Source organism: Chiroxiphia lanceolata, chromosome Z, assembly GCF_009829145.1.
Source record: "Chiroxiphia lanceolata isolate bChiLan1 chromosome Z, bChiLan1.pri, whole genome shotgun sequence".
Taxonomy (NCBI): Eukaryota; Metazoa; Chordata; class Aves; order Passeriformes; family Pipridae; genus Chiroxiphia; species Chiroxiphia lanceolata.
Window position 1 is genome coordinate 43,788,320 of NC_045671.1, and position 243,793 is coordinate 44,032,112.

General features: G+C 41.4%; 5 protein-coding genes and 2 long non-coding RNA genes across 30 annotated transcripts; 4 read left to right on the forward strand and 3 right to left on the reverse strand.

Moving 5' to 3' along the window:
• Window positions 1-114,254: 114,254 nt before the first annotated feature.
• On the forward strand, window positions 114,255-182,047 carry GRIN3A (glutamate ionotropic receptor NMDA type subunit 3A). 2 transcript variants are annotated; one of them, XM_032675545.1, is made up of 10 exons: window positions 114,255-115,312; window positions 142,114-142,718; window positions 148,298-149,345; window positions 164,206-164,351; window positions 165,508-165,623; window positions 167,156-167,307; window positions 176,386-176,550; window positions 177,339-177,411; window positions 177,822-177,905; window positions 180,600-180,717. In XM_032675545.1, exons 1-10 carry the CDS (start codon window positions 114,593-114,595, stop codon window positions 180,608-180,610), a joined length of 3,120 nt encoding a protein of 1,039 aa, XP_032531436.1. In that variant the 5' UTR covers window positions 114,255-114,592; the 3' UTR covers window positions 180,611-180,717. The 2 variants fall into 2 exon arrangements, with proteins under 2 accessions (XP_032531436.1, XP_032531435.1); XM_032675544.1 differs by lacking the exon at window positions 177,822-177,905 and having other exon boundaries at window positions 114,541-115,312; window positions 177,339-177,412; window positions 180,600-182,047.
• LOC116780482 lies at window positions 147,223-163,256 on the reverse strand. The gene is made up of 4 exons (XR_004354491.1): window positions 163,156-163,256; window positions 160,466-160,470; window positions 147,985-147,995; window positions 147,223-147,233 (listed from the first exon to the last, which is right to left on the reverse strand). It is a non-coding gene; the product is annotated as an uncharacterized LOC116780482 (long non-coding RNA).
• Window positions 182,048-183,472: 1,425 nt separating the features above from the next.
• On the reverse strand, window positions 183,473-203,456 carry RNF20 (ring finger protein 20). 3 transcript variants are annotated; one of them, XM_032675548.1, is made up of 21 exons: window positions 203,344-203,456; window positions 201,168-201,219; window positions 200,482-200,652; window positions 200,212-200,379; window positions 199,965-200,112; window positions 199,614-199,796; window positions 198,499-198,617; window positions 197,556-197,702; window positions 197,287-197,364; window positions 196,841-196,960; window positions 195,385-195,564; window positions 195,090-195,225; window positions 194,282-194,403; window positions 193,560-193,957; window positions 192,853-192,970; window positions 190,630-190,779; window positions 189,453-189,665; window positions 187,465-187,590; window positions 186,284-186,424; window positions 185,860-185,961; window positions 183,473-185,649 (listed from the first exon to the last, which is right to left on the reverse strand). In XM_032675548.1, the coding sequence occupies exons 3-21, from the start codon at window positions 200,608-200,610 to the stop codon at window positions 185,473-185,475; spliced, it is 2,955 nt and encodes a 984-aa protein (XP_032531439.1). In that variant the 5' UTR covers window positions 200,611-200,652; window positions 201,168-201,219; window positions 203,344-203,456; the 3' UTR covers window positions 183,473-185,472. The 3 variants fall into 3 exon arrangements, with proteins under 3 accessions (XP_032531439.1, XP_032531437.1, XP_032531438.1); XM_032675546.1 differs by lacking the exon at window positions 203,344-203,456 and adding an exon at window positions 203,044-203,150; XM_032675547.1 differs by lacking the exon at window positions 203,344-203,456 and having other exon boundaries at window positions 201,168-201,324.
• Window positions 203,457-203,519: 63 nt separating this feature from the next.
• On the forward strand, window positions 203,520-227,313 carry PGAP4 (post-GPI attachment to proteins GalNAc transferase 4). Of its 19 annotated transcripts, none has more exons than XM_032675558.1 (4): window positions 203,520-203,671; window positions 205,206-205,251; window positions 212,122-212,179; window positions 222,595-227,313. In XM_032675558.1, exon 4 carries the CDS (start codon window positions 222,724-222,726, stop codon window positions 223,909-223,911), a length of 1,188 nt encoding a protein of 395 aa, XP_032531449.1. In that variant the 5' UTR covers window positions 203,520-203,671; window positions 205,206-205,251; window positions 212,122-212,179; window positions 222,595-222,723; the 3' UTR covers window positions 223,912-227,313. The 19 variants fall into 19 exon arrangements, 17 of the variants coding, with proteins under 17 accessions (XP_032531449.1, XP_032531445.1, XP_032531451.1 ...); XM_032675554.1 differs by lacking the exon at window positions 205,206-205,251 and adding an exon at window positions 209,375-209,642; XR_004354488.1 differs by lacking the exons at window positions 203,520-203,671; window positions 205,206-205,251; window positions 222,595-227,313 and adding exons at window positions 204,959-205,096; window positions 209,375-209,642; window positions 212,718-212,847.
• Window positions 227,314-229,003: 1,690 nt separating this feature from the next.
• On the reverse strand, window positions 229,004-230,623 carry LOC116780481. Its single transcript, XR_004354490.1, has 3 exons — window positions 230,529-230,623; window positions 229,849-230,032; window positions 229,004-229,102 (listed from the first exon to the last, which is right to left on the reverse strand). It is a non-coding gene; the product is annotated as an uncharacterized LOC116780481 (long non-coding RNA).
• A 1,448-nt stretch (window positions 230,624-232,071) lies between these two features.
• Window positions 232,072-240,525, forward strand: ALDOB (aldolase, fructose-bisphosphate B). Of its 3 annotated transcripts, XM_032675570.1 has the most exons (10): window positions 232,188-232,301; window positions 236,760-236,768; window positions 236,993-237,114; window positions 237,398-237,609; window positions 238,125-238,179; window positions 238,332-238,492; window positions 238,692-238,775; window positions 239,243-239,417; window positions 239,556-239,755; window positions 240,011-240,525. In XM_032675570.1, exons 3-10 carry the CDS (start codon window positions 237,003-237,005, stop codon window positions 240,104-240,106), a joined length of 1,095 nt encoding a protein of 364 aa, XP_032531461.1. In that variant the 5' UTR covers window positions 232,188-232,301; window positions 236,760-236,768; window positions 236,993-237,002; the 3' UTR covers window positions 240,107-240,525. The 3 variants fall into 3 exon arrangements, with proteins under 3 accessions (XP_032531459.1, XP_032531460.1, XP_032531461.1); XM_032675568.1 differs by lacking the exon at window positions 236,760-236,768 and having other exon boundaries at window positions 232,072-232,301; XM_032675569.1 differs by lacking the exon at window positions 236,760-236,768 and having other exon boundaries at window positions 232,182-232,305.
• A 1,423-nt stretch (window positions 240,526-241,948) lies between these two features.
• Window positions 241,949-243,316, forward strand: MRPL50 (mitochondrial ribosomal protein L50). The gene is made up of 2 exons (XM_032675571.1): window positions 241,949-242,153; window positions 242,829-243,316. Exons 1-2 carry the CDS (start codon window positions 242,065-242,067, stop codon window positions 243,220-243,222), a joined length of 483 nt encoding a protein of 160 aa, XP_032531462.1. The 5' UTR covers window positions 241,949-242,064; the 3' UTR covers window positions 243,223-243,316.
• Window positions 243,317-243,793: the final 477 nt, after the last annotated feature.

A 243,793-nucleotide genomic window follows, 5' to 3' on the forward strand; every position in this document is an offset into this window, starting at 1 on the left:
ATCGTGGCAAGATACTTTCCTGGAGATGTTTGCATTGCATCCGAGTAAGATCTGTCAGTGCAAAAGCTGTCATTTGGACATGGTACTATTTTATGGAGGAAACATAGACATCTTTGAAGAATTCCACATAACCTAATCCTTAATGGTCTGGGTCTTTGAAAGAGATGCTTCCAGCACCATGAACTAAGCCAAAGCTGCAAATCAGAGAACAGAAGTGTTAAATCTAAGGGATAAGGAAAAAGCAAAGAGAAGCTCTAACACGAAGCTGGTAAAAACACACACACGTGCAGAGCAAAGTATTGTGAAATATTCTATATGTAACTCAATCAAATTTTAAACTTCAGATTTTATTTTATTTTATTTTAAAATGTTCACACTTTCCAACATGACGTCTCTATAACAGCTGTCACCGAAGCACAAGGTCTGGTCTCACAGCTAACAGTTGGTGTCTCATCTGCCTTTGAGCAAAGCGCAGATGTTGCTCTACTTCTGTGACTTCATTAGAATTTGTCTTCAAAGCAGAAATCACACACATTTTCCAACACTCCAAGGAATATGTGAAAAACAACTGATTACTGTAGTGGGTTCGTGTAGTAAAATAACATTTCCTCTTTCCGGGACGAACAGGATATTCCATACCATATTATGTCAGTTTGGCTATAAGAGGGAAGGGAGAATTAGCTCGGCCCTTCTTCTTGCTTCTGGGATGGCCCTGTAGGCAGCTACATCTGTCCAAGATGCTGTTCCCTGGAGGAGCTAGAATTTTTTACTGTTAGTTTCCTTTGCCTGTGTGTTTGTAGTGTTATTAGTCTCTTCTTTTTTCCTCCGTGTAAATATAAACGTTCTTTCTTGGTAAGCCCAGGTTTTTCACTTTTTTTTTTTCTTTTGTCTCCCCTTTGTGGAGTGGGGGGAATCTACTTAGGCTCAGTGGACACCTGGCATTCAGCCAAGGTAAACAGCCACATAAGTCAAATTACCTTTCTCCCCTTTCTGCAGTCTGGAGAACAGCTCTCAAGACAAAATATTTTAATCCGGGTTTGTTTCGTTTCCTTGTCATCGTTCTTCCTACGGGAGTTTGATCCCTGAACCCTTGGCTGCATTTGATATTGATATAACCACTTACATTGCATCACTGCAATTATCAGAATGCTGATTTATACTATTATATCCTCATGCTAAGGGTTGGATTTACCATTTAACCCAGTCAAATACATCTGAAATGTTTTTCAAGGCAATGTAAAGGTGCCCTATTAGCTTTCAATACTGTGAAATGAAAAATAGTGCAAGATATTTTGTTCTGCAGTTTGTGTTAATGGTTTAATCTCAGCAGGAGATCTGTTCCACAAAAGCTTTGAAAGGCATACAAATTAATGATATGTATCACAACAGTCACAGCAATTTCAGCATCTAATTAGCACAATGTGGCAACATTCACAGTGATATGTTCACCATAATCTTCTTTACAAGAGCTTATTTTCCACTTTCAAAGTAATGTTAAGGAAGACAGTTGATCTCATATTCCACACATCAAGCCATAAACATTTATCAAGGTGTCAACAGAGAGCAACACTTCTAGGTTGTCAATATTTAATCTGCAGTAAAATTAAATCATAGGCCATTAGACCCAGTTCATCATGTCAGGAGTTCAGTGGAGATGCTGAGCAGGATGTCAGGAAGCTTCTAAGCAAAGCATATGCCCTGTTTGACCATGAAAACATCACATAGTGTCTGTATGTGCACACGACAGATGTACAGCATCACCCCACAGCTCACCTTTGTATTTTTAAGAACAGGCTGCATCAGGACAATCACTCCTGAGAAATCGTCACATTGCAGTTGTGGTCAGGAATCCTTGACCCCATTGCTCACATGGCAGAGTCCAGCACAGGACCAAGGGGATGTCATCGGCTTTCAGTAACAGAGTAATTTCCGGGAGCTCTGTCCATGGGAAATTCAAGTAACCCCCAAGTAGAAAACATACCTGCTAAACAAGAAGCTCTGCCTCTCGCGCCTTCCTTTTTCTCATTTGTAAAGATATGCCCAAGCCAATAAAGGTGATAATTAAAGGATTTATGATTCTCTGTTAGCAACCTGATGTGGTAGCCCTCCTCTACATTAAATTACTATGAAAATGGCTGTGCAACCCTGTTTTTCCTGCATCCTCTTCTCTTCCAAAGAAGGACTACAATTATTTGTAGTTTCTTAAAAGTCTCAGCAATCAGCAGTGTGGAAATAACACTCATTTGCCAGGTTATTAGACCCTCTTCCATTTCAAAGACCTCTCCACACCCTCTAAAGTTTAACAAACTTGGCTCAATGGAAGTACCCCTTTAACTATTGCTGTAGCCTTGCCACAGAACTCCCCTTTACTCACTTAATCAATAATAGGTAAAATACTAACAATTAACTTCACAGGCAATTTCCCCAAACTGAAGCCAAACAAATTCTTTTGCGTTTTCCACATATTCTTTGCAAATAAGAAAAAAAGTATTTCAGGTTTAATAAAAACAGAGACCTGAGGGTAGAATGTAACTGCATACAGCCTGCCCCAAATATTTCCCATTGTTCCCTATTTGTTCCAGTTCTCTCTTTCATGGACAATTTTCTTGCAAAAGTTTCTCCTTCACAGCACGTTACTGTTCCTAATTAGAACATTCCCAAACAATTCCCATTCAAACCTCTGTTTACCACAGATATCTCACAGGCAGTTATCATTCACCTTGTCAGAAGGATGTTTGGGAAGCTGCTGTGGGCTTTGGAAAGCCCCTTTGTCAGATCAAAATAAACTCTTCCCTTCAACTCTGCTCCAACATTTTTTTTCCTGCAAGATTAAATTTTTGCAAAGAAGTGTCATTGAATTTTTTTTAAAAAGTTAATTAACTGACTTAATTATGTGTGGCTAGATTTCTCTTTTGCACTGCATACCTGTTTGTTTTACAATATAGTTTTCACCTTCTATCACATGCAATATGTGCCTTCCAATTTGATCTTTTTTTTACCATGTCAAAAAGGAAAGCTAGTCCTGCTTTCTTTGCCTGTTCTGTTAGTCTGCCTCTGTCCTACTTATTGCTTATAAGTCTAATTAAGCATAAGATGACATACATCCTTGGCACAGGCATTTACATTTTTACATTACTGTGGCTTGGCAATTTATTTTTCACTTAGATAGGCCCTTCCTAAATAAGCTATTGGGGGAAATTTATTAATTTCACCATTTCATCTCATGAACCTGAATATGTCATAATTTGCTGTATCCATTTCTGACATCTCACTTCTTGTATCTGGTGTATGTGTATACTCTCCTTGGAAGTGTTCTGCTGCTGAAACTTACCTTATTCTCAGTAATCTCTTTGAAACAGCCTCAATTTGTTATCAAAACATCCGCACACCTCTCAGCACTCAGAAGAGGAGGCATAAATGTAACTGCTTGTGAATTCCATAACTTGGCTAATGTTCCTTTAATTTGCTAATACCTTTTACTTTCTCAAGAAATATTAATTTCTGTCTGTAGACTGCTAGGTGTTGGGAGATAGAGTCTGCAGGAAACACAGGAAACTGCCAAAGTAAAACATCCACAACAGCTCCTTACTTAAAAATCATCTTATCCTGGAATTGGTGAAGACCTCTTGATACCATTTTATCTAATTAAGTCTCTGAAAGTTATGAGATGAATTTAAAGTGAAGTGTTATTTGATGGAGTTGGCATGATAAGGAAACTGTTTCACAAGAAAAAGAAATTTTCAAATGCATTTTCCGAGAAAGTAGTTCTTTTGGTTTTGCTCTCAGAAACCATTGCCCAGTGATTACATGGGGACAGGATTCACCTGCATCAGTGATTGCCTGGGAGTTGTACGGAAAAGTAACAGCCTGTTACAGTGCAAAGTAAGCAGCTGAGGGAACAAATGCAGAACGCTCAGTGATAACTCCCGGCACACTCCCTCTCCCTTGTGTCCTATTCAGACGCCTGGATCAAAGCCTTACCCAAATGCTCAAATGCACTTGGCCAGGTAAAGGCAAACGCTCAAACAGCTCTGGATGTAAAAGCAGCTCCATTCCTGCACTTCGGTAATCCAAAAGACACTGGGTTTTTAATCTTCTGCAAGTTCTTGAATAAAAATAGTTATTTTAACCAAATCTATGTCAAAATAAAAAAAACAACATAACACAAAACAACCCCTCACCCCCAATTTTTTCTCCCACACTTGTTTCTCTTATATTTGTATTGATCTCATTCAAATATGCTGTAACATTTATATGAATTCTGAGATAACTTTGAGGAGAAAGAAAACAGAGTTTATTTCTCCCAATTTCTTTGTCTTTATAGAAGCTGGATTCTGGCTTTTGTGAAAATGTGAAGATTAATTTTCTAGTTGAAATTTTTGAGTGGGATTCAAATATCATAGCTCTTTCTAAATATTTGTGTTACCTTGCATGCATCATTGTAGTTCTCTGCATCATGATCTGTTTCAGCTTCTACTCTTTGTGGCATCCCTTTCTTCTTCTCTCCCTTATCAAATCCTGTGAGTTTGAGCCCAGGACAGCATAAGAAACTAATCCCTTAGTCTTTACCCCTCAGCACCATTTGGGTAGGTAAAATGATGGAAAATACTGAATTAATATTCTGGAAGAGTAAACACTAAGTGTTTGTGCTCTGAAAAACTAGTTTTTATATTTCCTCAACTCTTGTTAGTGTACCATTAGATCTTTCTAACAGTGAATACTATTGTATGTGAATAACGAAGAAAGACGGTACAAAAAACAAGGTGTGGGAAATTTTACATCTAATAGTTTAAAGCATGATCCTGTACTGTTTTGGAATTTCAGTAAGACTATTTATGTAACAAATTTACAATTTAAAAAGCCTTGAAATTACTGAGACCACTAATACTTCAAAGTAAACCTCATATACATAGAGTTCACACAGGTCTCTCTTTAAGGCAAGTCATCAATACCTTCCTTTCCATCAGACTGAAAAGAGAGACATCTCTGTTATGGCTACTAATCAGCTCTACGTGGGTTTTCTGTGCTCACAAGGAGCTCACATTGTTTTAACTGGAGCTTGCAGAGACTGACAAGAGCATCAGACTAACATAGTACAGTTCATCCCATTGCTACTCTGCTGAGGTAAAAGGCACTTCCAAGCTGAAAGTGACGTTGGGATTAGTTATCTGGAGACGAAGAAAGCTCTCTGATAACAGAACAGAATTCTGAAATGTCTTATTCCTTAACAGGAGGACAGAGAATGAAAACCAGAGTGATAAAACACCAAACAGATATTTAAAGTATCTATAAAGAAATATAATTTTATTATGAACGCTCTGTTGTTGCCATCATTTAAGTATACTAGTGCAAAATATATTTATTAAGGAAAGACAATTAAGAAAATTTGTTAAGTAATTCTCAGTTATGCGAACAACAAAACTGTGAACAGTGTTAAAGCTGCACCTTTAAAATTCCAAGAAAGAGTATGAAAGTCCACACATTAACATCTGGGAAAAGATAAGGAGCAGAAATGAAACAAAACTGTATTAAAGAAATTCTGTATGTATATTTTGCATTTTAATCTTGTGGACCTGTGAACACATCTGTGCATGCTCAGTTTTGTCCAAGACAATGATTTCACTGTAAAACAACTGACTTTGGGCACAGTCCTTCACTGCTGAAGTACTGGGAATTTTGCGTTTGTCTTGAGCAGACACTGTAACCTGAAGCTGGAAGTAAGACTTGAGATGTCAATAGTTGAAACAGTATAATCTCCTGACGAAACTGACAGATGGATCGGTGCTTCAAGCTACGATAGACAACGCGGAAGTTGCAGCAGACACATGAGGGGGTAGGTGTGACAGCACTGTTTGCACGAACCCCGACCCCTGGGGTGGCAGGCGTCTGAATCAACTTTATTGAGAACAACACCTTATATAGGAGGTTCAAAAAGTAACAAACGATGTTTAACCAATCACATACAAGTACTCCAAGGAGCATGTGCAACAGAGTGCAAGGAACTACATTTCCCAGGATGCCTTTCAGCACCCTTCCTGTGACCTAACTGCCACAGAGATGTGCACCAGACCAGGAGAAGCAGGAGAAGCAGGAGAAAGCACGAGGGTGACAGGAATGGCAATGTCAGCTGCAGGGCTTGTAATGAGAGATTAAGGCTCTTTTTCGCAGTTTTGTGTTTTTTAATTTCAATATTTAATTACTGTCAAGTGCTTCCTAGTTGGTGGCCTGACCATGGTTTCTCCTGGTTCTTCTAGAGTTACCACCAACATGGCTTTTTGCAGGATGGAGAGTCCTGGGACCAGCTGGCTCTCCTCCTATCTGGGGATTACTGGGGCCTTGCAGGTGAGCAGTTCCTCCTCTGGCCAGCATTGGAGGATTCTACCACCACCTGCTCCACCTCCTCATGGGGCTGCTCCTGCACACCGGCCCTGGTGGGCCATGCCCCACAGGATCATCTCACGGCACCGCTCCACAGCAATGCCAGTGAGCTCCTGCACAAATGTCACCACCTGCTCCTGCAGAACAGGCTGCAGATTCTTCACCAAGGCTTCCTCATTCAGCCGGTAGCACCACAGATTGGAGATGATCCTGCCCTATGCTAAGGCCACACCCCACCAGCAATCCAGTTGCAGCACCTCGCTCAACCAGAGCTGCACAGGCTCCAGAGCATCCTCATAATCCTGGAAAAATAGCACCCAGATCTCAGGTGGGAAGCCAGGCATGTGAGCACCTGACACTGGCCCTACACCTTCCTGTTCAGCCTGGTGGCCAGCAGCCAATGGGCCTGAGCACTGCAGAAGAACCATCTGCAATAAGTCTCGGTCAGGCCGCGGAGAGTAAGTGATGATGTGCACAGGCCACCTGCAGACGGAGCATGACAGGTTCCTCTTGGCCCAGCTCACAATGTAGCCCAGGCAGAACTGGTGACAGCAGGAGATCACATAAGTGACATCCTCCAGAGCTTCACAGTGGATGGGGCAGCTTGGGCAGCTCGTGTCTGTTCCCATGGACATTCTGGGAGTGTCAGCAAGCTGGGAAGAGCTAAGGTCCAGGAGCTGCTCGTCTTGACTGGTGTCACACTACAGGAGGGAGAGGCCGTGGTCACTGGCTGTCCCGGAAAGGGAAGGAAGAAATGCCCAGGCCCCTCAACAACAACACCCTCCCAGCTCCATGAGCCTCATCACCCACTCCATGGCCACTCCAGAGGATGTTTTCTCACACAGCCAGCCTTCACTGCTGCCAGCACCCACAGTGCCCAACTGCCTGAACTAGGCAGGTCTAGGAAAACAGGAGTGATTGCTCCAGGTCTACTCTGAGATCTGCCAGTGACAGGACCCAACACTCCACCCAACACTGGAATAAGCCTCATCTTCTATTTTTTCGCTCTATTTTAATTCCAAATGACCAACTTGGGATGAAATGTGGTAAGAAAGAGAGCGTAAAATTTTACCAGAGGAAGGATATGTGTATAATGTCCTTGAGATCAGTCTTTCTTGATTGCATGGTGTACTGAAGCACACTGAAGAGCTTACAGATGACTAGAACTAGTGGCAAGTCCACTCTTCAAAACAGCACTAATTTAAAAGTTTTGGGCAAGCCACAGACCTGCAACACAAAAAAATAATATTTTATTAGTTTCGCTGTGGAGGTGTGCTTATGAAGCGTGGCTTCAAGAGCATCAAGGACAGAGAAAGTTTTGTGCATTAGTGATTTACAAAAGTTGTTAGTCTTAAAATGGGAGTTATGTAGCATATATTGAGATATAGAAGGAAAGTTTTGCTTGAGGAAATAATCATCAGAATTAGCTAATTCTGCACTAATTTTGCTACTTTTTCCAAGCAGAGGTGCTCATCAAGGGAAGTTCTTTCCTGCTTACTCTCATGATCAAGCTGATAATTTTATGATTTCTAATATATTAATTAGCCCTAATAATATGTAATATGACATACAATTTATGGATATATTTGAGGCATAGTAAGGATTCTGCTGAGATCAGACAAGTCATATCACCAGCCTTAACACAACTGTCAAACTGCCAAATCAAAGTTTTTTCAGGTAACAACATTTTCTTGGGAAATATCCCTAAATATTTTGTGCCTGGAAGTCTTAAATCAAATATATGTTGCTCCCTGAAAGCTCCTGAAGTAATCGGATTACTTAGGATAGACCAAAACCCTCTGTGAGTAAGCCCTGAGAAAATACCAAGTTAACTTCAATCCTGGTGCTGTATCTCTAAACCTCAGAAACATATTTGCACATTACTCCTGAAATGTGAAACACAGCATTTAAATATATTCCTTTTAAGCAATGCAATAAACATACCATAGCAGTGGCACTTGAACTCATATTTAGCTCCACTCAACTAGAATCAAGAACGTAACATTGAATTAGGATTTTGGATTTAATGTACAATCCTTCTGTGGCTGGATTTCAGCAATGGGACATATTTTCTAGAGAGAGACAACGGCCGCCTACTCCTATGGTCAATGACATAGTGGAAACTAACGGAAGTAGTGTCACACCCCTGACAGATCTCAAACAACTCAGTATTATAATAATAAATACTGTCAAAGGTGTGTCTTTCATGAAGGGCTGCTAATTATTACCAGAATAACTCTTCATGTTCTATCTAAAAGTAAACCAAATATTTGCATAAAACATACATAAAAATAGAAGTATGAGTTCAGATTAAATGTTGGCACATTTAATTTATGCTAGCTGGATGTGTTGATGTGACAACACACCAATAAGGGGAAGGAAATACCTAAGAAAGGAGAAAGAAATGCACAGCATCCACTGCAGAAACAACGTATGAGGAACTAACCATAACCCTGTTTCCCCATCCCCCTGTGCCACTGGGGGTGGTGAAGGTACAGAAATTGAGAATAGAATTAAGCATAACGAGAAGGCAGGTGTTGGGAGAATAGAGATTGTGCGTGAACAATTGCTATTGCATTTCTGTGAGCCTTGCCTTGGCATGGCTGGGTGCAAACAGTAAAAGAACGGCGTAGCTTAATACAGGCGTTGAAGTTAGAACAAAGGAGGCTCCCTGCCAAAGTTAAGGTGGAGTTTCAGGAGGGTAAACATGTGCCCTCAGCTCATATGAACACCTATTGTGGTCCAGTTAGCAGTGGACAACAAAGTATGTTTTCCTTATGTATCCAATGCTGTGTGAAGAAGAATCACACATCTGAGCGTAATAGGCAGTATATAAAGTGTCTTTCTTCTAATAAAGCCGACATTTTGCCGATCAAATTGATCTGTGAGCGATCTGTCCGTGCCTCTCCACCGATAGGCAGGAGTGGTGGGAAGATTTTAAGATTTAGTTCTACTTCTCATTATTCTACTTTGACTTCATTGGCACTAAATAAATTCCCCAAGTCAACTTTGATTTGCCCGTGACAGTAATTGGTGAGTGATGTCTCTCTGCCTTTATCTTGACCCCCAACCCTCTCCCCAGTCCAGCTGAGGAGGGGACTTGGTAGATTGGCTTTGGTGGGCACATCTCATTCAGCTGGGATCAACCTACCACACATTTTCACAAGGAGCAGCATTTTGTCAATTCCATACACTATCACTGCACGCTGCAGAGGGCTGCCAAGAGCACCAACTAGAACTGCAATGCTATTTTTGCACCAGTTCATAGCCTTCCTCTTTCCATGTGTCATGATCATTTCTGCCAGACATTAAAATGTAAGTGGTTCCTTAGTGCCCTGAGGCAGCTAAGGCATTTAAGGAAAAGACTGGATATACTTCTAAACTCAGAAACTCTCACATACACTTTGCTATTCATTGAGTTGTCCTGCAGAACCAGCAAAAGCACACAGAAATATGACAAACTAGCTCCTTGACAATAAAGATAGTGACAGGAACCAGCTTCCTTCAAAGTTGTGATGCTGACACAAATCCATAGGAGTACATCTAGTGCCACAGGGTTCTCATAGAACCAGTGTCAAGACCTGCTGTTCTGCAGACAATAAGGTAATTAAGAAATCCCTGTTGGAGAAAGATTGTGAGTAAAATACCTCCTATTCAACACTTTCACCATTTTTTCCCATGCGGGTTTTTGGTGTACTCTAAGGTAAGATTGTCAATAAAAACTTATTGATAACTTTGTAGGGGGATCCAGGAGAATTAACTGTACCCTACAAATCAATCCTATACATTTTTGCAGTTCCCATGAAAGCAAATAAAGAAATTCTTAACACAAGAATTGATTTGTCACTAACTATCATTTTGAAGGGATGTGTTAACACACAGACCAAGACATCTCCGAAAATTCCCTGCATTGTGGGATAGGTGATAAAGGTAAAATGAATGAACAAAACACAGTTTATGTGAAATGGGATTTCAAAAGAAGAGTCTGCTGAAATAATCTGCAGTGTAAATGTGAACAGGAAATATATCTGTTACAAAGACTGAAGGAAAAAGGACTCTTATTAATACTGCAAAGTTTATGCTGGCACCCACCCACTCAGATGAGGGGAAACTCAATATTTTCCCATGGAAGTGAGAAGTAACAGAAGTTGGTACTCGTAATGAAAATAAATATGTAATTTTAAAGTTTTTCATTTAAAAAGTAATAGCAACTATTCCTAGAATAAAAATACCATTACGTCTGAAAAAAAAAAAAAACCAAAACAAACAACAACAACAAAAAGCCACAAAGAAAAAAAAAACCCCAACTGCCTTTTATTCTATATCCCAAAGACTAAAGAAGAAAGTCAAAGCTCATTTAAAACAGACCAGAGATTTGAGGTTTTTCTGTTATCAAGCAGGATGTCCCACCAGAACAGGAAAGACACAATTTTTCTGTTCTTCCCCTCCCAGAATCAGACAACTCAGCAGAACGTGGAGATGGGGGACTGGCATTGTGCTGGTGTGTGGCAGGGAGGAGGTATGGTGGTGTTGCCAGCAATATCTACTTAGGATCAGCCTAAGGCTGAGAAGTCCCCTCCAAAAAAAATCTCACTGAAAGCACTGTTTTCTTGTAAAAGGCATTGTTTTATGTGGGGAAAAAAAACCAGATAATTTTCATCGAAAAAGTTGCTGAAGACTCCAGTCAGCTTTAGTAACAGGCTGATTAATTACAGTGTTCTGTAGGACACAGACTTCAGACTGCAGTACTGCAGCAGAATGCAAATCAGAACTGCTAAAAATATAACCCAAATAGGAACCTCCAAACTCTCTCAATATTTTATGGAGATGGTTCATCTTTACAGCAGAACTCAGTTATCAGGGGTTGCTTGTCATTCAGCTAACTTGACACTTCCACAATGGATGTTTGTCCTGACTGTGCTACTGCATTTGGTTCTTTGAAAAAAGGCGTGTATTACTGGACAGCATAGGGTCGGAAAACTGAGCTTTAATTTCACTTCTTTAAAGTGGTGGCAGACTTGTATGATACCCTAATTGTAACAGGTAAATAGCAAGTAGCTATGCTGTCCTTATAGCATATAACTGCAGATTCTCTAGTGTGAAATATCAGCTTTCAAAACTAAGTTTTCCTCAGTAAAATGCCTAAGCACTTGCTAAACTGTGAGCAAACCCAAAAGAGAACCATTTGCTGAAAATTAGAATAAGGGTACTCTTACAATGCATAAATGAGAGGCCTAGGGCTTCTGCCTAAAGCTATCCTGTTGCCAGTGGTCCTCACCGTGACCACTCGCTCAAGCCAAAAGCTAAATACTACCCACAAATCTAAAACCAGAGCACAAGAGATCTCATCTCAAACTTGAACATGATGTGCAATACACTACATTAGGTTAAGGTCATCAATTTAAGCCAGCATAGATTCAAACTGTTTCTGAAAACAGTTTTTTCACATCTCTTCTTCTTTTCCCTTCACCATCATTTGCACAGCTGATCTATAATCTGGTTAATAATTCATTTTCTACCTTTTTTTTTTTTTGATAAAGTTCATTTTTATGCCTGATGATTCTCTAATCTATCTCAGCATGTGGTCATGAACAGTGAGTGGGAAATGGGAGCTCTAGGGATACCCTCTACAAAGAAGACATCTGAATTTGGGTCTTTCCTCATTCTGTTTTTATACAGTGACTCCATCTTAAACGGTGAGGGGGTAGAGGGGAGGAGGGGTCATGGAGCACATGAAATCAGCTCACTCTCATCCATTACAGCCAGTCAACAAGATCCCCTCCTTGATCACTCAGTTCTTTCTAGTAATACTGTCCCATAAAAATGGCAGTGAGAAAATCATACAGTCACATCAAACACATTAAAAAATATTTCTTTGAATACTTCATTACTACTCTGCTACATTACTACTACCTCATTAATACTTCAATTGTGTTCCAAAGCAGTTCGTATGCAGCTCTCACAAACATCGTAACGTCCTTCTGACTAGAGTTCTGTGATTAAAAGGAACTCTCCATACTCTGCTATTAAAATCTTCCAAGTTTTAGAAGGCATAGGCTTTGAGCTAAGGCCTTGTGATAGTTTTGTCTGGGCCTTCCTGGTGACCAGTTTGTAACCAAGGAAGGGCCCAGATTTACCCAGTATTCCCTACGATTTTTACGTAAGCCAGGCTATAAGAAGAAAGGAGGAAAGGCCTTCGCTCTCTTTCCTTCTGGTAGCTTGGAGGTGCAGGTTCCCTGCTGTTGAGTCTGTCGGGTTGGAGAGTGAGGCCTGGTAAGGCCTTGTCGACCTTGGGAGACGGAGGTTGCCGGCGATCGTTCCAGTGTGACTTTCTGTTGTCCCAAGGAGAGTAGTAAGATAGCCTTTGCCAATTCTCTTAGTTGCTAGATCTTGGGCTACCTATCGGTATATATAAATATTTTATTTTGGTTTTGTTCTTTTTTCCCTTCCTCCTTCCCTTTCCTTTTTCCTTGTGAAATTGTATATATTTCAATTGTATATAACTGTAACATAAGTGTAAATATATTTTTATGTATTGCTTTAGCTGTTTCTCTCGTTTCGGTTTTCTTGGTTGTTTTTTTTTCCCTCTTCTCCCTGAGGTTTTGGGGTGGGGGGGGGTACAACTTCTTGTGATAAGGTTTGGAGACTTGGCAGGGAGCCAGCTTCAAACCATATCAGGCCTCCTGATTAAATCCAAAGAATTTTATGCTACTGTCCCAGTATGAATATTTGCTGAATCATAATTAGGTTTCAAGGGTCTATCTACATTTGCATTTTCCAACAAATTTCTCTCCACTTACATGACACCTGCCCTTAAATTTGCCCGCACAACTGTGTGAGGGTACGTATGTCAATTCTTGAGGCTCTCCGTTTTGCCCAGAATGTTTGCATGGCAGATACCTATTGAACTACTGTGAATGTAATTTTTATATTCTGCTGTAACAGCAGCCATCAAGTGACTATAGCTCACAGACTATAAACTCTGTTTATTACTAGAAAAGTCAGAAGTGTAAACACCATTTATCCAATCACTCCAAATATTTCAGCACTGAAGAAAAAACAAAGCTCCAAAGAAAAACAGGACCTGAAAGCACATCGGTCCCCTGACCTTATCAGAGAACTGTGTCAATTCTACCAGTCTCTTCTGTGCAACACCAACTTCCTGTTTCCTTTGTGCAGGACTACTCTGTGCAGTATTTGAGATCCTTTAAGAACAAGAGACAAATCCAGAATATGCAACATAAAATCCCCATTCTCTATGTCTTGTTAGTTAAAATTTTAATGACACTGTGGAGGAATCTTTACAGAAATTGATGCTACCAAGTGATTTTTTTAAGTACCAGAAAGCTCTCCTGGATACCCTTGCTTATTAGAAGATGTTGCTTACTCTCTTAGCATTCATGCCACTGCCGTAGCTGATAACTCAGTCGTGTTGGAACTTACCTTGGTTCCCTGGGATATTCTATGCAAGGTGGGTAGGTAGAGTCCCAGCATCCTGGTGTATAACTTCACTACGCTGCTGTGTGAAGAATGGCTTGCTAGCTAGTTTACTGGGAAATCATTCTTAGCTCAGGCCAGGTTAAAGTAAAATGCAAGTAAAAGCACTCATTCAGTATGGAAGTAGCTACAGAGACTTAAGTGAAGAATGAAGGAAAAAGCACTTTTAAACTAATTATGGCTAAATTCAATCAGAAGTGGTATCACTCCCACACCAGCAGACTGACTCATCTGACTTTTCCTAATGCATAGTTTGCTAGAGAATCTCTGTTTACTCATTAAAGGAAGCCTGTTTCTTACAGCATATTCTGGTTTTTACAGCCAAGATGGCCTTCTGAAGACTTGCAGGGCTGAGATAGACCAGATCTTTCTTTCCAGAGCTTGGTCATTTCTTTCTGTTCATGAAATGATCTGTCTTTTCCTCTCAGCTAAAACAGTTTCACTTTCTTCTAGGAGTCAAGATTTTTTTCCAGGTGTCACTTTGTGTGTTCGATTAATTAACATCTCTCTCACCTAACAGATTAAAATCTCTCCTTTTGGTAATTCCCTCCAGATCTTTTCCTATGAAATGTCTTCTCTGCTAAGCCAATTAGAAATCACTCTATGAGGACAACAGATTCAGGGTAGTCCCCACCAACACCTCACATCTGAGCATACTGAATGCAACATACATTCTGTGTACAGTACTCCATGGTTCTTCTGTCTTTTGAGATCCACTCCTTATCTTCCTTTACAGAAGGCTCAATCTGTCAGAAAAGGTGGCAAAATATCACTGATGAGGGACACTGATGGATACTTTTCAAAGGTTTCAAATTCAGCCAACCACAAGTTAAGCAGTATGAGAGATAAGCTCTGTTTGTATCTTCCATTCTTGCCTTTCATTGTATAGTGTTTATTAGTAGTGCTTGTGCACTATCACATTCCTTGGTTTTATGTTACCTTTTTTCTCATGAATGATCTGAACTTCAAGTGTATTATATTTCTGTGGAAATATAACAATTTTCACAGTGCAAGGAGCAGTGTGTCTGTCTTGAAGAACGTCATCTTTTATGCCTTATAGCTCACAGCTAATTACTGTTCTTTTCCTGTATCACTTTCCCAATTTTGAAAATTAATTGACTTCACAGTGCGCTGAGTAATTAGGAGGAAGCATAGGGTCACTAAAGAGATGATCTGAAATATTCCAGCATTTCTCTGGGACAAACTCCAGAGATATTATTAGGCACCATCAACTTAAGAGGAAGAAAAGATGGCTCCCAAAAACAAGAATCAAGTAAGAAGCATGAAGACTGTAAAAATAAATGTGCTATACCTTCTACAACCAACCAGCTTGGTCAATTCTGTACCAATGTGCAGGCTGCTACTAGATAATTCACAATCAAAAGGGAAATTGTGTGCTAAAAGTGAGTTTAAAAATTAAAATAATCCTGAGTTTCTGATGAGGAGGCTCAGAGAAGCAAACAGTGAGCAGTCCTAGTCAGTGCCTGTTCAGCCATTAGAGAAAGTTAATGTCTTCAATAAGGCACTTTGCCAGCCCTGACTTATCTGCTTCGACCATTTTGGAGTAATTAGGTACCATTTCAGAATAACTCTCTTCTGCTCTCATGGCTGCTCCTTGGGACAAGCAGCAGCTGAGCAGCTTGCAGAACAGATGATAAAAGAAGACAAGTGCAAGAGAGGTGAGTTCTGCTGTTGCATATGCACATGAAAGCACAGAGAACTGCTTCAGGGGAAAAGTGGCATTTGCAGACCTGAAACACAGAGGTAACTACCATCAGGGGAAAGGGTGACACTGCTTAGAGCTACCTGGTGGGAGAATTTAAGAGGGAGTTATTAGATGAAAGTCATTAACTGAGTGAAGAATGATGCTTTCTGAATTTCCCAATAAAAGCAGATCAGTATTTTCAGCACAACAGAACATTTTTGAAGGAAAAACATTTGGGTAGTACTTCATAAAGAACCTGATTTTCTTTTCTTTGTTACAAAGGCTTTGCAAGAACTATTTACTCAACAGCAGCTTAGCTCTAGTTTAACGTACCTGGGCATCTGCTACAGAATGATTGTCCCATTCAGAAAAATAATGGGAAAAAAAAAAGCTCAGCAATCAAGTTTTAGTAAATTACTGTCTTTTCCCTCTCCTATTCTCTCTGACCTTGATAAGAGTAAAAATCTTTATATTCTCACAGCTGTTGCTCAGCACAGCCTGACCAACAATGTGCTACTGAGAGTATTGGTACAGATCATTAAAAAACTTGAATTAGAGATTTTGGTGAAGCACAGATATTCCCAGCTCACAAATTCTAGAGGAATTTGTTGGGTAGTTCATTTCTTTTTTAATTAGTCAATCTATTTATGTCCAATTTTACTCAGACACAGTGACAGAACTATGTTTATTATAGATTAACAGGAATTATGTCAAGCCTGAACAGAGTATGAAGCAATAGTCTCATCATGACTAGTTTCAACTTCTCATTTAAAACAACTTGTATAACAGTGTAGCAAATAGATGCATTTCTGCACCCGAAAATGCTTTTGAAGTATATTAGTGCTTTTTCTCACAACTTTCTCATGCTTGTCGCTAAAAACCTTACTCTGTCTGGGAAAAGATACATTCTAGGGCATATGACCTGTTATTAATTTTACCAGCTTCTAAAATCTCACAGTTCCTCCACTTTGAGAACAAGATTTTTACTTCACTAATTTAGAGCTTTCCTTTGCGAGAAAAAAAAAAGCCACAAAACTTCTAATTCAGAATTATGTTTCACATATTTCATATCAGTTCTACCAAAAGATTCTAAAGAAGTAATGCAACACTAGATATAGCCAGAAAGAGACACAGAGAAGAAAAGGCAAAGAAAACAAAAGAGGATTTTTACTTTTAAAAAAATGACCAAAAAGTCCAAAAATTCACAGGAATTCTGGATGGGGGCCTTCCCATGGAGGCCCCAGCCAGTACTATAGCATAGTCATATTCCACAAAGGATTAGGAATATGCCAACACAGTAGCAGTCAAAGATATAAAGGAGAAAGCTTATTTGCAGACCATACTTGAGTCAAGTAGCTGGAGAGTCCTTTTGCTGAAGCTGGGGCTGGTGGCAATTTCGCTAAATAACTGTTCTTCAACCTGTTAAACTCTGGTACCTTGGCTTTTTGGATCCCAAGACCTTCAAGTCTGAGTGATCATATCTTTGTACCTAAAAGCAGGAAATGGAGGGATGGCTTAGACACAGTGTACTTAACTGTTTTGTAACTTTTGAAGGTGCAAACTGCAGACATGGCTTTAAAACACTTTTCATGCTCTGATAACCCACGTAAGTTACAATCCCCAGGCCATACTTTCCTTGCTCAACGTACAGAAGAAGGGATGAAGTACTGTGTTGTGCGTGATGTCTGTACATATGTATACCTGGTATGCACTAGGCTCCAGAGAGGACATTGATGCATAATTCAAAAAAATGCCAGTGGTTTCCAAAGGAACAAGCAAGTGAATCTCACAAGCTCAGAAACTAACAGGGAAGATCTAAAAAAACAATCCTTCAGCAAGTGCTGCAGAGGACTTTTGCTAAATGTGAGGAGTCTAGAGACTGTGCCAAAATTCACAACAGGAAGGAGTGGAGAAACAATGAAAGACAGCGCCTGTGGGGTAAGCTTCATTCTGTGGTGATACCATTGACTTATACTTTCTGATACCGGTGCATTTATCAATGGCAATTTCTGAACCACATTCTGTCACAGCAATCAATAAACCACACTGTTCATGAAAGTTCATTGAGTGTGACCAGACTTATGGTACTGAGTCAGTTCTAATCAGAAATAAGGCCTAGTCATGTCCAGCCCCTCTGATCTCTGAGAACCAGCTGGAACATGCCAGGGGGAAAGGGGGAGAGCGTATTTTCTGCCAAATTTTGTACTTTAAAAATATTATCTGTGAATCTGTATTGTGAAGGTCTTTCAGATACTTGAACGGACAGATAATATGCCAATTAGGACAGGGAGGATCTAGCTGCCCTGCTATGTCTGCAGACAACCTAGAAAGCAAGGGGGTCTCCCTTTCCTAAATTTTTATGTGACAGAAGGACACAGGGTCAGGGAAGAGAACCCTGAAAGGAGACCAACCCACTGCCAAAGTGTCAAAGATCCTCCAGAGGCTCCATCAGGGAGAGCTTGGAAGGAACAGTCTCCTCCCCCTTGAACTAGGGCAGATCACAGGATGTCTGCTCAGCCACAGGAAGGTCTGAATTTCTGAAGATCTGCTTCTCCAACTCAATCCTCAGGAGATGTCACAAGCACTACAGCTGTACTCTGAACCTTTCCCAGGAAATAGCTGTTTGGCCCCTTGACCTCTTCAGTTTTCCTCCTCACAGCATGAGACAGGAGACATGTACAGTCTGCTTGTTTTCAGTGTGGGCTCTGCAGGTGAAAGATTCCCATTGCATCAGTGTGCTCAGAAAATCTGGAGGAGTAGGGGGTATGAACAGCACAGCCATGATGTCTTCTGAAAAGGATCAGTGGCTCAGACAAGCTGCAGGGATTCATGTCGTTAAATACTAGTTGCAGATCCTACACCTGTCCCAGTGTAAGTACTAATGAAATTTCCAATTTTTCAAGAAGTTAGATGAAATTTCCAACTTATTTCCAATAAGAAAGAATTAAATTTCTAAATTTCTCAGTGAGCTTGCTAAGAAACTGCTTATATACTCAGCTCTGCTCTCTAATCCAGAAAAGGGTTAGAAAAGGTATCTGCTGAAACTACTGATAATACAACAGACTTCAAATAGAGACAGTGAATGGTGCATGAAAATTTTGTAACACTGAAGAGGGCACTGCCTCCCTCTCTGAGCTCTGGCTTCAGCTTCCCTCATAGAGGGCTGAGGGAAAACAACACTCAATCCTGCTCAGGATTTTATTTCTCTTCACAAATCTGGTAAACAGAAAATAATTCCTTTTCATTTGAATCTTGCTTACTACAGCTAGTGGATGACACAGGCACCACAGGCATACCACCACAGAGCAATGTGTTTCTACAAAGCAACACAGAGCAGTTAATGAATGTTTCTCACAGCTCATTAATGAAATGTTGACAGTAACTTGGATCACTCTCTGTTTTCTCCCAGTCAAGGTTGTAACTTCACCTGTGTAAATCACAAGAGCAGGCTTAATCCTGGTGTGGCCAAGGGAGATATGTGTTCTCAAAGACAACCTGACTTTGCTTCTTGTCTTCTCCACCTATTTTTTGATTTATGCCACATCACCCTTGTAGAGAACTACTGGTAGTTTTCCTCTGGGTGGACTTTCAGGGGCTGCAGAGCAGCATCCTGTCAGGTGCGCTGGTGGTAACAGGGAGCATATCTCAGAGAAATTGTGGGAAACATTAATCAAAAAGTCAGACAATAGCAGACCTACCACAGAAACTGTTATCTCAGTTATTGCAGGAATTGCAATTCAGGTTTGCTGTGGGCTGGCAATGTCCTCTCTGATACACAGACCTCAAAGCAGACATTTTTCATTGGATTTCCTGAATAAATGAAGGAAACACTCCTCAGCAATGCCCAATCTCTTGATTACAAGGAAGTCATAACACTGAAATGGCTAGTTCAGAAGGACAGTCTGGCATCCATTTCTTAAGACATAATGATCATTTGGAGGGGGCAGAGAACACTGCAGAACCTTCAGTGTCTTATGGCAGTTTCAACTTCAAGTAAATATGATCCTAAAATACCAGAGTGACAAAAAATACTGCTGAGGGAAACACAAATAGGTCGCCATGTCATAGCCTGTAGTCATCACTTTGTGCAAGGTTCATTGACTTGTATGAAATGATGAAACTTAATTCCCCGGTGAGTAGTTAAAGTGGCACATGCCTATTTATAGCACACATACACACAAAGAAAACCTGTCAATCTGTACAGTGCAACTTTCATCTCGTTTTTCAGTCACCCTGAGTATTTTTGCTTACAGAAAACAGAAATAGATGGCAAACTAATTTATTCATTGACTTCATTCTCCCATTCAAAATGTTACCATCATTCAGAAATAGCAGAGGACGCAAAGGGTCATCCCTTATTGCAGAACTCAGTATACTGCATGTATTAGGGTTACTCTTTGGTTGCAGTGGGTGGTTTTTTCTTTACAAAAATATCCCTCTAAATGCAATACATAAAAATTATCTCCAGCTCCAGAAAGTTTAGGCTCAAATTATGCTAATGTTTAATTCTCTGTTACATAAAACATGAGCTGACACTGTATGTATTGTCATAAACTCTTCATAAAACACACTCTTGGTCATATTTAATGTAGTAGAAATTGTTTGCTAAAGGAGCAGATCAGTTAGCATCTATTGGCTTACATTCTGCAATCCCCACTAGCCAGACCATGCAAACAATTTCCATTTTGATGGTCAGACATAAAAATGGGAGAAAAAACTTAGAATTATAATAGAGTTATTCTCTAGCAAATCATGGTTAGATGTTGTGAAATTCAGTTCCAAAGTGCAATGTTGGAATATCAATTTTAAAATGTAAGATGTTTAATTCAATCAATTTGATTAATTGTATACACAAAAATGGCAACAGAAATTTTGTGCAATTTAATGAACAAATATTTTTCATTTTTTCTCAACAGAGTCATCCAGCTAAACAGTCACACAGGTCTAACAAGGATTTCAAAGACTCATTCTTTTTCCTTTGGGCCAAAAAGTTTCTTTCCCAGCTGCTCTCACTCTCTAAATTACTCACAAATTGTCCTAGTTAGAACAGCTGGGACCAGCTTATCATTGTGTAGATGTAACCCAAAACTGTGTATTCTACACCCTCCATGCCATTTCCCAGAAACTGTTATCAATAGACCGTTTACAGCAGCTACCCAGAGCACGCCTAACCCCGCAGGCTATAAGCTTGGTGTTAAGAGGCCTGCAAGATAGGAGAATGCTCCTATCATCACACCCATTGTGGAACTCCCCACCCTGAGGCAGGTACTGGGTATTCCTGCCTGAACATGAGGATACATAATCTTGGGATCTTAGGACTTCTAGTACCACTCGTGGGATCCAGAGAAGGACTGTGACCACCACTCTCAACCAGACTGCAATCACCAGTTTCAGCCAGACTGCAATCACCAGTCTCGACTGGACTGCAACAGCACTCTCACCAACAGGTTTTCCCTCTCCTTTTACTTTGGACTCAGAGGGACCACGTGGGGCTCAGCACAGGGAGAGGGGGGCACAACGAACACCACTCTGTTTGTGCCCCAAGGTGCTGAGTTATACATTTGGATTTTGTGGGTTAAAACCAATTGTTTGTCTCTATAATTGTATTTATTGTATTATTTCTGTTAAATTGTTGTTCTGACTTATAATCTCTCTTTTGAGTTAGGTTCCTTTCCCCTGCTGGTTTACCTTTAAACCAACACACAGATGAACTTCTGGATTCTGAAGATATTCTTCTGCTCTGATTGCAGTCCTCCAATTCTGTGAGGAAGGAATGGATATTCACAGGTGTGTCAGTGCTCCAGCCAAAGCAGAGGCTCACCTACAAATCACAGAAGTACTAATCTAGATAAAATTAATACACCCTTGGCTTGAAATTGAATATAGCTGTACTAAAATAATGTCAAAATAGCATGTAAGTATTTTGTAATACTGTGAGTCAGGCACAGTTTTAGAGAAGGATGTGAGCATCATGGTCATCCAAAAGGCCACAGTGGGTAAAGTTACACATGAAGGATGAATGGGAAGGAAAAATAAATCAAAATAAATAGAACAGTGAGCAGAACAGATATCCTTCCCCCGTGGAAAGAGAGAACAACAGCATAAATACAGACATGAGGAAGGAGAACCTGAGAAGAAAGAAGTCAAATTCTATTTAGTTCTGATTTTTTTCGCTGAGGGTCTCTCAAACCTGCTCACCTTGATTTCAGGACAAGCAACCACCAGCCTTATGGGCTCACTGTTTGACAGCTCCACAACACTGTAAAACTCCCAGCTAATTTATAATACAATTGTTTGAGCTAATAGTTCAGTATATAACAAGTATTGATTAACATTGTGTGAGAGCTACCCAACAGCACCAAGTGCATGATTAATTAATTAATTCAATAAAGTTTAAAACTCACCTGATTTGTCAGTCTCCTCAACACTCCCATCAGAGCAATTCCTAGTTCTCTGAGTTGTATAGATAGATACATACACACATATTTTGTTGCAACTGCAACGGTATAAATAGGAATAAACATTTTAGCATGTATACAGGATCTCCCAAAAGTGAGCCAAATCTAAATTGACATCTAGCAAATACATACAATTCTAAATTTAAACCACACAAGTTGAAGTGGGTAATACCTGAATATTGTTAGGATATTATTAGCAATTTATTGTATCTGGTAAGCCATAATTTAATTTTTAAAGTCTACTTGAAAATTATGTTTCTTTTCTGACTTGTCAATTGATATGTTTCTTTATAGCAGAGCACTCAAGCAACCTCACATACATAGAATGCATAGAAACAGTGATCCTTCCATTATTACATATGACTATAACATAATATTAATTTTAAATGATCCATGAAAGCAAAGAAAGCAGACAAGAATCTATCCAGTCCTCTGACGCTTTAGATTGTTAAAATTAGACAACAAAGTTGCAGCTTCCAGATAAATGCCTTTTCTAATAATTTGGCACCCAAGAAAGAGTTAAGAGTGCAAGTAAGTGATTATGTAAAGATTACTTGTGTGTCAAACTTTCTGCAATAAACTCACTTGCACAATTCTTTTCAACTGATCAGTTACCTAGCCACAAGAAAAAAGAAACCAAACCTCAAACAGCATCTAGTAACAGAGCTTGAAGTAAGAAGGGAAGTAATTTTCAGCATTGAAGTAAGAAGGGAAGTAAGAAGGGCAGTAGTTTTCAGAAACAAATTTCAAGACGTAAGCCTCAGCATTTTTGCTCACATTTAACAGATGTACCTTGAACACCATTTTAAACAAAATTTTTAAATAAAATTTGCTCTAAATTTGGTTTAGTCATCTTTCAAAATATAGTTAGATCAAGGGGTTTTGCTGTATATAGGTTTATTATCATGGGATTTTTTCGGGACATGCAATTCACTCTTGGATCTTCTGAAGTCTTTCCTGTTCCAACCTTTAAAGCAGCTTACAGCCTATCATCCAAACATGACCATCTGTTAGAAAAAAAAAAAAGTTAAATGTGACAACATGTTTCTCTCAGGATTTCTCACTTATGTGAAATACTTAGGATCAGAGACTCTGAGTTTGGCAGGCTGATTTACTGCAGTTTAGGATTTGGTCCTATTGGTAATGACAAGGTACAGTCAGTGAAGCTGTTAGAAAAGAATGATTTCAGTATGTCCCACTTCATAAATCAAGCAGCAAACCTTACATTTTCTCACTGCAGATGCCATAAGAAATAACCATTTGCACCAAAAGTCTCTCACTGTCTAGGAAGCTAGCCTACCTGGATCTTCCCTTTATTTTGTAGGAAAATATTTGGAGGCTCAGGTTGTGTCTGTTTCTTGGCCTTCCCTGCAGATGAGCAGTCCCAAGCCCCCAGGCATTTCTGACCTGGACCCAGACCGCAGGCCATTCCTCACCAGCAAAATGGTGACAGGATGGCACAACTTCACTGTCGAGCTAAAAACTAGAGCAGGCTTCCCATTCACCTTCTCTCCAACAAAGAAGTTATATTGAATTTCACTCAGCATTCAGCCTGTGCACTTCATTTTTTGGCAAGCAATGCTCATTCTGACACAGCCTCGCTGTGTGAGTATACACCAGGTGAATACATACTTGCTTTAAAGCAAAGCCTTGGCTTAGAACAATATATAGTGTGTTGGGCATGTAACCTATGAGGAGAAGTTTCATTGCTTTTTTAATAAAATCTCTAGGTTCAGGGAATATGTCTTCTTTACAAAGCCTGGTTTGGGAGGAGAAATTGTCCACAAAAATTTCAGTAAGAAGTAACAATTCTTCCTTAACCTTTTTTGTCCTTTCATTTCCTGCTCAGTACATAATATATTTCACTAAACATGATCAGACAATGGAGGAAATAATCTACTATTAATAGAAAATGTTTTATTTCTTTATGCTGCATAAATTGCTCTTACCCTTGGCTAACCCCACTCCTATGAAATGAAGTTAACAAATACCTACCACCTGGTTTTGTGTTCCTCTATGCTTTTTTAATGGGGGGGACTCTAAACTTTACTGTTATTGGAAACAAAAGCAGAAAGTAAGTAATACGCACCAGTAAACATCTGTATGCACCCCAAAGAAGTTGTTTTTGTCTGTGCAACCATAGTCACTAAAAACTTTACATTCAGATTTGACTACAGAAACAATAACTGAGCAGCTGAGACTCATATATGACCACTGTTAGATAATACTCTACGTGCCACTAATACATGACAGTCATATGAAATGTCCACTAAGTTTCTCCATTAAAAAATTAACATTACCTCATACTGGGAATACACATCAGAAAAATATTCTGGACCCACTGCTGTGTTGTACTTGAACAGGATGACTTGCATTTACCTAGTGGAAGCCAAGCAAGTCCTGAAGAAATGCAGTTCTTCACTCCATTACCAAGTCAGATTCATTGAGAACCATTAAATGGTTTATTTATCTAAGTGGTATTTTATTGGCAATAAAACTTTCAAGCTATAACTGATATATTAGTGTGTGTATTTCTTCTCATTTGTTCTTTGCTCAATCATAAAGAGTCCAAACAGGCGTAGGAACAAAAACAATACCTCTAATCCTTAAATTATTTTTAACTTTTATTTTGCTCTCAGCTTCCATTTAAAAGTATAGGTAGAAGCTACAGATAAATATTATAGGACCCTTTTTGAAGTGAGGTGTGTTTCACAGACTCGTGGTCAACATAACTTCTTCATGCTAACAGGAACAAAGAGCATGCACTGGGGTTCAACAAACAAGAGGGATGCAAACTGCCATCACATTCTTCTTGCCAGGACTGGCTAAAAAAAAAAATTCACAGAACCTTTCATGTCACAAAATTCAGTTTACTAAGAATCACATTTTTTCCTGTGAATGCTCTGACTTTGATCAGATGTTGTCAGCACATTGAGTCCATTTTCCATCACAACAAAGTGTTTCATTCTGAATCCTCTAACAGCAGTTCTGAACCAACAAGCATTCCAAAGCCATTATGAGTTTCTTGACCTTTGAAATATAGAATATTTAACTCCCATTCCATAAGACTTTTCAAACTTGCCTGTGTTTTGTACTCTTGCAGAGTTCAGGAACTGCTTATGCACTGAAGCCTGTCTGCTTTTTTTTCTCAAAAGATTGGTTTTCTAATCGAAGAAGGGGACAGCAACCCATTAAATAAGATGCTTACACGTGACATTATAACATGCATATTATCTCGGTGCTTTAATGAAGAGAACTTTATATGTGCTAACTTTGCCACTGACATCAAAACTAGCCCCTGAGGCAATAAGTAATTTAGCAGAATCAGAAGGGGGTTGCAGATTTACTCAAACATTACACTGAGCAACACTCAAATCCATTTTACAAGAGGACTCTGAGCTGGCAATATCAGAATTCTTTTTGCTCAAAATAACCAGTGGGCTTTGAGTTTACAGTTCTCTCTCATCCGCATCTAAAGCATCCCTTGCATTACAAAATGTTTTCATTTATACCCTGTGTATTTAATAAACCTCAATACTAAATAGACTGTGACTACCATACCGGTAAAGTAAGAGTAGTCTAGAAGACACCTGTGAAATGAATGAGTAGAACAATATAGTATCAGCTTGGCCAGAGCCTCCTCTAAACCAAGGCTGCCACCACAGCCAGACTGCACCTCTGTCCATTCTTCCACCCCCAGCTCCATGGGAAATTTGATAAGCCCACCGTCCTCATAACCTCAGAGACCTCATCCTCAGGCAGAGTCTCACTTGCCACGGGATCCAGATAGTGCCAGTGCTAACCAGGGATGTCCCTTTGCTCTACAGGTCACTGCTGAGGACCTGAGACATCCCTCCAGGCAAGTGGCTGCCCAGCTTCACCTGGCTGAGAGCCAGCTCCATCAGAAAAGCACAGGAGGTTGTCAGGGAGCATCCCAAGGGTCTCCAGCTGCAGTGGGGAATGAGCAGGAGTCGGAAAGGGAATCTCAAGCCTTATGATTTCACTGGTATTTCCTCTTTTTAAGCATCATTGCCTGCCGCTTCCTCTGCACCCGCCGTGTGGTGGCATCGCTCACTGCAGGACAGGTTAAATCTCGGGGCTGGGACAGTGTCACCGCTAATGCTCAGAGACAGAGAGTCTGCTTTTGAGAGCTTACTTAATGTCCATCCAGGTCTTTCTGTTTGGTGCTGTTACACCAAATCTGAGAAAACGGTAATGTTATCAGGAAGTCAATAACGAGCTGCTAAAAGCTGGTGATTTTGTACTTTATACTGATTTCCTCTGTTTTCCATTCCCTTATCTTCCCACTCCCCTCCTCTCTTCCCTTTCCCCTTCCCTCTCACTACTACCTTGCCTTTCTCCCCTCCTTTTCCCTTCCTTCCTCCTTCCCTCCCTCCCTGACTCACAAAATCTGAAAATTCAGAAAACAAGAATCTGAGAAACACAAATTCCAAGGCAGTAAAAATAATTTTAAAGGGCTGAATACTTAACAAGCTATTGAATTTTCACATCTGCATGACAGGTGGGTAAATCATTTTGTGCTTTCAGAGGAGACTCCCAATTTCAAACCCGTCCAGCGGGAGGATTTTATGCTGTGACTTCCCCTGTTTTTTAAACCATTCACATATCCCAAATTCTCCTTCAGTTGTCTATGGACAGAATCAGACTATTCCGTTTGGAGAACCAGAAAACAACAGCACCAGAGTTCATCTTGGAAATGCTCTAAGTGCAGCCCCCTGTCTTTGCTAACCTGTGCTTAAGTCGAGCTCCCTAATTTATCCTCCTGTTTAAAAGTCTCAAAGCAGTTTGATGCAGACACTTTCCTTTCTGGCCTTTCTTCCCTTCTCCCTCACTGTATTTGGCATATTTGGACTGGTCACATCTTGAATCTTAAGCTGCAGAAGTTTGTAACACTCGACCTCACAAATTAGGGTTTGCTCCAGCAATACCTCACATTGCTGTCCCTAAAATAAAGCCTCTCATTTCATGGATGGTAAGTATTCAGATAACATGAAATTGGAAGCATTAATGGATAGTTTATGAGGCAGGTTCTCTTCAATATCTCTACTCAAACAAGCTCAACTTAATGGTAAATGCGACAACATTTTTTTACTGTAATTTTCCCCAGCTATATGTAATCTATATACAAGAAGGCTAGAATCTTCTTTTTCTTTTATAGGTTTATCTGGCTTATGTGCACTGCAGTCTGCTTTTGATCAGAAACAGTTTGTTGACTTTTTTGTGTGTTTTCGTTTGATGCTATAAATGCAAATTATCCTATATGCTCCCAAAGAGGGGAAAGAAGTAATTTATATTTTAAAAAGTTCCTAAGGGAGAACATCAATGATTTAGCACTTTACGGAAAATGTATGTTTTTCTACAGAGGTAAAGGTTATTGTTGAGCTAAATATTTTAAAACTGGACAACTATTTTCTAATGTATTGTCTCATGATGTTTAATACAGTGAGATCTTCCATGCTAAAACAAATTACTGTCCTTTGATAACCTGTTAAACATTACAGTCAGTACCAATCTTGTTAGAAAAGGGAAGGTAAAAATATAGTGTTAAATCACGTGAGTTTAGCTTATTCAAAACCAAAACATAGAATTATAGACTCATAGAATTGATGATGTTGGAAAAGCCCTCTAAGATCCTAAAGTCCAACTGTTAACCCACCACTGCTAAGCCTACCACTACACCATGTCCCCAAGTGCCACATCTAAAATTGTTAGTGACTCCACATTTGGAATGGATTATTCAGTTTACTTGTAAAGACATTCAGAGTTAGCCAGTTGCAGAGTACATGAGGTGGTGGGAAAGCTTCTTGGTACCATATTTTGTAAACTATCTGGCAATATAATAGACAAGAAAAGGCAAATAACCTGCATATGTAACAAAAAATACATTGGATTTTTAAAATAACTATAAGACATGTGAAGATACGTGCTATGAATACTGCCTGATGGTTTGGCATGTACCACAAAATAATGCAGCTCTGGATTCTATAACAGTTGAAGTGTCTAACACTGAAAATCTAGTAGTTTAAATCCTTGGTTCACATATGAGTGAATGTTAAAATAAGGCATGGAAATACTCAAGTTAATGCTATGATGAAATAGTCAGTGTAACAATATCGCCAGCAGGGTTTAAGCTCTTAAAAATAATCAAAAATCTCTCTACTAGATTTTCTACTTTCGTGTTAGAAATGCTTTTCCAACCATTGAAGTAAAATGATCATTAAAGGTTTAGAACACAGAGCACTTGCATATTCTTCATATCATGGCTTAGAGGAGTAAAAACTGTTGATTAAACCTAAAATGCTTGTATACTAAAAAGTAGTCTTAATCTGCAGATTTAGCAGGGGACTTATATCCCTTCCTAATGGGGAAAAATACAAATGAGAAAACAACAAGCCCTTTGTCATTTGCAACTCATCACTAATCCTATTTTTGTTCTCAGCCAAAGGAGGAAAATTTCACAATGTGTTGTAATAACTTCCCAGCTGCTCAGTGATTATTCATAAGGCAAAAGACTGTGGACATCTGGTTAAAGACACCATCTATAAGAGATGTCTTCTATTTCAATAATTTTGAGAGCTTCAATCAATCCACTAAGACTTTTTTCATATAGGTGCGTAATTCTACTTATATGCAAGAACTCTCCTCATCTAAATACATGTTGGACCAGACTTTTCTCTTTACCCATTTTAAAAAACAAAACAAAACAAAATAGATACATTCTAACTGCTCAGGGTAAATGAAAGAGTACAAAACTGGATTCACTAGGATGAGACCCATTGAAACTAATCAGGTCTGCCTAGAGGAAGGTTCCATATCATAAAATGTTTCATGTGTCAGAAGTTAGTTTGTTGCACATTTGAATGAAATCCAGGGGATTTTATGATTTCTAAAGGAAATTAATGAAAAACAGGCAGGCACAGCTGCAAGGTTTTGCATGATTGATACAATCAAAAGTTTAAATTTAAATGTGGGTTTTTTCAGAGTAAGATTTCAAGCAATAAATGAGCCAGTTTACACATCCAAACAACTAAAGCATGTCCTACACAGCAGACATTCTCTTGGTTCCCTGTTCCCTACTACGTTTAGATAAAGTGACTGTTATCAAGATTACAGTAACACTTTGCCTTGCTTTCAAGATGCCTGAAAATTATGAGATAAAGAATGATCAATGTGCTAATGAGAATAAAATAAATGAGTGGGAAAGGCAGGTTTATTCAAAAATAGTCTGGAGGTTTTATGGCAAAACATGCTACTACCTTCCTTGAGTCATCCTCCTGTAACCCACCTGGTTATCAAAACGAAGTGTTTAAGGATATCACTAGTGTACAATGACTGCACTACACGCTTATTGTTCCTACCCTGACATGGAGCATCAGTGAAGCAAAATCTGACAAAGAGGGTAACAAGGGGAGGAAACCTGATAGCATATTTTGATGAAGTGCTGTGAAATGGTCAACAACATGATATCTGTAGTTAAAAGTGTTAGGGCAGCCCAAAGGCAATGCATCTGGAAAAAGAGAGAAATTATTCTTATTTGTGAATATAATATCATCTGAAGGAGTAAAAAATTATGAACATTAGAAATTTGAATACTTTGTATTCAGAAACAATAATTTACAAAAAAATTTAGTTTATAAAGAGGATAGGTATTTATAAACTTTTTAATGCATCACTACAAGAAGAACTTAACGTAGATATAGCGAAATACATTAAAAGTTTGTATTGTTTATGCTGAGTTTTCCTTCAAGGTTTAATTTTAAACAAATGTGGAAAACCAGGTGCTATAAATTATCAAAAGAAAACTGCATATATAAGAAAAAATGCACATGCTTTTTAGAAGTCTTAATGCTGTCCACAGCTAGCAAACACTTTAAGGGCAGATTCATGTTTTTAACAATGATAATAACAAATCACTATTTCTTTCCCTGTCAGAGTAGACAGAACACAAGGTTTGTTCACCTCCCAGTGCTGGGTCAGTAATTGTTAGTGTGGGATGTGACATAAAAAAGACAGAAAAGACAGAAAAATATGTTTCTGCTTTTAGCCACTGGTCAGCAGTCTGCCCCAGCAGGGAGCATCACCCTGCCACAGTTACATGAACTCTCTTGGGTTACCCATGTAGCACATGGCACCTAATTCTGCCTCTTCCCAGTATCCCTTACTGTCCAGTGTAACCTGTGCTTTACCTCATCTGCTTATCTGATGACTCAGTTTGGAGATTTTGTACTAGTTCATAACTCATTTCAATTTCTGCCAGCCTTCTTGCTAGCAGCAGTCCAGTTCCAGACCAGCTTCTCCTCACACCATTTTTCTTCTCCAGCCAACTCTTTTTTTTCATAGAAGACATAGGTTCTGATCATCCTTAGCTCTCACTGCTTTATGGCACTGTCCATAAATAGCAATCTTTCCAGGGAAAACACTTTAGGCCATAGCTCTAGTGAATATAAATCTCTGTGCTTCTATTGACTCCAGTGTAACCACTGAGATTTACATCTGCCCAGAGTGTATGTGTATGAATTTCAGTGCGCTTTAAATGCCACCTCAGAGCAAGGATCTGTATCCATTTAAATTTGTGGCAGCAGTTAGCTGGTGAAGAGTCAAGTTTTAAACAGATGTCTGTTTTATTAGAAGTTAAACAAGTTGTCTGAAGTATCTGTATTCAGTTCTCAGCTGAGTTGACTATTCATGCCTTCAAGTGACTTCTATGACATGAGGGAGAATATTCATATAAAAATATATGTTTCACACAGCATATTAACCATGCAATATCAAAGAAATTTCATGTATCAATATATCATGTTGATATCCCCTAATTTTAAGTTTGAAATAAATTACAATATGCAAAATGCACTAAATATGACTGAGATTTTTTTTCCTAACAGAGAATATTTATCCCAATTTAAAAAAAAAAAATGAAAAACGAAACCTGCAATGAACTTTTAGGGCATATCTGCTTCTGGTGAATATCTGATATTAGAATTACAGTCAGCTAGATGAAGCTAGATTTTCTTTTTCCTTCAGCCTGAGACACAGAAAAACCTGAATTCCTTGGATGTCAGTGGAGATGTACCAGTTTAAGCAAGCTGCAATTCAGCTATCCAGCCTCTACAGGACTGCCTGAGAAGCACAGAGGAGTGAAGAAGTAATCTTAAAATACTGAGACAAGGCTTTTTACATGTCAATCCACCTCCTATCAGATTATATACTTAAAAGGACCACATAGATATGGGGAAAGCCACCAAGCAAACACGAGACAAATCACCATACCATCTAGCTAAATTTGAGACAAAGAGCTATAAACAGTAAAATAAATAGAGAAGGGTTGTTTAAAAGCCACAAACTAAGGAAGAGAATGTTCTTTGATGAGTAATGATAAAGTAGTTAGTAATACATACACACAGATATCACAGAAAATTAACAAAAGTGAAACAGTAGCTTCCATGTTCAGCCTTCTGCACTATAGGAAGGATCTTTTTGCCACTGAAGTTTTGCTTCAGACATTTCTGTGAATTCAGGCAGAAGGGAGAACTGTTGTTCAAGACAGTCCCATCATTTTAGAGTCGCTTGTCTAGAGTCAAAGACAGAAGTGTAGGCTCCCATTTCCTGCTGACTGGTAAAACTTGCTCAAGAAGAACTGCAGAAGCTTCAGAAAGACATAGGAGAAAAAAAACAACTTACCTATCTTGGGGAAAAGCATTTAAAATAGTTGCTGAAAATCAGAGTAATGTAAACCAGTTCCCTTTTTTAGATATTATCATAAGGTAAATAGACTTCAAATAGCTGTGTAAATCAGTGCTTTAAAATAAGCATGAATTTGAGGATTCAAACCCATTTTTTTCCTAATGTTTCATTAAAACAAGGCATTCCATAAAACCACATACATTTTAATAGACTCTATTGCAGCAGTTTAGTAAAAGCTGCTCTTGTGGATTAACTGCCATAGCAGCTCAGCATCACACAACCACTCACTCCCCCGAGTGGGATGAGGGAGAGAATCCAAAGGGCAAAAGTGGAAAAACTCATGCAAAATAAGGAATTTCATAGAATCATGGAATTGTTAAGATTGGAAACGATCTTTGAAATCATCAAGTCCATCCACCAACCCAACACCACCACGATGTTCACCATGAAACCATGTCCTCAAAGTGCCATATTCACACATTTTTTGAATACTTCCAGGGCTGGTGACTACACAACTTCCATGCACAGTCTGTTCCCATGCTTTACAACACTTTCCATGAAAAAAAATTTCCTAATATCCAACCTAAACCTCCTCTGGCTCAACTTGAGGCCATTTCCTCTCATCCTGTCAATTGTTACCTAGGAGAAGAGCCCGACACCCACCTCACTAAATGTTCTTTCAAGAAGTTAGAGAGAGAGAGAAGGTCCCCCCCCGGGGCTCCATTTCTCCAGGCTGAGACCTCCCAGCTCCTTCAGCTGCTCCTCATCAGAGTTGTGCTCCAGGCCCTTCCCCAGCTCCATTCCCTTCTCTGGACTCAATCCAGCACTTCAATGTCTTTCTTGCCATGAGTGGCCTGAAAGTGAAAGCAGGATTTGAGGTGTGACCTCACCAGTGCTCAATACAGGAGTGGAATATCCCTTGTGTCACTTGGGGTCAACTGTCCCGGCTGTGTCACCTCCCAAATCCTTCTTGTGTCACCTCCCAGCCTTCTTGCACGTGCAGAGAAGACCTGGACACTGTGCAAGAACTACTCAGCAACAGCTAAGGATCCAGTTTATCGTCAAGACACTTTTGGTCACAAATCCAACACACAGCACCATTCAAACTACAATGAAGGAACTTGACTCTATCAAAGGCAAAACCAGTAAACCTGCAGACTGTCTAGGAAGCATGGGCACATTTGTAAACCCAACCTTTTTAACCCAAAAATGGACACAACAATCTTCAAAATATTAAGTATTTGTTCCAGCATTAGATAAACTTCAAACCCTCAAATGGTTTTTATGAAAACAAGATTGCCACTTTTGAGCCAGCTGTGTTTCAAATCTCATTCTTTTGAAGACTTTGCTCCTCTTTGCTAAACAAATAATTATTTTTTTAAAACAATCTTTTTTGTTACAAAGGCTCCAGAGAAGGTATAGACAGTGCAAGTCTGTGAAATAAAAAGGAGAGGAATAGTCAGAAATGTATAGAAATTTAGTCCTGTCTTGCTATGAGACAAAAAAAAAAAAAAAAAAAAAAGAAAAAACCAACCAACCAACCGAAAAAAAAAAATAAAACCACAAACCAACCAACTAGCCAACCAAAAAAACACCAAACCCCAAAACCCTGAAGTCAAGAGAAATGGGGAAACCCCCAACTTTTCAAAGAATATGAAAGGGACCAATGTGAAATTTGCCTTAGAGTTAGGAGAGTGTGGTATTTAAATTAGGACTTGCAGCAAAGGTTAAAAAGTAAAGAACCCAAAAACCTCTACAGAGTAAACAATCAGAACTGCTCAAATGCACAGTAGAAAATGGTATAACCTGCTGGAAGGCTTGCAATCCTTTAAAGCAGTAGGAGGGAAAGGATGAGCTTGAAGGACTCACTGACATGAAAATTCTTTTGAGCTTTGTATGTACAGCTGATGAGGTCTCACTGGCAGTTCTGGTACTGCCTGTTCTCAGCACCTTATTCCCCTGTCACACACCTCATGTCAGCCAGTGACCACCACAGTGTTGTGAAACACTGCTAGAAAATTTTAAAGGTATCCCTCAGTTGTTGAGTATCGTGCTGTGGGAATGGACTGATGCTGCATGTGGAATTAAATCCTGGAAAACTATTTTTGGACTCAGAAATACCATGGAAATTGCTAGATCGAACCTCCCTTTTTGTTTCATAAAGAACGCCTGTTTGACATCATGAGCTTTCACAAAGTAGTCCATTAGTTCTTCAGTATCTGATCAATGTTTTTTTCTCACAGAACCCTCTGTCTTAATAATTGACACGATAAGAAATACCTTTAATCATTGGTGAAAATACCAGGCATTTAATTATCGAAAGTAAAGCTGGTCAAAACTGAGATTCTTTTTTCACTTTAAGCTTTTTCTTTTTGTTTGTATTTAACATCTCATATAATTACAACAGGTTCAATAGCCATGCAAAACTCAGATTTCCACCACAGATTCTTTTAAATATGTGCTAAGAATTACACAGTATTATTCACTACAGGCTTAGATTTTACATGTGCTTCTTTCTCTCCTTCCTTCTTGTTTCCACTCCAAGCTTGTTCAGTGTTCCCTGCTTCTGAGGTTGCAGACAGCTTGTTTCTGGGGAACTTTCAGTATTTCTCCATATGTACCACCAGATAGGCAAAGCCTCATTGCTGGATGAACAAAAAAATCATAGCTTACCTAAACAACACACAAGGAATTGCCCTAAACTGCAGTTGGATTAGTTGAACTGGTATCTCTTATCTATCTCCTTTATGAAATATCGAAAAAAGCCTGCAGTTTTCATTATGATGTAATGATAAAGCAACATCTTAACATAATATGCATTGAACAATCAAATTAACATGGCATGATACACTGCAAATCTGATTTTTTTTCCAATTTTTCATTGTTTGACATAGCAAAAGAGAGGTCTCTCAGTGCAGATTATTGGGTGGTGTCTCTATTAACAACACAGGGTTTGTGTGCTTTCCAAGAAAAAAATTTGATAGTTACAAGTCCCAGCATCTTTCACTCACTTGTATTTAAACCTTATTTTGCATGGAGCATGTAAAATTCATCTGGTAACAAAAGGATGCTTCTCAGAAACTGGGAACAGGAGAGTGCTCTCCCAGATCAAGAAAAACAGGGTGTTGAGTTTATATCCCAGATCTAAAGAATCTTCCTCTGTACCTGAGAAGAGGTAAAACCATCATATCACTCAAATTCTCTCTGAACAGCCTCTGGAACATCCCAGTATATGTACAATAAGAGCATTACTACAAATTCTGCCCTTAGGTTATTTCTATGCCATGATTACATACAGCAGCTATTAAAAACCCCAGATAGACTGGAGTGACACAGAACAGAAGCACCAATCTGGCCCAAAAGCCTCTTCCTCTCTTAAAAAGGGATGTAATCCTCAAAGTAAAGAAATGTGGAGGGAACTAATGTCCTACAGCCACCAGCTGCCATTACAAACACAGATATACTAAATAGATGCTGAGAGTCTCTGCTCATAGCAGTACTTTGACACTCAAAATTATCTTGGTTTTCTGTGACCTTTGTAGCACTTAAAATATTCTTCTTCCTCCCATCCTGGACACCAACCCACACAGCCATTCATACAACTCCCCTCTTCTCAGTTCCACAAGAGATGTAGGCACTGTGTGATCATCTACTAATTCACATTTCTATTTGCATCAACTTTAGCAAGACCATGCAAACTAATTTTTAATTTATCCACTGAAATTCTGAAGGTTACTGAAGGAAATATTTCAAAGTAAGTGGATGACACATCGAGCACCAATCCAGTTTCACGTTGTTCAGACAATTATACATATACACAGTCCATAAGACAGAAGAACATTTGCAAGCCTGAAAAGTTAATGAGACTTAAGTCTGGATATGCCCTGGTCCTGTCTCTGCAACCCATTTCTGTCCTTCACAGCTGTTGTTGGTATTCACAAAATCCTTCAGGCTTTCTTTAGCACCTATAATAAGATAATGACTTCAGAAAAATGGTGAAGCTGTGCTATGACCCCTAAAACACTCAAAGTCTCCCATCAGTTCATCATCCCACACAATTTCTCAACTGTTTCCTCAAATTGAATTATTTTAGAATGCTACTTATGGCTTCATTTGCTTTTTTTCAAAGTCCTCACTTACTCAATTTGAATCACTCACTTTACTCCTGATTTATCCACATGCAACTGGAGCAGAATTTTACCATGGGTACCTTTAACTTTTTGACAAAACAAAAATAAAACTTCAAAACAAAATAAAGCCAAGAAGAATCCAGGTGGTAATGAAAACTTAAGCAGCTTTCATTGTAAAGACTACGTGCTAATTTCACCAGAATCTCTAGGCTGCAGCTAAAGGCAGCCTTCACAAATGCAACTGCAACATCTCTGTCTGTGGCTAGAAACAAAATCCATTTTTAACCCTGTTTAAATAAAACAGTAAATTAATAGCTAACATATCTCCAAATGCTGCTCTCCATCTCCAGACTCTTCTTCCTTTCCTACCTCCCATCCTCCATTCCTTTCCTTTCTGAGATTTGGTACCCTCTAGCTTCTTACAAAAAGAGCTACTTGTGCCTCGGGAGTCCTTGGGAGCCACCAGTCAACTGCCAGAGGAAACCCCCAGGTTTCTTGATGAATTCACTCTCCTCTAGTTTTTATCAAGCCATCTAGTCCCCAAGGCTGCCTTTTCCTGCAGCAAGTAAATCTGCTACTTTCAAAGTTACACCAGGAAACAAACCTCCCCTCTGCCACAAGCCCTGTCCCCCTCAGCACTGTCTGTCTTTTAATTACGTGCCCCTGGCTCCAGTCCTGAACCCAAGTTCTTCAGGATGTTTCTTTATAGACATTTCCAAGTCAGAAATAGAGAGCATGCAATTCAACAGCCTTTTTTGTAATACTGCCCTTTCAGGGTGAAGCCAATTCGAAATTAAATGAACTGGAGCTTGACTTGTCAGTCAAACCAGGTGGTGAAGAGTTGTGTTACTTGACTGAGACATATCTATGCTACAGATCAGTACCAAGGTACATGAGGTTTCAAGATAAGTGTGAAGCTCAGGAGGATTTCAGATATATTCACTCTTGTGAAATCAGTCCACACAAGCAAATACACATCAGAATCTCATTTGCATCTACACATTTAATTGTGTATGGCTTGGGGCTTTGCAACAAGCATAAGTTTTACTTGTTTGTGTATATTTAGCATTTCTTAAGACAGGTCAGCTTCTTAACTAGTATGAAATGTGCTCAAGGCCAGAAGGGACTAGACCCTGGCCTGGCTGCTTATGTAAGAAAACTTTGGATGCTTATCAGGTTGACAAAAGCACAGGGAAAACAGTAATTTCAAGTGTTGAAATTTTAAACTGCATATCACATACATATTTTAACAGAAAAGTGTATCAACCACTAGAATAACAACTAGCTAGGTGGAATGACCATGGAGAATATTCCACTGCCTGATCTTTTGAAACAGAGCAGTATTTTTCTATAACAAATGCTCCAGTTCCAGTAAAAGTCATCAGACTTGACACAGGAATCATCTGCTGAAATTCTGAGGTTCATTTTACGTGGGAAGCCAGACAGGCTGATTGCAATAATGGCTCCTTCTGGCCCTAAAATCTATAAAATTATTAAGTCCATGGAGCAATGTCAGTTCATATCCAGCTGCTTATGTGAATTTGAAGGAGACAGTCCTATAGTGGGGCTATGCCTCATTAGCTATAACAGTCTCTGTAGTGTGTTCATCATTTGGTAGACACAAACACAAACTAGCTGCTCAGCTCGCTGCATAGGGAGTAACATTTTTTAAAGGGCTGCCTCAGAAAAAAAATAAAAGTACGTGGTATTCTAAAATCAGATGTGAAAACATCTGATTCTTGCCCCCTGACACAAGGGGCAAGAACTATTCAGGCAGAAGACACATGGGAAAGAAAACAGTATTTTCAGAAGGTATCTGTGGTTTCAGAAGAGCACTTTACATGAAGATGTGTAAACTCTTGCAAAAGTCCTCCAGCACATCACACTATGACGTGTCAGAAACCTCACTTCAACGTAGGTGAGCAACACATGGTAATATGCACAGCACAACAAGGAAGAACCCTGTTCTCCTTGGCACTGAAGTGTCTCAAACCCCAGATTGCTGTTCTTTGCTAGAAAGCAAAATGTGACATTTAAATAACTTCAATTTCTCCACTTCTGCAAGCTGATTACACAACACACATTCATGAGCTCCCACAATCAAACAACATGCAGCAGCATCACAGGTTTTTACCTGTATTTATTGAGTAGAAAGCACTACAAATAAAAACAGCATTCAGAAATGCATTGCTACATAATTCTTGTGACACTTCATGGTGCCTTTAATGCTACTCATGTCCAAGAAGTGTACATAAAAGGAACCTGTTGTAAAGTAGATTCATGGTAGCCTGACTTCAATCAGCTTTGAATGATAAATTGGAGCTTTGTTAAATGCAAAGAACTCCCATAACACGTACTCTTAAGATGTAAAATAAAAACTACAAGCCTCAGCACAGTGCAAAGTAATTATACCTCAGCCTTCTTGCTCAGGAATGAACTTCTGGATTCTGAAGAAATCCTTCTACTCTAACTGCAGTCCTGCAGCTCTGTGAGGAAGGAGTGGATATTCATAGCTGTGTCAGTACTCCAGCCAAAGTAGAGGCTCACCTACAAATCACAGAAGCAAAACACATACAACATGCAAAACACATACAACATACAAAACACATAACAACCACCCCTTTTCTATTATCTGCTGCATCTTTCACTGTACTCTTCACATCCTATTTTGCCATCAAAAATTTTTGATCATTCCTGTGTTTGGATTATTTCTGAAAGTGAAGAAAGTTTTTGTTTGCAAATACCACTTCATTTTTACCTTCCCTTCACCTGTTTTTTCCCCTTCCCTTGTTCAACTAAGCTACACTCCATCTTAATCCCTTCCCTCCAGCAGCAAACTAGGGAATGTTGCTTGTCATGAGCTAGGTAACAAACCTGTCCTCCAAAGAGATGTGCCTGTCCCCTCTCTGACTTTAAGGAGTTTACCAGGGATGGGAAAAGCTGGTCACCTGGAAACCTGTGTTCTGTAATGATTTAGTAACCATGGTAATGCAGCAGAGGGAAAGAAAATTAGAACTAAATCTGACTTACTATTCAATTATTAATCCTATTCATAAAGAATTTAGCCTCTGTTTTGTTTAGCAAATAGTTTTCAAAATTGTCTATTTTTCTCGTATAAGAAGTGTTTGTTATTTGAAGGGTCTGGAAAATGTTTTTTCAGATGGAATGTTTATCTGTGCTTTCTTCCTTCATCATTTGCTTTTGGTGTAGCACGGTGTTCACATTTGGTTCAGGTAGCAATCAAGACCCCATAGCTGGCAAAATTTAAACGGGGTTATATCAAAGGGGCAGAGGCAATACACTAAAAGGTTTATTGCGATCTTTTTTTCAAATTGTCAGTCATGATGAAAAATACCAGTTGACTGAATTCACACATATTTTTCAGAAGTACTGTGCAGTGATTTGTATACTTTTCAATAATATGTATTGGTTTTCAGATCTTGCTGTGAGTCCACTCCCATGGACTCATGGAGTTGTTGAAGCTGGAAGAGGCAAAGGGAATCTCTAGACCAGCCTCCAGCTCACAACTCTGTCAGCATTAATTTCAGATTGACAGCTCAGGATCATGAAATATCCAGTCATGTCTTGAAAACCTCCTGAGACAGATCTCACAGTCTCTTTGGGTCCCTGCTACTCTGCCAAACTGAACACACTGTGGCTGCTTTTATCTTTTTTCTAATCAGAATCTTCTCTTTTGCAGAATAAAACCATTGCTGCTTAGCTCAAATCAAACCCAAATAGATTTCCTTAGCAACAGGTATCACAAAACCACAAAACTGGTCAGGCTGGAAGGTACCAAAGTGGATCATCTGATTCAAACTCCCTCCTTAAGCAGGGTCATCCCAGAGCACACTGCACAGGGTTGTGTCCAGACAGTTCTTGAGCATCTCCAGTGAGGGAGGCTCCACACCCTCTCTGAGCAATCTGTTCCAGTATTAAGTCAGTCACATGCAAATTTCCCTCCATTCTGGCAGTTTTAAGAAGCTAAATTTACAAAATGCTAATAAAGAAGAAGACTTCACATAATGGTGAGGCTTTTCAGAATATTTCTTGTTATTTTATTTCATGGTCTAAGCCAGAACCCAACACTTGCCTGTTGCTGTGTCTTCTTCTCAAAAGTGTGCACACACATGCTACAAATCCACGCATCCACAAGCTTTTCCACAGAGACAATAATAAATAAGCAACAGAAAGGAAGAGCAAGTAAATCACTTGCATGGTACAATTAACCTCTTTGTGTGGGTAGAGATAATCAACTACATAAATTAATTTAAGGAATTATTGACTAGTCAATGGTTCTATGAAAAGGGATTAATTTGTCTGAGAATGTATCAGCAAAGCTCTGCTGCTACAAAATAAGGAAGAGACATAGTGGATGACACAAATCAAGTTGCCACACCAAAGCAGAGAAAACTTTACCTTGAAGCCTAGGAGTTCAGGAAAAAAAACACCCAAAAACCAACCAACCAACAAACAAACAAACAAACCTGACAAAGGTATATGTTACATAAAAATGGAAAAAATCAAAGTCATTTAGACTAGAGAATAGAATAACAGTCTTAAAGCATAGAAAAATTGCTCCAGAGTTCTGTATGGTGAGTAATTACCTTAACCTGCATCATGATTTTGATTTTTTTTCACTTGAACTTGGATAATTAGCTTTTATCCTGAAACATGAGAGGCATCTTGTCTCGTGGTCTTGCCCTCCTTGTTAATGATCTTTAGTTAATTAGTAGTTGGAAAACTAGAAGCTGACAAGGTACTCAGAGACCAATTGACACAGAAGTCACCTACATGACTGGGAAAATAAGCCCAGGCTGGTCATAGCCTGTAAATCTGCCTCTTGCAGCAATCAAGGGAAACAATTATAGTTCACAAAACAACAGCTACTTTGCTCCTCCTTCTGTCAGGAAGATAGCAGTCTATTTTACAAGCCTGGTATTACAACTCCTAGCTCAGCTTATCTCATTGGACCCTCATTCCCTTGCTGCTCCCAGCATGAGTGTAGAGCCACATCTCTGGTTGGATGCATGCTCTGAAAAGCTGTCTTAAAGCCATAAACACTTTTTTCTACTATTGAACATACTGATTTCCCTAGAAAAATGTCTTATATCAAGACTTTGGTCACTATTCCTATTAAAACCAATTCTGAGCATTTCCCTGTTAAGTCTATTTTCAATTAACTCTTATTATCACTCTTGCAAACTTTTTTTGCTTCCTGTATTTTGAAATACTAACCAAACAACCTAGTAGCAACCAAAGCATTCCAATAATACAAACCATGTGTCTAGATCAAGAAAAAGGTTATGAGGAAAACTGAATGGCAAAAGACATTCTCAGACAACCAATTTATTTAAAAAGCCAAATGCGGACATATTTTATAGCAAATGATAGCCATAAAGATCCTTCTGTATTATAGTCTCTAAAAGCTGATTTCCACAAATGCTGTCATAAGGTTATATCCAAAAAAGTCAAACTCATCTGCTGCACACACTACAGCTCATTTAAGAATATACAGTGAAACTCTAATCACTCATCTGTCAGAATATTGCAAAACAATGGAGGAGAAAGTGGCTTCGCACAATCTGCCTTTGGGCATGAAAATCAGGAAGCCAGACAAATGGGTAGCTAAATCATTAACTCAGCAGCTCAGAACAGGATTCCTCCTTATTCATTAAAGGATATTCAAAGTCCTGGAGTTTTTCCCTCCCCACTTGGACACTGAGCATCAAAGAAGCCTGAGAAAATTTCTGAACTCTGGGGAATAGAATAGCAACAATGTCCTCTGCACTTCCTTCAAGCATTATCATCACTAAAAAAGAAAAATTAACAAAAAAACTAAACAAAAAATGCCAACACCCAAATGATGAGTTTTTCACTCAAGTACTTGTTGCTTTTCCCCCTGAGGTATCACGAAAGTAATCAAAAGATTCAGAAAGGTGAAAATTAATCTCTGACTGCTGGTCATGACTATTCCCAGGCATTTTATATCTTCTTTTGTAACCCTTTTTTAGGCTGGTGAATATTTATTTTACCAGTACTGCTGCTGAGTTCTTTCTCCTTCTGGGTATGAGAGAGTTGCTGTCCCTCCCGTAGGAAAAATTCTTGCTTCCAATTTAAGAAAACAGCAAAAATACCTGCAGGACAAGGAAAATTACAGCAAGAAGTTCTTTATTGCAGCACTGGGTGCAATCGTAAGTCACATGGGCCTGGAAAGCACGCTGCCGTTTGAAAAATGTGCCTTTTTGTATTCTCTTGGTTACATAAGCTGTTACATATTCAGTGAGCGTCAGGTATTTTACCTTAAAAGATAATTTCTCGGACTCAGAAGGGGGTGTTACCCTCCTTCTTGACTGATTCGTGATGTACCCCCCTGTGCAGAGGAGTCTCTCCACACACAAAGACCGACCATGCAGCAGAGGGTACATTTTCATTTTTATACTTTTCCCTATTCCTGGCCACAAAGGTTCCCTGGCACCAGGCCTAGACAGGACCTTCCACCTTACAACTTTCACAACACACCTAAAAAAACTTGGAATTTAATGAAAAAAAGAAAATCCCGCCCCCTTCTCTTTTCCACTGAATTCATTTGCTTATAATAAAACCAGATTATTTATTTCTCATGCTCCCCATTCTGTAAATGCAAAGTGACAACCTGAGCTTCACCTCGTGCCTGTATTCAGCAGCAAAACCACAGAACCCATAATATCAAATACTCATCAAAGAAAAAAATGGCTAGGGAAAGAATATGTATTTTAAATAACAGATACCACATTTAATTGCCTGTTTTGTTTCAATCTTATCAGGCTTTATTCTGTCCAAGCTACACATATGTTTAACATATTAGCTGTATCAGCCCTCTTAATCGTTAATGAACAGCGTAAAATGTTGTCATGCCTATATATCATGATAGATAAAAATGAGCTAAGTAATTGTGGCATAAACATAGGGTTTATGCAGTTTTAAGATTGTCTTAAATTGCATCTAATCCAAATTAATTTCTAAAGTCTAAGAAACCAAAATCATACCTCATCTAAATGTTAACAAAATGTTGTTTCTAAGCAAACAGTACCTTTTCCCAGAACATTGATGAAAGTAATACTTTTTTCATCATTATTATCTGGCATAGTACAGATGAATAGACTTTAAATCTGAATCGCTAAGCTCTTGCCATAGGTTCTCAAGGAAGGAGATACACAGCTACAAAAAAAAATGACAAAGGGGGAAAAAAGCCCTGTTGTGATTTACTTATCTCCCTCTACACAGATCTCTTGTGATCTTGATTCATCCCTCACCAGTTGTTTTATGGTGATGATTAGAGTCACATTTTTCAAAGCCAGACTTAGGTTTTAGCTAGAGCTACATGGCTAATGGGCAGGGCACGTCTCCAGGATGAAGGACCATCGCCTCCCTAAGATCTTGCTTTATGGTGAACTTGCCACTGGCTGCCGCAAGAGAGGAGCGCCGAAGAAAAGATTCAAGGACTCCCTGAAACAACATCTCAGCCTTGGCCATATTGATCACCATAACTGGTCTACTCTGGCCTCAAATCGGGAGGCCTGGAGACACACCATCTATAACGCAGCTGTCTCCTTTGAGAACACACGCAGGATCACTCTCGAGGAAAAAAGGCAACGCAGGAAGAACTGTGTCTTGCGGAATACACCATCTAAGGAGTCTTTCTGTTGTGCCTTTTGCAACCGGATATGTCTGTCACGTATTGGCCTCATAAGTCACCAACGTGCCTGTAACAAATGTGGATAAAGCCTTCCCAAATCTTCGTTCGCGAAGCCCACCCATGAACATGGCTAATGTGCAGATCTAGGAAAGGAGCTATAAACGGAAAAGGTTTTTCTTCCAGTTCATGCAGTGAAGGATTGTAGACAGAGACAGTTAACAAAATGAGGACATCTGAAAAGTGTTAACCTGCTTAAAAGAATGGATTGATGGCATACCAGTCAGCAGTGGTCCCTGAAAGGAAGAAATTATTACCTGGGCTTTCAATTCAATATTTATACAATTGTTGCACAGTTGCTTAGGTGACATTTCTGCCAGATGGGGTATCCTGAATGTAGATTGCTGCTAATGCTTCAGGGAAACCAAATTTTATACTTATTTACCTCATAATTTTTCAGTGGACTGGCACAGGTCCACTTCAAAGAATGTCCTGAACTCAAGCCTTGTTGTGTCTGGGGGAGCAGGAGGGGGTTATCCCACACACATGGTGGTAACAATGGCCACACAACAATCTGAAGAAGCTTGGCAATGTCCTGATTCACTAGCACTGAAAGTCCGGTAGTCATTTGCTTCAAAACCACCCTATATCCCAGTTTAGAATTTTTTTCATGCACTTTCCCAAACCTAAAAACAATGTCCTCTGCAAAATACATCCTTTATGTGAGACAGAGTTTTTTAACCAGGTACACATTTTTAAAAACTGCATACTGCTAAGAGCAATTGTGGATGCTGTAAGTACCATTATCACATACTTTCACACACTTGTATGTTAGTCGGGCTCACGATTTTCTAGGTAGAAATTTTCCTTTTTCCTCTCCTGTTGTTTTTTAAGGTCTTGTTGAATGAGAAAAAAGTGGAAGAAAAGACATGAAAAATTCTGCAGCTGTTGATGGAAACCTTTTTTTTCCATTTCCATAAGGGAGCTTCTTTCATTTCTATGGATAGATCAGCAATCAGCTGATAAGTGCTTGAGATATTAACCCTGAATTGAGTAAGCAGCCCAGGGAAATAACAAGGTTTTTCTTTGCTATCCTCATTTTAATCTTGGGGAGGCTGTGCACAGTATTCCTAAGGGACTGTGCCTCTGTAGTGTTCTCTAAGGGCACAAAAGAAAGTAGATAGTAATTAGACTGGTTCTTTATACTGAAAGTCAAAATTATTTCTAAATTATCTACACCATAATCTGGCCTCTAGAACTATTAATCTTACCACAGAAAGAACACAGAAGGAAATTACACCTGAAGAAAAATTAACATCCAAGTAGGCATCTTGGAAAAATATTATGCTTTTGTAATGCTATGGCTATTTTTAATCTAAAGCTATTTTAGAGTTTCATCCAACTTGTGTAAACTTGATTTAGAAGTGCAGGTCTAGATCAAAGAAGATTGACAATATCAAAGCAACAGGTGATTAAATAAATTATACTTTTCAAGTTGTCTTATATAAGAAGGTGTACCTAGCAAAAGTAAAAATAAAGGGATGAAAACACAACAGCTCAACCCAAAATCTAGATATATCACATTCCACCTGCACATACAGTATATTTCTGATGAAACTTTCAAAGCTTAAAGTACCACACTGTCTCCGTGATTTTGCTGTGAGGGAGACTATTTGCACACACCTCATGTTATGCAATCCTTCTTCTTAGACCTTGTCCTACTACACATCTTTCCATAGAGGGGGAAAACAGAACAAAAACATCAGTTATGAATTACTTAGATCTCTCTGGAGCAACACTCCACTAGAGAAAAGGCTGATGTAAATGTATTCTTTGTCTCAAGATACCATAATGTTAGAGCTTTGGAATCATGAAAGCAATAGCTGAATGCTACATCCTTGATGCCAGTGATTCTATTCACTGGTTTTCACTCTGTTTTTTCAGATATTTTCCAAAGGTTTCAATAGCCTGAAACACCAAGTTTCCCAAAGCAGGTAAAGGGTTTGTCAGAAGAGCTTAAAGGTATAGCACAACCTGATCTGGAGTGAAAAGGCTAAAGAGTTCTTCTTATTATTCAAATTCTGATGTTACTTGTTGAAATCTTTGTTACGTTATCATCTGTCTGCCTGCCCTGTGCATTTTTTGGCATACACCTAGTAATTCATCTGTCCAGTTTCTCTGAATATACTAATTTGTAACTTAATGTTCTACCCACCAAAAAAAATATTAAACCAAAGTAGGATTTAATTTATCATCATTGAATATATTTTCAGTCTCACCTGAATTCTGTAATGAGGAAGCCTCTTAATTTCAGAAATGCCCTTCCACAGGAACTTCCTTATTTCTGGATGTGATTTTGTTCCTATTTGAAATGAAAAAAATTATTTAAATTCCAGTGACCTGAAAATTCCACGTATCATTTCCGCTAGAAATACAAGCACAAAACATTTCTATTTCTGCTGCTATATACTTTCTAAGATTCTAGAAGCATAGAAAGACTGGAAATCCTTCATAAGGTAAGAAAATTGTTTACATTGAATCAAGCAATTCTGTAGGAAAAAAGTAAGAGAGTGAAATTAACTGTTACTTTGTGTCTTAGGAGTTATGCTTGTGTACCTTAACCTGTGAATGAAATGATAGAGAAAAAGGGGATTCATAAACACAGATTCTCCCTGCCCCATCTTCCAGCTCTTTCTTTTTTTAGAACACAGATCTCTTGCAAGTACATCCACAAGACAGAAACAGGCCTGCTTTTGCACAACAAATCTCAAGTGTTACCATCTCCACACATACTCTTCACTTCTCAGTCAGCCAGTTTACTGGAGTTGAAGGCACTTCACAAGATAATTTTGGACACTCTTGTTGTCCAGAAGTTTGCAACTTCTTTGCAAATCTAGAGGATCAAAAGTGCTTGGCTGAAGCCTGACAAAATCTTAAGAAATTGAATGCCTAGAGTTTCAAAACAGCATCTGTTTTCAATGAAAAGAAAGTGCAAGGCAAAATAAGCTCATGTTTATCACATCATGCAGAATCTAGGAATTAAACCTAGGGAAGAAAAGTGATCCCTGAAGTAATTCAGAAAGAAGGGCAAAGGCAGATCAGTAGGAGAAACAAAGAACATCTTCCTTTTCAACTGACAAGGTGTTCAGCAAATACCTGCATCATGTTATTACTTCATGTTCTTTCAGCACTTGCCTAGCCACAGTAACATCTCAGGGTATCTGTGCTCATGCCTAGAAAGAAATTCTTCCTCGTGCCTGCTTGTACTGCTGAAATATTAAACCCCCTGCAGCTTGTAAGAGAACAAGTAAGGGAACTGCTATACTTTTATCATTTAACTTGCATGCTGCAGTAAGAACTCTTCCCTAGTTTGACACCAGTTATCTCCGTGATTGGAAACTGATGCTCTCCTCTGAACGAAACAGTGCATAAAATTTCGATACTTTTGTAGTGCAGTATTTACTGTGTTTTGAGATTATTACTTCCCCCCCACTTCAATAAGTAAAACCAGCCCTGTTTTTCATCATAGTATGCCATGCAGGACTTACAGTATTGGCTAAAAATAGAAATTAAAATTATTATTTTCTTCAATCAGAATAAACTCTCTCATAGGTAACATGACCTTCTGAGAGTGTAACCATTAGTTACAACATTTATTAGAATGTAATTGAGTTGTACACAGTATTCCAGTAAAAACTGGTATTTTCTCTCTTATGTCATGGTGCCAAATATCAGTGTATCAGCAAATAACTGTAATAGAAATCAGATTCTTTTATTCAGCACAATTTTATCCATTTTTAATAGGCAAGAAGAATACTACTTATTAAACATGTAGTTGTCTCTAATCTTTTGATATTGCAGGTATTCTCTCATTGGAAAACTACAATGTGGTATCACAAAAATTGTATACATTTTGGTAAAACATAGTTACTATTCTGGAACTTGTAACCATCTTCCCACTATCAAAAAAAACTCCCTTAAAGTTGTTCTTTTAACTGACACTCTCACTTTTTAAGTGTTTCAGTAAATAATAGCCATTCACTTTGGACAGCACATAATTAGGTGTCAGGGGAGAATTTCATGCACCTCTCTACCAATTTCCAGAGAAATTTCGAGCAGCGCTCCTTTGCTGAGAGCAATCCCAGTTGACAAGTAACAATTTAACCTCTCCCAACAATATGCTGCTGCTCCCAAACAAGAAATACATATACTATCTTTCCCCTCATGTTGAGAATAAGATTTTTGGATTCTTTCCCCTATTCTTGACCACTCCTTCCTGCTAATCTCTGGACAACGTTCTTTGCAGTAGCTTCCCAATTTTTTGTTATGATGTTATAATTTTATTAAATAAACTGCAACTTAATTGTCACCAGACAAATTTGTCACATAGGGAGCAAGCATTTATCCAAGGTATTTTCACTGTGACCAGAGGGACATAAAATTTTACTGTGAGCTGTGTATTCAACTCCCTTGAAAATTCAGTCCTATATGCAAGTTAAAGAAAATTAAAACTTCCCACTCAAAATGTGTGTTATATTCTGACATACACACTCAGACAGATGCCTTCATCAGTCAGAACTCCTGGCTGTACACAGACACATTTCCCAACAACATGATACCAGTAAAGACCAAATTATGCAAAGCAGGCCAGATTTATACAATTTCAAAGGAAACTTACCCAGAGCCTAAAATCTGCTTGCTGAAAGCTTTCACAATAGAACTGTAATTTTAATAGCTGTTGTTTCCCTATATAAGGCAAAATCTGTGTATCTGAAATGTTCTGTAAGAGATGAAAATAAAGCTCTTTATGAATTCAGAAAGATTATAGCACTGAACTGTTAAACTGCACAATCCAGAATCATGAACTTCCATGTGAATTCACCTGATCTCACGAAAATTCATGGATAATTTTTTTGAAATGAGAGAAAACAAGTTCAGAACTATGGGAGAGAAGTGCATTGGGTACAATGTTACTCTGTGTCCCTACAGAGGGTATAGTGACAGAGATCTGTTAGAGATATATAGAGATATGAATATTTATGGGCCTACTCCAACGCAGTTGGAAGCACAGAACTTACCCAAAGGCACAAAGGTGGCCCTTGAGGGGCGTAGGAGAGACACAATCCATTGACCAATTCCAAGCAAGAAGTTTCCCCCTCTCACTTTTTCCCCCCAGCCCCCCTTCTTTTATACTATCATTTTGGCCCTTCCCACAGGGGTGGAACAATCACATGTTACGAGTGAGGTACTGGTGAGTGTGGTGTGTAAATTAATACACAAAGCAGGTTTCATGAGAGTCTTGATTACTTTTGGTCAGAATTATAGCTAATAAAAAAGATAAAATGAACACTTCAATCCTCCTCCACCCACTGAGGCAGGAGTAGAAGCTCTCTGACCTTCAGCAGAGAGTCTTTGCATGCACCCTTATCTCCTTAACAAATCAGATTTATAATAAGGCCTGTTTCTCACGGTGGGAGTGAGGTCAATGGCTGGTGCAGAGATTGGGATACTCTCCTATGCCTTCCTGAAACAACATCAGCCAGCCTTGAAGATTCTGCCTCACTCTAGAAACCATTCAGTCTTTAGGCCTTGCCCGAGCCAGGTGCAAGATAAGCAAAGGGTCCAGCTTATATTATTCTCAACAGCTTCATCAATTCTTCACGACTTAGGGCAACTCTGAAGCAAATCTGACAATTTACCACAACCTCACAGCTATTGTGTAGCACAGAAATTCAAGATTCAGTATTTAAATATTTTTTTACTCAATTACTTTATTACATTCAAACTTACTTACTCTAAGGTTTTTACTCCTAAAATAAATCTTTTTCAAAACAAGGATCGATTCATACAATGTTTATCCCATGGAAGGACAATTTACCCAGTGTAAATCAGTGGGGTTTTAATTTTTTAAGCTAAAGATATTAAAAAAAGCTCAGAGCACTAGAAGAAACCAGTTACTTGAAACTGCAATAATTATTAGTAATGCTGCAGGAAAGTTATTGAACTTGTGTTACTAAAATCATTTAAGAACAGGTTAAAGTAACAGTTTTTGAAGGACAGTATAAGCATGCTTGTTCATGCCTCAGAAAAAGCAAGCAGCTTAGATAAATGTGAGATACTGTGTTGAGAGAGAACAATCACTGGTTTTTAGGATTCAACAAAAAACAGGATTATCATAGTTCTAGCAATGTAAACTGTGGGGTTTTGGTAGATTGCCAAAACATGAGATATCCAAATACTCAAACTGATAATAGAGCTACATTTCCAGTTTTCTTTTCTAAAAGGTCTTCAGACATGTAACTTTCATTAGAAGTACTCAGAACATGGAATAAAGAAGGTACAAAGTAATCCCTCCTGGGACTAAAGAAAGAAAACACCTTTTATAGCAGTCTTGCCACTAAATTCATGTGAGAAAAGAAATACCCAGTTAGAAGAAAACACAGTGCTCCTGAATGAAAAGGGATTTTAGGAAGTTAAGCTGGTACTTAGGTGGTGTCAGAAAGGCCTCTTCCTCCTGCCATTCTGCAGACCCCTGTGAGGAGATGGGCACCTCATCCAGCTTGAATGTGAGCTCTAAGCGCAATTCTCACTTTCTGTGTGAGCTCAGCACAGGAGGACTCACAAAAAACATACTTGTGCAGAAACATGGCTACATGGAATGATAGTTATGACCACGAAGGCCTGTATACTTTTCAAGAGGAAAAACTTCATGCAAATGTACTTTTTTTCCTAGGAAAAATTCTAGTGTGCAAATGCATCTGACTTTCTCCAGCCTCCCTTGTAACTCATCCGACAAAGAGACAAAGGTCTCAAAGATACGGCACTTCTGCTGGTTTTCTAGGATGGGCAATAAGCAGAGGTGAGAACCCTACAAAGTCCTCTAATGAGGGAAGCAGGAGGAAACCACATGAGACACCTCTCATTAGACACTACAGAGAACTCATAGAAGTGCACACCTGTGGTACTGATTTTTGGGAAGCCAGCTTTCCCGAAAATCACTATTTGCTCTCAAAGCTGTTAATACTCTTTTTTTTTGTTCCTACAGACTGGGAGAACTGAAGATTTTAAGGATGAATTATCTGTAGGCATAGCAGCACTCCATGGAGAGGTTATACCTTTAATTCAAGTCACTGAGAGTCTATCTGAACACTTGCTTTTTTCAACCAGCTGTTTTTAACTACCTGGTAAGGCTGGAATGCCTGCCTCCTAAATAATTTTGTGCGTAAGTAACTAAAAACCAAGCAAACTTATTTGAAGAAAGGTTTTGCAGCTTTTTTAAAATTAATTTAACAAAAAAGGATTTTAATTCTTGCATTTTGAGTATGCCTAGTTTTGCTTTTATCCATGTTGTTCCATCATAGATACAAACTGAAATACAGAAAATGCCATTTTTATATATTAAGAAAAGAAAATCCACACTTTTATTACAGGGAGAGTGGACAAACACTGGAACAGGTTGGCCAGAGGGCTTGTAGAGTCCGCTTCCTTGGACATATTCAAAACCCAACCAGACAAAAATCTCAGCAATCTGCTCTTCCTGCATCTGCTTTGAGTCTGGGGGATTGACTAGGTAATGTGCAGAGCCGTCTTTCAACCTGAACTATTCTGTGATATAGGAAAAGTAAAGAACATATCAGAAAGGAAAGGAGATACTAAAACAGATGCAGCTGCACACAAATAAACCCCACTGTTACAAAAAGATAAAAGAACAGTGGTAAAATGCAGTGTGTTTTGCAACCATCTGGTGCCTTCTGGGTGTTTTTTTTATGTGCTGCCTGTCTTGTCTGCTATTCCCTGTGAAGAGTTCAACAGTCTGATGTATAAGATGAGAAGACCTACTTTCCAGACAGTAGGCTATATGAAGAAAAATCAAATAAGAGTATGGAAAAAAGACCAAAAAGGCTAGAAGAAGAAAATATTAGTGTTTGTAAGAATTCTAATTCTTCCTAGTGGTAAATATGCATAATTGTAGTCATCAGCTGGCCAAAGTTCTTTCCCACTGTCCTGTTTTAGGTATGTTTCTGCACTTTAGCATATTATAATCTTTTTTTTTTTTGCCTTCAGTTAGGCTTGTATAGTACAAGAAGCTAAGTAATTGCCACAGGAAAAAATTCTTTAAAATTTATGAAAAATGTTCATTCTGAGTTGGAGATAATTTTAATGCAACAGCTTCCTGAAAGTAAAGCACTTGTTTCATGCTTACAGAGTGTTCTACATAGTTTCTGCATGTTTCTGAGAAAATAGAAGCTTCTACAATGGCCTCACATGCTACAAGGACCACTTCTAATAGCCATATTTCTAACAAATTATTTGTCTTAGGTTAAAGGCACTTAAAGACCAAATGCAAGGTTACTACTATTAGCCAGGGCCACATGTAAAGCTGATGAGGTTGATAGGATAGCACCTGGGATGCAGATGACAAGAAACCATTCTATCCTCCGACCTCCTTTTATTTTTCCAAGATTAGATAGGTTACTTCAATCTCAAATTACCATCTGTTAGTGGCATCCACGTGAATGCCTTTAGGAAATTGATAATGTCAGATTCCTGTTATGCTGGAAATGTCCTTCAGTTTCTCACTAAATGAGAAGCAGTAAAAACTAAGCCATAGTACCAGAAAGTCTAAAAGGCAAAACAGTGTTGGACCTCTGTAGACCAGGAGAAGGAAAAATTGCACTTTACAAACATCTGTCTCTCCCTAAAGTTTGTTTTTAATAGTCTCTCAGAAAGATGAAGTTCACTCACTATTCAGAAAATCATTCTTTGAGAAACCATTAAGAGAAGAGAGGGATAATCTGGGCTTTGGTTAAGTACAAACTCTCCTGACTGTGTTTAGCATAGGTTTGTGTAGATTTGTATGAATACCTAAGTATTCTAGGGAGGTGTAGGAACTTAAGTCTGCTTAAAAATTATAGATATTGGAAGAGAATATTTAAACCAGGATGGGCAACACAGTGAGGGGTGTAACTGCTACGAGACAAAAGAAAGCCTTTGAATAGCAGTACTCCCAGCTTGAAAACATAAATTTGGCCTGACCTGCCAACATTATAGTGTGGTCCCCCCCATATTCTCTAGGGTAAATATGGAAGGGCTCACTTAGCAGTAGTAGAAAAGCAAAAAAACTATTGAGATCCATAGGGTTTCAGCGTTATCTAGTGGGATGAGTACATAAACCTGTGATTAAAACCTTTCAGATTTCCTTTCTTTTAAATCTAGTTAGGAAAAAAATAAAACCAAAACCTTAGTCCTAAACTATTTCTGTTCTCTAAGCTAACAAACACAAATTTTATGTTTGACCTGAGAAACGTGCTGGCTAGCCACTGAGGAATTTTCAGTGAGTTACGAGCTCATCTTGAATACTGTGATGACTTCTGGTTTTATGACTACCACATCATAAAGATATATAAGACCAATCATTACCTGTAATATCTGAGCCATAAAGACTTCTGTGTGTGCAAACGGAAGATTTTAGATCGTCTTAGTTCTTAACTGATCTGGTTGGAAAAATAAAACACGGGGAGTCAACGTATGAGATAGAAGCTACAGAATACTTTAGTTAAAATTGTAACTTAAATTAAATCTAAGGAATGACTGGAAGTGTACCCAGGTCAGTAAATAACAGTAAAAGTTAAGACAGCAAGAAACATATTTGGTAAGAATCATAGGTGCAATATTTTGCCATAAGTGGGTCAGATAAAAGTGGCAATTATTCTTGTCACTTTCTTCTTCAGCCTTTCCTTTTTTAAATATGTCAGAATAAAAATCTTACTTTGACCAATGCAATTGTGGCCTATATACAGTAAAGAAGCTGTGATCTTCACTTGAAGGATGCCTCTAAGTGGGTCGGTCAAAAACCTGTATCTTGAAGGCAGCTGTTGTTGAGAGATAGCAATTTGGGGCAGAAAAAGCATGTGTACCTCTTCAGTCTGTGGAGAAACAATGAAAGGAAAAGCTGAGAAAGCAGAAGTGTTCACATGGGCAATAGTTCACCAGAAACAAACTGTCTGCAAGCTCAGGAGCAGGAACACTGAGGGAACTTGGTGTGCTGCCCTGAGAGAGGTGTGAAACAAAGGAATGAGCAGCACGGAGGTGTTCTGGTCATGCTCTGTTTAATGCAGTGGAGCTAATGGAAACTAAGCCAAAGGAATACCCCAACTGGTGCCTGAAGGCTGAACTTCATTAACTCAAAAACACATATTGCTTTTCTTGCCCTGCGTATGCTAATGAAGTAAAACCTGCACATGCTTTACATAAGCCTGATCATGAAATGGCATCAACTGGAAGTTTTCCACTCTTCAAGGAGACAATATAAATGTAACTTCAGAGGGGATGAAGGTCACCTTTCTGTCCTGGGACAGCTGAGGGCCTCTACCCACCTCCTCCCCACAGGGATGCCTATCAGGTAAACTTTATTTCATGATAATCAGTGTGTTTGTGAACAGTAATTTCTGAACCTTATTCTTTCATAACAATCACTAAACTGCACTATTTGTGAATCTGTGATCATCAGTGTTCCCAGACTTACAGTGTACCAAACCACACTGTTGGTGAATTTGTGATAGTGAAAGTTAATATTGAACATGAGCAGATTTATGGTGTTGGATTGGTTATTCTATAAGATTATCTGTGAATCTGTACCATAAAGATCCTTCAAGGACTGGGAAAGCAGACTAAGAAGGGAAGATCTAGCCACCTCTGGGCCCACTACATCTCTGGATAACTTGGAAAGGAAGTGGGTCTCCCTTTCCTAAATTTTTACATAATGTGGTCTCATCACATCTTACATTACAACTAGTAGAGCCAGTTGCTCTGTGTCACATTAATTTCTTCCCACCAGCTGCAAATGATGGATTCCTTCTGGAAAGAGTCCACTCTGCAGATGCATCTTCAAATGTTCTGTCACAGACACAGCAGGTACTGCTGCATGTGAGAACACAGAGAGGGCATTTACTGGCACACTGGTACTCTTCTTCAGTGACTTTGAAGAGATTGTAGTAAAGGAAACACAAACAGCTTATAATGTGAGCTTTCAGTGGCAGCAAGTTCAGAAACACTTCCCTAACTACCCCTTCCTTCATATCACCATGTCCTCTACTGAGCAGGAGGGAATTTTTCTAAACTAGATATACACGGATTAAAACAGGTGAATGTATCAGTGATCTGCTGCTTCAGTTAAAAATAGAATGTGCCTTTGAACAACAGTATCACAGGAGACAATCTTCCCCACTCCTCCTTGTTATCCATGAGTTTCTGGAGAAACACACAACAATCAATAGTTATTTCCACTGGGCAATATAAATTCTGTTAAGCTGGTCAGAACCAAGCATTCCATAAGGCCTGATTTAATTTGTCATGAACTTCTTACAAGAGTTAGTCTCAAGATTAATTCAGTTCTGGGTAGAGAGAAGTGGAAAGCAGTCTACAACCTCCCCTTTTTTTTCCCTTTTGTGAAGCATGCTGCCAATAAGTGTCATGGCTATCAAAAGGAAAACAAATTTTCTGTCCCTCCTTGGAAGCTATTGATTCTATTAACCCCTTATCTAATTTTAGGCAGCGGGTTGAAACACAACACAGACAACCAGACTAAGAACAGACAGTTATGGCTACCAGAAGACATAGGGTGGCTCTTAGACACTGCACAGATTTCTCATCAAATACTCCAAAAATCTTGTTCTGACACTGAATCTTTTAGATGTTTCTTCTAAAGAAAAAGAAGCAACTGGAGTGACATACTGCTAGAGAGATCCAGCAAAGAGGCATCCCACATGAAACTGCAGTTCAATGAAACTCAGACTTCACAAAACAATCTTTGTGGTAATCTTGTTGATTTCAGCTTTGGTTCTTCCGTTAAGTCTGAGTATCTTTCTGTACTAACTTGGGCAAATATTAGTGCTCCATGAACTGGTCTCTTACAGTGCATTTTAACGGAAAACTAATGCAATAGACCAAATTAATTTCTCACCATACACTGAAGGAAAGGATGGATAGAATTATGCGCTTCTGAAATACTATCCATAGAACAACATGTAACGGACCTAGAAATGGTATGGAATTGTTAGTCATTCTGTCCAGTTATGTATGTTCATGTCTGCTGGTTTGTCCTATTATCCTTGATGCAGAGAAGGCCATAGCCATGGAGGCAAAACTTTCTGAAACTGAAGTAATAGAAAGAGCTGGAGAAGCTGTTGAAAAAATGCAAAAATCACCAAATCAGTTGCAACTATCAGCATAGATGCAGATCCAAAGGCAAGCATGGACCAGAAAACTGCTGTTAGTTTGTAATAGTGATGACAAAACCACCTCTGAATTGTTACAGGAGTTCATAACTGCAAAGGAAAAGCTGAGGAATCTTCCTTGACTAACCACTGCAGCAAGGGTTGCCAGGTGTGATCAGACAGAACTTGTGCTCAGGACCCCTTAAGTATACAAGGTAGTGCTTTATGACTGCTTATTCTGACCATGTCATGTTGTCTTTGAAGAGCAGAGATGCTGTGTGGCATCCCTACTTCTGCAATAGCTGTTGTCTTCTAAAATTGCATGCCATACATTCTCTGAGGATTTGATTTATAAACTGGTGTTCTTCACTGCTGGATTAAAGGTTAGGATTTCACCAAAGACTAGATTCAATACTTTTGGTGTCTCAGAGTTCACTGCCTAATGAGTATAAACCAAAATCACAAATCTCTGTCTTGAGATATCCCCAAAATTGCTTGTTCAGGCTCCTTTTATGGCTGCATGAATGTTCATAGCACAATATCCTTGGGAGGCTGGATTAAAACAAGCTGTATTAACTTGTTATTGATCTCTGCCAGGATGGTATGGAGTCAGCTGGCAGCTGTTTTTAACTTTCTTTTAGCAAGAATAACCCATTACTACTTTCAGCTAAGTTTTCAAAGCTCTGGAAAGGTTTGAAGCTGCTTCCACAGAGCAGGAGAAAAAAAAAAATACAGACACAGATATTACTACATATATCTGGAGTCTCATTTCTATCAAACTCCGCCAGGGAGCTGTTGTATTAGAACATGAAATTTCCCACCAAATAACCCCTCTCATGTTCCAGGAAGGCCTTACAGAGAAGAGGGGCTGCATGTGCCTGGGTTGGTTTCAGTAATATCTATTTTAAACTTGAATAATAATCCCACACCACAGTGGGCCCAAAGGCATATCACAAAAATGGATTTAGCCAAGAATTATAACAATAATCCCACTTCTTGAGGGTGCAATGTTTGGTCTCTTTTGTTCTTGGGTCTGATGGGCTATTGGATATTGAGGTCTCAGTGGCTTTCCTCTTTGTAGATCCATCGATCATTTTGCATCTGAGTTTCTCCTCCAGTTGTCCTCCTCTCTATCCCAGTGCCACTCATATTTCAAATATGAGTGGCACTTCCAATGCTAACCAGAATAGGCAGCTTTAAATCCCCCTTACTGGAGTGTGTTCCCATATGTTCAGTGTATTTAACACAGGCTTGAGACCACAACTATTGTAGGGTTCCTTCGCCACAGGAAGTACATTGTGATGGTCAGAAGTAACAACACAAATCCAACTTTCTGGTTTGTCAATCTAAAATTTGGTTTTCCAGGTAGCTATGTACAGCAGAAATATTATTACCACCAAGACAAACACTCCCTGTGTGCATTCCATGGTCAGCATAGGCTGATCCATCATTCTGTGTGCAATTCATTCAGAGTTTCTGTGGATACAGAAAGAAAAGAAGGGTGGAAAAAAGACATGGCATGCTCAGTTTTAAAATAAAGACAGCAATATCAATTACAAAGAGGATAAAATCCATCAAGTGTTAATTTGATGCATTTTTACTGAGCAATCTCTAGCCTCCCATGTATAGAGATTTTGGGGGATAATTAATACCATTGACACTCTTTCAGTTTGCGGGATCTTTACTAATACAGGTTGTCCAGTATAGAACACAGCAGGTGTTTCCCCAGACTTGGTGCGAACCTTTGGGACAGCTGTAGAGTGTGATCTATTAATGTTCTGAACCTTCTCTTGAAAAGGGATCATTCCAAACCATTCCTTCATAATTTCATTAACACCTTCCAAGTAGGCATACCACTTATGGACTGTAGTTTTCTGAGCACCACCTACAGATGATTCTGTACCTTTGTGAACTATAGGAAATGCAAAGGTCCCCAAGTGACCACTCTCTGTCCTCTTCTTATCTGTTCCACCTGTCTCATTGCTTTCACTAGGGACAGCAAGACTTTCCAAGATCCAAATATCTCATTTTGGTGTCATTGGAAGAGTGGAAGCTAAACTCTAGTGGTCTCTCTGGACTTTCTGGCCCTTCTTGCTGTAAGTTACAATGTGTTCCCTGAACCCCCGTTCTACATGGATAGGGTCTGTCAAGTGTAGGAGCTGCTGGGACAGTCTCAGTTCTTTTATTAACAATTCTAATGCATTTGGAACGCTCTTCAGTTCATTTCGGGGGTGGGGGGGAGACGGTACTCTTTGATTTGCTTTTGTGTACCTCCAATACTGCACAAATAATTCCTTTTTCATTATATTTTTTAACTTTTTTCACACTTCTACATTTTTCTATTTACTCAGCCATTTAATGCTTGTTTTTTCAATTTTTGGGGGACCTATTGTATTTTCTCTCAGGATTATGCACTCCTATATTTTTGCAGCAGGTCGTCCATTGCAATCCTGCTGACTGCACAACTTTTTTCTGTCATGGTAGAGCATTAAATTTGGCAGAAAATAAACCAAATTGCATTCCAGCTGGTACTCACAGATTAGAGGGCCTAGATATGACTGGGCTTCATTTCTGATTAGACACAATTTGGCACCATAAGTCTGGTTTCATTCAATAAAAATTTGCACAATCACAAATTCATGAAGAGTGTGGTTGATTGAAGCAACAGACTGACACTTCTTGCTGAGCTTTTTCCTTCAGTGCTTCTCCACAGGTGCCCACCAGAGTTCCACGGTGAAAATTAAACAAGTTGGGAAGAGCAGAAGAGAAATCCTCTCCCCATTTCAGCAATTTCCCTGGCAAGAAACTGTGTAAGGTTTCCAAATGCTGTAAAAGTTCAAGCCTCATGGTTCAAGCTTAACTCAAACAGGTGCAAATTTCAGGAGTTCCCAGAACAGTCTGCATATACATTGTGCTTGAACAGTGGAGTGGCTGACATTCTTTAGTTGCTGGTGAAGGGGTTTCCAAATCTGGCACAAGAAATAATCTCTGCCATCATCCTCCCCACTACCACTATCTCTTTTGATCAGTTAAAGAAATTGCAGCAAACTGAATATAATGCCTTTGACATCTTTGAAGGAGAAGGAAGAAGAGGCAGCTTGATAACGTCAACTAACAACATTTTTGTCTTCATAATGCAAAATATTAATCATGCTCCTTCCCTATAGAGTATCAAGAATAGTCAGAAGAGCTAGATATAAATTGTTTTCTTGGCTTGTGTAAAAGTCACTGGTTCATGACTGGTTCAGTGCATCTAGAAGTTATCTAGAAAATAAATCAATATTTTTATGTAAGGTTTGTTTTTCTTGCCTGCAACATTAACGCTTATGCTCTGCAAGCGGTATCCCTTGTAGACAGATACTCATTAAGCTGCAGATACCTGTATTACAATAGGATTAATAAAGAGCTAAAAAGGCAGGAGGTAAGAGTTTGAGTTGAGTGCTTCATTATGGAGTTCTGCACTGGTTCCTGCAGTTCAAGGAAGACCACATATGCAGATTTTAGAATTTTTTTCCTCTATATTAAAGCTTTTTCATTATAAAAACACCATCTATATCCTACCTAGATAAACGGACTAAACCTCTGCTCTCAGTAAACAAAACACTAAGCACCCAAAATGACATTAGTCTAACTTGTTTACTGCAAATGATTTATTGAAATTTTGGAACAGATTCCCTGACTTACCTTAAAACACACCAATTTTGAAATGTTTTACATTACAGTTTTGCTTCAGAGTAAATAGCCAATGCATTCTCAAATGGTTGTCTGCAACAGCAGCTCCATTTCCTCTTGAAGCAAGGCTGTATATCCTCAGAAATGCAGCCAAGCTTTCGCTGGCTCCTGCATCAACAAGATGACCTATAATGTGTCTTATTGTCTCAGCCCATATTTAGTCTTATAGTTCAATAAACTGGCAGCTTTAGGCTGTTTCTCTTTTACCTTATCTGTTTGAGATCAAACACATTCTAAAAACAACAACCTCCTCCCCAGTCCCAACCCCAACAGCAAGATCAGGACTGCGGAAACAGAAGCGAAAACCTGTGGCAGGAAAGAGAATGATCTTTCTACTTCTGCTTTCCCTCTTGCTTGCAATTGCAGCTGACTTGGCAATATGTGTATGAACTCAAATTTTGATGAAATTCCCTTTATTTCTTCTCATTATTTTCCTTAGAGCCTCTCTTTAAACAAAGAGAACTCTTTGTATGGGACAGTGTTTTTAAGATTTCAGAGGAAGTACATAACCATTTGAGTGCTGAAATGGTTTTCAAGCATGAACAGTGCACACTTGTATGTCCTATAACCCACAGGCAGAGGTCGAGGGAGAGGTTTGAATCTCCCCTCTATGAGGAGTATGTCTTTCAAAGAACAAAGAGTTGAAAGACTGGCAGGTCTGACTACTATCTCTTTCCTGCTGAAGTTGTCTTTCATTCTACTGTTTTAACCTTGCCCCATTTCTGATTTCTTCTCACTTGTCATTTTATGCTGTTTGACCTTACCTTTTCTGCCCTTCAAAACAACAAAATTAATGCGATGTCTTTCAGTTAATACTTCTGTTATGCTGCCACAGGTTCAGTGCCTGTCTTCTGCAAAGTCAGTCCTCCTGAATGTAGTAGTCTCCTATGAGTGCTTAGTACACAGTATATCTCTGCTGAGAAAACTCTTTTCTCAAACATCCATCCATAATGGATTATGTTATGTTCCACTTTCAGCTTCCAACATAAGCTGTCCTAGAAGAGCACAGAAATGTTAACTTTGCTGTTTTAAGAGGATGCTGACTGGTTGAACAGAAACCCTTCTCAGTCGGCTTCTGTGCAATCACTAGCTCTCAAAAAGGATCAGTTGTGCCTGCCCTATATTGTTCCTACCTGCATATATACATATAATGTCCCTGAGAATAAATTATAGTACTGAAATAAAAAAATAGCTCTGAGCCTGGAACAAAGAATAGTGACACTCTCCTGTATGTCTCTATTCAACAGATCCTGTATGTCTCTCTTCAACAGATCCTGATGATTAGATGATGATCGAATACAAAAACCCTTCTGCAAAGTTTGCCTCTTTCTCTTTTGCAACCTCTGTCTTTATGGTAATGTTCATAGCAGGAGCATATCTAACACTGAAAAAACAAACACTTTACTGTTGTGAAACCTACATAAAAAATGTTTTTGTTAACTGAAATTATATCTTGGAAATGGTTGGCATTCATCCCTGTCCCACTCCCTTAAGTGTAGTGTGGCACATCCATGATAATGTTATCATCCACTGATAAATGCATGGGAGCACCCAGTCCTGCAGCAAAGAACTTCATAAATTCATATGTTATGAATTCTTCTTGAAATTTATTTTGGGTTTTTTTGCACAACTGTGCTCCAATATTACTGTCTGGTTTTTTACCCAGATTTGAATCATTACATAGCACAGCTCAAGGGGACACACATTCTTTAGGTATCAGTGAAGCTTGCACTGTCAGATATGGGTTATGAAGTGTCAGAATGCTAATTTATTTCCTCTACATGTATGGAAGCTATTCTGGTTTTAATTAGAAGATCATAATTTTCATATAAACTCTTCTCTGTCAGCTTCTGTGCTGACTTTCCAAAATTGGGAATAGTAGCACTGTTATATAAAGATAAATGCAGAGTCACTGGTTTTATTTGCTGCAGAAGTCAGCACTACAGGTTATCATAAAACTGCAACACAAATGGATCCAAAAGGAAACAACTGCCAAATTTAGATTGCGTTTTAATTTTTTTTGTGTGTGTGTGTGTGGGTGAACTGATGGATGTTGCCTCATTTTTTGGCTCATAACCTTGATTTACCAAGAATCTGTTTTTAATACTCTCCAGTTTTGATCCTGTTATACCTCACCTCTAAAATGAAGATAATAAAACCTGAATTTGTTGATTGGCCTGGAAGATAGATATTTTAGTATTTCATGATATCCAGACTACTCTGACAGAGCATGGTAAAGCTGTCAAGGGAATCAAGTCTACTTTCAAATGAGATTATAGAAGATGTAAAATAAATTGCTTTCCACGGATTCCAAGTCCTTGAGCTCCTTATCCCAGACCAAAGCCTCCTGTGAAGAAAGAGCTCCAGGTGCAGATTTGTACTCACGACCTCCTCAAGCAATTCTAGAATTCCGTTTGGATGCCTGAGGAAAGACTTTTCCATTGTCACCATGAGCCTTTCAGAGCATCTCTTTAGGTTCTGTGGGAGACCTAGAAGAGATTTATTAAGCTTTGTTCTGGCTCAGAGGCAAGTTCAGAGACTGTCTGGTTTCATCCCACATGACAACTCAGCCCCCACCCCACTAACTCCCAGTGACATGAGAGGGAGAAATAGAAGGGTAAAAGTGAGAAAACTTGTAGGTTGAGATTAAAACAGTTTAATAGGTAAAGCAAAAGCTGTGTGCACCAGCAAAGCAAGACAAGGGATTCATTCACCACTTTCTATGGACAGGTAGATGTTCAGGAAAGCAGGGATCCAGGTAACAGCTACTTGGGAAGACAAAGGCTGCCTCTCTGAATACAATCCCTTTCCTTCTTCTGCCCCCAGCTCTATATGCTGAGCATGATACCATCTGGAACATCCTTTTGGTCAGTTGGGGTCCGTTGTCTCAGCTTCCCCCCACCCAACAGCTCCTTTTGCACCCCCATCCTTCAGCTAGCAGGACAGCGTGAGGAACAGAAAAGGCCTTGACTCTCTGTAAGCATTGCTTAGCAGTAACCAAAAACATCCTGTTTTATCAACAGGGTGTTCAGCAAAAATCCAAAACGCAGCCCCACACCAGCCACTGTGAAGAAACTTAACTCTATTCCAGGCAAAACCAGCACAGAGATCCTGCATCACTAACAGCATGGATTCAGGGAGGAGGAGGCAGCTGAAAGTGTCACCCTACAAAGGTGCAAAGGCTGGAGGTAAGTCTACTCCTATAACCTTAGAAATCTCTTCAAAAGCAGACATAGCCATGTTATTGTTGGGTTCTGTAAAGTTGTGGAAAGCAGAAGTATACTTCTGTAAAACCACCAGCTGCTCGAAAAAAACAATTATCCTTACCTATTAATATATAAGACCTGGAATCTGATCTTTCTTCAGACACTTGCCCAAGTAAAAGTTGTATTCCTGATTTTCATACAGGAATCAGTAGCATGGGTTGTCTCTTATTCTGGCCCTAACTGGCAGAAGAGGTCAAACTCAGAGAGAAACAAACAGACTTGGGGTTTTTTTAAACAGAGAAACAAAAAATCCAATCTTTCTACTTTTTGAAATCTATAAGTACATTTTATCCAATTTGTGAACAGCTCTGTTCTTTATATCTGTCAATGAATACTCTGATTTTAAGAATGCACTACCTTAATAGAATTACACATTCCGATATTTTCAGTTGGGCCATTACATTCTCAAGAGCAATTCAACACCACAGAAATTTAGCTACTTGCTTCCATTAAGTAAAATACTAACTGCTCCTAGAAATTTAAAGAATTTTCAGCCTTTACTAGAGGGAACAGTGCCTACCTAAAGTTCACATTGTCAGTCATATGTGTTAATTTTAACACATAACATCCAAAATCGCTCTTGTTTTCTTTGTTTCTCTGCTTCCATGTGTCCATACAGTAGAATTTTGATCAGGATAACAATATATGGAAGCCATCACATCATGTACATAATATTCATGAAGTAAAAATTTCATCCCAAAGACTGTCAAAGTCCAGAATTCAAATTGCACTTAAGAAGACAGCAGGATTTTTCCAAATAACAGTCTGGGAAAGAAGAGGCAGATCAAAAGGATATAGCCTTCAACAACTAAAGAATTATTTTCTAAAAAATACTTAGTCTTTAAATAGATGCAGATTGCAAAAGTTGTGCTCAAACAATTCATAATGTTTTTGGAACACTATGGAAAACAATTAAGTACAGCAAACACAGTAGTTCATGAAGCACGAAAATATAACCCTGGAGAAATCAAGACTAGAGGTCAAAAATAAAGCTTTTTTTTTTTTTTTTGAAGGGGGGTGGGGAAAGAACACCAAAAAAAGAAAATAAAAAGCATCACCCACCAAGTGTTACAAAGTCCATGCAAATTAACCCTTTGAACAGGATTTTCATGGGGTATTAAAATAATGTAGCACATATTTTGTTCCATATATTTCTTCTTAGTGGCATGTTCCAAGTGACTCACGCCTACATTTCCCACAGGATTACTTGATCAAACATGTACTTGCAAGTCTATAAATTCCTGCTTTAAGATCAGGAGATAATGGCTTTGGTCCAACATATCCATATTCTGGATAGGGATATTCCTTTACATGGAGAGTCTTGGGGGGAAATGGATGAAATTGTCATGCATCAAGCTTATGGAACATATTTAGAGAAGACAGGAGGATTTCTGGAAAGAAACAACAACTTGTACTCTGTAGTGCAGTCTTTATAACAGTAAGGTGTGGGACTCAGTTAAAGTGAATAGATGCTGGGAATTTCTAGCAGCTCTACCAAGGCTTCCAGACTTTAAATTCTAATGGCATAAAAAAATCTTTTTCTTCATGTTATAAGCAGGTGAGCACTGGAGTGAAAAAAATATGCTGAATAATGAAGCTGTATTTTTCAGCAACTTTAAATTGGATCAGCTCCACTGACCTCAGTGGCCATGCGTTAGTGATGAATGTGGCGCAAAGAAGTCTGTCTCTCATCATACTGTCTGCAGGGCCTTTGTGGATTAGGTACACTTGGTGCTTGAACTCCACAAGGTCTCTAATAAAAACATTCTCAAGATACTGGGTTAAGATAACAGCCCCTAGAAGTGATACAGAAAACAGTTCAGGGACTTTTGAGTTCTTTCTAATGAGTTCTGTTGCAGGTGATGATCCACTCATTTCACCTTGAAGTGCACAAACACCTTTCACCAATTCCTCTAGGTAAAATAAATACTCTAGGAATAATCTCTACACCACTAGGACTTTGACTAGACTAGGATTATTTTATTTTAACCCAAATTACTTTCTTATATTGTTACCAGTTAATTTACCTGCATAAAAAGTTTTGAAAATGCTCACCTTCCGACTTAAAATTAATTGTAAGAAAAAAGAGGAAAGTATCTCAACTTACCAAAGTACCATACTGTGAAAGAGATCTTAGAGTGCTGAAAGATTCTAGGTGGTGTTTTCATGTGGTCACAATATAGGTATGGACCCCTTTCTTACTGTTATTATCCCTGCCCCAGGTACAACAGCATGTCCCTCCTGTTCCCTCACATCAGCTCATCCTGTTGTCTGACATCCATCACTCTCAAAGCTGGCTGTGTCTCCTGCTTTCTGCTGTTAGCAGTCAAGCACAAAGTCAGACCTGCAAGCACAGTTTCCACAAGAATCAGTGCAGTAGAACTATACAAAAAGAAACTCTCCTGAGCATTCCCCTGTGACAGGAAAGGAAACTCACTTTCATCTCACCTAAATTTTTGCATCTGAAACTCCCTTCCCACCCAGTCTCAACACATCCTCTTGAAACAGCTCCCAGAAATGCCAAGTAACTACAATAAGAGATAAAGATGCAACTGGCTAAATATTTGTTCTTTTTAGCTGAACGAAACTGTGGCTCACACAAAAAAAAAAAAAAAAAAAATCACTAATAGACTTGGCCACAGTGACAACAACTGAAGTTATACCCACTCTACACCATGGACTTCCTAGGTTAACATCCACCTTTTTCCCTTTTCCAAGCCGTTTGTGATTACTGATTCTTTAGTGCTTTTGCTCTGAAAATGGTGAGGTAGCTGGAGAAAGTAACCTCTTAAAATGCTACTGCAAATCTGCTAGAAATCTTCATTTAGAGTCCTTTAAGGCTTCAACATTGTGATGAGAACTGACTTGGTGAATCCACATAACCTGAAAGAAAGGACTGCTTTTTCTCCCCTGGGAGGTTTCACTTCCTGTTAACATTCAGAAATGTCTTATTTCAAATCCACTTCAGCAACAATCTATCTACATAAACCTGACCTTGGTCCCCTAAAAGAAAGCAATCCTGTCTTGACCTGTTGTGTTATTTTGGTCAATTTTAACTCTTACTCTCAAAAAATATTTTCACTCCTCAGTTCTGAGGAGAGGAGCCATGAAGACACCAAATATCAGACCATGAACACACCAAAACACCAGACCATGATCAAATTCCATCAGTCTAAAGTGCCATTCTAATATATACGTGAGTGCAACTCATCTTTTTAACAGGTGGTCGCCTGGCAATTAGCTTAACAAAGACATCACAGGAAACCAACGAAGAGCTTGATATCAGCAGGATCTAAGCTTATCAGGGACTAATTGGGCCCAGCATGCTAAACAACTCCATTGACTTAACAGTATGACATCAGAGATGAACTTGGCTCATGGCAAAGAAAAGAGAAGAGCAGGAAGAAGAAAAAGATGCTCAGAAATCAATAGGATAATTCAGTACATTATACAGGAACATTTTCTTTGGCAAACAAAAAAGACCCCAGTATTTAGAAGTGCAATTCCTGGAGCATCTAGATCCATGGCATATGACAATTTATAGGTCATAAAAAGAAGAATACTTTCAATAGCATATGTGAAACCTTTGACCAAGTTTAAAGTGGGAAAAAGAGTTGCATGAAACTGCATCAAATAAGTCTACCAGAGTTCCTTGCAATTACTTTCATGCCGTGTCCCACTCTATTTCCTAGTTCATCAAAGGTATTTCCTACAACACATAGTTTTCACAGAAGTCTTTAGAAAATATTTGTTTGCCTCAAATGGTTTTTTTTCATAGAAATGATTCACTGGTTAACTATTGCTTTTTCTTATTTTTATACAGAGATGCCACATATAAGATTAAAGAATTTGTGTGCTCTTTGCATTTTTATTGAATTTAGAGCTACTTCGAGGTGCTGTGACATAGAAGATTCTTGTCACCTGGTCTCTACAGGCAGAAAAAGAGATATAACAAAGGCAAAAAACTCTGGTACGATTTCAGTCTTCTCTGTGTACAGCAACAAGGTTAAAAATTCTTCAACTGACAGGCATACAGCAAAGATGGTGAGGTATTACATTTTTATCTCTGCCAGATTCTCTCATCTTTCACATGGACATACAGCAAAAATGACATTCCTTATTTCTAACTCATTAACAGACTACAATGTTTGTTCTATTTAAGACAACACATATGTTGCTCATAGGCCAAATCCCTAGCAAATGCAAACAAATTTTTTCGAGCAATGCAAAATCTATTTCACTCTTACGAGTGAAATATGCTAAAAAGCATGGATTGATGCATACTAATGTGCATGCCTTCAGTTATATTAGGCATTTGTTTTCTTAAGTGATTTAAAGAAGTATTTTTAATTCAGATTTGCTTGAATTCCAAACTTTTTTTCTATTCAGAAAAAAGAACCACTCATAAAAAAACAAAAAAGAAAAAAGCAAAACAAACAAACAAACAAACAAATAAACAAAAAAACCACCTGTTTTGGAATATTTTGTATTTCAAGTAAAAGCGTAGATTTACAAAATCAGAGAAGGACAGAGTAACCCTGCAACACTGAAGTACTAATTAAGTACTAATACGGAAAACAAAGTCCTTCAAGTTACTACAGACCCAAAGAACTCTCCTTGTATTATTTTTGCAATTTCCTAGAAGAGTAAGTTTATAAACCTAATTTACAGTATTCTACAATTAACTCAATTCAGTTAATTCTTATAAAATAAAAATAACTCAGTAGCCAGTAGGACACTTCCATGAGCACTGAAAAACTACTTTGCAAATAAACTTCTAACAGCTGTTTGACCTATCACTGTAGAAAAGCCTTGCCTTGAGATATTTAGAAATTTTTTTCCAGAGTTCTTCATATACCACTTAAGGTAGTCACTAATGGTGTGTGACACCTTGGACCCAACTCTGCTGAATCAGGCAGAACAGGATTCCAACTAAGACTCCCACATCCCAGAGGACAGTGTGCCTCTGATGCTGTGACACGACTGCCTCTGCTTTAAGGGAGGTCACTTAAGCACCTCACTATTCATTTAGATCAGTGGTGCAGTTATTGCTCATAACTATACAGATGATTGCTTATCCAAAACTGTGTATAAATCATTCACTGGTGTATCTCATGCTTTAGTTTCAATAAAATAAAGAATCAAGACCTTTACTAAGAGGCTTATTTTTTAGTATTCAGACCCTAACGCTATCTGATATCAAAGTTATAGCAAATATCTATCTGAATGGGAAGTGAAAGACTAGAGTTACCCAGCTGGAGTTTCACAGTATTTGTAAAGCTGAGATGCACAGCATATTTCCAGAGTCACACTCTTAGTACAATATTCTGGATAAGCAGATTTCTCTGGTTAAATATTAGGGTAAAAAGCAAAACGAGAATAGACAAGACAACAATTTTTGTACATCACAAATACAGACAAAATGTGACTTCTGTCCGCCTGTAAAATAAGATTTTGCTTGACTTTTCCTATACACATGACTTCATTTCTGTTAGAGACCTGGCTATGCACGAACTTGTCCAAACAGGTAATTTCCATTTACTATTATTTACTGGAATTCAGCAGCCATTTCAAGATGTCGTCTGGAACAAGGGCCTTATTAACATCCTTCCAGATATATACAATTTCTAAAGTAAGAAATCAAAAATTTGTCTTTGAACAAGTAGGACAGAACCCTTAGGGCAGAAAAACTCTCTGATTCTGAGCCCTGTATTCCACTCATATGCCACATTTGTCTTATTAAAAGTTAAAATTACTTGGCATTGCTCCAATCCTTTCCTTGCCAGAAGGTGATATAGCTGGCACCAGTGATGATACGCTGTGCACACAACTGTTGTCTCCCCAGGTCACAGGAGAAAGGCCCGCTGTTAAACCAGTATTAATCTGTGACTGGGCTGGGAAAGAGAACAGACAGAGCCAGGGGGAAATTCCTCACTGCCCTGGAAGAATTACAGACATAGAGGATGGATTAGTGCAGAAACCAACACACTAACAGGGAGATGGGCACTAACTGAAAGGAGGGGGCCTGTCTTCCTCAAATATTTAGGTGGTCTACAATCTTCTTATATTCTTGACCCAGTCTGTCATGGAGAAACTCAACCATGTCCATCATGTCCATGTAACAGCAAAGAAAGGAGTGACACACATGAAGGAACTACTTCTCATGTACTCATGAGCAGAGCATAGCCCACTGTCTCTGCTCTTTAAAGTTTGAAATCAAATTAGGCTTAAGAAATAAATGAAAGACAACAATTGCAATCAAACATACAGTCTTTCTCTAAGCCAAATGTGCTGAAGTATGGCCCCTGCACCACGCATTATAATGTATTGTGTACAAGACCCATTGGTGAGATATATGTAAGCATAGCAAGGTTAGAGTTTGAAGAGCAGAAAGTGGACAAGACTCTCCAGGAGCACGTTATATACATTACCATGCAGAAAAATCACAGAAGTTGTTCATCTAAAATCCCACATCAGTGTTTAATCCCAGGCAGCTGCTTGCTCACTCTCCCCTCCCTGCCCTGGTGGGAAGAAAAATCAGAAAAAAACTACAAACAGTGTATGGATCAAGATGAGAACAGATTAATAATTGGATAATAATAATAGTAATGGGAGGAGAGAGAGAAAAAAATAAAACCCAAGAAAAAAATTTATACACAATACAATTGCTCACCACCCACTGACCCATACCCAGACTGTCCCTGAGCAGTGACTGGCTGCTCCTGGCCAATTTCTCCAGTTTATGTACTAGGCATAACATTCCATGGTATGGACTATCCCTATGGCCAGTTCAGGCATCTGTCCTGGCCACATTCTCTCCCAGCTTTTTGTGCACTGACAAAGCATGGGACACTGAAAAGACTGTGATTTAAGATGAGTACTACTTAGCAACAACCAAAATATCAGTTTGTTACCAACATTATTCTCATACAAAATCCAAAGCCAGCACTGTACCAGACACTGAGGAAAAAAATTAATTATATCCCAGATAAAACCATGACACAAGCACTTCTAAATCACCATGGCACTCACTGTTGATTTCAGTACCATTAATCTGATATTTATTGATCATGGATTGGATTCAAAGAACAAACGCAAGAAAAGATTCATTCAGGAAGGGAAATTCAAAATTCACCAGAGAATGAATCAGAGAAAAAAATATACAACAAAGAAATAGAATGGAAGGGTGAAAAGGAAGCACCTGTTACACCAGTAATGTTCCACACTGTTCCCAAAATACAAAATGGAGAGGGTCTTTGCAAACCAAAAGCACTTCACAAAAATTTGCATTTCTCAAACCAGACCAGAGTATCTACACAAGGGATGCTTGACTCCAGTGTATGCAGAAACAATGCTGTTTGTGGAGATTGAAAACCAACCCTGTACAAAGATATCACACAGTGCCTCATGGTTTTACAACTACTTTTGTGACCTGCAAGTTTGGTTGGTCTTCACCAGGAAAGGAGGAAAGGCTGTTATTTCAGAATATACCTGGAAAACTCTAGAAGAGGGAGAACTTACACATGTGTACAAAGTATGGGAAAATCTATCTCATTAAGCATACAACTCTGAGTTCTTCAGTGCAAAGGAAACCTTGTACAAGCACAGAATCTTAAAGAGAGCTCTGCTTCTGCAGCAAAATCAGAGAAATAAACCCATAGGTAAGAGCCCTGTACCCTTCTCCCCTCCTTTCGTTATCCAAATGGTGAAACATCTGACTGTCCATATAAAGCCCAAAATCTCCAAGTAAAAATGAAAAAATTAAGACAAAGGAGCCATCATAGAAGAACATTATTTCTTCCATTTCAAGGACTGTGATTTAAAATGAATCATAGCTCTATTCAATGAAATGTATAGAGCAAGACAGCAATTTCGCTGCCTGCATACAGAGGGAAAGACAGTAGCCCATTCTCTTTCACCCATTTCAGCCCCAGACCAGGGAAAAACGGGTTTAGGCCTCTTTTCAGCACCACCAGCACCACTGGGAGGAGGATTAGCTGGGACTGACAGGCACGCTGAGATGTCTGAGGGAATCAGTCCCACTGCTGCACCCTCTACAGCTGGAACACAGTGGTGTGTGGAGGACAGCACCCAGAACTAGCAGTGTGTGTCCCACAGACATCCATTCCTTGGACCTTTCCTCAGCTGGCATCTGCCTACAGCTTGCCGTTTGGCAGAGACATCATGTACCCTTCCAGAGCACTCAGAGTGCATTCCCTTCCTCACCCTCTTTTGGCTTTCAAGAGCCATTATGTAGCTTAAAGTGTTTTGTGAATGCAGCTTCCTTTACATCTGCTGGTGATGCAAAAACATCAACAGCAACACAAATTCCTCTTTCATGAGGATTGCAGCGGCAGCAGCAGCAGCCAACTGCTTCACCCTGTCAGAGCAAGGAGCATTTTGAAGATGCACTACAACAGGAACAAAAGAAATCAGCTTGGGTGGGAAGGGAGGATAAGAGAATACAAAAAGGTCTTGATTGCCTCAAGGACAAAGATAAACTGGGTTTACAGGAAAAACAAGCAGGTTAGTAGTAATAAAAAGATTTTGAAATGCCGCAGGTTGAATTCTCATGATAAAGTCATAGCTTAAACGCGATTATACACTTGTACAAATATTTTGTGTTTTCTTACAAGTACTTCTGAGGTATCCAGTGCTTTGCACAGTGAGAAATGGGATATTGAATGAAACACTGCAAATCTAATCTCCTCTGACAAATCCTGTGTTCCTCTTCCTCTATGAAAGGAGGACAGTTTTCACAGGAGATGTCCTCTCTGGCCTGCAAAGAGAGAAAGCTGACATTTTCAAACCTCAGTAAAAGAGAAAATAATAACCATATAAAAATATCCTTGAAATGAAAATTAAAAAGATACAAATACAAATTCTGCAAGTTAAAGATGTGGCAAGTGAAAACAGGTGTGGCATGTGAGAATAAGCAACACAAAGGAGTCTTCATCTCATGAAGTCAGTAGGTGAATGCTGGATAACTTTATGCTTCAAAGCAACAGAAACATGGTGACACTGCAACCCCTTTTCTAAAAATAAAACCCAAAATTTCAACAGCTATTACATTTTAAAATGGGCAACTCTATTGTTCAACACATGATAGGTGAACCATACCGGATGTCCAGTAAGACTTTTGAAAGGTCAAGAGCAAATGACAAGTGGTTTATGTTCTGATTCTTAACATCTGGAAACTATACTTCCAGACAAGTGAATGTTAAAAGTCATTCTCTATACCTGGAAAGGATTGCAGTTTGATATAGGAATGTGAGCAATTTCATCATTTACTCAAAGTCCTGTTCTTTTGCTCACGCCTTTCAAATCATTTTCAGTCTCTAGATCAGTTCAGTAAAACATCTTAATACTGCAGCAGTAATGACATATTGGAGCTTTATTTGCTCTAAATCACAACCATGCTGGTTTAGGTTTCAGCACAGCAGAGGTTTTAGGCTTGGGGCAGACCTCAGTCCTGTAAATCTGCTGATGGATGATGCTGCAGGTCAAAGTAATAATGTATACCACATAAGACTCCTAAAGATGCCCTGTCACAGAGTCTTGACTCCACATTCAGCTGACCTATTGCCACACAACACAGGAAGATATATCAGCATTTTTTAATCCTGTTTTAGCCAGGAAAATTGTCACCAATTTAATTTTAACCACTGGACCCAAACGAACACTGGTATCACCTGGAGCAGAATGGAATTCTTTCATAAGAAATCCCTGTGGTCAGTTATGATTGTGATATGAGTTTCTCAAGTGGTTTCAAGCTGAGGCTGCTCTGCAGATTCCCTGAAGAGTTTCCTTGACAGTGTTATTATTCTTTATTACTTTGAAGGCATATTAGACAAAATCCAGCTCATCTGTTATCTCACTGTTTTGGTGGTGTAAGATTAATGGCTCAGATAATAGCCTACAGTGAAAGTCAAGGTAAGAAATTTTGGAGAGTTCGCTGTCTTCTATAAATCCACATATGGCTGATTTTTTTGATGTACTGAATGCAAACATTGAACACAGCCATGATCAAATTATGATGTCCTTGCAGACATGTCCATCCTCAGCTTTCAGCTGGAATGGCAGCTTTTGCAGTAGTGTTGATGGGACTCCACAAAAGGAGAAAGTATAAAGAAGGAAAGAAAGATTTTGTTGCATTTGAAATCTCTCTAGTCCTTCCTTGGACAGAAGAAAGGGATCTACAACATCTCTGTTCTGTCATGAGAGCTCATTCCTGTGAGCTGGTAGATAAGTGGCATTCTCAAAAGCTAGAGCAGCATAACGCTTGAGGGTAAGGGCAACAGATCATGAATAAGAGGACCCAGCTGAAGATCACTAGATGAAGACCAGGTGCCTCCCCCAGTTGCTGGAGTGTGGAACTGTAAACACTTCAATGTAGGAAGGAGAGGACTGGAGAAAGGTTTCATTTTTAGAACTGAAGTTACTCAAACCCCTCTCACTTACCCACTATTTAAACTAATAAAGGAACATTTTATTAAAACTGTCCAGGAAAACATGTGCTTTCCTTAAAAACATGAAGAGATTGATGAGATAGGTTAAACCTTTTGTTTATTTTGTTTGTTTGTTTAACAACGAACTAAGAAAACCAGAATTTTGACTAAAGCTTTATGGCTTTTAAGTATAAAAAAACAACTAAAAATAAAACCACAACAAAACAAAACAAACTACAAAAAACGAAGAAAAACAGAGAAAAACTGCTAAAAAGCTATCAGGAATAAAAAAAAAAAGAAATGCTACTGCAGACCACTCGTAGATGTGCTACAGAAAAGAATGAAGATTCATTATCATTTAATTTTTGTCTCTCCCTCAAATACAACTTTCAACATCCTTGAATCTCATGCCACAATGTCCCTTGCTGAAGTAATAAATGTGTGTCTGCATGACCTTGTAAATAGAATAATTTATGAATATGTGCTTCTTTGCTGCTCAGCTAGTCAATAACCCACTGCCTCAGTCTGAGTCATAACAGCAAAGGCTGGAATTAATAAATCCTGATCCTGAACTCTATTTTACCTTCTAAGAGCCCATCTTGAGGACACAGCTACGTTTAAATTTGTTGTAAACAGAAGGGTTTGGTCCTCTTAATTATATAATTACATTTGGTCTAGCCTCATTGGAATTGAGGACAGTAACTCAAGAAGACAAGGAAATACGCTGTGTTTTGGCACAGAATACAGCAGAGGACAAAGAAAAACCAAGTGCTTCTCTCATGCAAACCATGATAGTGGCAACTACAAGGTGTCAGCTCAGGATTATGGACTGTAGGAGTGACTGCTGGGTACACATACCCTTAGATAAAGCTGAAAATGTGTTACTATGCATCTAGACAGTTGCGTTCTGGGTTTCATGATGGATATGTACCCTTCCTGCAGTTGGGCTGTAACCACAGCCAGTGCTTCTCGATTCATGGAAACCTGTAAGACCCACAGGAGCAAAACATCCAACAGCGATCCACAAAGTTACTGTAAAATAACAAATCCATATATTCCTGATAACATAAGCAAGTTGGAAAATCATTGGAAAAATAATTTTAAAAATTTAGATCCATTTTTTCTTTGGTTAGAAATCAGAAACATCTTTACAGCACCACGCCAATTGTTGCTTGTGTATTTCAATAAAAATTTGATGATCCTAGGACCTGAAAGGATTCAAAAGCTTCTCTGCAAAATAAAAGAAGGGAATTGTAATTACTAATAGTATAAATTGAATTCTCATCTTTCCACATAGCTCCCTATGCTAGTGGGACCATCCACATAAAAAGGTCCTTCCAAAACCTTCCATGATGGTTTACACCCTTCTCTGAGGCCATAGAAGATCTCTGGGTAGGGAAAAGGTGTCAAGACCAGTGAGATCATTTCAATATCTCTAGATATTATCACCTTCCTAGTTTGATTCCAGGTTCTCCCCCAGACTGTATACCAAGATCTTGTATATTTGTCATCACAAAGTTAATTTGCTGATGTATAGGAAGGTCTAAAGATACAAGAGCTCCCCCCACCTGGAAGTGTAGGAAAAGGAACACAGGGACAAAAGATCTTTTTTTTTTCTCCATGAGATAAAATTCCTCTTTTTCACACAGTATTCCCTCCCTAACAAAACAGAAGAAAGTCTTTTAAATCAGCCTTTAGAGGAAGATAAAAGCAGCAAAGGTCTAATTTTAACTAATAGAAGATCAAATGCTCCTCTGTCATTGTGGTATAACTCTAGAGTTCTTGTAAAATCAGAGCTATGACCTAGAAATTCCGTACAGGAAAGTCAGATGATAAAAAAGCAGAGCAGAAACAGCTCCTGAAATCTTATCTCTTCCCTGTCACTACCAAATAAATTAGGAGAATGGAACAATTGCACGTTTAAGGATATACAGGGTCTGAAAATTGATAACTAGTTGAACCAAATTTTTTCTACTAAAAGAGAAGCCCTGCAGTTCATGTTGTTTACTCCTTCTGATTAAGAGTCAGTTAAAAATTGAAAAAAAAAAAAATAAATTAAAAACTGCTAAAACACTCAATGAAAACAGAATGAGCTTCCCCAGACTCTTATGTGTCCTAAAGTATTTTAGGGGAAATCATCATTTCCTCTCCCCCTATAATGGAGTAATATGAACCTTGAAACAGATACTTCTACTCTCTTCTGTGAGAGAACCTTACCTCCTTGTTTTGTCTGGATTTTTTTTCCACAACGAAATTACAAACAGAAGAAAAGTAACATTTTCCCTGTGTTCTTCTCTATTTAGACCTAAAATCCCATCATGTTGTACATGAAAATGTCAGTCAATCTGTACTGTAAACTCCATTTTTAGGAATATTCTGAGAGTACTACATACATATAACTCCAGAAACACCAAATAGCTTCCTAAAAGGGAGAAGGGGGAAAGGACAAAAAAAGGATGCAAAGGGGTGGAAACAAAACAGGTATACACAATCTAAAAATCCGGTAATCTGCAAAATAAAGAACTGGCAAAATCTCACCCCTTCCCTTGAGCGAAGAGGACGGCTGGACGCAGCCCAGCACTCTCCCCTCACGTGTGGCAGACAACAACAGTCGATACAGGCCTCAGCTTCAGATAAGCAAGACCAAGTAGGGATCTACTGTTCTCAAACCTCACCGGAAGAGAAGAGAGCGAACTGTCTTATCTACGCCTTATTTATACCCCAGGTTACGTAAAGGAATAGCATGGAATACTTCCTTGGTCACTTTCCTAGTTCCTTTCTGGTTACAAGCTGGTCTCCAGGAAGGCCTAGGGTGAAAACTATCACATTGAGTCATGAAAAGATAAACACAGAATCAGTGAAAAAGTAGGGCTGGAAGGGATTTCAGAGAAATCATCCAATTACAACCCTTTGCCCCAAGCCAAGAACATCTTTCAGGGTTTACAAATCAATGTATTAATTGTGATCTTTTAAACCAGACTTGTAAACTACTCATAGACTACTATAACGGAAAAGTATAAATTTTTCTGTGTGAAAACACTACAGATAATGCAGGACAGAGTTTATGAACAGCATAGCTGCCAAAATATTGAATATATATTGTTTTGACTGGCCATTGTTGAAGAAAAGCAGGAACATAAAGAATGTGATGGATACAACCTGCTGTTCACAGGCTCTCTTGTCCTCTCACTGTAAACATTTGCAATTTTCTAATGAAAAAAATGAATTGAATTCTAAAGCTGTATCTATCATCTTTTTCTGTCTACATTTTCATTACATTATTACTTCTTCTGAACACCTCTTCTGTCTGTTTCTGGCTCCCTGAATACCCACTAAATACAGAAAAATATTCCTAAGCATGTTACTGATACACTCTGTCTCCAGAAAAGCTAGAAGATTTCTTCACAGTCATTACTTTTAGAAGGACAGAGGCTACGGATCTGTACACTCAGCTTTTACTTTCCTGATCCCTAAGATCCTGCAGAGGAGAATTACTATTTCAGGGTAGTACCTTCTCCTTCTCTCCTGAGGAATAATTTGGTGCATTCTAAATTGCCTCGCTTTAAATATCTACGAGATAGTACTCTTATTTCTTCCTAAAGTATTTAGAAAAAATATTCTTTAACTTCCCAAGGTAGCTTCTTTTATTGACCATCTATCTTTAGTGTAAAAAGTTTTACCCAATGTCTCACCAGATCTTTTTTATTCTCCTTAGCTGGAAGCTACTTTTAACTTTCCCCAAGTTGACGTCAAGCAGAATGGTTTATTGCCATCCCTTATTGAAAGTATTTTAGTTCTAGGAAACAGCTACTGTTCATCTCCCATCAGTGTTATATTGCTAAGGTGAACAGAGCTAATTCATTCAACCTTCCCTCACAGGTCCTGTTCCATAAATCTGTCCTCATTCGTGGTGTTCCCTCCTGCACTCTCCAGTTTGCAACCAACATTTCTGCAGTCCTCAGCTTACACTGGGACACAGCGCCCCAGCCCTGGCCTCCCTGGTGCCCAGGAGCAGGGTATCATTTCCATCCACGTCCAACATTTAATCTTCCTTTTAAATAGATGTTTTAATTAAAAGTACATTCCCCTCCACCCTCTTCCCAACAACAAAGCTGATGCAGACTCAGCCTGTGGTCTACTGCATCTCTGATATCCAACTTTCCTTTGTTCACTTTTTTTTAATTTAACTTAAAAATAGTACATTGCGCTTACTGGATTTCATCTTGCTGATACCATACACTTTCCCCAATTTATCAAAATCATATTCAATTTTAAACCCATTACCCATCACGCTCTCATCCCTTGCCAGCTCCACGCCATCTGGATTAGCACAATATTTCCATTTTATCATTTAAATCATTAAATGAGACATTATCTCTCTGCTACAATTGACCCTCAGGATATCATTTGTAACATCTTCCCAGTACAAGGCAGCAAAAAGTTTCACAGGCCATAAGTCTATATTATGTTCCACTATTCAGTTTATGTCAATGTCTCACAGCACTGTGTCAGGAATCAATATATCACATCTTCTGTTTCTCTTATGCTCAGCAAACCAGGCACCCCATTAGGAAAAAGCTTTAGATTAGACCTGGTTCCTCATGAAACAATCTGAGGGCTTCAGCCGCAGCCCATGGATGTCTGCAAGGAGTTTTAGAGTCAGAAAACTATAAGGTACTGCCATTATTGTTTTGCTCTCTGGAGTGATTTTGGTTTATTTGGTTGTTTGTGGTTCCTGTAGGCTCAACTCCTATTTTTTTCTGCTGTTGAATTCAGAAAACTGAAATATTCTTCTCACCTGGGACACAAAAGGAAAGCTCAACACAAAACTTCTGGTCTCCAGGAGCAGGAATTTCAGTCCTTATGGGACATCTCCCCTCCTCCTACCTCTGCAAAATCTTACTGCCTCTGTCAGTACCAACCTGTAGTTTTTGTTGCTACTGCATTGAGTTCTGCTGGTACCTTTCCACCTCCTGTCCATAAGTCCTTCTTGCTGAGTTTGTAATGTACACCTGTGTTGCCTATATGATTTTCGTATGTGAAGCACTCTCTGGCTCTAGTAATTTCTCCTAGCAATTCTCCTAGGACCAGGATTAAAAAATCCACAACACCTGAGTAATAATGCCCTGATCTTTCATCACTAAAGTCAGCAAGAGAAGGGAACTCTCTGGAGTACATCGTGTATGTTGATATTGTCACTTTCAGAGACAGGTAACCAAACACTCATCCTGCAGCCTCTGTTTGTTGCACAAAGTGCAGGACGAAAAGATAAAAAAATGTCCAATCCAGGAAAAATTAGAAATCCTTACACAGTGATCGCATTCATTCATTATAGGAACATAAAGATACTTAGTCTCTACCCTGCATCTGCCTGGGAAGTCTTCTGACCGTTCCTGTCTCCTTGCAACCCTCTTCATTTCAGCACAGCCCCCAGACTCATTAGTTTGTCACAAAAGTGTGTGTCTATACTTCCCTGTGTCTCCCATCATTTTGATCCAATTACACTTTGGTGCGTAGATGAGAAGGATCAGCAGGAATTTAGTTCTAATTCTGTCACTTGTGACAGAACTGCTATTTACTGCATTGTGTGCACCAAGCAGCCTTGTTTTGTTGCAGTTCCTTTTTATGATGACCTAGGACAAGCTTTATCAACAAAACAACAAAATTCCTGTTCTTTCATTTTTCTTTATGATCTGAAAGAAAATTGGCACTTGATATGTCTAAAATAAGTTCCATAATGGCAGTAAAACTGCCATTCATATTCAGTGTGCTGAAAATATCAGATAAATGGCAGGCTTGGCTCATGTTAACAAGATTTGCACTTCTTGTGTTCTTTTCATCTGTGACAAAATTCAGCAGTTACCAGCCATTAAGGCTGCATTGTGCAAGTAAAAAATGCAGACAGATATTCTGAGAGAATTTTAATCATATAATCACCGTACAAGACATTCAGATACTATATCCTCAGATTTTTTAATTTATTTTTTCCTCCTCTTAACAAAATATGCGCACAGACAAAATCAAGAATTCTGAGAGACTACATTTTATTTATGTTCATCAAAACAGCTGTTCTGAAAATGGCAGGATTGATACCATTATCAGGGACCACACCAACCGAAAAGGTCATATCCTAAGGCAGAGAAGATACATTATGATGGGATGTTTTCAAACTCCAGAAATCTACAAAAGATGTCAGGGGCCTTTAGAGCAGCAGGTACCTGCACAAGCTGTTGCTGGATAAGTTGCTCTTGAATTTCTGGCATTCACAACAAAACCTGCCTGAAGTGAACCCGCTCGTTGTCCCCTCTTGCAGTTATTGTTTCTAATTACCTGCCCGTTTAGACAGTGCAATGGTATTAAGTACCAGAAATTCCTTTCCACGGACCTGGGGCATGGAGCAACAACCCACTGTTCCAGGGCACTGCACACAACAACAAAACATAATCTTCAAAAAACTCACACCATCCAAATACAGTGAGGCAGCTTCAGGAGGTCAGGAGAACCTATACCCAAGGCTGCCTAGCATATCTCCTCAGCTTCCCAGCTGCCTGCCTACCTACAGTCTATCGAATTCTTTAATGCTGCACCCATAAGAACCATAAGAAAGGAGAGAGGAGTGCAAGGTGAGTAGAAAAATGCCCTGTCTCCTACCAGCCAACTTCAGTCATGTAAGATTTTATCTTTACAAAGAGTAAAGCTTCATCTTTTCAATGATCCTGATAAGTCCCTTCCAACTCAGCATATAAGTCAAGATGGACTTATTTATGAAAAATGGATTTCAGAACATCTCAAATGAGAACACTTCTCATGGTAGCCATATCTGAAATACAAACCAAACAGAAAGTACTTTTGGTTTGGTGAAATATAAGAGGAAAAAAATAGAAATCTTTTCCTGAATTTTCAGGCCTCAGAAAACGGAAAGTCTAGAGACCTCTCGAAAAAAGCAAAACTGAAAAGCTCTGGAAATCCACAACTGAAAGTTTTTCTCAATAAGCAAAAAGACCCAACATTGGAAACCTCATAATAAATCTATTTTTCATATCCTTTTCTGTTCAATGAAAAAACCTAAATAAGCTTCAGAAAATTCTTGATTTTCAGAGCTCTCAATCTATTCCCCCAGAGGAAGGAATTCAGATATTAAAAAATTCTCAGAGAATAAGTAAATCCTGCAGCTTTTCTTCAAAGTATTTAAAAAGGCAGCCACTGTATCTGTATTGAGAGACTTGACCTACTCAGAAAGGCTTTCTAGCACAGCTTTGTCTGTTTCCTGAGCCAAAATACACAGCTTTCACAGCCTGACACCTGCAGCAAAAGCAAGAAACAGACAATCTGTGTTATCAAAATTATGTGTATGAGACAAATACCTGCTAGGAATCAGAGGGACAGAAAACCAGAACAACTGAACCCTGGTTCTGCTGGTGAGTTTATTGGGTTTCAGGATTATGGGTGCTCTCCACTCTAAGATCTGAGTATTTATTGATCTTAACTGATCAATCATTACAGTATCCTAATACTATCACAAGCAAGTATTATAAGACTCTGAGAAATTACAAGTGAAGTAGAAGTGATGAGAAATTCCTTTTCTGCTATGATTTCAGAAGTTATCTCTGTTGCCTGTGTTGACATGAGCAGTAAGACATGTTTTTCTTGTGAGTATATTTTTTTTGTTCCTGTCATAGCATTACAGCATGTATTTATAGGACTGCTTTTACCCAATGGCATGGGTTACAGCAGGTGTTAGTTTCATCTTCATTTTCTTTAAACTGGATGATTTTTTACCATAAGGATTCCTCAGAAGTTCTGTTCACGTTATGACAAATGTCAGTGAACATCCATGAGTCACTGCTCATTTGCTCAGGCCAGTGGCCTCTGGCTGTCCCAACTCTTGACATATTAGCCACATGAAAATATATGTTCCCATTCCTAATGCATTTCTAGAAACACATCTCTGCCTGACTCTTCTGGCTAACAATCTCACATCTCATTCGGTAGCTTCATGAAAATCATGGGGAATGGCAGAAGGAAAGTTTTTCTTGTGGAAGGCGTATTTAAACCCTCCTCCTTAAGTCCAGAAAAAAAGCCCAAAGAAAGATAAAATTGGAAAAGATTTACAAAAACATATCTGAAAGGAACAGTATGACTTTGTTCGTGTCCATATCCAGACAGGTAAGAAAACAGAGGGGATAAACCTGTATATTAACTTATAATTTCATCAAAGATACAGAGACTCTGAAACAAGAGAAACAAGCTGTACAATATTTTCTCAGTCTCATTTTGTCTGAAACTCCTGGTTTAAGAATCACGTTGAAAGAACACATGAAGCTCTAACTTGCATGAAAAGATGTGCTGTAAACTCACAGTCCAGCTTTTCCACACAAGTCAAGCATTTATTTCAATAGACTCTAAATGCTTCTATTGTCTCTTTGCCTCAGCATGAAATCTGAGTAAACTGGCACACCAGTGGTTAGAAGTTACTGAACGTAACCAAAGCATCTGCCCTTAAAAGCTTACAGCAAATTCTGTCAGAAAACTTCCTAAAGCACCATGGCCTCAGTAAGCTTTGCCAGTTGACCTGGGAAAAGCAGCTCAATCACTGTGGTGGTTTGAAAAACCTTTTCTCTGAGGTAGTAATGGTTTGCCTCACTGATAATACTGGACCAATCAATAGTCCACGTGTGCCCTATGGAATTTACATAACCACAAAAATGGAAGAGAAGGGTGTGAAGATAGTTTAGAAGGTAGGTGACCATGATCTGAGCCGTGAGGAGGCAGGGGGCCAGTGAGGCCCTCTGGGGGCCAAGGGCCTCCAGCCCCCGCTGAGGCTACGGGAGACCCGGTATAGTGTCAAAGCTGGACCGGGTCCCATAATCAAGAGCTGGAAAAGTTTCCTTACTGTCTGCAGCAGCAGAAGACATTGAAAGTGGCAGCGGAGCAGTCCTGAACAGAGACAACGATGGCTAAAAGCCAAAAGATAGCCAGTAGCAAAGAGGTAACGTGAAGCCGGCTGAAAGACGCAGAGATGTTCCTGCAGGAGGGAGAGCTGGCAACAAAACAGAGGAAAACTCAACAGAGCTGGTTTGGGGTAAGACTGTATTACTTTCCCAAACCCCAGAGACTTCCTGAAGAGGAGGGCTGGACTTCCAAACCCTTAGGGAGTCCCAAAATGCAGCAGCAGCTAGAGAGAGAGAGAGAGAAAGGAGCTGAAAAAACCTGGACTCGTCCTGAGAGCTGAGCCAGGACGGAATGCGGAGGAGGTGGCTGTGCCCTCTGCTGTTGCTGCTGCAGCTTCTATCAAGCTGTCGAGCTGAGACAGAGCAAAAGAGCTTTGGTAAGACTGAACTGAAAGCTGCCTTCAATGTTCTAACCTAAGAGGAGTGAAGATCTACAAGGAAATCCCCCAAAGGCTCAGGCTCAGGGTTGGAATTTCCTCAAAGTAAGAACCAAAATCCTGACTGCCATACTTAAAGCTGCTGCTTCAGGAAAATGGAGGACACTAACCAGTGCCACAAGAAAACCGAAATGAAGGAACTGTGGCCTGAGAAGTGACAGAAAGACTTTTCTCTTTTCTTCTTGGACTTTTATTGAAGAGAAGGAGAAATTTAATTTAATGTAAATATATATGTGGGTGTAAATAAACCTTTGTAAATGTTTTCCCCTTCTCCCAATAATGAATGGTTGTGCTTTGTCTGAAAACTCTCCACATGAGGTGAAAAAGATATCAAGTCCATACCATCACTAAACCCTCTCACAGGGGAAAACTGTGGGAGGGAGCCTTGAACTTAAAAATTAGATTCTTGGGAGTTTCAAACCACCACAAATCACACTCTTTGTTTTTCTTGATTCTTCAGAGTCTTCAGTTTGCGGGTTACGAAGACACAGGTTCACCCTCTCCTCTTGGTTTTATTCAAGTAACACCAATCTCTGGCTTGTGACCACTCTGGAATTTGACCTTCCACAACATAGAAAAGGTAATACATAGCTTTTGCTGTTTTCTCTCTGAATATCAGAATATGTTTTCTGGTTTTTTCTTTCATGTATTACCATCACACTTTGTTTCGCCTGATCGCGACTGAGTGTACTGAGTTGCTGTTTTCCCATTAGATTTGTAATGAACTCAGAAAAGTCTTCTTCAGTCTCAGTCCCCATGAGAGTTGGTAAAGGAAAATATTTTAAAACGTAAGAATTCTAATAATAGATGCTACAGAAAGCCAGGATTTATTGTTTGTTTTGTTTTATTGGGCTCATCATAGGGAACATAGGAGGGCGAAAAAAACAGACACAAAATTTAGGTGCAAATCTGGATGTGAATTGAGGTTCCCAGGCAATTTGTGCTGTGATTTCTTACTTCTAAGTAAAACTTTGACAGAAATGCTGTCACTACATGCTTCCAGTTGCTTATACCAAGCTGGGCTCAGAATTACTTCCCCACACACATTTTCTCCAGTTTAGAGGATGGTGTGGAACTTCAAACAAATTGTATTTAATTTACGTCAGAATGAACTTTCCGTGTACATCCTGGATTCACCTACATCCACAACGGGAGATGTTTGGTTAGCAATGGCTTCATTCCAAGGCAAGCAGAGCGGCAGAACCCCCTTTCCTACCAGCCTGGATCAGATGATGGAGCAGGATCATGACAGGAAACCTCATATATGGGAACAAATGAGGTTCCCTGTCACACCACAAAAGCACACAGGTCTTGTCTCCAAATCCTTACCGCTGCCCACATGAGAGTCAAGAGTCTGAGGAAAGGCATCAGACCTCAGCAAGCAACAAGGACTTGCTGTCTCCTTATTCTTCCCTGTCGCTGTTGAGACGGCCAAAGCGACATAAAATCTTCTTCCAAAGTAGAGACAGGATAGCAAAAAGGCTGGAAGATTTTTATTGCAACAGGTTGCAGATATTTATACTTTTCACACAACACACATGTCAACTTACTGTTTGGTGCCTTCATGTAAACATACATCAGGCCATACACATGTCAACCTACTATTGGTGCTAATATGCACACATACTTTAGGATTGGCTGCCAAATAGCAGAATCATGCTGATACAGCTTTTGCCAAGTCATGATGATCTGGCTAAAGTAGAGTCACAGTGACTTGCAGAAAGTCCAGGAAGTCTGTTTTTGTACTTCCTGTCTTCCATCTTCTTACTTCCTTCTGACAGACCTGTTGTTGACCCCAACACTTCCGGTCTTCCCTTTCCCACTTCAAGAAGCAAAACCACGGTAACGATCAAAGACAATTTGCAAAGCCACACTTTCACTTGTCCTTTCTGAAACCAAACTGTGGCTGTCTTTTGTCTACCAAACAGCAATCTTTGTTGTAGTCAGCAGAAAAGACAGATTCATCTGGTTAAAGTATTGTACAGGAACTGAATTTCACATGCAGATTTAATGTATAATGGTGAGGAATTCACTTATTTACTAACCATGATGCTCTCACCTACTTCACACATCAGAAACAAACATGTAGCAGGTTATTTCAAGCCCCATTTGTTTAGGTTTTACAAAATGTCATCAGCAAAATTGTATGCTATTCAAGCAAGGAGGAAAAAAATACACTTTTGTGTTTTAATAATAAAGCTGGTTTGTCCCTGGATCTGTGCAAGATGCAAACAATATTGAATTACTGTGTGTCCAAACACACATTTTTCTTGGAAATAAAATTAAATTATTAGGTTGGCTTCATTATTAAAGAACAAAAATTAAACAAGAAAAGCAAAACTGGAAGTGTAAAATTCCTATTGTTTTAATACTAAAGGCTGTCATTAACCCAAGTAGTCAGGTTTTTCCTGACATGAATGGTATGCCAACTGTATGATGTATCAAACCAGAGTGGTGTTGCAGTTACCCATAGGTCTTCTATTCTATGTTTTCTTTAACACGCTGTTGGTATTGACAGAGTTCCAAAATCTGAACTATGTCCTTGCTTTCCCATTCAGGGATCTGTATGGAGATGCTAGGAATAGTCTCCTAGTAATAGGATACTAAATAGTATCCTAGTTTTTCCCCTTTTGTTTTCCTCACTCAGCCTGCCCATTTTCACTGATGCCCCAGGACCTGGGAAGCTGTTCCGCCAGTGTGACCTTTCTCCCCAGCATGCAGCCCTCCTGCTCTTTGTTGTTGCAGTGAAGAACAGTCACAGCACTCCTGCTGATTTTTTGAGAAGATGGGAAGAGCAAGATTCTTTGCCCCGTGGCAGGTACTTGCATAGCTGGTGTGATTTGAATGACAGACTCACAGATTCCCAAAGTCACTGAGGCTGGAAAAGACTTCTCAGATCATTAAGTCCAACTGCTAACACAGCACTGCCAAGCCCACAACTAAACCATGTCCCTATGTGCCACATCTACACATTTTTAAATCCCTCCAGTTATTTAAAGTCCTACCCAGGGCTCCATTCAGTTTGGTGTCACCTTCTCCAGGTGCCATCATCAGAGACAGGTTTTGTGCAGCTCAGCTCTTCAGTCTTCTCACCTGCAGCCTGTTCCTACACTTGGTGGCACACAAAGTTGCAGCACTTACAAGGACTCATGTTTGCATGTGGTTCTGCCTTTCCTATCTCAAAAATTCTTCCTTAGTGAACTGCAAAGAATGTATCTTATGACTGAGAATCTTTTTATATACTCTTAAACCTTCTTAGCAAGCCCACTGCTTGTTAAGAGCTGAACAGACACAAATGTTTGACATTAAAACACTGCACTTGGAGATAGCACAGATTTATCTTATGTATGGTCATGTTTGTCTTTACAGATTAACATCCTGGGCAATTTTTCTTAGGTGAAGACAGGAATATTTAGTAGCAATGCTACTGAGCCTGGATTACCTGGCATGGCTTAAAATACATTTTGCTGGCTATGGGCTGTCTTGCCCAACCAGCAGTTCAGGAAAAATTGTAGTGAATCATCCCTTAAGTCAATGCATTCAGATAGAATCTTACTCTTTAATGTCCTTGCTTGTTTAACTGAGGACTATTTAAGGAAGTTCATTCTTTTGCAGTAAAAATACGTGGAATTGTCCCATCACATTCCAAGAAAGTTTCAATTATTATTAATTGCATCTCCATCCCCAATAAACTATTAGACCTCTCATAAATTAGTACAATTCACTAATCTTCATACCTTTTGAAGGTATAACCTGGGTCCAGGCAGAACAGAACATGGAAAGCTCCTGCAGCCAGAGGTTCCAACATGCAGCCCACTGTTTACTGCCCACCTTCATGAGGTCATGAGAGAAATCCTTCAGTAAGTCCAAAAAGCCATCTTGGTCTCACAGTGCTCTCAAGTAACACAGGGCACAAAATTTCTGTGCCAGAGAGAAATTACAGAGGGGGACCATGTTCTAAAAAATAATTATATGGCACCGGGTAGTGCTGGAAGGTTAGGAGAAATACAACCAGAACCCATTGTAATAACTTACTGCTCGTTTTCAATATAGGAGCTGCTAATCTTAAAAGATGTTTAGTCCTCTGAAACAAGGTGCTGTGAAGTCCCTCCTAGTCTAAATATGTTGTAGTAAACATTATTACCATTATACTAGTAATATTTTCAAGTCCCTTTTCTTGTTGTTGAAATATCTGAATTCCCTTGAATAAAAAGCAAGCAAAAAATATCCAGTGTCCCCTATGATATATTCATGTTATGGATTAGAAGAGACAAAACCCAAAATAATAGAAGAGGAGAGACTATGAGCCTGTACTTAAAACCACATTCTCACCCACATAAGGAAGAATAAATGGGTCAGTAGAGAAACAACAACAAAACCTCTCAAAGGAAAGAATGCAAACCTTGAGCTCATGTAAACTGCAACTTCATTAAAGTCAATGTATCTAGGCCTTTGTACACCAGGAGAAAATAAGGCTCTGGGTCTCTGGATCTCTGCTTCTTCTAGTGGGGGCCATATGGTAAGTGTTCACATGACTGAGTTCTCTTCCTAAATGAACAATTGTGTTTAGCTGACTTTATACACAAGTTTCCTGTTTGTGACTTGAATAATTCATGATGGAAAAATTACAGATTTGCACTGCTTTTCCGTCATTTTACCACCAGGCTTGTGCTCAGCACGCTCAGGTAGCATCATTTCCAGAGACTTTAGTAGGCAAGGCAACATACTTGTCATTTAAGAAGTAATAGTTTGGGTAACAGCTGATGTCTGCAATGCCTTTCTTAGGTAACTGCTTGAATGTAGGCAACACAGTAAAAGATGAGAGACTGAAAATGAAGACAAGGATGCCAGACCCAGCTGACTTTCATAAAACCTTTTGTGTGCACAGATGCTCAGCAAAGTGCCTGTTGGTTGCAGCAGTGCAAACAGGTGTGAAGGAGACCAACATATGACCCTCCACCCAAACATCCTTCTGTCTTGATGGAAGTGGGAACAACAAAGCCCAGAGCCTGGTCAGAGTTCATGTTCCCCTCACTGAGCATGAAGAGAACACAACATTCCTGCAGCAGAGACGCAGGACCAGATCCGGGACTGCTCCATCCCCTCCACTTGTTCTATTTCCATTGGTACTTCACCATTAAATTCACTGTGGATTCTGTTTGATTTACAGAATGATGAATGGAGCACATTATCATCTAAATTATCTGAAAGATGTTTTTCGCCTGCTGTCTCACATTCAGGATTACCTATGACAGGGCAAACTACAGCACTGCCCAGAGGCCTCTTCAAACAGAATCATTTATTTCGCTCAGTTAATCACAGCAGACAGTTCAATGCTTAGTGCACAGGCTTTTAGACAAAATGCACAAGTGTTCTCCCTCCCTCTCTAATTGCAGAGCATGCCATTCCTCTGGTATCCATCACTGTCGTACTGCTATCACAGAGAATCCATCAATCCCATCTCTGGCTACAAAAACTTAAGCTTGTTCTGAATTCTCAGTTGCAGTCATTTTGATGCTTGTCTGTTGCCAAAAATCTGGATTTTCCAGTGTGCTATATAACTAAAAAGTCTTAATCCTTTTCATTTCAATTCTTTTTTTATTTTATCCCTCCTAAGATGTTGGCGTTTTCAGCAAGGGTCCAATTCTTCAAAATCAATTAGTAATTTGCACTCTCTATTTTAGTCCTTCCCACATCACATGCATCAATACTGCCTCATTTTCTGAAATAGCTCAGTATTCAGTCTTGGAAAATTGGACCTCCAGGATAACTAGTCACTAATCCTCAGTTCTTATTTTACTCCCTAGCCCCTCAGCAATGAATCTCTTTTTCAAAGAGCGAGAGGGGGGGAGAGAGAGACAGTGCACATGTGTTTCTTCAATGACATATTCATTCACTCATTAAAGAAAAAAAAGAGGTAGATTGAGACACAAGAGAAAAAAACCAAGTAGCAGCAATTAACCATGAGTCAGACTTTAGACTGCAAGGAATTAGGGCTGGAATTAGGGCTCTATAAAATCTAATCCATCACAGATTGATGAAGAACACCCTCATTATTGCCTACAGGAATTTTTCTAAAAAGATTTCAATCCAAAATTCAGTTTTGAGAAGGGGAAGGAAGCTGGTGAGTCATAAGGTTCTAATAAATCAACTTTGGTTGTGTATTTTCAGGCTGATATTACTTTTGCTTGCTGTGGATTAATAAAAGGAACTGAACTGTCCTTGACAACAGCACGTTAGGACACTAAATCACATTATTCACCTAAGACCTTTAAAAAATTTCCATCTATTTTGCATTATTTAGACAAATTAAACTAACATAGACTATTTAAAAAAAAAAAATACAAAGCCTTTCAGAGCCTGTTTTATGTCTGGGTCTATATACTAGAGAGCCTGAAGTACCATCCATCAGGAAAAGGAAAAGTGTCTGCCTGAGTCAGACCTTCGAGGAAGAGCTGATGGTCAGAGGTCACCATCCTTTCCCTCCATTTGCAAATGTTCAATGAGGTAAAATATCAGAGAGAAAAACAGATCGCATGAGACACATGGATATTACAAAAAGTCTTTGCAGTAGCCAGCAGGATATCATCCCCACAAACAAACCTGGGAAATTACCACCTGGAATATCACCTTCAGAAGAACCAGTGGAGAGCTGACAGTGTGTTTGAAGCAAATGCTCTAAGTATTAATAGACAGACTCCTACCTGCGGTGCTAAATCCGGACCCAGTGTGGGCAGAAGAATTTCAGATAAGACCTGCTTAGAACAGGGCAGGGTATGCAGAACAAAGGGACCAGGAAGGAAATGGAAAACAGAGAGAAGCGGAAGAGATTTGGGGGTTGTCCCGCAAGCTGGAATTGTTGCCAGAACAATGGAGGAATGAACTTTCTTCAGAATTCTCAAAAAGAAAGAAAATTATAGAGATTATTTGTGAAGGCATTATAACAGCTTATGGACTAAAACTCACGGTGACTAGTATATTCCTAAAACACTTCATGATTGTTTTTGAAGACCTTCAGCCACCTTGATTTTCCAAAAATTTAGTGCCAATGATAAATGTTCTAAAGGAGTCTCATGATTATGAAATCCAGCAAAACACAATGAAACATTATAACATTATACTTGCATCCGTTGCAAATGAGTATTTCAGGTAGCTCAAGGAATGACCAGAAAGGGATGAGCAAAAGTAGATTTAATATAAATTTGCAAAAGCACAACAAAGTTTGATGACAAGGTTCAGTCTATTATTTACTAGATATATAAAATACACAAAGAAAAAATGGAAAGAAAGCAATCTACAATGATTTACGTGGAGAGTGGCGGTACAAAAGGAGGAAAAAGAGTCAGGGATGCAAAAGAGGAAGGAAGACTCTCCCACTGAGTCACTAAGTCGACTCCCTTGAGAAATGTAGCCTTAGACTTTATAAATGGGTTAAGGCTAAAGGAGATAGCAGCACTTAATCATAACAATACTTAATCAACACAACAATCAATTGACTAATTTAACACTTACAAAATTATTCAATAGGATTTTCTAAAAGCATGACACTAACTTAACCATAAATCTAATTTAAGGATAAATTTAACTTAATTATAAATGGCAACATTCATAACACACATGTACTCAGACATGAAGAAGTATGTACAAAGGTATAACTGAGGTGATAAACTCCCCTCAAGTTCAGTGAAGTACTCATGCTGCATGTCTTTTCACCTTCTTAACAGGCAAGGGTTGAGCTTTAAGGAATGGGAGTATCATTCTAGGCTCCATTGTCAGCTTTTGGCAACAGTTCTCCACAAACCAGCATCTGGAGAATTTGAGTTCCCAGAGGCATTCTACTGAGAGAGGGATTTCTGGTCACAGCCTGCCACAGTCCAAGACGGCTCAAAGCGACCCACTTAGGACCTCTGCTTGTAGGGTCGTGAGATTATTGACTTTAATCATCAGTAAATTTCCATTCCAGACACAATCATGTCAGTAGTTAAGGAAATCTTCTTGAATATTCCAATATTAAAAACATTAGTCCACTCAGTCTGTTGTTCAGACAGAAAAATAGAGTCTCAAGGTTATTTGTTAGAAAACAGGAGCTCATTAGACAACAGAAATTCTGGGAACAGACAGTGTTTCTGAAAAGCTCAAGGGCAGCTCACTGCCCAGGTGCCAATAATCAAGGCTAAGGACTAATGAGCCTTCCTGGCATCATAGCGTAGCCGCACGGGGGTGGTGGACGTGATGCAACACCACAGAAACTTAATATCAGAATACTCTCCCAAAATTATATCTTCAGATATAATAGACCATAGACCATGCTAAGAACCTTTTTTCACTATGAACATCCTAAGCAGCAAACTTCACCTTCAACACAAGGTCGGTTCTTCCGAAAAAAATATTTTGGTCAACAGATTAAAAAGACTTCATGCACAGAAGCGTAAATGAGTTTCTCTTATTCAGAAGGAAGTTCAGTTCAAAATCTGCTATACCTGTTATACATAAATAAAATTAGTTTATTAGTTTCCATCGCTGATGCCTTTATAGTATTGAACTACCAGAAGCCAAAAGGAGCATTATGATGATTTCCATACCTACAGATGGATGAAATTTCTACCCAGAAGGATTAATCATCCCTAGTAGGAGAAGGAAATAGGAATCCATATCCCATTCATTCACAATTCCTAAAAGAACTGAGCTTAGATTAAGGTCAAGTAGTTAGCCAAGTCTCTATGCAACTTATAGCATAATAGATTTCTAAATAGATTTTCCTTTGGTTGTTTAGAAGAGAAAAATTGAGGAATCCTTGCATAATATCAGAAAAGAAATGAAAATCAACACAAACTATGAGTGGCTTTTCAAAAGTTCACCTCAGACTGGAAAAGAAATCCCACTTCATAACTCACTATCATGATGGTAAAAGTAACTGAAAGAATTTTAAAACACGACAAAAACCTGTAGAGAGGAGCAGAAATAGGCCATAACTCTAGGTTTTTAAAACCCGTCTTCTGACCCCCTGCTCCTATGGGGTGGGATAAAAGGATGGTTGAAGTGAAGTCAACAGGATTATTCATTTTTCCAATCATGACAAGCATAAACACTTGAGTGAACTGAGACTTCACTTTCTAGCATGATAGAATCAGCCCTGATCGGTAATTCCTGCTTGTGAAATGAATAGAATTCTGCCTATTTCAAGTCTAAAATAGGCAAATTTAGAAAGCTAAATTTAGTCAAATAACATGGGGGAACCTAACTTTCACAAAAAGCTAAACTTATACAATGTGTATTTTTAGAAGACTTCGAATTCCAGTACTGAGCAACTCTACCAACACTACCCGTGTATGTGGTTCGAAAAGGACTAAAGCAGGTTGGGCAGAAGGAGAATATCAAATAAATCTAAAGATTTCATGAGGAAAAACAAACAAACAAACAAAAAACAACAAGCGAAACCCAAACCTTCTGTCAGCCACAAGGATCCAATTTGCTGTTGTCCACAAGTATTTGCTGTCCTCAAAATTGGGATAAAATCCATCAGCATTCCAGCTCTCTTAGGTCATAACATCCTTGCTTTTTTTTCTCTCTCACTTCTTTGTACTTAATTTTCTTTTTTATTATAAACCACTGTTTTCCAAGTATTTCACCCTGATTCTTGAACTCATGGTGAGGATTGCCTTTTTAGATTAGATGTTGAATGTCATCTCTCAGCTACACTGACAACAACTTGAAGAGAGAAAAGTGAGGAATACGAAAATGTTAAAAAAATATTATAATATAAGACCACTACAAACTTTCATAACTGGAAAATCCTTCCATAAAGTGGCAGAAATTAAATAGGAAACAATTTTGTAAAATAAAAGACAAAAAAAAAACCCCAAAAACCTAAAATCCTAACTGTTCTCTGTACTCAATCCCAGAAGATCTGATATTTTACAATATTTATCTGTTATGAAATTCCAGAAGTTAATGTTGACATTCTTCATCTGGATGTCTGAAAGTTGACTTTTAAGTAAAAATTCTTTAACCAATCTTTAAAGTTGGAAGGCATTTTGTCCATTTTAGAAGCTGGTGTGGAAAGATGTGAAGTTCTCTGAGAGTTTATGTACTTAACAGCAAATTCAAAGAGCTGCCTCATCAAAATCCCAGGTGAGTAAACTCTGACTCTGATCTCTAGGCTGAGGGGTTTCGGGTCTTATGACAAACCCTAAACTCATAAAGTAAGTGTAATGTGTAATGTTGGCATTTGCAGCTCTTTTGTTCCTACAAAAGCACAGACCTTATAAATCATACTACTGCAGAGTCATCATTCCTTTACTTAATTTGCCTATTAAATAGGCCTGTTCCTATTAAATAACCCAATATCCACTGTTTCTTCTCTACAATGAGGGAAAATGTCTTAGTCATAATAACACATGTCTGCTGTTGATCATGAAACTGAAGGGAAAAAATGTCTGCTGGGGACATTGGAAAACTTTCACGGAGAATCTCAGTTCAGTCCCAGTGTCATGGTTTGAGATAGCCCCAAAATCCAATTCCCTAGCTCCATTCCCCCTCCCACATCTCAACCCAATGGGAGATGGGTTTTTCCAGACAAAACACAACCAGACTCAGAATGGGGGAAAGGGAATATATTACAATGACTGTACAAATAAATACTATAACACATTATAGACACGATCACAACTATGTCTACCATGACATATAGTATTTACAATGGATCAGATCTCTTCTCCCCTCCAAATAAAAGTCCAGGAGGGAAAGAAGGACAGATCCCCTCCAGTCACTAAGCAGCAGCATCTTCTAAGGCAGCAGGTTCTCCTCATCTCATGCATGCAGCTGATAGCTGGATCTCTGCCAGCACTCACAAGGGAGGTATCCAAGCTCCCTCGGCCCCTTGACGCAGGCAAAGGGGTCTTCTGTGGGCTTTGTAACCCCAGACAAGGTCGTTTCACCACGTCATATCAGGAGACACAGGGGGTCTTTGTGACGGTCTGGTATCTCCAGGAGATTCAAGCTCCTTGCAGGGCCTCTGTGCCCTGTCTCAGGCTGCGAGCTTCTTTGTAGCTTGCAGCAAGGGAGGGCCCCCAAGGCCAACCTCCCACACCGTCCTGGCTGAGCTCTCAGGACGACCGAGCTTCTCAGCTCCTCTCTCTCTCCGCTGCTGCATGTACTTCAAGGCTCCTCTCAAATAGGAGTCCATCTATTCCTCCTTCTCAGAGGTCTCAAAGGAGTTTTGGGGGGTCTGGTATCAGTTCTTACCCCCAAGAACTCTGTAGAACTCAGCTGCTGGCTTCTGCTGCTTCTCTGGTTCAGTTCTTATCTGTCCTGGCTCTTAGCCAGAGTCTCCGGACGCTGCGTCTGCTGCTGCTGTCTCTGCTCACATTGAAGAACCATTCCCCAGCTCACAGCTACAGACACATAGTCCAGCTTAACACTGTTCCACGTCCCTGTAGCCCCCAACCGGGGCTGGGAGGGGGGGCCCAGAGGCCCCGAGGGGCTCAGAGCCCCTTCCTCATGACTCTACAACATGGCTACCTCTTCCAACAACCAAAACTACAACTCTTCTCTTCCAGTCTGGTTGTGATATGTTTACATTTTTGCAGGAGCGCCTATTGGGCAGAATTTCAAAACTTCCAGGGGTTTCCACCCCTTGGGGGCTACCGCTTTCTTAGCCTCTGGGGGAAAACAAAATCCAAACCACTACACTCAGAAATCATGCATAGGTCATGGTAACTCGGGATGTAAGACCTGCACAAGTACCTCAAGGTACCTTTAGGAATTTGATCCGCAGTCCCTTGAGTGACCCAGCACAAGTTTTACTCCCTCTAGCAGTTCCTCCTTGAAAATAACAAGGAGTGAGAGAAATACACTCAACCCATGCAATGTTTCCATTGGTTCCCATGATGTGAAGATCATTAAATAAAAAGAGATGATGACAGGCATAGAGAAAAAAGAAAGGAAAACTAATGGAATCTTAGAGAAAGAAGACTCTGAGACAGCATGGGGCAAACTGTTAGATAAGCCTATCCATGCCCCAGAATAGGCTAGAAATAACTAATATTTACATCAGGAACCAATCTTTAGCCATTTTCCAAGTCAATATGCTTGGGATTAATTCTGTTGCGTCTTTAATAGCTAAGACTATGTTGGTAGACTACAAACATAATTTGTTCTGTGTATTTCAGATGCAAAAATACTCCAGAACTTTTCAGGTGTATTTTGCAAAAATTCGCTGTGCACGAACTCATCTGTGCAACTTCACTCTCATGTCACCTGGAGTACAATTACTAACTTGCTCAAGGTTTGCAGAGTGGCAGAAAATTGATGTATGAATTCCAGACAAGAGAGAAAAAGAAACATTACTTCCCAAGGGGTGACTACTGATGGTGCTTGGAGGGGACGGAAGTTTTTAAGGCAAAGTGCTTAAAAGATATAGACAGGAGATATAGACAATGACAGGCTGTGGAGATATAGACAGTGACAGAACAAAGCAAAAAAGAGAAAGAGAAAGAAACAATAAAAGGAAACAACAGGCTAAGCAGCTCATCTACAGTAAGCCTCTACTGTTTTTTAATATACTTTCTCTTAAGTGAGAAAATATTTGCCCACCACCACCTCGCGAGGTGTTGCTGATTAATCAGACCTGATTAAAAATTAGGTGATATTCTGAAATGCCTGTGAAACCAGTGTACTGTGATTGAGTCACTGACTGACTGATTGACTGACTGACTTACTTGGGTAATATCACTGGTCTTATTTCCACCCCTGAACTGCAAAACCTACATGTCATTTTTAGACAAGGTGCAAAGAACTGTGGACACAGGAGAGTTAGAGAATAGTTGGGGATAGAAGGGACCTTTAACAGCCATCTGGTCCAAGCCTCCTGCCAAAGACAGAGGCATCTTCAACTAGACCAGGTTGCTCAGAGCCCCATCCAACCTGCCCTTGAATGTTTCCAGACATGGGACACCTACCAGCTCTCTGGGCAACCTGTGCCAGTGTTTCCTCACTCTCTTTGTAAACATTTTCTTCCTTAGATCTAGTTTGAATCTATCCTCTCTTAGTTCAAAAACATTAACCCTTGTCCTATCACCACAGGCCCTACTTAAAAGTCTGTTCCCACCTTTCTCATAGACCCCCCTAAAGCATTGAAAGACCAAAATAAAGTCTCCCAGGAGCCTTCTCTTCTCCAGTGGGCCTTAGCAGGAGGAAGATAAAAGCATAACTAGAAGCAGAGAGAAAAAACATCTATTTTATTTCTGATATGCAGATGAGTAAGGAGATGAGTAAGTTTTTTCATTCTTTCACATTTGTGGTATTTTTCACATGACCTTTCTTCCAGCCACATGAGCACACATCAAGACACCAGACTGATTCAATCAGACAGCTGTGCATTTACCAGGTACTCCATGGTCCTTCCTAAAGGAAGCCATTGCAATTAGAAAAAGACTGACCTAAGAGCAACTTTTCCTTTAATTGCCATTTTAAATTTGGTTCATGGTCATCATGGTTTGCACTGTTCCCAAACTCTAGCCTTTTAAAATATTTATCCCTATCACCATGAGTCTTCAAACGAGAGCAGTACCCAGCAGAGTCATGGAACATTTAGCCCTGTGTGCCAACAAAAAGGCATGAAAAATCTCTATGATCTCTCTTTATCACCTAAGCCAAGCATCCTCTCCACACTCACTTTGGGTCCTCTCCCCTTCCCTCATACCAGGATTTCTTCAGGTGAAGAATACACAGTATGAGGTACAGCAAGCACCCACCTCCCAGTTGTGAGAGCCCTGCTTCCCCTCAAACTACCATCTCTTACCCATGATGGCACTGTCTGCTCTAGGAAAACCTGCAGTGGGAATACAATTCGCTTCTACAGTTTTTGAGAATCTTCTGAATCCCTAACAAAAGATCATTATCTTTTCTAACTTTATTATCTTTTCTGAACTTCACGTGGACATAAAATATATCTCCACTTTCTATACAACTGTTTGAATTAATTAGAAAACTGCCTTTTAACTAACAAAAACTAAAATGTCATTTAAAGCACTTCTAACTCATTTAGCTTTCTGTTCACTCATTAGCTGTACACATTCTTCACCTGTTTTTTATCATTATTCACAATAAGTCTATTTTTACAAGAGTATTTTGACAACTTTTTAACAGTAAATGCTGACTGATTTTTTGGCAGTCTGTAAACTGGCTCTGGCAAGCCTCAGGCTACAAGCTCACCTAAGGAGTTTTGCTCTAAAAACATACAAGGCTCCAACAATATTAGAAGAGCCTTTGGTTCTTTTAACACCTTAGGAGAGAGCACAGAGGAGAAAAGCTGCACACATTTTCTCAGGGGGTACTTTTACTAGTAAACTTTGTAAAGTAAGAGTACTTGGCAAAAGTTTCAAGGGTAATATTCAACCAAAATTAAACATTCCACAGAGCATTGATTTAGCCCATGCTAACCCATACAACTTCACAGAAACACAGAATATGATGAGTAGGAAGAGACCCACAAGGATCATCAAGTCCAACCCTTAACCATGCACAGGACCATCTCCAGGAGTCACACCATGTGCCTGAGAGTATCATCCAAACACTTCTGGAACTCTGATAGCCTTGGTGCTGTGACCACTTCTCTTGGGAGCCTGTTCCAGTGCCCAGCTACCCTCTGGATGAAGAACCTTTTTCTAATATCCAGCCTAAATCTCCCCTGACACAACTTCAGGCCATTCCCTCAGGTCTTGTCACTGGTCACCACAGAGCAGAGATCAGTACCTGCCTCTCCTCTTCCCCTCCCCAGGAAATTGTAACTGCAATGACGTCTCCCCTCAGTCTCTTCTTCTCCAGTTTAACAGACCAATTGCCCTCAGCTGCTCCTCATACGGCTTCCCCTCAAGGCCCTTCCCCATCTTCATTGCCTCCTTTGGATACTCTTCGATAGCTTAATATCTTTCTTGTGTTGCAGTGCCCAAAACTGCCACAATATTCAAGATGAGGCTGTCCCAGATCAGACCAGACTGACAATCCCCTCCCTGGCCTGGCCCCTAATGCTTTCTTTACTTGATTTCCCCCAGGACACTGTTGGCTCTCCTGGCTGCCAGGGCACTGCTGATTCTTGTTCAACTCGCCATTGACCAGGACCCCCAGTCCCTTTTCTGGCACAGCTTTCCAGCCTCTCATTCCCCAGTCTGTACACTCAATTAGATTTGCCCCATCCCAGGGGCAGAATCTAGTACTTCCCCTTGTTCCAACCCATCTGGTCTCAAGCTACCTAAAATATTAAGAAAGGAGATTAGGAGAAGAAGAAGTAAAGAAGGAGTGAGAAAATGAGAAAATTATAGCTACCACCAGGGTCCTGTGAAAGTCCACTTTCCACATACCCAGGTGGCAGAAAACACATGTCGCTGTTTTAATAATGCCTGCTCTGGGGGTGGCCAGTGCAGCTCACAGGGGCTGGAGTGTCAGACAGTTGACTACCTTCCTGAAGTCGAACCTGTCCCCTCCACCCCACCCCCCACACACACTTGAATTGGTCCGAGACAATAGTTAACATAATAATCCAGTGTTGCACACAGCCCTCTGCAGAATTTTCCACAAGATATGCTTCCCTGGCATGGCACCAGCAGAACTCAATGCTTGCTCTTCCATCTGTTTAATTCAGTGTATTAATACCTTTTGAAGGGCTCTAATGTTTAAAATTACCCAGTTCTCAGCTGTGAATCTGTATAACTACATGGACCACAGAGAAGCAATAGTTGAGCACAGAAGGTAGGAGTGAACGAAGTAACATGAGATTGGTGACCTGTCACTAGTGGGGTTCCACAGGGCTCCGTCTTGGGTCCAGTGCTCTGCAACATCTTCATAAGTGACTTGGACTCAGGACTGGAAGGGACACTAAGCGAGTTTGCAGATGACACAAAACTGGGAGGAGCAGTTGACTCCCTCCAAGGCAGGGAGGCCCTGCAGTGAGACCTCAACAAATCAGAGGACTGGGCAATCACCGACCATATCAAGTTCGACAAGGGAAAGTGCTGGATTCTGCACCTGGGATGAGGTAGCCCTGGATGTATAGACAGACTGGGGAATGAGAGGCTGGAAAGCAGTGCTGGGAAAAGGACCTGGGGATTCTGGTCAATGGTGAGTTGAACAAGAATCAGCAGTGCCCTGGCAGCCAGGAGAGCCAACAGTGTCCTGGGAGGCATTAGGCAAAACATCGCCAGCTGGTTGAGGGAGGGAATTGTCCCAGTCTGCTCTGATCTGGGGCAGCCTCATCTTGAATATTGTGGCAGTTTTGGGCACTGCAACACAAGAAAGATATTAAGCTATCGGAGAGTATCCAAAGGAGGCAATGAAGATGGGGAAGGGCCTTGAGGGGAAGCCGTATGAGGAGCAGCTGAGGGCAATTGGTCTATTAAACTGGAGAAGAGACTGAGGGGAGACGTCATTGCAGTTACAATTTCCTGGGGAGGGGAAGAGGAGAGGCAGGTACTGATCTCTGCTCTGTGGTGACCAGTGACAAGACCTGAGGGAATGGCCTGAAGTTGTGTCAGGGGAGATTTAGGCTGGATATTAGAAAAAGGTTCTTCATCCAGAGGGTAGCTGGGCACTGGAACAGGCTCCCAAGAGAAGTGGTCACAGCACCAAGGCTATCAGAGTTCCAGAAGTGTTTGGATGATACTTTCAGGCACATAGTGTGACTCCTGGAGATGGTCCTGTGCATGGTTAAGGGTTGGACTTGATGATCCTTGTGGGTCTCTTCCTACTCATCATATTCTGTGTTTCTGTGAAATAAACCATCATGGACTTTCCCTGCTTTGCCCACCATTTTACCAGGACCCTGTTGTTCTTACAAATTAGGTGATTTGATGAGAAGGCCTTCAGCTGAGGTAATATGATGTGTTCAGTGTGAGTAATGCATTACTACACTCATATACTTATTTCTCCCACAGCTGATGACTTTTTGCTGCAATAGTCAAAGGGGACCAGGTTTCTACTGAATGACTTTTGGCTTTATACTCATAAACTCATTTAGAGCTAGTATTATATTAGCATATGATTCATCTGTATCCAAGCTAACTTAAAACACACGTGAAGAAGCTTAACCAAATCATCTGCCTTGAAAAGCTTTCAGTAAATGCTGTTAGAAAGCTTCATAAACCACTATGGTCTTAGTAATCTTTCCCAGTTAACATGGGAAGAGCAGCTCAATCACACTCTTTGTTTTCCTTGACACTTCAGCATCTTCAATTTTTACATCACAAAGATACTCTTCTCTTGTTTTTTTTCAAGTAACACCATGGACAGCAATATCTGGCTTGTGACTATTCTAGAGCAATATCTGGCTTGTGACTATTCTAGAATTTTACCTTCTTCAATATAGAAATTGCAACATGTAACCTGTTCTACAAACATAGCTTTGTGTTTAAAATACTGTCAACATGGACACTGTTTTATCTATACACAGGTGATTATTATGGCTCTACTGTTTAATGCAAGAGTAATGGCACAGAAATCACAATCTCAAATTATGTGGATTAGCTCCTATGCCAAATTTGCTACCACTGTCACAGAAGAATGTAAGGATTGAGCAAGGAACAAATAGCATGCTTTTAAATAAAAATGTGACTTTTCTTTAAGTGTTTATTTAAACCAGTCTGGAGTATTGCATAAAAGCATTCATATTTTAGTCTGAATAGTGCTTATTTTGGATTATGATTGTTTCCCTAGGTGTTTGGCAACACTGTAACTAACTAACAATTGCTATATTAGGCTAAAGAGATTCAACTTCTTCCTGTAGACAAGTCTAGCTCCTTGACAAACTTACAGTGCTCCATATCAGCCATGGGTTGTCAGCAAGGCAGGGATAGCACCTCAAGACAAAAGATTTCGAGGGTGTTTTTATTATTAATAGTCATCAGTGAATAACTCACAGCAGTCTTAGTGAATCTCTTTTCTTTTCTGTTCTTCAAGCAGCCTATGCTTCTTTCTGGAATATTTGTTGTTCCCCAAATTATTTGTCAGTTACAGTCTCAGCTTTCAGATTTATCAAAAGTGGCTTCTTGTAAGTAGCTGATAGACAGAATTCAAATGCATGATAGATTTCATCAGGCACACAGGGCTCAGGACAACTTTCCTATTATAATAATTGCAAAACTATGACTGTAAGACACTGATTTGAGTTAGAAGTCATTGATTTAATTAACCAGATGGGGATTTATTTGGGACACTAAGGGAATTTAAGCCGCTTCTTCCCAATGTGAGAACAAAATGTAATGGTACAATAGTGCAACTTCCAGCTAATCAATATGGCTTAGGACTTTGATCACACTTGAATTGAAGAAATAATTTTTTTTAAAATATATTCAAAGAAGTCCAATGTCCTTATGGAATTTAGTCATCTGAATTTCTCAGGCTATCTGCAGAACAAAGCAAAACCAAGACAAATAAATTATTTTCTGCAAGTAATTTTAGGGGACAAAATACACATAATTCACACAGTCAAAGTAGCAGAACTCTGTTACACACAAACAAATCTATTCCTGTAAACAAATTGGTAGCTTAATCAAAAAAAAAAAAAAAGGTTTTCTCATAATACTAGCTGCAGAAACCGCCTGCTGTTTTTGACTGAGACCATATCAATTTGTCATGAGACTGTTAAATATTGGATTTCCTGCTCTCACTTTTCTCCACTCCAAAATACTTACGATCCTTTATTAGGGAGAAATTTTCTCTAAGTAATATCAGATAGTTTTTTTTAATTATTATTTTTTCAGTGGGTAATTTCCTGCTTTCGTCTTCTCCCTTTGTTCCACTCCTAGTCAAACCAAGTAGCTATGCACTTCCAACTTACAGTTCCACATGAGAAATCCTCAATGGCTGGGTAACACATTTGGACATTTAATCAATGTGTGGGGCTATGTTGCAGTTCTGGTTTCATCCCTTAATATTTATTCAGGTTTAGTTCTTGAACAATTTGTGTGTATGTGGAAAACAATTCAGTTTTGATTGAAGATGACTCCTCCATGGCAAAAATGGCTCAGAATATAGAACATCTTTCCCATTTATAGTGAAACTCATCAGCTAAAATATTGTCTTCCCAAGTGATGTTTCCAATGAGTTTCGTGTTGCCTGCAGAAAAAATCTGATCCGCATTCCAAACAGCATCCAGAATTTTCATTTCTCTTTAGCCTTTGTCAGCCAGTAAAAATGTTTCTGCCATTAAATTTAGGAGCAGCCAATGCCCAGATGGCCAGCTGTTAATGTCACTGACAGCCTGCTTGCTCCATTTGCATGGTTCCTCACTACACCAGTGCTCCCACTGAGGTCAATTTGCCAGGGGCAAGCAGAGCACAAACTCAGCAGCACTTGGCCTTCAGTGTGAGTCTGAATCTCTGTATGAAAACTGAGTAAAGGACTGTTCTGGTTTCCTCCTTAATCAAAACTTTTATGTACTGTAGAAAGGGATAAAGTTCAGTACACATTAAAAATGTGCTGGGGAACGTAGTCTGGATTATTCCTGCCTTAGGCAAAAGCAAACCCATCCTTGGGATTGCTTTTGCACAAGGACCTGGTTGCATTTGGTGGGTAATTAGAGAGGCTGAGGAAGTGTGGTGTGTGGCTCAATGGGATTTAACTCTGGGTGAGAGTTGGCTTCCACAGTGACTGTACATCCATCATCACACCGGACCCCTTGCAGTGCCCATCTCTGCTATTCCATATTTGGGATATGACCCCAATTCCCCTCTAATCACCACACTAATGGGTAATGAGCTTTGATGAAACTGGATAAGTGTTGCAGTGATGGAATTAGGACTTCAACATGCAACAATCCAACAGCACACACCATCTTTCCTGCCCTGGAAGGTTGTTATGACAGATGAAACCCAAGGTCATGGACTAAATGAACTCAAAGGACTTTTATAGGGATGGTCCATAGACTAAGGGAATGACAGCTGCGTGAAAATCCATTAAGAGATCAGAAAGCTAGTGGTGCATTGGGAAGTGTGGAGCCTGGCACGACATAAATGGCAGATAAGTTTTGGATGTTGTCCTGGTTTTGTCTGGTACAGAGCTCATTTTCTTCCCATTGTCTGGTGCAGTGATGTGTTTTGGATTCAGTATGAGAGTAATGATGATGTTTCAGTTGTTGCTAAGTTCTGTTCACCTTAAGTCAGGTTCAGTTTCCCAGGTTTTGCCAGTGAGTGGGTGCACAAGGTGGGAGGGAGCATGGCCAGGAGGGCTGACCTGAACTGGCCACAGGGATATTCCACACCACAGAATGTTCTGCACAGTTCGTAAATGGGGAAGAATTGGCCAGGAGGGACCAACCACCGCTGAGGATGGGATGGGTGCCAGTCAGCACATGAATGTGTTGTGCATAATTTGTTGGGGTTTTTAATAGGTTTTATTTTTTTTTTCATTACAATTGTTATTGTTAGAATTAGTAGTAGTAGTATATTTTATTATCATTACTATGAATATTATTATACTGTAGTTTGTTTCAATGATTACACTGTTCTTATCTCAACCCATGAGGTTTCCAGGTTTTTTTCCCTTCCCTGACACCCCATCCTATGGAGCAGCGAGTGAGCCAGCAGCTCTGTGGCCATTAGTTGCCAGCAGGGATTAAACCACAGCAAGAACAGAGCATAATTTTGCTTCTCTAGAAGCAAGTAAGAGAAGCAGCTAAGCTCAGATACCAGTACACTCTGCAGTTTCTTTATTCCTACAGCCATGTGTTGTCGGTAGCAAGTTCCCACTCTCTCTCCACCAGCTCACTTACAGGAGCTGCTCCACTGCAGAAATAAGCAGGACAACTGCTTTTTCATCTAAACTGCCATAGTCTTATCAACCCAACAAATTTCTCACATAAAAATCCTTTTAAAACACAGAAGACAAGGCTCTTCAGCTATTTTTGTTTGATAATTACAGAATCACAGAATAGTTTGTCTTGGAAAGGACTTTTAAAGGTCATGTGGTCCACCCCCCCTGCAGTAAGCAAGGACTGCTTTGTCTTCCTTTTCAGAACTACTAGTAGGAAGCAAAAATGCAATTTTTTTCATAGGTCTTTGTCAAGGGATAGGAATACACAAGGCTTCAGATACACACAAAAAAAAATCCTAAGTCGTGTTATGAATATACCTTCATTTTTGACATTTGGAGATTTTTCCTGAAGACTCACACAACAGTGGTTAGCCGCTCCATCTGTAAGAGTTACAGCTGACATTTAGTTCTTCTCCAGGTTTGCAAACGAGAGAGAAAAACCTTGACTTTCATCCCCTTCATCGCTGAGCTCTTAGGTACTTAAAGCAACTTGCCAAAAGGATGCTTCAAGATTCTCTGGTAGTGCAAAAGTAGTGTTCTGTTTTCTCAGAGGTGTTTCTTTCCCAGTAACACCCATTTGTCTCCCTGTGTTGGATACTAAGAAATGGAAACTCAGTAAGGAGTCACAAAGTGTATTACAGCTGGAAAGCACAGCACAATTTCAAAGTCCATAATTACATCAGAAATCCTGAGATACCTTTACTCTCTTTTTTTCCATAGGATGTACCTATCCACTGCTATCCAGTACCATGTGAAAAATATGTGAGCTTGCTCCAAGAGATCTCACTTGTACAACAGAAATAATTTGACACTGGCATTTTTTCTTAGGAGTTGTATGAGTGTGTTTTTAAAGGGTACTTGTGTTTTTTAAAACAGACTTTATAAAGATGAGGCTCAATTTTCATTGGGCAGTTTGTATAAATTCTTCAGTTCTTAGGTTGTGTGTGGAGCATGATGAAAATCATTTGTCTGATTGGACTATTGCTTCTTCTGTGCTACCTTACCAGGAGAGCATCCAGAATCACATTATTTAAAGGCTCCCTGGAACAGAAGTCACATACCCAGTTCATCTATTTCCTTCTAAAACCTTGGGTGAATGCCACTTGTTGGGTTCCAAAATACGTTATCTGCAGAAAGAAATTTGAGTGGTCTTTACAGAAGGCCATGGGGTACAGAAGCTGGAAAAACCCCTCTTCATTGACCTCGTCTCTGTGGACTCTTCCTGCCTTCTTCAGCAGGATGTAAAGAGATTCCTTGGTGATGTTATCACGTGCCCTGCCCGAACCAGAGAATCCACATCCTGATCTCAGCAGACCTCTGCATAAAACCCATTGAGTTCCCCCCTTTGCATGTGTATTTTCTGTATCCCTTGCATCCTGCAGACCAAATACCTAATCCCCCCTGTAAAATCCCCTAAAATAAAACGGGTTTTTCCCATGAGGTAATTCCTAAGACCCCAAGATTGTCAACCTGGGTTTTTCCTTTACCTTATCCTTGCGAAACCCTCCAATTGTAATAAAATGAATATGTAAACACCCTGTCGAATATGTAAACCATAAATCCTTTAAATATGAAGTTGTAGGTCCAATAAACTATTCCAGTTTTCTGCCTACCCTGGGATTGTCTTAGCTTTATTGACCTCCGCAACCACTCTCACTTGTACTTTATCTCGTGTGTCAGCATTTCACAGACATTTTCCTTTTGCCAGCATAATCTCCTGTGTGAGCCCAATCCTGCCAAAATTCAGCATTGTTTAGCCTTCTAAGACATTTTCTTATGTCATGTATTCTTTTCTGATATCTTTTTAAAGGGGATTCACTTGGAATTTAGACCACTTTGCAGCTTATACCCTTGCTGAGTAGCATGTTCTTAAGCTTAGATGCACAGGAACAAATTGCTAAACAGCTCCTTGGTACAGAAGAATTTTATTTCCATCCATGCTCATGCCCTTATCGGGGTGTTTTCTCAGAAAGATAGATTGGATAGCACAGCTGACACCTGGGGCATCTGGTACTGAAGAAAAGGGTGAGAGAGGTGTGTGATCTGTCCCAAGGCTTTGCCGAGTCATTAGCTCAACCCTATGCCTTAGGACAATAGGGTGGGCTTTGGTTTATTGTGGGTTTCTTGTCAGTATGGCACATTTTAGGGGACATTTCAACAAGAACTATCTTTGAAGGTATTCATTATCTGTTACATGTGCACACCACACACACGCATCAGTGAGCTAATACTGTGCAGAAAAAGCAAGCTGTTGGAGAGATCAGCAGCCTGCTCCTCAATATCACAGCCACGTGGGAATCAATCAACAGGTGTGACTGGGGGCTAAAAAGGACATGCCAGGTTCGAGGAGGTATTTCTTTCTGATGGAAGGCAGGGAGGGAGGTCTCCATGTGGTCTGGATCCTCACAGGGACTCACATCTCTTTTAGAGTGGCAACTCTCAGGCACCTCCCTGACAAGCTGTATCATCTGCTGTGCACTTTCAGACGGTGCCCAAAGGCAGGAGCAAGCCTACAGACTGTCAGAAACACAGCTGACTCCTGCCCAACTCCATTTTGGTTGTACCAGAAATCCTTATTAAAACCAGTAATTTGAGTAAGGTCACCTCATCTGACTTGAGGAAGCATTCACAAAATCAGTTTTTAAAACAGCAAACAGAAGGGTTAAGCCCATGACACCTCTGCACTTCTCAGCAGAGATGAGGTAGTTTGCCAATTTTGCAGCCTTGGTAAACTTGACAGAATTGTTTAGCTGGACAAATTGGGCGAATTATTTCTTACATAGATGCTGTTGTGGCCTTTCCCTTAGTTTGCTTGTTGAGTCTTTTCCTGACTTTTTTTTTCCACCATCCTTATAATTTAACTTTGATAAGCACCTGTAATTTCTTACTCTTTTCCCCTTCCCCTTTTACTTCCACCTCTAAATCAGAGGGAGCAAGAGGGAACAAACAATAAGAAGTCTGTGATCCTGACAGAGTGATGCAGTGTGGGGGTACCCTCCTAACCTTGTGAAAATTGAAGCCTTTCCCTGAAAGTTAAACAATCTTTATTCATTTTTATTGAGCATTTACAACAAGTGGCCTTTTGAAGCCAACAAAAGCAATGCAAGAGTTGCACACAGCCTTTAATAACTTTGTATTTGCCACAGACCTGGGGAGGGAGGAAGTAAAACCAAGAGCACCACCATGCCAGCAAAGCAATATTGATATTTTTTCAAAACTGTATTTTTTCTGTGAGAAGGTGTTTGTCTGATCTCATTACTGAAATGATACTGATGTTGGTAACAATTTTGACACTGGCTTCAAACAGATTTTTCTCTCTTTTTTCTCTTCCCACCTCCCAAAATCTTCACAATCGCTCAAATCGTCATCCTGGAATAAAGAAGCAAATACATACAGGGAAAGTATTAAATCCAATCTGATCCTACAAAAGTCCATGGAATGACATCCTGTTTTCATGGGGGATGTCCTGAGCAGGGTCATGATAGAGGATCTCCTACTGCAACAAAAACTAGGGAAGTGAGTAGCTGCCTGGAAGTGAGTAGCAGATGATACAGCTTGTCAGGGAGGTGCCTGAGAGTTGCCACTCTAAAAGAGATGTGAGCCCCTGTGAGGATCCAGACCACATGGAGAACTCCCTCCCTGCCTTCCATCAGAAAGATGCTAGAAAGCTGCCTGGCTGCTGACAAAAAGTCAGGAAAAAATTGATGCATTCACAGCAGTGACATACAAACACAAGCACACACCATCTCAGGAACCAGTTTCATGCTCTGCTTAGGGCGTGCCAGCTCAGTGAAGCTGGTCTGCAGTGGGGTCGACTTTTCTTCTTCACCAAATCAGTGTATACTAGGATAACATCTTTCTGGCATAAATCTGGTACTTCTTTGACAGGTCCCTGGTCAGATATCTCTGTACTTTCAGGTCTCAAGTAGCCAGACAGCTCTTTCCTGTACAGTTGGCTCCACAACAATTTGCATTCAAGACTCCAGAGGGAGACTTTAAATCCAACCAACCTCTGGATTCCCAGATAATCATCTGCCTAAACCCGGAATCTTCTAAAGGCTCTCTCTGTCACCTGATGATGCTGCAAACAGTGCTGGGACCATCCTATTTACTGGAGTTGTTCCCATCACCATCATAATAACTATGAATAAAAAACATAGAAGATAAGAAAACTGAGTGGAATAAACTTAAAAATGAAAGCAACTACAGGCAGTGGCAGAAACTTCAGGCAGAGGATCAACGTACTAATCCAGATGCTTAGTAATCAACAGTGTTTCTCTACTAGTTGTAGCTCTGCCCAGGAACAATGTATCTCCAAGATGAGAACAACCGGAAGTGTTACAAAAGGACTGGTAAGGAGGAAAACATGACTAAGTGTCAAACTCAAAATGGCGGGAACAAAATATGTGGCAAATGGGGATCTTATTAAGGTTTCACAGCTTCTTGTTTAGAAAGATATACACTGCCATCTCAGACAGGGAGCAATAAAAACAATCAATTGGGTCACTCACACTGACAAAGAGAATGGTGCTGTCACGTGCAGCTGGACACTTCCTTCCTCATCCTGGCAATGGATAAGGAAGAGTACAATATACAAATATACAATGAGAGTATATTTGTGCCTACTTTTGGCACCTTTAATCAGTCCCAGTGGTAGAAAGAAGCTGTGACTGAATACTAGTGACTTTTTTCCTTTTTTAATTTCATTTATAGGTACTTGGAATATCTTAAAATCTTCCTGTGTGTCCTAGTTAGATTAGCTGGGACCGATTCATCACTGGATGGGTATAGCCCAAACTGTGTATCCTCCATGCCATTTCCCAGAAACTGTTGTCAGTAGAGGCCTGCGAGGTGGGGGGATGTTCCTGTCCTCATGTCCTTTTGTGGAATTCCCTGACTGAGCACCCTTACACCCTTTTATGGAATTCCCTACTCTGAGGGAAGGACTGAGAATCCTTTTATGGAATTCCCCGCTCTGGGGAAGGGACTGAACATTCCTGCCTGAGCTAGAGAATATATAATCCTGGAGTTTCGGAACCTTACCACCACTCGTGGGATCTAGAGGAGGACTGCAGCTCACCGCTCTCAGCCGGACTGAGACCACCACCCTCGGCTGGACTGCAATCACCACTTTTGGCCAGACTGCAGCAGCTCTCCCACCAGCAGGTTTTTTCCCCTCTCCCTTTGCTTTGGACTCGGGTCAGGGGGGGCCCAGGGAGCACCGCTTTGTTTGTGCCCCAGGGTGCTGGGTTGTACATTTGGGCTTTGTGGGTTAGGGTCAGTTGCTTGTCCGTGTGGTCGTACTTATTGTATTATTTTATTAAATTGTTATTCTGACTTGTAATCTCTCTTTTGAGTTGAGTTCATTTCTCCTGCTGGTTAACTTTTAAACCAGCACACTGTGGTAGCATCAGTTTTTGAGAGGAGACTATCAAAGCCAGAGGGTTTGGTGGGCTATGCGCTACTGCCCGGCAATGTTACAAGGTCTCCTGCTGCTCTTCTATTCAAATGGGACCACAAGTACAAAGAGGTTCGTTGTATGTTTTTCTCACTCACTCCTTGAGCATTCCTTGACAGCGTCAGTCTGTCTGGATTTATATTGCCAACAGAAGCAAGTGGGAGTTTTGTTTGGGGAGGAAGAGCTGTCTCAGCCTCTCTCGTGGGGCAGTAAATCAGCATGGAGCCCTCATGATGAAAACCCATTTGACCTCAAAGCCATTGTTTGAATTTGACACCAGGCCTGCCGACAGGAGGATATTTGCAGGCATGAAGCATTGTGTTAGGGGTATGAAATTTGGCAGAAAATATACCTCCTTGCTGGGGCATTTATAATAAATTCCAGCTGGTCCTCAGAGGAGAGGGGCTGGGCTTCATTTCTGATTAGAAGCAAATCTGCACCATCAGCCTGGTCATGTTCGGTGGGAATTTTCACAATCACAGATTCATAAATAATTCAGTTTATTGAAGGAACAGATTCAAAATTGCCATGGATAAATGCACCAGCTGTGATAAAGATCTAATAAAAACAATAATATTGTGTCAACCTGGGTAATAGTAATGGTATGCAGAAGCTTATCAAGAAGGTGTCCTCACTTGGGAGAAGAGAGAGGAGAGTAGCCAGTCATCTGTCTCCAAGGTCTTTTTGGGTCTTCCTCCTAAACAGATGAAATTTTTACCCTCCTGATATGCAGCCCAATATTATTCTTCTTCTTATATATAGCAGGACCAAGGTGGAGAGTTGAGTTATATAGTCATACATATCATAGCACTACTTCATTAAGCTTATTAGCATATGCAGACATGTGAATTTTAAATTAGCCTTAGTCAAGAAAAAGTTACTTTTTGGCTATAGAGTCCTTCAAAATTTTAGTCATTCACTTTTGTTTCATTCTTCACATCCTATCTCCACAGGACCTCCTCCTTCAGTCAGCAAAGCCTTTCTTGATGTCAGCTATGTAGATCTCTATCTGCAAAGATAACACAGAATGTACACAATGTGTGCTGCAGATAAGAGGCCTTAGGCCTTGCCTGACTCCTTCAGGGATCATCATCCCACAGGAAGTCTGGAACAGCCAGTGCAGTCTTGATCCACTACAGCGACATGAAGTTTTTCAAATACGATACTCTAACATTCTTAATGCAGTTTTAGATATCTGAAAGTATTTGCACATTTATTCTGGCTGGTGAAAGAGTATGAAGGACAGAAAGTAGGATGACTCTTTTTTTTCCTGGAGATGGCAGTGAAAATGAAAAACACAGCATTTTGAAATGCTTGAAATTGCATTTATATAAACTGGGGGTTCTAAATAGAAACAAAATAGTTCATTCTTAGCGAATGAAAGAATTAATTTTACCCAAACTGTTAATTTTTCCCTAATTCTCATTGTCTAATTATAGTTGTGAAGGGGGAAAAAAATCCTTTCAGGCTGACCCAAAATAAATCTCTCACCCACTCTAAAGCTAAAGAAACAGTGTGAGGTATCCTCCATCTCAGATAGTGACTTGGGCATTTTGGAAAATGTGAGCAGCTACAGGAGGGGCAGATGAACAGGGCTTTAAGGAATCTGAGTATCACACTGGCAAGACCTTGGAGCTTTTCCCTCAGAGCGATGGGAGCAGAGCAACACAGAGATGAATGGGAGGACTGTGATAACCTACTTCCAAATTAGCCAAGTTGCTCAGAGGGAACAAGCTTTGCAGAAGGTCGCTGTGATATACACAGGACAAATGTTCTGCAGCCCAGAAAGCAAAGAACCAACCCTGCTTCAAAGAAATGACAATGAGCCAAGCAAGCAGAAAGAGCAGCAAGAGAAATACAAGCAGTGATCTTAATCACATTTCCCTACCGCATTTTTTGTTGCTGGAGGGTTTTCACCAGCTTCAACTGTAACGCTCAGACACTGATCAAAGATGGATATATTCTGTGGCCAGCATTCCCCAGCAATCAATGCCACCAGCACTACTCTCCTCATATTTACACAAAGTGACAACCACCTCAGAGTAAGTCCATCCACTTGCCTGGAACAACTAACATAAGAGAAGAGCAGAATGGACATTCCTATGGCAGCAACCACCACGAGAAAGGGAAAAAGGGGGAGAGCTGAAGACAGCCAGTCTTCATGTGGACATGAAAAAGGTCAACAGATCTGTCAAAAAGCTTATTGTGCCAGCAGGCTTGAAAGAGAGACTGCAGAATTCCTAAAAAGCAGGGTGCAATCGACACACAGCAGTCTCCAATCACTTTATTAGGCTAAAACTAATGGTGCTCTTTTGCACATATTTATGCAAATAAAGCAGAAAAATTAATGGCACAACTTAAATAAATACATTTTGATGGGGTTTATATCCTTTTTCAGAGCACTTTCTGGAAATAGTCCAACCTCTCACAGCACAGCACTTAAGGAGTGAAATATCTTCTTCAAAAAAAAAGAAAAACAAAACTGTGTTTAAGCACTTTATTATATTGGGGGTATTGCAGAGAATTTTATTAACAGGAATATTTAGACAAAGAGTAAAAATAAATGCAAATGGAAAAGGAGATATATTCATAATTCATTGTTATAAATAATCAAGCTGAAAAGAAAGCTTTAAGAGCTAGAGCCATTTGAGTCAAAATTATTGCATTGTCATGGGAGTTTGACCACTTCAGGTTTCTAACTGTGACCACTTGCTATGACTTGCTCGAAAATGAGCTCCAGAGCAGGAATTCTTTACAGCAGTAATCCCAAGAGTAGCACTGCACAATGACCAAAAAAAGTACATTGCAGTCTGGTCATAGATTATCCACAAATGAGAAACAAATAAACAACCCCCCACCACCACCAAAACAAAACACAGAAAAATCAAAAACAAACAAGCAAACAAAAGACAAAAGATGGAGATATCGAATGATTTCATTTTATTAACTGATTTCTTGTGTAATTTTTAGAGCTGTTTCCAGAATAAGGTTGATTAAATTTTCTGAAACACTTACTGGTTTAAAATAATGCCTTCTGTTCCCCAAAGCCAGAGAAAGATCTGCTCCTATAATGAAGCTTCAAATGAATGACAGTTTAGGGCTGTTTGTTAAGACACGGAAGAGTAACCATTTCTTATCATAATAATTCCCACACGCAAACTAGTAATTACCTTGCTGCAAAGCAGAAAAGTTACATGCTTACCAGGTTTTTTCCAAACTTGTCAAATTGGATGCAGATAAAGACAACACCTCTGGAGTTGTACAGATCTCAAGTGAGCTCATTCTCACAACCAGAAAATCAACTCCTGTGGTTTGGAGAGAAAAAAAAATCAGTTTTCTCAGCACTATGTGAGATTTACCATGTTCAAAGCCAATTCTCCCTGACAACAATTCCTTATTGCTAACAGAGGAGACTTGGAACACTTCTGTTAATATGACCCATTCCTTCAAAAAAAAATGAGAAGTGAAAGGAGTAAACCCAGGCTGACCAGGCAAGATATCAAGAAATAAAAATGTGATTATAAGACTGGAAGAAAAAGGAAGAAGGGGGAATTGGAAATTGTTATTAACTCTTAAGCATAGTATTAGCTCACCTTTACGTGCAGAACTGGTACAGTCAGACCCGGCCTACAAACTACTAGTCTGCCATTACTAGTTTTCCACCTAGTGACCAGTTTTGCAACCACATACCAATTTAGAGAGAGCAGTATGAGAGAAACACTAGCTTTGCAGATCATTAGGAAGATGCAAACAGCAAGCAGGTATGATGAGGTGCTAACATGTTGGGGATAAGGACATAAGAGACAGAACCATCAGCACAGCTGCCTAAGACTTTGGTGAAACCTAACCTTAAATACTGTGCACACCAATAGTGAACCCTAGCTAAAGAAAGATGAATTTAAATCAGAAAACACACAGTTCAGACCTGTTGGCAGGCAGTACCATCTCTTTTTTGCAGTGTGGTGGACAGTGTTTACTTCTCTGCAGATTTTGTGCATACCAACTGAAGAAAAAGAAAGGGAGCATAAGGATGTTTTTTTCAATGAGAGCGGCAAAACACTGTCAGAGATTGTGGAGAGAGGTAGTGACTGAACCATCCCTGGAAACAGTCAAGGTCAGTCTCTGAGCAACCTGATCTACTTGAAGATGTCCCAGTTATGGCAAGAGTGTTGGAGGACATGGCCTTTAAAGGTCATTTACCACCACCACCATCATTTACCACCCATTCTGTGATTCTATGATTTGCTTTTTCTTTATAAATAGCTCTGAAGATAGATCTCAAAGAAAGGGGAAAGAAGGTTAACATTTAGAGAGAAGCTCTTTAAGTTAAAAGCACTACATCAGGGTAAACTGCTGGTGAAGGAATTCTCAAAAGATTTGTAAACACTCCAGGAGTGAAGGTATCAAACCATCCTTCCACGTGGGACAGCAGGAAACCACATTGCACTTAGACAGGGCTGAATCAAACAGGGAAAGATGAGAGAAGTCCTACGGACAGAAAATACATTCAAGTGTACTCAAACAGGCAGCCTCCACCTCACTGCCGGGGAGCGTGGTGAGATGATGGGCAGCATAGCTGCGAAAGCTCTTCCTCTGAGATCCTGGAGACCCACCACGGAGCAGAGGCAACACGGAGCGTGTCAGTGCCCAAGTCACAGTATTAGTCTCAGTCCCGGGGCCAGTATGGCTTTGGCAGCCCAGAATTCAATCACAACCACGATAAGGACGGGGCTTTCCCCAGACCTTTTCAGACACCTACACAAACTCCCATCTCTGCTTTACCCTGTTTTCCCTAAGGATAAGGGTGTTCTGTCATAAAAGCCATATTAGACAGTGTCCAAGACTTGCGGATGCGGGATCTTGGGTATCACATGCCGGAAAACGACTCTGAAGCGGCAGCGTACGAGAAGGCACGGTACGCAACCACCGCCGGCTTCCCCGATAAGGCGGCCCCCTCGGTTCCAGCCGGAGTGGGACTGGAGCCTCACCTCCGATTCGCGTGCCCTGGGGCACGGAAAACTGCTCCGCTCCTCCGACGCGGTGCGGGGGGACCCCGCGACATCCCCGGGCAAGGGGCTGTGTCGGGGCAGTCCCGGGACGCTCCCCGGGGTTGCAAGCAGGCGGCCTCCCCAAAACCCTTCCTCCCCTGGGCGGCACGGGGGGGCGAGTCCCGGCGGCCCGGGGAGGAGCCCAGCGGGGCTGCCACTCGGGTCTCTCCCGGCGGGAGCGCAGCGCAGCCCAGCGATCGCCCGTGGCCGCGCCGCCAACTTTGCCCAGCTCCGGAGCGCTCCGAGGGCTGCGGGGGACGCAGGGGTCCGGGGCAGGGAGTTGGGCCGAGGGGTGCAGGAGGGGAGCCGCTGCGGGGCGTGGAGCGGGGTCGGGAACGCGGGGCGGCGGCGGCGGAGCCGGACAGGGGCGAACCCGGTGGGCTCGGAGCGTGGATCGGGGCCGTGGAGCTGCTTGTCGGGAGAAGTGGAGGGGCGGCCGGGAAGGGCAGGGCAGGGCAGGACAGGGAAGGGGCAGCGCATCATCCCGCTGCCGGCGGGACAGCCGGGCGGAGCGAGCGCCCGGGCGGGGCGAGCGCCGAGGGTCGCAGGTGCAGGTGCCGCCGCGGAGCTGAGGGGGGCGGTCCGGGGGCTGAACCTTCCCCGCAGGCCCGGGGCGGGGGCGGGGGCGCGGCGGCGGCCCCATGGGCGGCGGCGGGGGCGGCTCTGCGCGGGGCTTGCCCGCCGCCGCTGATGCCGCTGCCGCCTGCCCGCGAGGCGGCTGATGCGGGTGGCGGGGCCAGGGGAGGTGGCGGCGGCGGTGGCGGCGGCGGTGGCGGGGGGCTCCCGGCCATGTGTCGGCCGGGGGTGCGCGGGGTCCTGGGCCGGGCTTGCCTGCTGCTGCTGCCGCCCTGCGCGTTGGTGCTGGCGGCGATGCCCGGCTCCGCGTCCCACCCGCAGCCCTGCCAGATCCTGCGGCGTATCGGGCACACGGTGCGGGTGGGGGCCACCCACCTGCAGCCCCGCGCCGCCCCCTCCGCCGCCGCTGCCTGGCCCGGGGAGGTGCCGGGCGGGCGCCCCGAGGGGCCACGGGGTCGGCGGGCGGGGGGCGGCCCGGGGGGGGAGCGGCGGCCGCCCCCCTCGCCGCGGGAAGCGCTGCTGCTCGCCGTGTCCAACCTAAACGGTGTGCCCGGGCTGCTGCCCTACAACCTGTCCCTGGAGGTGGTGATGGCGATCGAGGCGGGGCTGGGCGACCTGCCCCTCTTCCCCTTCTCTTCGCCCAGCGCCTCGTGGAGCAACGACCCTGTCTCCTTCCTGCAGAGCCTCTGCCACACCGTGGTGGTGCAAGGGGTCTCGGCCATCCTTGCCTTCCCGCAGAGCCGCGAGGAGTTGCTGGAGCTGGACTTCATCTCGGCGGCGCTGCGCATCCCGGTGGTCAGCATCGTGCTGGGCGAATTCCCCCGGCGGAGCCTGGTAAGGATGGGGGGGGGGGACGGGACGATAGAGGCAGTGCCGTGCGCCCCCCCGGTACCCTGCGGTGGAGGATCGGGGTCTGACTGGGGGAGCGGGGCAGGGGTCGCGTTGGGAGGACTCAGACCGAGCTGTGGCCGGGGAGAAGTGCTCGGACCCCCGGCATCGCTCTTGGGTCCGTCCGTCCTCTGACTCCCCCTCCCGCGTTATCCCTGGCTCTCAGGCCGGGGGTGGCGCGGGAGAGGAATCCTCTGTGTGGAGAGACAGACAGAGCTCGGTGGCCCAAGCGAAGTTGTGAGCCCGAAGTCATACGCCACGTTAAGTTGTAAAGCACAGAGCAGAGAGAGGGTCCAGGGCACGCTTTGCAGAGCAAAGGTTGTTAAGGAAAAAAAAAAGGCTTAAACTACCTTTCAGGGTGTTTGTTACTGCTCTAAATGCAGTGGTCTGTCTGTGTATGGGCATTGTAGGTGGTTCGTCAGATGACGCTTCTCAGGGAAGTTGTGCACTTGTAACTTGACTTTGCACTGAGCTGCCTAAAGCGTCGGGGTTTTCTGTACTCATAGTTCATACGTCGCTGCTAGATCAGATTTTTGCGGGTTGCCCAGCTAAAGTAGTAGAAACTACAGCCTAGTCTGACTGTTTGTTTGGTTGTGTAACTAAAATAGTAGAAACTGAATTCATTGTGTTTGACAGTGTTAGGTACAAGTAGTAGAAGTATCCAAGAGGAGCTAAACTTTCTATCATACAGAAATGGCAACTTAGTGTTACATACTCTAGAAAAAAAGGTGATAGTTCGGTATTTTATAACTGTGTCTCTGATGCCAGGAGTCATTTCCGGTAAAATAGTTGAAAGAAGATGCTCTATTCTGTGTGGCCTGTGCAAGGGAAGTCCTAAATAAAGTGGTAGAAGCTGCCTTTTCAATAGCCAAGAGAAGCAGTTGTTTTATATAAAAAGGGATAGCTTAATATTGCTCTCAAAATCTAATCAGAAAAAAATATTACCAGCTGAATTTTCTTTGCAAAAGCAAATGCAATTCTCAGCCTGGATCTCTGTTAGATTTCTATGGGACTTTTTTGCATATTAGATCGTGACAGAAAAGAGAGCTCCTAGTCTGTAACTGAAGATGTGACTTCTGTGTGCTGGCCTGAATCACAGAATGGTTTCTGTCGGAAGCGACCTCAATGACCATCTTGTTCCAGCCCCTGCCATGGACAGGGACACTTTCCACAAGACCGGGTTGTTAGAGCGCCATCCTACCTGGACTTGAACACTTCCAGGGTTGGGGCATCCACAGCTTCTTTGGGTAACCTGTTTCAGTGTGGCACCAACCCTAAACTAACCTTGCCCTCTGCCAATTTGAAGTCGTTGCCCCTTGTCCTGTCACCATATCCCCTTGTAAAAATCCCCTCTCCCGCTCTCTTGTAGCCCCTTTAGCTACTCAGCTAGTTTTCTCTACCTTAGCAAAACCAGTGTAACCCAGGTCTCTCAGAAACTCAGGGCGATCAGTGCTACCAAATGCATTTTCGGTGCCAGTCGTATCCAAATTTGCTCAGTTACATCTACCAGCTTTGCAACTGCACTCGAAGTGGTACTGGATACAGCAGCCAAAGCTTCCTGAAGATCAGATCCTGAATCCAGCATTTCCGTGCTCTGTCTCTTAGAATTATTTTCTCTTCCGTCTTAGATATGGATCTAAGTTCATCCAAAGCATCTTCATCCAAGATGTGTTAAACACATGCAGCACAGGTTAGATTCATTGCTACTTTTCACAGCCTTCAAAACTCCTACTAAATTTTCAAATTGTTCTCAGCAGGGAGCCAAGTGGATCAGTATATCCAAGTCTAGGTTTTGTTCTTAAGCAGACTTTACGAGGCATTTTCTTCAGTGACAGTGAAACCAATGCCTGACATTGAACCTATGCTGAATAGAGTCCGGTTTTTTTTTTCCAGCTGAGCTAAAAAAATTACTTTTCAAAGCTCTGTGAATTTAAAAAAAAAATTCAGCTTTACTCAAAGGCCAGCAGGTAATACAAGTCTGTTAGTCTCTCAAGATTGGCCTGGAAAAGCTGACATCTTTCTGAACACTCTTTTTCTTATTTTCTCTTAATAAATACCATTTTAAGGCTAACTCTGGAGGCAGTGCTCTAGCAGCCTTACCTTACATACTTCCTAGAATTACAGGCTTTCCAACAGCATACTGGACATGGAAGAGCCTGGAGATGTTGGCCTCAGCAGCCTCTGCTGTAGGCAAGGATTCTGTGTCACTCACAGTCCGATGTTGGCATGAAATTAACATGCCATGGACCTCTCATCTTCCCAACTCTACAGCCCTGACGCTGCAGATTGGCTGCTTCTGCTGCGTGGTGATTTTAGAGGAGGCAAATGTAAAAGACATCATTGTAGATGAGACAGATTTGGCTGATAGGCCCAGACAGGAAGAGAAGACTGATACCCAACCCTGATTCTGAATTGGCACCCCTGGGGTCACCATGCCCACTGACTCTTGGGCAGAGCGTTCTCCCTCCCACAAAACCACTGCAACACACCCCAGAGGGCTGCCTGCAGTTAGTTTTCTTCCAGGCAGGGATAGAAGCAGACCCAAAACCTTTTTGCCCTTGAAGAGCATTTCCCATTGTCTGCATTGCAAATGTGCTAACAAACCCAGTGTTCTCATACTGCTTCTCCTCAGCAGTCAAATGTTTCTGGGAGATGGTTTTAATACAGTAATATCTAGCAAGGTCTCATTTTCCACATTATGCCAGGACAGGAATGTACATATGCAATGTTTTGTACTTCTGCTGAATGTTAACATTATTCCTTCATGCAGAAGGCTATAATTGGCAACTGTTTGTTGTACTTGAAAAGCACGTTGATCTTTGAGCAAATCTTCCTTAGCATGGCAAAAAGCAATACTTAAAATGAAAAGGAAGATAAGGATCCGGAACTAAAACACATTTCAGTAATGCTGCCCGTTGTCTCTGTGATATTTGATGACATACTGCAAACATGTAACAACAAGAGGAAATACAGTGTCACAGATGGGCAACTACAGTCATCTAAGATACCTAGAGACTGTGTTTTCAAAAGTTTTGTGGTTGTTTGAGCATCTTTAAAAATTCATTTATCATTAAAAAAAAAAAATCAAAAGACAACAACCATCACAAGGTGTGATACTGCACTTGTTCCTCACAAGTAACAGCTTATTCTGGAGATTCAGGATTGTGTATGGTAGAACACACATATGGCTTCAAGGGAGGATACAAAGAGTAAAATGGGACACCCTTTTTTTATATTTATTTGTGGTTTAATTACTAACATAGACTAACAGGAAATCCAGACACAGTTGTGACCTGGAAAAAAAGCTGTTTACTGTTCCCAGTTTACTGTCACTCTGGTAAATTTTCACATTCAGTAAGCAAAAGTAACAATTTAGCACTGTCATTCAGCAAACAAAAAAACCACTGGATTTCTTTACTCCTACATGATTGCAAATTGCGTGAAGCTTTGACAGCTCATTATTTTGGAGACAGCAGCTCACAAGCAGTGATGCCGTTCAGGCAAGTTTGTGACCCCTTATATATCTTTATATGAAGGGAGGCATTTTATTTTTTCATTCCAAGATTGCCAGTGTCATTAATAATATTCCCAAGAATGGAACAGAGGAAAAGATCCAGGGAACGTGAACCATAAATAAATACAGTGATATTGCTACATTTCAGAGCCAAGAGACTGGGAAGAACAGCCCATAATATCTATTTTGTGGGTGATAGCATCACAAACACAGGGGACATCATGTTTGCAGCAGTGTTCTCTGAACTTAAGGGAATATTTTCAGTGGGTTTCACATAAATCAGCACCTCTGATGTCCGTTAACATGAAAAGGAATCTTTTCACAGCAATGAAACAGAATAAAGTAGTTGCAAATCATCAGTCCCTGCCTAGCCAGTCTGTGCTTTATCTGGCTTCCCAAGGAACTGAACTGCAGCACTGCTGATTACTGCTATGACTTCAGAGGGGGTCAAAAGAATAAATAAATCAGGTCAGAGTTTTAGGTTAAACTATGACTTTCCTAGGGAAGTAGCAAGCTCAGCCTCAGAACAGATGCCGTAAAAAGAAATTGACCATAAACTTTTAAATTTTGTTTGTTTGTTTTTGAAGTAATTGTTTGTTTTGTTTTGTTTTTAACAGCTTTCTAGTTTATGTATATCAAACAACACATGGTGGGGAATTACAGATCTTTCCCTTTTGGAAATAGACAAGAATACCACTGTGAGTACAGTACCCTCAGAAGTCACACTAATCTGCAAGACACTGGCTATGTAGTGCACCAGTGAGGGCAGGCAGAAATTACACCAAGGGGATGGAGATGTGGAAAAAAGGCTTCTGTCCAACTAAATGCCCAAAGACATTTCTTTCTTTCCTCCTTCAAGCCAGAATTGCAGTTAGATGGGAAAAAAAGTTTTAATAATTTCATTTTCCAGCAAAAAAATGCAACACATGCTTGGCTGCAGGCTTCAGTAATCCAAATGATCATTGCTGATCTGTTTTAATCCAGATGTTGGAGGTTTATACTAGTTACTGTGTAGATTAGGAATATGTGTTTAGCAACCCTCCCCACCTCGTACTGAGTAAACAGTGAGGCACATACCTTTCGTACACTTCAAGAGGGTTTATGAGTGGTGCCGTGAGAGGAAACAAGGATAGAAATTGGGAGGACATGCAAACAAATGTCCAGTTGCTTCTCTTTCAGCCAGAGGTCTCAGTGCAATTTTGCTCATGGTGAGCTTTTGAAACTTGGATAATTTAGGTCACTGATCTGCTATAAAGTCAGAGCCCTTTTACATTTCCAGCTCATGTAAAAAAAGCTTGGTACAACTAACAGTTTTGCTCCATAGCTAGGTATCCTGTAGAGCCATTAATTCTTTTGAACACAAAATTTTGAATACTGCCGCATTTTGCTGGCAGCCTTGTGGTCCTAGCATCATACCAGAGGTCTCCTCATCCTAAGTCCTGTTTGAAAAAGCATTTGCACAGCATTTACTAACTGGTTCAGCCTCCTACCTCTCAGAGGCTTTTCCCCAACACTGTATGTTGTCCTCGAGTTGTTACTTTGAAAATGATTTTACTTATACTCTTATGTTGTGTTGACTGTTGTCAGCTGTGAGAGTATTGCAGTTTTCAGGGTTGGTTTGTGTTGTCAGCTGAAGCCAAACTCTCTGTTGCCTTTAAGTTCATAAACAATGTGTGTTGAAGGGAAACAACTCCTTGTTTATATTCTTATCTGTTGTCGGAAAGCCCTTGAGTCTTGTGGAAGTGATTTGGTATAGCATTTGTGAGTTGTATTGGTACCTTACATATTTTGTATATTTTCTCTTTGTTTAATGCTCAGGGTCTGTTCCTTCTGCGTGTTGTACTCTTGATGATATCACAGGTTACCTTTGTAACATAAACTGTCAGAGTCATCATAAATGCTACTTAAAACACCACTAAAAATACCCAGTCCTGCAGACCAGAGCATGGCAGCCTACATACCAAGGGGGAACTTCTTTAAGGATAGTTCCACTGTCAACAGGCTTTGCATGCTCAGAAGCGTAGGACAATGAAAGATGAAAAAGGAACTAGTCTCTTTATTGAAGTTACAATCTTTAAGGAGAATTCAGTTAATCACAGCTGCAAAAGATTTATTTCCAAAATGCAGTAAGTGGTGAGAATATTTTTATTTCGGTTCTCTCCTCTGGATACTTAATTTTGAAGTCCTGTTGAGACAGAAATGGCCAGAACTCCACTGGGATACCACTCTTTTAGAGCTGGCCAGAAACAAGATTTTCTCATTCCCCATCCCATGCTGATTCTCTGAGTTAAGCTGAGTTAACATCAAATTTAATACCATATGTGGTATTTTCTTCTGTGTTTTTTTTTCTTTTTTCCTGTTCTGGGTGCTCACAAAGCAATGTTTTCCTCACTACTGTACTGGAGGAGGTCTTTCATAACACACTGAACAAACTCCTGTCGATAATTAATAATTAAAATATGACATAATTGATTACTTCTTTACTGAACAACAGGCACTATCAGAAGAAACATCAAAGACTACTTAGCATAATCCACTAAGTAAAAATTAAAATTTGGCCTAAAGTAGGCAAATTTAAAGACAACTTTCTATCAGACACTATACAAATACATGAGTTACTGTACAGAACAGATGATTAACAAACAAAAGTAAGTTGGGGTATTCAATGTAATTTCCCGCAAGAATTTGTCCATGAAAGGCATTTTTGTCTTTCCACAAAAATGGAAGCAGAGCTAGGGAAACGAGAAAACAACAAAGAATCTTCTAATGTGTTATGTTATTCATTACAGTGTTCATGATTAAATTCAAAGACTACTTACAAATGTTCTCATTTAGGTTTTATTTAATGAATTATTCACTATTTAAGCCCATGAAATATTGAAAACACACAGTTTTAGAACTTTAGGCTATGTTGGATCTCATGGCTAGGCTTCACGAACGAAGATTTGGGAAGGCACTATCCACATTTGCTACAGGCACGCTGGTGGCTTATGAGGCCAATACGTGACAGACATATCCGATTGCAAAAGGCACAACAGAAAGACTCCTTAGATGGTGTAATCTGCAAGACACGGTTCTTTCTGCGTTGCCTTTTTTCCTCGAGAGTGATCCTGCGTGTGTTCTCAAAGGAGACAGCTGCGTTATAGATGGTGTGTCTCCAGGCCTCCTGATTTGAGGCCAGAGTAGACCAGTTATGGTGATCAGTATGGCCAAGGCTGAGATGTTGTTTCAGGGAGTCCTTGTATCTTTTCTTCGGGGCTCCTCTCATGCGGCAGCCAGTGGCAAGTTCACCATAGAGCAGGATCTTAGGGAGGCGGTGGTCCTTCATCCTGGAGACGTGCCCTGCCCATCGCAGCTGCATTCTCAGTAACATGGCCTCAATACTTGTGACAGCTGCTTGCTCTAGTACAAATGTATTGGTCACATAATCTGACCAGCGGATGTTAAGGATTGTACAGAGGCAGCGTTGATGGAAGCGTTCTAGGAGACGCAGGTGGTGGCGGTAGATGACCCATGATTCGGAGCCGTATAGGAGAGTAGACAGCACTATGGCTTTGTAAACACCAATCTTGGTGCTTTTCTTCTAGTTACAGTTTATCCCATGTTCTATTGTTTTCCTCTGTGGATTCCCACATAATTTTTAAATGTGAAAGAAAAGCAGACATAACTTGACTAGAATTTACATGTTATTGTAACCAGCATAAAACTGGAAAAAAAAAGCAGTTTCTTTCAAAAATCTAGATTTACCTTCCAAGAAAGAATCAGACTGTAAATCTATGTTTCTGTAGATCCTACTGAAGGGTTTTTAAAGAGGGGAAAGGTTGTCTTCTCAGCTTGGTTGAACCAGAGAGAGTGCACCAAATTTCACTGCAATACAAATAGCTGTGCATTTCAGTGTTTGTTCTGAACAGCTGAAAGAATCCAGAGAAAAGAGAAGGAAGAAAACAAGAAGAGGAAGCAAGAAAACTAGAAATATAAAAGTCAGTGATACAGGGAGACAGAAGGAAAAAATAAGCTGAATTGAGAAGAGAAAGAAGAGATGCCCCTCCTTGTCTCTTTAGTGTTTGTGATTCCAGATGCATAAAAGCAAGAAAACTGTATTTTTTAGGAAAGGACCGTACACAGAGCTGAGATCACGAAGCACAGGGCGAAACTACTTGCGCAAATCAGGGTTGAATTAACAGGGCTTTCTTCATCCCTGGCTAAGGATGGTTACTTCCAGTGAGTAATACGTGCCAGAAGAAGTATTTTGCCCCTCAAAAGTGCACCGTCTTTGTTGCAGACTTCTCAGGAAACTGCTGAAGCCAACATCTAGGAAACAGTAAAGGGAACAGGGATTAGGTCAAAGGTAGCAGTCCCCCTGCTGGAGGGACTTCTTGGGAAGGGTGTGAGGCCTTGGTGTCGGTGGGTGTGATTTGTGGAAGCCTTTTTTCAAACTTGGTGCTGGGATTATGGGAAGAGAGATGCACCAGGGCATCTCTGGACATTGCCCCTCCTGATGCTTCTAGACCCAGGGTCAGACATCTTCTGGTTAGGATTTCAGAGTGCCAGGAGTCAGACCAAGGTCGCTGGGATACACACAGCATCATTCCAATAGATACGCAGAAGGGATTTCCTAATGAATGGGGGCAGGCTCGGGCACAGTGGCTTTAGGATTTGAGCTTTGGACATCAGCAACTGCTCTTTACTTCTGGTCTGGCCCTGAGGATCTCCTCATTTTCCCCAAAACTCTGTCAATCAGCCAAATTTGTTCTCATCACCATGGGGAGAGGATGTGCAGATGGTGGAAGTAGCAGCAGAACTGGAAGAAAGATTTAAGCTTGAGTAGGCAGCTCTGATAGATGATTCATTTATTAAGGGAGTCACAGTCAAGCAGAGCTGTTTGTGCAAGGGACTCCTCGTCAATGTGACTCAGAAGTTCACAATCTGGCCCCAAGTGCTTCATAGCTGTCACAGCAAGCTAATAATATTGCTTCTGGCAATTATGGACAGTTCCATTAAGAACTGAGAAGGCATACCACAGTGATTGTTACGTGTCACTTTTGTGGGGCATTGCAACCAAACATTTGTGTGCAGCTGGCCTTGGGACTTAGATTTGGCTGTAGACAGGGTTTCAAAGCAGGCCTGATGTTCACTACTCAGTCCTGAGCTCTCTGTAGTTCCATACAGCCCTTGACGAGCATCTTGCATCCCTGGAGCACAAAACACCCTGTTGGTACAAGCAGGAGTGTGTGCCACCCCCACACCAGGCAACCGTCTCTGTCCCTGCTATCTGTCAGAGGGCTGGGATATGGTGCTGAACCTCTTAGATATGCCCTGCTGCAGGAAGGGTGAGCTGGAAGAGCCCTCAGAAGCTGACAGGAAGGTTTCCAGGTGGCACCAGTTTGAGAAGGTCTGGTGTTCAGTGTGCTAGCTAATTAACTTCTATCCAAAATGTTTCACTCGCTGGAGTTTGTGTGGCATCAGGGTACAGATGGAGGGGTGGAGGAGTGAAGGTGAGCACAGGTGCACCCTCAGCTGACACGGAAGCACAGTAAACAGGGAAATTACTGTGATCATTTGATTCTAATTACTGTATAGGAAAAATCAAATATTAGGGGATTCAGAAGCAGGCATCATTTTTCCCTTTTCTTTTTACGGTATTTTTATTACTTTTTTGTTACCAGCTTTCATCTGTTTCCAAAGCCTGTTTTAAAATGTAGAAAGTATTTGAAAGGCATTATAAAAATCTATGAATATGCTGCACAGGCATATTTTAAACTCTTAGTATTTCCCTAAAGGCATGATATTCCACTTCCAGCTTTTTTTAAGACTGTGAAGGAAATGATTGCCCATGCTGTTCATAAGACATTTTGCAAGGCTTTCTAACTTAAGACAGAGTTAAAAGACAAGATAGATCTTCAAGCATCAACTGAGATTTTAAAAATGAAGTTTTGCATTTGTATCAAGGAAAGAACTATTAGACATAGCAAATAATAAGCAGAAAGTGCAGCTGATTTATGCATTAGGCTCTCTCGATGATGCTATTGATAAAGCAGTTGCGTTATACTCATCTTGATAGCGTACTCACTCAAACTGGCTTAAAAAGATCTTTTTTCTTTTTTTGCAAATCAGATGAAAAGTCGGTATTATTGAGTTCACAGTTTGTTAATTTTCCAGTGCTATTTTAGGTGAAAGCAAAATTATTTATCACTTTCTCAGCCTGTAAGGCTCACTCATATGTATAAGAGCTTTCTGTAGGACAGCAGTTGTTTTTAAGAATTTTCTGTACTCGAGCATGAAAAATGGGTAAAACAGATCTAACCTTTACTTGGAGCTGATACCTGCCCTCTTTGGAGAGTGGAGTGAACGTGTTTTAGCTGTGATTTATATTTTCTTACTACACTAATAGCATGAAGGGCATTGCCCTACATTGGAAGGGCAACAAGGTAAAGGGGCTACGTGCCTCAGTTTCCTCTGTTTAAATTATATGTGATAGGTCATAAACTATAGAGCTCTGAGGGGACAAATACATACCAAATAATACCGTTGAGGCAAACATAGGTGAATAGTTTAAGCAGAAAGCATTGCTCTTTTTTGTTTAAGCATTGAGAGATGAAAAGTTCAGGTGTCACTGCATCTTCCATCCCTGGAAGTGTTGAAGGCCAGGTTGGAAGGAGCTCTGAGCAACCTAGTGTGGTGGAAGGTGTCTCTACCTGTGGCAGGAAGGTTGAAATGAGATGATCTTTGAGGTGCCTTCCAACCCAAACCATTCTATGATTTTATGATGCATAGAATTGTCTGCTACAGAGCTAATGGCAGGGAAATAGCAAAACATGGCATCAGTGTTTGTTCCTTAGAGATTCAGGGAGAAAAAAAAAAAATCTAATAATCACCTCTTTAAAAGTTACTATCAAAATATATCAGTATAGAAATAGGCTGGAGAGGCTGGTATGGTTAACAATACTCCTGTGGCCTCTGATTACGAATCTTGCATCAGCAAACAACACAGGGAAGCCAAAATGATGATTATTCAGTCAGCCCTATGATCATCTTTTTATACATATGAATTATTTACATAGTACAGAGTGATTACAAGCTTGCTAATTGAAACCTGTTTTTTAACTTCAGTTATACCGTAAGATTTCTTCAGAGCATGTAATCCTTCTAACTACTTTTCTTTCATGTTCCTTATGTCATATTTTGTTTAACGTTATCTTTCATTGTATAAATGGAAAATCCCTCAGTGTGGAATACTTGTGGGAAAGGATTCCTTCACACTGAGAGTTTCTTTTAAGAAAGAGAGATAGGTGATTGGTCTGTTTTGAATATTGATGCCCAGAATCCCCAGGAATCCTGAAATTTTTTTCAGATACACTACTTACCTGCTCTTCCACTTTCAGTGTGGCATTCCCATTTCATCCTTTCTTGATCTTGCCCATTTGTGTTTGTTCTGAGGTCTCATCTTCCACTGTAGTGTAATACAAATTCTGAACTTACAGAGTCTAAACTGCAGAAAAAGACTGCAAGGCGCTATTGTGATACAAATGATCAGCAACATAAATTGCTCATCACTCACTGTTCATTACATTCGCTGAAGAGCACCAAAAATAAGACACTTATTTATAAATAGCTCAGCCTGCTAGATTCCAGTGAAACTCAGTTTCATATCTTCCCACCATTTTGACAGTGCATATAAATATGTAACATGTAGTTATGTGGAAGTTGGCTGTGCCATAATGTCCTCCATGGGTGTTCACAACCCTTGTAGGTTTACAGGGGAAGAATAAGTGGCAAATTTAGACCTGCAGTGGGATGCAGCAAACCACATGATTAGCAGCAGAAAGATGCTTTGTTTGATAGAAAATGGGGGCTTGTTGCCCAGATCATACTGCCCTTGTATTCCTCCTCAGAAGTGCACTTTAAGAAGGAAATGAAGTGAGAATTCACAGTGAATAATACATCTGATAATCACACTTTTTTTCTGCCTGGAAACCACCTGAAACTTCTTGAACAAGCATGAACAACATAAGCATTATGAATGACAGCATCCCAGAGCCTTCCAAAACATCACTGAGAGTGCTTCCTTTTACTTCACTGGCTTTGAATACATACCAGCTCAAGATACAGTTTTGATTTTTTGGCTAAGCCACATGATTTTTTTGGTTTTTTCAGTCCAATCAATACAGGAATTGCAGATGGAAGTGGAATCTGGAACTTGAAAAGACTGCAATTGTTTGGGTTTGCTATTCATTTTCTATAAGCATTTGTCCTAGTGTAATTTGATTACTGGAATGTTCATGAAATGTTGAGGAGAACAAGAACAAGAAAGCAAATAATTTCAGTCATGTGAGTGTCTGCATGTTGCTTCTGATACCATTGCCATCATTAAAAAAACCCAAACCCATATATTCAGACTTCATTTACATGTGGTATAGTTTTGCTTTGAATGAGGAGCTAGTCCAACAGGATTTGTGGCTTCTTGCTACAATACTAAAACTATTTTCATAAGCAAACTTAAGCCTTCTATCAACTCCAACCTTTAGTTTTACCTGAATTTGCCTTATTTTCACCAAAGTTTTCCTTTCACTTAAAAATCTATAGAAAGCTATTCACTAACTGTTACCAAGAATAATTCAGATAATTCATCTTTTTGTGGATCCATATTATGCCAGCACTATGAGAGCAAATATATGTCTTCCAAGAGTTATACAAAATTTTTACAATCTTATTGGAGAATAATAACCAACAAAATAATTTATTACTGTGATTTATTCTTCGGTAAGAAGGGAAGAATGACTCTGCAGTCTGACCACTGAACAAGGGACTCAAATGGGAAATTCAGTCATATTTAGTACAGTTAAAACCATGTGGGAAAAAACACTGGGATGAGGATTCTACCAGTCCTGGCATGGAGAAGTCCAGATGTATTTCTCTGCTTTGTCAGAAGTTTCATGTGGAAGGTTAAAAGTTGCCAAGGGTTGTCAAAATCATCCATGACCCATTGTCTGTCTGTAAATGATGATTGTCTGACGTGACGATGATGTGGTTGCCACTGAAACTATTGTGTGGTTCTGCAGCATTCATCCTTTTTTTAAGTCTTCACACTTCTTTGCCTGGCCACCCACCCCTGGTTTCACAGTCCACATGTATGTCAGTCAGTATGCTCCAGCGTGTATAAAACCTTCAGTCATCTCAAGACCACTCTCCAAATGTTGCTTACCTTTCAGAAAAGACAAGCAAACCTTTAACAGAAGATCTTGGTTTCTGTGAGTCTTCCTCTGTTGCTTTTATTCTCAGTGCTGGCTGATTCTTTCACTCCAATTTACCAGGTACCGCACAGAATACTCCTGGTGTATCAAAGCAAATTTTGCAACACAATTCATAGCTTATGATTTTAAGCTTCTTTAGTTTTATCCCAGGTCATTGAATTGTATAGAAGTATAATTCTACACATTACTACAATAACTGTAATATATTCTCCATCCTTGGAAGTCTCTAAGGCCAGGTTGGATGGGGCTTTGAGCAACCTGGTCTAGTAGAAGGTATCCCTGCCCATGGAAGGGGACCTTAGAGTTCCTTCCAACCCAAATCATTCTAGGATTCTAGATTTCTATATCTTTTGGAGAACTGACCAAGACCTGCATTCAAGTGCTAGTATCATATAAACAAAACTGAAATATGGAAAGAAAAAAGAAACAACATTCCTATGTCTTCAGGGAATACACATTTTTTATGATTATTTTTATCAGAGGTTCTCTCTCCCTGCAGCAGTACCATTTCCTGCAGAGACAGCAGTTTTGATCATATGTTCTTGCCAAACTTACAGGAGTGGTGATCTGTCTTCCCTTCCTTCCAGGTTGTCTGGGGGAATTAGATACTCCTCTGCAACACTTCCCCTTGTTCAGAGCGTTAAAAAGAATCACGGTGCCGAAAAAAGTTGATGTGGGTTCCTCGTCCCCAGCCTTGGTTCACCAGACTCTGCAGAGTCATTGCGGATTATTTGCATGGAGATGGATAGATGCAAACATCCTGCTGAGATTAGTGAGACATGACGTGCCTGTACTTTGTTGAAAGCGCTTATCCATCCATATTAAACTCCCAGGGCATGCTTCATTTTCACTGGTTCTTACCCTCTCCTTTAGGAGAAAACAATCACCCACTCAAGGAGCAGAAATAGTGCATGACTAACTATGTCACGGAACAGATGATTAACACTAAGTAGTTTGTGCAAGCTGTTTGCAAACAATCCATGTGCAGACAATTATGCTGAAGCAATTTTGTGAATACCTAACTCAGTGTATTTTGCATAACTCAGGACTGGCTCTTAGATCATTAAGTTCATAACTTCTGTCTTGTTTGTTAAATTCATGAATGTCATTACTTCTTCCTAGTCCCTAGAACTGGTAGTGCTAGACTTGACTGTGATATTAGTCTTGTAAAGCTGGACAGGCAAAGACTGTTGGAGGGATGGTGGCTCCAGTGACTGAGGTGCTGTTCAAGAGGAGTTACAGCTCCTGTGCTTTTAGGGTTTCTAAGTGACTTATAAGTTAACTTTATAAGTGCACAAGAGGGCAGACTATGCAGACAGATCCATTAATACATCTGATACTTTCAGATTTGCAGCTACACAGATAAAGATGCCATTTGCCCCAGCTGCATCTGGATGACCCACAGACCTGACCAGAGATTGGTCTGGCTGCCCCAGCTCACAGGGTTCGTTACTGGGAGCTGAGGGCCTTTTTGTCATCTGCAATAGTTCATTAGCCATCTTCAGGGTCAAAGAGTTGACTTACAAAGAGCATTGCATCCATAGACATCATCCTGTGGATGAGGGTGGGGAGAGCTGAGCTGTGAGGAAGAAAGCATGTTGTATGTCCGTGGGAAGCTCATACACAGACAAGAGTTTATTGATTCATTTGGTTCAGAGCATTTGGGAGCCTTTTGACTCACAGAAATGTGCAGGCCTAGCAGATCCCAAAGCTCAAAGCTCTTAAAAAAATAAATTAAATACCCAATATACTTGGGTAATTGGTGCTCTACAATGAGTCTACTGGTGTTTCAGCAGTCACAGAGTTTGGCAAACCCTACTGTCCTAGTTAAAACAGCTGGGACCAGTTCATCACTGTGTGGGTGTAACCCAAACTGTGTATTCTACACCCTCCATGTCATTGCCCAGGAACTGTTAACAACAGACCATTTGCAGCAGCTGCCCAGAGCACTCCTGACCCCTCAGGCTATAAACTGGGTGTTAAGAGGCCTGTGAGATAGGAGGATGTTCCTGTCCTCACATGCACAACTCACAATCACCCATTGTGGAACTCCCCGCCCTGAGGGAGGTACTGGGATTCCTGCCTGAACCTGAGGGTATATAATCTTGGGATCTTGGGACTTCTGGTACCACTCGTGAGATCCAGAGGAGGACCAGAACCTCGACCAGACTGTGACCACCACTCTCAACCAGACTGAGATCACCACTCTCGACCAGACTGCGACCATCACTTGCACCAACAGGGGTTTTTTTCCTCACCTTTTACTTTTGGACTCAGGGGACCACGTGGGGCTCAGGACAGGGGCCAATGAACACCACTCTGTTCATGCCCCAGGGTGCCGGGTTATACATCTCGGGTTTTGTGGGCTAAATCCAATTGTTTGTCTGTATTATTGTATTATTTTTATTAAATTGTAATTCTGATTTATAATCTCTTTTGAATTGGGTTAATTTCTCCTGCTGGTTTACCTTTAAACCAGCACACCTACATAATTCTAAACAGGAGATATTTTATAAGGGGGGATTATAAGATATTACTTTATAATAGGAGGATATGGAGGCAGTGGAAATTCAAAGAAATTGCAACAGAGAAGGTAGTGCCAGTATTGAAAATTAGATTTGTAAAGGCTTTTCCCATCATTTCCATGCTGAAAAGCATTCTTCCCATCAACAGCCTATTAAATTGTTGTTGTTACTTTCATTACTTTCTCATAAATTAAGCCAACCCCTGTTAACCTGCCCTAATAGTTTTTTTCCCTTTCCCCCTCAAACAATATAAGGTATCAGTACACATAAATTTTTGCATAAGTAGATGAAGAACTTTATTTGCAAAGAAGTGAATTTGGTATATAATTCCATCTCAACAGTTTGTCCACCTACTTCCCACTTCCTTTTTAGTTTAAGGTTAAAATGTATACTGAACTTCCCTATCACCAAAGCTATTGCCTAGTAAGAGCAGTATGCTGAGCTATTTATGGATGGACACATTGCTTAAAGCCTGCTCCGCTGAGTCCAAACTTGGTAAAAAGAGGGATTAATATGAATGATTCATATTTTATAGTAATTTACAAATTCTGTGCAGTCTCTTCATTGTTGCTCTCAATGACCATGATAAGTGCAGAGTTAAACAAACCTGACAGCAGTAATTGGTGCAAGCATTTGTGTGTAGTATAGAGATGAAGATTCTGTGTATTTTCTGTCAGGCATTTAGGTGAGAATAGAAGACTGAGTCACAAGTAGGAGCTGTAAGTGCTCACTTCATGTCTTGCACATTTTAAATCAAACAATGAGATGGATGTGTGGTGATTTTTGACACATTCTCCCAAACATGCCCACAATACTGACTGTAAACCATTCTGTGCTCTGTGAGGTGCCTTCTATAGCAAGGTCTTGTTTTGTGAATGTACCCAGGACTCTTTTGAAGTGCAGTGGATTGTTGGAAAGTTGCTTATCCACTCAAAACTAATGAGGAAGTCACAGTATCTGCTCTCATCCTGTATCCACATGCTCACAGAGATGGGGTCCTGAAGAGATGTCAGTGGGATATTGGAAGGACGCACCAGTGCCCTGTGAGTAGTGTAATAGTGCAAAGGTCCAAATTATTTAACAATAATGCATAAAATAAATGGCTATTACTTTCCATGTTATTTGATTTATTGAGTGTCTATCAGCTATGTCTAGCACAGCAAGGAGCAGGAGATTTGAGCCTTAGATTCTGCTTCTGGCGAAGCCATGGTATATTCTCCAAGATGTGTGACCTAACCCCTTTTTTTTTTCCCTTTTCCCCTCTGATCTCTACCTCCATAAAAGGCTGTGAAGTATTTATCTTGCTGTAAGCCTTAAGATGGGTGAGAAGCCTGTCCCTGACACGGTGTCGATCTTTACCTCCTGGGGCACTGTGGAGGGGTTTATCCTCATTTTACAGAGCGGGTTTTGTTTGAAAAGGTAGCACAGGATGAGGCAGGGATTTCAAACGGGATTGCTCGGTTTCTATACCAGCCAATGCCCCTTCCTCCTCCTCCTCCTCCTTCTTCTCCTTTTCGTTGCCCGTGTGCCTTGGTAACGGGCTCTGCATAGTCACACACTTTTTTTGGGTCGTTGCTAAACGCTTTATTGGGAACTCAAATGCTTCTGCCTTTGGGGGTGGGGGGTGGGCGCCTCCTGATTACAGGATCGTGCCTGATTTTGTGTTTTTGCACTCAGAAAAGCAACTTCCAAACACAGCCACAAAACCTCTCCATGGTATGCTTGTCTTTCAGACTTTTGTTTGTTTGTTAATGACAGTGTATTAATTCAGTATTGGAAAGGAAAGGTGGGGAACAGTGATTAAAACATTTGCAGTGAATAGAAGCCACAAGGCTTTGCTGCATTTTCAAAAGTCAGACTCTTGTCTTCCGTTAGAAGGCAGAAAATCTGCAGCCAAGGACCTAACTAACATAACACCTAATTTTTTTTGGTTTTACCTCCTTCTGAGGAAAGTGGTACCACTGTCTGATTAGTGAAAGGGAGGCGAGGATGCTTGTTCAAGATGAGACCAGGTGCTAGGGCAGCACTGTGAGCTTCAGGTGGGCAGCAAGAGGCATTTCACATCCACTCAGGACGCCATATCTCATTGTCCCGTCCCTTCTGTCAGCTCACTGCCCCATTACATGCAGAGTGTATTTGTTTTTAAAAGGGATGTTTGATTTTTTTTTTCCTTCTTATCCCATGCCCTGGGAGCCAATTTTAACTCTTCTTTCTAATTTCCCATCTTTCTAATTTAATCCTTGATGTATTAAATAAGAAGCCTTAAGTGGAGCTATTTGAATTCTGTTCCTGATTTTAAGCCAAGCCACGTACATACAAGAATTCACCTTAGAGCCATGTTTTTAATGCCTAGCCTCAGAAAGATGAACTACTAACTTAATCTACCCTGGCCTCATTTAATAGAGTTAAGAGATCAGGCTTTGCAAGCTTAATTCTCAGTTTTCTTTCATACAAAAAATCAATATAGAACAAAATGCACTTGTAGCTAAAATTAATCCTATGAAACACGTCTGGAACAAGGCCCAGCAGAAGAGGATGCAATGATGAGCTGATGCTGGCTTTCTGAGGAATGGGACATGGGTCAGCCTTAATTCCCCCTTCTGTATATTGCTATATACAGCCTATCATTTCAGTGATGCTCCATACACTATTATGTCCATCACAGCCCTTGAGAATTTCTCTGTCAGGCAGGGACCATTAGAGACAAAAACATAACTTCTTCTCAGGGCGCGGGTGCTGAGGGTATGAGGAATGCAAATGCTCAGGAAGGGTTAAAAACACTTTCCAGCCATGCTGGAATTGGACTGGTGAGTGAAAACAATGCTCCATCAGATTTTATTGCTGCAGATTTTAGTGGTGAACAAAACCTAATTGTATTAAATCCTGTGTGCATGCACCAGGCGTGTTTCAGAAAGGGCAATAGCTGCTTTTGTAAAATGGGATCAAACTCCTTTTATCAACATAACATGGATCATTCTCCATACCTCCTCTGCTTTTATTCTACATTTCGTTCCAGAATTAATTTCTTCTTGTTTGACCACTGTTTTGCTCATGCCCATAAAGTTAAGTCATACAGAAAGTGTACTCATAGTCTGTCATGCCTCTGGAAAAGTACTGTTTTCCAGCAATATGCTGCACCATGTCCATCTTGCTGATGGAAAGCTGGAAGCTGCTGTAACAGGGTGAAGATGGGAATGCTGTTTCAAGAGGCCTTTATTCTGAGGAGCCTGGTAGGGGTGATGGGCCAGGGAGCCTGGTGTGTAGCAGTGCTTGGCAATGTGCATCATTATTACAGCCTTGGTTGCCAAATTCTCTGTCAACTTTTGTACTGTGTTAGTAGTCCTCAAGAACAAGGCATTGGAGCAAATGTTGTATGCAATTTATGTGAGTTTTAGAAACCCTTTCTATAAGCAAAACCAAGAATTCATTGTTAAGCTAATTGAAGTCCCAGCAGTTTTACCAAAGTGGTATTACTGGCCCCAATGATGCTAACTCACACAGGCAAATTATGCAAGTACTACAGCTCATTCTCAGTGTCTTAGTTAGAACAGCTGGGATCAGTTCATCACTGATGGGTGGTGGGTGTAACCCAAAACTGTGTATTCTACAGCCTTCCATTCCATTTCCCAGAAACTGTTGTCAATAGACTATTTGCATCCTCTGCCCAGAGCAGCCTGACTCCTCAGGCTATAAACTGGGTGTTAATAGGCCTGCGAGATAGAAGAGTGTTTTTGTACTCACGCCCATTGAGGAACCCCCCGCCCTGAGGGAGATACTGGGCATTCCTGCCTGAACTGGAGAAATATATTATCTTGGAGTCTTGGGACTTTTTTAACCACTTGTGGGATCCAGAACCAGACTGCAGACCACCACTCTCAACCAGACTGCAATCACCACTCTCGACCGGACTGCAACCACCACTTTTCACCAGACTGCAACAGCACCCTCACCAACAGGTTTTCCCCCTCTCCCTTTACTTTGGATTCAGGGAGCCCAACAAACACCACTCTGTTTATGCCCCAGGGTGCTGGGTTATACATTTGGGTTTTGTGGATTAAAACCAATTGTTTGTCTGTATAATCATACTTATTGTATTATTTGATTAAATTGTTATTCTGACTTATAATCTCTCTTTTAGGTTGAGTTCATTTTCCCCTGCTGGTTTACCTTTACACCAGTACACTCTGTAACAGCGTGTGTGTGTGTGTGTGTGTGTGTGTGTGTGTGTGTGTGTGTGTGTGTGTGTGTGTGTGTGTGTGTTTTCAGGGGCTGGAGTTTGATAGCGGCAAGTGTTCCAAGGTTTCTAAAGACAGAATCATTATGTTGATGGTGGGAGTTTCTCCCACTTATGGTCACTTTTATATGTTCGTTAATGTTGTCTGCCCTGTGTAAATCCAGTTTTACTCAGCTCCCAGGGTTGTAGTCTCCTAGTGACCAGTAGCTGACCATTGGTGAGTTGTGATTTTTAGCCCTGGCGCCCCTGGTGCCGTTCTGTGCTGGCAGCGTTAAGGTTTCTGCTCTTACCTTTTGAAAGCACTTGTGGGGATCCTCGATATAACCCAGTTTTGGTTTTGTTTTCATCAGCCTTTGAACTACTATTTCTTGATAAGCCAACTCACATTTTATTACTGGTCACACCTATATCCTTGATCTAGGGTTGTTAATAATTACTCTAAAAGACTAATGAGAGTTCCTTCATTAGCAGATACACATACACACAGAGTGCTCTGTTAGCTGCTTAAATAATATTCTTCAAGTTAAACCAGCACTCACTGGTGCGTTATCAGAATTTCTTTACAACAGTGTCTTCCTACATTACACTTCAGATGTAAGGAGCAAGGAGAGAAATCTCAGCAAGCCCAGACTGCATGTACGGTCTGCACCAAGGCTCTGCTGCTGTTTTGGGTCTGCTGCTGTGAAAAGTTGCTTGAACCAAAACTGGGGGCAAAGAAGCCATTCCCTTGTGCATTCCCCTGTGGGAAAACTCAGACTGCATGCTTGGGAGCTTATTTAAAACAGATCCCTTTGGACTGACGGCCAGAACGTGCAAAGCACCAATGTTTGTGAGGTGCTTCTTGACAAAAAAAGCACTCGGGTGCCCCTAGACAGGCTGCTGAAGATCTTTGATTTAGTTGAATGCTGTTTCTCCTTAGGGGAAGAGTTAAATTCTGCTGAACACTATTTTTCAACCATCCAGGCTTATAGTGGCATTCAGAAGAAACCCCAAAAGATACACTTGGTGGAACAGCCATTGTATTTTGCATTCTTTGCAAGTGTGGAAAGACTTGTCATGAGACAACTGCAGCAGGAGCCCCAAATGAGAAGTACTGGTCATACACAGTCCTAAGGAAAAGTGTTACTTTCTACTGGTGGCAGTAGAAAGAAGGCCTGGGGTAGATATAGGATCTCCTTGCTCCTGCTGGCAAGTGCTCCCTCGCTTCTGACAACCTGATTTCATGACAGTATTAAGCTTCTAGAAAACAATACCATGCAGTAACAAACTGGCGGTTCTGGCTCACGACTGCACTCAGCATCTCCTGGCATCTTTTGCCCAAATGTTTGCAAGGGCTTTTCAGGCTCTGATTACAACCCTGTAGCACTTGGGAGTGAGTGTCACAGACATGGAATTGGCCACCACTTTCTCCTATTCAAATTGTTCCATGAAGTAGAGGTCATTCTTGGAGTTTTCCATTGCCATTTTAATGGTGGAAATGGTGGAAATGGAGGAAAACATGTCATGGAGAATTAGTGCAGCTCCCCCTGATCTATTTGTATTAGCAACCATCTGCCTTTTTTTAATTATAAAGGCAAATTTTAATGAAGGGAAAACTATTCTTGTGCTTGTATCTGTATGAAATGTTCTTTATCAGACTTTAAATGTTAGGGTTTTTTGTTTTCCTCTGCTAGAGCAAAGAACACCTTGAAGTTTTTGAGGTAGTATTACTTAGGATAATTTATAAGTGGCTCTGAAGATAAATAATGGGTCTTACTTTCCAAGAATAGCTGAACATTCATGTGTCACATTGCCTCTTTGACCTTGTAGAGACCTGTACATATTCAGATTAGTTTGGACTATTTGTATGTAGCATTGGAGATGCTAAGCAACCTCAAGTCATGTCTGTGTGGTCTAACGAGAAAAAAATTTTCAAGTCAAACTAAGTCAGGACTTAAATTAATCCAACTCTTGTGGCTTTGTGATTTTTAAAATGAACAGTCAGTGCATTTTTAGGATTTGCATATAAGAATTACCTGGGTGGATGCCAGGCTTCTTTTGCTGCAGGAGTCAGGGTAGCTCTGGCTAGTCTAAGATGGCTTTTCTCTGCGAGAAGCTTTTAAACCATCTGCAAAAAATAGTCTTAGTGTGGGGTCCCTAACTGTTCCAAATTATGATCTTGGCCGAACAAGGGTGATTGAGGAGACAAGTGCACAAGACAAGGAAAAGAGACATATTAAAAAAAACAAGATAACATTTTTAGCACCTTTTTCATGGTATGAGAGGAAGAAGCAGTAGAGTGTGCATGTAGACTTTAAGGAACTGGGGTTTAAGCCTAAATTTTGTAATTTCAGTCATGGAAAAGCAGGCATCCCAGTTTTTGAGTCTGTGGCATCCACTTGCTCACAGCTGCCACTGAGCTCTGTTTGTAAAGCTGTGAGTCCCCACAGTGACATTGCAAGCCAGAATGATTTTTTGCTCCAGTGGAACTCTGTCTGATATAATTATATAGCCTGTTTTCTCTTTCATGTTTCTTACCACAAATACATATATGAGCACTGCCTTTTCCCCCTTGAGTCAGAGGGGCATAATATTTTCTGTGTATTATTTACTTTTACAAAGTTAACAAAATAACATTCACATATATGCTTTTAACTCTCCTAATGAAGCTATTATAATGTCAAATAAAATGTCACCGTGACCATGCCTAATTAGCATTACAAATTTGGTTGAAGAGATAAATGGCCAGATCCTTCAGGGTGTAAGTCAGCCCAGCTCCAGGCGCTTGTGCTTACAAGATTTACAAGGGCTAAAAGGATGGGTTTGCAGACTGCTGAAAATGGAGGCTTGGAAAATATTGCATTAATGAAATGCAAACCATGTTTCAGTTGTTAAATGAACCTGCTCCCTCAGGTGTCTCAGGCAATGGAAAAAACTGTAAAACTGCTCTGGTTGGGGTACAAAAACCACATAGGTTGTTACAGCCTCTGCTGATGGACAGGAGTAGAAACATATCAGACCATATAAAGCTTAATATTCCATGAATGGTTTGGTCCAAAGCCCACTGGAAGTCAGTGGAAAGACTGTCAGTGTCTGATCCAAAGGCGATTAGTCAGAAATTAAGGATTCAAGGCCTGTTCTTTACCAAGTGAACACTGAAGTCAGGTGATCATGACTGGTTTATAAAACGGGAGCTAATGATGTCCAATAAATAATCAAGCTCTCATGCGCATAGAAAACGTTTTTCCTGGTGACACAATGTAAATGCAAACACATTATTTAAAACAGATCACAACATTATTCAAATGAGGTTTAGTTGTTTCTGTAATTTGAACGAAAACTGGTGCAGGTCATGTCATCTTTATTGACAGCTTAAAGTCAACCTTAAACACAGCAACTGAATTTCCGCATAAGCTTTACTTGACAGTTTGACTGAAATAGTAAAACTTTACTAATTTCCAGAGTGAGGTAAAGAAGCAGTTTGCCCAAGGACTTTAATAAGGATGGATAGGCACAGTGCAATACATAGATACTCTCTCACAAATCTCTGTTCCATGATAAGTACAAAGTTATAATGATCTAAACTATCATTTAAGTTGTCAGAGGCCTTTGTTATGAAATTACACTGCATCAGCAATTACTAACTACCGAATATTTGAATAAATAATTTGTGGAAGTTCCTCATTAAAAAGCAGTAATTATTTATTTTAAAGAAAGACAAAACAAAAAATTTGTAAAAGTGTTAAGACACTGTAATATCAAAGGCTGTATACGGAAATGTAACTTCTGCGCGTTTTTTTTCAACTGCAGCCTACAAAGGGCAAATAAACCTTTCAAAATATAATTAAGAAAGTATTAAATCCAAACATCCCCAAACAAGCATTCCCTTCCCTGGGTCGCAGTACAATGGAAACATTGATTACTGTTCCTCCCTGTGTCTATAGGGATGTTCTCATGATGTGCTGAAAATTAACCAAAAGTTGAGCAAAAGTAACATCTAATAACTGAATTTTATGTATATTACTGTATCAGAAAAATCCCAAAGACAGAATTGCAGTCCCAATTACTTAGTAGAGAAAAGAGTTAAAGTATATTACTGTATCAGAAAAATCCCAAAGACAGAATTGCAGTCCCAATTACTTAGTAGAGAAAAGAGACTGCTTTTTTCAGGGCTGAATGTTTACCTTTCAAGCACCTTAGCAGAGAATTCAGCAGCTAATAAATTACAGTGATGATAAGTGGTTGTGTCAGCACATCTGTGGGCTTCTGAAAGTGATGGCTGAAGCACAGATGGTCTCACACTGAGAAGCACTTTTAATTGCAGGCTCAGTCCAAGCCAGGTTATCACAAATACACCTCTCTTATCCCAAATACTCACTCTCTTCAGTGAGGGGCAGTGTCTCAGTAAAAGAACAGTCTTTGGACCATACTGACACATTCAAGTGGTTTGCACTTAAGATAGGGACCAACGCAGGAGCTCCTAAGGATTAATCCTGTACTTGTGGTTCTATAGGGAAGTCCAGCTTTGCAACTGAGAACTCCCAAATCAGATGGAAACTGGCTTCCCCTGCACTGCTGAGTAAAATTGAGCCCATTTTTCTGACCCTGAGAAACAGTTTCACTTCTCTGGATGATGTGTACTTGGTGCTACATTAGCTCTGGACCCAGGATAATGCTCAGTGATCCTCAGAAGTGGATTTTTATCAGTTCAAAGTGTTTTAATACAAGAAGAAATGTGCTGTAGAGGAGCAGAAGCAGCCTTGCCTGTGTGAAACTGCACATATGCACTGGATTTAGCATGAAGACTTAGAGGTCTCCAAAGATTTAAACCCACTGGGTGAGATGAAGAGGCAGTGCTCATTCAACCTTATCCATACGGGATGCTCCCAGATACTCCTACTCCTCAAAATGTGCTGGGACCCAAACCTGCCAGTTCAGGGTATGAGCTTGTTGGCATGTGCCAAAATCAGACTCGGGACAACCTAAGCAGTGAAAACGCTCAGGTTTGGATTTTGTTTCCTGTTACTGCAAACTTCTGTTGACTCATCAGCATGTGGCTGTTTTTCTGCATCCAGTAGATTTTTTTTGTTAATCCCTGAGCCTATAGCATATCTCTAGTGGTGTGCTTGGGAGCCGAGTGTTATGCTCATGAATATACTGAAGATGTTTGCTCCTCTTTGTATGGGTATAGTCAGGTTGTGTGCTATCATTTATATATGTACAGTGTATGTTCTGTGTATACTGAATAAATCATTTCTTCTCTAACACTCAAATTAACTAAGGCTTGCAAAGTTTTGCTGATTGGAGGCAGATCATTACATTAAAAAAATTTTCATACTTCTACTTGAATAGAGAGGGAACAAGGAAAATCCTTTTTACTCCCATCTATTTGCAGTGAGAGACAAACTAGAGTTAATTTACCCCACTATCTCGTAACCATCTCATAAAGAAAAAAAAGTTTGCTGTTGTTCAGTTTGCAGAGACTAGTTCATTCAAACCAGCTTGCCAAACCCATATGTTATGCACAGTACTGGTTTTTTCCCCCTGAAGGAATAATGTATTTAATTAGTAGGTAGTGTTTTGCAGCATACAACTCAGAGATTCTGCACAGGTTAGCTTCTTGTGTGTTCAGTAACTTGTCCTTAATCAAAGAGTCAGTCCTTTTGTGTCTTATTGGCAGTACGTGATATGCATCAATCATGGACAGCAATCCATTTAATTAGCTTTTTCATGTGTCTGTGTTAAAAAAAGGACCACAGGAACCAAACCCAAGAGATAACAAAAAAAGCTGAGGATGTCTTCAATTAAAATATTCTCTTTATCAAGCTCTGAATTAAAACTGCCTGTAAAACAGATGATGAGTTCATGTAACTACAAATTAATACAATGGAAGCTTGCTGCTTGTAAATGGGGTTTGAGGGTTTTTTTGTCATTTCACCCCATTTCTGTATTGGAGAGCTCAGTGTTTTATTTAGTAAAACTGATGTAATTGACCAATTACCATATTATTCCAAATTCAGAATGACATTTCTGAAATCCATACCAACTGAAGCCTATAATGAACAGAAAAATACTATTAAAACCAAAATGACAGCACTTTATATCAGCTTTAAAAAGGCTTGTTCCCGTGTATAATACATGCTAACTACTGGAGATGTAAGAAAAGGATGAACAGACCTTAAGTGTCTAGTAATATAATGGACAGAAAGGTAAAATCCAGGTACCTGTGTAGGATAAGATATAATTTGAGGAGTCCCAACAAAGATCTCACAAACCAAAAGATGTACTGGAACAGCCATCACATTTTTTGAACAGTCTCATGGCTGGAATCAAATGTCAGTGTAAAGTAATATAAGTTTTTTAGGAAAGCTACAGTGAAGACTGTCAAGTTCTCAACTAAAACCAAAAGTTGAAACAGTATATAATGTGCTAGGTGAAATCCTCATAGAAAGATTTTAGGCGGGCAGATAATTATTTCCTAGCAAAATTCCAGAAATTGCTTGGATCCTTTAACATTTTTCTTTGTTACTAAAATGGTAGATAAAATTTAACTTTATTTTTGGGACCAGGGAAGGGAGAGGAATGAGATTAAGGAAAAATAATGAATTAAATCATAAGAAAGGAAGAAATATTCACCTCTGGTACATTTGGTAACTTGTCCTTCACCTAAGAATTCATCATGTCCTGTTTTGTTGGCAATACATGATGTGCCTTGATCATAGACTGTGATCCGTTTTGTTAGGTTACTCATATGTCTGTGTAAAAAAGCTCCCAACTACCTAAAAAACCCAAAAACATGTAACAAAAAGAACTGAGGAGATTTCTTTCTTTTTCTTATTGTTTACCAAAGAACTTTTCAGCATACACTTGTAAATGGTTTGGCACAAACTAGGGCTGAACCTAAGCGGTAAGGAAACACCTTCTCATACTCCTGCTAGGAGAGCAGGGAAATCTTTGCTTGAGAATGCTAAGAAATCCAAAAAGACAAACAGATAGAAAGAAATACAAATTCTTGGAAACAGGCTCATTAGTGACTACTTAAGTTGAGTTAAACTCTAGCTGAGGAAGCCCATGAATTGCAATCCATTTAAACTCAGTGGGTACACAGTTTCCTGTTTCTTACACAGTACTCTTGTTTGACAGGTGGTTACCTTGAACTAAAGGAGTGAATAAAAATTAAGCAAACTCATTAACTTTTGTCCAGTATATTTCTAATCAGTTGTCTTTCATATTTTTAACCATAGAATCCCCTTCACCTTCAGATGAGTTTAGAAAGCTCACTGAGTTCTGATGCTGACGTCACTTTCTCGATCCTTGCGATGAACAGCTGGTATAACTTCAGCCTGATGCTGTGCCAGGAGGAGTGGAACGTCACAGATTTCCTCTTCCTCACACAACAGAGCTCCAAGTTCCACCTGGGATCCATTATAAACATCACAGCAAACCTCACTTCAACCAGCGACCTTCTGAACTACTTGCAGCTTTATCTGGAGAGTATCAAGGACACGACATCCACCATGGTGATGTTTGGATGTGACATGGAGAAAACACGGAGGATTTTTGAAATAACCACACAGTTTGGCGTGATGCCTCCGGAGCTTCACTGGATTATTGGGGATTCACAGAACGTGGAAGAGCTGAGGACAGAAGGTTTGCCCCTTGGTCTCATTGCCCATGGCAAGACAACACAGTCAGTCTTCGAGCACTACGTGCAGGACGCGATGGAGCTGGTAGCCAGAGCTGTAGCAGCAGCCACCATGATCCAGCCTGAACTAGCTCTTATTCCAAGTACAATGAATTGCATGGACACAGATGAGAGGAATATCACTTCAGGACAGTATCTGTCAAAGTAAGTTTTTCCTTTTTTTTTTTGTTTCAGTATTTCCTCCTGCTTCTTTACTTCTAGTCAGGTAGTGAAACTTAAACTGAGCCACATTGGGAGAGTAAGCCACTTGTAGAAGAAGACACTGTTCCACAGAAGTGGAAATCATGTGGTAAACATAGGCTGGGTTACAGACTGTGCTCTGAAACTTGTGTTTATTTTTGTGCACATAAGAGGGAAAACTCCAGGCTACTGTCAAATCCTCTGACATTCTGAGGTTACCAAAGACAGGTTACACAAAAGACAGAATATTTGCACTATGAAAGCAATCAGACAGTATAAAGATGTGTAGCCCTTGTTGGTATGCTTCCATGGAAAAGAGATAAAAAAGATGAACCTTGATCACCCCAGCAGCTGCTGCTACTGGCAAGAGCACTTAATACTATAAAGTGTTCTCTCTACTGCATGTCAATATATTGAAGCTATTCCCAAAACTGTTTCGGGGTTCATGTCTTGAAATATTCTGGTTTTTTGAGAGGAAAACATGAATGAGTCTTTCTGAAAACAAACAAAAAGGTCTTGGCTAACTGTTTGAATTCATCACGTAATTTACATCCAGTGAGCGTTGCATGTTTCCCCCCAAAACATGATTTTCAACCAATAGGTTTTGTTGGAGTTAGGGTAAAAGTTCTTGAGGCTTTTTTTATGCAGCTTTTTTTTGGAAAGCTTAACTTTTTCTCAGGTATGTCTGCACAATAATGCATTAACAGCACTGCTCAAAACACAACCATTTGAGACCTTAACAGTTCTTTAGTCATCACTCATCCATAACTTAGGGGTCAAAAGCTTCCTGCTTCCCAAGAGTGAAAAAAGGCTTGGGAGTAAACACTGGACTGACTTGCAATATTCCAGGTGACTTGTGATATTAATTTTGTCTCATTATTCTGGTTATTTTAACTAGATTATGCCTGAAAAGTAAAACTCAGAAAGAGGCTTCTTAAAGTAAGAAGGAGACAGCAGTTTTTTGAATAGCTTTTTGAGAGTTAAGGAAGGGATAAAGAAAAAGGAAAGCAAAATTAAAACACTTTATAAATGAAAAATAATCCATCATCATCGCTGTGTACAGAGAACTATCAGCTCTTGCATGAACAATGACTGCTGTACCTTTTGGTATATTTTGGGAGACAATATGCAATTTCACATCTGTGAAATTTTTTGTCCCTTCATATTGGTAAGGGTACTGTGGAAATGAAAGAAAGAATCATACCTTTTTTTTTCCTAGACATTTGCTTGTGAACCCTATTAAAGGCAAAATAACAGGTTGGATAAAACACCGCAGCTGTTTTTATGGCGTACAAGTGAGATAGACACCTGATGGCCAGAACTGATGTATTTGTGTCAGCAGCACAACTATTAACTCTGAGTGGTACCATTAAATTCCCAGGTGTGATACACTGATAAGTAGCTTCACTGTCACCAGCCCTATCCATTGCACCAGAACTTTTAGGCAGGTGGTTTGTGTCTCCAAAAGTGAAACTTCTGTCTGGTGCTTAATTGAGTGTTCACCAAAGTGGGCGTTTTTGTGTCTAGATGAACCCCTCTGTCTTGATATGTAGCCTTGGAGCTGCGGTGGGTGGGGATGGAGAAGGGGAATGGAGAAGGCACCATGCACAGACCTTCACCTCCCCTCCCTGCAGAGCGTGGATGAACAGCAGCCCCACACTCTGGCACAGCCCGAGCTCTTGCTGCCAACACTGATCTCATACTTTGGCTGTGCAGACATTTAAATGCACCCAGGAGCAGAATAATGATCCAGTACATGGCAAGGTGTGCTTGTATCTGTGTGGATATGGATGTAGATGTACAACCCCCCGAAGATTATACTGTTGAAAGTCACCATTCATCATTCCTCTTACAATGAGATTAATCCCCTGATCCATTTTTGCCTGCTCATGGAGCATCCTTGTTGATGGAACAAGGTGTTAAAATTTCAAAACCTTACCTTGTCTTATAGCTTTCATTAGTCTTACAGCTTTAACCCAGCTTCCTGGGTTTCATCAACCTGCAATTTCACATATCCGTAAAATCCTGGAACGGTTTGGGTTAGAGGGACCTTAAACATCACCTCACTCTACCCACCCTACCATGGACAGGAACACCTACTACAGTGATCAGCCTGTTCAAAGCCTCATATAACCTGGCCTTGAACACTGCCAGGGCTGGGGCATCACGGCTTCTCTGGGCAACCTGTGCCAGTGCCTCACCACCCTCAGAGCCAAGAATTTCTTCCTAATTACCATCTAACCCTGCCCTCCGTCAGTTTGAAGCCATTCCCCCTTGTCCTATCACTTCTTGGCCTTGTAAAAAGTCCGCTTTCAACTCTCTTGAGCCCTTCTAGGTACTGGAAGGGTACTACAAGGTCTCCCCAGAACCTTCTGTTTTCACTTGCCAATCCTAGTTCTTGTCTCAAGTAAGCTTCCCAAGAAAGATGTGGAACGACTGAGCCACCAAGCTAGAAAAAAAATACAATAATTTCAATAAATCATTCTTACATGTAGAACAAAGATACTGCTGCTGAAGAGTAGTAGTACTACCAAAGATCTAAGGAGCAGCTCTTACAACAAAGCACAGGAGAAACAAGTAAAGCTAAAATGAGCAAATGAGACACTTCGATCTCATTGTTCAAACTGAATTGACTCTAGTTAAGGTTTGATGCAGTTATCACAGACTGTCAGCTTACATATATCGACATAGCATCAAGGAAACTCATTCATTAGTCAGACTCGAGGACCTGGCCCTTCACCTTCTGAAATTTGTACAGGCTGTATTTCCATACAAACTTGTCAGTAGCCCTACTGAAACAGGACTTCTCAGATATTCCCAAAGTGTCTGTGCAATACCCAGCACTTGTAATTCCCAGAGATTCACATTAGAGATTTCTAGCTTAAGTGGCGTAGTCAGATCCTCTTATCTGTTTCCTAAAGTTAATGAGGAAGGGAGTTTTTACGTGGCGTCCCTGGCATGGATTTCACTGGTGCTCCACACAGTGCATGCAGATGCTCAGCAGCCACAGATGCTTGCGTTTAAAACAAAGTGTTGTTAAAATGTTTCTCCCATGTGGTTACCATCACTTATTTGATCCATGTCCTGACACTATGAAAGATATAAAACATGCAAATCAGCTGCAAAAGTAAACCACTAGTGAAGTCACACATTTAAATGCTACTAAATCTCTCAGATACCTGCTCCTAACACGACCCCAGGATAGGTACAGAGGGCTTGTTTTGCCCTCCTTGGCACACTTATTTCTGCCATGAAAGTCAGAGAACACAGTGCATGAATTCCCCTGTTCTCATTCTACCTTCAGAAAATGAATCCAATGCATTATTCCACAGCTTCAATTACTCCCAAAGCACCTGGTCTGCACACCACTAATATCCAGGGTGTGCGGTATTAGCAACATGGGGCCAAATTTCATCAGAACTTCGCAAGCATATTCCACTTGAGGAATTGCGTCCCTCAGTTTTGGCGTTTTGTGATCTGCTAACAGTATTTACACACAATTCTTAAGAACAAAGTTTCATACAGGCTCATCTACACACACAGAATGGTTTTATTGTTATTGTCAGAGTGATGGCTTCAGCATATACCCCCAGCAAGGCTTGTAAAGAAGTTGCACAATTTTTATAGAGACTGGGAGAGATAAAAATAAGAGAGTTAAAACCCAAACAAGTTTATGGGCACATAAACCTTTCTTTAGTGCTTAAGACTGCCTTCTCCTATAAACTTTGTCTTGATAGTGCTTACATACGCAAACATGAAAGTACACCATCAGATAGAAAGGAAAGATAAGAGGAAACGGCTGGGCAAACAGCGACAGACACCACTGATGAATGAAGTTATAGTATCGTTTAGTTGACACTACACTAAAGCGTAAAGGATTTAAAATATGAGAACGACATTTATAATTTGTAAGTATTTATATTTATATATATAAATAGTTTTAGGCATAATTTCCAGGCCTAGACTAACACATGCACAGATCAATTACTTTTGAGATTAGTGTCTCTATCATCTTTCTCCAAACTCCCCCTACTCTAAAGAGACTGCATAAGAAGAACAGTGAACAGTGAAGCTGTCTCAGAGAAGACTGTCACACACACAATCACACTCAAAACTAAAATACTTACTTTCATAAATTTCCCTTTGCAGAGGGCAAACATTAATATGACCTCGAGAGTTTTAACTGCTGAAACCCCATCAAAAATCATGAAAAGTCATTAAAACAAAGGGTAGAACCTGGGCAGAAGGATGTGTGCACACGCACTTGCAATCGATTTATCCTTTTCAAATACATTTAAGGTTATTTTTTATCCTCTGTAATTTTTGATAAACAATTAACACTAATTAAAAGTTTATGCCTTGTTTATTGAGGCTGTAATGACAGCTATAACCTTTATACTTCTTTCAACATTTACTTTCACCCAATTCTCAGGACTAATGTGAGGTGTTATATTCTGCTGCAACAGTTAAATAGTCTGTCTTCTGAATGCCTTTTACTGAAAAAAAATGCATATCTTACCTTACACCATATAAACAGCAATATAACTCAGTTGTTTTTAATGGAATCACCATACTGACTTACACAGCCCCTGCAAAATGTGTAGCAGCTCTCCTATTAAGAGCACGCAGTTCAGCTGGTCATGGTGCTTGCACTAAAAAGGATTTTCTGCTTCTATCACCTAATTACTGATGGGTTCCCTGCTCCTTTATCCATGTCATTTTGATAATGACTTATGAGAAGCTGAACTCAACATACAGGGAAGACAACTACTAGCAAACGTTGGTTTCCAATACAAATATTAAACTTTATTGTGAATATCTGGAATAGTAGCAGCTCAGCATTCTCAAGGCAGTGAAAAACTGACACACTTCATGAAATCTGTTAATGTGACAGCATGACACTTTTAATAACATTACTTTTGCACTTTTTTACAAAACTACTTTTTCTATTTTTTTTCATAATAATTAAAACTGACTGTCCTAGAGCAACCATCTTTCATTTTTTTCCCTTACTTTATTCTGAAGTGGCTAACAGTGATTTACCAATGCCAGATTTGCATTTTTGAATCCCCATTGGTTCACTTGAGAGTGCTTGAAAGCTGTTGACAGCACTTCAGTAGCCCCTCTTATGCAAGCTAGATCTTACTGAGATTATAGCAATTTTTTTGGAAGGACATTTCATACATAATTTCCACTCTTCCGTTTTCGTATATATTTTTATCTAGGAAACTGACAACAGATCTGGTGAGTTCAGCTTAGAACTAACCTATGCTTCATCAATTTATGAAGCAGTGGTAACTGAAAAAATTATTGTCCTCATTCTCATTTTTTCCAGTAAATAAAGAAGATATCTATCCTGAGAAGTTTTCATTTACATTAGATGTGTAGGGGAGCATCCCCATGTAGTTTAGTTGTAAATTATGTGACTGATTCATTGTGCCATAGGAAGGCTAGGTGTTCAGCAACATATCCAGCTATTCTCTGAACATGAATTCATGGTTCAGCTGTCTGCTTCTGATTACTCTGCCTTCTCCCTCCAACAGGTTTTTAGCCAACACAACTTTCGATGGTCTCAGTGGCCGCATTAAGGTGAAGGGCTCCTCCATTGTCAGCTCAGAAAACAACTTCTTCATCTGGAATCTGCAGCACGACCCTGTCGGGAACCCAATGTGGACACGTCTAGGGAGCTGGCAAGAGGGAAAGATAATCATGGACTATGGAATATGGCCAGAACAGACACAGAGACATAAAAGTCACATGCAGCACCCCACCCGGCTACACCTCAGAGTGGTGACACTGATTGAGCACCCGTTTGTCTTCACAAGGGATGTCGATGATGAAGGTCTTTGCCCAGCAGGGCAGCTGTGCCTGGACCCCTTGACCAACAACTCAGGTGTGCTGGATAACCTGTTTGAAACCCTCCAAGGGGGGAATGACACCATTCCCATTGAGCTGAAGAAGTGCTGCTATGGCTACTGCATTGACCTGCTGGAGAAGCTGGCTGAGGATATGAATTTCGATTTTGACTTGTACATTGTTGGGGATGGAAAATATGGAGCTTGGAAGAATGGCCACTGGACGGGGCTGGTGGGAGACCTTCTGGCTGGCACAGCTCACATGGCAGTGACATCATTTAGCATCAACACTGCCCGCAGCCAAGTGATTGACTTCACCAGCCCTTTCTTTTCAACAAGCTTGGGCATCCTGGTGAGGACCAAGGACACGGCAGCTCCTATTGGAGCCTTTATGTGGCCACTGCACTGGACTATGTGGCTGGGTATATTTGTTGCTCTTCACATCACAGCTGTATTCCTCACCTTATACGAATGGAAAAGCCCTTTTGGAATGACCCCTAGGGGAAGGAATAGGAACAAAGTCTTCTCCTTCTCCTCTGCCCTGAATGTCTGCTACTCGATCCTGTTTGGAAGAACAGCTGCCATCAAACCCCCAAAGTGCTGGACTGGAAGGTTTTTAATGAATCTCTGGGCTATTTTCTGCCTTTTTTGTTTGTCCACATACACAGCCAACCTGGCTGCTGTCATGGTAGGAGAGAAGATCTATGAAGAGCTTTCTGGAATACATGACCCAAAGGTAAAGCATGTCTGTTGCTGTTAACTCAGCCTTTTCTTCTTTCCACTCAAAATTCATTGCTCCATAATTTATGGTTTCAGTGAGAGAGGGCTTTTAAACAGCTACAAAAGTAGGGGGGGAAGGATTTCAAAGGTTGAAGGTGAGGGGGAAGGTGAAATATTTTGGTGTTGCCCACTGCAGAGAAGAAAAGTGGCTTTGACATGCAGATTAGGGGTTTGAGTTCAGATCCAAGACCCTTTGACAGTAGTTGTTTGGTCAGTTGGATAATTCAGTTCATCATGACAGTTAATCAAACAAAACAACTGCACAGCTCTAAGACAAAACCATTGATGTTGTCTAGGTAGGATTTTGCAAGTATTTCACTGGTCATGATGCTACTGGCAAAGGCATAACTGGCAAAACTCCCCATGAATGCTAAATGAAATGTAACAGAACTGAAATATTTTGAAAAATCCTGCCTTATGCATCAAAACAGTGGAATTCACTTTACAAGTAGTCAGGAAATTGATTTGCTGTGTTGTTTCTGCTGGAGACCAGTCATGGGAGGAGATGAATAATGTTGTAGACAACCCCTCTGCAAAGTGTCAGACTTCCTAGTACTGCCTCCACCTGCTCTCTTCCCCTTTCCGAGGGGTCCTCAGTTGGCCTTTAAGTCCAGTCATTCTATAAGACTATTCTTATTTAATTTGGCACTAAGTAGTGATCATGAAAACATGTGGCAGAATGGTTTGCAGAGAGAATAGGTGGCTGCAGGTGACACAAGAGCATCCTCTTCACCTGACAATCACTCTAAGAGACAGGGTGGCGACAGGAAATTTCCCTTCTTCGTCTGGCACCTTCTGCAGTGAAGGTGGGATTGTATTATCCACAGTTTTATACTCATGACCTGACTACTGGTACAGAAAACATTCACCATGGTGACTGAATCAATACAATGCTGTGCCATTGTAAAAAGCAATTTTCATAACTCAAGAACTGGACATATATTTTGATTTTGTAAACTGTGTAAATAAATGTTACATATGTCCCTCCAGGCAGCAAAGGCCAAGCTCCATCTGTTACATTAGTAAAACTTTGCATTCAGACTGATGATCATACAGTTTTGACTTTGTCTGACTCAATTCCTTCAATGTTAACTAGATTGTTTCTACCAAAAATATTTTAAACCAAGAACAATAGTTTTTGTGGTTGGCCTGAGGCAGTCTAAAATTGACTTATGTCTTAAAGCAAATTGCTTCTATTAATCTGCCCTTCCCCTCCCAGAACAAAATACCATGAATATTACATGAATATCTTTATCAATGTAAGGCAAAAAGTCCAGGAATCAATGTACATGTTTTATTCAAAGCATTCTGAACAAGCAAATGAGAGCTTTCAGCTGAATTTCCCCATCATCAGGCATATCTCTGTTGCACTGTTGTGTGAACCATAATGTTAGCTTGAAAATGAGGTTAGTCCTCTACTGTTTGCATGACCATCTCCTCATCCACCAAATTAAACTGCATCAGATTGCATCCAATTTTTCAGCATTATTAGTATGATCACATGTGGAGTTTGTAAAACAGATATTGGGAAATTTCTGTGACTGCATGAAAATCAGATTATTCTAAAGCTGTGCTGCAAAACTTGGCTTTTGAGTTACAAAATTGAGCACAGAGTGTTGAAGTATGTTAGGGGCTGCAAACACAAGTCTTGGTCCAGAATAAGAACACCAACAACTCGTGGTTAGTAGTGTCAGTGATTCCAATAAATCAGTGGGATTACTGGCCTTTCCTAGACAAGCTCTCCTCTGCTTCGTGGACCAGATCTAAGCTTCTGAGCTGTTACCAGTTCCCATTGTTGGAATAAGACAAAATATTTTAAGGAAGAAAAAGATTGCCTGCCATTATATGAGCTACAAAATAGTTTCATATATTTCATTCATGCATTTGGCTCCACAGTCTTCGTCCAAAAGAGCAGTTATAATAGAAAATGCACTGGTGTAACCTTTGCTTGCACAAAACCTGACCTGTGCCTGTTCAGAGTTCTAAGAGTTAAAGCTTAGGTTTGGGAAATGTTTGGGGCACAATAGTCACAGAGATACAGGCACCACATTTTAGTTAGTTACTTAAAGCATTTCGTATGTGATTAAAAGATTTTATGTTTGGGATTTTCTTCCCAAATCTACTTACGTCTTTTTAGGAGACTCATTTCAAAAAGAAGGCAGCAGGAGGCAGAAATAATCTTTTTAATTTAAATATACTTCCAAACATATACTTCTAAACCTACTGCTGCTGCTCTAGTGTGCATGTGCCCTTTGTACTGTGCTTTTGAAATTTATTTGAAAAACAAAGCCCAAAATAGAGGAGCAACCTTCTTGAGGTGATATAAGACATGTAATTTCTTCAGGCTGTCAGCCATAAATGGCAAATCTCATCTGAGGTAGGAAATAGTCAGGAAGGACAGAATTAGAGCTCAGTTGGACCTTTAAATGCACTAATGATACAGAAGAGAATATAGAACTATCATCAAGCTCCTGAAAGGAGGAGCAGCCAGTGAGGCCAGACAAACCAGAGCAGATGGCAAGCAGTGAGAGGAAAGAGAATTAAGTTCCTGGAATGTGTCTTGAATTTGGGGAACTTGGTATGTATTTTCTGTGTAAGGATCTTAACAAGGGTACGTCACCAAAGCCAAATGCCTGCAGAATCCATCAAAGCTGGCTGCCCCCTTTATTGGGTCACATTTCAGGTGACCTTTTACAGTAAGAGCCAATGAATTGCAGAGATATTGAAGCAATGTCCTGCCACATCAAAATCTAATTCTTTTAAGAGAGTGGGCAATTTTTTGCCCCCTTCCCCACCCCACCCCCACCCCACCCCCACCCCACCCCACCCCCATTTTCTAACTATAGGTGTTTTAAACATCTCTTGCCAGTGGAAACTGGCAGACACAACTTTTGTGTTCACTGGAACATGTTCAGCCTGCTTTGAGGGCAAGAGGATAGTTTCAGGATGAACATGCTGGCTACCCAGATGGAAGTTGCATCCATGTCCTGAATCGCTCTTAATAAGCTCCTTGCAGTACGTGGCAAAGAAGTTTAAAAGCTCTTCTGCAGATAGAGGAGACAGAGAAAAAACATTGTGTTTAGATCACTTCATTTGCTTTTATCCCTTCTTGCATCTGAATCGCAGAGGCTTATTTCAATTTTTCTTCTAATGTCACATCTTTAAATGCACAGAAAAAATTACAATATTTGCCTTTGTCAGAGTGCCTGGCAGACCAGGTACATTGTTGTATGAGTTGATTCTTTACAAGGTCAGATATTCAGCCTACAGGCATGACCAGCATCCTGCCTTAGGGCTGGTCTTATGATAGAATCACAGAATGGTTTGAGTTGGAAGGGAACCTTAAGGATCATCTTGTTCATCCCCCTACCATAGGCAGAGACACCTTCCACTAGACCAGGTAAGTTTGTAGAAATAAAACTACTTACTCTGCCAAACAACTCATGAAAACTGATACCGCAGGATCTCCCCAGGGAGTGTTTTTTTTCAGTGGCAAGAGGGCTTGAAACGGGGACTTTCCTTTCATGTTTTTCATACAAGAGCACATCCTGGAGATGCACTCAGAAGTCCTGAGCGTGTTGAGGAGTTCACATTATCTGAGGCAAAACAGTTGTGGAAGTCCAGAGAACAGAATAAACGTTTCAAACATGCCAACATGAAAGCGGCAGAAGCTGAGGAGCTGGACATATTTTCCATAAGTGGTCCAATGCCTGGCCTTTCTTTCTGTTAAAATTGTTATTCTTTCAACAATTTAGTGAGTTTTTCAGGTGCTATCCAACCACTTTGACTTTTGCGACAGCGTCGCTTTTCTTTCCCATCTGCAGTATACACTTGAGTAGCCTACCTGTTAATTTACTGCGGTTATATTTTTACTTCTCTTGATCACTTTACCTTCAAAACACTCCTTGACAATGGCAAAGTTCTTTTCCACATTTTATTTTGAGATAAAATATCAAACCTATTGAGACTGATTTGACAAAAGAAAGGCTACTCATGTAGATCCCATCACCAGCAATTTCACTGCAATATCCCTCCTAACTTTATGTGCCTGCAGTGAAGACATTATGTATGATTTACTCAGTCTACTGTGCTTTCACAGTTAGATGGGACAGGTGGGCACTTGGAGCTGCTGTTAAGGGACTTACTTCAGGGCAAGAAGATCACCTAAACCATTCCCTGGAGTTGCCTACTTCTCTCTGACATGCATGATGGTGTGCCAGCATGGCCAGCACTGATGTCACACAAAAAACGTATGTGCCTCAAGGAATACAATGCAGACACCTACAGTCACTCTGACAAATCCCATCCAGCAAGTTCTTTCAACAGCCCTGGTGTGCTTTGAGATTAGTCCTCAGAAATCACTGCTCTTCTCCCAGTCCAGTGTCTGAACACTTGCTCTTATGAGCTGTCCAACTTTTTATTACAAAACCAAGCACTTTGAATGATCCAGGCAAGGTACTTCTGACATTTTCTTACTCAGAGATTATGTATGATCACACAGATTTTTGATTCTAGATACAAAACACAAAACATGAGCGTGCAAGCTCTTATTTCTTATTTATGAAAATCTCAGTTAATTTAGAGGCCTTGTGACCAATTATTGTATCAGTTGAATACTTTGTGTTACTTGTATGAGAACTGTCCATAAATACAACTGACAAGTAGCTGCAGATGAGCTTTAGCAACATCAAACCACAGAAAGAGAAAGATCCATTCACTATATATGCCTTTTCATCATTAGAGGCACGATTCAAATATTCCTGCTTTTAATGATATTTTCCCTCAAGTTCATCAAGCTTGAGAGTAAGGCCATAACTGTTGTGTGTTTATTGATAAATTTTCTTCCTCAGAAAAGGAATTTTTGTAAGAACTACTCTAAAGAAAATTACTGCCATGGTCTCACTGCAAAAACCTAAGATGAATCATTATAAGGGGCTTCACTTGCACTACTGTGTATTAAATAGATAATGAAATATCATTTATTTAAATATGCAGTAAATGCATTAAATTGTATAGCAAAAAAACAAGCTACAAACTCAGTGAAGTTCACAGAAATCTTATTGCTGCCATGCGGTTTATTATTTGCAGAGGACTGCAGGGTTCTTTTCTTTTTACAGTTAAAAGAAGAATCTATAGAGCATGTATTTCTGTGCAGGAAGTCCCTGGGCACAGAAAGGTCATGATTCACAGCATCACACCCTCCTAATTAAGACATGGTACTTTTCTAAGTATTAATGAGTCAGTGAAGGATTTGAACTCAAGGACTTAAGTGTCACAGAGACCAAAGTGAAAAAGTCTCAGACAAAGGTGAAATCAAGCGTCAAACTCCAGTCAGAACAAAGAATTGCAGAGCCATCTCATACAGGAATGAAAGACATCTACAATTTATGGAGTTGAAATCATTGCTTCATGGGCTTCCCCATGCAATTTATTGGGAACATTGGACTTGTTTAGCTTCCCCATCACCTCATTAAAGATTTCCTGTAAAGATACAGCTTTGGATTCTTAGAATCTGTCCAGTTCAGATTTGTATCATTCAGATACTCAGTTTATCAGACAATGCACTGCAGTGTTCTACAGATCAAATTTCCATTCCCATTTTATGTCTTCTTGCCAACAATTATCTTCTTGGTATCTTTGCATATTAACCTCTGCTGTTCCAGGTCTTCACTTGCACATGATGCCTTTTACCGTCACCGAGTGCCTTGGCCACTTCTCAGCTCACCATTCTGTTTGACCCAAAGAGTTTAGGGGTAGGTGTGGAAGAGAAGTCCTGCTGTCTTCACTCCATGTGATGCAGGTTGTAAAAGTTGTTCCTCAGCACAGAAGGAGTTATTGTGGCTTAGCATTTTTCCATCTGTATTGATGTCAGTTTCTTACTCTCAACCTGCATTTACCTATATGTCATATAATTTTTTTAAAGAAGGAAAGTGATCCCACCACCAGAAATAGTTACTGCTACATAAGTGGTGCTCATACCCATGCTAGAAATAATAAAAAGTGGAGAAACACGAGAAGTTACTGAAGTAACTGGCAAAGAGGAGCAGAGAATGGTAAAGATGCATAAGGCTGATCTTACCACCTGGCAGGTGGAAGATCATCATATAGCTGACTTAGCAGCATTGAGGATATTTATTATTGTTCACAAAAGTAACAAACATTGTGATCTACAGAGACCAGAATACTATTCTGGCTCACCTTCCTAGAGACAGAAGTCCTCAGTCAGCTCCCAACCTAATCCCTTGGGTTTCAGGGCTGACAAGGGTCCAAGCCCTGTAGAAAAAAAAAATAATGGTTTTCATTGAGTGCACTAAGATTTGACAGAACACCAGGTAGAGTCAAATACTAATGTCTGTATTTCACTGTGCAAGAGGTCAAGGCATCCAAATGTGCCCATGATTTTTCTTTTGCACTTCATGCTTAACACATTTCTCACTGTTCCAAACTGATTCCAAGAAGGAAAAAACCTTTTTTGTTCCAATGTTGGATCTGTCAGTAACAAAGGACTCTTTCTGATTTACCTTCATTTAATGCTCTTGAACCAAAAGGCAATAAAAAATAACATATTTAAGAAATCAGATCTGCACAGATGGACAGTTCCACCATCTACAGTGGGAAACTTCTTCATCCTAGTAACTAATTTACAACACAAACCCATTCTTTGTTCCTTTCCTGGAAACCACAGGGCACTAGTCTTGCATCACCTGTTTCGGCAGAGGATTGTTTTCAGCCCTGGTATACAGGGGACAACTGCCATATGGCCAGGGAGTAGGAGAACTGACCTTAAACCAGCAACAGTTGGAGTGGAAGAAATCTGTGAGAAAATGTATTTTAAAGATGATTGGTTTTAAGGTGAGGAGATTACCTAAAGTTCAAGCTGCTGCCACATTAGGTTTCCCCGTCCAGCCCTCAGTGGCTTGTAGAGATCTGTGGTACCTTTTCGTCCACAGACCCAAGACTTAGGACAGAGGGACAAGAGGGATTCTTTATCCAGAAATATCACATATCTCTGTGGTAGCTTGAAAATGTTTTCAGCCAAGCAGCTCTCCTTCTCTTGCTTCTAATTTGAAAAGGATTTCACTTGCCTGAGAGCAGCATTAGCCCTCTTTTATGGGTAGCAAGCGGAAGAACTTGTTCAAAGAAGTGATTCTATCGGGAACATTTTTACAGCTGCTTTGTGCTGGTGAAGTAGATTTGGAAAAAGTGATGTATTGCCTTTTGGGAATTACATCCATTTTTTTCCCTCAGTCTACCCATTTTTTCTACAATAATTTACTCTTACTATCTTACAGTTCTCAGCTCTCCTGGAAAAAATCACAGCTTTCTCTGTCCAGAAAACTCTTAAAATGCTATTAAGAAACAGAGATAAACACACCTGCAAGTTCATAATCACCAGAGTGCTGTTTTATGGAGTTTCTTGAACTGCCCAGCAACTCAATCATCAGGGCAACCCTCAGAAGTTACCCACAGACCTGAGTGCCCAGTCTCATTCCTGAGCTTTTGCAGCACACGGAGGAGCAGAACAGATCTTGCAAGTAATTATTAGCACTCACACAGGGACCATCAATACAAAGGCTTTCTACTTTTAAACAGAGACTTAAGTCACAGTTTCTTCTCATGTAGTCTCCTCTTGCAATGAGGAGAATAAACTGTCAGCACTGAACTGTGCAGTGTTTTCCAGATTAAAACTGCTCATTAACTTCAGTGCAGCGGTCAGGATTTATATCAGCTAATGAACCTGGCTAATTTGGATTCAAAATGATAGAATTTTAAGAAAATCTCACATTATTCTGACAAGTCAAGAATCAGCTCCACTGACACTTTTTGCAGCAGAGAAGCAGAAGTGTTCTTTCAAATGTACTCTGCAAACACCCTCTCCTGGAGGCCCTGGGAACGTCTCCGCTTCCAAAGCTTGAACACGTGGGACGTTTTTTGATGAAAAACCTCAACTTCCAGAAGTTGAGCTGTGATTTTCCTCTGCTAAAATCTGAAATTCATGTTCTTCACTGTGAATAATTTTTTTTCTTTCATCTCCCTCTGCACCCCATAAATATTCACTAGTTAGTTTTCAATAACTCTTGCAGATAAGTAGGGAAAGCCCATGAACAGCGTTTTACATAGTTCTGTTGTTTTGTGTGGGTTTTTTTTTATTTGTTTTATTCATTTTCCCCTGAAACCTTGCTTAGCACTACCAATTGCATTTATTTTATCAGTGGACCATGAGAAGTCTACTAGCAGCTGGAAGACCACCTCAACATATAGGTTACATAAGGCAAAGTAAAATGAAGCCAAAACCAGAAGTCTCAGTGTAAACCAGCAGTGTCTCTAAAAGCATGTCAGTTCTTCACTTAATGCTACCCTTTTCCAGTGATTAGCAATTGAAACTGAGCAGATTTTCAAGATTCTGCAGCCATTCCCTGGCAGAGATTGTACTGGCATGAACACCAATTGTACTGATATACCACATGTCCAGTGAACACTGCACTTGGTGTCACACCAGGTAACCAGCACTGTCATGGTGAGGGGTTACTGAAACCTTTTGCACAACAATTTTTCCTCAGAATTTGTTGTAAAAGTCAGGAAAGTGATTTTAGCCATGTTCCTTCTTTCTATACCCGATTAACATTGGAGAGCAATATTGTAGGTGGTGGTAAAAGCTGAATTCACGTTAACTCTGCATCTGTCACTGCAGGGTACAGTCACAGGCACCGCACCCAGCTGCATACTGGATTGCCTTTTCCTCATTTCCCTCAAAAAATAGTTCATGGAATTGAATTTGGGAGAGGCTTACTGAATGAGTGACAAAATACTTCTAATGATTTGAGATAACAATTAGAAATGGTGTTCCTAAAGCATTTTTCCTCCAGTCATATACTGAAATGCACAGAATAGTTCTGATTCAGTGCACCCCATCAATCAAGTGCTGGGAAAGCATTTCCTACATTTCAATTACATCATCGCTTATAGAAAATAGACATAATTTCCCTTCCCAACAGTTGTTCTGTTTAGATCTTCCTTGTCTCCTCACAGCTCCCAGCAAACTCAAACTCCATGAGATCAGAAGGCAATATTGTATTGCCTGCTTGTCTGGAGCCGAGATTATGTATTTATATTCTGTACACCTGGAGTTCTTACACACTGAAAAATCCATGACAACCAAGTGTGATGTAAACCTCAGAATGTTAGTAAAAATAACAACAAGGGCATCAAGACGGGGAAAGGTCTTTGAGGCAAATCTTCTAGCTTTGCAGAACTGAAAAGTCATACAGAAGCCAGAACCTGCTAGAAAGCCCTCAAAACCCCACAGCCCAGCAGCTTTGAATGTGTCAAGGTTAACTGCTGGTATCTCATACATTTTCTGTTTTAAATCCCAATTTGCATAGGATATTTCTAGGCCTGTTTCCTTTCAAGTTGGAGTCTAGGTGTTCTCAGCCTAGCTGGAGGTTCTCAATGAAGTGGCACTGTATTACATAAAATGGAACGTGTCAAGTAATGCAAACTCCCTGTCATTCAGGATTGTATTTTCTTCTTTCTACTCCTGTGGTTTTATCACATTGATGTTTATCAGATTGGTATTTTCATGCATAATTGGCACCCCAAGCCATAAATGTATGCAGATGCCCAGTTCTTCTCAACATCTTTCCAAATAAAACAAGTTCTCTACTTTCCACTCAGCGATGTTTTAACAGGAGACAGAAACCAAGAAAATCTAGAAGTAAGGGGCCAAGCCAAGGGAACTGGTAGCTGCAGTGTTTGCTTTCGGCAGTAAGCAGCACAAACATCATTAGTCTGGTCACACCATTATATACAAGGTACAGAAGACTTTGAGAAGTCCCAGAGCTTTTCCTGGCACTGTCAGAGAAGCTGGATGCACTGTAAAGCTCTTGAGTTTCCTTAAACATTACATGTGTTTAAGCCTCCCTGTCTCAGTGCTCAAGTGACCCAACAAGCATTTCATTTCCTCAGTGCTGGGCAGGATTCGCATAACCACTGCTGTGAGGGCTGTCATGACCATTTAACTCAGATCTAAATGGAGGTCATCATGTATATCGCATGAATGGCTTTAGATGGTTTTAAAAATTTGGGGTGTACCTAAGTAGTATGGCCATTCATGGTATACACCAGTGCTTCAGGTATAAAACTCAGTTCTCTCATATGAGAGCCATGATCTCCAGTATTTGAGATGCAAAAATGATACTGTTAGCTGCTGGAGCTCTCATCTTCTTTAGGAGGGCCACTAACCAGCAACACTAAATAGCCTTTTAACCCCTTTTAACTTTTAATAGATAAAATATCAAAATCTATTAATAGCTAATAGCTTTTAACATTGTTTTTTAACTACTTCATTGATACATTAATGTATTTGCTGTTACACTGCCCAGACCATTGGCATTCCTTCGCTCAGCCCTCTTGGTAGCTCAGCCAGCATAGTTTGCAGTTGCCTGTGGTGCTGTGGTGGCCCTGCTGGATAACATTCAAAGGGCTGGTTACTTGCTAAACACTAATGGATCTTCAAAAAGGAGATCTACAAAAAATCTCCTCACCATAAGGATTTCCAGGCATTGGAAAAGGCTGCCCAGGAAAGTGGTAGAGTCACCATCCCTGAAGGGATTTAAGAAATATGTAGTTGTGACACTGTGGCACAGTTCAGTGATGGATTCAGCAGTGCTGGGTTAGCACTTGGGCTTGATGATCTTGAGAGTCTTTTTTCAACTAAAGTGATTCTGTGATTCAATGATCTGTCAGTTAAAAAAAGTTAAATACCTTTATTTAGGCTATTGCTTTTTTGCAATATCTGTACTTATAAATTTCCTCACATCTTGTTCAATGAATTGTCAAGCCAGGACTGTACTGTTGCCTCAAAGCCTCTCCTCAGGTTGAAATAAACCTTGTTCTTGCCATTTCTTGCAGTCATAGATGTGTGATTTTGGAGGGACTTTGTAAAGCTATCTAAGCTGAGTGCCAAGAAAACTCATGTCAGGAAATGGATGTGCAGCTATTACATTCATTTATTTTTAATTGTACTTTAATCACCAGCAAATCTCCAGGTACTCTATGGATAAAAAAAGTGTCAACAGTTTCTAGTGCCCTTTGCCTGCTTTGTGATGTTTATTTAGCTTTGAGACTGACTGAGCTTTGAATGAAAAAGCAGTATATACACAGAATTATAGTCTCCATATAGTAGAAATGCCTATAATTTCAACAGCTATTTTTTCTTCAATAAGATAGCCTTTATACTTGCTACTACTGATAAAAAAATACAGTAATTGTCTCCCTTGAACAGCCAGTTTAAAAAAAATGTATAGAATCCATTCTTGATTCTTCAAATTTTGATTCTTCAACTGCTGATTTTTCAGAGTTCATGATTTCTCTGTAGCCCTAGGCATTAGGATTCCATTATTGGTTTATAGAAAACAGAAAGACTCTTTCATACAGGACTTTTAAAATATAAGAAACACGAAACAGAGCATGAGAAACAGAAAAGATTAAAAAAAAAGGATGTAATTAATAAGGCAAGACTCACAGGAAGACTGACATTTACCTAACCTGTCGAAACACAGATATTTGTGGTTTCCAGCTTTTCACATAATCTTCTCTGGAGAGAACTACAGAAAGTAAGAAAGCAACAGTGACAACCAATTAATCTTATTTCCATCCTGAAGATTTTATTTTGAAGCAAGTAACCTTTAGCATTCTTAGCAGATCAGCAGTAAGTGCTTTTGGCAGCATTTTGCATTGTCAATCCACTGTTATCACTTAGCTGCAAGCAAACCTTTTCCTCATGTGTATAAGCAGCAACAAGTAGAAAACAGTCCTGAAAGACTTAGAGGACTAAAACACTATTAACATTTATCCCTTGTAAAAGGAGTCAAGGTTCGTCAAATATAAAATTGCAGACACATAATGATGCTTTAGAAAAAGTGGAGATTACCAGAAGCAGGTCGGGCATTGGACGCAAGGGATCACTGCATGACTCCCTTACACAGACTTTCCAAGACTTCCCACCAGACATATGGTGTTACTAGAGACAAGATATTAAACCAGATGGACTTTTGATCTAATCCACATTCCAGTTTTATCCTTGTTTGTGGTGAAATTTGACAATGTGCACAACACAAAGCAAAGTGTGGGCAGTTCCCAGTACAGGATTTGGGACAGAAAACTGCATGGAGGTGCAGTTCACTGTCTTTCTACTAGCCATCCCCATAGAGTTTTAAATGTTTAGCTAGATGTAGATGCTTGTGACAGTCTGAGTGAGATGCTTTCCAGTGAAGTCAGACTTTACCTGTAGCTCAGATGTTGCACTGCAATTGGCATCACTATGTGTGTCACAAACATCACAACAAACACCTAACTTGACTTCAACGATGGTTCAGTGTTGAGTCTTGATGAGGTTTTCACTCCCTTCACTGAAACTGCCAAGAAATAAAACCTAAAAAAATTAGTACTGACTATGGTGATGAGCTTCTAGGGACATAGAGTGCATTAGCCCACTCCAAGCTCATTCTTTAAGCAGGTCATCTTCACTGTCTGAAGGTTTGTGTTGACAGCATTGTGCTGGAAGTCTCCATGATGTATTGTCACAGCCCACCTTCTGTTATTTATGTCTCCTGGCACTTGAATGCTGCTCCCACACTCCCAAGCAAGAACATTTACTTCTGCACCCACAGTCCTTCTGGCACAGCATCCCTATGGCCAGCTCTGGATAGAGACACACCCTGCCTCGCTTGTCCATAGTCATGGAGTCTGGAACAACTCAAATGCCCACAGACTTGCATTTAGCTGCGGATCTCATTCCCAGGTTGCAGCATAAGGACCAGATCAGCTGAGCACAATGTGGAGACCACCTGCCCACTTTCCAGGTAATACCAGAAATACAGTATGTCCATAGCTTCCAGGACATCAAAATGCCATCCAAAAGACCTTTCTCTGTTCCTTTTCAGACTAAACTAGGTGACTGTGAGTTTACATCCTACCTGTGTTGGCCTTAAAAAAGCTAGGAACACTCATTTATCCATGAGGTCATTGAAGAGAAGAGTGGGGATGGTCTTTTTATGGCTTTGTGTGTTCCCCTACACTCTGTTCTACAAAGATGATAGTGCAGAAATGAGATGGACTGCCAGAAAAGACCTCTTTGCTTGGTCTTTGCAAAGCAGAGCATGGCCATGGTGAGATCATCTTTGCAAGCTGCTGTGAACATGTGCTGTTAAAGGTAAACCAGTAGGGGAAATGAACTCAACCCAAAAGAGAGATTATAAGTCAGAATAACAATTTAATAAAATAATACAATAAGTACGATTATACAGACAAACAATTGGTTTTAACCCACAAAACCCAAATGTATAACTCAGCACCCTGGGGCATGAACAGTGTGGTGTTCTTTGGGCCCCCTGAGTCCAAAGGAAAAGGAGAGGGGAAAACCTGTTGGTGAGGGTGCTGTTGCAGTCTGGTCAAGAGTGGTGATTGCAGTCCGGTCGAGAGTGGTAGTTGCAGTCTGGTTGAAAAGTGGTGGTTGCAGTCTGGTTGAGAGCGGTGATCTGCAGTCTGGTTCTGGATCCCACGAGTGGTTAAAAAGGTCCCAAGACTCCAAGATTATGTATCCTCCAGTTCAGGCAGGAATGCTCAGTACCTCCCTCACGGTGGGGGGGTTTGTTAGTGGGTGTGAGGACAAGAGCAACTCCTATCTCGCAGGCCTCTTAGCACCTAGTTTATAGCCTGAGGAGTCAGGCTCTATGTGCAGATAGTGTAAATGGTTCACTGATAACAGTTTCTGGGAAATGGCATGGAAGGCTATAGAATGCACAGTTTTGGGTTACACCCATCCAGTGATGAACTGGTCTCAGCTGTCCTAACTAGGACAGAAGACCACAAGCTTCCTGGGAAGCAAATAGAGCGTAACTATTTCAGCCTTTCCTTAGCCTTATTTGGCTTCCTGTGCTCTGAAAGTTTGACCTTTTAGAGGCTGGTACATTGCTGAAGGCTTTCCAATTAGTGTGTCTTGGCAGCACTTGGCCAGCTCAAGGAAGTGATTGGTATAGTGGAGGGAACTGCCTGACACCTCCACTGCAGCTTGAAAATTTCCCCAGGAGTCCCTGAACTCTCCAAAGACAAACAGGGCACTTCAGAAAGATAGGTCTGTGAAACCTGAACTAGACTATTTGGGCCTTAAATACAAAGGGTCGAAGTTGTGAAAAGGACAGGACACAAAACTGCAAACATACTGTCTGTATGTTTATAGCCTGCTCCAGGCTAGGCTGTGTAGAGGAGAATTCTTCCTCCTCCTCACTGGCAGGGGCAACTTTTTGGTGTACACAACATTCAATCCTTAGTTTGTCTGTGAAGAATGGCAGCAAAAACTGTGATAAGGTATATAGGCTTGTAGAAATGAACTGAGGGTGCTACCCTTCTGCAGAAGGCAAAATTTCTTCCTTAAGGAGTCAGTAAAAGACATTTTGCTGAAATAAATTCAGACTGTGTGTCTTTTGCTGCCTACCCAGAGCCCCAGAAAGTGGATTGTATCCAACTCGGAGGCTTCTCATAACACTTCCTGAAACGTCACCAGTTTTAAAGACAATAATCCCAGTGTTGGTTTGGGTGTTCAGGGCATGTCATGGGAGATGTTTTTAACATTTGAAGAAGATCCCGAGAGTTTAGTCACCTGGTGAGTCTTTTTCAAGTTTTTCTGGTGTTTGGAAAGAGGACCAGAGGCAGGCCTGTGAATGCTGAAAATTTCTGACAAACAAGTATAGGACCAAGACTCCAGATGTGACGAAGGCAAGTATCTCTGCTAATCTCTTCTGACTTCCTCTCCTCAGCTCCACCACCCATCCCAAGGGTTTCGGTTCGGGACTGTGCGGGAGAGCAGCGCAGAGGATTATGTGAGGCAGAGCTTCCCAGAGATGCATGAGTACATGCGGCGCTACAACGTCCCTGCCACCACGGACGGAGTGGCTTACCTGAAGTGAGCTTCTGCATGCAGCAGCACATCTGGTCTCTTGGCCAGTGAGGTGGCACGGCAGTGAGATGGTGATGCGTTTCCTGCTTGCTGTGTCACTTATCCCACAAAACATCACAGACCAAGCAAAAGCTGCCAATGAGGTTCCTCAGCATGGTGGGAGGAAAGAAGGTTCTTAGAGAGGAATCTTAATTTGTCATTAAGGTTAATAAAAGAAGCATTAGGCTGCAAAAAACTAATAAACACCAAGTCTTCTTGGTTTAGGGAATCATGAGACATTTGTGCTTGACAATCTGGGGTCACACAACTTATCCAGGAAACGGAATAGCCGATAATAAGCCTGAAATAATTGATTTGTCTTATTCATAGAAGTTACCTAATAGATAGCCTGAGAATTTTCCATCAGAAGTTGTTTCCGAGACCTATCCTAATGATAATTAAGATATATGGCAGTTCTTTGAGTTACACTGGAATCAATCCATTGAAATCAATGAAGTAATCACATCGGGAGAACACCCAGATTTTTGAGGGGACAGGAATCAAGGGTGCAGTCCTTGGGTCAGATGAGAATAGGCACTGCAACTGTTCTTCTGTATCATAATTTTATGCAAGCATGCTGTTCAGAAGTGATTATATTAGTAAAATTCAAACCTCCGTGTTCATGGAGACTGAACATAGAGAAAAGCTGAATCAGGTGAAGGAAATAATTTACCTCGTATTCAAAGAGAAAGGGGCAGGAATACCTTGGAGTAAGTTATCCTTTTGCATTTTTGGTTTAATACCTGTAACTTTAACAACACAAATCAAGACAGAAGTAGTATTTTAGCAATTTCTGATCTTTTCCAAGAAAGCTTTGTGCTACCTTTCAACTGAGTTGAAGTGCAACAGGTTGTAATGTTTTCCATCTTTCGCAGTAGTATTTTTTGGGATAGTAAGTCCTAAACTGTCTGTACTGCTTTAAATGCACAAAGTTTGCATTTCATGCACAATTCCCTTCTTCAAAATATAAATCAGTTTTCATTTTAAGTCCAGATGTGCAAAAGACTGCCCTGGTCTCTGTTTTTATACAGGAATCTTGCAGAGAATTGCATAGATAAATGTTCAGTGAGCATCACTGAGTCTTAGACTGTGAGATGATTCTGACTTTTAACATTGAATACAGGCATGATCCAGAGAAACTCGATGCCTTCATCATGGATAAAGCACTCCTAGATTATGAAGTATCAATAGATGCTGACTGCAAGCTTCTAACTGTGGGAAAACCCTTTGCCATTGAAGGTAATAGTTTTATAACATACTGCTCTGTTTCTCACATGTCACATTTGCTGTTTTATGATGTGGTACAGTCCTTGTTTTATGGTTGTTGAGCTTTTAGATCTCTTATACCATTTGTTTCAAAGCCAGGTTGGATGGAGTTTTGAGCAGCCTGGTCTAGTGGAAGGGGTTCCTGCCCATGGAAGGATTTGTATGTGAGCAGTTGCATGTTTCATCATGCACCTGCAACCTGATAAATCTTCCCTTTCAGAAAGGTCAGCTCTACTGAAGAAAACCAAAAGCTTGCACAACTTTAAATCAAGTAAATCAGATTTCAATATAGAAAAAAAAAAAAAAACCAAAACACAAATAACCCCCAAATTGTATGATTTTGCATGACTGGACTTTACATCATTCAATTACAAAAGAAGTATGCAGAACATGTGATATTCATTCTAGCTATGCCTTCTCTGAAGGAAATCCTTCAATGTTAGCTAATATATTCAGGCACAATTCAAAAAACTCAGCAGCAAGGGAGCTTATTGCATTGTAGATAAACATATCGGTGTTTCTCTCATTGAAAAGCAAGCCACTGTCATGGCAAATTCAGCACTTGTGTACTTGCAGGGGTGTTTTCTTTCTTGCTGTGTTGTTGTGGGTTTTTTTAATGAGACAGTCTGAAATTCTGAATTCTGAACTGAAAAACAAAAATCCACAGTGGACTAGAAAGGGATCTCTCCAGGCAGTTGGCAGCACATCTCTGCATGCAACTGCATGTCTTCTAGGCATAAATTGTATTTGTTCAGAATTTCTAAAGTCGAACCCCAGATTCTGCAAATAGAAATACCATATTCAGAGTTACTGAATCCATTTTCACTTACATGGAGTCCTTTACCACCACTTCAACATGGTGAAAGACAACACAGTGGCTAAAAACTGTGTTTGTTAGTATCTGAAGGTCCCTGTCACTGCCAGAGCAGAGGGGCATGAACTGAAAGCATAGCTCCCAGGCTTTAAATTGCTGTGTGATAACAATGCAGACTGCTCACATATACATTTACATGCATATGGCTCCTCATCAGAAAATGCATAGGAAGAAAATGTCACATCTGACACCACAGTCACATCCACTGCTCTGACAACATAAAAGCATCACAGAGTGGTTTATGTGACATTGAGGCCCTTTAGCATTTCTAAAACAAGACAAAAAAAAAAGAACCCATGGCAAAAGCATGCAAAAGTCTGTGTTCCTAGAGACAAGATAGATCTATTTTTCCAGCTGTATCTCCATTTTAAATTGTTGAACCTCCAGATTTCCATATTACTTTTGTGGCCTTAATAATTTTAAATTTGTATATCCTGCTTATATTGAGTGACTTTATTTTTGCACAGCAAAAGGCCTTGTATCAGCATTCTCAGTCCACAGTAAGCTAGTATCCAGGTTTGAACTGGCTGGCTGAAACAGAATGTCAGCTTGATCTTTCGTACTGAATCAACATCACTTACCAAAAAGCAAACAAGAAAGAGAGAGATGACTGTACTGTTTTTCCTTCTAGGATATGGCATTGGCCTTCCCCCAAACTCTCCGCTCACCTCAAACATCTCTGAACTGATCAGCCAGTACAAATCCCATGGTTTCATGGATGTTCTGCATGACAAGTGGTACAAGGTTGTTCCATGTGGGAAAAGAAGCTTTGCTGTCACGGAGGTAAACGATGAACTTGGGTCACCTGAGTGAGGATTTGTTCAAGCTGGCAACTATTTCCCCTTATTCATAATGTGAAGTGGACATGCCCATGTGACAGAGATGGGTGGCAGCTGAAGGGAAGTGTGAGACTTCAAAAGAGCTGCTAATCCCAGCAGAAGTAAGATCAGAGCATGAGAAAACATCAGTGAGACTGTGCTGCTAAGTTGGGTGTGCAGAGTATGTGTCAGAGAGCTCTTCTGGAGACCAACAGGGGCATTAAAAAACATAATGTGGCACACTGCATAGCAAACCTATCTGATTCCACTCAGGTGTGTGTGTATCACCATCCACAGAGAGACAGGGAATTCAGTACATCCCAAATTTCTAATAGCTGCCCTCCTAATATGGCAGCTACTTGTACTAAAGAGAGGATTTCAGCCTAGAAATGATCTGCTAAGGTACCATGCTAAGCACAGAGGGGAAGTAGGTCTCAATTCTATCTAGATCTAGAGGAAATGAAAGTAAATCTCTATGGATTTATGTCCTGATTTCAAATCAGAGGAGTTGTGCCAGCTCATGGCAGCTGAAGATATAGGCCATTATTTATGAGAAAAAGAAGACTCTTATCAGAATAGCAGTTTTTTGTTAAGTTCCTGGACTATCAACTAAAAAAAGATAAAGTACTGAAGAATCAAAAGCTCCAGCAATGTCTGAAGCTTAAAGCATAGACCTTTAGCTCAAGGTCTGCCAAAAGAGGTAGGTTATATATTCTCACTAGTACAAAAAACATAGTGAAAGCTCTACTCTCTCCTTCTCAGAGCCTTCAGCCAAACGCCAAAAAACGCTGTGTGTTCTCTGAGGAGGTGGTTGCGTGGCCATTCTCCCATAAAAGAGAATCCCAGTTTCCTGGGGCTCTGACACTGACTTTTCAATGGTCACCTGAGCATCTTGTCTGCAAACCTCTGGCTGCTGACTAAATCACTTGAAAGCCAGCATTTTTTAGAGATATGACAATGGAAATCTGTATTTGGTGTTTTTAATACATAGATTGTGGGGTATTTCTGCATGTCTTACTACATTTTTTACTTTTTCATTACAATTGTGTCAATATGAAACAAATTATATTACAGCAGACATTCATAGAAGAAAATTCAATTTATTTTTATTCAATTTATTCAATTTTTTCTTTCCTTTTTTTGTGATTAATTCAAGACAAGAAAGCACATTTAAACAAAAGTGGGTATTCATTGCTATTTCCGATGTAGCTTATTCTGAAGATTATATTATTATCTAACAAGGGAATTATCTTCTTATAATAGCTGATATATCTGTTCATGACAAGCACTTCATTCAATGACCTCTTGTTACTCTAAATTTTAACATGATCTTTTGAATTAAATCTCAGGAAAATTACCAGATGGTATTAATTACCTCAACTGTCTTGAAACTCAAAACTCTTACAGCAGAGAAAACTTACCTCCCTAGCAATTCCCTAGAGATGAGACATAAGGAGTTTCCTCTGATCATGAGAGTCTTACCCCAGAAGATGTATCGAGAGCTATATGCTCTGTATTCCTATGGAAATAGCTAAGATATAGAATCAATTCTATCTAAAAATACAGTTTTAATTGGTACTGTTTTTCTCCCAGAATATATGTTTTACTCCTTCAAGCTAGTGGTCTCTAGAGTTGGTTGGATACAGCCCCTGGTGGAGGGCATGAGATGATTCCCTGGGCTACAGGAATAAAATATTAGAAATTGAGGTATATATATATATAAATCATAAATAGGTATAAATATGGGGGGGTTATGCTTAAAAAGTTACCGACAGAGGTGTGTGATCAAAAACAATTTGAAGACTACTGCTCTTAGCCTTGAGTTCTCATGGCTGTGTCCAGAAACAGAAACTTTTTTCCTGCCATAGCAAATATAACAATACAGAAAATCAACCCTGGCTGGGCCAACTGAAGAAGTCATATTATAAAACCAATTGAATTTGTGTTTTTGTGGAGAAAAGCAAACACGAGCAACAAGAGAATAAACCTTGCATTCAAACTGGAGAGAAAAATATCTAATAGGTGGTATGTCATTTGTGCAGCTACTCTTCTGAAAGACCTTTGCAATTTAAAAATAGAAGGCAAGACCATACCATTTTCCTGCACGGGTATGGTTAGTACATGATCTCTGAGGCAAACCCAGTTCTTTCACTTTCTTACTTTATCACAAACCCCTTTATGTTCAGTAATGTAATACTGGGTGTCACTGTTTTCTAGGTCAGCCTGAAACTACCCCATGTTCATGGCCTGGAAAAACCGTGACATGGTTTAAGTACTCAAAGGTTCCTCAAGGCCCACCAACAAAGGGAGAGGAAGTGGGAAAAAAGCTGCTCCAAGCTGAAAATTCAGATTTTGTCCCATGAATAGTCCCATGGCATTCTTTTTTTCTCAGGGTTGAGTAGGTTTTAAGGACAGCATTTAAGGAGAGGCTTTAGGCAAGGGGTCACAGCTGGAAGACATGTTATGCTTCAAAGTAATTCAGTTTTTCAAGTGTAACTTCCATGTGATGGCCAGAAAGAAGGGCAGGTGTGGCTGCTCCAGGACTGGTTATCACACCGTAGTCCTCATTTGATGTACAATTGCACTAACCCAACATGTAAAACTGAGATTTGGTTCAGAAAATAAGGTCCAATAGCCTGGATCAGGTGACTGAATTGAAGGGCTCAGTTCATGATGTACAGCAAAGCCAAGTGTAAGTTTCTGCACCTGGGTTGGGGCAACCCCAAGCACAGGGCATGGAAGTGATAAAACAAGGGCAAATGGCCTTAAGGTGAAAGAGGTAGATTTAAATGAGATATAATAACTTTTTTAGGTGGTGACGCCCTGGCACAGGTTGCCCAGAGAAGCTGTGGATGCCCCATCCCTGGAAATGTCTAAGGCCAGGTTGGACGGGGTTTTGAACAACCTGTTCTGGTGGGTAGCACTCCTGCCTATGGCAGGGGGTTTGGAACTATAAGGTCTTTAAGGTCTCTTCAAAACCAAACTATTCTAGTATTCTATGAATTTAAAAAGTCACTCAAAAACCTTGAACAATTCCTCACGTACCGAAAGGTCCTTTCGCAATCAGAAAGAGTGAGCAGAAACATAACACCACTCTTAAGTCTGTGCCTTTGTGAGGTAAGCTCTGCTAAGTCCAGATCTTCATTTGCCTGAATTATCCTACTTCTGACACAACTCCCATGTGCATCCCTTCCTTTTCGTCCACTCTCTCCTGGCCAAGAACTTGCAGATTTTAGGATGTGCTATTTCATAGCTGGGGCAGATTTACTAAACAGCCAAACAGCGGACACTCTAAAGCTTATCTTCCCCACTGTTACACCAAGAAGCATGGGAATTATTCTGGGACTTATCTTTGTGTTGGTTTGTATCATTTACTCCTGTACAGTCCAGAAATATCTCTTATTTAAGTCTCTGCTGTCAGTCACAGTAGCATTTAACAGATTCACTGAAGTGTAGACAATGTTCAACACAGAAACAGATAATTAATTTTTGAAAAAGTCTCAGCTTCTCAGTGGGTAGTCATTCACATGGGTTATATACCAAAGTAAGACCCAGCAATTGCCTTTTGATAGTTAGAGTAAGGCTCAGTATTTTTCTATGTCTCTTTGATAAATTTGGTCTGTGACACACTGCACCTGTTGACCAAGAGTAATGACCCAAAAATGGGAATATATGTAGGTGAAATACTGAGCAGTATAGCCTTTAAATGGGGGGAACATCCATTGTCCATTTTTGTCATTACCTCTTTACGCTGTACCTTATTCTTATCCGTCTGCCACTCCTGTCCACAGAGGTTAATTTTTCTTTATTTTGAGATTAGTTTTCTTACTCATAATTTTTTTACTAACCTTACACTGGGAAATCATATTTCCTGTGGCAGAACTCACTGCCAGCTCTTTCCATCTCTCTCTGGCACTGAATGAGCACCTTGCTCATCATAAATTGCACTTCAAAACAAAGTTGTTGTGAAAAGGTATGATTCAGCCTGGGGCTGGAAGATCTGAGATGATACCTCAAGCTGAGAAGCTAATAAAGATGAGTTGGAAAGTACAGAGGTCAGAAGTGCTTGACTCTGATGTTTTATATGAACCTCTTCAGCAAAACCACTTACCCAAGGCACCCATTGGATCATTCCTGGGGAATGCAGCTAACTCAGACTTGGAATGAATTGCTGCAGTGATTCCATCTTACCCTCTCCATCACAGGTAATTGTGGATAGCAGTGGTTGTTCATGTTGAGTGCTAGTCACTAACAGTATTGCTTGAGTACTCTTGATTTTAAATCGTCATACTTCAGTTTCAAAGGAATTCCTCTGTGGTAAAATTGGTAGGTCCACACTTAGGGCAGAGCACGGTCCAGGAGGGAAGAGGGATTGGCAAAGTTGTATTTGCACGTTACATCTGGACATGATCGAGTAATTGTTTTTCACTTTTCATACAGTACACTTAGCCCTTCCTCTACCCTACTGTTATTCTAACTAATGCCTCTTCAGAAGGAGCCAGGCTCCTGGGACTTTTCCATCCATCCCATTAACTCCACTCAAGCTCAGGAGAAGCTGCAGGAAGGTTTTTACAGTGTGAGTGGAAAAACAGTGGCACAGGTTGCCCAGAGAGGTAGTGAATGCCCCATCCCTGGAAGTGTTCAAGGCCAGGTTGGATGAGGCTCTGAGGAACCTGGTCTAGTTAAAGACGTCCCTACTTTGGGAAAAGCTAACTGCGTACACAGTGTTTTTCATTTAGGTTGGCAATGATCTCTAAGATCATGCAGTCCAACCCAGCACTGCCAAACTCACCACTAAACCATGTCCCTTGTTGTCTCATTTCTGTCTTTCAACTCCCTCCAGGGTTGGTGACTAATCCTCTTTTCATCTCTCATTAATGGTGGGATCCATCGATGGCTCTTCTCTGAAGTCTTTGAAGGAACTTGCTTAAACTCACCGTAGCTTCTGCCTGAATCAGTGATCTTTGGCCTCAAGATCACATGAGAGGCACAACCAGACAGTGCCTCGTTCATCCTGCCACGATTTTATCCAATTGTCACCCAGCAAATTTGCCTTTCTGATCTGTATTTTGCCTTGTCCTCTTTAAGTTCAACCATGCCTTTCCTTCTTTTTGTTAACACCTATCACCTGACAACTCCACAGTGACTTTTCTAGCCCTTACCTTGAAGCTCTGGTTTAAGTTTGCCCCTGGTGCTCTGCAGGTGCAGGCACTTCCAGAAAAAAACTGCCCTGTGCTCATAAACAGCAGCTGCCCATCAGTCACTTTTCACAGTACCTTGTTACCAGAGTGTGAAAAACAAACACAAATAACAGGAAAAAATCCTGAAGCCAAGAAAATTTCCTCAGCCTGCACATAGGCTGCCTGGGGAAGAGAGCATATTTAGATTTATCTGTTGAAACTGAAAACAAACAAACAAAAAACAAATAAAAACAAAAAAAATTTACTATCTGAGGAGATACTAACAGGGCTTGGAAAATGGATGAATTGAAAGAAACACATTTATTACAAAATGGAGTAGTTTTCCAGTTCTGTACAAAAGTCTTCACAACAAGAGGGGAAAGGAGCTTGTCTTGCTAATGTGAGACAATGATTTACAGTAAATCATGAAATTTGGCACTTGAAACTCTAAAATCATGGTCACTAGTCTTTGCTAAGGATAATCTCCCTAAAGAGATTAAATATATATTATTTCAATGCTGCCACTTCATTGAGAGCACAGAAAGCCATAAGAATAAAAATTAAGTAAAAAAATACTCCACAGCTACAAGAAGTGCCACAATATGGAGAGAGAGAGACATGTTTTAATACCAGTTAGTTAACTAAACAGAAGCATTAGCATTGGTAGGATATTGCAAACCTACTGAGATGTGTAAATGAGTTTAAAATTCTGCCCTTCATACCTGTTTATCCCTGATAATTCCTTCTTCACACAGGTGCTGCAAAATTTACCTTCCTGATATCAGCAAAACTTTTTAAAATCCTTACTGGGGAAATGCAATTAAAAAAATATAACTTATTATTACAGCTAACACACACACAATACCACTATTTAGTGTTTGGGTTCAGGAGCATGTAGCACCTATATCTGTGCTGTGCTGCCAACCTTCAGAATATCCACAAAAATTTTACAAGCTTCTGATGAGTCAAAGCTGGCTTATTCAGTACAACCAGTGATAGTAAAGCATTTATAGTCTCTTGTAATAGAGAGTAAAACAGGAGCTTTTCGCATGAAAACAAATGCTGAAATCACAGAGTGGTGTTTTTCATCTCTGCTCCCTGTCCCAAGGCAAGCACAAATATCAGAATCGCTTTCTCTCTATCCCCTTGCTTCTCTTCAGGGCTCAAAAAAAAAAAAAAAGAGAGAAAAAGGCATAAAACTACAGTGGAGACAGCAGGAAATGTTTAGGTAGCAACCGCAGATACGGGTTGATAAATTGGAAAAGTCTCTCCAGGGATATATAAAAAAAAGAAGATACCTCCAGTTCTGCTCTTGTATTTGCCGCTTTCCTGAAACTGCCAATTTCCCAATTTGCAATTGGGAATCAACTTACAGTCTGTTGCCACTGCAGTGCTTAGCACCCATTAGCTGTAATCATCACAGGATTGATTAGGGTTGCTTATTGCTCCAGAACTACCATATGTGTGCAATTGAGTTCCTTGTCCTAAAACACAGGGAGCTACCTCATGAATTTATCATTACAAAGTTGGTGCAAGGATGTATTTCGATCCTTGTTTAGTACAGAACACACCACATTATGGGCTTTCATTCCTTAAAAAAGAAAATAAAGTAAGATATTGCAGTAGAGAAATTCACCAGTTTGTTTTCTGTTGCCAGTACATACCCTCAACACACACACACCCACTCCCCTGGCCCCTTCAACTTCAGCAGAGAGGAAAACAGTGATGCAGAGAATCTAGTTTATTTCTACTCTTTCCACATATATTCTATATATGAACCTAAAAATACATACATAAACTACTAAATAAGTAATAGGTCTTGCTGCTTAAATCTGCTTGAGGCAGTAACAATTAGAGGTGCCTCTGTTAGATGGTTTCCTTTATGATTTAACATGTGTATCTACAGTAATTATAAACAGCTGATAACCAGCCATTTTACAGTAGTATGTAAATGTGCTGATATTGCTATAAATAATCACTCCATACACCATACACATGCTGTGCTAATTATTTCTCCCCTACCTGTTTTCCCACTTAATTTAGTCTCAAAAATTTCCCTCTACTATGCAATCTTTGTCAGGCAGCTCTTTCAATGCATTATCTTCTTTATTGCTAGATGAAATATTATTGATGCTTTGTTTTGGCATTTCCTTTCCTAGGAAAAGATGTCTTGCTTGGGACAATTTCAAAAGCTATCCATTACAAGTGAAAAATGCACCTAAGATAGCAGTGCTGGAATTTCTTTCACCTGTTTCCAGGGAAGGTAGAAAACAATTCTGCAGAGCTGACAGGACAGAGATCCAGACCCTCATCAGCATAAATTAGAGAGGCTTTGTTGAAGACAAGGGAATTATTTTTCATGTAAGGAGCTGGCCAAGTTTTCTCTCTGCAGCAGTCCTGGAGTGGCATCAAACACTGACCTCAGGCTGGAGGAGACATCTCAGAATGCAGGAATCCCCAGAGCAGTAGGGATTTTTATTATTATTTTGAATGGCTGGAGTTTTATGATAATACATTAAAGTGAGTTCCTATTCTCAGAGCAATATAAGTGCTCCATACCATACAGCAACCAAACACTAGCAGATCTCCCCTGCCTTTGGGGCTATACTGAGGTCTCAGCTCTGAGACCTTTGAGAGAAAGCTCAGACATGGGACCTCATTCTGATTTTATAGCTACCTGGGCTAAAAGCTGAGCTTCGCTGCCAGTTTAAGGAAACAGGTGACACAGACTTCCAGTCAAACACTTCAGTTTTTGAGTGGTTTAAACCATTACCTCCTCATAGTCACACTTGACAGAGATTCTATGATAAATCCGGTTTCTCTTTCTGGATTACACAGATAGTCATAATAAAGCACAGTGCCCACCACTACCCACCTACCAAATGAACACAAGGAATACAACATGTCAGTTGTCCAGAGTAATAGCATTGCAGGTGCCATCTTCTGACACACAGCTCTACCCAGGCAGTTTTCTGCTTCTTTTTTCTTATTGTTTGGGGAATAACACTGTATAAGAGGAAGACGTAAGTAGAATTTGTATTCTTGGAAATATATCCATAGCAGTGTGTGGGCAGTAATTATTAGCAGGAGATTTTAGTTATTGATAAACTCACAGCTTAGTTACAGATGCATGAGCATAAATGTACTAAGATTATATCTAACACAGAAACCTGACCCACCCATTGCAGTGCAGGTGTTTGTGGTACAGATTGCTGCTGTACAGGGTTTCTTGGTGGTCAAACATGAATGATGTCAATAAGACACTCAAGTTAATTAAAGGCTTCCTACCCTATATGAAAAAGGTAGGTCAGCAGAAAAGGGTAGGAGTGTTCCCGTTTTTCATAGTTGCAGTTGGGGTTCCCAACAAACATGACTACAGTCCTGTTAATGTAGGGATTGAAGAGGTGCCATGTTTGTGCCATTTGTTTCATGAACCTCCCTCAAGGGTAAAGCACAAAGAGAGGAAGTTAATGATCAATTCCCAGAAAACACAGACAGTGAACAGTTGGTCTTGGCTCTCTGCTGATGAAGGACTTGCACTACAGTTCATTGACTGTATTCTGTCAAGCAGTATTTACTTTTACAAATGCAAAGACACCACAAATACTGGATTCTTGTATGTGTTGAACACATCGTTTCTTTAGGGAAATGGCACAAATTCCCTGATTTGGCTGATTCTCTTCCTTTGCTCTGACTGAACAATGAGCTCTCTGCAGCACAGAAAGGCTTTGTTGTGGACTATTCTGTTTTATTACATCACTGTGTATTCAGTTAGACCACATTTCCACATGAGGAAACAAAGCATCTGTGGCAGTACACTGACAGCTTATTGCATTAACCTCCCCTTTTGATTTTATTCACAGACACTGCAAATGGGCATCAAGCATTTTTCAGGGCTCTTTGTGATGTTGTGCATTGGGTTTGGTTTGTCCATTCTCACCACCATTGGGGAACACATCGTGTACAGACTGGTCCTGCCACGAATCAAGAAGAAATCCAAGATGAAGTACTGGCTCCATACAAGTCAGGTATGTATTCAGAAGTGACTCTGTGAAAGAAGATCCTGTAATCCTGTGGCTGATTAAGAAAGCCTGCACAGGAACAAGGTATAAAAGGTTGTAAAAGCACTGATGATTGACATTTGAAGTGTGGCAGCAGCTTCTGGATCTTGAAAAGGCTTACCTAATGATGGAATGGGAAGCACAGAGAAAACAGTTCAAATATTCACAGCTGCAAAGCTTACAGAGGCACTTTTCCATTTGCACTTGTAACCTCACAGCCCTTTTGAATGACAGAAGCAACAGTGTTGTTATCCTGAACTGGTTAACCAGAACATTTTATCTCACTGTTACAGGTTCCCAAACTTTCTATCCATGCAGGAAGTGCTGGGTAACCTCCTTCATTATTCTAGAGAAACTAATGGGACAAAATTGCTATAGAATTTGATCTAAAGAAAGAAGTTACTTTGCAGCAAAAGGCACAAAAGGGATGAGCTTCTGTTGCTTTGAAGCTGCACAGTGGAAGGAATCTTTTAGAACATAATGAAGTTTGCCAACACACACTTTTTTTTTTTTAATGAGGAATTTTAACACCAAGGATTGTTTGCAAACTATTCATCAGCCTTTCAGATTGCCCTTCTTTGGGAAACTACAGGAAAACATACCTGTTGTAATGACAAAGGATAGACAAAGCTTGTATCCTTCACTTGGAAAATAATTTATGTTTAAGTCCATCACACAAAGCCCAAATTGTCTACCTATTTGTGGAGCTATTCTTAATCTTGCTGTTACTAATTTAATTTCTCTCTTCCCTCTAGAGATTGCATCGTGCTCTGAACAGTTCATTTATTGAGGAAAAACGTCAGCCTAAGAAAAAACGAGTCGAAAAGAGGTGGGAAGTTTTCCATGGCTTAAAGCACAAACTATAAAAATTAAATTGAACTTATATATATCATGTCTGGATATCTAGTTATGGATCTAATGCACCCCAAAGATAATAGAATCCAAAAAAGGAAATAAGATAGAAGTGACAAGGGAGAGAGGCAGAAATAAATTCATTTTTTCCAATAAAGAGTAATAAACCCAGAAATTTTGGGTTTTTTCATGACTGTGCATACAGCTAATAAAAGCACTCCCATTCCAAAGACAGTCTTTGCAGTCTAAGCCCACTGTCCTTCTGTTTAGGTAATTAATTACATACTGAAGCACTGGCAAATAACTAGAGCCCTTTGAGAGCTTCACAGTGAATGAGGGATCAGGCACTAGTATGTTAGAAACTCTTTCAGCTTTCTTATTTTTTCGAATGAGAAATAAGAAAGCTGAGAAGTGGAAAATGGAGTCCTTTCAGAAACCTTTGTGTCGAACAACTCTTGTTGGAAAAAAAAGTAGGTAACAACTTGCCTTGTTTTTATAGCCTATGTCTTCTGAAGAGAAGATAATCTTGTCTACAGCTACAAGGAACATAAGGCATTGTATTAAAACTATGCATTTGCTCAGTAACTCAGAACTATTAGTGCACTTTTTAAGGACACAGGCAGCAGTGTTGCTTTTCTACAGATAAGTTCAACCATAGACTATTAGAAGACTTCCAGGCTCTTGATGGATGTTTGGCATGATTGAAACCCACAGATGTAAACATATGTTGTGCTTATTTGTCATTCCTTCACTAATGGCAGCAAAAGTAAGTAAGCATCTATAAGCCCCTAGACTGCCTTTATATGCACAGGTATATGCATATATATATGCATGCAGTTCATTTCCTCTGTTTATAGACAGGGCTCAAAAAGCACCAGCTGAATTATCTGCCAGGTGTTGAGCAGCACAGAAAGTTTCTAACACAACGAGATAGCCCATAAGCCCCACAGAGAATGGCTTAGGAAAAAGATCTATGCAAATATTGTTTCAACGTGGAGAGTGAAGATGTGCTGCTGTCCAAAAACTTCTATCCATACAACATTCAGCCCATGTGTATGCATGCACAAACACACATACACACACACACACCCTGTCCTGGCTCTTCTCATGGTCTGAGCTGCTGGTTGCACAGAATTATGGTGAATTTAACTCAACACACACAGTAACGTGATGTCCAGCTTGTCATGAACACTGATGTGGCAAGGCTCAGCCCAGAGGTCTCACATCAATTACATTATCACACTTTCTTTTTATTCCTGGTGGAGACTGGGTAGCTATTAAAAGCACCAAGATGTAGAAATGAAGTAGAAAGAATTTGCATTATGCTACTGCTGTTATCCTCACAGAAGAAAATCCACTGGGTTTTTTTAGGTCTAACTTTCCAAAAACTAGAGGACCTGCTCAGCATCAGTGGCCAAATTGTAAACGGTTTTATTTACTTGGTGAAACTTGAGTATTAACTGTGGACTCTGGCCTTTGTTAAAATCACCTGTCAAGACCCCCAGACAAAAGCACCACCACTAGCAGAAGCTATGTTGGTTACTAACACCTTATCAAAAAGCTGTTTTGATTAAAAGACTAGAGAAAAACATTCAGACACCATGGATTAATGGTAAGACTCTTGAGAAATACTTACAAAACAAAGGGCTGCAGCTTCTCTGAGACAGGTGGTACTTCTCCAAAGTAAGTTGGAGCCCAGGACCCCTGGGATCTTGGGCTCTGCAAAGCTGCACAGCCGGAGGCTGTTTTGGGCACCTCAGCCACTTGTCACTGGTGGCCTTGTCTAGACCACTGCCTGCGTGGGAATGCAATTCTGCTCTTCGCCTTGAAGATACTTTGCCAGTTTCTACTTGCCAGGCTAATCCTGTTCCCTGTCTGAAACTTGCTTAAGAGGTACTTGTTTGTTTCATCTCTTTGGGCGATTAATTTACACCACAAAACACACATCCAAGTTTAGCACAAGACTTGAGTCTTCTGGAGCCATGACCCAGGATGAGGCTGCTGCTCCTGCCTGAAATTCCCCCTCCTCCTTCTCTGCCATTCCATCTCTTTGAAAACATTTGCAACTTCCTTTTCTGGAGGCAAGTGAGAAAAGTAGTTACTCTTAGCTCCAGACTCTTTCTGAAACCAACTGTTTTCAGCAGCCCCAGTCCTGAAATGTTAACCTCCTTCCTTAACCTACTGATTGGTAGCTCACACTAATAGGTGTTTTGTCCCAGGACACCCACAGAAGACCCCTATGATGGAGCACTTTTAAACTTCAGAGTTTGAATCTCAGTTATAAAATGAATGCACACAGATCTATCCCAACGGTAAAGCAGGTAGGAAAGCTAAGGTTCCTCTCCCACAACAGCAAACTCTGTGCTTCCGTATGTTCCAGTTGGAGAGTGGAGGCCACAGGGTGCTCCTTTGTTTGGGAAGGAACCCTGGGAAATGCACTCATTTGGGAGGGTGGCAAAGTTCCCCCAAAATAAAAGGGAAAAAATTCTCTGGAATCATATTACAGAAATATTTCTGCAGATAAAAAATCAAAACACTTGCAGAAGTTCCCAAATTGAAATTTCTCCCCCAACATGACAATGCCAAAGTCTCTTGTTCTGTCAGAAGTTCATGAACATACCTGCAAGGTTTGGGTACACCACGTCATTGTGTCCATCCTTAGAAGTGCAAGTAGCTCTCCAAGACTTCAAATCCAAAGGGCACCCCTTCTCCTTCACCTCTCCACATCAACTCAAGGCAGTCTCTTTCTTCCTCCATGCAAGCAAATGCCCAAGCCAGCACAGAGCACTAACGTGCAAAGGACTAACATTGTAATAAACTTGGGCATTGCAACCACAAAATCTTTCACAAAGCTTTGAAGGACTTGCATTTTCCTGAGCTGGAGCTGAGAGGACTATAATTTCATAACTAACAAACAATTTTGGGGAATATTTAGGGTTCTGTTCTAGTCTCTGCTGTAGTTTAATCACAAAAATTTGGTCATTTACTCTCATGATTTGTGCTTCACAAGAAAAGTCAATTCCAGGGATAAAGGGATAATATTTCCATGTAATACGTAACAGCAGCCTCATATTTTTGCAGTAGGATGGCTCACAGGGGAGGGCTGCACACACACAAGACCTGACTCTGATGTGGCATTAACCCCCCCCCATCTCTCTGTTCAGGTCCCACATAGGGAACAGCCAGCACACCGTGTGGAACACCGCCAATCTGCGCAACTGCCACCGGAAAAAATACGTCTGTACAGACCAAGGGCAGAACGAGGTGACGATCCATCAGCACCAGGACATCCCCCTGCCACAGGTGAGGAGGGAGGCCCCGGCTTCCTTAAGCACCAATGGGAAAGCAGAGTCCCTCAACACTGCAAGGACCTCAGTGATGCAGGAGCTCACTGAGCTGGAGAAGCAGATCGAAATCATCAAGCAGGAGCTGCAGCTCGCCATGGACAGGAAATCAGAGCTGGAGGAATATCAGAGGACAAACAGGACTGCAGAGCCCTAGGCCAGGACACTTGGGCCCTTCCACCTTTTCTTCCTCTTCTCCCTATTCCTCTGTGAAATTTGTAACACACTTTTGTAATGCCAGAAAGGGGTGCAAAAATAAAGCAGGCAATGTGCTCTTCATGGGAGCAGGATTGCAGCAGCCCACAGCCACTGCCACCCTCCTGAGTCCTCCTTTCACAGCAAGTTTCTCATTCTCCTGGAAAACACCAGCCATTCCCAAGGGACTGGAGAAAAAAGGAGCATCCAAACAGCAAGAGTTCCTCATTCCTCCACTTGACAGTACAGTGAGGTTCCCACCTTTTCAGCCCTTTCTGTGCATTAATTCACAAAAAGACAAAAGAAAAAAAAAAGGGAGAAAATGTAAACTGCTCATTGGAAGCATGCCCCTTGTTGGTACATTTTTGTTGTGTTATCTGTGGGTTTAGTCTCTGTTCATGTGAAGGCTCCTCACGGATGCCTCATTATGCCAGGTGCTAGTTCTGTGTTGGCAGTCCCTCCCCTCCTGGCACAGAATCTCAAGACAAAATTCTTGGTGGCAAACCCAGTATACACCATTCCCTCAGCTCTGTCAGCACAAATGCAGATATGGCTGCTCTGAGACTGTGGTGAAGGAACTCACCCAGCTTAAAAAATAACTTGGCAAAAACCAAACCACCACCTCCGTCTGCTTCCGAGCCCAGGCTTGGCTTCCATTGCACCGAAGGAGCAGCCATGCAAACAGCTGCACCAGCAGGTGTGAAGGGATGGATTCACAGTGGCATACAGCAAGGATATGGGGAAGAGAGGGGTGGCAGTACTGTAAATCAGTGTTTACCTCAAAATGTGAAGTGTTTTGCCATTGTGAAACTACTCCCTTAATATTCACTATCTTCAGCTGACAGTAGGGTTCTTTCTCACAGACGAGGTGACGTAAAGGGGATCTTGTCCATTATTCATTTCATCAAAGTGAAAGGGAGGCACCAAAGCCTCCCTACAGATAAAGGAGAATGAGAGTTGTGGTTTCGAAGGCAATGTACCGGGCAGAGCCCTCGCCTACCTGGATGATGGGTAGAGGGGAAGGAAGGGTAAGCTGTTGAACATCTGAATAAATATTTCATCAACCCAGCTGATTCTGTCTTTTGAGTAGGATTTCTATCAATTCTTAAACACAGCTTCCCAACCCATCCTATATTACAGAGAAAAAGAATGTTTCGTAACACTATCTGAATTAACTCTGGTCTCTGAGATACCTTTTACCCTCCCTTTGTCTCCAGTCACCTGCATGAATGTTGCCCGGGGTGATGTTCTTGTCAGGCACAGTTTAAATGCCACAGGCAGATCTAAAACTGTATTTTGGGGTCTGAAAAAGACATTTTACCTTTTTGCACCTCTAACTTTTGAAAAAGCCCTTGCAAATGAAAAGCTCTGCACGGACCACTAAAAGCTAATGACTAATTTGCCTCATCAAGAGTTCATACTTTATTCCCTGCTCAGTCCTTAGCCTCTGCTTTTGGGCAGCAGGTGCATCTACTCCTTTTAATAGTCAGTAACACAGGAAAGAGAAATCATAACATAAAACAGGAAAGTGGGATCCACAGCCTTGCACATCTAAGAGACCTGGGATACCCCTTCTCTCCTTGTTCCTGACAAGCCAGATGGGCAAGCCACCGAGGTTGCTTTTGTTGCCTTCCCTTCCCCTCTTTTGGATATACAGCTTTATTAGGAAGAGCTTTTGATTTGTGTAGAATTTGGTACCTCACAACCTCCAACAGCACTTGCCTAGAAGAGATGAACACTGCTCTCTTCTCCTAAACACTAGGAAAAAAGAATTTCAGTATAATCTTACAAGTATTTTTATCAAGTTTTTAATGTCTTTATCTCCACAGAATGAGCCTAGAAATAGATTAAAAAAAAAAAAAAACCTGAAAATGTTAGTATCTTAAACAAAAATATGTTTTGCTTCAAAGTTCCAACCTAAACACCCAATCCTGCAAAAAATGAGCCTTCATTTAAAACGAAAAATGTAAGTATAAGAATGTTCACCACCTAATAATTAATGTTATGCAAATATCTTTTCTGCTGGGTGCCTGAGGGGCTGCTCCCATGTCAAATGCAGAATAGGGATTGCTCCAAATTACCACAGCACTAACTAGAACCTTTTAGGAGAAGATCTAATTATTGTTGCCCAACAGAGATGTATTTTTGCGTGTTATTTTCTTCAGTTATTGCACCAGCCTGATTCCCTAGAAGACAGAAAAGATTGCTGTAACTTTCCATGGATGTCAGTGACATGTCACAGGGGAGGATTTGCTGACAGAGGGTGCACTGGAGACTGTAGATGAGGCATTTTCTTTGTCACCTGAGACACTGAATTTAGAGGGACTTCTGATAGTTCTTGTCACCCCTTTACTTCTTTAACCCTCACACTTCTAGTTCTGGTAAGCTTTTAATTATTTTAACTATTTCCACTCATTCTGGCAAACAGACCATCTAAAATTTTCAGTTTCTCAATGTTTAAATTACAAGCACAGAGAGAAATTCAGTGACTTCCAAAATGATCTTGAAATAAACTATTATTTTATTACCAACCAAACCACTAACATTTTTCTTGGTAAGGAAAGAGAAAATAGAAGTTTCCAAATCTCCTCTGTGAAACTAATCCAGATTGTTTCAAGTATGTTTCCTACCATGACCAGAGTGATCCCAACATGGCCAGCATACACACAAAAGTTTCAAGCTTTTCAGTAGAAAGGTGATGCAACTTTGTGACTTGGGAAAGGAGCAACGGGCTTTGTTCAGGGGCTGTTTAGTTCAGATGGTTGTTCAGAGCTGTAAAAGGAAGTCTGCTGTTGTAGCGAAGCTGTTTGAAGATGCAGTTTGTTGTTCAACCAGGTCCCGATTTTGATGAACAAGCATTAGAACAATGCTTGTTGTAGATTGCACCTCACAATCTACAACAAGCATTAACACATGGCTCTTTCTCCAACTCGATGCCACAAACTGTAATCTAGGGAGCAACTTCCAGTGAAAGAGGAGAGGGTTCTACTGTCTTTTCTTCTAACAGCACTTACACCACACCAGAAGTTTTCAGCATCCCAGCTTCCCCTTGGAAAGGTAGGGCCACGTGTTCCTTCAGTCTTTTCAGGGTTCATAATAATTTACAAGGTTTTATTTATATATTCTGAATGTTTTCAAAAAGATAATAATGCATACTGTAAGACAGTCTGTGATTAATTAATTTTACTACTGTTTCTATTACTACTATTTTTATTACTACTGTTTCTATTATTTCCTATAGTGAACACAGGAAGGTAGCACAGTTTTCATGATTCAGGGAAGAGACACACACGAGACAAACCTCTTGAGAGGTGCACCTTCCAAGAAAATTAAGTTTACAGGAGAAACACTACACCCTGTGAAGGAATGTTGCAAATAAATTATTTCACATTTTGCTTTTAGGAGCAGACTTAAAATACAGCTCCAACCAGAGGGAGCATAGAGACTATAACTCATGCCACATCCTTTCTCAAAATTCCCAGCAGCCATGTCAAAACGGCTGCAGAAACAGTCCAGCATCTTGGCCCTTCTCTTGTGTCAGGAGTAAGATACTGGAGTTACATCCAAAAGGACAAAACTTGTTTTAGTCATGCATAATGTGAAGGCGGAGGAAGAAGAAGTTAATCTCTCTACTTGAGAAGCTTAAAACTTGTGAAAAATGTTTCCAATAACTGAACAAAGAACAGGAGACCAGACAGATACTACTAGAGGCAAGAAAACCAGAAAAAAAAACAAACAACAAAAGCTTTAATTAGATTTTGTGCATAAAGAGATTCATCTTTGTGGCAAAGCTGAAACAAAGGAACCCCTAAAAATCCTTATTTTATAAGGACAATGACAGTGATGCCTCAGCCTAGGGGAAGGTGTCCGTATCAAGCAGGATTCATGAGTGGAATGCTATTTTCTATGATTCTCTGATGTCTTACCTTTCTCCTCCTCTGGATACTAAGATGTGTGTGTGCTTTTGGGGCTAGGGAGGATCTTACTAATGCACCAGCCCTAAGAGGTTCTTGCCCTGACTCAGGAAGATACATGCCTAAGGAGTGGCTCCACAGAAGTCTAAAGATTCAGTTATTTGGCCTGTTAATTGGGAAACTATTCACTCTCAGAAGCACTACCATACCTTGATGGGATTTAATTAGCATCCGAAGCAAACTCCTTGTAATAATATAGGTCTCACTAATCTCTGCTGCACCACAGACAGCTTTCATCGCATCAAGGCAGGACTTCAGTCAGAGGTTCCCAGCTTAGCAGTGTGATAGTGATGGATGGAAAATTTCCTCTCAGGCACAAAATATCCAAAAAACCAAGAGCAAGAACAAAAGGAAAGGGGGCAAGAAAGGAACCAAGATCTGGAATCTGTTTCTTTCCATACCCTAAACACACTTGCCAGAAGACACTGCAGATCAGCTGACAGAAGCCATGACTGCCCTGTGGGTGGTGGCCACAGAAGGTGAGGGGAGGCTGGGTGGTCAGTGTGAGCAGCAGCTTCCCAGGATCAGCCGATGTAGATCCTGTGGAAGTCGTTGGCCCCAAAGGCCGCGTTGCACTTGGGGCATTTGCGCTGCCGAGTGTCGTAGCGCGTCTTCACACACTCAAAGCAGAAGACGTGGAAGCACTTGGTGAGCACGGCGTCCTTCTTGCGCATGTTGCAGCACGGGCAGGTCAGACGGGCCTGCAACACATAAATGTTACTGTGAGGGCCCACTGTGGTCGATCAGAGGTGTTAAAAGATGTCTGGAGATGAAGGTCCCTCCATTCCTCAGAAGGAGAATATGGTTTCTTCAACCCCAGATAACGGATAAGAGATGCGAAATATTCAAAGCGTATCTACAGAGCTTTTTGACTGAAGTAAAGAGGGAAATTAATAGACACAACTACTCACCTTGTAATCCTTGATTTCTTCCATTAGTATCTCATCACAGTTGGGAACCATGTCAGGCTTCTTTGTGGTCTCCAGCTTCCTGCGCAACCTAGAAATGTCTTCCTGCATAAAAACAAGAGACTAAGTGAATGAGTAGCATATTTCTCTGTCACAGCTGCTTCAGAGACCAGAGAACATGCCAACAGTGCACCTGGCTAAGTTGTGCCACCCATACTTTCATCCCCCATAAACCAACATTATGTGATGCCACAAGTATTGTCAGTTATCAGTGGAAAAACCTGAAAGAGCCAAGACCTGATGAAGCTGAAGTCAAAGTGAAACTGGACACCAAAATAGTGTAGTTGAAACCCACTCCAAGCTCGATGTCCAAGGAGATGGACACTAAAGCAGACAGATACTAAAGGATTGTGTATAGGGTATATACCTCAGCCCTTTTGAAGTTAAACATCTCTTTCTCTCTAGTTACTCTGTTTTCCACAATCTCCTCCTGGAAGTCATGTAACTTCTTCTGAGCCAGCTCTAGCTGGGCTTTCAGATCATCTGCAAGCTGGGCTGCATCCATGGCCTGAAAAAGAAAACCCGTACAGAAGTACCAAACATGGAAAAATAGCTCTAGTGATTTCTAGTCCCTCTGCCTGGCAATTCAAGACTGCTCACAGAATACTACTCATGCTGATGGAGATCTGTTTTTGCAATCTCTTTCTAGTACTTCAAAGTGAAATAACTGGAATTATTCCCTAAGCATCACTTCAGTGGCAAAATACCTTATTATTAACAAGTTCGAATCATTTAGCTTCAAGATCCCTCTTCAGCAGAGCCAAACCCTATCACAGTGCAAAGCATGTCTCTTAGAAAAACACTAATGACCACACAATTCTCTTCTTCATGTATTTTTAGCCTTCCAGCCTCCACATTTGCTCTATTGTTTAGAGGCAGTTGTATAGGTGAAGTAGATGGAAATTCAAGCAAGGTAAGTGTTTTGAAGCATTTTCTCTTCACCAGTTCTCCTATAATCTTCTAACCAAGTTCCCTTAATACCACAGATTGTCACGTTAAGCACAAGTGACTCTGCTGAATTCCCCCAGCTCCTCTTCATAGTGATATTTCTGCTTTCCTTTCTGCCTGTTTTAATGTCATTCCTGCATTTCTACTAAAACTATAAAAGCAAAGGCAGCATCAACCATGAGACTTTGTCTTATTTTACTGGTAACAGATCTACTTTATTGATCTTAGGCATTTGTTTAAAGTCTTAGCATTCCCCAGTCATATTCCCCCTTTATTTATCCCATCTTTTTTATAAAAGCTTTGACCCCAGTTAACTTTATCTAGCTGCTGCCTCTTCTTTCATGATAGGTTTCCTATAAAGGCATCTTACTTCAGCATCCTGATCAGCCTTTCACAGAAACATACATTACCTGCTCCTCTTTATCAAAGGAAACATCAGTCTACAGTACTTTAATCAGTGTTCTCTTCAAGACTCCTAAGCCTTCTGTCCAAAACCAGGGAATATCAGGTTCTGTAACACCAGCAAGAGCTGAGAGCCTGCTATGCCTCCCGCAAGGCAACAGCTCCATCTTACAATCCAAGACGGAATCACTCACTCACCTTGCGTTTGTTCATTTCCAAGGCTTGCGTTCGCAGACCCAGCTCTTTCTCTCCTGTGCCAATACTGCTCTGCAGTAAGTGTTCCTTTTCCTCCAGCTTACGTACAACCTGCAGCTGGGCATCCACCTTGGAAAGTGGGAGAGAAGGTGCAGAAGGAATGAAATGCACACTCTGTGGGTCTTCAGAGCTGCCATTAAAGCTGCATGTTAAAACTATCCCTGCCTCCCCAGCACAAAGGAGCATCAGCTTGCCTTTTTCTCACTGAACAGCAACCCAGTAGTCTAAGAGCTGTATCCAGATCTCTCTGGTGAGCACTTTAAAACTTAGCAGTCAAATATTTGCAATGAAGATGTTTTAATTTTCGAACAGTGGCTTAAAGAATTGCTGCAAGGCAGTGCATAGTTCCACTTTGCTTCCAAGGACGGCAGAATATAGAATCATAGAATGGCTTGGATCGGAAGGAACCTTAAAGATCATCCAGTTCCAATCCCCCTGCCATGGGCAGGGACACCTTCCACTAGACCAGGTTGCTCAAAGCCTCATCCAACCTGGCCTTGAGCACTTCCAGGGATGGAGCACCTACAACCTTTCTGGGAAACCTGTACCAGGGCCTCACCACCCTTTGTGTAAAGAATTTCTTCCTAATACCTAATCTAAACCTGCTTTCAGTTTAAAACCATTGTCCCTTGTCCTGTCACCATCTGCTCATAAAAAAAGTTGCTTTCCCTCTTTTTCTAAGCCACCTTCAAGTACTGGAAGGCCACAATGAGGTCTCCTCAGACCCTCTCCAAGCCTGTCCTCATAGCAGAGGTGCTCATTCCCTCTAATCATATTTGTGGCCTCCTCTGGACTTGTTCCAACAGGTCCATGTCCTTCCTGTGCTGAGGACACCGGAGCTGGAAGCAGCACTGCAGGTGGGGTCTCACGAGGGCAGAGTAGAGGGACAGAATACCCTCCCTTGATCTGTTGCCCACACTGCTTTTGATGCAGCCCAGGACATGTTTGGCTTTCTGGGCTGCCAGCACACACTGCCAGCCCATGTCCAGCTTTTCATCCACCAGAACCTCCAAGTCCTTCTCTGAAGGGCTGCTCTCAATGACTTCTTTCCCAGCCTGGACTTGTACTGAACTGAGATAGTTCTCATTGAACCACAGTTTCCAGCTTCTCCTGCTTGTTACCAGTATATACGGGTATATGTAGAAGATACAGGTAGAAGTATCATTACAACATGAAAATGACTTCCCACTTTCCTTCTCCCATTTGTTCTCCATAGCAATGAACCTCTAGGACATTTCATGCTCCATACAGCAGTCTCAGTTTCTTACTGAGACGGGTCTCTTTGACGTCTGACACACCATTCCTAAGTTGATTAGGGGAGCATTCCCTCCTGTACTGATTTTGGTGAGGATACAGTTAATTCTCTTAACAGCAGCTCACATGCTGCTGTATTTTGCATTTAGGAGAAAAACAGTGTCAATAACTACTCTTTTAGCTCTTGCTGGGCAGTACTTACACAACATCAAGACCTTGTATGTCTCATGCCACCCACGAGCAAGTAGGCTGAGGGTGCACAAGCAACTGGGATACCACATAGCCAGGACAGCTGATCCACCTGACCCAAGGGGTATTCCATACCACATGATGCTGTGCTCAGCAATAAAAGCTGGCGGAAAGGAAGAAGCGGGAGGGTGTTCAGAGTTGCAGCATTTATTAAGTAACAATTACGTATGATGGAGCCTTGCTCTCCCGGAGATGGTTAAACTCCTGCCTGCCATGGGAAGTGCTGAATTAATTCACTTCTTGTGCTTTGCTTGTGTGCACATTTCCTGTAATTGTTGAACTGCGTTTATCTCAACTCATTCATTTTCTCACTTTTGCCTTTCTGATTCTCTCCCTTGAGCCAGTCTGGAGCTGGCTACCAGAGATAACCAACACCACCTCCACCTTTCTCCACCAGTCCTCTTGTCCTCTCTCTTTTCCAAGGTTACCTGTGTCTTCAGTGTCAAAACTTGGTCTGCCAGCTCCTCCTTCTCCTCTTTCAGGAGCTTGTGGATCTGGTTGGACTTGATGCGTTCTGACATCAGCTTGAAGTTGGCATCATCCTTCTCCCGCAGCTGTTGCATCAGGCGGATGTTCTGCTCTTGCATGTCTTCAAAGGCTTGGCCTGTGACATCCATTTCTGACAGCAAGGCCTCCTCCTCCTGCAAAACAATCACAGGCTCTGGCAATACTGTCTCCTGTACCCTCTGTTGTGACCCTGAACATTTTACTCAGACACCAAACCTAGCATGGATGAAGGAAGATGTCTCAGTATCAAAGAACAGTATCTTCCCAGCAACCAAAAGAAAGTGCTCCCTAGAAATCTGCACCACAGTGGAGATACTCTGATTTTGAAGGTGTAGAAAAGTGATGGTCAGCTGTACAAGCATTCAGAGACTGTGGCTTGTCTGCTGGCAGAATCAGCTGTGGCACAATCATTGCCAGAGCTGGGCAGAAACCAACTCTCAACTTCCAGCAGCTACCTGGACAGCTGTCAGTTACACCAGGCCAGGGATTCTACATGTGGACAGCTCGGCAGCATCCAGCTAACACACTGCCAAGCCCCTTCGACTCACTTTGACCTCTTCAACGTTAAAGGAGTAAGTGACAAGACAGAGCAGTTCTGTTCTATAGTTAAAAGAATCTGAATTCTAAAAAAGTACATGTCAAGTCATTGGCTTGCCTCTCTGCTAATGAGGTGGTCCTGCTCCCTCACTGGATTAAGCCCTTTTTTGTAGAAGAGGGTATGTACCAGTACCATGCAAACATACTCACTATATGAACTTGTACAGATAATTACTTTTACAAAGAAATTTTAACCTCCTCCCCTAGTGGCTGATTCAGCCATTTCTCCTCTGTGGTCTTCACCAAGGCCACATGTTTAATTGTTACCAAACATTCCCCCCCATCACCTGCCATGAGGTTTGTGACACTCTCCAGTTGTGGGGTTTTTGATAGCTGTTGGTGGGTTTTTTGCATGTTCATTTTTTTCCCTTCGATAAACAAGGACCAAACTCGCATCTCTGGCCATACAGATATCTCTCAGATCATCTTCCTGGCTGCAACCTGAAGGCAGTTCCTTCACAGGTGTTCCATCCAGAACAGAACTCATCAGGAACTTCTCACCTGCTTAGCCATGGCTAGTTTCTTCTGTAAATACTCAATTTGTTCTTCCACTGCTCTGATCTTGCGGAGGGCATCCTCATCAGCCATCTTTTTGCTCTCCTTTTTCTCCTTGTCTTCCAATTCTTTCACCCTCTGCCTTAGTTCTTCCAGCTACAAGGACAAACCACAAACGACTCTTAACATGAGGATTCGGCCTGAACATTGTTAAGTGCCTGTTTTCCCCACAAATTCTCTGAAACACTGCAGAAACTACCTTAAAAGTATGGGAAAAGAAAGCCCATTCTGTTTTGACAGGACAGAGTGTCACTGGCAGATGGACCACTGAGATAGGCTGTAAGCCTAAGATCTTTATTTCAAAACCTTTGAAAATTCCGTAGAATCTTTTATCACAGTAGGAACATCAGTCTCTTGCAGTTTTATATGTAAGAGTATACGGATAGAGAGCATTTGCTCCTTTTGGGGCATCCAGTCAAGGACCTGCTTCAATATAGAAAGAGATAATAACAAGGAAGTAAAACAAAACATAGAGACACAAAACTGGAAGACAAATGGTAAAGGAGGCAGTTGATGCCCTAGGATTTTTAGCTTTTCATAGATTTTAATGTAGCTGTATAGTCTATCACACTTTAGTAGTTAACACTAACCAAACCTTATTCCCCTATTTCATATCGAGTTTTCTAAATTCTTTAGGTTTGTTTAGGCTCCTTTTCAAGGCATGACTATAGTAAACACATTCTGTTTATGAACATTGGCACCTCAGGCCTGAACAACAAGATACCATCACAGTCGAAGCAATCTTCAAGCCTGGAACCTTGGAGAATCTCCAAAGAGTACATGCTGTAAAGAAGAGGAAGATTAGGAAGAAAGGGGTCTTAGGACTCCTCGACTCAATTCTGGAGAGGCGTGCCAAGGGGCAGATTTGGGGAGGATCTGAGGGGATTGGATGGATAATATCCATCCAGGATTGGATGGATAACACTATAAAATTGTGGAACTCCTGGACACGGGCGCGAGTCTTTTCGCACTCCTTGCACCAAAAGGCCTTCATTAAAGAGCTATTCTCCATCGTATCTACACTTGTGAGTTTTTTTCTGCTCCCAATTTTAAGGCAACACAGTGATAACCTGGACAGTCACACCAAGTGATGAGGGCACTGAGACTGTGAGAATGTTTATTCCAACAAAGTTATGTGACTGTGGGAGAATGAGGAAACTGAAAACAAAATATGTAGAGAGACAGACATGAAAAACAAACATGGACACAAATAGACGAAGGAAACTTCCCCAGTCACAACACTTGATAAGCTTCCAAGAAAATACAGGCAGCACTTCCAAGAAGATCAACCTGGACTTTGCAACTGGTAAAACTGTAAACCAGGAGTGAGTGGATCCTGAATTGTGAGGGCTGTGGGAATTGACAGAGCTGTGCAAACCCAGAAGTTGATGTGCCAGGAAAGGAAGAGCAAGGATGAACAAAGTGGGGTTAGACAGAGAAAGGTATAAAAGGAGCCAATCACATGTAAAATGTGGGCAGTCAGTGCACACCTGTCTGGCTAAGCCCTGCCCATGATCACTGCAGCCTGTCCTGTCTTATCTTCTTGTGTCTTTATATTAGATATTTTCTTAACTATCTTTGTGTAATCTATCTCTTTACCTCACGTACATGTGTGCTGCACAGAGTAAGTGCTAGCTATAGGTGAGACTTGTTTGTGAAGGTAAAAGGGGCCTGGAACCACAGGGGTACCAAACACACAGAGGAGTGTGCTGGTACTTGTACGTGCCTGTGAACCTGGAGATTGGTGTGTGCATGTGCCTGCACTTGTGACATTCTGCATGTACCAGCTGAATAGGAAGGGACTGGTCTATGCTTTTGTTTCATGAGTCCTATATGCACATGATATTGAAGAAAGCATCTAGTCTGTGACAGTCTGATTGGCTGTGTATCTCTGGGATGTGTGCTCATCTCCACTACCAGCTGAATCTGCAACTGAGAAAGTGGAACCATTTGTTTCAGCCAGAGCAAAGGGATCATCCTTTCCCAGAGGAGAATGTCCCAAAATCTCTCTGTTCATATCCAGACCATTCCAAACTCCCTTCTAAGTGACAAAGCTGAGAAGACAAATAATCATCAGTTTTGAAGAGCAAAACAACACAGTTCTGGTGCAGAGAAAAGATGTTTTAAATAACACACTAAAGAGCAAAAAGGAAGAGAAATTAGATTTACCTCAGCTTTTGCCTTCTTCTCAGCTGCCATCAGCTGCACTTTGTCTCTCTGCTCTTTGGGGGCAGAGCGGTACATGTCGAGCAACAGCTTCATCTCCTTCTGGCTCTCCTGGGCCTTCCTGGAGACAGGGAGACAGACTGCGAGAACATGGTAGGAAACCCACCCTGTTACATAGCCAGCAGGAGAGTCTGAGCAATATTCTCTCCATCTCCCATGTGGATATGGAGTCCTCCTTGGCTCATCTTATCATGGTAACATAAAACGACCAAGGAGTACAGGCTCAAAAAGAAACATGTTCAGGCACATGGGCTGAAAAGCCAAGAAAAGTGGGGTAGAGAGGAAATATGTACCCTAATAGTGAGCTACAAAGCTATCCACATCTGCTCTGGTAAGGATCCAGGAGACGGAAGGCTGCTGTGTTCTTTATTAATAACCTGCTGCTGTAAAGTTTTACACAACTGTTATGACAGCAACAAATAAATATTACTTCATCCATATCATGAAGTCTGTTTTGTTAACTCATGTTGTAGGCTGTTGTAAAAGAAATGTAACTACATTGACCAGATCACAATCAGATATGGAAGGTGCTAGGAAACTCCTCCTTCGTTTCAGTGACACTAATCTCGTAAGACCAAGCCACATGTCTCACACAAACACCCCTGTGTGGGCACTGCTCAAGCAGGAAAGGAAGGGACAACAACTCTTACTTGAGCTCAGCCTTCAGCTGCTTGATCACTTCAGCCTCTTTCTTTCTTCCATCTTCATGCTTCCCCTTCTCCTTCTCTTTGGATTCTCTCTCCTTCTCAGATTCCTTCTGCTTCTGCTTTTCCCGCTCTCGTTCCTTTTCCTTTTCTTTCTCTTTTTCTCGCTCTCTCTCTTTCTCCTTTTCCTTCTCTCGTTCCCTCTCCCTCTCCCGTCTCTCTCGCTCTCGTTCCTCTTCATCTCGCCTGGCCTTCATTTCATTTACATCTTCAGCAGCAGCCTTGGGGACAGACACTTGGGCAGAAGGATCTTCAGGTTCCTGCTTGATCTCTGGAGGTTCCTCCTTTGTGTCTTCAGTGCTGGACTGGGCCTGTAAGAGAGCACTGCCACTGCGAGAGCGGATCTATTGTGGAACAGCAAGAAAGATGACACAGAAGAACACAAACCATTAAGTTCTTAGCCAGAAATCTACTTTTTCCCTTGTCTCCCCAGATCCGTGATTCCATGCCCCCTTTGTACCTGCTATTACTTTTCAAGGAGCACTACACAGCTACAAAGGAATACCATTCATCTGATAAAAGGAGGCAGAAGAGTGTAGGGCTCCACTGAAAATCACACTGCATCCTGCATGCCTGATCAGAAAGGCTGATATTGCAGGCAAGGGTGACAGCATTCCTCCTCCTCCTAAGCACTTCCTCCTCTTTTCTGGCATTCCCTGCTGTGATACCTTGCTCAAATCAGACTGGGCCTCCCTCAGCTTGCGCTTGTATCTCAACACCTCTCCCTTCAGCTGGTGGTTGTGATTTTGGAGGCTGCTGATGAGATGACGCATCTCTCGGTTAATTGGGCCTACAAAAACAGAAACAAAACTGTAACAAACCATACTTTGGTCAACCCTCTGCAAGGACTTTCATGGAGATGGAAAACAAGCTAAGTGTCAGTGACAAAGAACCAAAATAAGACTTACCATTCCGCTACACAACAGAGCAACACAACACATTTGCAGAAAAAAAGTCATGCACAGTCCTAATTTCCCATTAACATTATGTTTTTCCCCAGGATCCTAAGGGAAACCTAATTTCCCATTAACTTTACTTTTTTCCCCATGATCCTAGGGAAACATGTCATGCTACAAAAAGCCTCTATGATTTAAATGCTATTTTAGAAATAATTTCTTTATTTCCTCTGGTGATATTTGAAAATTACTGCTTTCCTATCTAGGTTGTCATTCCACACTTGTAAATGAATCCTCCCCCTTCCAAGTAATTTTTAATAATGCAAGATATCCTGTCATAAACCAAGTTATTAGCAAAACATATGTATTATTGAGCATGTAAATGGAAGTCAGATAACATGGAACTGGCCTCCCAATAAAACACAGGAAGAGCTTTGTTTTTAGAGATAAAGAGACATGCCAGAACAAGTATTTGACAATAACAAAGAATCAACCCAGGTGTTTTATTGCAGTGTAGCCTCTAACGGGCATTGGGGGGCAGGTGGTATTTGTTTTTAGGCACAGCAGAACACTACTGTACCTGCTTGCTCATTGGCAGCAAGGGTCTGCTCAAATTCTATCCTCAACATCTCGTATTCTTTGCGGACTTGTGCCAAGGTGTCCTCCAGCTGAATCACCTCCGTGCGCAGCTTCTTGTGCAGGCTGACCTCATCCCTCTGAGGAGTGAAAAGGGAACAGATTAATGCTTTGAACCTGCTTTGAACATGAAGTACCAGAAAAGACTGAATTATTGACAGAAATGTAAATCTCCTGAGCTTTCCCAGAGCCCCTCAGAGCCAGCAGTGCTCCCTGGTCTGGTGGAGCAGACGTGTTACCTCAATGAGCTCGACCTGGCGCTGGTGTGTGGCACGGGTGCCGTGGAGCAGCGTGCGGGCCTCATCCAGATGTGCCTTCAGCTGGAGACTCTCGTTATACAGAACAGAAAACTGGGACTGCATGCAGCGGTACTCCGGGGTCTCCTTCACAGCCTCTTCTACTGCACGTCGCAGCTCAACCTAGAAGGGACACAGGAAAATGCCGTAAAAATTATCCCCTTGCCTTTGGTTTTTATTTCACAAGATAGGAGAACAGTGAATCAAGCTGCCACAAGAAAAGACTAACGTAGAACTTCAACAGCATTGCTGTGCAGTAGGTGCAAGTAATATGCTTCAGTATCAATTTTAAAAGTCTATGCTTTCTCTGCGTGCATCAGGCTATTCCTCTTGCACAGTCACATGACAAAATTTTTCACCCTTGGATTCTGAAATAGTTTCTTTCAAAGACATGAACTTGGAAAACATAATACACATTTTCAAGTGATTTACTGTAAACCATAATCACCTAAATCAGTAACGATGGACACACAGAAAAGTATGACAAACTAGAGAAAACCTATGTGCCAGTAGGCATTATGTTAGCCTGTTACCAAGTAAGACATGGTGACTGAAAGGAAGAGAAATGCGAAAAAAAACAGGTACAGAATCTGAATTTTCCTTACAAAAAAAAGCTAGTGAATGACTGTGACTGCCAGCAGTGAAACAAACACATATATGATGCATACACCTTAATACTACTGAAGAGAAAAAAAGAAGTTGTAAGCTGAAGAGTGGTTCTCTCAAAACAAACTCATGTGCATAAACAGTATTTAGAGGTGCCTCAAGATAGTCCTTGGAATCAGATGTCTTAAACTTAGGTTATCAGGTCAGACATTTTTTGTAACAGGCTAACAGATCTACTGACCACTAAGATGACATCTAGATTATTCCCTCCATCATATACTTATCTACTACAGAGTCACAGCTTTTTGTGTTACCACCATTAAAACACCAGAAACTCATATGCTGTTTTCCATTCTCCCACAATCTGAAAGACAAAAATTCATCGACTCGAATTTCAAAAGACTCTTTCTCGTACACAAGGTTCCCCGATTTTTTCATTTGTCTGGCTCCTCTTGTACAGGGCATGGGGAAAGTGAAGAGGAGTCAAAACTTGTAATGAGGTGAAAGAAGTTCTAACTAGACATCATTAAAATGTCCAGAAAAGATCAGAATGGAACACAGGAAGGAAAACATTCTAATTTCCAACAATGACCACATGGTGTCACTAACACAGTGAATTGCAAGGGTAAGTCCCAAACTTGCTAATTGTACCTTGTACGAAGTTTAACATCACTGAGAGAGCAAGCACAGAACAGAATAGTGCTAGCGAGGTTTTCTGGACACAGCCCAGCAAAACAAAGGACAGCCCAACACACAAAACACCTTCATCCTCAAACAGGTACAGATATCTCACCTTGAGTTTTTCATTCTGTGTTGTTACTTCCTCAAGATCCTGGCGTAGTTCCTCCAATTCATTGAGGCGATTCCCAGCAAGCTCTTTATTCTCTTCCAGCTCTGCATTCATCTCCTCAAACTGTTGGGGATAAATTGCTTGTAAATCCTACTGTTAATGTCTCTCCTGAAGGTACTAATGAAATAACTGTTTGTGCAGTAACAGAAATTACAGACTAAACAGTCAGGTAACGTTACCAAGTCAGACAAAGTCTACTTCCATCCGGTCTGTTTCTTAAGCAGGAAACTTGTACACAGACAAAATGGTTTGCCCAGAGTAACCCACATCTGTGGTAAAGGATCTAAAATTATCTAAAATAAGTATGTAAATTCTGTTCCAATCTATGGCCTCACGCACAAGCTCTCCTTTATTCTTCCCCTTGCCTGCAACCAAGCCCCTGACATTACCTTGCGGGCATTAATGGTGATTGTGCCCCCATAGAGGCTGCTCCCAGCTCCATACACCTTGTAGCCTTTGGAATTTACCTGGAAAAAAAGCAGTAGATTTCATCAAGACCCAGTTAAGTACTAGTAAGACAGCCGATACAGCAAATCCAAGACCAAAGATGGTATACTGCAGATTCTCAGTTCTCACAGCGAAGTACCATGAGGTGATGTCACACATCCCAAAACTGCACCCATTTCTCCCGTTTCCTGGCAAAGAGGGCAGTACTTACTCGTTCCAGAACATCTGCTAAGTGGCGGTTGAGCCTCTGCTCCCTCTTGCGTATCTTGTCAATGTCCCACTGAAGGTCATCAATCATCGTCTCCAGAACAGACACCCGGGATTCTGCTGTCTCCACTCTCTCTTGCAGCTTGGAGAACTGTAATCAGCAAGAGTGTTTCAGCCAGCAGACTGAATAAAATCAACTTTTCCTGAGGCTGCTCACTAATAGTTTTTCTCTTAATTCATCATGTCCTTTCCATTTTTTGCTGTGGTGACAGACTCCGTGAACGCTCCTGAATTTTACTCTGCCTGAATCCCAAGACAGTTACAAAATGAAGAAAGAGTAAGAAACTGGTAATATCTGGCAAAATACAGAGGCAGCCATCTCAGCTTATTCAAAGGCTTTGTTTTCAATCTTTTCAATTCATATGTTCATTTACCCTACAGACCATATAAATGCTCAGTGGTCTAACACTGACCAAGATCAGTGGTAACACAATTTTTAAAGGAACTGAAGTCTCCAAAACAAATAGTGCCAATAATTTGAATCCCTTAGTGACTGGGATCATCTTGTCATTGATTTCATTACACTTTCATACACAATGCAGAGGAACTAAGGAATTTAGAATTACGGAGATGTCACGTCAAGTGTCTTAGGTGTTTACACAACCCCTTTTGCATCACCTTTCCATTTGCTCTGCTCTGCTCTCTTCTAATATTGAATCCATTCAACTCACTGATTTGGTTATACTCTTCCCTATGGTCATGTAACAAGCAAATCGATCTGAACGATACAGAAAACCTATGTACAGTTCTCCACTACAATAACCCTTTTCATAACTTTCCAACTGTGCTTCTCCTGTCCCTCTCCAAGGAAGTAACCTGCTTTCCAGACTATGGTGACCACAAATTATGATAAGCAGGACCCCAAAGCAGATTTGTCTTTTTTATACCTCCTGAGACATGATCCGGTGCTTCTCCTGAAGAACATCAGCCAGTTCCTGCAGCCGTCCATTTTCATGTGACAGGTAGGTGTTAAGCTCCAGTACTGCTTCTTCCATCAATGAAATATCTGAAAGATAGACAACAAAAAGTAAATTAACGGAAATCAAGGAAGATTGGTCTTAATTCTTAAATAGCAAAGAGAGAAAGAAGAAAACAGAAAAGTAAATTCTGTTTTTGTGTTTACTCTTTTGTTTTTATCTCTCCCACAGGGGGTTCCCAAGGGCCTGATCTCCATCAGAGAGCTTTGACAGTTTACAGCTAAGGACAGTAGCATTCCCCTGCAACAATGCCAGACTTGTCAGAACTCCTTTATGAGAGCACAAAGAATACTCTGGACAGAAGGCAAACCATGGATGAGCTGATATTCCACCCAAGTTTTCACTCAAAAGCTTAAAATTCTACCCTTAAGCTAATGTTTTTTAGACAGCCATCTGAGTGTAAAGTGAATCTGCTACATTGATTATTAGAGACTAATCATTTGGCTTTTTTCTGCAGAACCCTACTCGGTGTTTAAAACTGACAGCTACACCAAGACATTAGATGGGCACCATTTTGCTCAAAAGTCAGTGGAAACTGAGTAGTTTTATATATATATAAAATATATATATAAAATATATATATAAAACTATACCTTTTACTAAACTGCCAGTGAGAAGGAGTCCAACACCAGTCTGCAATGATGATTTCACTTCTTCACTTGTAAGAATGAAGCCTGTTACATGATGGCTGAGGACAGCAGGATGATAAGGTTCAACTGCAATCTGTAACTTCCCAGATGCATGAACACCTGGCAGAACTAACACTATACTGGCAGAAACAAGCTTTTCCTTAGCCCAACACACTGGGCAGAGCTCTCAGCATTCAAATTCACAGGTAGTTACAATACACTTCTAGCATATAGTCATTTATTAGAGCTTTTTATAATGAGTTCAGAATGCCAGGCCAATTTATTTTGGAAAATAAACGAGCATGAAACAGACTAGGCCTTAATGTGCACAGTGTAGTATCAGCTCTAAGGTAGGGGTTAGATGAGTTTCTTGAAAACCTGTAACCTTGGTCATACCTCCACTGTTCAGCTTGTGAGACAGAACATCTACTTTCTCCTGCAGCTTGTCGTACATTGTCACAATCTGGGCAACGGCATGGCGGGAAGACTCTACGCGCTCCTGCAACTGGGATTCTATCTCCTCGCTGGTGCTGCTGGCCAGAGTGGCCAGGAAGGAGAATGCCGGCTCCAGTCCTTCCCCTGGAAACAGAAGGAAGCACTAGAAGGTAAATGTTATCTAGCAAATAACATATAACACATAATCTCCACAATCACAAAAGAGAGCCTCTGTCACCCTTTAGAAAGGGACATCAGCATTGTCCACAGCTGAAATCCATCTTTCCCACTGTCTCCAGACAGGTGTCTCACCTCGTTCCCTCTCATCTTTGCGCTCCTGGTTACTGTCAGAGTCTGGTTCAGGTTCTGGTACCACCAGCGCTTTTCTTTCAGACAAAAGGTCTCCAAGACCTTGGTCCAGATCGAAGCGTTTAAGGATGATGCGGATATTTTCATCAAACTGAATGATGGGACAGGCAAGGTAAGACAAAGAATGGATGTGAATAAAAGCAGTGCAATGGTACAGAAAAGAACAGTGTATAAAAAGCAGCAAACCAACCTGATTCCAGTATCGGTTGATGATCAGCAGAGATGCATCATCAGTGGCCTGCCGGCGCTCCAGCTTCTCTATGTGCTCCCGCAGCTCATCCTCAATGGCCTGACGCTGGTCCAGCATCTCTGCGAGCTTCCGGTTCTTGGTCTGCAGAGTCCGGATGTCCAGGTCCTCCTGTGCAGGGAAATGTGGCACACAAGACAGATCACAGACATGTTTTTGTTTCCAGATGAAAAAGAGTAAGAGGCTGAGTGGGGGTGTGCAAGAAGGACATACTGTTGAGGAAACACCACCAAGCTTGATGGTCTCCACTGTGGTCCCCGAATCTTCAACCCCCGCCTTCTTCTCTGGAGGGGCAGAAGGGCCAGGCTCTGCAGCTGCCCGTTTATTGCCAATTCCAGACATGGTAGCTGAAGCAAACAGGTTCCCACCTTCTCCAAATTCTTTCTGAATATGAAAGAACACTACTGAAAAAATCCCAAACACACACACATCCAATCAACTCGATTTGGGATTTTTAACATACCAATCCATTACGGTAACAAGATGCGCAACACAGAACAGATCATGTAACTAATGGTTTTGGAAAATACTTTAGGAGAGGAATGGGTTAAAAGTGGAAGAGAGGTGAGGAGGACTGTAGATCACTCAAGAGACCCTGTAGCTGGGAATAAGCCTTGACAGGGTTGTGATCCTCTGGCATGGACCGAGTTTAACAGTGCCACGTCCAGGTGAGGGTATCTTGTGCCCAGGTGTTGCTTTGGAGATCCCAAGGTTATCAAGGTAATGGAAATAAATTTACTCTTTGTGTTCTTGCTGTGAGTTTTTGCCTGCCTGTGTTGACTTGCACATTCTGACCAAACATTAAACGGTGAAAGACATCACTAGGATCAGCACTACAAACAGCAAGTTCAAGGGGAAAAAAATCCACTGTTCTGTAATGTTAAGTGGAAGCACTGTACCTTATCACTGTCTTTGGAAAAAAATCTTCATGTAGGTTCAGTTGCTGCTTTTCTGTATTAACAAAAAGTATCAGGGTTAGATTTTAACAAACTGCTGAGACTGTGTATATGTGGCACCAAGTTCACCAAGTTCTCACCTTGGAGATAAGCCCTGTACTTACAAATCTTATAAATCTTATGGAACTGAAAAACAACTCCCAGTCAAGGCTTGTAAAGACCCATTTCAAGAGCTTTCCTGTCTATCGGGAGATGCAGACACATTTGAAGAGAATCTATCCCTAAATTAACACACTCTGAAAAGCTCTGGACTAGTTAGAGAATCCCAGAACAGCTGAGGCTGGGAGGGATGTCTGGAGGTCACCTGCCCAGTGCTCCTGAAGGAAGTAAGGTCAGTCAAAGCAGGTTTCCAAGGGCCTTGTCCAGGCGGCCTGAGTATCCTCCAGGCACAGAAACTCAGCAATGTCTCTGGGTAGCCTATCCCAGCTGAATTACAAGCGCATTGGAGAGGGTGGGGTAACAGCAGTCACTAAAAACATCTCATCTACTACCAGTCAGTCCAGCAAGCCACTAGTGACCAGTGCTTTTCCTATTTTTTGTCCACAGACAAAGTATCCCTTCCATTGTCTCCTGACACCATCCCTCAAAGCTCCAGTTCCCCCTCTCCCCACTTCCTCACACACTGTATACCACAATCCAACCCACTGATTTTTTATTGTCACAGACCCTCTCTCTCACGGAATCCTTTAGACTGGAAAAGATCTCTGAGATCAACAAGTCCAACCTCGACTGATCATCACTTTTTCAGCTACACCATGGCACTGAGTGCCACATCCAGTCTTTCCCTGAATACCTCCAGGGATGGTGACTTCACCACCTCCCACTCCAACGCTTAACAAGCCCTTCTGCTGCTCACACACACAGAAGAGGTAAAGAACTCTAAGGAGGGATGTACCCTTTTTTAAATGTCACATTTATTTCCTTTTTGATACAGAAGAGCTGTTCTGCTCTGCAAACTAACTGACAAAATAAGCCTTATTTTAATTCTTACATTGTACTTACTTAAAAAAAAAGGATTTCTGATGACAAGCCTACAAATTGAAACTCAAATTAGATTTTCTCTTCTCACATACTACCACTTTACACTAAATCTGAAAACCTCAAGGTTTTATTACTTCTGCTACCACCAGCTCTTGCTGCTATAGTACAGAAACTCTATTGCATACATATAAAACTTGATGTACAAACACAGAATCACAGAACTAAAAGCACTGGGCACATGTAAAAGCTGCTATTTGAGTTTATACTCCCCAGCAGGAAGTCCAGTCAAGCAATGTTCTGTCAACAAGCCTAAAGGGGATTTTTCCGTGGCCTCCAGGTCCGGCTCAGTAGGAATATCTTAAGCATGGAAGGCGAAAGGCGAAAAACAGCCAACTCCATTGCAAGATCAAATCTAGATCTCCTTAAAATAACACCTATTTTACATTTCCGTTCTTTGGGAACTCAACCTTTTCTCTCAGTCACAGGCTATCCACATTATTCCCTCCCCAAACAGACCACACTGATTTATCACAGACTGTCCTCCTGGCATTCTCCTCCCCTACCATCGGCCTGATGTGGAAGGGAGATGCGAGAGCTGGGGCTGTTTAGTCTAGAGAGGGGAAGACTGAGAGGGGATCTCTCTAGTGTCAAGAGGATGGTGCCAGACTATTTTCGATGGTGCCTAGCGACAGGATGAGGAGCAATGGTCATAAACTAAAACACAGGAAGTTCCACTCAACATGAGGAAGAACTTCTTTCCATTGACGGTAGCAGAGCATAGAATGGGCTGCCCTAGGAGGGCATGGACTCTCCCTCTCTGGAGATATCCCAAACCCACCTGGACGTGTTCCTGTGTCACCTGCTCCAGGTGATCTTGCCTTGGCAGGGGGGGTTGAACTGGATGATCTCCACAGGTCCCTTCCAACCCTAAAAATTCCATTATTCGAGTTCCCACATGCCCTAGCCGCTCCTACACCCCCGCCGCCCTCCTCCAGTCCGTGGGGACCCCCGCGGTCCTGCTGCTGCCCCCGGGAGCCTCCCACCCCGCCAGCCGCACACCCCCCAGTCCCGTCCCTCCCTCCACGGGCGTGTGGCGTCTCCACCACCGAGCCACTGCCCCTTTCCCCCGCACTGCCACCTCCCAGCTCTCCTCGGACGCCGGTCCGGATCCCGGCCCGACCTACAGACCCGCCGCGGCACCGCCGCCACCACCTCCTCAAGCCATCCTGCCGGCAATGGCCGCCGCCGACCGCCCCTTCCGGCCGCCATTTCGCCCTCACGCGTCATGGAGGCGCCGCTTTGCCCTCGCCCGACATGGCCGCCGTTGCCATGGCGCCCGACGCCCATGCCCGTACCCGCACCTAAGATGGCGGGAGCGGGTGGTGCCGCCCCGCTCGTGTGAAGGGCCGCCTCCCCTACCCGCCCCTCGCGTGGGTGTGCCCCGCTGACACCCCGTGTTCCCCGAGGTGCGTTAGAAGTGTGTTATGTGAATTTCTGAATGTTGGCGAAGCATTCTGTGTCAGCAGTACTGTAGCCAGCGGGACTAGGAAAGCGATTCTCCTCTCTGTAGTGGTCACCGGCCAGGCCGCAGTTCAAGTGCTGCGTCCAGTTCTGGTCTCCTCAGTTCAGGAAGGACACTGAGGTGCTGGAGCCTGTCTAGCGAAGGGAAAGAGAGCTGGAGAAGGGTCTGGAGCACAAGTCTGGTGAGGAGCAGCTGAGGGAGCTGCGGGGGCTCAGCCTGGAGAAAAGGAGGCTCAGGGGAGACCTTACTCCATACAACTCCTTGAAGGGAGGGTGTAGCCAGGCGGGGCTTGGTCTCTTTTCCCAGGTAACAAGTGACCGTATAAGAGAAAACGGCCTCTAGTTGTGCCAGGGGAGGGTTAGGTTGGACATCAGTAGGAATTTCTTCACAGAAAGGGTGATCAGACATTGGAATGGGCTGCCCAGGGAGGTGGTGGAGTTACTGTCCCTGGGGGTGTTTAAGGAAACACTGAACATGGTACTCAGTTCCATGGTCTTGCTGACGAGGTGCTGGGTCAAAGGGGTCAATCTCAAGGGTCTTTTCCAACATAATGATTCTGTGAAGCTGTGAAAATCTATCTGTGTGAAATACATAAACGTACATGCACCACACAGGCCCAGCTCCAGCTAAGATTGAGCTAGTAGATAATGTAAGTCTAAAGTGAAATTTTAATGGTTTAGGTTTAGTATCTTCATCTCTGCACATCTTTGTAGAAAACCAGGAAAACACCTGCAAACAGCACCAGGCTGACAGGGTTCTGGCTTTATTTGCGTTGCCCAGAGAAGCTGAGGATGCCCCATCCCTGGAAGTGTCCAAGGCCAGGTTGGACACAGCTTGGAGCAACCTGGGCTAGTGGGAGCTGTCCGTGGCAGGGGTTTGGAACTAGAAAAGCTTTAAGGTCCCTTGCATTCCAAACCATTCTGTGATTTGATGGTTTATTTATTGGTTGAAAGTAGGTCTGTACCTCCAAAGCAGCACAAGTTTTTTGTGCAGGTACAGGGTTTGCTTTCGTTCAGCTCCATAGCAGCTGTCTCTACTGAAAATGCCAAAATAAAAGTACAGTCCTCCTACTGCAAATCACAATATAATGGGCTGCCTTGCCCAAGAGCCATAGACTAGCCCAGTACTACACTACAAGACTTCAGGCTGAGTAAGCATTTGAGTTCATGAAGGAAAAATACAGCTTTCCTTGTGAATTTGTTTTCCCCCGTGCAGCTGTCAAGGTGAGCCTGGTGAGCCAGTGAGCTGCTGCAGCTTTGTGAGCAAGTGTGAGAGCAGCTGGGACAGGGAAGTTGACCAGCTTGGTTGAAATCTGTATTTGCAGAGTACTTGTGTCATTAAAAAAAACTGACATAACAGCACTGGAAAGGTGAGTACCTCGGGGATTTCTTAAGAGATTGAATTCAGTCCTCCCCTAGTTAAAAAATAAAAACCACAACAAACAACAAAACATTTGCTAATGCATTTCCCATCAACAGCATTACCTTGCAGCTGGAGAGCCCTTGACTGAGTAAGAAGCGGTTGGTAAGTAACAGATTGTCAGTTCAGCCAGTTCTTCACCACAGTGTTAGAAACCAAAAGAGCTTTTATGTTGTATCAAATGTACTCCAAATGAAGTCTTAGAGTCAGCATAGCCTTCAGTTCTTGTGTTTTCCCTTCCCTTGCTTTATACTTGTTTTTTCTCCCCTCTATGTATTTTTCTCTCACATGTGGATCCCATGAAAATTTGGTCCTCTCAGCAAAGCTGTAACTGAAATGGGGACGACCACAACCTTTTATTTAATTTCATGCCTGTGTCTTTTATCTCTGTGCACCTTGGCATTTCCTCCACAGGGAAAGAAAACCCATTTCCTGCAAAGCACTCTTACTCTTGTACATTCTGTCCCATATCTGTCTTAACCACCCACCATGCTTTAGATAAGCATTCAAACTAATCTTTGAGTTGCCCTTCTATACACTGCATATTACATACCTTAGTGTTTGAGACTGCCCTAAAATGGGACTTAAAAGGGAAGTTTTAGCAGCAGCTGGATCATAGCACTATAAAAGAAATGGCTGTGCTTCAGGGTGCCCATGTAGTTTCCCACACAGCCTGCAAACTTGAGACTGAGACCCTTGTTCCCCTCCAGTACAAGGAATGTGCTGTTTCCCTTAGTGCTGTTTGTAGATTAACAGTCACTTCCTTGTGAATTGTTATGCAGAGACAACTCAGCAAACGAGGGAAAAAATATAAGCAAAGCAAAATATGAATGCTAAGGAGAGGGATTAATGATACTAGTATTAATACTTGAGATACTTTTGTGGAGCAACTAGGAGAGCAAAGCAATCTAATATCAGTGAAGAGGAACTGCAGCAATTTGCAATTACTTGGAGTATCCTAGGAATATGACAGGTAGGGTTGCTTTTTTTCCTGAAACTGACAGGTTCAACCAGAGTCCTTCACTTGCAATTGCTATAAGAGAGAGTTAAGCAGTCATTCAAAATTACAGCTAGTTATGAATTCAAATGACGGAAGCAGAGTATTTCCTGGAATGAAAGTGCGCTTGTTTTTAGCATAATCAGAGGAAAACACCAAAGACCCAGAGATGAACTGAGTAAATAAAATTGTGTAGGGAACAGCCTACAAATGAGACAATTTTGAGCTGGTAGTGTTAATGTGCTCAGGCTGTGACCACAGAAATACACTCACATTGATTCTCCTTTTGTAAACAAGACTTGCACAGCCTTTTGACCAGGGTTGTACTAAACATCACTCATTACCTATTCCAAATCTCTGTTCCAAATCAAAAGGACATTCAAAAACTCAAATATTGTCTCTTCCTCACATTATCAGACTAGTAGAATGTGCTAAAGTTTGTTATGAAAGCCCAACACTGGCATGAGATGCACTCTCTTCAGTAAAGCGGGATGTTGAGACACAGTGCTGTGAACTGTTCGCATATTACCCAGATGTGCCTGCAAGTATGCAGTTAAATTTGGAAGTCTGGCACACCCAGGATGGTACCCGAAGTGATCTTTCATCCAGGAGAACTGTGCTGCTTTCAAGAGGAAAGGCCATGTGGGAGATAGTGTGGATAGCTGATCTCACTAAAGTCTGTTAGTGAACCCGAGATCGTGGCTAGCAGAAGGCTGTGCCCTGTGGGTAGAGAGAAATCCTCTCTTTTGCCAGAAGGTTTATGTACCTGAAGTCTGCTGAGGTACAAATTCCTCCTAAAGATGGGACCAGAAGAGCTTTGGCCCATCAGCTCCAGATGCTGTCAGTGGCAGATTAAGAAGGGGATTGCAGGTTGCACACACAAGGAAAGAGGTTGGACAAATGGACCCAAGGACCTGCGGAATGAAGGGCGGGGGTGCTGTGCTAGGTACATATTTATTAGGGACAACAGTGGAACTGTATTTAATAACATCAGGGTACTTTATTTAATCATATCCACCCAATGCAATGGGTACATCAGGTCATGCAGAAATGTGTCACTCTACAACATCCTTGATTTAGCCAACAATTGCTGTTTATATAATTTCAGGATGTTACAATTTTCTTGAGAGACAAACTGACTAAAGAAAATGAGCACACATAAAACTGTAGCCAATGCACTTTAACTGAGTTCTTGCTTTACTGTAGAAAGAAATTGCACTCCTTTCTTTTTTTTTTTTAATTAAAGTTAGTTAATTATTGCTTACCAGTTCATCCTACTGTAGCAAACTAGGATGCTTATGACACACATCTAGGAAGAGAGACGCAGATCATATTTTGTCCAGGTGCAGGAAAGAAATTCCATTGTCCCCTGACCAGAATTGGTTTGGATAGACATGTTTAAATTGCTTATATATTCTGCACAGAAATTCTCACTTACTTTTTTGTCATGTTATTTCACTAGCTGTCTTCCTCCTCTAGAGAAATACTTAATGCTTTAAGCTAAATGGAGAATATAGGTATGAATTGAAAAGATGACTAAGTGGGTTTATTTTATGGAAAAAATGAAGTTTGTAAAACAAACCTACTGCCCCTTCCCATTTGGTAATTCAAAAGGATGGCACTCCCATACTTTTTCCAAATATGAACTTTGCTCATGATCTAACTATACAGTTAAAGCAGTACCTTAAGTAAGGTCAGTAAGTCATAAATACGATCTCCTGTAAAAAGCCAAAGGCTGTTTGCTGCACCACACACAATGGAAGTCCTGAAGAACCAGACAGCCTGGAGGCACAAAGCAGTACTGGAAGCAGCTCAGTTAAAACACAAGGAGAGGAGAGAAAAGGGGAAGGGAGGTGCTCTCTCTTGACACCCAGAACATCCTGGTAGGCAATCCAAAAAAAAAGAAGGAATGAAATATAGTCACTGAGAAACCCAGACTGAGAAGTCTCAACAGTATTACGAGCGACTGCCTTGCTGCCTCACTGCCCAGTTGCCATAATGAGAGAGAAAAAATCCAGGAAATGGAGCCCAGGCTCTACTGTTTTCTTTCTTTCTTTCTGTCTTTTTTTTTTCTTTTCTGAGCACCATACCCTCCTACTTTTCTGTCTGTGCACAGAGGATTTCTGTGTGCAACTGGTCCTAGAAACAGTGCTATGAGGAGTTTCCTGAAAATGAGCCCATGTCTGCTATCCGTAGTTATTTAATTGCAGTAGATCCACTTAAATTTTATAGAGATACGCTTCAGAAATTTCTTGGTACACTGGTAAGCTCTTTACTGTTGCATTACAAGACTAGAGAAAGAAAATGAGCTTTGTCTAAAAATATTAATTACTCATCAGCAGTGAAAATTACAGAATTTGCAAAATAAATTCTAGAGAAATCACTTGCATCTTTATACTAGCCAGCGTAGCTCTTGTAATTATAGCAGGTTATCCTTCTAGATCATGGACTAGTCACACACTTTTATGTCTTGCTTCAAGTAAGGCCAGTGCCCCTAGTTGGCCTCCCAGGACTTGTCTAAACGTAGACATTCCAAAAAAATGTAACCTGGAGGAATTAAAACTATGAACTAAGAGTGAACTATTTTAGTCTCTGTTCTACCATTATGTGGAATGAGAAAAGGTTAATAAAACACTAGCTAAACTGAATTAAAACCTCTTAAATTTCAAATAGCGCTGCCCCTTAGGGATTTGAAGTAGTTTTAAAATAATCATAATTTGATACAATTTTCCTGAGAGTCTTTGTGTAGTTATAACCTTGTATGAGTGGTACTCAGACTTTCCAGCTAGACAGGCCATTTCTCTCATGCAGTTATCAGACCTTTAGTTCCAGAAGTGCACCTAAAATTTGCAGTGAGAGAGAGCAGAGAAATTACTAACTCTCTGTGCCTCTCACACAGGCAGAGAATTTGTTTCTGAAATCTGCCCAGTGACCATACAAAATAATTTTATTACATTCTGAAAGGGAAAACTAAAAGCATTCCTGCAGTCTCTGAGGGTCGATTCCTTCTGACTCTTAGCTTCGAAATCTTCTGGTTTGCCTCTTCACCCCATTTTCTTTTTTTGCAGCAGTATCTTTTTTTTAGCAAAAAGTCTGTTCCAGACCAGTCTTCTATATTGCAGAACAGAGCAAGTAACTGAGAGCCAATGTATTTTAAGAGATATTTTGAAGAGCCACTGGACTCTGAGTCTAAATGACAATGTTTGTCCCTCTCTTTGAAATATTCTCCAGTCTGTAAGAGTCAGAATATTGGAGCAAGACAGGAAGGGAAGGAAGTTGGATCCCCAGAGCATATGCAACTACACTGACCAAGATACATCCATTTCTCGGTCATCACAGTTAAAGTCTTTCTGAAATTCCATCATCATTTAACACATCACCATGTTGGCTCACACTACTATTTTTTTAGCCCTACCTAATAATTTTATCAGAGAAGCAAAGGAAGCATAGAAAAGCTTTGTGTGTGTGCCCAGTATTCTCTAAAGTGAACTAGACTACAGTAAGTGTTTCTGTCATCTTCAGATGTGTGCAGTGTGGGTAGAAAAGGTTACAGGAATAGTAATAATTTATCTGCAAGATGAATTAGTTATTAGAATACTCCTGAAAAGTCTTGGATGCAGTTGTATATAGGAGATTCTATAGAGGGAAGGCCTGGGAAACACATGAACAGTGCTTAGTCCTGAAGAAATAACCAAATGCACAGACCAGGATGAAAAGGAGCTCATAATATTTTAGCCTTTTTAGAGAACATTAATTTACCCTAGACAGCTAAGCCAGCATGAGTCCATCCCCACTGGAGCTGTGTTTCCTTTAACTACTGTTGTCTAAAGTTAAACACAATAGCCTTGACATAGTAAGGTCATAATGTCTCCAGTGAACAGCAAAGGACTTTGAACACTTTTTGTCCCCAGTGACCAATACTGAGTCTGAAAGAAAAAAAGATAAAGCCACTTTATGTAATTTATCATCAGTATTGTATTTCTATTCAAAACAGACATTAGAAATGTCTGCTGCTTCTTAAAGAAACAGAATATAAGCAGGAAATATTTATTGATTTACTGGGGGGGGAGAGGTTTCTCCCTATAAAACCTTAGCAAGGAAAGAAAAGTATTTTAAAATTTAGCTTTTGAAATGAACAGCAGATACCTACAAGAAGAACATATCTATTGTGCAGCTGACAGTACAGGAATAACCAAGTAATTTTTATCATCTGGTATCTGTACATAAAGGAATAGTACTGTCACTAGAGAACTTCTCAGAGTGTTTGTGGAGGAGGCACAGCCTTCACAGGTTATGTGCATACTGGTACAACAAGTTATGCTAAACACATTATTCCTTCCTCCTGCTACAATGCAGTCGCTTTGGATTTTTACCTAAGGAGATCAGGCTTGCAAAACGTTTTGGTTTTTTCTGCTTCTCTTCTTTTTTTCCTTCTTTCTGTCTTTTGACAGATTCCTCCCTGCCCCTAATAAATGTTGAACACACTTCTCAAATTTCATTGCAACTGGCTGAAGGAAGCAAGTCTCAAACAAGTTTGCTGCCATGTCCTTCATGCAGCCTCTTGCAGAGCAGAGAGATGAACATCTCCATCCTTCTGGGTGCAAGCCTTCAGCTCACTCCGAACAGGAAGCTTTTGTTTGATTTGCTGGCTGGATAATCAGAACATGCAGCTCAAAGTCAGCTGGAGTATGCACACTCTCATGCCCTGGCCTCTTGGTGAAAACATGAAGCAGTAGAACTACTGTGTGGGAGGAAAGCTAAGGAATCAGGAGCGGGCAAGGAACATGAGACAGGAGTAAGGATATTTTGACAGTGATGCACAGGGCACAAATATCACAACTCCATAAGAAATGAGGCTTCTCAGTTCAGCAGCCCCCAAGACCGTGAATTTCTGCTGTGCCTCCACATTGTGCAAGTATCTAAATATCACCTGCCTAGCTGGTCCTGCCTCTCACACTCCTGTTTATGAAAAGCAGGAGCAAGCACAACAAAATATTATCCCCATTCCCTTGCACAAATGCTTAGTGCCATCAAGGCTGTCAGAGTGGATAGCAAAGGGGAAAGGTGCTTTGGCAACAGAAAATACTCAAATCTGAACAGCTGGGCTGAACCTTCACTACTTGGATAAATCCTCACCACAAGATTTTTTTCTGGTTATAGTTTTTCAGTCTTGTCCTATTATTATACAGGCTGAATAATTTCATAAGTTACTATTTTTCTGAGCATTTCAGGTTGCAGATGGGTTACTGCACAAGCAGTCTTGTCCCCACATGTTAATCTCTGCTTTCCCTCCCTGCTATGCTGACATAGTCATATGGTGTGGGGAGCTGATGAGATAAAGTGACTTGGCCAAGAAATAATCCACAATAAGATTGTTTTTTCAGCCAGATCTGTCTCCCTTATGCTCATGCACAGCAGGAGACAGCACCATGATAAGAATGAAGTAGTCAGGAATGACAGGCTTCCACTGTTGTTCTGTGCCACAGCCCTCAGATCACTTGAGGCTCTTCCCACTCAGTCTTTTGGGTCCAACAGAAGCTGTTTTAAAGAACTAATGTTTAAGGATGAAAGTCAAGTGTTCCCTGAAGAGCGTGTGCAAGTGACTAAAGTGAGAGCAGGGAAGCCTGTACAGAAATCGCACAAAAAATTACACAAAATTTCAATTACTTAACTATTTATTCCCAAAGAAGAGGCATTCTGGCCCATTCTTTTTCATTTATTATCCCAAACTGTTCTGCTGGCTGAAACACCATCTGAAATGTAGTACTGGGTGCAATGGGACATGTTTCTGCTGATGTTGCTTAATAGTCACTTTTCCATTTGCTCACTGACACAGAAGTGGAAAAAATATTTTTTTTCCTCACAAATTCTGCAACTCTGATCCTGGGAAGAACATAGTAATGGACCTCTTAGGAATGTATACTTTCTGTCCCACCCGTAGTACTTTCATACACCCTTCTTTCTCTGTTCTGTTTCAGGATTTGTTGTTTTTCCAATGCATCAGCTTTTGAAGGCATGAGAGTATTTAAGTGGAAGGTAAAGTATGAATCACTGTCATTAAAAACAGAAAAAGAGGCAGAGGTAGCAAAGAATAATTTTGGAAAGCAAATCACCTGAGAAACTGTGATTTCTTCTACTGTCTTGCCTCATTATTTTCAGAGAACAACATCCATCTAAGTAAACTGGGGGACCTTTTCCTAGGAAGTCACTATAGGAACCCAACTGTGATGCTCGATTGCGTTGTTTATTATGAGCATTACTGTTCCTCTCTTTTCCTCCCTCTTCTTCCACATTGTTTCTGCAAGAAGTCTTAGCTGTGAGATGGCTTTTGCCAGTACTAAAAATAAGGATCACAGGCATGGACATCTGAGTTTCTTTGTTCATCATGCTTATTAGAAAGGATGATAGAAATTGCTATGCTAAAATTAAAAACATACCTCATGCTGGAAACTTCTGATTACAGAACTGGGCACTAGCAAAATTCTAGCTGTGCTAGAATTGTGTTTTACTGAAACAACCTAAGGGATCTTTTTTCTTGGTGGTTGGTTTTTGTTTTTTTTTCTTTTCCCCACAGATTTTTCTTAGACCTACAAGAGGTCAGAGCCCAAATACATGGACTTGCGTTTTCTGGAGCTGCAGGCACAAAACTACGGAGTTTTTATAATGAAAGACAGAAAACTTTATGTGAGGCATATTTCAGGTGACTGTAGTTAATTAGGTATTACGGTCACAGGGCTCAAAAGTGTGTGTAGAACAGGGAAGTGGAACATGGAGAGGAGGAGGACAGGGTGGGGAGGGGAAATAAACACGTCAGTGGCAGGTTTGGATCAGTTTGGTAAAATGTTTGAATCCTAAACAGCCTGACACAAATTTTGGTGTAGCTAACGAGCCTCCCCGCTTGACCTGTGAGGAGGTTACGGACTGAGACAGTGAAAGTTTCGTGTTTCCACCTGTGACGCTTGACACGCACATAAAGAACCAGCTGGTGACTCGTAACATTGACTTTCCACTCGAACTTGTGGGGTCCCGGTGATCTTCCCCGCCCCAGAGTGAGGCAGGAGGTCCAGAGCATCCACCAGGTCCCGGCGGGGGAGGGCGATGCGGGTTCCGGCGGGGACACTCGGCAGAGGGGACAGAGGTTGACACCTGGCAGAGATTACTCCTGGCTGGGGACGGGCTGCGGGAGCTGCGCTGCCCATGCGGGAGTCCCGCCAATGGCGATGGAGCATTCGGGGACCGGCGAGCAGGAACGAGCAGCTCCGGCTGCGCTGCCGTCTCCACCCCGGTCATCCTCCCCGGGCTCCGGCAACTCGCCTTTTGCTCCTGAACCTGCAGGAGCAGGGCCGGTCCCGTCCCCGGTTTTCGGTAAGCCCCTGCGGCCATCTCCCCTTCCCCTCCTTTAAGCGTCCCTATGCCGGCGGAGTCACATGTTTGGTCTTTGATGCCTTTAATCCCACCCTCACCGCGCGAGAGGGAGGAGAGAAATTCGCGGAAGAGAAGTGAGCCACAAGCCCGGTGCCAAGATAGCGGCGGGAGTGGAGCTGCGAGCGGGAGGGAGGCGGGAGCGGCGATGCGGGGCTGCCCTGCGGATCGGGTAAATCTCCCCGCCAGGATCGGGCTGTCCTGGGGGTTTGGCTTTCAGGGGTAAAGGGGCGGCCGCACCGAGGCTGGGGGGAGCAGGGAAAGGGAGGGGGCACGAAGTTGCCGGCTTACGAGCAGTGGGGAAGGGCGTGATCTGCGGGAACCGGCGGGGCTGGGCTGCGGTGGCTGCGGCACCGGAGCCAGCAGGGCAGGGAAAAAGCGTCCAGTGATCGAGGAGATCTGTTTGTGATTGCTCCGGGGATGTGACTGTACATGGTGACGAGCAGGAGGGCAGGTGGTCAGAGCCTGGCTGGGCCTAAATAAACGGCCCTTCCGTTAGGGAAGGTTGGTAGAACTCTTAAGGAAAGAGGAATAAACCCAGCCGGCTCTTACCCCCTGCTTGGTGCCACCCAAACCCTCAGCCGCGGCAGAAGCGTGGCCAGAATTTCCCTGGTCAAAAGCCCGGGCAAGGGGGCTGAAGACGGGCACACTGAAGTGCCATGTGCGTGTCCTGCCTGGCAAGGAGGGCAGAGAGTGGAGGTGGGATCAGCTTTTCTTATCTACCGCCCTCTCCTCTTTGACCATCACCACTGAGGTAACTGCTATTAATCCCAGTGCTTTAAGGGTCACCTTGTGCTACCTGGCAACTCTCCCGATAGGAATGAGGAGCACCTAAGAAACCTGATGGTGGAAGTCACTGACATTTAAAATTAAAGGCTGTTTAGGAAATTTGCAGGTGCTGATGGTGCAGCAAAACATGAAACTATACCCGTGTACACTGCAGATTCATAGGCTGGCTTGCTCTCATACAGTCACTGAGAAAATAATTTCATAGAGGTACATGAGGTTCAGCAAGCAATTGCAAGCACAAAAGCCAGGATAAACACCCTCCTGTACATGGGAAATCTGCTGCTTGCTTGTCTGTCCAACAAGGGCAACACTAATTAAACCATAGATTATTTATCAGCTGCTGCATTTATCACATCTTCCTCCCTTGGGACTCAAGCAGATCACCAGTATCCCAGAGAACCAGGGCATCCCATTTACCAAGCCTTATGCAGGATAAATAGTCTGTTTCATACATTGCAGGGGGAGGGGAGGAAGACTCTGTATTCATCAGGCACAGGTGATGAATACAGAGGAAAAGTTGGTAGATTAACATTTAGCAGAGAGTGTCTCTTAAAAGAGGAATGTTTTTTGTCAATATGACTAAACGTTTTTTCCTTCAGACAAAGGTTAGAGTCAGTATTCTGGTTGTTGCCTGGTACAGTTTTCCATTTTGATTGTTACATGGACCTGTCCCAAGTGGAAACTTACAGCCTTATTATCAAAGGCCTTTGCTCACAAAGCATTTCCTTATTACTGTGCTTTATTCTTTACAGTCATAAATGAACAACAGTAAAGGTACCACATCTTTTGTGTTAGCAGCCATCACCACATCTATTTCCTCTTCCCCTTCCCCCCATTTATACACCCACAGCTCTACTGTTGCAGGTGAATTTTTAAGGGAAGTCATCATTGTGGGGATAATAAAAGGGTTTTATTAATGATTAGATGACAGTCAAATGGTAATTAATCAATTATTTAATGATAATGAAATGATAAATGATTAAGCAGTAATTGAATGATAATTTAATCACAGTTTAACAATGATTTAACAATAATAAAAAGCTCTAATTAAATGGTAATTGAACAATGATGTAGTTGATGATTTCAACAATGATTTAAATAATGATTATACTTTGCTACGTATTCCACTTCTAAAGCTATAGCCGGACATATAAATGTCACTAACATACAATACAGTTTTAGGCTTAATGCAAAATGTTCTTACCTCATTATAGATATCAGGTGCCAGGTAAGGAGGTCTCTGCCTCAGGAAGTAACCTTGAGCTATTGTCCCTGCTTACAGGGAGATCACCACCATGCCATACAGGAGAGCTCCCTGGGCTCACAGGGGCTACAGGTATCCACAGCCTGCAGTGACCGACTTGTAGTCACCCCAGTTTGGTGTTCATGCAGGAGTGGAGCTGTAAGCAGTTCTAGTTTTGTCTTGTCCCCACTCAGGCTGGTACTGTTTGCTCTTGATAAGACATGAATTCCTGAGAGAGCAGTCACAGAGCAGGTAACTTTGGAAGGGCTCACAGTGGGTCATCCAGTCCAAACTCACTGTTGCAGGGTCATCCCAGAGAACATTGCACAGGACTGTGTCCAGACAGTTCTGAAATATCTCCAGTGAGGGAGACTCTCCAGTCTCTCCGGGAAACCTGTTCCAGTGCACTGTCACTCACAAGAAGCTCTTCCTTACATTTTGATGGATCTTCTGGGCATCAGTTTCTACCTGTTGCCTCTTGTCCCCTTGCTGGGCACCCCGGAGCAGAGCCTGGTCCATCCTCTGACCCCTCTCTGCAGGCACTGACAGACATTGATGAGGTCCCCTCTCAGCCATCTCTTCTCAACACTGAGCAGGCCCAGCTCCCTCAACCTTTCCTCATAAGAGAAATTCTCCAGTCTCTTAATCATCTTCTGGAGCACAGGTAGTTTTTTCACTAGTCTTTCCAGTCAAAGGGAAGTGGGTTTGAAAACGCCAACCTGTTGAATTTGGCAAATCATTAAATGGTTACAGGACTGGTGCCTCAGCCAGGGGTTTAGCTTAGACTGTAGGACTCGCTTTGAGAAACCCAGTCTGCTGAGGTCTGCTGGGGTCCCCAGCAGGGAGGGGAAGAGCATCTTTGGCAACAGGCTTGCCAAGTTGGTGAGGGCTTTAATTTAAAGTTGCTGGGGGAGGAGAACCTCAACCCATCCCAATCCTATCAGTTTAAAGCCAGGCTTGCAAGAGATGCCCAGAATGGGATCACAGGTAAGCAGGAAAGCCCCTGAGTGGCAGCACAAAGGAATTCCAGCCACTCCAGCCAGTCCTTGGCCTTCATCAGAGCCCAACTCAAGTGCCTCTGCGCAAAGATATGGGCAATGGACAAGGGGAGTTAGAGACTTACACTCACCTGCAGGGCTGTGATCTTACTGGCAAAGTGGTGGGATGGCTCGTGACACTGCAGTGTTGGAATGGAAGGACACAGGCTCTTTAGGAAGGGCAGGTGGGAAAATGAGGAGTGGGGGGTCGTGCCCTGTGTCAATGATCAGCTGTGCCTGGGGATGGATGAGGAGCTGACCAAAGGTGATGAATTAGGAATAAGGGAGAGCAGGGATGGGTGAATTTATTAGGTTCTGTTCCAGGCCACCCTACCAGGAAGACTGAGTGGACAAGGCCCTCTGTAGACTATAGAATGCCAGTTTTTCATGACAGGAAAACCAGGCTGATATGCTACATGAGAAAAACAGATTCCCTCCTATCTTTTATGTTCTTCAGCTGAGGACCCACTAAGGCAGAAATTGCCTCTTGTGTTTGTGTGCGGTATGCCCTGCAGCCTGCAGGGGCCCTAGTTTTATTCTAGCAAAAGGCTATGACACAAGGAGTTAAATGCAAATTATATCATCTCTGATGAGTCAGTGCACATTTAGCTCTGAGATTCTAAGAGCAGACAGCAAAAGGTAGAAAGCTGATACCATTATTAGCAGCAATATTGTTTAAGATAATTTTTGTTGTTTTGTTTTTTCTTTTTTAATAGAGTCTTACATTTTATACTACAGCAAACATTTAAAATTTTGTAGACCTTCATGAAAAAACACAGCAGTTTTTAGACATCTTTTATCAAATTCCCTAACATACCCTTTTTTTTACCTCTGGCACAAAAGAAAAATGTAACTTCAGACAGATATTGATTGCGTAATTAATTTTAAAACCACATAAACCTTTGCGTCATCTTCTAAAAGACAGCTCCTCACAAACCTTAAGTCTTTCTGTTTAGCTATTATCTTGCAGAACCCTCTTCTCCAGGCTGCTTTCCATTCCCACTTGATCTGATCTACTTTACTGCCTGGTAGCAACACAGAAGAACATTGCATTGCAGGCAGGCTGCCAGGTAAAAGTCAGCAGCTGTTGAGAATGGGCTCCCTTAAGGTTTATATGGCAGAGGAAAATTAATATACATGAGAAGCAAGATGGAAATTGGGGAAATAATTGTAATTAATATATATCCAGTTCATAGCCTGTTTCACTGGTGGCATAGTTTTATCCTGTTAGTTCAAATGAAATGGAGAAAGTATCATCCAGCTGCCACATCCACATACCTCGTTTCTTAGTTCAGTAGCCAGTAAAATAGAATCAAAAAACAACAGCTGATCTCTTATCACTAAGGTCCTGCTGATTGTTTGTAAAGCACAGCTCCTTTTGTTTTCTAGGGAGCCCAACTACCAGTTTGGCATCTGAGTGTAATGGTCAGATCTGTAGGTGCTTGGCTTCTACGGGACACTGCTGTCGTCAAGGCAGGCCTGACACATTGCAGAAATATTGTCTGGCACCTGACCTACTAAAAGCTGTCAGAAAACAAGGGGAATTGCAGATGAGAAAAGCTGGCCATCTGGCCCAATAATAGGGATCAGCTCATGATAGGGACTTCAGGTTTCAGAATTTGAGGATATCTGTGCACCACATTCAGCTGTCAGCATGCATATAGGGAACAGGAGGAGGTCTGTGTGGCTCTTTGCGAAGACTGCATTAGTTTCCTCAGATTCAAGCAAGATTGTCACAGCAAGACAAAGGCCCTGTCTCTGCCAGAGGGAGTTAATGAGTAGAGATCTGAGTCCTGAGCTTGCAGCTGGTCCGTGTGAGGCTGGGGTACAGAAGTGTTTTCCACACAAAGGTTTCAACTTGAGATGCTGCTATAGGATCAATACACAAGTGAAAACTACAGCTCGTATGAACACCTTTACTTCTGCCACTGCTGTGGCTCAGGTGGGGACTGTGACTGCCAGACTTTCTGTGATATTTTCCATGCCTTTGTTTCTCTCAGAAACAACCTCGTAGCTTTTGACCCCACAACTTCATTCAGCTCTTTCTATGGTAGGAAGGGAACATCTTTTCCCATTGACACTGAGAAGTGTAGATAGGCGAAAAGGAATCATTTAATATTGTAATTGTAAAGGAATAGTTGTGTCCTTGTCTCATGGAGCAGGGAGTAGAAGGCAGATGCCTAATCAGGAACCTAAAATTTTTGATGCTTTGAAACATGTAGGAAACTTTTTTCCTGCCTGTGGGAATACCTCTGTGGAGAGGAATTTGGACCAGACGGAAAATGGGCTTTCTCTCAAAGCACAAACACAGCAGACGGTGTTCTGCACTCCAAAGAGGATATTACTCATTTTTCTACTCTCCCTCGTGTGTGCAGAGGTGACTTTTTCCTGAACAGTGTAATTCAGCCAAGGATTTAAGGGACTAGTGAAGCTAGGAACATAGATTTGGAATCAGGTGTTTGTGGAAGGAATCTTCATCATGAGGATCTAAGAAAAGGAACAAGCAACTTCTGTAGCTTTATATCACCACAACTTCTAGATATGTTTAAGCAATGGCTCAGCTCTACACAGAACGTGAATAAAGCTGATCTCCACTGCAAGTATTTATATGTTTGCAAATTACTACTCAGGTTTAATATAGTGGGATTTCTTAAAGCATTATAAAATCCAATTCTGATTCTTGGTTTTTCCCTCAAACTTCATTTTGTTTCTGTCTGAAATGCCTTAAAGAAAAACAAGATTTTTTTTTTCCCGCCTAGAAAGGGAAGAAGATGAAAATGACTGTACCAACAGTTTCTGAAAACAGAGTGGCTTCTGTGAAGTCAGAACCATCCTAAAGGATAGAAAACAGCCTGAACAGAAACTCTGATTTAAATCCTACGGATAAGATCAAACTTCACCTCTGCAGAAGTAAGACATTTTTTATCTATATGGGAATTCTCAGGTTCCCAGTCTTACAGACAGAACGTGGGAAGGAGGTCAGTGTCTTCCCACTTTTCGAGATCCTTCAGCTTGGTTTTTGCATGAATTGCAAAAATTTGACCGGATTTAATATGCTTCTGACCATTTTTAACCTCTGTGGTTATTTCACTGCCCAGGGAAAACAGCCTTTTCCTCTACGAATACACTAAGAGTGTGGCAGTCAGTGTGACTGCAAACAGCCCAGGCAGCAGAGGAAGACTGAAAGAGTTCCAGAAGTGTCTGTGTGTGTGATTGTTGTTTTCCTTGAGGCTCTCTGAGTTGCAGAACCAGGATAAGAGTTCTGAGATCCTGAGTTCAGTTACTGATGAGGTGAAGCCAGGGTTAAATCATAAATTCTTGTGACTGTGGCTGGCTTCCAGTCCCCTTTTCCAGGGGCAGCTACTTCCTTGTGTGAAGCAGGAGATACCTCCAGAGATGGTGATGCTCCCCTGCACCACCTCACCCACCCTGTCCCGAGCCAGGAGCTGGGACACCAGCAGATGGAGTCCCAGCACCACTTTCCCAACAGGAAGGGTGCGTGGAGAAGGGACTGCTGGGCTTCTGACTCTGTGTGAGTCCCCCTGCGGAGGGCCTGGGAGTCACCTTCAGGTGAGCCTCACCCTTAAAAAACATGGGCTGCAGAAGAGCAGGACCTCAGGTAAAAATCTGTTTGATTCATCTCATGAGGCTGCAGCTCCTCCAGTTCTGCTGGCCACCAGGGAAGACAGGACACCCCTTTTTCCCTCTTCAGTAGAAGATCATGTGAGGGAAGGATTGAGTGGTTTCGCTTAGAAGGAACCTTAAAGACCAGCTAGTTCTAAGCCCTCCAGTGAGGGATGCCACTCACTAGACCAGGTGGCTCAGAGAATCATTAATTAAAAAATGCTCAAAGAATTATTAATATATATTCATATATTCAGTGTATATCTAAGAGCTCACTGCTGTCTCACGGTTTTTTTATCTCAGATCTTCGGCACAGCTGGCAGGTGGAAAGTAAACTTCTTTACTTCTGAGAACTAAACTACCTTCTAGCTTTTCTTCATCTCCTTTTCCCACTGTGGTCCTCACTTTCACATATGGAGTCTGTCTCAGATACAGTGCCCACAGTGATGCTCATATCAAGAGGAGACTTAGCAGTACGCCAGTGTGAGTTGTAGAATATGATTCTGCATTTGTGTGTTTCCTTAATGCTTGTGACAGGTTAGCTGGAAAGCCCAGGACTTTGGATGAATAAATGGATTTAAATGCCAGGTCTTTGCATCTGATAGATTTCAGGTCTTCATGTCCTGAATCCTCATGCCTTGGATTTCACAGCTGAAAGGCAGCCATCACCTTTAAGGCCTTTACGAGGTCCACTGGTACAATGCAATGCAGTGTCTGTGAAACAGGATTGTATCACGGTTGTTTCAAAAAGAAAAAAAAAGCTATGTGGGTGCAGATTCTCATGCATCAATATGTAAATTTGTTATCCCTATTTAATTACTCTAAATCTTTTCTTGAATCATAAGAGAGCACAACACTGACACCACAGTCTATTTAAGGATGCCTGTTCTCTATCAAATATTTGGAATAACTCCTGTATATTTTCCATTCATCTTGTTAAAAGGCCTTTCATAGAATGTTTTCACAGTCCCATATGGCAATAGGAAAAGGTTCTCTGAATCATAAACCCAGCAAATCTGTGACTACAGTAATGAAGGCAGTTTTGAAGTTCCCCCAGTCAGATCCTGATCTGTCTCCTCCAAGTCATTTCTTGTACAAGATCCGTTTTTCTGAGACAGAAGAGAAAAGCCATGATTTCTTTCTACCTGCCCAATATTGCTTAAGCTCCTTCAGATGGCAGTGCAGAGGAGAACAAAGAGTAACATTTTGGTCTAGGAGCACCACTTGATGATCAGAACTTGCTGAAGGCAGAAGGTAAAAGTCGGAGAAGCTCTCCACTGAAGACTCAGTGCACTCAGTCAGCTCAGTGGGGGGGTATGGATAACTCAGTTCAGAAGGAGAGGGAATAGGAAATTAAAGGGAGAATGAAACAGCAGATTAAAAAGGGAGATTAGTGGCACAACAGAATTTATCTGAACAGCCTAATTACCCTGATTTTGTGTAAGCTTCTGACAGCCAGGCTGTGAGGTGTTCATGGCAGCCAGAGAAGCAGAACAGAAAAGCCAAATGTGGCAAACTCTTAACTTTTGCAAAGGTGGATGTTTATTTAAAGTGTGTATCTGTACAAAAAAAATTATATATTTATATGAATGTTTCAGTTTTAAATAAGAGGCATATACTTTTAAATAGCAAACTTTTAAATAAGAAGTATGAGTCAATGGCTCAATTGCAACATCTTGCTGTGCCTGTGTATTTCACAGGGTGTAGCAAGGAGGAGACATCTGAAAGAGACAGACAGGCACACAGGCACACATATTACACTTAGCATGTACATGGGCCCTTGGTGAAGTAAATTGGTGTCTTTGTTATCTGGCTTCACACTCCAGGGAGGAAAGTGAAAAAGCAGGCGCTTGTAAGTGTGTGAGCAACAGAAGAGAAGCATGTGTCATTCCAGAGAGGTAAAAGTTTGTCTCTCAAATACCTGCTAGGCTAAGACACAAGGGGTTTGGCTGTGATTCTTGGCCGTAACACAAATCTTACTGTGTCACTGTGACCAGAAAGTGGTATCTAAGTTCTCTGCCTTTAACAGGAAAGGATTTCCACACATCCTCCATTCACATTGTCTGTTGTTACGTGTTTGAAGCACAGTAACAAACACAACAAAGTCCTATCGAGCTAAGCTGGATCAGAGCTCCTATGTGATGAAAAGGCCTTAGGGGCACTTTGCTGGAAACTAAGTTTGGCTCATCTATCCTAAACCTTCCAGGACTATTCTGTGATGCCCCCACCACAAGGGACTCCTAAAGGGCTGTGTATTTTGGCTTACTCAATGACCCTGCTTTCCATTTTCTCTGTCAGTTCCTATTTCAGTAACCATCATTTTTCTTCCTTTCTAGGCTTGGACAACTTGTGCAGGTTTGGCAGCCACTGCCCCAGTGATACCTTGCTATCCAGGGAGGAGCATGCACTGGAACTGAAGGATTGAGGGATGAACAGCACAGGAGTGCCCTCCTTCTGCAGCAGTTATGTTACACCAAGCCTGGCAGCTCTGTGGGAGGTGGTGCCGCTGGTCCAGCTCTGTTGTCCATCTTATCATGCTGACTGTGATGACGTTTGGGGTGGTTGCCCCTTTGATTTGCCACCGGCTCCTCCACTCCTATTTCTATTTGCGGCGCTGGCACCTGAACCCCATGAGCCAGGAGTTCCTGGAGCACAACCAGCAGGAGGGACAGGATGCCCTCCATTACTTTGAGAAGATGCAGATACCAAATGCCTCTGAGGCCTCTGGCAGTGATGCCTTCCAGCCCTTGCTGCTGATCACCATTATCACTGTGCAGAGGCGGTATGATTTCCACTATGTCCTGCAAGTGGCCTCCCGCTTCCACCGCCTCCTCCAGGAATGTGGTGCACGCTGCCGGAGCCACCGCGTGCTCCTCTGCAATGTGGAGTCAGACCCCAGTAGCCATCAGGATGTCAGATTGCTGAGCAGCTTCTTTCCTATGGTCAGTCGTGACAGAACTGGAGAGAACCCTGACCCCAGAGTGAACCAGTTTGAGAAGGAGAAGCAGGACTATGTCTTCTGCCTTGAGCAGTCCCTGCTATCATACAACCCACAGTACATCCTTGTAGTGGAAGATGATGCTGTGCCAGAGAAGGAGATATTCTCTGTCCTGCAGCACCTTTTCTTGGCCCGGTTCTCCAAACCATACCTCAGAGATGCTCTTTACTTCAAGCTCTACCATCCTGAGCGGCTCCAGCACTACTTCAACCCGGAGCCCATGAGGATCCTGGAGTGGTTGGGCCTGGGCATGTTGCTGGGGCCGGTGCTGAGCTGTGTGTACTCATGGGCACTGGGGCGGCCCAGCCCCAGCTGGCTGCTCGTGCTGTTCTTTGCTCTGTACAGCATGGCCCTGTCGGAGCTGGTGGGGCGGCACTACCTGCTGGAGCTGCGCCGCCTGCACCCCGCACTCTACAACGTGGTGCCAGTCACCGAGTGCTGCACCCCAGCTATGCTATTCCCGGCTCCCTCTGCCCGGCGTGCCTTAGGTTACCTGCAGGGGCTGCACTGCCGGCAGGGATTTGCTAAGGACACTGCCCTCTACTCCCTGCTGTGGGCCAAGGGGGAGAACGCCTATGTGGTGGAACCCAACCTGGTCCGGCATGTGGGAATGTATTCCAGCCTCCGGCTGAACAGCAGCCCGAAGCTGCTGTGATCTGTGCATGCCTTTCCAGACACAAAAGCCAGGGAACTTGCCACTGGGCAGAAGGGGAAGTGTGCAAACCGGGATATTGTGCTGCTTGCACCGGGCTTCCTGTGCCTCCAAATGGACAAAGAATAACTCTCTTTAAAAAAAACAAAACACAAAGGTCCTTAAGAAAATCAACTTATATACATATAGACCCTATTTAATATATACCATGCACCACCTGGGAGGGGAGTGGATGATCCCAGCAGAAGGTGTGGGTTGCCCACTCTCCTTAACTGTTCTTAAAGAAAAGCTCTCACACCAACATGCACAGCTATCCTGCTTACTCTTCTGTACACTGATTACAAAATTTGCCTTAGGGCAACAGAAATGTGGGACAAAATGAATGTTTTAAATTTAAGCTAATGAGGAAGGGCAGGCCTTATTTCCTCATCCTTACTAAGGTCTGATCTCTGACCTCTGTCTGTTTCAAAGCTGTGGTTTTGAGCAGACCCTTCAAAAGCAGAGGTGGTTTACAGGAATTTCCCCGCAAATTCTGTCTGGATGCTTAAAATTTTATGAAGCCTCTATTAGTTACTGTTTCCCCCTGCAGATCCTATCTGCACCTCCACCCTTCCCATTCTTTTTGTTCAGACCAGAGGCTCTTAAAAATAAAGTCTCTGCTGCTCCATTAATTGTCAACTCTGAGGGTAGGAATAGGAAAACAGAATCACATCCATTGGTGTTGCACAGACGGGTCACAAATGCAAATTTTCATTGATACACGACAGATGTTAATACACATCACAGGACTGATTCCTGTGCTGGTTGGTATCATCACTAGTTGTAGTGCATCTAGCTCATTAAAGGAGGTCTTATCAGTCACTGATTGAACTTAGGTATTCAAGATTAATTTACCTTGCCTTCCTACCAGCACAGAGGCAAAGGAAAGATTAGATCAGGTGCTGCTGTTGTGCAGGATCCTTGTTCATTTTGGAGCTGTAATTCCCATCTCAGCCTGAGTGGTTCATTCACTGCTCCTGGCAGGAAGCAAAACACCTGTTATCTGTTATCTCTTCACAAAGACAGGCACCAATAGCACAGTACATCAAGAGGCCACTCTAATAGTGACCCATTAACTTTGTGTGCCCTGGTTGTTAGGCATTTGGGTAGGTACTTTGTACCAGGGAGGTGGGCACGGTTAAATATAAAACCATGCAAGTGACAAAAGATCTCATACAGATTGAAAACAGGCAAAAACTGTGTATATCTAATGAAAAGCCCACCTTGGCTATAGTGGGCTTTGAATCAAATTCCACTTATATGTGGAATTTGGTTGAACTGTTTTTAAAACCTCATTCCTAGCTTTAGAGTGAACCACAGACAATATTTTTGTTGAGTTTAGTTTGGGTTTTTTTATTTTGGTGATGGAAGAGCTCTGCTTTGAATTTTCTTCCCGCAGGTCTCTCCTAGGTGATTTATGCCTTAACAAGTCTGCTTATAGGTGTGAAAGACTTAAAACTCCTGAGAAATGAAACCAAAGAAATATCTGTCAGGACACTGTGGGTACCAGTTACACAACACGAACACATAGTGCAGGTTAGCAGAGAAATGGCATGAGAGCAGTGCTTTGCTCTCCCAGTAATCAGATGGAATACTTTTAGGACAGCTTTGGAAATCAGAGGTAAGTAAAAACTGCTGGTGGATTTCATGTCATTCCAAAGGCAAAGCACCTCTCCTGCCAGAGGACGCTGGAAAAATGGCACAGGCAAAATTCCCAGCTGCTGAAAACCCTGAGGATACCAAGGCAGATGGGCAAACCTCTTCTCAGGCTTTACACAGGGTCAGGATGACAGGATTTGAGTGTTGTGTATTTATTTCACTAAGTGCCTGCATATGCAACTTGTTTCTGCATCTTCAGCTTTGAATGTTTCACTGCTGACACTCTTTTTCTCTTCATTCTTTTATATCTTTGTGCTATACAAATCCAGGACAGTGTCCTGTTTTTTTCTTGAGGGCCCATTCATATTCATTCTTGCAAAGATCTCACAGTAATGTACAATAAATGGGTCAGGGAATGAAAAAAGGAGGAGGGAAAAGAAAGAAGGATATCTTAGAAAAGAAACCAATTAACTATATACAGTTACTAAATGTTTTCATATGGAGAAATTATTTATCCATTTGTCTCAAAAGTTATTTTCCTTGTTTGTCCGGTAGTACTTTGTCATCCCAAAAGTCCAGGGGAGGTCAATAATTTCACTGAGCCTCAGAGCTGAAAATTGAGAACACAAATTTGAGGCATCCCTTCTAAACAAGAAGACAATTTTCAGGTCATAAGAGATAAGTTGACTGGGAGACCAGAAAATATGCAGAGGGCCTGGGGCTTGAACTTGCAAGTGTGAGAGTTTCAGATAAACCAGTTGAGAACAAAGTCCTTTGCGCAAGAAGCAGGTTAATTCTTTATAGCCTTCTGGAATGATTTTCTTAAGTGCACAACTCACCTTCACAACAGAGGCGCTGCTTTTACTGAGCCTGCTGGGAGCTGTTTCTGAGTTACTGGTACTTGGGCAGTGCCCACCCTGCCAGTGGGGCATCTCAGGCAAGGGCTCCATCTGGTGCTGCTGCCTTTGACCTATCACAGGTAGAGTGATTTTCGTTCCTCTTTTCTGTGCCACAAGTCAGAGAAGTGTACATCACCCTCAGAACAGAAAATGGGAGGTTACTGTGAATTCTTAATTCCTGTTGGATTTTGTTCTGCAGTTCAGACGAAAAATGCAGTTTCAAACACACAAAAGCCTTTTCCCTCTCTTTTCTATCAGGGGAGAGTGGAGCTGAGTTGCTGTATCACAGGCTATATAAGTTCAAGGCATAGCATTAGCTTTTTGAAATGTGGCCTTAAGATTTCGGTTTCATTCACTTTAAAACAGATTTAGTGACTGTTTTTTAAACAAACTGTCATTTTTCTTGGGTGTTGGTTTATTCCCAATAGTTTGGAGACTCTTTTTGAACACAGCTACTACTGCATGCACAAGAGGATTCTTTCTTGATGGGCCAGCAGCAGGACTCAAGGCTTTATTGTCCAAAACAAGTTATTAAATTAGACCAAAACTGCATTTGTTTCCAAGACATGTCCAACATAAGCATGATTCTGGCAGAACACAGGACATAAAATAACAGGTCTCTCTATTAGATTAGAAGCTCAAGAGGATTTTCTAGCTGCATTGGGAATCAATGTCTTAGTGAGAAGACACTGCATTTCAAAAGAGAAGGAAAAAGCCTTCCTTCCAGTGGTGAGGAGCTGTGAATCACTAGATTGGGTATTTCAACAGCAATTTGTCTGGATGCAGGCTAATTTTTTTTTTCTTTTTTTTTTTTAAATAGTTATTTATAAGCAAACTTTCAACAAAATAAACAACCTTTCTAGTAAAACTCTGTTGTCTGTTCTTTCTGTTTGTATTCCTGACTGACAGATCCATCTTTCCTTACCAAATTTGACAAAGAAAGATACTTCCATGTTCATGTGACTGCACAGATGTAATAATTTTGATTCTACAGCCACACAGGTTGAAAAGGACCTATGAAGGTCTATGGTCTACTTCCACACTGTCCTCTGGGAGAATCCACGCCATCAGCCACTTTATCCATGCACTTACAGGCCAAGCCACATCAATGTCCCTTTCCACGACTTTGTTCTTCATGGCAAGCTATGAATGCCACTTACGCAGCTGTATAGCAACAGTGATTTTTAAATGTTGATGATGAAAAATAAGACTTATATTTTATTGCCCTGTTACATAAACCTCTGGACAGCTGTGCCTACCTTCTCTTTGAGTTTCTGCCACGGTATCCAGTGTTCCTGTAGCGGTGCAGAAACCACATCTACCATGGTCTTTTCAGCAGGCTGATCCATTCCAGACATCTGTTGGGGTTTGTGTTTTGCAAACTATGCGAATATTAACATGCAGCACCTGATTGTGCTTTTTGGGGGGGACTGTGCTGACTGGAGAGACAGGTAATAAATAGTTAAGTGTCTCCTTCTGCAGAAGCTAGTTGTTTGCCTACTTACTTTTTCAGAAACAAAAGTCAACAGAAAAGCACAGAGACCAGTGTCATCACAGCACTTACCTTCATGTCCTGTTACAGGTGGCTTGCAAAGCCCTGAAATGTTGCCTCAGGCAGCCTGATTTAGAGTCATATCATGGTTTGCTATGCTCACTACTGAAATTATTACAAAGATTTGGGTTCTGATAACAGTGATGTTGTGTGCTTGCCTATTTTTCATTCCAAGTCATGGTGTTCATTGCAGCCCAGCTTTAAGTGGCACAGAACAAAGAGCAAGGCAAACCCTCCCTTGTTCAATCCCTTTGGTGGGCTCTGTGGGCATGATTCTGTTCTGCTCAACAACCCCATATGCCCATAATGTTCATGTCTGTGGAGCCAAAAATACAGGGGAATTTCTTTCAGAGGGGTTAAGCCAGGCTCTCCACACTGGGGGTGAAGGCTGTAGGCGAGTGGGGAAAACAAACTACTTAATAAACAATACCTCTGATTAGATAGGGATGAACAAGCTGGACTTTGAGATGGTTGAGCAAGACTGCAGAGTACAGAAAACAGGAAACATCCAGCACAGTGTGGAGAGGTGGGCAGGAGACAGACTCAGCTTGGATTAGACTTTAACCCCATCACGCAGGCAGCAGCCTCTCGGGGCCACAGAGCCAGGTGTTTTTCATGTGGATGCATATGATTCTTGGATATGCTTCCAACTCCCACTGTTTTTTTCCATTCCATTTCAATACCTTTTACAGGTCTGACCACATCCAAAAGTGTTGATAAGGTTAAATAGTATTTCATTTACAGAGGAAAGCTTTAAGCTTTTAATTTTTCTCTTGGTGACCATGTCATCTCTGAAATTGCTTCATCCATTTTTTTCATCGTTCTTTCTCAGATGTACTACAGTTTGCCTCTCTTCACATTTGCCTATTATTTGTTTTTAAAATGCTGGTTAATTTGAGTAATTAAATGCAAAAACAGTATCAGAATTATTCTGGTAGAACTAGACAGAAAAAAACACAGTCTCCAACCTGGAAGAATATAAGCAATTCAAAACTTTTTACCTGTTGCCTTTAAACCAGACTTTCCATTGATTTGAATGTACTTTATCCAGCAAGACTTCACTCAAAATTTCAGTGCAGAACTGGCAGATCCTTTGACAGTAAGGCTGGATGTAAAAAAAGGACAGCAATTAACTTCTACTATGAAAACTTGCATGGTCCACTATGGTACTTGCATTGTCAAACTCCAGAAAGCAAACCAACAAATTAAGACCTAAGTAATAACCCAAGTCATCTGTGAATACAGTTTTTGGTATTCTTTAACATTTTAAATGCATACTTCTGTCAACTTTCGTACAGTGATTTCATATGGAAAAGTCAACACGAGCAAAATTTCCAAGCCATTCAAACAGAAAATACACTTATGTTCTGCCATAGTTGTGAGAGAAAATGCCAGACATTTGTGTTTTAACTTTAGCAGTCTCTTTTATACCTAACTACTATTTTCCGTTTCATGCTATAAAAGGCACAACAATGAAGATTTAAGCTCTTACTAGTTATGCATCTTGTTTGCAGTGATGTTTCAGACACAGATTTGAGCAAGCTGTAAAGTTTTTTATATTGCAAGACTGTTTATATCAGCTTTCTCATGTACACATAAAAAAGCTATAATCTGTGCAGAAACTCCTCAATCGCTGTATTTGGTTAGGTATGTGTATTTGGGGATGAGGAACCCCAGGGATGCATAGAAGACATGGTCCTTCCTCTGAAACTGAACTCCCACTGGCAACCCTGCAAACTGCAAAAGACAAACCCAAGGTACCACCACAATGGGTGGCAACATAAACAGCAATGGATGCTACAAAATGTGTTTGTTTCACATTTTGGAGCCACTTTGTCACAAAGTGGTTACCTGGACCCCTCAACATTTGTCTGCATGGCATCTGCCTCTCTTTGCCTCTTGTTTTCTTGGCGTTTATGGCCACAAATCCCGTCTCTGTTCCCATAATGTCTGGGAATGCCCCCTCTACTCACACCAGCAGACAGCCTCTGTCCAGCCACAGCCCTAGGGCTGCACCACCTTAGTCTGAAAAAGGCTTAAGCAGAAAAAGAAGCCATTAAAAAAATCAGTTGAGTCACTGGAAAGGTGAGTGAACTGGCAATACTGAGTTTAATCATGAACTCCATGACACAGGCTTGCAACTTGGATAATACACCAATTTTTTTCACAGAATGATTATTGTAGGCAATGATTTGTACTTTTTATGGGCCAGGTTAGTTGTTTGGTTAAATGCAAGTATGCTGCATTCCCCTCACGACGCAAGTTTATTTCTCTTATCATTTAAGGATACACAATACCACTATAACCTAATTTTTAAAGCTACAAATATTGTATGATTACTTATGATGAAAGTATGTACTCTTTTCCATTTTAATATCACTGCAATTTCTGGTCATTGTCATGGGTCTGCATGCTAACAGGACCAAACCTTACAGTGACATCATCCAGCATAATTCCTCATTCCATGTTCTTGCCTGAAAAGGCTCCCATTCCTAAACTAAGTGGAAAAGTTAACCATCATGTCCACTCACCTTTTTATCTCCTCACTCCTCAAAATCTCCGCTAGGACCTGTAATCCTAGTGCTTGGAGTGCTGAGTGTTGGCTCAGAAGGTCTAGAAGGCACACTGATTTTTTTTTCAAGAAGACTCCCACAGATTTTCTCTAATAGGCTGTCAGACCATATCACAGATGACACTGGGAAAGAAACACTTCCAAGTACTTTCTTCTTGTGACAGTTTCTACCAAATCAGGAGCAACAGGACTGAAATTCTGATTTTTTTCTGTGGTCCAGTATGACACCTTCTTGGTTTCAAGAGGGTCTTAGATACTGTATTTAATTAAAAATATTTTAATCTATATTGGATGCCTCTGTTGTGATGGAGAAGCTTTAGTACATCATGGGGTTTGTCTTTCTGCTAGGATGGGAGAAATGGAATGTAAAGTAAACACTGTAAAGCAGGGAAGGCTTTATGTGCATGTTATGTGGCACAGCATTCTTCAGCAAAAAAGTATGGATCAGGAAGGACAACATTAAAGAAAACAAAGGAACGCAAGCACAAGGCCTTCGGCTGGACTGCATTCTCAGCTTTTTCACTTTATGCTGACTGTCATAAAGTGCTACTGCTGGCAGCATGCAAGTTGCTGAGATTGCCTACAAGTCCAGTAAAGGCTAAAGGTGTCACTGCATGAGCCAAACAGAGAAACTACGTCATTCTCCAGGCAAACACTGGGTCTTTGTGGTAAAAACGTGCCAATGTCCAAGGTTGCTGTGTTGTTGCTGAGGGTATGATGTTTGCATAACAGTCCCTGTGCTGCTCTTCCCTCCAGGAAAACTGACCTGCAATATGGAATATGGGGGGAGAGAATAAAACAAATAATCAGTCTCCCTGGGTTTGGGGAATAGCTGTAGCGTGGTTTCATGCAAACTGGAGTGCTAATACACTATTTATACAGCATTGGTATTTTTCACAGAAAAATTTTGCTAAGCAACTGAGAAGTTTGTATGTCATTGCCATGTGGGTGGATGTTTCAATGGAACTTTGGTGGAAAATTTGGCTTGCAGTTGTGCACCTCAATGTGGGCATATTTTGTCTGATGACCATCATTCTCATGCACACACACTGGGTTACAGAACATCAGAACTTGCTCTTTTATTAACCCTGATGCTGTAGCATCACATTTTGCCTTTCCACATACTAACTGGAAAAGGAAAATATGTTTCCATGCTAAATTTTCCAGTGAGGAAGAGCAGTGTAACACTTATGAAGCCACAGAAATGATACCAGCTCATGCCAAATAAACATCTCTTGCATTGTTTCTGTATTTTGTTTTCTACTCTTCCTTCCTGCACTGAGTAGTTTCCTAAGTATAAGCTTTCAAAAGATCTAAACCTAAACACAAAGCTATGCCCAAGATCCCTGTAAACAATTTCCATGGTTCCTCTTGCACTTCTTTTTGGTCTGTTTTAGGAGGAGGAGGAATAATTTGAAATAACTGTAAAACACCTCCATTTCAGTGCATGGTAAATGGCCTTATATATACACAGGGGAGGGAAAAGGGAAGGAACAGCAGGAGAATGACCAGGTCCCATTGGAGGTGTGTGGTGGTGGTCTGACAGCAAACGACAGACATTGAGCAGTGACACCTCCCCAGTCAGCCTAGGGAGGGAGGAGGGACAATGAAGGAGAGGGGGTGGGAAGCTGTCAAGAATTTTATAAAAGTTAGTGATTAGAAGGACTGGGTATCTTTGCCTGCAAACAGCTCACCAGAAGCTTGTAGCAGCAGAGGCACTGCCTACAAAAAAGTAAGTATAATAATTTAGTTTCTAAACTGTAAAGGTGGTATGTATATCAGCAGCTGAGACCTGGCATGTTTATCTACACTGGGCTTGGAAATTTGTTTTGATGTTGGTTTTATTTTTTTGTTCCAGGAACAGCTTGTAAGAATTAAGCACTCAGCCATTCTGCAGTGGTCTTCCAAAGTGACCTATTTGTTGCTAACACTGGCTTTCTGACTTAGCTTAGTCACTCAGAACTCCTGGAATAAGTGAATCCTTAGTCTAAGGGGACTAGAGCAATATCATACCTGCATTGCTTTCTGTTGCTTTGTTTTGTATTTCGTTTATGCTTGTGGCATACCCAAATTTATGTTTTGCAAGGAGAATAGAGAATGACTGCAGAAGGCAGCTGGTCCTGACAGGCACCAGTGCTGACAGAAGTGTAATTATGTTGAATTCATCGTGCAGCTTCTTCTGAAGCATTAGTGCAGTAGTGTGGATAAGATCCTTTGGCAGGGGGGTGTAGGATGGTCTGCAGTGCAGGAAAACAAAACCTGCTTTTGCATTAGGCTGTAACCTCTCCAGCTGTGAACAGACAGCTTCAGGAAATTGCTCAACCAATAAAAATCCTCACTGAGTCTGTGATCCTCCATCACATTCTCAACATGTGCCTAGAACCCAAAACTATTTTTAGCCCACTTGAGACCCTCACCACTGCTCCCCCCAGCCAAGACTGCAATTCTCATGCAAGTCTGACATCATTTTATTACCTTCTCTGAGAAGAGCCCAGCCCTGAAATGGGGGTACATTTGCTCAGAACTTGAGTGTGGCTCTGAGGCTAACATGGGAGTCAGGACAGGAGACAGGATGTGGAACCAAGGTCCCTAGAGAGAACTTGAAGATGGTAAAAAAGAATTCACCGAAGAGAGCGAAAAACAACCAGACAGTTTGCCATCAAATATGCCCCAAAGGACCTATCGAGATGGTGAAATAAGTATGTCAATCAAAAACATCTGTCCCTTTTTCTAGGTGACAGAAGTCTAAGTATCTCTTTTTGTCCCTTACCCTTGAGACTTTTTAGAACCCAGAAATGAAATTTTGCTATACTAAAACCATCACTGTCAATGCAAAGATGATGGGGGAAACATCCTGTTCTTTGCTCAGAGCTCCTTCCTACATACAGGAGGCACTGCTTCTACTTCGACTCCTGAAGCAGGTACTCACAGAGACATCAGAAGGTCTGCAATCTCACCACCTCCTGCCCAAAGTAGGGTTAGACATGAGGTGAGACCAAGGTGCTCAGGGCTTTATTCAGATGTGCCTTGGCGACCTTCAAGGATGGAGACACCACAGCCTCCTTTTCAATCTGCTCCATTGCTTGGCTGTCCTAACAGTGAAAAATTTTTCTTCATATCCAGTCCAAATCTCTCTAGTTTCAGCTTACGCCTGTTGTCTCTCACTGTCCCTGCACATGCCACTATGAAGAGCCTGTCTCTGCCTGTGCAATCACCACTCTGTAGGTGCTGGGGACTGCTGAGAGGTCCCCCCGAAGCCATCGCTGTCTGAGGCTGAACTGGACCCATCTCTGCAGACTTCTCCTCACAGAGCAAGTGCTGCAGCCCCCAACCCTCTTGGTGGCACATGTTGAACTGACTTGCTTCAGTTTGTCATGTCTTTCCTGTACTGCAGGGACCCAACACTGGAGGCAGTACCCAGGTGTAATCTAGAGTCCTGAGCCAAGGGGGATAACCTCTGTCCTCCTCTAGGCTGGACTCCTGCTCACACAGGATGCTTGGGCGCTTGCTGCTGGCCCCCTGTTCAGCTCAGTGACTGACACCGCCCTGGGCCATCCCCAAAGGCAAATAGACAAATTTGTTCTTGGAAGACTGAAATGAGCTGTGCAGCTCTGGCAGCCTGGGCACAACTGTTTTTCCTCAGGACCTGTGAGGTTACATATCCAGCTCTTTAAGGGGAGACGTTAATGTTTCTGTGGATGTGCTAGGAGCTTGCTCTTTACAGGGTAGCTGTATGAAACATTACTGAAGTGTAAGGCTTCTCCACTCCCCTTTAAATGCTCAGAGCAGGACCTTACAGCAGACATCCTTTTTGAATCCAACCATGAAGATCCTCAGAAATTATGCTCCTCATGAAAGAATCACAGCAAAACAAAATCCTAAATCAAAGGGACTTGAACATTCTGCACCTTTGAGCTATTATTAGGTTTACAATTGCTCTTTTGCTCTCATTTCTCCATCATTCAGCTAGAAACATTGTGCCTTTTATTCGTCCTTGTAGCTCAGCAGGGTAGCTGGGAACCACTCACCAAAGCCTTAAAGATAATTTTGGGAAGACTTTGGCAAAATTCCACCCACTCCTTCATGCTCAATGAGATCCTTGCGTAGAAACTGGAACTAATCTGTTGTCTTCCAATTCATCCTTGTGGAACTACACTGTATGGTTTCAGCTTCTCAGAGTACTCACTTGGAGCAGCATTATTTGCTGAAAGCTTGTATTTCTGTACTTCTGTGCTTTGCAGGCTGGCTTCGAGTGATAACTGTCTCTTTGTTATCTTTAGGGAAACACTGGATATAAGTAAGAGAGAGCAGACATTAGTCTGCAGACATTAGCAGACTTTAGTCTCACTGTTTATTGCATTGCTGGAAAGTGTGCCCACAATAACATGACTAGAGCAACTGGTGGTCTTCCAGTTCAGGTACAGGGATTAAAGATTACCTGGATACACCCCCTGGTGCTGCAACACAGCTCCAAACTGCAACTCTAAAATCCCACCCCTGCTTTAGAGATTCATTAACTTTGACCTTGGACAAGATCATACTTTTGCCAGGTCACAATTTTCCAGTCTTTTCCACAGATACTGTGAACCACTGGAGTGATTCCTCATCATTTTGCAAAACCACTTATTTAACAGTACAGTGGTTTTACCTGAAGTGTTCACCACCCAACTATTACAGTAATCATAACAACAGGCCAATTTCCTCTTTGAGACATATCTGACACAGACAGCAGGTGAATGATAAGGAGGGTTATAGGTGAACTGAAGTAGCTATGCAGCATAAACCACAACTTTTCAAATTCTTCTGAGGGGGCTGAACAGGCTGAGAGGTGGGAGTGATGGAGCAGCGGTCAGCACAGTAGAAGGATGTTTCCCAGAGCTCTGGGCACAGCTAGATACACAAAGAGAGGGGCTCAGCTGAGCTTGCTTCTGCAGGAACACAGCAAGAAGGGATTTCAGCCCTTGGGGAGGGAGAGAACTTTCCCTCATTTGACACAGTCTTCATCACACTCTCCTTCAACTCCCCTCTAAACCTGGAATGACTCACCTTTGTTAAGCTGCATAGGAAAAATTCTGGTCTCAGCTCACAAAAAGGTAAAGACATCTGTCCACTGTATCTGGCTGGTCTGTACTGGCAGACAATGCCATTTGAATCTTGCATGATTACATTTCCAAAGCATCTTCAGCTATGAATCAGAGACATGGATTTGTAGCTGCCACCTGACTTGTGATGGCATGGTTGCCAGAAAATGTTGACACCATTTGACATGCTGTACAGAACTCTGTACCCTATCATGAGTAGCAGATAGATTGTTTATCGTTTCTCCCCATTCTGCCCTTCAGCAGGAAGAACAAGGCAAGGATTCCCTGGTGACATAGCATCTGTGTGCAGGGAAAGGAAGTAGGACTTGGCTGCCTAATGCTTATATAGGGAGAAATATGTGCTGGCCATCTCTGTTGAAATGGGAAATGGCATATTCTCACTCATCTCTTGGCTAACTTTGGGAGTAGAAAATGCAGACAGTGTCCAGAGCCCTGCACTTTTGGAGGAAAACTTGATATTGGTGATCTTTTGTACTATTGGGGATCTTTTTGTTTTTAATTAATCACCTTGTGGATTTAGCACCCACTGACAAAAACATGAATGTTGCTTTAGCTATCACATCTAATAAATTGAAGGAAGAGAGTCTTTCTGGTTTGGGCTCACAGGCTTATACAAACAGAAAAGTAACTTGGACTATTCAGATGATACTAGAAACTGTAATTTAATGGCATATAATCAAAACTTTAATAAGGCCAAGAATTTTGTCATATCAAGACAGAATTTGGGATTTTATATGCTGGGTATCTGCAGCTGGTAAGCCTCTGCCACAGCTGAAAAGATAGAAAAGAGGAGTGAATCCTTCTAAGCCCCTAGATCTTCTATAGAGGAAGCAATTAACTGCAGTTCTGAAAGCAGCCGTGAGGAGGAGAAACATAGAGCAAAGCAGGAGGGTGATGATGGAAAATCAATTACTGACAACACAGGACAGAAAATGGGAGAGGGATAATGTTAGGAAATGTGTAAAGTAAGCAATGGAATAATCGGCATTCTACTTATGGGAACTAAGAAGTGTCCAGAGTCAGCAGTTTGCATACTTGTTACTTGGTGCATGTTTTTATTACAGACTGACCTTCCTTTATTCTCTCAGCAAATCCAGGTAAAACACAGAGTCTTTCCCACTTTGGCTATGGAAGGATGTGGCAGGATGTGGCTCCCACACCTCTCTTCTGGTTTTGCCAGACACACCAAGCCAAGAAGAACTGAAATGGATTTCTGGGCATATGCTTAAGATAACATGGACCAGACAAGCACCAAGAGCCCTCCAGTGGGGTCTCTGATTCACAGTCTCTTCCAGCTGGTAACAGTAATTCTCTTTCACAGATAAGTCAACATGACCCACCAGTTCCCAGCGCTGACTTCAGAGCAGAAGAAAGCTCTTTCAGACACTGCTCAGCGGATTGTGGCTTCAGGAAAGGGGATCCTAGCTGCAGATGAATCAGTGGGTTAGTTCTGCTTATCAATCAGTTAGCAGCATCCAAGAATTTTTCCTTTTAATTTTGCTGCATGTTTGAAACCAGTGAAGTAAATGAAAGACCCTTAAAAACTGAGCCGTTGTCTGAGCAGAAATAGCCAGTCTGGGCTGCAGCTGTGACAAAAAAAGCTTACAAACTGTGGGTTGGGAAGGGAAGCTCTAAATCAAGATGCAGTTCCTTACTACCCACTGGGACCAGGAGGAGGCCAGCCAAGCCTGAATCCTCTTGGTCTGGCCATTGTCCACCTCACTAGGTACCATGGGGAACAGGCTGCAGAGGATCAATGTGGAGAACACAGAGGAGAACCGCCGAGCTTTTAGAGAGATCCTCTTCTCTTCAGACACTTCCATCAACCAGAGCATTGGGGGAGTCATCCTCTTCCACGAGACTCTCTACCAGAAAGACAGCAGTGGAAAGCCATTCCCAGCACTCATCAAGGAAAAAGGCATTGTGGTGGGAATAAAGGTGAGTACCTGTATTGGCCTGACTGGCATCATAACCCAAACCCCGTTTGAAGAGAAAATTTATATATGGAGCTGCACTCTCTCCTGAAAAACACTTTTTTTTGGTTGTGTAGTGTGTTTTAAAATGACTAGAAGATCTCAACCACCGTTCTCTGCGTTGCTTTTGTGCACATTTGCATTAGACACAGGAAGTTTTCATACACCAGCTCCCATTTACTCACCATTCACTACAAATAAGTCCCTCCATGCAGTAACCTAAATCCAGTTCTTTCTGCATCTAACAGAGCTTTCATGCCATTGTCTTCTGCCATCTATACACTGCCCCTTCCTCTGATCCAGCTCACTCCTTTTCTTCACCTTTGCTCCAGCATTTCCCTCCTTTGCATCCTGAGGATGTTCAGCCCCACACTTTACTCACAGTCAGCCTGCAAAGGCAGACTAGCCATGGGTAAGAAGATAAGGAGGAGACTTATTCCCATTTCTCTGTAACCCTTCCTCTTTTTCTGATCTCCTCAGCTGGATAAAGGCACAGCACCTCTAGCAGGAACAAATGGAGAAACCACCATCCAAGGTAAGGAGAGATCTAAGGAGCCTAAGCTACAACCTGTGCAGCAAAAGCCATGGAGTGACTCCCCTGAGGCACAGCCTTGGCTGGTGTCAAGGCACTAGTCAGAGCTCTGAGCTGAAGAACAGCTCTGAGAGGAGCTCTGTTCCCCCCTGCAGGGCTGGATGGGCTGGCTGAGCGCTGTGCTCAGTACAAGAAGGACGGTGCTGACTTTGCCAAGTGGCGTGCGGTGCTCAAGATCACCAGCACAACACCCTCCCAGCTTGCCATCCAGGAGAATGCCAACACCTTGGCACGCTATGCCAGCATCTGCCAGCAGGTACCTGCCTTCCAGCAACCTGAGGTGCTGCTGCCCCTTCTCGCTGTTCTCTGTGATGACACACTAGAAAGGAGGATCTCTGTGAGGGTTTGGGGAAGAATGAGGAGGAAGGACAGCATGGGAGGAAGAAATACCACCAAACAACAAGAACAGTTTTTCTTCCATAGCCCTAAAGATTTCCCTATCTTCCTTTTCTTAGCATGGCTTGGTGCCCATTGTGGAGCCAGAAATCCTGCCTGATGGAGACCACGATCTCCAGCGCTGCCAGTATGTCACAGAAAAGGTAAGGATTCCTTCCCCCTCACAAAGATAAACTTTGTGCAGTTTGTGCTCACCGAGCTGAAAGAGATTTGACCAAAAAGGGACTTCATAACTGCACCACAAATATGAGCTACTTACAGACAACTAATGAGTTATAGCACATGCAAGAGTATAATCCATGCTTTTGGACTTCCACTGGACTGATGATATAAGCATCTTCAACCTCAAAAAAGACGGATCAGGAGCAAAACCAAGTACTGCAGTTTCAGTACTTCAGTTTGCAGGGACAAATATAGTAAATATGAAGAGTGGTATCCTGGTCATCTCAAAAGCAGTGGTATCTCCACAACTGCAACCCCTGAGATAAATTACACATCAGAAAGCGGAATCCCATTTGATTTTGTTACATTCCCAAAGAATAAACTGTCCTGCAGCTGGCTGAGGTAAAGGTTTGAGCAGAGGTCTGTATTCAGTCCCCCTGTTTTCCAGGTTCTGGCTGCCGTCTACAAGGCACTGAATGATCACCACGTGTACCTGGAAGGGACTCTGCTGAAACCCAACATGGTCATGGCTGGGCATTCCTGCTCCAAGAAGTACACCCCTCAGGATATCGCCGTGGCAACTGTCACTACCCTCCTCCGTACTGTTCCTGCCGCTGTTCCCGGTGATTCCTGACTCATTCCTATGTCTCCATTCCCACTGTCACTCTTGCTGGCCCTGCTCCTACCTCTGGTGGGCAAAGCTCAGGGGTTGAAATGGCTGGAGCGGTCTGTTTCTAAGCCTCCAAACCTCCTTCTTGCAGGGATCTGCTTCCTGTCTGGAGGCCAGAGCGAAGAGGAGGCTTCTGTCAACCTGAACGCCATGAACCAGTCCCCTCTGCCTAAGCCTTGGAAACTGACCTTTTCCTACGGGAGGGCCCTGCAGGCCTCTGCCCTAGCTGCATGGCTAGGCAAAACCGAGAATAAGAAGGCAGCACAGGAGGCCTTCCGCAAGCGGGCGCAGGTATAAGGCTCCCCCCTCCGGTAGCGGGAAGAGCTGCTCCCCATGAAGGGAGACCTGCTGTCACCTTCCAAAGGCTACTCTTGATCCCTCTCCTCCTGATGCTTCACATTCACCAGGGGTGTTATTCTATTGTTTCTGCCTTGGTTAATTGCTTGATTATTTCTTACTTGGCTGCTCCCACTGGTTACTCTTTGCATACCTGCTGTTCTTATGCCACACTGACTGTTTTCCCCCTCCTTTTGCTTTCTTTTTCAGATTAACAGTTTGGCTTGCAGGGGACAGTATGTCCTATCTGGGAAGACTGACGCAGCTGCCACGCAGTCACTTTTCACTGCCGGCTACACCTACTGAAAGTGCAGGAGCCTTCCTTTCTCCTGTCCCTTCTCACAAGGTGGAAGGTGTTCAGAAATGAAAGAAAAACGTAGAAATCTAATTTCCCTTTACCCTACATCAAGCTGGAGATAAAATGGATAAAATTTCTCTCCGCCCTTCACTCCCACAATTTACCAAGGGGATATTCTTGTTTCGTTTGCACATTCCAAGGAAAGGGAATTCTTTCCGAACAGCAAACAACAGCTGCCAATGAATCATGAACCCACTCTCCTCCCCAGTCTGAAACTCAATCCCTAGAATAATAGGCAGATTAAGTAGTTCCCTGGCAATTCAAACACACACCCTTGCCTATTACCACATTTTGCAGCCAAAATCTTGAATTATAAAACCTGACTCTGTATTCAATCATGGCAATAAAACAGTAATTGAAAAACTAATCTCTACCTCACAATTCTTTTTTTTTTTTAATAAACTTTATAGTGTTTGTCACGCATATTGTGTCTTTGCAAAGATTAAAAAAAAAGTATTACAGCTGGTGAGTTTGGGAAACCCAGAAGATATCAAAGGGGAATAATCCAATAGTGACACAGCTGCAGAGGTTAATTCTGCTGAACAAAGGCACAAAAAAACTTGAGAGGTGTACAAGGGACTCAGGCCACAGACAAACAACTCTTCCTTCAGAAGCTTCTCATGTCCCTGGAGAGTCATGGTTGGTGGGATGAGGCTGCACGAGGGTTGCACAGATTGGGTCAAGGCTGTAAAAAGACTGTTTTTCCAGTGACATTTGTCACAATAATTAACATCAAACATGCAGGAAGGCATCTTGGCCTGCCCTGTTGGTGTAGCTTGGATAATCAGGCTGATGTTGCAGGCCCACTGTTTGACCTTAGGCCTGTTGCTATGTCCCTGTTAAAGATACAAGATTTGTGAACTAAAGTACAATTAGATGATTGTCATGAAAAAAAAAAAAAAGGTATAAGTGGCAAAAACAGCAGACCAGGGTTATAGAAGAGTATTCTCCTGGATGCACACTACACCAATCAACAGTGAGGCCTTGGAGTAGCCCCCCCAGACATCCAGGGCCAGGCTTCCCAGAGGAGCTCCTGACCCTCTAGGGTCATCCCACTCTGCTGGCTGCTCCTCCTGGCCACAGGCACTCCCTGCTCCTGCCAACAACTGGGAAAACGTAAAAATCACTGTCCTGTAAACACTTCCTCCTGTCCTCTGTGTCAGTAACCTGTCACAGGGGCAATAAACAGCCAAACTCCTTCACGTGGATCCAACCACTGAGTAATTAATGCTTGATTTAGACTGTCCTGATGGTGAATGAAGAGCAAAAACTTGCCAAAAAAACTCCCCAAAGGCCAACACCAGCATCAGGAATGACACCCCTTTCCTAGTTTTGCTGTGGTTGTGCCTTCACACACCCAAGCTCAGTGAAACCTCTGCTCCCCACAAGCAGCATCTTGCTAATCCTCTGATCTGTGCATCACGGGATCAACCACGGAACGGTTTGCACTGGAAATGACCTTAAAGATTCTATTTTTCCAACCAGATACAGATAAAACCCCTCTGCCGTGGGCAGGGACACCTTCCACTAGACCAGGTTGCTCCAACTTGTCCGTGGACACTTCCAGGGGTGGGTCATCCACAGCTTCTATGGATATCCTGTGCCAGCGGCTCACCACTCTCACAGGGAAGAATTCCTTCCTAATCTCCCCTCTTTTAATTTAAAGCCGTCCCCACTTTTTCTGTCACGATCTGCTCGTGTAAAAATCCCCTCTCCCTCTCTGTTACAAGCCCACATGAAGCACTGGGAGGCCGCACAAAGGTCTCCCCGGAGCTTTCTCCCGGTGGGAGCCGAGACCTCGGAGACACGCCCCCGCTGAGGGGGCGGCCATGGGACTACATTTCCCTTGAGGCTTTGCGGGGCGCGGCTGCAGCTCGTCACTGCGGCGGGTGCGGCGAGAAGGAGCATGGCGGCGGTGCGGGCGCTGAGGGCAGCGGGGCCGGGGCGGCCCGGGCTGGGCCCCGCGGGACTCAGAGCCTTCTGGGGTGTCCGCAGGTACCGCAGGGCACCAGGGGGTGGCATCTGAACCTCTCACGGGCCGTGGAGGTGCTGGAGGGGCCTTGGTCTTACACTCCCCCGCACCGAGCGCGTCCCTCGGGGTTGTATCCAGGCAGCTCCAGGATGTTTTTAGGGAAGGAGATCCAGCAGGTTCCATGGGAATTAAGCGCCCATCGAGGCGCACTGCTGGCGGGCGGACGTGGTGGACCATGCATGGGTTGTTGACTAGAGTGTGGCATATGAGCAAGTCAAGTTTTGTAGTTAAAACTAGTGATGAATTTTTTTTTTTTATTTTTTTTTTTTTTTTGGTACCTGGGCACTGATTTATTTTTTTTTCTGTAGTAGTGGTTATTTTCTGTTATCCCTTTTGTTTAATTAATATTTTTTTTATTCACATCAGATTAGAAAACGCAGTGGTAACTGGGAAGACAAGTAATTACTTTGATTAAAGTGTTTCCACGCAGCCCAGTGAGATAAGGTGGGTGGGTGAGTGGTGGCTCTGCAGAGGGAGCCTGTGTGGTGAGCAGGGGGGAAAACCACCAAACCCTGTCTGGTTTTGTCCCTCATGGATAAGGACACTGTCTGGATTGAGCCTGCTTTAAAACACCTTGAACAGAATAGCACTCTGAGCCAGCCCAGAGGTTGAAAACACTTGTTTTCTGGTGCCAACAGGAAGGAGGAGAAAGAAGTGGAAGTGGCAGCGGGGATCTCTGAGGAGGAGAGGAGCAAGCCCAGCCTGCTGTGCCCCCCGCCGCGCAGCCGGAGTTACCTCCCCCCGCAGGACCTCCAGGGCCGCCTTGAGTCCCACGTAAGGGAGGTTTTTGGGTCCTCCCTTCCCCAAGACTGGGAGCAGACGCCCCTGCAGGAGAACAGGCTGAAGTTCCGGCTGCTGGCACGGCTGGCGGTGGAGCTGGGACACGCTGTGCCCAACTCCCAGCTCCACCTGATGCGCTGCGTCCGGGATGTGCTGGGTTTTTACCGCACCCCCATGAAGGATGCGACCAAGTTCGATGAACTCGTGGCCGCAGAGCTGCCACCAAACCTGAAGATCATCTGGAAGCAGTGAGTCCCACCATGGACCTTTCCTGCAGAGCAGCGGCAGAGCCACCTCCTCGCAGTGAAATGTGTGAATTTCACTAATAAAGGTTCTTTGAGTCGTGCTCGGGTTTTTCACTGTTGTCTGTTCTGCCCTTTTTTCCCTGCAGACCAGGAGTGTGGGCACTGCCAGCTGCTCCCTTGCATCTCTGGTTCCAGTGGGGATAAACAGGGGGGACCAACTCCACAGTTCCTGCCCTGCACCTGGTTTTGGCTGGGGTAGAGGTAACTTTCTTCCCAGTGGCTGGTGTGGGGCTGTGTTTTGGATTCATGCTGATGCGGAACACAGGGTTGATAATATAGAGATGTTTTTGTTATTGCTGAGCTTGTACAGACACAATACCTTTTTGTTTTCCACACTGGGGAAGAGGCTGGGGTTCATGGGAGGCTGGGAGGAGACACAGCCAGGACAGGTGATCCAAATGGCCAAAGGGATATTCCAAACCATAAGACATCATGCTCAGTGCATAAAGTGGGGAGAAAAAAGGAGTAAGGGAACGAAGTTTGGAGTGATGGTGTTTGTCTTCCCAAGTAACCACTGC

Excerpts from the sequence above, each read along its gene's own strand:
- GRIN3A (XM_032675544.1), top strand. The coding sequence starts at position 114,593 with ATGCCGCTGCCGCCTGCCCGCGAGGCGGCTGATGCGGGTGGCGGGGCC. Across the intron at positions 167,308-176,385 it reads GAAGCTTTGCTGTCACGGAG|ACACTGCAAATGGGCATCAA; the intron begins GTAAACGATGAA and ends TTTTATTCACAG. Across the intron at positions 176,551-177,338 it reads ACTGGCTCCATACAAGTCAG|AGATTGCATCGTGCTCTGAA; the intron begins GTATGTATTCAG and ends TCTTCCCTCTAG.
- RNF20 (XM_032675548.1), bottom strand. The coding sequence starts at position 200,610 with ATGTCTGGAATTGGCAATAAACGGGCAGCTGCAGAGCCTGGCCCTTCT. Across the intron at positions 195,226-195,384 it reads GCCAGGTCGAGCTCATTGAG|AGGGATGAGGTCAGCCTGCA; the intron begins GTAACACGTCTG and ends TTCACTCCTCAG. Across the intron at positions 185,962-186,283 it reads TTAACTTCAAAAGGGCTGAG|GAAGACATTTCTAGGTTGCG; the intron begins GTATATACCCTA and ends GTTTTTATGCAG.
- ALDOB (XM_032675568.1), top strand. The coding sequence starts at position 237,003 with ATGACCCACCAGTTCCCAGCGCTGACTTCAGAGCAGAAGAAAGCTCTT. Across the intron at positions 237,115-237,397 it reads AGCTGCAGATGAATCAGTGG|GTACCATGGGGAACAGGCTG; the intron begins GTTAGTTCTGCT and ends CCACCTCACTAG. Across the intron at positions 238,776-239,242 it reads GCCAGTATGTCACAGAAAAG|GTTCTGGCTGCCGTCTACAA; the intron begins GTAAGGATTCCT and ends CCTGTTTTCCAG.
- PGAP4 (XM_032675560.1), top strand. The coding sequence starts at position 222,724 with ATGTTACACCAAGCCTGGCAGCTCTGTGGGAGGTGGTGCCGCTGGTCC.
- MRPL50 (XM_032675571.1), top strand. The coding sequence starts at position 242,065 with ATGGCGGCGGTGCGGGCGCTGAGGGCAGCGGGGCCGGGGCGGCCCGGG. Across the intron at positions 242,154-242,828 it reads GCCTTCTGGGGTGTCCGCAG|GAAGGAGGAGAAAGAAGTGG; the intron begins GTACCGCAGGGC and ends TGGTGCCAACAG.